The following is a 288,358-nucleotide window of genomic DNA, read 5'->3' as shown; positions in this document are numbered from 1 at the left end:
AGGCTGTAGTCTCTCCTTGCTTAGTTAAATCCTAATGCAAACTCACATTAGTAAATTCAGCAGTTCTGGTGATGATTACAGATCACCAGTGTCCACTCCGCCCAACAACAGGAAGCTGAATGATGGTTCTTGTTGCGTCTTTTAATCAAGAAGCTGACGTTGCGCAGTTCATGTGTTGTAATTACGCTGCGGGTCTCTCTCTCTCTCTCTCTCTCTCTCTCTCTCTCTCGCCGCGTGCTCCGCTGGCGTTCCACGACCTGTGCTTGAACAACATCGTCTAATTCCGGGGATGATGCTATTTAACTTGTCGTCAATGTTGCCAGGTCGAGTAATAACTCGAAGTGCTCCTGCTTGTCGTCGGCGCAATGTCATTAACAACAATTACAAGTCAGCCGACGTGATGAACGTTTATTAGGACGGCGACACTCAAGACGGAAATCATTTCTTAACCAAATCACAACACGTTTCCCTGACATACTGGCAGGACAGGGAATATTAATTCGCCACAGAGGGCTGACTTGATATTTATTAAGATACCTGCTACTCTGACAGGCACACCTGTGCATGTGATTGATGTGTCCTATGATGTGAGGCATTTACTCTTAGCAGGTATTGATTGGCTTTTGAGCAGTGGCCTCTGCTTACGATGAATCACAGTTGTTTGTAATTCTGAGGCGGCACTGTAGGGTGACGTTGCCCTTGAGGGCTGATGGGGGCACACTCTCCTGTCCCTAATCCTGGGGTCGTGTGAGGAATTACAAAGCATTAGACGCTTTCCACAGAACCACGAGCGTTGTGCAAAGCCACTGAGGCGACCGCTCGCCCCTGCAGAGTGTAAACACGGTGACAGAGGTTCAGTTTGTATTTAAAGTGACAATGTTTTGATTGGAGTAGAAAGCAGTGTGGACTTTATCGTGTAGTCGTGGCAGAGCTCAAGGGCAATAGAGCAGAGGCGCACAGGAGTCAAGCTGTTGTTTTGCTTCCACCGCGACTCCCCTCTCATAAATCATGACACTACTGTGAACTGCTCTAAACAAAGGTTAAGATAAGTGAAACCAGAGACGTATGAGAGGGGAAATATGGAGTGAGCCGGTTTTAATGCTCATTACATGTCCAGTGTGTAAGGATTTGTAAAGTATAAAGGTTATTGTAACAAATCTGACTCCAGTAAGCATCCACTGGCCGGTTTGTCCTGCTGTAAATTCATGGTGGCCCCCAACAGACGAAACCCTCGCTGGAAAAGTCTTATTTTAAAGCTACAAACCCAAACTATTTGTTGTTATTTTAAAGCTATAAAATACACTTTCACAGACAAAGTTAATTGGTAGTATATTCAATTTCCGCCCATTAACCCACCTAAGTGTTTCCACACTCGACCTCGAACAACATATCACTTCCTGTGATTAACAGTTATAAACACTAACTGAGTTATAATGATTCTTAATGATGCATTAATTAAAAACTGTAAAAAAAAAAAAAAAAGGAATGTTTTGAGCTTTAGACTTTCAAACGACCTTTTCAATAACTTTAAAATTGCTTGACACAATGTTCTTTACTGGACGTCCACTCACTCCATTCTTGCAGGTAAATAAATATGTCATTAATAAATCAGTGCGAGTTTAAAATATAAATATACAGTCATAACTGTGTTATAATTATGAATATATTACCATGTATTAAGTTATTATTAAGGACATCCTGACAATAATACGTTTGCTTACATATTCTGAGCTCCTTTTAAATTTAAATATTACTTTTTTAAAAAGGAGTTGTTTTTCCACAGGAGAAGTGAAAGAGCTTGATGAGGTCACGTCGATACACGTGTCCAGACACTTCACCTTTTGTTTTTGCCACTGTGGAGGATTTAGATTTTTGCTTGTGCGTCTGTGTATTTATACTTGTTTTGAAATGTTCAACCAGTCGGAAGAAAAAGGAAAAAACTCGGAAAACATCGGCAGCTGCATTTGCGATTTTCCCTCCCACCATCCTGCTCAATTGTCCATGAGACCAGCGTGACTCAATGAAAATGAGAACAACATCCTCAAAAGACGAGGCAGCGAGGAGCTCAGTCGCTTTGCCTGCTGACGCAACGCTTCCCAGGATTTAACTTCACACCTTCTCCAGAATAACTCTCGCTATCTTAGATGTCTCTTCAGCAGATTACGCTAAACCACGCGCTGGAGTTCAGCATGGGAACCGAACGAGGCCGTTAGCTGTGTAAACAGCAAGGCGTTTTGTACTTGGCAATAGGAGGAAATACTTAATTAGGATTATGGGATTTGTCTCTGCACCTTCAGATTCTTTAGAAGGAGGCTGGGAGATGTCAGAGGGATATAAGTTTGGTCTCATTTAATCAGTGAGTGCGGCCTGCGCGGCCCTGACCTCAATTGTAATTTATTGCCACACCAACATAAAAGCTCTTTCACCAAGTCGGCCGTCGTCCTGTCAGTGGTGATAGAGAGAATCAGCTGGCTGAATATAATGAAACCAGTTATTTCCCTGTCAACTCTGAATACCATTTTTTTTTCTCCCACTTTTATTGCTCTCTCTCTTGCTCTCTCTCTCTCCCCGCACAGATATTGCCATGGCAACTGTGGATCATGTACGAAGTAGCTGTTGAGGATGTTAAGTAGTTCCCGTGGAAAAAAAAAATAATAATCTCGCAAATCCCCAAAACAAGAGCAGAAAGGAAGGCAGATGCAATTGTAGGATGAGGTGTGGGTATGGTTAGGGAGTTGAGCATTTATGGGATTATACACTTAAAAGTCCAAAACAGCCACAGTTTGAATGCATTTCTCTGGGAAACAACACTCAGTGAGGGGAGCTCTATATTTGCCTTATCTCCTCTTCCCCGTGGCCAATAGATCTGCACTGTGATCGGCGACTGTATAGATGGAGCGTTGTGTTATAGTTGCAGTTCATCTCTCACTGCCACTGCGGTTCGACGGCTGTCAAACAGCAGTGGCACAAATCCCCACGGCCATTATGAAGCCCGGTTTAATCCCCACAACAGAAGCATTTCAGGAGCGTTTTTGGAGCATGATACCCTGTCTGTAACATGTGTCTGTGGGCTACGGGAGACTACAGTGCAGTGTTTTTTTTTTTTTTTCATGCTGTTCTATCACTAATGTCTTATCTCATCCCGGAGCCTCAAAGACAAATGTACCGGATGTCCTCTCCTTCTGGAGATCAACGACGTGTTGCCTGTAATCTTCCTCTGAGCGGTGTGTGTGTGTGTGTGTGTGTTTGCCGTTGATACAGCTGTCTTTACCCCAGCTGTTGCAAATAATAAGTGACGGTTTTATTGATGTCTTTATTTTGCAGGTAGAATTTTTAGTGTAATATTTACGTGTCAGGTTGAATTTGACCTGGGACTGAGAGAAATGCCTGCACACCAAGGAACTCATTGAGGTGCTGATCCCTGGAAACTAATATAATGAACAGTGCTGCACGCCAGTGTTGTAATGTAACAAAGTACAAACACTTTGTTATTGTACTTAAGTACAAAATTCACGTGTTTTCACTTTTCAATACATTTCCTCTAACTATCTTTGTTACTCGTTACGACCAAATAAAATCAGAAGAGTTGGAGCTTTTCTAGTCTTGATGAGCTGATTAACACTACAGTAAGTTATGTTAAGTGTTTTGCTCAAGTAGATGTAGACTAACAGACATGTAGACTAACAGAGCCAGGAATTGAAATACAACTCGTCCTACCACTGAGCCACCATGCCTCAATCCTAACTTTTTAAATACTTTTACTTCTAAAACTTAAGTACATTTTGTATCAGAAAATGACATGTGATACTTAAGTACAGTAAATGTTGTATACTTAAAGACTTTTACTTCAGTAATATTATAAAAATGTGCTTCATTTTCTGGTAAAGATACTTGTACTTTTACTTTAGTATCACTTTTAGGTACTTTATATAAGGCTGCTGCACAATAAATATGTGCCAGCCTGGATTTCGGCTCTTCTGTGTACTGGCTTCCTCTTCTATAAGCCGGTGGCTTTGGTCCAGCTGAACATATTATGCAGGAGAAATTTCACTCCCAATAACATTAACTTGGTGTGTTGTTCCGACTAAAAAGTTCAGTTTAATCCATTTAAAGTCAGACTACCATATTTACGTGTATTAGAAAGTCTGGCTTCAGTCATAATGACTTAATAATGAACTTTTTGGTACTTTTGTGTTTCCTTTGTTCCTTCATAGCAATGATCAGCAATTGGTGGCCGTGCAGATGATTTAACAAATCTGATCTTAAATCATTTGCTTATCTTCACAAAAAAAAAAGAAGGAAATTTCATATTAAGTTATGCGCTTTTATTCTAAAAAAAAATAGCAACTGATTCAAATAGATTCTGTTGCAAGAATTGACCATAACACCTTTGGGGAGTAAATGTCTGTTAAATAACTGCTTGCATTTGTCTCACATGCATTTGTCTTCGTAACAAGCAGCTGATTAGAGACGTCCACATTATGGTTTGTTTAAAGCAGCAGACGTGGGTTTTTGTTTCTGAAGATGTTTTTAGGCACTTTGCCTGATGAAGATACCACGGTTTGGCCCAAATATTCGATTGCTGACAACAAAAATGTGGCCCTCGACCACATTTACTTCCTGATCCTTGCTTTATAGGCTCCACCCCCATGACACATCTGATAATGATGATCAAGAGCCTTTGGAAAACACTTCGCCATTTACAGGTCAGTTAACATAACACAGACATTTACAATACACAATACAACAACAATCAATACAGTATATAGTTGTTGTGTCTATGTCTCACTGTGTTTATTTCCATGTGTTGTTGCAGTGTGACTAATTATCTTCACATGCTTTCATTCTTTGAGAATGCAATAGAATTTAACTTGGCAGGATTTGTGGTCAGAGACTTCATTTACTAAAAGTTGGAAGAGAATTTCTCACTCTGCCTTCGTGATAACTATTATAGTTTAACAGATTTCACCGAGGAGGCTTTGTGATTATAATTGGAAATAATAATAATAATAAAAAAACCTTCTTCTCATATGCCATGCACAGTTCAAGTATTTCACATGATTTTTAATGAGCACTTTAGTCCGACCTCATCAGACATGAACTACTCCTCTCTGCTTTAGGAGCAAAAACACTGGCAACATTTATTTATTCGCTTTTACTTGTGTGATTTTTTTTTTACCTCATTAGACAAAAAAAGAAAAAATGATGAAATCCATTATTACCTCCACCAAGGAGGTTATGTTTTCGCCAGAGTTTGTTTGTTTGTCTGACTGTCTGTCTGTTAACCAAATAACTCGAAAAGTCACTAACGGAAATTTTCAGGAAATGTCTGCAATGGGACCAGGAACAAATAATACAATTTTGGGGGTGATCTGTAGACGATATCACTGGTTACAACACTCGCTGTCTGACCATAACGTTATCACTGGTTTCAACACTCGCTGTCTGACCATAACGTTATCACTGGTTACAACACTCGCTGTCTGACCATAACGTTATCACTGGTTACAACACTTGCTGTCTGACCATAACGATATCACTGGTATAACACTCGCTGTCCGACCATAACGTTATCACTGTTTTCAACACTCGCTGTCCGACCATAACACTATCACTGGTTACAACACTCGCCGTCCGACCATAACGTTATCACTGGTTACAACACTCGCTGTCTGACCATAACGTTATCACTGGTTACAACACTCGCTGTCCGACCATAACGCTATCACTGATTACAACACTTGCTGTCTGACCATAACTCTATCACTGGTTTCAACACTCGCTGTCTGACCATAACGTTATCACTGGTTACAACACTCGCTGTCCGACCATAACGCTATCACTGATTACAACACTCGCTGTCTGACCATAACGTTATCACTGATTACAACACTCGCTGTCCGACCATAACTCTATCACTGGTTACAACACTCGCTGTCCGACCATAACGCTATCACTGGTTACAATACTCGCTGTCCGACCATAACGTTATCACTGGTTTCAACACTCGTTGTCTGACCATAACGTTATCACTGGTTACAACACTCGATGTCTGACCATAACGTTATCACTGGTTACAATACTCGCTGTCCGACCATAACTCTATCACTGGTTACAACACTCGCTGTCCGACCATAACGCTATCACTGGTTACAATACTCGCTGTCCGACCATAACGCTATCACTGGTTACAATACTCGCTGTCCGACCATAACGTTATCACTGGTTTCAACACTCGTTGTCTGACCATAACGTTATCACTGGTTACAACACTCGATGTCTGACCATAACGTTATCACTGGTTACAACACTCGCTGTCCGACCATAACGCTATCACTGGTTACAATACTCGCTGTCCGACCATAACGCTATCACTGGTTACAATACTCGCTGTCCGACCATAACGTTATCACTGGTTTCAACACTCGTTGTCTGACCATAACGTTATCACTGGTTACAACACTCGATGTCTGACCATAACGTTATCACTGGTTACAACACTCGCTGTCTGACCATAACGTTATCACTGGTTACAACACTTGCTGTCTGACCATAACGTTATCACTGGTTTCAACACTCGCTGTCTGACCATAACGTTATCACTGGTTACAACACTCGCTGTCTGACCATAACGTTATCACTGGTTACAACACTTGCTGTCTGACCATAACGATATCACTGGTTTCAACACTCGCTGTCTGACCATAACGTTATCACTGGTTACAACACTCGCTGTCTGACCCAGGCACGCTAACATAACCAGAAGTGTTTTCTCAATATTTGATACATGTGTATGGCCCAGGGAAGAAAAGATCACATTTTGGCCGTGATCCAGATATGAAATCCACAAACTAAGTGGCCTTGGAGGAGGTCTGTGCTCTCTGAGTGATTTAGTTTCCTCTGAATTTGGAAAACAGGGCCTAATTGCACCTTTAAAACATCAACATACGAGTCACTTTCTTACAGCTCGTGTCCCACAGGGTTCAGAGACTTAGAGACTGGCCTGTGTTGACAAGTCAACACGGTTGTTCATGAGCAGCAGCTGTAGCACTCGGACAAATACACTGGCCCCACCTTCCTTTTTTTTTATTTAAACACCACACTTGTATTCATTTGTATTTTCTGCTGCTTGTGACCTCCAGTTTCCCCTAATGCTGATTTAATGTACTATTTCTTTTCTCCTTTTCACTCGGTGGAAGAACATTACTATCTATCTTCTTTGTTGAAACCTTGAATTTCAGACGCTTTCCTATTTCCTTTTTTTTTTTCCTCTCCTTATCATTTCCCCCTCCTAATGAAGAAAATGAGAAAATGCCACCCAGAGTAATTTATTATAATTCATGTTCAGGTTCTCTCTGTTCCTTCAAGTCTGAAGAGATGCCAGGTTATCGTGCGTACAGTGATCGATGGGACACTCGTGACCTCACGATGGACAGACCAACAATTAACGCACGTCTTATCTCGCAGCTGCGAATCTGTTCGCTCCCTCTCGCTTTGACGCTCAACGCCCTCCATGCCTCGGTGTCGGCTTGTGTCCGCAGAAGGACTGACGTGCATTTGAATATTTCTTTGTCACACAATAACATTAACATTCAGTTCACCTCTTCATGCACCCTCAGTGTCGTCTGCCTGTTTCGCAGACAGTCTCCGGGAAAAGCAGCAACTAATTTCAGTGTATTTACTTTCACACTCTGTTCCAGGGTGACTAATCCTCTGAACATGTTTATCAGTTGTTGTGGAAGATATGCACTGTTTTTGTTTACTCCCTTCCTTACCCCACTCTTAATTTTTTATTCCCCCGTCATTGTTGTTCACTTGGCTCCGACTCAATTATCATATTGTGAAATCTAAAGCCACTCACATTCTGCCGCCACAACTCACTTATTCCTCCAGTGGGACATAAACTTTTGACCACTGTTTGCCATTTGTTCTGCTCCCAGCGGAGGGCATGTTCACTCTCAAGATGTCTCTCTGCCAGAGTGCTTGTTTTTGTTTGCATTAGATTTCCTTGGGCAATTACTGAAGTTCTCCTTTTTCAATATCGCTTCTTCCTGTATAGTCACTCTCCTGAGGATGTGGCCAGACCTGTGCGCATGTTGGTATGTGACCTTAAGTAAAACTTTCTGCCGAACACGGGGTTTTTGTTGGAGAACTTGTTTTCATCCGAGGACAGCGGATATCATTTTTTCCCGAGGCAGACATTATGAGGAATCTCTCTGTTTCATTGACTCTTCTATTGACTGCCTGGCCTGTGAAACCACATAGTTGTAAGGATTTGAGTTCGCTGTTGTGAATAATTCATCAGATTGTTGTTAGACTTCTAAATTGGATGTCTTTTTGTGCAGTCGTCTTTACCGACACACCCAGGGAGGCGATTATCGGTGGTGTCGACCTTAATTTTGAACACTAAATCTGGTTGCGATGCAAACACCTGGAGATGAGAGGCCTGACGAGCCTGGATCTTTCCCATGACCAAAGCAGCACACTTTGATGCCTCTGGGTGTGTGTGTGTGTGTGTGTGTGATGAGTGACGACATCATTCTCACAATCCAATCGGTGGTAATTAGGAGTTTAATGATGGAAAAAGGCAGCCCAGTTTTATGCCTGATTCCACTGGAAACGACCCAAAGAGGAAAGATTCAATGATGGTTCTTGATTAACAGCGGCAATAAAACTGCTCTTTAAATGTGACAGTCTTTTGGGGAACACCATATCACACTGCGATACATCATATGGCCATCCATAATTTTTTTAATTTGCCGTGTGAAATGCTCATACTAAAATGGACGCATAGGTGTGCGTTTCATGCTACTCACTGTTAAATGATGTACAGTTAAGCTTTCCCACGCGCCTCATTGTCAATTCCTACATGTTTTTCCCCGAGCTTATTATCTATTTTGCCTCTAATCACACCAGGGTTGAGCTTAATAAACGTCAGTGGGTATCATTTTTCACGATCTTTCCGGTATATGAAGCAAAAAATAGCTATACGCAGTGGGCTTTTAAACATTTCAAATGCGCTGGCATTAAGGAAATTAAATTTCTGCTTACTGATCTGTTTCAAAGTGTGTGTTTCACACTGTTAAATACAGGTGCAAACTGTCAGAGAGGCTCACATAGCAGATGCCACTGACCTTTTATGAGCTATACCACATAATCTCCCAGCAGCAGCAGCAGCAGCAGCAGCAGCAGCAGCAGCAGCAGCAGCAGCAGGCAAGACAGATTACAAACATTATAGAAACTATTATTTCTGTTGCAGGTTGCAGCTTTTATTTTATTTATTTTTTCCCCCACATTTTGACTGTGCGTGTCATGTCAAATGCTGCTTTTGGGACCTGACTTTGTCAGTCAGTGTCCATGTATTACCTTAGAGGGAGGCCTGGAAACCCACTGACATTTGATCACATTATTTTGGCACACTGATTCACTGCCTCCACCTGTGACCTGAACCACACGTAACAACACAGGGCACGACGACGAGTGCTGTGTAAATCAAACCACCATGACACATATACATGGGTGATTAACCGAATCTCATGGTCAGAGCCTGGGCGGCAAAAGAGCTGTTGGTGTGTGTGTGTGTGTGTGTGCATTGGTAAACAAAGCAGGGTGCAGTGAACATCCAGGACTGCACATTTACCCCCTTCAACAATATTTTAATTCAATTTCTCCCAAGCCATCAGCAATGATGCGGCACCACTTGGGTGCAGCTGCCAGCCTGTTATTGCGGAGTGTGATGGAGAGAAAGCTTATAGCAGCCATAACATGCTTTTGTAAGAGCATGATGGCCAGCAGGTAAGTGATTTAGAGAAAATCGGGTTGATGCTCTCCTAACCCTCTGCCAGCGAGTCACAGGCCAAGGCCAAGCAGTTGTAAATTTTCTTAAAGTGTCAGCATTTTCCACATCACTTACCTTATGCCAGGCTGGAATAAATTCTCACACAATTTCCAAAGCGGAGATTGGTCATTCCCCCTCCACTCCGGGACCTCTGAAAAGTGTGTGAGGATGTCGTTTGTAGACTTGTCCCACAGTATTTGGATTGGCACCACAGCCATATACACAGTAAAATAAGATATTTCTGAATTAGTCATGCCGCACAGGGCTGATTTGACATGGAGTGTGCACAAAAAGGTTCAGGCTCACTGCAAATGGACACATAGACTCTCTCTCTCTCTCTCTCTCTCTCTATATATATATATGAACTGGTCAGTGTTAATCTGCTGTTCATATTCTGTGTAATATTTCAACAAATTTTACCTTGATGCACATTAACCATGTTTTCACATCCCATTAACTATCATGGAATCATTTAAATGACAGATTTTGACCTTACGCAACCTACACTGAGATAAATTTTGTGGTGACTGATGAATAGCTGCTAAAATTTAGCGGTTATTACATTTAATCAACTGTCAAAGAAACCTCGTAAAAAAAAAAAGGAGAAGAAGCACGGGCTGCACACGACACTAATATGACTAAAATGCAGGTTTTTCTTCATTAATATTCTCTTTGTGCATTGGACTGTAAAGTTTAAGGTGTCCTTTGAATTGCAGATTAAGAGTTCAATAGCCTAGAGCAAAATATGACGAAATTAGAATGATTTGTGCCCAAAGTGTCAAATGGACAGGGTTTTTTTTTTCTCTGAGAGGAACTGTGCAGTGACCTGAATGGGTTAAATGTGGTGTTAAGATGGAGCTGCTCTGTGGGTTAGAATTCATCACTTTTTGACACATGTCCTTCAAACAGTGACATCTGCACCTACAACTGGCCCTGACACAAAAACCTGATCGTTTTTAAATGAATTTAAACAGGGACTGGGGTCAAGGTGACAGCTTCATATTCACATCTGACTGAGAAAAACAGACTGGACTGGATTTCTCTGTGCAGTCCTGTATAAGGGAGATAACTATTAAATGACCTCAAATTTACATTTAATAACTATTGACGCGTTCAAACAATGGAAAAAAACTAAATTATAGATGCAAGTGAGTCACTAAAGCTACTGAAAAAATACCATATCCACATCGACAGCTCAATAATTAACATGTTTTTTGTTCGTTTACCTGCGAAAATGCAAATTACCATGTGCTCTTGATGGCTACACTCTATCGTTGAACGCACTGATAAATGGGCTCCACTCATGTAAAGGTTATGCAGTTTGTATAGTTAATGGGCCATGAGATTAAATTATTGTAGTCAGTGTTTGCCGGTGCTGCATGGAAAACGCTGAAGTTCTAAGTAATGTTTAAATCTGTTTATCTGTTTTTGTCCTTTTGTTCAAACAGCTCCTATGGTCAGAACTGATTTATTTCATAAGCAAATATATGCAAATTTCCTCGGTGCACCTGTTCAACTGCTTGTTAATGCAAATATCCAATCATCTCAGTCACATAGCAGCAACTAAATGTGTAACTCTTCAACATAAACCAACGTCTACTTCCTTCAAACTATTGTCAAATGAGTTTACATAATGCTGAGTCAGCCTATCACCTCCACACATCTCTGTGTTCCTCAATATAGCAGTGTTTTGTCTCTGTGTCTGTGGTGACACAGAGTGATGGGTTCTGAATAGAGGGAAGGCGGAAACATAACGCCGAGCAAATTTTCGGGTTAGGGACTAATTCCTGTTTCCTGGCGAAAGAGAATGGTTTGAATATGGACCATTTTGAGGACAGAAAGAGCTTTAAAGGTGCATTATGTAATAAATCTAAAGCAACTGGCCACAAAATCCTCCTATTATGTCACAGACTCAGGAATAATATTCATATAACATACTGAACTCACCAACAACAACAGTACAGCCAAAATATTTGCATTAAAAAAAATCTTTTGCAGACTGCAAATCACGTTTTGAAATCATGTTTTGGCAAGTGGCGCCACCTACTGCCGTCTACCAATCATTGCAGTCAGTAGAGTCTCAGCTGCCGAGCAACCACGGGTTGCCAGTTACATCAGAAAGCAAAACCTAAGCGACCTCAGTATTTTGAATTTGAATGTAGTAACAGTTTTTGGCCACATTCTTACATATGGTACCTTTAAGGCATAGTAAAAAACAATCTGCTGAAGTTAAAGCCAAGTATCAGAATGGGGAAGAAAAGATCGTTAAGTGACTTTGAATGTGACGTGTTTGTTGGTGTAAAACAGCCTGGTCTGAGTGTTTTAGAAACTGTTGATCCTCTGGGGTTTTCATACACGACTATGGAGGGTTGTTGATGCCAGAGGTCACAGGAGAAGACTAGTTCCAAATGAGGGAGCAGTAATCTGTAACAGTAACTCAAAAATAGCCACTTGTTATAACCAAGGTATGCAGAAGACCATCTGTGAATGCAAAATCAAAAGCAGATGGGCCACAAAAGCAGCAACACCTCACCGGCTGTTTCTTAGCTCCTGCGTCTTTATTACGTGTCCTCTGTACCTTATAAAATGGCTGGTGAGTGTAAACCCGCTGCACACCTGCTTGCTTGTTTGTGGGTGTTTGCTGCTTTGATAGTGTCAAACTATCAGACATCTGACTGGGATTTAACCTTAGCGGTAATCTGGCACCGTGGTAGGTTAGGAGATTTTTTTTTCCCTTTAAGTTTGCCATTTGCCAACGGTCAACAAAAAAAGCCATCTTGAGCTGAACAGCTCAAAGGTCCCTGTATTGTGCGGTAGAAAATTTGATGGCCTTGGTGCAGGTGAAAACCCATAGTGTTTATCGACTGACATGAGTGATACTGATCTGAAAGCAGTTATTTCCTCTCCACCAGGCTGTCATATGGCTGGCTGAGTGAATCCAGCCCAGGATTTAGCCTATTCTTCTGCTGCCAGATGGCATTGTGATTGGTGCCATGGCAGTCTGCTGTTGGCGGCTCAGTTCTGTTACCTGATAAAGGGGTCAAACTCATCGACACACCCACAGCTTGCCCACTCTGCCATTTTGCAGTCATTTTCCTGTCAGCCTTTGATTGCAATGACCGGGACCAGGTCGCTGTCCCATTGCACCGCCTCGTCTTTCCACAGCTGCCTTCTTCAAGGAGCAAATGACTTTTGCTGCTCTTTGTTGCAAAGCGTCTCTGCGATGGTGCAAAAACAAATGTGCTGATTAATCTTGGTCAACATTGGAGCCAGAAAGCCAACAATGCAGTTTGCCTGTAGGCAGAGTCTCTTCATTAACTGCAGAGGGATCGGAGACCACACAGAGGAGGGTGAGCGTTAGTTAATTGGATATTATATTGAACAAAAGTAGTTTCGAGCTGAAAGAGAAAATAACTTTTGTTGGTGACGGTGCAATTGCAGCAGCACGGGGAGATAAAATGGATGTGATTCTTCCATCAAAAAGTAGCTTTATTGTGTCTAGAATGGTCTTCTAAAGAGGACTGAGATTGGAAAAAGAGATGGGGTTTTCATCGTTTTACAAGATGATTTACAACACTGATATATTTTCTAATCAGATTTTCCTGACGTTGAAGTGTTTTGTATTGTAACATCAAATCTCTCGAGAAAAATCAGCTCAAACCGAAATTTGCAGGCAGATATAGCTATAAAAGTATTAATGGATTTGCTGCCTTGAAAATTCACAATCGCTTGAGCTCAGTGATATACAGTATTTGTGTGGGAACTGCTGCAGTGCAAACGGCAGAGGCATCAGAAGCATTGTATTGAACACAGTTTAATGGGGTCATATTATACCCTATTTCTCCAAGTTAAACTAGTTCCCTGGTGTCCTAATGAACATGTCTGTCACATGCTTTGGTCAAAAAGGATGAAGCACCACAGCAGTTCAATCACCCTGCCAAAACAGCTCTGTTTAGTAGTATCTCTTTAGGTCCACCTTAAAAAAAAAAGTAAAACGAAACTGAAGGGACAGGAAATGACATCAGCCACAGAGGCTACTGGGAGCTAACAGCAGTTAGCATTTGGAAAAGTGATCATTTGCAGGCTCTAGCAGGCACATTGCCGTCATATATAACATGTATCCACTGGACAGATAAATCCTCTGAGGCTGGAAGTTTGTGTAGAACTCTGTGCTGCACTGTGGAGCGAAGAATAGAACTTGTCGCGGACATCCGGTTTTCGGATACCATTGCCCTCACCAGCACTCTCGCGTGTTTTACAGACAAAGCTGAGCTCCGTGATACAACAATTCCAGGAATTTAGAGTAGTGATGTCCCACTGAGTGCAGAAGTCAACATTTTATCTCCTGTACTTAGACTGAGGAGGACCACAAAAACATCAGTGAGTCATCTTTTTTTCACACTTTGCCGACTGATGGGATCTCCAGAGTCCCAAATATAAGGGTTTAAATTATTAAAAAGTTGATTTTGCATAATATGTCCCCTTTAATGAAAATCTCTCTGCATACATTAATGTTTTCAAATCAACATACAGTATAAAGAAGGGATGAGAAGCACATATATAAAAAGAAAACCTTCAGGTCACCACGTACCGTTTTTGGTCCTTTGCAAACACTAACTCATCTGAATGTGTCATTCAAGGCCCAATAGTTAGACTCAAAATCCTGTAAGCATCCTAAAGGCAACGCATTAAATAACAAGCAGGGGAAATTCAACAAACTCTATCAACATGAAATAAAAAAAATAAAATAAAAAAAATTAGCCATCGTTGAATCCACAAAGAATATGCAGAAGTCACTGTAGCTCACCTTAAAAGCTCCTGGAGGCTCGGCAGTAGGTGCTTAGTCCTCACATCCCCACAGCCACAGTTTTGCAGACAGACCATGAATTTCATTACATGCTTCTAAGGCTACATCCACATTACTCCATTTACTGTGAAAAATGCAGGGATTCCGCTTTAGACACGGCTGCTGTCCACACAACCCTGGTGTTTCAGAGTCCTGAAAATGGATCAGATTTAAGACACTCGGTACGTTTACATGCACACTTTCAATGCCATAGTCCGACTTAGACAGGCAATCGGAAGACTTGAGGATCCTGAGTATGCATGTAGAAGAGTAAATCCATTGTGTCCGTAGGTGGCTCTGTATCTCTCTATAAGCTAGTGCATTTCGAAACAGTTTCCTGTTTTTCATCCCAGACGTTGAGATGGATCATGCTGTGTTACAACAACATGGCTCTTGTTGCTTGCTGTGATGTACGAAGAAAGACACCGCCGCCGTTTGATTTCTGGCATCAGCACTGCACTTTATACATCATCTCCTTCTACTTCTGGGTCAAAGCCCGGGGTTGAAATTTTGGTGCATGCACAGAACGCCAAGTCCAGCTCCAGTCCGACTAAGCGTATGCAAGCAGGAGTAATCGGACTATGGATCGCATTATCCAGGTATGTTAGTCCGACTAAGACTAGCTCGATCAGGTTAGTCAGACTAACGTGTTTACATGACATTAAGAAAACCAAATGATTGTCTTAGTTTGACTTTTAACATGCACATGGCATTAAAAATGATGATGCAGTAACTCACAGCCACTTCCTTGACTATTAGAACAAAAACTCCATCACCATTGCTGTTTTTTTTGTGTTTTTGTGCAAAGATATAGGAATGATGTGACCCCTCCTGCTCTGTTTGGTCAGCTGTGTATTTGATTGTTGGTTGTGATCGCTGAAAGAGTTAACATTGAGGTTGTCAGTCTGTCAGAATCTCATCCCCTCCCACTGATGATTGTTCACTAAATGAGAGTTCGGTATGCACGACACAAGTCATAAAATCCCTCATGTTATAGGCCCATTTACTGAAAGGACAATGTTATACTCTGTCTGCTTTGAAATTCAAGACCCGGTCAGGACGCACGCACCCACGCACGCACCCACGCACGCACGCGCGCGCACACACACACACACACACACACACACACACACACACACACACACACACACACACACACACACACACACGCTCAAGCCCCCTGAGCTCAGTTCCATTAGTTTAGCTGACTTTTCAGAATGCATTGCTAAGCACTATCTCAGACTGCCTCATGGTTGTTGCTAATTGATGCTGCAGTCAGTTCATTATTTTAGTCTCCCATGGCCGCTCAGATATCTGATTCATACATACAGCCTGCATTTAATCAATCTGATCACATAGCCATGGAACTGAACTCAGGAGACTTTGGCGAGGATTTAAAGCCATCAAACCACGTGTGTGCAGCCTATCAATAATGTGTAAGGTCAATTATAAATGTTGACTCATTATTTTCATGAATTCAAATGGAATTACGTGTGCAAAAACTAAGATGCACTACTTTATGAATGTCATTAGCGTCTACATTAGATATTCTATCAAATTGTCAGCGACACAAGGGCATTTGCACAACAGAGTTCGAATGTTGTTGCTCTGAGCAAAGCGCTGTTTTTCAAGTCCCGAGCGTAAATAAATGGGCAGAATTGTGAATGAATATATGATGTATGAATAGTTAATGATTTGCACACACCGTGCTAAAACGGCAGCTGGGTCTCATTTATCACTTTGCAGCTTTGCTCGGTTTGCTGCCGCGCAGAGGCATCAGGAGTCCGCTGTAGCAAATATTTGAATATGTTAGGTGCTCTTTCCTGCAAGAGAAAGACCAATCGGGACCAAATGTATCGCAGAATACTTTGTCCACGCGTAGTTTGCGCTGCTTGATTGTGAGGTGACAGCGTTACGCTCGCCCTCCTCGCTAACCAGATATTATCCCATTTGTGCTTTTACTAGCCAACATAAAAATGGAGGACCCAGGTGATTACTTAGAATTATGACGCTAGTGATGATAAACATTGGCCTTGTGCACTAAAGAGGAGCGGAAGCAGCAGCCATTACAGAGCAATAATCCCTGCAAATCCCTAAGCGGGTGAGATCCCACCAAAGCATATCTAAATCAACCTTTATTTAGTCCCTGAGTTAATGGTTAACTCAGGATATCTATCACTTATCTAAGGGACATCTGGAATTACCTCTCAATGACAGACACGCTGAAAATGATCTGATTTGAATGCATTATTCTGTACATAACTCGCACAAATGAGGCATTAAAATGCCATGATCAACATGTAATAGACCTTATGCCACTGGCAAAAATCCACTCAAGCAACAGAGACTGTATGCTTCTGATTAAAAGAAAAAAAAAAAAAGGGTATAAAACGAGAGACAATTAGGATGTGGAAAAGAAATTACCAGCCTCATTGATGGACTTCAATAGAATCCCAGAGGAGGAAGAGGTAAAATGTAATGTCTCAACAAAAGGACATTAACAAAAAAATCTCTTCATTACTTTGAGTTTATAATGACCCTTCTCTCCTCCCACTCTCAGACTGTCCACAGGACAAAACAAGAAAAAGAATATTCTGCAGACGCACAAGAGCTCCACTCAGACATTTTCAGATGAAGAGTGTTGGTGTTAATTAATCCTTTGACATTGCAGGAACATTCAGCAGAACTGGCAGCATTGTTGCCCTCGCACTCTTGTCGTGTTTTGACCTTTCTATGGTGTGAGTTAGTTATTTAGTAAGTTTTTACTGAGTGCATCAACATATCCCTGTGATAAAAGTGATTGCGTCACATAAAGTAGTTTGTACGTTTCGGATTAGACTTCGTCATTACACTGCAGTAATTGAGAGGGGGGGGGGGGGGTCGATAACTGAGCCAGCTCATCAATCGGCTGCTCTTCTTCCACCACTTTGGTCCCACATGATGAAGAATCACAGACTTTCATTGACTTTATTTTTTTTAATTGCTCAGGCAAATGTACAGTACAAGTACAAGATGTACAAGATGTTTCTTTGACGAATTTTACCCACCCATTCACAGTTGGGCAGAATCTGCACCATTTGGCACTATAGTTGGGGACAGTCGGCATGACTCGTTGGCACAGAAATCTTTTAGTGTGTGAGGGTAACAGACCCAGCCTGACTTCAGTTGCAGTCAATTAAACATGTTTGTTTGAATATTTTGAGCCGACTCTGATTTGAGTGTACTGATTACTGACCCAACTGCACCGCTCTCGCGAGAGAGCGATGCGTTCAGTTCCCCAGACTTTCAGTATTCAAATGAACGTCTGCTGAATCCAGTCAGTGAGTGTGAACTCCAAGTCTTTTTAAATTCGGTAACGACTACGAAAGTTGCTGTAGTCATAAGCTGTCGCTCTGATAAGTGAGGGAAACGTCATGGCATCTCAGTGGACTTTCATTTTTCAGCACATGCTATAAAGCACATCGTGGAGGGAAATGAAGATTAGTCATTGTTGTCGGTAACTTCTACTGTTCTTTGCGATCTCAGCTACAACTTGAGAGGCTGAACTTTACAATTATGGCCTCGTACACGTCTTAAAATTAACTTGGCAAGACGTCTTTTTAAGTTTGAGTGGTGCAAGTCAGTTCCTTTTAAACTGCAGTGGGTAACTTTTTAATATAAACAGTCAAGATTCAAACCATTGTCCAGTGAGTTCACGCAATGCTGATGAAGCCGATCGGCTCCACTTGACTATCTCTGTGTTTGTGCTTCACACAGAAAGGGATTAGTTTTGTGTGGAGACAGACACAAAAAAACAAAGAAGCTCCCGCATGAAAGGATTCAGAAGTGAATTCTACTGTTGAAATAGCCCAGTCTCAGAGACGCAGCTGGTGAACAGGCAAGGCAGGCAACTGCTTGGGGCCCCAAGTTGATAGGGGGCCCCCGACACTTGGAGCCTCCCCGACCCCCTTAAACAACAATGGGCGATTTGCAATGACATCTCAGTAGGAAACCTCCCTAAAGGGGCCCCACCTCACTTTAACCTCTATGAAGTTATCTTTCTGCAAGTTGGAAAATGAAGAGGATTATTTGCATATCTATCATATTATTTGCATTACATATGTGTAATGCATATCTTTTTTACTCAGTTTATATATGTTTTTTTCAGTTATTTACAGTATTTTATTATTCTATATATTTATATTGTTTTATAATGTGGGTTCTTTACAGTGTAATGTCTTTTTTTACTAAGTTTATATAGTTTTTTAAAAGCTATTTGCAGTATGTTATTGTTCCTTACATTTATATTTTCACATACTTTTTAATAACAAGGTTTTCCCATGTTATTTCATTCATTAAAAAAATAAATAAATAAATAATATTTTGAACTCATACATTTTTCATTGGTGTCAGATTATTTGTAACATAATGGTAATGAACACTGGTTGGAAGGGCCCCCTTGGAATTTTTGCTTAGGGCCCCTACAGACTCTAGAATCACCTCTGCCCAGTCATTCAGCAGATTGATGGGATAAACTCTTCTCTGTGCCGCTGGTGAATAATGTACGCCCTCTCTCAGTCAGGTGTGATAGTTTTGCTTGGCAGGGACTTGTTTTCAGATGAAGGACAAATGATGCTACATCACTAATGTTCACAAAGAGCAGACAAGGGGCAGAACAATATCATAAACAACAACAAAAATCACCAAAAGTTATGCACTGGAGATTTAAATCTGTCGATTGAAAATTGGCGAGCAGATAAAAAAATGACCTCATACACAAACTAACTAGATTTATGAATCGCTGGCTCGTCCCAGTCCTGGACTCAGTGACCTCAGTGTCCGAGCAATAAATCTGACACCAGCTTAATCCTAAAAAAATCGACTGAATCCAAATAAGCACTTTCAATAAACTCTTAATATATTTATTCATGACTTCATTATTTATTTATTTTTTTGAATCCTTAAATAAAGGCCTGCAATCGCAAGTTCAAGTCCATCATTTGCTATTGGCTTCATTAGCCCTTCAATAGTGAAACAACACCAAGATCACACCGTATTGATCACCTTAAAGGCAAATATTAGAGAGACATGAAGTGAGCTTTCTCAGAGTTTGATCCGTTGTAATTACCAGGGACACTTGAAAAGTTATTCAGCAGTTAAGCCAAGTGGCATAATGCCATCCAAGAGCAGCGGCAAGACTTTGTGCCTCATGAAAAGATTGCACATTGTTTTATTTTTTAGAAGCCGGACTATGATGCTCCACTGCTGCTCCTCCTGTGTATTCTCCAGTATCAAAACCACAGGGAGGAGAAATCAATTAAATTATAATCAGACTAATAATCTATGTCAATTAAAAAACAAAAACAAAAAAAAAACTAATATTCCGTTCATTTTTGATGGCCGCTGTCATTCAGAGGCTTTCGTTATCCCCGAGCACAGAGAGGTAGATACAGTGAAAATGATTACACCGCTGCAGAATTTCTTAACATTGGTCACAGTCAGAACAAGGCCTGCAGGTGAGTAATTAATCAGAGAGTCTAATGAGCAGTGGTGAGCACTTCAAATGTGAGCCATGCCTTCACATACTAATGATGCAGCAGTTGGTTTCAATAATAAATAAAGGGGTATGTGTTCTCGGGTCATGCTGCAGTTACGGAGGAGGAGATTTGAAATTTGAATAGAAAGCTGAGACAGGGTTGTGTTCAAGCCAATCAAATATTTGAACTCGCTGTATGAATATTTGATCTGTAGAAGTATCAAGTAGAAGTGAGTGATGTGTGGGCGGAAAGGCAGGAGGGGGGGGGGGATCTTATTTTTATTTTATTTATTGTTCCAATTCTTTTCAATACACTGTCCCTGAAAGTAAAGTGCAAAGATGACACAAAGTATTAACTGTCATGGATTTCATAATAAAAGCATGGCTTTTCATTTTGCTCTCAAATGAAATACATTAATATACTTTAGAGAGTATCTGGCCTGTAACAAGTTAACTATTCTGATTTATCTGGGCCTCTGTGCTTTATCTTTTCTTTTCTTTTTTTTTTTTGCGATAAGCCAGCCACCATATCAGGTCGGGCTGTATCTGTTTCATAATCCTCTCCTACAAGCCTTTTTCTCACTTGCCAACTCAGCTAAAGCTCAAAATCTCCAGTGATAACCTATTATAGACCCATAAGACTCTGCAGGTGCAGGTACTTTGGAATTTAAGTTACACCAAGAAAAATATTTTTCAGGGGCATCACTCTTGTGGCTGATGCTCATCATTTATTCCTATATATTTAGCCAGAGGTGGAAAGGTGGTGGAGTACTGAAATATTCTACTCCAGTAAAAGCACCACACTCTTTTTGATAAAACTTTACTTAAGTACAAGTAAAAGTACTGGTCTAAAAATGAGAAAAGTTAAAGTAAAAAAGTAGAGTGTTTAAAATGCACTCAGAGTAAAAGGACAGTACAAAAAGGATAAGGGGATACAAATATCACATTAATTGTTTTTAATTAAAGGAAAACTTTTATAAATGAAAGCGCTGACAAAATAAAACATGTAAACAAAGTAATGTATCAGTCAAAGTGGGTCAAAGGTCACAGATGCTTTCTCACTCACTCAGGGAACTTAATTAATGCCAATTCACCTTTCCTCATCATTCACTTGTCCTCGTCGTTCACCTGTCCTCATCATTCACTTGTCCTCGTCATTCACCTGTCCTCGTCATTCACTTGTCCTCATCATTCACTTGTCCTCGTCATTCACTTGTCCTCGTCATTCACCTGTCCTCATCATTCACTTGTCCTCATCATTCATCTGTCCTCATCATTCACTTGTTCTCATCATTCACTTGTCCTCATCATTCACTTGTCCTCATCACTCACCTGTCCTCATCATTCAGTTGTCCTCATCATTCACTTGTCCTCGTCATTCACCTGTCCTCATCATTCACTTGTCCTCATCATTCATCTGTCCTCATCATTCACTTGTTCTCATCATTCACTTGTCCTCATCATTCACTTGTCCTCATCACTCACCTGTCCTCATCATTCAGTTGTCCTTATCATTCACTTGTTCTCATCATTCACTTGTCCTCATCATTCACTTGTCCTCATCACTCACCTGTCCTCATCATTCAGTTGTCCTCATCATTCACTTGTTCTCATCATTCACCTGTCCTCATCATTCACTTGTCCTCATCATTCACTTGTCCTCATCATTCACTTGTCCTCATCATTCACTTGTCCTCATCATTCACTTGTTCTCATCATTCACCTGTCCTCATCATTCACTTGTCCTCGTCAGTCACCTGTCCTCGTCATTCACCTGTCCTCATCATTCACTTGTACTCATTATTCACTTGTTCTCATCATTCACTCATCCTCATCATTACCCTGTCCTCGTCATTCACTTGTCCTCATCATTCACCTGTCCTCATCATTCACTTGTCCTCATCATTCACCTGTCCTCGTCATTCACTTGTCCTCATCATTCACCTGTCCTCGTCATTCACCTGTCCTCGTCATTCACTTGTCCTCATCATTCACTTGTCCTCGTCATTCACTTGTCCTCGTCATTCACCTGTCCTCATCATTCACTTATCCTCATCATTCATCTGTCCTCATCATTCACTTGTTCTCATCATTCACTTGTCCTCATCATTCACTTGTCCTCATCACTCACCTGTCCTCATCATTCAGTTGTCCTCATCATTCACTTGTCCTCGTCATTCACCTGTCCTCATCATTCACTTGTCCTCATCATTCATCTGTCCTCATCATTCACTTGTTCTCATCATTCACTTGTCCTCATCATTCACTTGTCCTCATCACTCACCTGTCCTCATCATTCAGTTGTCCTTATCATTCACTTGTTCTCATCATTCACTTGTCCTCATCATTCACTTGTCCTCATCACTCACCTGTCCTCATCATTCAGTTGTCCTCATCATTCACTTGTTCTCATCATTCACCTGTCCTCATCATTCACTTGTCCTCATCATTCACTTGTCCTCATCATTCACTTGTCCTCATCATTCACTTGTCCTCATCATTCACTTGTTCTCATCATTCACCTGTCCTCATCATTCACTTGTCCTCGTCAGTCACCTGTCCTCGTCATTCACCTGTCCTCATCATTCACTTGTACTCATTATTCACTTGTTCTCATCATTCACTCATCCTCATCATTACCCTGTCCTCATCATTCACTTGCCCTCACATTTCACCTGTCCTTATCATTCACTCATCCTCGTCATTCACCTGTCCTCATCATTCACATGTCCTCATCATTTACTTGTCCTCACATTTCACCTGTCCTCATCACTCACCTGTCCTCGTCATTCACCTGTCCTCTGGATTTAGCTCCAGTCCATTCCTCTCCTAAATGAACACAAACACTCACAGACTCAGCTCATCTTTATTTTAGGCTTTACTCTAATGATTGGGGGATGTAGAAATAGAGATCGGGTGATGGAGAGAGAGCAAGGTAAAGGACTGGAGTGCCTTCATGGTCCCAGACACAGATGGACAAGATGAGAGGGGAACATAGGCACAGCTGAGGCCTTACAGCGTGGAGTATTTGAGGACCAGGAGTCAGTGAGCCCCGGCTCAGCACTGATGACACTGGCTTTACTGCCACTCAGTCATTCGTCTGCTCTCACCGGGATGCCCAGGGACGTGACTCGCAGAGCGGGGTTGCATCAAGATTAAAGCCACTTTCCCCCTCAAAGATCAAAAGTTTGCGGGGCTCTGCCAAAAGTCTCTTCAGTGGAGTTATGATGGTACAATCTGATAAGTACACAAATGTCTAAAGTGGTTAGCATCAGGGGGAATGAAACTCTGCTCAAAGCATATCAAAAATGATGTGCACATTCTAATTGGACCGAGTTTATGAAGTACATATTCCATCAGAAATCTTTTGGCTGGATTTCAATGGCCTAACCCCAAAGTTTGAGCCATAGTTTGAAGTATCAACGTTGACATTTTGCTGCTTCAAACCACCAGAGAATTTGCAAGCTTTTCATGTGGCGTGCAGTTTTTGACAGATGGATTGGTTTGCTCTATCACTTCATATTCAGTCATTACAAATCCTGGTTGTCATTTTAAAACTACAATAGAGAGGGGCGGCAAAATCACAGAACATGAAAGGTTAATGTAAAAATGAGAATAAATGAGTCAATTCAGGTCAGTAGTTGTTATTTATCATTATACCTTACCATGTGTTCTGTTGGATGAGTGTATCCACTAAAAGCATAAAGTAAAGTGTCAAAAGTTATCACTCAGGGTTGACACTCTCTGTTAGATGACGCACAAAGCATTCACTACCTGAACTCTGTGTAGTACAGTACAGTAGTAATCTCTCACCAGGATTCAGTGGGGAGGACAAGAAAGCACACAATAGCACCATCCAACTCTGATCACTTTTGTCAACAGAGAAGAATAAAAAAAGAAGAACCCATTGCGTCAGCTTCAAAAACTCACGGGAATGAAAAAAAAACAATTTAATGGAGACAGCTCACAAATATCAAATTCTTTGTGTGCATATAAATATAGTGTCATATATTATTATTTTTGATATAATTTGACATCGTTAGAGCATGAATTACACCGTTTTTGGATTCACTTTACAGTAATTCACTGAATCATAGCTCACAAATCACATCCTTTCCACCTTCAGATTAGCAGCACAGAAGAAACTTCACACCACAAACCAAAGCATGGTTTCCACGGTAACAGTGTTCAGACCCCCTTTGTATCGAATGGTTATTTTCCACACCTGTACCATCACTGCAACTAGTTATGTATTTTTCAACATGCTCTATGACTACTTGCCTGCGGCCACTAGTGACGAGAATGCTGGAATAACAGTGAAGAATCACTTTGATACAGATTCTGGCTTTTTCTTTCTTTGGCTTGGTCATTACTGCATTTCACTGAGAGTTGAGTTCTATTCTTGTTTTTCCTTCCCTTCTCTCACCAGAATTTTCACTGTGCCTTTTTCTCTTTTACCTGCCACATTTCCCTCTTCTCACCCATCTCCCACTGCAATATCTAATTCAAACCAAACTGTCCTCAGGTGGCTCTTTTCAACCCCTTTCATTCTGTCAGTTCATCAATCCTAAGTGCCCTCCCAATCTCTCAATATATAATTAGCACGCTCTCCTGCAGAGAGCAACGAGTTATCCAACACCAGCTGTTACCTCCTGGTCCATCCGTATAAGAGCACTACATAAGGACAAGAGGTGGAAAGTGAAAACAAATGCAAAAAGAGCAATTTACACACAGTGAATGTTACCTGCAATCAGCCAGTCTGGAATTCAGGGTAAAAAAAACAAACAAGTATCATTTCAAACCATCTATTTTCTCAGCAATATGCCTGATCCCAGAGGAAACAAGTGGAAAAAAACACATTTTGCAACTCTGTAAGTGAAACAAACAAAGGAAATTGAGCTAGGGGATAACACAGCAGGTTTAAAGTGTATTAAAAAAATAGGCTTGAAAGGCTTTTTCTTTTAACTGGTTACCTGAACAATTGACCCATTGGAATTTAAAGACCCTTTAAATTAGTGTTTCTCTACAATATTTAACGTACATAATTGAAAGTTTTTTTTGTTGTTTTTTTTTTAAAGCAGAAGAACCATTCTTTGTGACAAAGAAAATACGTTACTGGAGCCTTTTATATTAAAATAATTCTAACAGGGCCCACGGTTGGTGTAGTGATTAGCACTCTTGCCTTTGCAGCAAGAAAGACCCGGGTTCCTGGGTTTGAGCCCTGTTTGGAACAACTTCAGAACAAGGGCCTTTCTGCAAGGAGTTTGCATGTTCTTTCTGGGTTCTCCGGCTTCCTCCCACAGTCCAAAAACATGCAATATGGGGATTACGTAAATTGGTCATTCTTCTGGTGTGAGAGTGTGAGTGAATGGTTGTTTGTCTCTATATGTGGCCCTGTGATGGACTGGCGAACTGTCCAGGGTGTACCCTGCCTATGGCCTAATGTCAGCTGAGATGGGCACAACACCCCCTCTGGTGGAGGATAAAGCGGTAGATAATGGATGGATAATTCAAACAGAACTTGTGACATTTCAAGACATATAAGCATTAACCTTGTGGGATGTTTTTTTTTTTTTTTTTGCTAAATTCTATTCAGGTTTAGTCTCTGTCCTCCTAGGCCAGAGGACAAAATGCTAATAGCATTGCAGTCGTTGTAATTTTGAGTACGCTAATGACTGTTGCTGCCCTGAGCTGTTTGCATGGTTTCTCAGCAAACACTGTGAAGGTCAGTGTGGCATCTCTGCAGACAGTGAAGACAGACTCAGTAGCTCACACAATTGACACACACACACACACACACACACACACACACACACACACACACACACACACACACACACACACACACACACACACACACACACACACACACACACACACACACACACACACACACACACACAGTTGAGTTGTCTGTTGTGACTTCTGTTGTCCCCCTGAGAAATTTTGAGTAATTACCAATCTACATAACATATGCCTCTGTGATCCTGCAACCCCACAAACTCCCACCCACCCCGCTGTGATCCAGGTGCAAAAAGAGCATCCCAACAAACTGCTGAACAATAGAATCCACTTACTAAACTTTTCATGTCTTCTTCTGGGTGTTTTCAGCCAAACATTTTGCAGTCGTCTTATTTTACAAGTGCTTAGTGGCTGTTGCGCTTACACCTTGCCTCTGTAAGTCGTGATGTAAAACAAATCACTTCTGGAGCACAGTTCGAGAAAGTCTCTGGGTGACACGATAAAAGAACACCACTGCACTGAGAAATACAAAGAGAGAGAGAGTTCTGTGAGCTGATGGACATTAATTTGTTCTAGTTCAAGTTACAAAATACAGTTTTTAAGGTCCCATATTATGCAAAATCAACTTATTAATCATTTGAATCCCTATATTTGGGACTCTGGAGGCCCTATCAGACGGCAAAGTGTGAATAAAGATGACTTACTCAGAGATAAGGAGATAAAACCTTATCTCTGAGTAAGGAGATAAAACACGCTCAGTGGGACGTCACAATACGCTACATTCCTGGAATTGTTGTCTCGCTGAGCTCCGCTTTGTCCGTAAAAACATGCGAGAGTGCTGGTGAGGGCAACGGTATCCGAAAACCGGAAGTCTGCGAAGTCTGTGAAAAGTTCTATTCTTGGCTCCACAGTGCAGCACAGAGTTCTACACAAACTTCCAGCCTCAGAGGATTTATCTGTCCAGTGGATACATGTTATATATGATGGCAATGTGCCTGCTAGAGCCTGCAAATGATCACTTTTCCAAATGCTAACTGCTGTTAGCTCCCAGTAGTCTCTGTGACTGATGTCATTTCCTGTCCCTTAAGTTTTTTTTTGTTTTTTTAAGGTGGACCTAAAGCGATACTACTAAACAGAGCGTTCTGAACAGGGCTGTTTTGGCAGAGTATTGAACTGCTGTGGTGCTTCATTCAGTACCAAGTTGCAGGCATCAACAAACATAGCGACCATTGAAGAGGTTATTTTTATTGTGCTTGATCCAAAATAGACTGGCAATAGAATGTAAGACCGCTGAATGTAAGTTGTACCATGAATGAGAAATGACTCGACTTTTGACGACTTGTTTCACCGGATAGCTCCTCGAATCAAACCACAGCTCGCCAGTGATTTAAACAGAGTGCCTGACATTTGCTCTCCGTTTTATGACTGCAGGGATGAACCAGCGAGCTCTGGCAGGATGTTTTACAGTTGTTTCACCGCAGCTGTAGGTTGGCTCTTCGTCATTGTCCTGTCTCATTTGGACTGTTCACTCTATACTGACCCCCACAATTTTCAGTGGTATTGCTCTGTTTCCGTTGAGTATAAATGATTGTCTAACCACTTGTGACAACCTAACACTTACTGTATCCAAACCTACATCCAATAGTACACAAAACCTTAATCTGACTTTAATCTCAGAATTCATGCTGTTTCATTTATTTTTATTTATTTATTTATTTATTTATTTATTTATTTACGTGTGGCCCTAACACTCTTCTGTACAAACACAAGGTTGCTTCACAACTGTTCATTTTTCACATCTCCTTTCACCTCACTGACAATCTGTGTATCGGATGGATTTATTTTCCTCGGTAAATGAAAAGCATTTTCTCGAGCAGAAATTATTTAAAGGTCCTTTCCCACTGACATGTTGTAAACAAGCTTTTATGAGAGTGAGGCATATTTGTTGTCTTGTTAGCAGTTAGTAGCATTGTTGAGATGCTGTCAATCAACTTTATTTGTTCTAAATGTGAAGATTTTACGTAACAGTCATACAAATTATTCAACTGCATGTCCCTTTGTTTGCATCTGCAATGACTGTGCTCTTCTGAACCAGGTTGTCTGCACATTCAGAAAGCACCTCCGTCATCAGCCATTACATTTGTCCCCCAATCAAGAAAAATAATATAAAATCTGATGTGGAAAAGCTCAGGTGGAAACTTCTTCTTTTCTTTTTTCTTTTTTATTCAAACAGACCAGAACATAAGGACCAAATTAAAAACATAAAGGTCAAAGTCACAAATGGAAAATTAAGGCAGACATTAAAACAAATCCCTCTAGTTTAATTAATCCTGCAGCATAATATTCATGTTCTTCATGTGCTCCAGCTCCTCTGGCTCTTGAGCTCCACTGATTTTTTTACCCAATGTATTGTCTTAATGTTTGTACAGTAAGATAATATAATCTGTCACTTAGCAACAACTGTGTTGAACTGCTGCACATCAGGCTTTGTTTCCCCACCTACTTTTATCCTAATATTGTAAAGAAAAGCACATATGAAAACTCCGTGATGATGAAAGAAGATGCTTGGAATCTCAAGTTAAAGGCTGCACAAATTCACAATACAATTAGCAGGCAAACCTGGGCTTTTTTAAAGCCGTGTGAAGCGGTCAAAACAGGCAATTAACACCATTCCCATAGCTGATGGTTATTCTGCCCTGTGGTGTTTTATTCACCCCGTGTCACCTGTGCGTGAATTGTTTCAAATATTTTTATTTGAGGACAAGGTAAACAACTTGTGCAGATATGGGGTTGAATTCCCTTTCCTTATTATTTTCCACAATATCACAAATAAAAGTAAAAGAGGGCAAAGCAAATCACAATACTCATAATTATTTTCATCCAATGAGACGTTGCGTGACTCAGTCCCCGTGAACCGCCATGTTGTCAGCTTCATATGCGGCAAAAATGATGCTGGATTCAACCTGTCAGAGTTCACTGCACACTTTAAATCCACAGAGATCGACCCATATATCACAACATTTGACAGACTGATTATATCTGATCCTTATAATGCCCCAAGCGTGCTATTTTACGAGTTTGGAAACAGCTAGAGAGGACGTTATTCCACACCTGTGGTATCCTGACATCTTCAACTTCCTCATTAACTTTCATTCATCTTACACCAGAGAGTCATTGAAAGTTTACAAGAGCCTGGGGGGAAACAAATGGACACAATCTGGCTTTGTGACTTACATTCAACTCTGGAGTCTCTTGGCTAAAGATAGTGTTGTTGTCACAGGAAGGGTAAGTGTCGTGTGAGTGTAATTTATCATAACATTGTCATTGTCCCAGACAACCTAGATTCTTGTGTTAATTTTTTTTTATGTCGTTCAATGACGGAGATAAATGGCGACCAAATCTTCAAGAATTGTTTATCATTCAGGACGATTTCCAGGCTCAGGGTGTCAGTCAGCTTGTAATCCACACTGTCACAGCAGGAGCTTCATCTTTTGTCCAGAATATAAGATTATTAGTTTTTTGCTGCCATTAGTTCGTAGGAAATAAGGTGTCACTGTGAGCCAGTCTTTCTTTTAAATCTTTCAGATGTTCTGAAAGTATTTTTTTTTTTTATCAAGTCTGGTTCCAGAACAAATCAAATATTTCAGCCCAGAGATTCTCTATGAAACTATGAGTGGAAGTGGCCTCTTGGTTCTGGCATCTGTTGCACAAAGGGGATGCACTGGGATATATATTTTGCTTCATTTAAGGTTTGAATATTATAATCTATGGAGGTTATTAAATTGAACCAAACAATGTCTGGCATTTACAGAACAATAAGTACAGTAGCTGTGGTTGAAAGATAATTTTGATGGCATTTCTTCAAACCACAAGGGTCATTGGTAAAGTTTTCTGAAACTGAATATTTGAATGTCATTTTCATATTCCTGTGCGTGAATTGCTGTGCTTTTTACACCACTGTATTTTAACGTTGATGATAATGGAGGGCTCAATATTTATCTCAGGTGGTGCTTGTTTATAAAAAAGTTTGAAAACCACTAGTTTAGACAATTAAATAAATGGTATTGTCCCAAGTTGTAAAAAGAAAGGATTGCTACAAACATTAGTGCTAACAGCTCGGCTGTTATTAGACTGCTCACCTGGGTCTTAGTGATGACTCATGCACTGCAGAGTAATTTGACCTAGGAGTGAATGCTGATTAAACACATTCCCACTGGTAAAAAAACAAAATGTTTAAACCCAAGATTTAACAGGTTTTTTGACCAGTGGGGAAAGGGCCGTAAGATTGCTTTTGGGGGTTTCAGGTTACTGTCTTTGTACTATGTTTACAACTTGTTTTGTGGGTTGAACAAAAATATAGTTTTAATATTTGGTGCTCGTGGTTGCTTGGATGCTCGTCTTGGGCAAAGATGGAGCCTCTGTGTGCAATAGAATTTGACTGATTCAGTCGAATAGCTCCAATTTTAGAAATCTAAAAAAAAAAGGCTGCTTTTACTCTTTGAATCCTGTTGAAGCCGAGAGTCATTGAAAAAAATAATAACAAAAAAGCTTGTTTTTAACTATTTCTGAATTTTTGTTCCACCTTTTCAGATAAACACACATATTTATTTACATTGTATTTATTTGTTTACCCTCTTCCAGGGCGGAGCCTGGTTCCTGCTCCCTGCTGACACACCTGCATCTCATCAAGCCTCATTAAGAAGCTGCTCTTTAGGACCCACAGGAGCAACAGTCCAGTTTTCCCATGTTTCCAGTGAGTTAATCAGGTTGTCAGTGCCGAAGTTACGTTGCTATTTTGTACTTACCAGTCTTACCTTGTGCCTCCGAGTTAATTCCTCGAGCTCTGGAAGGGAACGGCTACTCCCGTGCTCCTTATCTGCCCACCTCGTTTGAACCTGTTCCTGCCTATGTGACATCCTGCAGATAACTCTCCTGCCTGCTCACCCTCCTACGGTTCAAGGAACTTCCAAATACAAGCCGGTGGCTCCGCTCAACTTCGAGTATCTGCAACGGTAAGCAACTTCCTGACATAAATACCCTTTCTGGATTTATCTGTGGACAATCATCAACCTGGAAATAGCATACCTCTCCTTTCTGCTGGAGACTCACACCTGGACAATCCCTCAGATCCACTGACCGCTCGCATACCAGCATCCTCTCAAATAAACCCTTTTTAAATAAAACTCAGTCTGCACATTGAGCCTTTTCATAGTGATTGTGAATATTTCCACTGAGCTGAGGATAAACACAAACATGCATCCTTGTAAATTCTCTGTGCCAAGGACTTTTAAGAAATTCTACACATTCGACCGGTCCTTCATGGGCGTTCAATTACATAACATCCTTTTATACTTTTCTGCTGATGTTTGGTTTTGAGAAGCACTTCTTGATTTCCTTTTTTATTTTTATTTTTTTTTATTTTACAGAGAGAACACCTCACAGAAATCCCTATATGGCTTTAGAATATAGACGTTTTATACAGCACTAAGCCAAGAATAAATGAAAATCTCAGGGATTGAGTACATGGTTCTGACTTTCCCTGTATTAAATAGGGAAAGTCAGAACCATGAACTCAATCCATACTGCAAGACAACACACCATTTGAATATAATTTTAAATTTAAAACCAGCATAGGCTTCTCAGTCTTTACTCACCCCGAGTACCTTCACACTTGTCAGTTTGTATTAAAAATCAATAGAACATCCTAAAAAAAATATTAAAACTTAAGTTCTAACCATAGTATACTTTTGTATTTTGTTTTGCATGAAATGAGCACTCTGCCCATGAATATAGCAAAACACAAATGTGCCTGGCAAAGCAAATGTGTGTCATTAGTTGGCTTTGCTTGCATTGTAATTCAGGATGGATCAGTGATAGTTCAACCTCTACCTAGAAAGGCTTTAAAGCAAAACGCAGGCAACCATTGTGAAATTTGACAATATAAAAGCAAACGCTGACCAGGAGGCCATGCTCAGAATTGCTTCCTTTTTTAATGCACATTCTTTTTTTTTTTCACAAGGACATTCAATAATGGATGTCACATAATGGCTGCCTTTAAAAAAAAGCTGCATTTGTCAGTGAAACCATGTAGAATAAAGCGTTTGGGGAATGTGCGTTTACGATACAGGGTGCTGATCAGACATGGATGCTCAGCCATGCACTCTTATGCAGGGATTGTAATTGCATTGGGTTTTGAAATAGGGCAGAGAATACAGCAATCTAAGCAGGTGAATTGGCAGCTTTGGTGTGACTGTGCTGCGCAGACTGCTAAATAAGGTCTTCTGTTGTCCAGAGAAAGGGCTGAGAATGTGGCAATAGGAGGGAGAGAGAGAGAGAGAGAGAGATGGAACAAGGGATACTGAGGAGGACCAAGGGCAACACAGAGAGGGAGCGAATGAAAAAAAAGGAAGAAAAAAAAGATAGAGGCGGGGAGGTGGGGAGGGAGTGAGGCTGAGGGAAGATATACAGCGAGCATGGAGCAGTGAGGACAATGGAGGGTAAGGGAAGGAGAGAGTGTGAGACGAGCACCTTTAGAAAATCAAGCAGCCAGTTTATCCCCCAGAGAGGTGGTGAGGCTGGCTGTGGCTGACTGATCCAGTGCTGCGCTGCACTGTGTGAAAGGCGCCAATAACAAGCTGAGTAATGGGATTGTGCCACTGCAGGTTTTGTGTGCGAACAGGTTGGGTCCTTGGGTGTTCGCACACCTCAGGTCCGTACTGGCCTAAATAAGACTGGGCTGAACAAGAGGCAAGTCTGCCTGTTGTGGATCCACATCAATAGACTCATCATTTCCGTTTTTAGAGGTTGGGGTGATGGATTTCGCCCAAAAAGTTTTTTTTTCCCCTAATTGTCAACACATCCCACAGACGGAGCAAAAACAGAAATGGATTGATCCGGCTCACAACAATTTCCAGTGAGAGCCTAGTACAGCTTCTGCCTCTGTGCCGAAGACCTCTATTGTTGTCAAAATAAAAACACATCGCTGAGCCACACTGTTGCACTGGGTCACTTGTTCCTTCACTTACAATATTACACACTATTTTTAAACCTGTGTGTGTGTTAATTTATTACACAATAGGCATCGCAAATGGCCTAATGCTGGGGCCGTTTCCTGTCGAGGGCCATTTTCAGTGTGTAGCTCATCATTCTCCAAGGGCCAAACGGAATTATTGAATATTTGAAATTATAGGTCTGCAACTTATGATTCATTTCATAATCAACATTTTTTTTTTTTTTGGATTGTGTAATTTTGAAAAAAAAAAATGCTGATCAGTGTTTCTCACACATGGAAATGAGGATTTTGTTGTTATATGGAGCAAAGATACCAGAAAATATGCACATTTAAGAAGCTGAATATTTGATGTTGATTTAGTAATTGATTAATGATTGATGAATCAGATAATTGTTTCAGTGCGACAAATAATGACCTCGCTAATGTGATTTTTTTTTTAACTGCATTTTTCATAGGTGTCAGATGAAGGTGACTACTGATTTGAGCCGAGAACTGAAGAAGCCTCATGGACAAGAGGTAAAACATCTTCAACTAAACTTAGGCAAGTACACTTTTCCATACTCTCTTAATGACCTGGATGACAGAGAACCTTCACAGACACATTTTAGCTAAGATTACTCATGCTGAAACAAGTACTCATTTTTGGTTGTTTTCATCCGGGACTTATTGGCTTAATTCTTCCCTCTCGTGGTTAGACAGTTTGTTTTGTCTGCTGTGAAATCTCTAGCCACAAAATCCCCCGTGGACGTTTGTTGTTGCGATGCCTTGATGTTTTTTTTTGTTTTTTTTAATCAATCTACATTCATCAAGTGTCTTTTGATTATCAAAGCTCTCACCATGCATGTACAAAAAACCCTGGCCAGATCGTTTTAGAAATGATTTGACTTATGAACTTCATTTCCATGTGTCTTTGTCTGTACAGTGTAATCAGCGACCAAAGGCTAACACTGTCAGAGTGGCTTTTTTTTTGTTACAGCACGTTGTTGGGCACTCAAACAGTGAAGAGAATTAACTTTACACAAGCTCATTTGTCCCTCATCCAATTTAGCCGCTGGTTTCAAGTGTAATCACGTTAAAGATTGTTGTTTTTCATCACTGCAAGTGCATCCCTGCTAACGGTACAGTGGCTTTAACTCATCTTATACCTAAAAATAATTCTTACAGAAAAGACTGGCAATCCTTTTCTTGACAGTCATAGCAACCATACATATAATCTCTTTATTTGTGATTGGATTTCTAAGTTAATTGCAAATTCTGAGATATTCTATAAATTGGCTCACTCAGACTTATCAACTCGTCTTACTGTTTACTGGCATTTTAATTGCTACCCTTTATTTCATTTATTATTAGTACATGACATATTCACCTTTATGCACAGTTTGTTTTTATACTGTGAGGGAATGTCTTCCTTTGTGCTGATTCTCTTTCAGCCTCGTTCTTGTACTCCACACTCAAGGTCAGCAGGTCATCGTGTTCACTGTTTGGCTCTAACCTAGGATGTGTGCAGCTGCTCCACTCCCATTAACAGTAGCCATAGTAACCAAGGCAACAGCAGGACCTTGTTATTATTTGCAAGTGTGGGAAGACATAAAAATAGTACCCAGCAACTTTAGGTCATAGGACATGTTGATGTTACATGTTTGTATAAGGTAAAATTCAGAGTTTCGATTTTGGTATAGAATAGATTTTTCACATGTGTCTTATTTGAGAATTTAGTCTGTGATATACACGCTCGATCCTTGCACGTTCATGTGTGAACTTTTCAGTTTTGGAATGTTAACCTGTGGATGTCGACATAATATATGACCCAATCACCTTTAAAATGTGTTGCATCAACTCCTGTAATACATCAATTTGGCTCGCTATATCATGTTACAATGTTTAGTTTCACTTGGAGATTAATCATTATTTTACAGTATGTTAAAACAATATATTTGAACAACAATGGCTTCAGCTTTTTTAAATGTACGCTGACATAGTCCACTATTATGGAGTTTTTGGTTCTATTCTGAATTTATGGAATATTACTGACTCTGGCTTTTTGCCAGCATATGTTTTGCGAGCAGGATCATTTAAAGGATTGAGATTCATTTTTTTGTAGGTTATGGCCTAAGGAAGAAATTATTTTAATCTGTGGTTTAATGTATTGACAGTGTGGGAATCTGAGCAGCCTTGGTGGAGGTCTGTGCTCTCTGAGTGCTTTCTCTAGTTGTTTTTATATTGATCAGCTGACCTGCTGATGGTGTCTCAGAATTTGATGATCTTTTTGTTCTTCATGTAACGGTGCATTAAATTGTCATAAATCAAAAATTCAAACCCCAGGCAACCTCTTTTCGGTGGTCTGCCTTGACGATAAGATTCTTTGCTGATGTGAGTCACAGACTCCATTTTGATGTGTGGGTTTGTCACTGTAGTTCACACAGTGTCAGTCTGGATTAGAGCCTCCACTGCTCAACACCCCCTGCCTCCTGCTTTGAAGCAGTCTTGTTCCACGTCCTGCTGCTGCTTAAGCTCGCATTTAGCATGTCCCATTGCATTAGTCTCATTTTGTGCCCTACCTTTGTGGCTCAGCTCATGTTGCCGCTGCAGCTCGATCGTTTCCATTTCCTAGTTGATTGTTATTTTGTCCATAACTTCAGCTGGTCATTCATGTGTGCGGGCGTGTGTGCATCGGTGTGTGTGTGCCAGAGAGCAGGAGTTAATTGTGCTGATGTGATGTAGCTTTGCATGCTGCTTGTTCAGTAGTGAATGGTGTTGCTAATGCCTGCCTTTAAAGCTCAGGACAGCGACGTACACACAGCCCAACAAGATGAATGTGTTGCCATATTGAAAGCTGTGTTTCTACACCGTCACAAAATGCATTGGGCGGTCCACGCGATGAGTCAATACAATTCATTTTCTAACCATTTTAATTTACTTTTTTGTTGATTTAAGATGATTAAAAGAAACATTCTATCGCTGCACATTTTCACAGAGAGAATATAATTCATTGGGAAAAAAACAGAGCCATAATTTCCATATGTACTTTGCATTTGCAGCAATATAACTATCGCTCCATGAAGAAACAGACTCCATCTCTTATTGGCAATAGCTGCACAGAGTTCTCTACAACAGATTTCAGGCCTCTGACATCTCATTACTTTGGATTAACAAGCCACAAGTGCCACCTCTGACAGCACTGAGGGGGCTACAGATGATGGCCTTAGGGTTTATTCATAACCTGTGGCACTAAGCTATCTCACTCTGCCAAGTTACTGAGGGATGGAGAACAGCAAGCTCACGCTGCCTCGTGCCTGATTTGAACTTAACCTTGAGCTTCGTCTTTGGAAGAACGTTTGTTTGTGTTTTTAATCGTTGCGTTTAATGTCAGAGTCTTTTAGCACAACTGAGAGGTCGTTTCGTGGTTGAGCTTGGAAAATTAGAGTGTGATTTAAAAGAGAAACGAGTTTAAATGCACCGATAAATTTCATGAAACTCCACGTGAACACTGTGAAGAAATGGGTTATTTTCAGTGGCGATCTCATGCTGCACTTGTAAGCATGACCAATCAAACAAAAATGACTCCTGCCCTATTAAATCAAACTAGGTCTCTCCCCATGACCAAAAATCAATTTTCACTTAAGCTTGACCTCTACCTGCATTATGTCTACCTGCATTACGGCATCCTATTTTTAACAGCACCAACATTAGATGTTTAAAACTCTGTCAGTACACAGGACTGTCTATGGATGAAACACAAAGCCAGAGGCTTTAAATCTGTCTGTTTATGAAGCAGCGTTAACTGGCATTTTATATGTAGAATGATGTCAAATAAATCTGTCTAACATTTAAAGTCAAATTGATGGAAATGATCACCTGCTCAGCTGCAGACAAGATTTAAAGATACTTTTCATCTTTTTCTGAACTTACTCATTAGCATTGTTTGCACACAGGGGACACAACTATAAATAATCCAACTGAACTCTACTTACTAAAAACAAGCAGCTATAGTGAAACATTTAGCAAAGAATTAGAGGGTGTTTGTAAAAACAGAAGCTGATACAAAAGAAGAGTAAATATAGGACCTACCAAGAGACTACAAAAAGTCTACCAAATGTAATTTTGAGGTTGCATCGTTCAGAGAAAACATAAAAACGGAACTGCTTGCAAGAAAGGTTGAGGGATGATGGTGTGGGATAATGTAAATGTTATTTTCTGTCGTTGTTATACACATCAAATAAAACTTTGTGGAGCATTAAGCCCAATTTATACTCCTGTGTAAAGTGCTCTACGTAGGTTACGCAGAGCCCTCTGCGTCGACGGCACAAAATATTTTTTAAGTGTCCGTCATTCCGTCAAGGGACAACGGAGACGGGAAAGACTACGATTGGTCCTCAGGACAGGCCGAGCTAACGCTGCTCTGTGCCGGCCACTTCACCACAGCGTCCACAGAGGCGGAGCTGATCTCCACCGACAGCGTCATTGCCAAACTATAAATGCGTCATATCTTAATACACAAACCACATGTTTAGACTCTAAATGGCTAATTTCTCACCTCAAATGATCTTACAACTGCGTTCCGGGACGGAAAAATATTTATTTCTGGTGCGAAACGGCCACTGTTTCGACCCCTACTGATCGGGCGGGAAATTGCAGTGCGTATCCGGCACCACGACGGAGAAGTATAGCGGCTTGAGCGGTCTCCGTGGTTACGCAGTCGGATAACGCATTACGCAGTCAGAAAAGTATAATATGGCTTTTACACTGAAATAATGTGGAGTCTGTGAAAGTAACTCGAGTGACATGAGTTGCCATCGAAACCTTTCCATTGAGAGTTTAAATATTTTTCTTGGAAACCCTGTTATCCAAACTAGATTTCAAGTTAAAGGTCCAGTGTGCGACAATTAGTGACATCGAGGAGTGAGTTTACAGATTCTGACGATCTATGGTGGACCACTAAATATCACACACTGCACCTTTAAAGGACATAGACATGGATGTTAACCATGGAAAGACAGTCCAATGAAAGATAATAGTCCATTTCCTTTTTGGGAGGTGAATTATAGTGACATACACAGACTAAAAGTCGAGATAGGTCTGCCAACACTTGATCAATTCAGACTACTTTTAAAAATACAGTACATCTGAAGGAAATCCAACAATGAGAATCAAGAGAGATAGCATACTCTATGTGTAAACTCAGAGAGAGGTGCACAAAAGGGCATACATTCATATTCTGGGCCAGAAAAGTGACATGATCAGCACTTTAGTGCACTGCAGCTATGACAACTCCATCAGCAGAAGTCTGAAGTAATTGGCTGGTAGATGGATACATTTCATTATGCCCAGAGAAAGACATGGCTAAGCCCTTTGTTCCGTTGTAATCCTTCTATGCTGCCTATTACCACACAGCCCCAGCACACTGTACTAAGAGTCATCATTTTCTCCCGGCTACCGTGGTCCAGATGAGCCTGCAGGTGCCTCAGGCTCACTGACATCAGCCTCTTCTCTGGTGACTGACGTTGCCCTCAGAGCAGAGCCCAAGTTTCCTCCTCTCAGGCTGAATAGGGCTGGAGGGAGCACCGTTTAGTTCCCCTTGTTTTAAGATAAGATAAGGCTAACGACTATAATAGCTCCTCAGGGAAATAGATACTCAGGATAATAGAGAGCCAGTGTTCCTATCAGTCCAGGTATATTGGACAGAGCAGAGGTTTTTGGCTTTGGGTTTAGACACTCTGCTTAGAATAAGTCAAGCTAATGCACGTGGAAGCACAAGTGCAAATCACTCCATCATTTATCACGCTTTGTTCATTTAAGTTTTAATATTTAAATGAGTATTTCTATCCATCTGCCTGTTTGCCTGTCTGCATTTATGTCCGTCTATTTTAGTCAAATAAATCTGAGCGCTTCTCCCCATTCCTCTGGCCAGCTGCCTCCCCTGCCTCTCTATCATCTCTGTCGCATGGCTGTGTTACGGAAATAGTTTGACTTCTGACGTTCGGTCAACTTCAGGAAAATCTCAATGACTTCCTCTTTCTTTTTATAGCCTCTGCTATACTGTCTCCCTCTGTGTCTGGATTTTTGAGCGTTCGCTTTGAGCAGGTGTTGCAAAGTAATCTTACAGAGGCATCATGGGACGTATTTTGTGTGCCATTTGTAACGTCCGCCCATCCATCTTGATCTCACGTGTTTTCTGCTGCTCCAACTTCTCTTCTGCTCAGTTGGAAAACTTTGCTCAACAGAAGCTTAGCTAAGTGAAAAGAGTAAAAGTAAGGTTTTATTTTGCCTGTTATGACAGTCAGATGAAAGGGCAATTTATGTGTGTGTGTGTGTGTGTGTGTGTGTGTTTAAAAAAACATATCCATGATACTGTTACCAAACTGCATATTCATGCTTCTCACTGTGAAGTGAATGCCAGTGTCGTGTGACTCATTATTTGGCATTGTGTCTCTTCGATTAATGTCCTTGTATAGACCGTATCACTATAATTTATGCTATGACAAAGAATACAGTGATTAAATGATGTTACTCTTCGGTAAATAAAAGAAACCAGAAGTTATTTTTGACTTTCACATCTATTTCTTTAAATATGTAGTCTATGTTAAAATAACTAAAAACTGGACTCCTGTTACACAGTTTGCCAACTTGTATATTTAGATTATCAGCAATGATTTAAACTTCAGTCCATTTTGTTAGATGTCCTATTATTAAGTTGTCCTCCAGGACACAAATGTGACAAGAAGTCAGTAAAACACTTTAAATGGATTATTGTTCTTCTTCTCCCTTCAGGAGTCGCCACAGCTGATCATCTGCCTGATTAACAATAACAATAAAAACTCTTGACCTGGGGTCACCAACCATTTTGAGACTGAGATCTACCTGAGGGGTAGAGAATAAATGGAGGGCTGCCATGTTCATATATTTGCATTTTACTATTTTAATATGAATATTGCATTCAAAGAAAACATGCACACTTTTTTGTTTTTAAAATTCATACAATACAAATGTGTTTGTCTGTGTAAAGTGTACAAGTTTGTCCTTTGAAATTTACATTTGTAAATCCGAAACGGTGACATTTGAAAATCAGACAATGTCAGCTTGTTTAGTAGACAAACATTTCTCTCTCTCTCTCTCTGTCTGTCTGTCTTTCTCACACACACACACACGCACAGACACACACACACACACCTGTCCAGCTGTCTCACTGAGGTCAAATCTCCGTCGGTCAGGTCATTAAAACATCCAGGAGAATTACAGCTGTGGGCTTTTTGTCCAAGGCATCACAGTGCGAACCTACGAACCTATGCCAGGTGCAAGCCTGTGTTCCCATGCACATCTGCAAACATGTTCATTGAGTGATCATCTATTATCAACTGTCATTAACTGACAAATGATTATTCTGGGCCATAATAATGATTTAGATAAACATTGAATAGTAAAATTACGAGTGTGGATAGTAAAGCCTTCCACCTAACTCCAGCTAATGTAGACACAAGGACTAACAGCAAGCCTCAGTTTGCTTACTCCCCTTCCCCTCCATCCATCCATTATCTATCATTTTATCCTCCACATGAGGGTCACGGGTCACTGGAGCCAATCCCAGCTGACACGGGGCGAAAGGCGGGGTGCACCCTGGACAGGTCGACTCCCCTCTCCATTTCATTTTAAATTGACTTTGGCACCGCACAGTGCTGCACCACCAGGAGCACTGCAATACAAGCTGGGACTAACAAACAAGAGCATGAACTCGAGGCTGAGCACAATTTCGAGATGAGTAGGCATCAACATACAGGGTAAGCTACTGAGGTTTAGCCCATGACTTGTAATTATGTGCCGTCTGTCTCTTTCTCCCTCTGAATCGATAATCCTGATGCCCCAGGTGCTTTTATCTCGGGGATGTCTCTTTTCAGCCAGTTAAAAGCCATTTATAGTGTTTCTCATGGTGAAGCCCAGGTTTGTGCGTGTAATATTTTTACTGTGACAAAACATTATCCCTTGTAATTTTGTGTCATTTCCCCGAAAAACAAACTTAACCACAACTGAGAAGATTGGCAGACTCTGCAGAGGTGGAAACAGTCACACAGTACACACGCAATCATTTCCCCTCCAACAGTGAATTATCATCTTGCTTTAGCTACATGCAGTATACGCAATTGATTTCCTGTATGAAAATGCATAAAAACTGTCTTTGCGATTGTAAAATGTTCACATTCTCTTCCCGCTCATTATTTATGACACTATTTGTGTAGTTGCGTACATATGACTGATTCCTTGTATTTTATTTATTGTTTGTCATGTTATCCTAATTCTACAAACAACACTTCTTTATCGTCACCCTCACTTTATCCTGCCCAACTTGACACAAGCAAGGCGAAACAGAAATGAACAGCAGTGGCCAAATTCATCCACATTTCACTGTTGTGACTCCAGGGTTGTACTTTCTCTGCCTGTGGGTGATGATTGACTGACTGAGGTTTGTGATCCCGGCAGCTGACTGGTTCTTCACAGGAGGTTTCAGTTTAAGAGGCGTGATCATCCCAGTGTTGGTGGAGTTCCCTCGAAGCAATCACAGCCACATTGCCAGCAGACATTCTGCCTCTTTTAATAAACCTTTAAAATGGCTTGATTAATGTGTTGCTGGTGGTTTAATGGTAGTTGGGAGAAGGGAGTGTCTTTTTGTTTTAATGTTGTGCTCTCGTGTACCCCAAAGCCTGGGTGTTCATAGCAGCTTCTGCCACCTACAACAGTCAGAGATGTGGTTCATGTGAATCCCTGTAAATATTTTATTTCACATAATCATGCTTAGTGAATGGATTTCCCTCATTTTCTTTCTTTTTTGGGTGGATTTTAGTCCCAATTTGGTTATCACTGAAGCCTTATTGCCCTCCTTAGCTACCACATGAAAATACTGCTTTCTGTGTGTTGTTTTTAGGTCCGTGTCTCACTACAGCTCATCTCAAACCATAATGACTAGCATGTATTCAGAGTGCCAGCAAATCACTTTTTTTCGCTAATGTGAAGCAATGTAGAAAAATAGCTTTTGTGGCTTTAATATTGCAGCGCTCTTCCATAATGTACAGGACATTATTGAAGCGCTGAGTAAAAATGGAGCTTGAGACAAATCTCTTCATTTTCATGCTGAATCCTAAAATGGAGACTTCATCACAAAAGAGGGAGTTTTGTCAGCCATTCTTTCATCAAATTTATCCTGGGCTCTGGGTGCACAGACATTTGTCCCATAAAATGCTTTATAAAAGGCTTTAAGTGGGATTGGCCTGGACTGATTACATATGCATGACCAGTAATGGTGAATTTACTTGGCCCACAGGGGAGCGTTGCTCTCTGTCTGTGCAATGCTTTGATCACCACAAGACACCAGCAGCACTGGGCATGTTCCTACCTTTTTCTCACCCTATGCCACAGGAATGCATTAGCATATTTTTGCTTTTAGAAAAGGGGAGCTGTCATCTACCATCGCATGGCTCCACTACTGTCTTTAAGGAAGTTTGCTTTTCTTTGGTTATGTGGAAGTATTTGATGAATGATTTGTCAGCTGGTTTTAGCACTAAAGCAGCTTATCATGTCATAGAGTATTACAACAGCACTGATGACCCAGTGAATTAGATTTATTTGGCATTTGGAAGACCTTACTTTTTGCAATTTTTTCCCAATTCTTGCGGCGAAGTAAAGGGCTATCATTTACATGTGAAAGGGTGAGAGGTTGCAGCGCACATGCTCTTAAACTCATTTGCACTGACTTGACATCCCCAAAGGAGGACAGATATTGGCAGGAGATGCGATTCTCAATAATTCACATACTGTATATGCAGTGCAGTCAACCACATTTTATTTTATACTTATAAATTTGGAGCATAAAATTCCCTCCTAATACACCACCTCAAGCAAATGTCAAGTTTGATCGGCTTTCTTTGAGTGTGGAGGTGTTCAGTTGGCAGACAGTGACCAAGCACTAAATAGTCTTTTTTAGATGTTTTAGACATTTGTGACTTTGAAAAATAAAATGTTGGGCTCATGCTATTCAAGCTGCACACTGCAGTTTCTTCACTTTGCAAGTGATTTGAACGTCACCATGATCAATCTGGCGACGTAGCCTTAAATGCGCTTGAAAATAACTGGCCTGTGATTATTCGGTATCGGTTTCACAGGATGTCATCGCATCCTCTCAAATGATGCTTTTTTTGTGCATCTCATGGTGTCTCTGATCTCTCTGCCAGTAGAATTCGACACTCGGATGCCCTTATGTTGTTTGCATGCCCTTAATTCAACTGCTTTAAGTGAGAAATCGCTAAATGTTTTCTGGGTTTAATCAAAGGCTTTCAGTGCAGCGATGACATGAAACCTCACGATGAGGACGCCACAAAAATATTTATCGACATACAACGTGCTGCGTTTGCACTTGAGGACATTGCTGAATCATGCAATTATGGTCTGGATGAGAAAGGTCGATAACTGCCTCATACTTGTCCCCGGTGGAGACGTTAAGAGATGGCTAAGGTCACACCTGTAATCATGTGGGAGCAGCACAGTCCATTGACACGATGATGAGGCTCCACAGACGCTTGGGCAGGATTGAGATAGGGCCTGACTGTTCCTTATTGGAAGATGGAGTCAGGCTGTCATGAATGGTGTTGTCACACAGATGGAGATACGCACCAGTAGTCTCAAGTTTTCTCAGGTCAGGGTGTGATATCCTGCCGGCTGAGCTGATCTTGGGTGGCGTACATGCATACAAGCTTATAAACAAGCCGTGTTTAGAGGCAGTGAGGAGGCCAGACGGCTAAAGATGAATATACGTATGTTTGTCACAGATTTGAGTAAAGAACCCTTTTATGAAGGATATTTTTATTGTAAAACATAGCTTTGTTGATGACTTTTCACAGAAAACAGAATGTTAGAGCTGAAACGATTAATCGATGATTAAATTAATGGTCAACTATTTTGATAATCGGTTTGAAGCTTTTTTCATGATTAAAACAAGATTTCTGATTGTTTTAGCTTCTTAAATGTGAATATTTTCTTTGTTTCTTTGCTCCACATAACAAAGAAATCATTAAAACTGAATCATTTTGGTTTGTGCACAAAACAAGACGTTCAAGAACATAATCATTTCCAGGTTTGACAAACATTGACATTTTATGAACTAAACGATTCAGCGATTAATCGAGAAAATAATCGACTACCAAAATAATCTTTAGTTGCAGCTCTACAGAATGTACTTGTATGCAGGCTGTACGTGTATTTTCTATGTGTGAACTTTTGTGTTTGTGCAAACATGCGCCCCTCTGGATTTGATGTTTGCAGTTTTAGTGAGATTTCTTCATAGTTTTTTTTTCATTTAATATATAGCTTGGTCCAAAAGTACAATCCCACTGCTCAAGGTAATTCCACTTTACCCTTGATATGAGTGAAACACAATTTCCCCTCAAGTACAATGGTATCAGCTCAACAAAAGAAACTTTGAATCTTTGAAAAATGCATACATCGTTTTAGAATAGAGTGGTTGACGGCATGCAATTAAGCTGACATGGACTTGCACATGTACATGGAGTTTTGTACAAATCCGGATGAGTCATGCTTACAGCACCCATGAGCTCCTTGAGATGTCACGGAATACTTGGCTTTCAAGTGTCCCCTGAAATATTCAGTAGGTTTGAGGTCAAGTGAAAGTGGTGGAAAGTCCATGACAGTTGGGACTTTGTGGTCTTATTCAGTCTTCAAGTACTTCTCACAAAGCCCTGAGGTGTGTTTCAGGTCATTATCCTGAAAGAATGGAGTGGTACTTCACCTTGGTCAGGTTGCAGTCTATTCAGCACAGGTGCTCAAATTCACAATTGGCAAAACACTCCCAAACATGTCATGTTGATTCCCTGCGTTTACTCTGCTCGTTATCATACAGCCTCCTGCAGACTGTTATTTTTGGGTGGTGTTTTTGTTTTGCAGCCCAACTTAAGAGGTGCTTCTTCATCTTGTCCCCGAGATCACGGCGTCCCTCTTATGTTCAGTGGAGTTGCAATCTTTATTCAGCGAATTCTGTATTTGTGATGAAGTTATTTCTCTATCTCTCAGGTAACTAAGCTTGAGCCATTGATTTTACGGAGGTGTGATCCGTTTTGCTTTGCCCGATCATTTCAAGTGATCAATTTTCTGCCTTATTTAGTCTGGTTGAACTGAAACCTGGAGCGTTTATGCCCATGATGCAGTTTGTTTGGGTCGAATGCAGTCTGAGACCTGGAGCAGTTCATCACTGGTGTGAAGCTCGGTATTAGCAGCTACAGCCTCAGTGGTCTTACTCACATACCACAGTGAGGAGGAGGAGCAATCGCTGGATCTGGATCTGAGAGCGGCTCGTCCATCCCGCCACATGTAAACTACCATCATCGCCTTAAAGCAACACCGTTAGTGATGGTGAATTTGACCTCTGCATTTAACCCATACATCCTTTTTACACACCAGTACCAAACCAGGCACAGGAGCAGTGGGCAGCACTTATGTGGCCAAGAGTTGTTGCTAGTGACAGAGAAGCAGTGGCGAGTCAGTGTTTTTGTTTTTTCCGAGAGGTTGATTATCTCAGCAGCACCCAGGTTTTGGATTCTTAGTAACGACGGATTTGACAGTAGCGTGACCCAGTTTAAAACATCTCTGGCTTTTTTCATACACCGTTTAACCGCACATCATTAAAGGACTCATATTATACCCCATTTAAGTAGTAAGTAAAATTAAACTTAAAGCTCCCATAGAGTGGTCCTATCACACATATATTATGCGAGTTATGGAGGTCTACTTACATACATTAACTTGTTTTTATGGTCTAAAAACCTCCTAGTTGCTGTAAATGAGCCGATAGAATTCTCCCCTCACTGAAGCTCTCGTCAGTCACACTGCTTTCCCAACTGTCTTGTGATTGGCCAATACCTGGAAGTGACGTAATTAGCACACCAGCTCTCAGAAGCGCAGCTCCCCCTCTGGAACGGTGGATGCACTGCTACTCTTTATCAAAACATACTAAATACGGTTGACCCCTATACGGTTTCGTCACAACTCCCCGCCGCACTGCCTTTTACGCCTTTGACCTAGAGTCGGACACGGAGTCAGAAGACACTGTCTCTCATGAAACACCTCCACAACAGACGTTCTTCTTCTTCTGCGGTACAATGTACGCAACCGGATGTGCCCGGACTAGTGCCCCGAGCAGGAGGAATCTGCTGTTCAGAAGAAATGCTGTTTACGTAACCAGAACGATTATTTTCAGAGATCTCGCTGAGCCCGAGATTACAATACAGCACAGCGTTCTCAGCAATGGCTGAACTCTCTGTTTCAAACCTTCAGGGCTTCTTAAATGAGGTAATGGTGCAGATACACACATAATTGGTACTTCTGTTCTATGGGAGCTTTAAGGGACAGGAAATGACACCAGCCACAGAGGCCACTAGGAGCTAACAGCAGTTAGCATTTGGAAAGGTGATCATTTCCACACTCTAGCAGGCACATTGCCATCATATATAACATGTATCCATTGGACAGATAAATCCTCTGAGGCTGGAAATTTGTGTAGGACTCTGTGCTGTACTGTGGAGCCAAGAATAGAAGTTTTCGCGGACTTTTTAGGTTTTCGGATGCCGTTGCCCTCTCCAGCACTCTCTCGTGTTTTACGGACAAAGTGGAACTCCATGAGACAAGAATTCCAGGAATTTAGCGCATTGTGACGTCCCAGTGACTGTGGAAGTCAACATCTCATGTTTTATCTCCTGTACTTAGACTGAGGAGGACCACATAAACATGGCTGAGTCATCTTTTTGTCACACTTTGCCGACTGATAGGGCCTCCAGAGTCCCAAATATAAGGATTTAAATGATTAAAAAGTTGATTTTGCATAATATGGGACCTTAAATGATAATGTTTTGTTATTTAACATGACTTATCTTGAGCTTTGAAATGTTTTTGAATCCTCAAACTTTCTGATTTATTTTTCAAATTCACATAATTTTTTGCCCACTGCATCGTGGGCTACAAAAGGCATGAGTCGCGTTGGGAAAATCACTGTATCAACACTCTGCAATTATTAAAAAGAGACCTGACATTTTACACGCTTCATGTAACCACCATAAATATCTTTTTGAATACACAGCAGGACGCTGAAAACTACTGTTGCTTGCTCAAACAGCATCCCACACTCTTGCTCACGAAGCTTGAAATTCATGTCAGAGTTGCGTGTGCGCAGGTACATGCTCTGCTGCAGCCTCTCATGTAGATGATTCATTAGATGGCACCCAGATTTTTTAACAACGCTTCTCTGTCCCCTTCACTCCAATTATTCCTAACAAGTGCTCACTCTGAGGTCATCATGATGCCAAAAAGAGCCACAACTCTCTGTCTGTACAAGAGCCAGAGCGGAGTGTCGCAACATCTTTTGCTCATCTTCCTGAAACTGGTTTTGTTTTTTTTCCTTCACATAAGCTGATGCTGGTTTGATGAAAGACGCCATCAATATCAACATGCCTCTTATGATCCAACCTCACAGTGTTATTGTGTTTGCTTATATAGATCTGTGACTCTCACAGTGCTGTTAGATCTCTGTATTCTATACCCTGAAGCAGCACTTAGAGCCCAAGAAAGAAAGGTGATTAACTGCCAAAATCACCCAGTGTTTGGCTTCTTCACTCAGACAGCACTGAAATCTAGAATCTCGTTACAATGTAAATGAGAGTCATTATAGCAATGAAAAGACATTTAGCCACATTATTCTGATTAGACTGTCAGATGAGTTCCATAATGTGTTTTTTAAAAATTACAAATGATTTGTTTTTGCATGTGAACCGTAGCCTATATTATAAAGTCTGAGGAAAATACTATTGTTCAGCTTTTCTCTTGGGCTGCAGACGGTGCAGAGCCTCATTAATTCAGATCTTCAGCATATTTGTCTTAGCACAAATAAATAGGTGCAATAAGAGCGAGAGACTCATCAGCATATCGTTAGTGGTAGAGAGTGTGGTTCAGTAATGGAAGGCTGGTTCGGATTATTAGCTTGTTTGTGTGCGTTGCCTCCGCAGTTTAAACATCAAAGCCCCGCACGACTGCCGTGCTTGTGACAAAAAATGGCTGGCATGGCGTGTGTTGTTATATTAGCTCGCTTGCTATGTGAGCACTGGCAGAGAGATATAAAAAAAGGATTGCCAGAAGCATGTTCTCGCTCTTTCTCATAATGATCTCTCCCAAAATGACTGCAGCAGTAATTTCAGAAAAGCCTTCGTTTTTTTTCATGCTTGTTCAAATCAAAGTGGTCCATTAGTAAACCACAGCAGGTGTTATATGCTTCCAACAACTGATTTTTTTATTTTTTTTAATTGGCCTTTATTTATGACACAGTTGTGGTAACATGATTATCAGCCTATCTGACTCTGTTGATACTTTTCAGAGCCCCACACAACAGCAGGAAATACTACGTACAGCCTGCATATTTGTTATTTTTCTCTATCAGAATGCTGTCATGTTCTGTTTGTCCGTGGCCTATGCAAAGTCTTTATCTATTATCTAAGCCTTAAACTGTACTCGCCAAAAAGGATGGTCGGCTAAACTGGCTGAGACTAATGAGCATATTTGAGGTGCTGTTGTTTCACTGGGAAGACAGTCCTCTTTTGATCTGTGCAATAATCTGTCTTCTGCAGTCTGGAAGCTATTTACAGAGGAGATTTATTTGACTGATTCTGTGTGTACAATGAAGCATCTGCTCGTGCCAGCTCAGGTGGAGTGAACTCGGTGAGCTGCTGTTTCAGACGGAAGCTCACTCAGTGTATGTATGCTAGTTCCCCCCTCAAACACAGAGGAAAATAAAAAGTCTATTAATAGTTGCCTGAGTGTCCTGTATTTAATACTTCTTTCAATGAGCTAAGGTGGGAGGAAAATGTCTGTGCATCATGTCAATGCACCAGCAAAAAGCAGAACAAGAGGAAGCTTTTGTCCGATTTCCATCAACAGCGGACACAACAGTATGTTCATGTGCTCCACTGTGACCAAAAATAAAATAAAAGAGCAACAAATGGAATTTTCCGATGTATTTGTCTGTGCTTTTTATCTCACAGCTACAAAGTGAATTACAACAGCCCTGAGCAGAGTCTGCCAGGCCTTGAGAGATTCCCCAGGCAGGAACAGTAGAGGTCAAGGTGTGAGAGCAATGCTATAAGCATGACTTGAAATTCTGTCTGTGCTTTTCTCCCAAGGGCTATACTCTCGCTGCCCTTTTTTCTCTCACACAGTCTCTGCCGATCTTCCTCTCATTTTCCTTTTCTCTCCTGTGTGCGTCTCCCCACTCTGTCCATAGGTCTCTGTCTCATTCCCAGTTCTTTTTTAACAACCCCTTATCCTCAAATCTCTGTGTACAAGTGCGGTCACATATTGTTTTCATAAATCCAGTTAATATCAAAGTGCTGTGTTATGCACACATGAGAATGAGTACAAGAAACACAGTCGGGACCAAAACTCTGAGCTACATAAAACCATCTACCTTTGCATTATTTATTCATATTAAAGGGCTGGACTTATACGATGGTTGTTAATTCTGACATTTGCCAGCTTTAGTAAACATTATGTGATTTGGTCATAACCAGAATTGTAACGGGGTCGTTTGACCAACTGATGCATTGGTAACCTCTGTGGCAGCTTGGACAAGAGGCATCGTATATTCCAGCTTGATGAAATCTTTAAAATGTCATTTGTATAAGTTGGTTATTTTGGAAATGTTTGTCCTAATTTTTTGCGTATCCCAGACACAAAATTCAAGTTGAGAATCTGTGTAGTTACACTCTCATACTGTGTTAAATCCTTGCCATACTCTCTATTTTTATGCTACAGCTGCTGCCTTTTTTTTTTTTTTTTTAATTTATGGACTTTTACTGCGTCACATCACACCACAGCCTACTTTGTAACTGTGTCATTGGCTCAGCAATGAGAAACCTCTGTGCATGTTTGCCTTTGTAATGCTAATGAAAAACGCGATGTGGTTGTATAACAGCAAGCATTAAGGTAGAGGTGCATGTGCGAACGACGACCTTATCTTTTTTTTTTATATCGCATGCAAGTCAACATATATGGTGACAGTGATACGGTATGTTTGATATAAGTGTGTATTTACAGCAACACTGCTAATCTGATGTTCAAAATCTTAATTATGCATCTGTGGTAGTTGTATCAAATATGAGGTGCAATGACAAAAAGAACAAACAATGATTATATTTGCACATAAAAAGGAATAGGAAACACCAGCTCAAACTATCGATGCTCACAGTGTTTTATAAGTGACACTAAATACGTCATCCTTGAAAACTCTTTATTATTAAACGCTTTAGAGATTGAAGCAGCGCTAACTTGTTCTCTCTTCGTGGTTATCATTACTTTTATCTTACATTTCATTACATTACTTTTAGTTATTTGGCAGAAGCTTTTAATCCAAAACAACTTGCATATGACATATTATGCTGCCAGGGAAACATCAGCACGTAGACTCAAATCAAACCCACGACCTCCCAGTTTGAAAGTTGACCTGCTTTACCGCTGAGCTGCTGCCGCCCCTGTGTCGTCATAATAAATAGAGAGGTGCATCCGCTGATGAAGTGTTTGTCTGAATGATCACAGCACACAAGCGAGCAATGATCTGCTGTATACGTTTAAGGGTTCAAATCCTAGTATGCACTAATACTTACAAAAAAGAATTTATTAATGTACATAATGAGTGCTATAGTGAGACATACTAAATTAATAAACCACAAAAACAAAAAAACTAAATACTTACTACCATAGTAGCATATGTAAAGGTGCTTGTTGTAAAGAGTAAATACCAGAACCTGAGTTCAGCAGTGCACACACTTAATGCTCCTGGATCATTAATCTTTTACTTAAAAAACAAACGGTCACAATATCGGCTGGGAACCTGCAGTGGACAGCTGGGGGAGACACCTCAGTGGCCATAACAATGTGACACCAGGGACCATCTCTGAACAGAGACACAGTCTATACTCTTCCCAATAGAGAGTGGACAGGTGGTGGTGGTGGGATGTATCGGTTGCCTCGGTTGCAGTGTAGCTTCTACTCTGGATTTCTCCCCAGAAAACTTTTATTTTTGTGATGACTATCAGGACATGAAGAGGATTTCAACAAAGTCAAACCCGAGCTTTAAAGGTCCCATATTATGCAAAATCCACTTTTTAATAATTTATATCCTTATATTTGGGACTCTGGAGGCCCTACCAGTCGTCAAAGTGTGAAAAAAGATGACTCACTCAAATCACGCGAGAAAAGTCCACGAAAAGTTAAATTATCTGTGCTCCATATGACGGAAATGTGCCTGCTAGAGCCTGCAAATGATCACTTTTCCAAATGCTAACTGCCGTTAGCCTCTGGCTGTTTTTTATTTTTTAAAGAGACACTACTAAACAGAATGTTCTGAACAGGGCTGTTTTGGCAGGGTGATTGAACTGCTGTGGTGCTTGTCAGCATGTTCATTAAGACACCAGGGAACTAGATTAACTTGTAGAAATAGGGTATAATATGGGACCTTTATCGTTTTTGTGGTAGTCTGAATATAAATGGTCTGTATTTATATCGCGCTTTTCTAGTTTTGATGACCAATCGACATTGCTTTACGCTACAGTTTTGCAATTTCACCCTTTCACCCCATATTTCTACAGTGCAGCTATGTGTAGCACCTTTTCTATCACACATCCTTCATTCCCATCACATGCTGCCGACACAGCCGACAGGAGCAACATGGGGTTAAGTGTCTCGCCCAAGGACACATTGGCATGTGCTGTAGACTAGCGGAGGCGGGAATCAAACCATAAGATATGACCCGTTCTACCACTGAGCCACTATCTCCCCCGGAGAAGGAACACCCTCTGCAGAGACACAGGGGGCTGGACGCAAAATCCACAGGTAAGAGGCCGATAAAACACTTTCATTATTAAGTTAACACAAATTAACAAGAAGGTGAGGCAGGCAGTGAATTAAACAAACAGGAAAACAAATCTATTAAGTCACAAACAGGGATGTGATGCCTGTTGAAAAGGCTAAGGCACAGGCTTGACTTTGACAGGAATCCTTGGGGTCTATGGCTGATTGTAACTGGGCAGCTGAGCCTCTGTGGTCTTCTTAAGAAATTGATTTTTTTCCAAGAATCACTGTGGCAGATAGTAGGATGACCAGCTCAGGGACAGGAGGAGACAGGAGGCGGGCAGAATGGGATGAAGACTGGAGTCTCGGAAGTCGAATGCAAGATGAAGGTTACCTGACGTGAAGGTAACCTTCTGTGCTGACTCTGGAGACACGCTGAAGGCTAGTAGAAGGTTGCTGAAGGCAACCCAGCTGCATTTGGAGAGTTTGTGTAAAGTATGAAGGTACGTGTCCTCTGGTTCAGTGATTTCCACGATTCCCACATGTAAACAGCCATGCAGTGCATTCTGCTAGTGTAGTTTTTAATTTTGAGATATAAGGCGATATGGCAGCTGCTCCTTGTGTGAAATGAATGCTACTAAGTTCATCCTGGGTTTGTCCATTGCACAGACATCACACCAGGATGAGAAGGCGTGGCTTGGTCAATGCCAGGTGTATCTTATCCTGGTATAAGTGCACATTCATGGCTTTTTAAAGAAGACCCTGAGGTCAATCACAGATTTACTGATGCAGAAATATCAATAAATGGATGCACAAATGTAACACAATCTTCTGTGGCCAGGGCCGGTGATTATTACCGTTATTGAGTGACTTTTGTGCAGGATGGCAGATTAGGTTCAGTAGAAGGCGCTAGGGTACTCTGCATACATTTATTCAATGTAAGATAATGTTTGTACACCCATTTATTGACGTTCAAAGATATGACAAACATGCATGTGACACACTGACTTGACATCACATCACATACAGTTCGCACAGTGCAATTCTTGCCTTTATTTAGATATTCCACATCTCCTTTTGAATATATGAGCGACAGTTGACTGAACAGATTGAGCAGCAGGATTAAGAAATCCTTGCTGTATAACCGCACAGAATAAATCACCATGGTAACTTATGCATGCCTTGTGTACCACCGACCTGAGGCTATGTTCAGCCAGGATATCTGACATATCCCGGCCTAATCCCTTATCCTAGTTGTGTGCAACAGGCCCCAGGAGTGAATGTGTTCTTCCTATCAGGTGGAGCCAGTTATAGGAGGTACCTGTCAATCAACTACTGGACACTGCCTAGTGACATGCCATCAAGCATGCAATGCTGGGAAATGTGGCAATTCCTCCCATCAACCGATAATCTGCAAATGCCAGAGATTTGCAGATTTTAAAGCTCCCATAGAGTGGTCCTGTTGCACATAATTATGTGTTAGTTATGAAGGTTTACTTACATACATTAACTTGTTTTTATGGTCAAAAAACGTCCTAGTTGCTGTAAATGAGCCGATGTGTTTCAGACTGAAATCTCACACCCAGAAGACAGACTGTGTTGTTATTGGCAACCAGAACCAGAAGGGAGATCTCGCTGAGCCCGAGATTACAATAAAACACAGCGTTCTTAGCAGTGGCTGAACTGTTTGTTTTCGAAACTGCAGGGCTTCATAAACGAGGTAATGACGCAGATACACACTTAAAAAACAGCGTTAATTGGAACTTCCGGTCTAGGTCCGCTTTAACTTCTCTGATTTATTATAAAACATCAAACATAAACCAGCATAGGAGAAGGTGAAAAACTATTTAAAGTAGCCCAAACAGGACAGTACAGGCAAAACATTAAAAAAAAAAAAAAGGCAGAAAATAGAAACTAAAGAGTAAAGCAACAAACCTAACATATTTTTGGTGAGGGAGCTATGGGACAGAGATGATGCAGGATAAGTGGGAACAGGTGTGTGGATGGTGAGACAGTAAGACACAGTGAGGGAAAAGTTCAAGGACATCTGGTGGACAGTTTAGGGAAAGCAGGCCTGGGAAGAAGAAGAAGAAGCAAGAAACAAGGAGAGGAGTGAGGGGAGGCTGGAGAACAGAGGGACTGGGCATGCCACTATCACTGACTGTGTAAGCACGGGATTATTTGGGATAAAAATGACCTAAAATTGTTGTGAATAACATTAATAATTCTTCCATTTTTCTACCCATCCTATTTAATAATCAACTTGTTTGGCATACTTAAGGCAAAGCTATTTAATTGTCTCCTGGATCCTTGTTAATACCCCATTCTGCTCCAAGCTATTACATCCAATTTCCACCCTGATGATTATTACATAGCAGATACTAATAGAATACGAGTGGAAGAAAAGGAGAGTGCAGAGGTAATTAGGAAGCAGTGGGTCATCTTGTTTGCCCAAAGGAGGACGCAGAAGGAATTACCTGGTCCACAGAGGAGACGGGAAGAGCGGAACAGAGAGGAAGAGAGAATATGATATAAATGTGGTGGAGATGAAAGAAAGGGAGGAAATTTCCGGAAAAAAGGAACAGTGAGCGACTCAAGAGCAGGGATGTAATAGAGACTGAAAACGAGAGAGAATTGTGATGTGAGCGGAAGGAGAAAAATGAGACTTGTTTCATTTTGGAATGATGGAGCATGTTGCTGCCTCACAGCTCTGTTCAATATGCTGCCTTCTGTTGTCGAGGTCTGGAGGAGACGGGGCAGAAAGGAGGGGAAAAGAAAGAGAGAGCAAACGGCTGTGAGTGTGTGTGTGTGTGTGCGCGTGTGAAGATTGTCTGTGTATTTACATGCAACTCCATAACGCCATAAGAAGTCCACTTACTCTGCTGCCTTCACTGCCCCTCACTCATCCCACTGCATTACTGATTACACTAAAACAGCGACGAATAGATCTGTGAAGTCCACAGTCATGCTGCATAAACAACACTAATATGCTAGTGATATTGTACTTGGTCAGCTCTTTCCTTTTCTTTTTCTTTTTTTCCGCCCCCAGCAATCAATAAACAGCTTTGCTTTAGTTTGGAGTTCAAGATTTTCAAAGCCATTCTTGAAATGAAGCCACTGTAATATCATAATAGATATTCATTTCCAGGCATTTGAAAGTGTCTTTAATACATTAATTAAAGGATCATATTATAAAGCAGTCAGATGCATCTTAAACTGTAAAACACCTCTTACACAGGTTGTTTTGCAAATATCAAAGCAGTGCTGTTAATAGAAATTAACCACTTCGGTAATGATATAGTCTTATTTTTTGCTGACCCATACATCCACCCCAAAACTCCATTTATGTTGTATTATGCACACATGGTCATCTCATTGTGATTTACTGTAAGTCATGCAGTAGGTCGCAATGGATTGTCATCTTTAAAAAGTTAGTTATCGACCTGACACCTAAGATGTAGGCTATGAAGCCAGTTAGCATGGACAGACTGTTGGAACATTTTTGCAGGCTATCTTTTGTTGCGAGAACCATGACAACAACCATTCCTGAACTTCTCTCACAGGATGATAGGAAATGAAATAAAAGTAAATTGGTTGCTTCACGCTGGTCATTTTTCATCTGGAACAGACCGGGCATAAGAGGAGGAGCAGGGGCAAACTTTACCATTATGTCCATTATCTACTGAATTATATAATGTGTATATTTGTACATAGACATTTGTTTTCATAGTTACATGTGTGCAGGGAAATGTAATAAAATGCCTCCTTTAAGGAAATTAAATCTCATGTTGCCACAACAAAGTGTTATTCTAATGTAAATCTCAAACTCAAGTCATGTTTATATAGAATCCTCATATCATCACATTATGTTTTCTGTGTATGACAGTAAACAGAGAAAAGTATAACGGGTCCCTTTTTAAGGAAAAAGCCTCATGTTGGAGCATTATTAAAAGTAGATGACAGTTTATCCTCAGAGGACATTTCCCCATGTCACAGTGGGAAAAGCTCAGGTGCAGATAATGAACAGAATGACAGGAATGACTCAGTTTCAGTGCGTTCTGACTCACTGTCACACTAATGTTCTACTGGGATATTTGAATAGAACTTTCATGCTACGACTTGCTTTTCACCACATGACAAGTCAAATGGTTTCTTATGAAAAGGACCAATTAGATGGGGAATGTATCTGTGTTATCTCTATTATGTAACTTGCAGTCAAATAAAAATTGATCTAGTGGTTATGTTGTCAAGTCACAGTTAAATAAGCAGAAATGTATATTGACTGTAGCGACAGTGATCAACAGAGACAACACAACCCTGCTTTATGCAAACAAAACAAAAAAAAATGAGACCCTGATTAACCCTGTTAGTCCTGCATTATGAATAGCAAGTCATCACACATGTACAAGCTGAAAATGGTGGTCCCAGCTGCTGGATCCACCACTTCAACCCTGCACTGAGGTCACAGCTCAGCCCTCCACGGAGTCATCCCTAACTCTCAATGCACCATTTACTCTCTCAGCCCTGAAAATACACCTCTTTTTAAATCCTGTGTGCGCATTTTGTCTGAGTTCATCTCAGCATGCATCAACAAATCTTTACAGACATGAGAGGTGCCCGCTGCCTTTAAAGGAGCAGCTCTCAGTTCAAAATCCTTGGGAAATCTTACCTCAATCAAGGCTTTTGCTCAGACTTCGTAGCTCCCCATCGCCAACCCTGCTGTTTTCCACCAAAACGCTACAATGTGCTGCGCCAGTCGAGAACTTGGAAAATACGATTTAGTAGCTACTGCTTCACAGCAGCACTGTAATCATGTCAAACGGAGCTTTTTCAAGATCGACTAATGGCTGGTTTATGTCACAATATTCTCATCCATCACTGTCCCAAAATGGTGCTTATACTATTTCATTTCAACTTTTGATATAATCTGGGAAGAAAATAAAAAATAAATCTATATGTGTACAGCAGAGGTATAAGACAGGGGTATAAGACAGGGGTATAAGACAGGGGTGTCGAACTCATTTTCACTGAGGGTCACATCAGCATAATGATTGCACTCAAAGGGCCAGACATAACTGTAAAACAGAATAAATGTAACTAAATGTAAACGCACCCTCAGAAAAAGAAAGCACCAGTGATTTCTTTAGCCACAATAAAGCTAGCTTTCACCACAGCATCGTTTTTTGGTTATGGCCTTTTGTGCTTGGCTCCTTGTTTGGTGTCAAAATACCGACGTAGATTGTGCTCTTTGACGACCGACACCGCCTCATAACACAAAAGATATACCGTTTTTTCTCCTCGAAGCACAAACATGTATTTGCCTTCCCATCTTTATTGAAACTGCCTTCCATCTGCATCAATCTTTCTCTCCCTGGATATTTTGGGATCATCTGTGGATATTTCAATCTCAATTTCTTTCGTCACATGATGCATCTACAATGATACTCTGCAATCTACTGGAGGGATGACGTGACTTCACGGTTACACAATTGCCATGCATTGCGGGAAATGTAGTTTATGGTCAACACACGCATTAAAGCAGCATAGACCTCGCGGGCCACATAAAATTATGTGGTGGCCCACATTTGGCCCCCGGGCCTTGAGTTTGACACACAGGCTGTGGTGGGACTAAAATAGAATAAAATTAACACATTTTTCATAGTTTTACTGCTGCAAATTCCTTTGTACAAACACAACAGGTGTTTCATTTCATTTGAATAAATTACAATATTTTTCATATTTAAAATACATATCTTAGTGGTTGAATTAGTTCAAGTGAAGTCAGAGATTAAAACAATGAATATACTGTGAGTGTTATGAATTATGCAGGTCCCCCACTGGGCTAAGACAAAGTGTGTAAGATAAACAATGTGATTATATTTTTTATATACTATTCCACACTTTATTGTTTGTAATTTTAGCTATTTGCCTCATGTTATAATTCGTTCAACTACTTTTTAAAAATATTTATATATTAAGTGTCGTGTCTGCTACTTCTTTTATGTGGGACTTTGTCTTTTATAAGACATGCTTTCACAGTGATGCACAACAAAGGAGGCATTCAAGAGGAAGCAGAAGAAATTGCAAGTATTGAAAGTGGTCAACACAAAGTGGAGAGATGCGGCGCACAATAGCAACTGTAGTCAGCAAAACACAATGAATAAAGAAAAGGAAGGAACTTTTTTGTTTTCCTTGAGATTCTTTTGGAATAATGGAAAAAGTCTAAGTGTAAGCAAAAAGCAGAATAAAGAAGCACCCAAGACTGAGGATTATCACAAGATAAACTCACTTAGCACAACAATGAAATGTTTGTGTTGCTACAAAGGTAAATGGTCATATTTATATACAAGTACAAAAGAGATCATTTTTATTCTCGTCTGACACTGCAAGAAATAAAAGATTCACAAGCTCACTCGTCTCAGTTTCTTCTCTGTTTATGTACAGATACATTTAGCCAAGCCTAATATTGGTTATGTGTCCCGGCATAAATGTGACATTTTACCTCCTGCATTTTATCGTTTAATCTCGTCTACTTTCCAAAGCCTTTTCAGACTCGCTCGTTTATTTTTAACCAGCTTTAGAAATGCTGCATATTAGTTCTTCAGTGAGATACAGCAAGAGAGTTGGAAACACACCGCTGAGCCTCAGTGACACCGACACCATGGAGTTGTTTCACACCTTCCTTTTCATCAGCAGCACTGTGATGCTTTTGCTCCTCTCTCTGACACACACACAAAGATGAAATCTGGTGATGAATCGTGAACAATAATTCAATTACATATATTTTTTTCAAGGAAAGTCACAGACTTTGTGTAGACGTGAAGGCTCAGTTGGTGAAATTGGCTTTAGTTAAGCCACAAACCACAAATAATCGAGCTACATATCCAGACTGATTGATTGTTAGATTCAGGAAGGTCCAATATTTTTCTTAAAAAATAATAATTTTACAAATAGTGAAGAACGGAGCCTGGAGTCTGAGACCTCTCAAGGACTTGATATCACCTTGCTCGCTGAATCACATCCCTCTCCTTCACCGACTCTATTTTCCCTGTTTTGAACGCTTCTTGCCTCATGTGAAGAAAATATTCCGTTCAATATTGTTTGTTCATTTATTTAATGTTGTCACGATTACACAAAAAGTCCAGAACCAATTTACAGCAAACTTCATTAGAGTAATGGGGCATGGACCAGCGATAATAAATCCCATTTTGATGTGGATCCAGTAATTGGGGCATATCCAATCCCATCTATCACTTTCCTCAACGTTATAAGATTATTCTCTTTTGCAACTTGTGTCACTTTCTCAGTAAATAATGTATGGAATAAGATAAGATAGTAACTCAAGACATGTTTATGATGCTAATATCTGTGAGTTTGTACAGTTTATAGTGCACAGGTAATAGTGTGTATCTGGTGGAGGAAAATGCTGAGTCTCCCCAGCTGTTTGGCCCTGGCAAAGGTTTGCTCCTTTGAGTTTCATTCTCGATCGTTTTGTGGTCACAGCGGTGGTGTAAGAGCTAAAAAATGCCAAACCTGTACACTCCTTAACTCTGGTTGCTTGTTCTTATGGGAACTAGGGAACTGACTTAAACCTTTAACACCGAGTGTTAGACAGACGACACGTTTGCACAAGCGCGCTTTGCATTACTGCAATTTACGTGACGGTTTGTGCTATTGGAAAAATTTCAGAAACAGTTTCTGAAAGTTGAGAAGTTGCACATCAGCAAACAATATGTGGTTATTGTGGTAATTTTACGCCCCTGCAGGAAGTCAGCTAATCAGTGTCTCTGTCACCAGTGAGGAGAGAGTTGAAAAAAAACGCCTGTACATACTTAAGGTTCCATTTTTATGGCCTGTTTTTAGACATTGAGACAAAGACTATGTCGAGAATATATTTTATAATGTTTAAATTTCAAATTTAACACTATTTTATCATGCAGTAAACCGTAAATAACTGCCAGACATTTAAAGTTATTCTGGAAAAATGGACAAATGCATTTACACACACAACATTTCCTGGCCCTTATTATGGTTGAAATAAGGAAATTAATAATAAAATAATAATAATGATGTAACATGTAAAATGACAATGTAAGACTTTGAATACCAAATGAATACACACAGTAAACACACACTCAGACCCTTTTTATTAGAACATGTTCAGCTGCCACCTGTTAGATGAATTATCCTCACCACACTCCTAGTTTTGTGTACGGTACGTATTGTTACATGTACAGCACACAAACCACTAATGCTAGAATCTCAGTCATCTGAGATGTCTCTGATCGATGATGTGATGTCTCTGTTTTCCAGAGACCCGTGAGCGTCATCGCTATCTCACATGTTGTGCCTCATGCGGCACGCTTCCACGGTTCGTTTTGAGGAAGTAGGAAAACCAGATTATAGACCGAACAAAGACTATCAGTCAGCTTCAGCGGCAGTTAGGAGGTGCAGAAGGCACAGTGGCCGTCCCCCAAAAAATTATGACATGCACACAATTAATTGTTTACACAAAGTGGCATTGAAAAACAGATGGGTAAGTACTTCTCACTTGGCACAAGAACCAATTGTGGAAATTATTATTTTTTTGTTTAGTGACTGATCATACCATCTTTGCAAGATGTCATTTTCTATGGACAGAGTTCAAGAAAAAAAAAATCCATTGCTCATAAAACGGCAAGAATAAACCCTGCCAAAGTACATGAAAAGAAGCCTGCTGAATATTGGCAGTACACTCCTTGGCCAGATGAAAGCAATGTGCATTTCTTTGGCTCAGATGGGCGCCAGCATGTTTGGCGTGGAACAGCACAGTGACCACATTGCTCCAACCTGGAAACTTGGAGCTGGGTGTGTGCTGATATGAAGTTGGTGTACGTGCATGCAAATGCTACATGACGAATGACTTTAGTAGAGGACACAATGCGCGGTAGGAAAGGACTTTTTCGAGTATAATATTGACCCAAAACACTGTAGGAATGACACATAAGAAGAAAAAGGTAAAATAATTAAAATCTGACCAAGTATGAGCCTTGAATTTAAAGGTGCATTATGTAATAAATCTGAAGCAACAAAATCCAACAAACCAACAACAGTACAGCCAAAATATTTGCATTGAGAAAAATCTTTTGCAGACTGCAAAATCATGTAGCAAATCATGTTTATTTTTTGAAAAAATTTTTTGACATGTGGCGCCACCTACCGCCGTCTACCAATCATTGCAGTGAGTAGAATCTCAGCTGCAGAGCAACCACGGATTGCCAGTTACGTCAGAAAACGAAACTTAAAAGACCTCTGTATTTTGAATTTGAATGTAGTAACCATTTTTGGCCACATTCTTACATATGGCGCCTTTAATTTGGAGAGCAACAGAATCTCTCCAGTGAGGAGCAGCTCCACACATTTTTGCAGTTCTGATATCATTCATGTCTAGAAAGAGCATACACTATTTGTCCATAAAGATGGACACAGTGTCTTGAAAATGATTGTGTAAAAAAAAAAAAAAAAATCACACGTTTTCTTCTATTGCTTTGCTTCTTTACTGCGAAACTTTATTTATTTAACAGCATTAGACGTGTGAAGTACATTAACAGAGAATGATCCGTCTTCAATCCCACTTGGAGCAAGTGTTAAACGTAAATTCATTTAGTCGGAATAATCACATGGCGTGGGAAAAATGCATCACGCGGCAAATCGGCTCGGTAATTACTTAATAAATTCATATTGTCGAGAACACAAATGACTTGGATGTGTCTGATTACATTTAGATGCAAAATCATGATAACTATACTGTGATGGAGCAACAGGCAAAAAAAAGAGAGTGTACTACAGTAACCTGGCTCTTTCTGTGTTTATCACAGATGCAGGAAGAGAATTTTTGATCACATTAATACCCTTGTGTGAATATAAGCGGTGAGTCATCTAACCCACCAGCTCAACCTACCCACTTTCAGCTCTGTTCAGCAGAGTAGCTTTTGAACAAAATGGAGCATCGTTTTCAATAGAGAGTGTTTTTTTCCCCCCTCTTGTCTTTGTCTGTCTGCACAGCCCGACTGCTCGTGTTGTTTTTATCAGTTGTTTTGTCTTTGCTATTTCAAACACTGACTATAATTTGAAGGTTTTTTATTTGATTAATGTTTGCGGGGAGGACATGCACTGCCAAATATTGTTCGTTTGCAGAAAGGCTGTGGAATAAAAGACTTTGTAACGCATGTATAAAATGACACTGCGAAAAGAAACCTGTTTTGCACTTTGAGACCTTTATCAATTAAAATCACGACTTGCTTGGCTAGCTTATTAACCTCCTTTTTGACCACTGCACCTTCATTTCAAGGTACATGAATTTGTTACCCCCGGATTTATATGCTTTTAATTTAATTCATTAACGCTCAGTTATTGAGGTTCAGGAGAAGCTGATGCAAGAGACCGGACCACATTGCTGAAGGCAACGAAATATATGGAGTTATGACATGATTCAAATTCAGCCATTGATTAGTTTCATCGCTGCTTCGGAATGCACAGTCGCTGTGCAGAGATGGGAGAAACAAAGCCGATTACAGGTAAAAGACAGGAACATGCAAGAGAGTAATAATACATATATGACATGCAGAGCTGCAGCTGCAACAGGACGTCCTTGAACTATCACTTGAAACAGAGCCTGAGCCTCAGGTGAGCTGTTGACCTACAGGGAATGTGACAGACGATGATATACATTTCACCTCGGGAGAAACACTACATGTCAGAGGAGTTTAATCTGCTTATAGCGAGATGCTTGATTTGTCCCAGTCTTGCACCATACTCTGCTACTCTGAAGAACATGTTATGGTTTTAGTGAGATTCTTATTGTGTTGAATTTGAAACTCCTTAGAGGGAATTAAAATGAAGGTTTTCCTAAGCTGGGAGAATTCAGCAATAATAACAAGTAACAAATGGATTTTTTTTTTTTAAAGAAGGTTGTAGTTAATGCGTACATTTCTAAATATCTTCAGCTTTGCAAATGGCTGTGAGCTTCACACGAGCTGAAAAACTGCTATTTAAGTAGTGCAACACTTAAGCCAGTGTAGGTAAAGCTGGTATTTCACAGTATGATTAGCCTCGGCTGTCAGGAAATCCCGATTATTTTGTAGACTGTCAGAACACTTCTCACTCAATAACCCCAGCACATTTTTAATACTACCCGCACATTTCTAAGTATCTCCTTCACATGCGATCAAAGATGCGATTTCCTTCAAAAAAAAAAAAAAGGTGTTCAACGATTTTTTTTTCTCATGCGTTTTTTTCTCTCCACTCTGTGAAGTGAATAAAAAAAGAATCTAGCGTTTGCTTATTCTCACCTCCTCTCTCTCAATCAGCACTTTTTTCCTTTGATCTTTAATTCATAGGATTAAGTTCTGCGTATCACCAGACTGCTCATCTCAATATATGATGAAGCCATCTTTGAAGTTGGATAAGCTGCAGTTGAGACACTTTGGTAAACAACCGTGTTTCTTCTGTCATTTACTCACTGGTTACATGTTGTAATGGAAACAATTGCCCAATTTAAAGGATTTGACCTCAATTGTTAACTCAAATAAACAGCTGATGATTTTGAAGTCGCTTGTTCTCTGAAATATTCTCCATCTCAAATAGAAGCAGGGTGAATACATTGCCACTTGCTTGTATCACCCGAAAAGACGTTATCTCTTTCATAAATGCACCTATTTCTTATCCAGTTAGGCTGACTATTCTTCAGATTCCCCTAGTTACCCTGGCTTATGTGCTCCTCAAATCTATTTTTTCTCCTGCTTATTATAATGCCTTACTCCTGCTGCTCTCCTCCTGTCTCTCTTCCTCTTTTTAGTGCCTCCATTCATCCTCACTCTGCCCTCCTTTTACCAGTGTGTCCTTCCCTGTCTTTCTCTTGCTCTCTTCAACTTGCATCCGTTTTCTATCGCTCACCTTTATTTTTTCCCCTACCTTTTCGCAATCAATACTTTAAACCCCTTGTTTTCTTGAACCCCAAACCCCTGACACCAGCCCGCACACAAATCTTGGTCTGAACATTTAGACTTTTACTCTGACGATAAACGGTTTCAGGATGGTTCATGTCAAATGTCTGATTAAAGCACACAGGCAGGCAGGATCCGTCACGGGGGATCTGACTGAAACAAGACGAAAACATAGCATTGTGTTGAGGTGAGAATCCCATGTAGTCAAAAAAAGAAATTGGTGCTTTTCAGAGTAAGATGAGTCAGGATGTATGAATTTATATGTAAAAAAAAAAAAATGTGGAGAAAAGATACAATATTGTGATTCCTGAAGCTTTTTCTTTGACTGAAAATGGATCAAAAGTGGTTTTGATGCCACTTTGTAATCCACATTTATCCAGACTTAACCATTCGCAGTGACTCATAGCTCAGAGTGTCGCCCTGAGGTAAAGTGCTTTCATCTCACTGACGATGATCTTGCCAGGCACATCAGTGCAACTGTCAATGCACTTTTCTTTTCAGAACACCACAATGTAACCTGGTACGAGTGTGGACCAGGTGAAATGGTGCACTTTTTGTTGCCGTTTAGGATCCATGTAAGATTACAAATTTGACATTTGCACATTTGCATAAAGTGAGAAGCCTGCGTGTAATTATTTCCTTACCCCTGTTCCTTTTTTCTCTCTCTGACAGTGGATCAAAGATCATCCATCCTATTATGATGACTGTCTTTAAAAGAAAGAATAGATTTCTTTACTGTCCTTGCACATGTACAATGTACAACAACACTGAATACAGTCCTTCACGTGCAGCATCTATACAAATGTCAATGTACATATGAAGGCCTGTACAACTCTAATGGTCTAAATTCTAAAATCATACACACAGACATTTCACACCATTGATAAACGCATTGTTTTCATTGCACGGCCCCTAAAGACAAACATTTAGTGCATTTAATCCTCTCACTTAAAAGCTCTTATACAATAGCTAAAGATGATAAAGGTCACTGCTTTCAACTTCATCATCTTGCAATTTTCATATAAATTGCCCTGAATTGTCTTTTATCAGACGCATCTCGCCAACCCTTTCACCTGCCCACACCTTCTCAATGCCCCATGGGTGCTGTAGGAAGCAGATCCAGGGCAATGGAGCAGCAGAACACAGCAGTGGATTAGCAGCAGCCGTGTGTGAGAGAGGCCAGATCCAGTCATGTTCCTCTGGAGAATTCTAGCCAGCTAAGCCGACCCCGATGCTCACTCTATCAACCCCCTACCAGCTGCATTTTGCATTAGCGCACGCACGCACACACACAAAGGTAATATAACCTTAGCATCAACATTTAAATTTAGATGAATGCCAAGGCTTACGGCATCACAGCACCATGTTCAAATAAACAAGCCTTCATTTTTTTTTAATGTACACATTGGTATATCTATTCCTGAAGGGTACGCGTGTTAGGTCCACACAAATAGTCTGCCACTTTTGTTTAGGCATGTGCATGCACTGGTGCATACTATACACATCATAAAGTATGCATACCCCGATCTGAAACCCCCACAGGGGAAGACAGGACACCTTTGGCCCCCGTATGACACAGAAACCTTCCCGTGTGTCAGTCCTCATACACGTGTGCTGCTAATCAGAACATGTTTTCCAGGATTCACAAGTCCAACAGCCTGAGTCCCTCGGGGAGAAACAGAGTCGTCGCAGTCACTGTAGCACTCTGAGTGGCTGCTCAGTCGACTGGCTGATTTTCTGGCTGTTTAGTTGACAGGTCGTGTTCTGCTTGATGCGCTGGCCTGTGCATATAAGTAAATGCAACACATGAATCTGCCTTTCCGTGGACGCTAAGGCGTGCAAGTGTTTGCATAAATATGCGCACACAGCATGCTCAGTCACGATTGCACACATGTATCTGTGTGGAAGAGCATACCGTGTATGTTAAATTGGGCATGTAAGAATTGTTAATACACAGATTTGGACACACACAGACAAAGATGTGCAGAGGATCAGGCAGCAGGCAGTGCGATTGCTCATCAAGCAGCGAGCAAGAGCTGGCGAAAGCCATCAATACTCCTGAAGCCCATTCTCCTGGGTCCACCTGTCGATTACAGTGGCAAAGACAAGCTGCCTGGTGCCTCAATCCATTCCCAGAAGCCTCCACTGGGCCTGTATACACCTGACGAATTCTGATGCCAAGAGGGAGTAAGGGACCTTCCACTTCACACTGGCAGATATGCAGTGGTTTTCCTTTGCTGCATAAACCATTGAGATAAACAACTCTACAGAGAGATGGTGCAAGGATACAAATCTATCACTCATGTGCTAGTGATTCAGTTTGTGTGGGTACAACAAGACAAATTAGCTGTCCACAGAAACATGTGAAATGAGATTTTCACAAAGCACAACAATATGTTTCACTGAGTTGGCAAAGACACAAAAAATACAGAGCAAAACCCCGATTCACAAAATGTAAACCTTATGAACTGTTTACCCCACAAACTGCTCAAATGAATCTCATCATGTTGGAATTATAACTGCAACATTTATCATAATTTGTCCTTCAGACCTGGATTGTGTTTTATGAATATTTGGCTAAAGGACAACAATCCCATTGCCCTCGGCTGCTTCATAATTAGACACAATTAGAGCAGGATCAAGCTGTTTTCTCCCATTTCTCCTCCCGAGGGAGAGCAGGACCTAGAGGTGGGAGATTTACTCCGTGTCTATTCAGCTAACCTTGGACACAGAAGAGAAACATGACACAAAGCTGATCTGATCATTTTGGACGACATGTTTGCACCTGGAGTCAAATTTCACAGGTAAAGTTTCATTTTCCATGTTGAAATATTATTATATTATATTATATAAATGTTTACAAGATTGGCAAAAAAAATTATAATTAAAGATGAAGTATGTTTCCTTAAAAAAAAGCGGCCAAAAAGACAAGCAGATTTTGTGATTTCAAATTTCAGCACCATGGACAGCTCTCATTCGGTTGTGCTCTCTCTGGCTTTGCCTGGAATACAAAGAGAGGCTTGATTTAAATTTATTAGGTTTCCTCATGAACGTACCTTGCTGGCTGTATGCTAATAAATCTCAGCAGCAAATAAGGCACAGGATATTGATTCCTAAGGGGGTCACTGCAATGACTATTATTAATTAGGCAATATTCAAACCTGTATGCACATAAATGCTTTGAACTGATATCCTTCCTATGTGGATCTACTGATCTCACACAGCATTTAGTTTAATTTGTCAAGCCGCGCTGAGAGCCATCACAATCCAGACACGATGGTCTTTTGAAAAAGAGAAACAAGGGCATGCACGACACGCTCTCGCAGAAACCCCTTTTTGAATGTGTTACAGACCAAATGATGTTCCTTCTATGTGCAATCACGGCCCCTCACTTCACTGCTCAGCCTTTTCCCTCTGCCTTTCATAGTAGAGGTCGGTGACTTTTCTGAAGCTAGATGGCAGAAGAGCCCCACTGCATCTGAGCTGTGCTTTGCGTCGTCATCACCCCATCTTTGCATTGCAAATTGCACAGGCCCATCACTCCCAATAACGGCACCGCTCGATCTCCAAAATGAAAATCAGAGTTATGGTGGGAATACCTACCAGGCGGATTTCTTTCATCAGCTTTCAGGACGGGATGCTGCCTGTCTGTCTGAGGCCTCACACACACACACACACACACACACACACACACACACACACACACACACACACACACACACACACACACAAACACACACACACACTCACGCAGACACACAGACACACAGAAAGTGGGTAAGAGAGAGACATGTGCAGCTATTCTTCTTAGGACACTGCATTGACTTCCATTCATTTGGACATTTGGTCGTTATCCCTGACCTTAACTGGAGCCAATTCAACCTTAACCTTAACCTAACCACAATCGAACACTTAACTTAAATCCTCCAAAAATGAGGTTCAGCCTCATTCGGACCAGGTTTTGGTCTCCATGAGGACTACTGGTTCTGACAAGGACAGTGTTTATGTCAATGGTTCTGCCCAAACATGGTCCTAAAGAGGTGACAGATACATGAACACACATACATATCTACTACCCCCTCACACACACACACGCACATACACACGCTGTCATTAACAGAGTTCATTTCTTTCTCAGGATTTACATTCCTCCTCCTCCTCCTCCTCCTCCTCCTCCTCTCTCCTCCACCCACACCTCCCTGTCCCCACTTCATGATTTGTTGCCCACACATTAGCTACATCATACCAACACAGGACGCCCCCCCCTCCTCCTCACCCACCACCTCCACCTCCTCCCCTTCTCTCTCTCTCTGGCACGGCTCTATTGCCGATCGATGAAAGGCAGCATTCAAAGTGAAGGCTCGACTCCTCTCACTCTCCCTCTGTCTGTTTGTGGCGATTCAAAAAAGAGAAAGAAAGAAAGAAAGAAAGAGGAAAAAGAGGGATCAGAAAAGGTGTTGAGCGACAGATGCAGAGAGCGCACCAGCACAGATCCTCACACTTGATGCCCCTGGCTCTCAGCAGAGATGGTTGAGCCCTCCTCGTCCAGGTTGCCGTGGTCCTCTCCTAAAATTCAGACTTGCTCACTTCTCTCCTCTCAGCTGACATAACGCGGCGGGCGGCTCTGCCTGTCTCCCTCTCTCTGAGCTCTCTCTCTCTCTCATTCCTCTGTGAAGAGAAAGGAAAAGAGGAGGAATCTACTTCTGAGAAAACACGGGCTTTCCTTTTTTTTAAACATATATATATATACACAAAAAAAAGGTTACACACATGCTTTATAGTTGAGAACATGAAGAGGATGTGCAGAGACGGATACTACGACGGATCTATTGAACTGCGGGACGTTTTCAACAGGAGATGTGTTGAATGTGGCCGAGGGGACTTTGTCCAAGGCAACACGATGAGGATTAGGACGGGACTTGTTTTTTGGAATCTCGTCTTTTCGCTGATGTTCAGTTGTGTGAAAGGTATGAGCCACTGCAGCATTGATCCATGTTTTCTGATGCGCTTGGCGCGCGCGCGTGTGTGTGTGTGTGTGTGTGTGTGTGCACGTGCGCGTGCATGCGGGTGATAAATCAAAAGCGTTAACGTTACAGACGTGCGCAAAATAGGCTATAACCCACAGCAGCAGCAGCGGCGGCGGCGGCACCGCGGTTTACTGGATGGAGTTTAGAGACGCTCAATAGAAATTGTTGCGGTCGCCTGTGCTTCTTCTAATAGCCGACGTGAGCTGCTTTGCTTAGTAGGCTAACTAGTGAATTGTTGAGGCGCAAGTGCATGCACTGCAGATTTCCTCCAGGATGTTGGGAGGTTGTAATTTATTTAGGCAAAAGCCAATTCACATCCTCTCTCCCCCCCCCCACCCCGGAGTCGAGTTTTTCTCCCAAATATTGTGAGGTGGGATCTGTCTTGCGTCAGGCCAAGTACTCACCACAAATGTTACCCAAACCATTTAGGGAGGTCGAGGCAATTAGTGCGCAGCCAATTTGTCGACTGGTGTTTATCGGACTTGCCAGTGCAGACAGGTGTAAGGTGAGCTTGTTAGTATTCTGGAGCCTCTTTCTCAGCCTCTGCCCATTTGAATACCCACTGTAGTTGCTGAGGTAACTGCTGGATCCATGTTTATACTCCCCCCCCCCCCCCCCCCCCCCCACCTTAAAATGATCAGCTTCATTCATTCATTCATTCATTTATTGAGATTCAATTCACTTTTCTGACACTAAAAGATCAGTGTCTTTAGTGACACAACTCATGGGACTTTGTTCGCCACCACAGTAATTTGACTCAAGCTATTTACAGACTAACAGCTTCAAATCAGTCAGAGCAATTGTTGCTCATGGTAGCACACTCTGCAATTACCACGCGTGCACCCAGTGGCTTTTTAAACATTTCCAGAAAGCGAATGCATATTATCCTCTTCCTTCTTTGCAGTATCACTCATGTTGATCATGAAAAGTGTGTCTGTTTTTCCTCCTGCTCTCCCTCCCCTCTATTCAATATCACTTACTGCAGGAATGTCCACTTTGTAATTAAAGGAAAAAAAAAAAAAGGCAATTCACTACCAATCCCTTTAAAAATGTCATTCTAGGGACATTATTTGTTTGTCAGTTTATCCGTTCAGCTCATATATATATGGATATGGGCACTCACAGATATCAATTTACATGCAGATTGTTCGCTCGGTGAGTAATTCTCGTGTCTGCGTGTTGAGATGTGCAGAATGCAGAGCACCAGCGCCCACCAAGACCGAGCCAAGTCGAGTCGTGCAGTCGGTCACAGTTGCTGTTTCATCACCACCCACAATGTGGCAATGTCAAACCTTGAGGCCACTGCCAATCCTCCTAGTTCTGTTACTTATTAGAGAGCCAGCCACCCAGCCAGGGATTGTTAAAAAAAAAAAAAAAGAGGGAGAGAGGGAAGGAGGAAGAAGAGGCCAGGGTCTTCCTCACTTGGAAACTAATGAAGGAAAAAGTGAAATAGTGAGGAGGAACCATAGAAGAGTTGTTGTGCTTCTGCTCTGACAGATGACACAATGTTTCCACAGAAGTAAAAAAGATATTTTCTCTGTCTGCCCTGTGACTCACTTCTCCCGCTAAGATAATGATGCTGTAAAAAAAAAGAAAATCTCTAAATCTCTGCCTTGCTAAATTTGCCTTTTCATTGACTAAATATTTGATAATATTTGATCCAAAAATCCTGTGTGTGGGCAGTGAGCTCTCTGTATACACAACAATATCTCAGACACCAACTTGATTCTTGGCTCCAGTCGTGAGTTGGTGTTCTGGTGAAATGCTCCTTGCACACAACCAAACAGACGAGGACATGAACTCCATCAGTGTCACTGGGTCACTTACACAATTTTAGGAAGTGGAAGACACTGGGAAACAATTTGTAAACAGACTAAAGACCAGCGTAAAATACTATTACACATTTTATACCACTAAATGACAGTCACAAAACAGATTATTGTTGACACTTGTTAATTTGTCGCATAATTGGAGAGAAGTGATATGATATTGGTTAAAGGAAAATGAACATGAATCAAACTCGAGTTGTGCCCAGACCTTTAATGGCTCTTGGAATATTTAGGTGTGGTGGTGGCTTAGTGGTAGAGTGGGTTGTTTGTCAACTGGAAGGTTGTGGGTTTGGTCCTCTGTGTCCCTGGGCAAGGGTCAGCCCAAATTGCCCATGACAGCTGTTCCAGCAGTGTATTTGACTTTGATACTGCCACAATTACTAACTGTAATGAAATGGTTGAAAAAATTTATGAAATGTATTTAACTTTTTTTGAACACATTCAGTTTTTATATATTGCAAATTCTTCACATTACCCATTAGAGGAAAGTGATAATTTAACAAACCATGTCAGTGAACAGCGAACAGATTTTTCCCAACATACTAAATCTTTCATATTCTTTAATATATATATATATATATACTTTTTAAGTATTTTTCCACCCAGTACTGCCCAGTTAGTAATTGCTGTGGTAATCAGGTGGGTTCTGCACAGACAGTAATGAAGATTTTCTCAATGTGATTACGTAAACAGACTGGAAAGGCTGCTAGGGCTAATCAGGATTACAATTTGTCTGTGTAATTATGCACTATCTATAGTCAGTGTGGGACATTATCCAACTGTTCTTCAAATATTTCATCCCCAAAATGGATGATGATGATGAAGAAGTGTGGAAGTGGGCAACTGTACATTCTAATGGGGGAAGAACGGAGGTGATTTAAGTCCCTTTGAGTGTGGCATGCGGCAAAAAAACCCAACAACACAACTAAATTGCTTTCTAAATCACGTTTTGAAGAGAATGTACAGTGCGACCACTTTATTAGGTACACTGGACACTGAAAAAAAAGTGGCAGGAGTGGCACACGGTGTGGTTTGCTGTTGCTATAGCACATCTGCTTCAAGGTTTGATGTATAATGTGTTCAGAGACAGTCTTCTGCATACCTTGGTATTATATAAACCAGTCTGGTCATTCTCCTCTGACTTCTGTCATTAACAAGGCATTTTTTCCCTCATAGAACTGCTGTTCACTTGATATTTTCATTTATTTTTGAACCATTCTCTGTAAACCCTACAGATGTGGGCATTATGATGATTGGTTTGAACTTGACCATGTCTACATGCCTGAATGCATTGAGTTGCTGCCATTAAAAATGCAAAAAAATTAACCCACCCACCAGAGTGGAAATCTTAAAAACGCTCTGCCGTTGCGTTCCCGTCTAAAGGGTGGAAAACGCAAAAGTACGCTCTGAGCTGCTCACGCTGGCTATCCTCCCGTTAGCGTTGACGTCAGATCCATGAACAACAAACATGTCGGATTATATCCATCAGTCGGACTTTCAAGTTGCCTTAGCTGCTCTGATACCTATCCAGGAGTCATTTCAGCAATTACGCCGAGTTAATGTTTTGGTTTTCGACTGTAGGCTACTCAGCGCTACTAGAAAGAAGAAGAAGGATGTTTCAGCGCATGTGTGCGCTCCTGGTGTTGTATGACAGTGCTTCACAGTGCCACCTAGCCACCTGGCATGCATACTACATCAGATTTCACACACTCACCGTGTGCATGCAGATTTACACCCAAAGACGCTCGTCTAAATGGGAAATAAAAAGTGGGAACGCAACGCGTTTGTGTTCAGATCGTTGTCATGTAAAGCTAGCCTAAGAAGCTACTCACCAAGAGGCAAACCGCAGTTTGTGACCAGTTTGACATCAAACGGATGATCGGGTGATCTATTCATTATTTTTGTGGTCTTATGCAAGAGTTTTTTTTATGGAGAAAGAGATCCCATAGTTTTCATGTCTTGTGGATCCTAAGAGGAAACATCAGAATTGCGTCTTCATTCTAAGCAGGTGCCTTTTCTGTCTAAATCTAACCTTGCCAAATTTCCTCAAAAACACAATTGATTCAAATACCTTGATTCATTCGATTCAAATAATTCCCTTGACATGCACGGTTTGTAGATAAGTAACGCACCATTTGGTTCAGAAAATAAGTGACTTATGAAATGAAATTGAAAACGCACTTTAGCTGGAGTTGATAGGAACGTTAAGTCGGAGAAAACGTTGAACAGCAAAGAATCACCTGGCACCAACAAAGTAGAAAAAATAATGTTATTTACCAGGATAAATGGCAGCACTTTTACTCCTATAATCTTGATGCCTCTTTTATTGCTGACATTTAACTGTGGTGAACCAAAGTAGTACTCGGCTCACCGACTGGCCTCATGCCCATTGCTTCAGGCCGGAACCAGGCTCTTATGGCGCTGACAGATTCCTGCAAAGGTTGGGCATAGGTTGCTGGTACCGAGTAAGTCATTTCTTCTCAGGTATCACTTTTAATATAAGCAGCACTCTTGGGGGAGAGAGATTGGCAATATCTTGTCTTCAGGAAGAAAAATAGCTCACCGTTTGTTAAGATTAAGGGTAATAGTTTGAGGAGACGCAGCTTCCACAGTCAGGGCTACAGATTCAAAGTGGACTGCCTGCACCTCAGGTGCCATTTTCAGAAGGGATTAAACTCTGTTAACTGTCTGCAGGCATATTTGCTGATAAAAATGTAAGCATTTATTTGGCTTTTATCCGGGCTGAGTTTAAACTCAAGGAAACCTGACAGAGAAATGTGCGTGGATCACGTAAATGGGATATTGTTACATAATGTTTGTAAGAGTGACAGTTAAGAGGGGATGTAAATGCAGCCAATCAACCTAATATAACTTCGATGTGACTTTTAGTAATCAGTAATACCCTATATATAAACCCACATATCTTTTCATTGTGTTCACTGAAGCGTAGCAGCATTCATCCAAAGGGGTGTTTTCTCTCTCTCTCTCTAACCTTGTCAAGAATTGTATCCATAGCATATTTCTAGCGTTATTCACTTCATAACCTGTAGCCATGCCTACCCACGTACCTTCGTGAATCTTCCTCTGCAGTGGCCACTGCTGTTCCTGTTTGTGTTTGTGGCTGTCGGCTGGATTTTTGATATGTGACAGGGGAGGCAGGCGTGAGGCATGGTGAGGGAAACAAACAGGGTGATGTGAAGGCAATTGAAAGAGTAGCCTGTTTATTGGAGGTTGCTTTGGTTCAATATTTCAACAGCAATAAAAATGATAGGTGGGGATAGCTCAATAGATGCCTGTTTAGACGCAATTACACCACTTTTCTATCTAGTGAGTAGGCATCACTGGAGGGTTGCATATTTTTCATGCAGCTTGAAAATACAGACCGTTGATGGACCTATGCAGGTAGAGAGGTGTTTTCAACTGCCAGTAAATGGTGCATTGCTACGTATAGTTAATATTTGGCTTTTCTTTCATCCCATGCATAGTATCATCGAGAAAACACATTCTGGCTTCTGTTGGGCATGGTGAAAAAAAATTGATTGACTAATTATCTGATTTTACAGTTTCCTGGGGTGCTTGCCTCTGCAGCTGAATTTATCAATTCACCCATTTATTCACCTTTGTCCATTGTTTGTTCACAATCAAGTCTAATCGGGCAGTGGCATGCAAAGTCACTGATACAAAGGATCTAAACCTAGACCACACCAATATTATGAAACTGCAGCACTGGCAGTTTTACATTTGTACTTCCAGTCCAAACTGTGACATCTAAAAGTAATGGTGGGGATGCAGGGTGGAGCTGTCATGCAAAAACATAAAAATACCTCGAAGCAATGTATGTAACATCTGAAGTGGATTGTGTTGTCCTTTCAATACAGCTCTGTGAGTTTGTTTACTTGGATTGGATGTCTTTTATGGTGTAGTTCAGAACTGCAAACATTGATTTTTGCTTTGTCCGAAGAAGCCTTTTTTGTGAAGGCAAACTAAGGATCATCTTAGGGTCTTAGATGGTTGTTTGAATAAATGTGACGCCACATCTGAAGACATCGTTTTGGGTTGTGGGAAGATTTTTCACAAACTTCTTGTATTTTAAGACGGAAAGATTAATTTGAAAAAGAATCAATAGACCCGAGGGTTACATAAAAATTTCACTGTAGATATCTGTTTTATTATCGACACCGTATTTCTTCATTAGTTTACTACAAAATAAATGATGTATTTATTGCAGATTAGTTAATAAATAATAGAGTCGCTACAGATGTGTGTGTTCTGTGTTATCTGCAAAGAGAGTTGCATTGAAAACACAAAGAAAAAGAAGACTTTTCTGCTGCTTCTGCTCTAACACCGAGTGCCTGCAGGTGGCATGAAAGTTACCAGTTCAGTCGAATCAAAAGTGAATCAAAGGTCACTCTTTCACCTCCAACTGGCTCTGAACTCAGTAACTATGGTGGTTGTGGTTCTAACTGGTTTTAACAGACAGTCACATCACACCAATCCTGGCTTTTCGTCCTCGGCTTCAGAAATGATTTAAAATGTTTACTTTTAAAGCTTCTAGGTCTAGCCTCATGCAGAAATGTTGTAGCTTCAAGCCATAGATCCTCAGCTGCAGACCCTCTGGCCATTCCAGAGTCGAGGCTTCAATCTAAAGGTGACTGGGCTTTTTTGCCATCAGGGCCCCTCGACTTTGGAATGAGCTGCCTGAGTATAAACTTGCAGATTCAGTGACTTAAATAACTTCCTAAAACCCAGTTTCATAAACTTTGTTTTATGTGATGTTGTCTTGCTATATTGTTTGTATTTTATCACCCCCCCCCCCCCCATGCTTTCTTCTAGTCATTTTATTTCTCCTTTGTTTTTATTTATATTGACATTTAGTGTTTTGTGTTTCCGTGGCACTTTCAGTTTGTCTTTCTGAGTATCCTGAGTTTGCAGTGTCTCTGAGTGTGTGTGTCTTTGTAAACTCTAAAGGTGCTGTGGAAATGAAGTCGCTATTATTATCACATATAAACACATCTAGACAATTGGTATGGACTGCAAACTGGAGATGGATGTTTACTTGGACAGTGGAAAACAGTCGAGTTCCGTTTCAGCCTCTGTTTGTCTTCAGATTGAAAAAGTGCAAGACGAATTTGTTGCTCTTTCCCTTTCTCTTATCCAAGGAAAGTGAAGTGTTGATGTTATTGTTTGTTTGGAGGCAAGAGAGACAGGCATCCTATTAGATGTGTTGTTGGCGCACAGTTTTGTGTTGTGTGTACAGCAGCTCTCACAGTAGTGGCCTGGCATCAGGTGCAATATGGCTTAGTAGCACTTTGAGGATTTATTGGTGCCTAGCCACAAAATACTGTAATCACTATCTGCTGGTAGAAGTGGTGAAGGCACCAGCAACATTCAACATAAATGTTATTATACTTGGCCACACAGACACACGACCTCTGTTTTTTTCCCCCATTGTGCAGTGGTGTGCATTTGGGGTTAGTATTTGTGTATGTGCCAGCTGTGTTTTAGTGTGTATTTGATTTTAATATTTTTCACCTCAGTGGTTGGCAATTTAAAACCTCCAAATCGAATATTTCAGTGCCCTTTCCCAAATTGCAATGACACACTCATGAGGTAATAGTCATTCTGTAGAAAGCCTCTTTTCTGTTTGTGCTGTATGGAGCCCAGTTTCCTTTCATCAACCATGCAGACAAGCATAGTGAGCGGCTGTGATTATGCACATTCTATCAGTATGAATTGTGAAGGTGCCACACAGTCATGCAGATAATATCCTTCTCTTTGCGAACATCAATTTGGGATTTCTGTCTACTAAGGTTGTACTCTCGGCCCTGGCAGTCATCATTGTTGTACTCCTATTTGTGCTGATGACAAATTATTTTCACTACCCTCTACATTTTATGCATATATAGCTGAGGGTACAGCTTGTCATAGCTAGGAGAAAAAAGTGCTCGGATTTCTCAAAAAACGAAATTAAACCTCAATATACTATTAAGTGCTGCAGCATCTCTGATTTGTTAGTGCAGAGCCTGAAGCTACATCATCGTCTGAAGTTATGACAGCAGACAAGCAACACTAGATTGTGTTCTCTCTGTTCTTACTTTCCTCTGATCAATGCAATCAAAATCTGTAATTTTCAGTTTCTTTTCATTTCTTGCCGTTTCATTAAAAAAAATCAATCAAATCACATTGTTTTGTGATTACTACAGTAAAATTGCTTCCCAGTGCCGCATTCATTTATATTCTTCAAGCTGTATTTTGGAAAACCAATACTTGGCAGCACAGAAGCGTGCTTATGGTGTTTTGTAAGGTTATACAGCAAAAGAAGCCTACTGTGGTGCTTGCTGACCTTTGTTTTGCATGGTCAGGGTTCCATCTCTCCAGTCAGTGTACTTTATCCAGACAGTGCAGATGGATATCTCTGTATTGGCTGACTAACCTTTGAGGTCAGGTGCAAATCAATGCAGCTTTTTTTTGTAATTTAACTTTGATTGCTGTAGGTGCTGCTGCCTGCTTCTGTGTTTGCGATGGGCCACCATCAGAAACAATGAGGAAGCGACATCCAGAGAAAGAGGTGTCCTTGACAAAACACTTACTATAGCCCATCATGATGAAAATGGAGTATCAAGCAGAGACGGAGGACATAATGTATGTCAGAAACGGGGCAAAAAAAGAGGAGCATGAAAGCACTTTGCTCAGTAAGGATGTGGATTCTGGACTTTGATTTGTTTGATGAAAGATAATGTGATGTATGAAGGATGAGGGTAATGCACTATTCATGCATATTGACTGGGGGTGCGAGTAGTGTTCAAAGCAAGACTCAAACTTCTATGAATTTTTAGACTACAAGATACTGTGTATGCAAGTCAAGTTATATTTATATTTGGCACATTTTTTATGATGAGAGCAGGACAATAAAAGCAATTAAACATCTGCAGAGTGTCTGCTCATCTGATGAGAAGAGCTCAGGACAGGGGTATGTGATCCCCGAACATAACTATTTCAAGAATCAGCTGCTCCCTCTCTAGCAGTCGCCACAGTGGGAGATCGGCACATTTGATTTGGCAGTGATTTTTATGCCCGGTGCCCTTTTGCTGATGCAACCCTCCCATTTATTTGAGCTTGGGACTGGCACAAGAAGCAGTGGGGTCAGATTAGAATGTCTAATTAACAATGAGCAATGGTGATTGGGTAATTTGCTCAGGGGCAACCCAGCCATTCACCTGCTGGGGACTCAAAACCAGCAACCTTTCCTTGCAAGTTCTGTTTTCCACTGCTCCAAGTACATTTGAAGTATCACATTTGAAGAAAATTCAAGGTTTGTTTGTAGGTTAAAAACATTTGAAATGAAAAAAATCTCTTGATTTACATTAACTAGAAGTGGCTCCAGCTTTCCCCACAACCCTCAAATAGTATTAGTGGTGTTGATAATAGATTAATGGATTATAAGAAAACAATACACTTGCATTTCACACATAGGAAACTAAAAAACTAGAAACTAATTAGACAAAGATTAAAAGATGCAGAATGCAATTTATTGATAAGCAGCAGCAGATAATGGTGTTTTCTGCAGGTGGCATAACAACTAAAAGCTGCTTCCCTTGTTTGGTTTTAATTTCAGCAACACTGACTAACGCTCTCCCAAGGTGAGACTGTACTTCATAATGTTGTGTGTAGGCCTGGGACCATTTGATGCTACACAGACAAGTAACAGGATTTTAAAATCTATCTGCTGACACATAGAAAGCTGTGTCTGTGATTTAAAGACTTGGTGACATGGCCTCCACTCTCTTGACCTGTAAAAACAGTTAGATGGACTGTTTAAAATCAATTCATGGATAGGTTTTGTCTGTATCTTGATTAGACAGAATTATTTCTTTGTTTTTGGATGATAGCGTGCTAGCGGGTTGAAGTATAGGCTCATACAGAATAGTTTTCTAGTTGCCTATTGTGGATACATGATTGAGCACTGGCATTTATTCATTCTTTTCTGCATCTGAAAATGCTATTTCCTTTTTTTTTTTTTACCTTATTTTTTCCCCTAGGCACAACCACTCTCTGATTTGATCAATGTAAGGACCTTTATTCTCCTGGGGACACAGTTTGTATTTCCTTTATTGCCACTATTGTAGAGGAGGAAATGATATGAGTAAGGAGGAACAATGATAACATGAAGATATTGGATAAAAAAAGACCCGGATATGGATCCTTGGGCATAGTAGTCCCTAATTTGTAAATAAGATGCAGTGCCAGAAAAGTCCCACTGACTTTTGTAGTTTGTCGAGCAAGGTAGCTTATGGACAACCGTTTTAAATTCAGATATACACAATGTTACTTAAAGGTTTAAGTGTACATCCAGTGCATGTGGTTGAAATCCAGACTGAAAGGCATTTAAGTACAGAGCCTATAATTGGGCCTATAATTGTTTCAGTCGGGGGAGACAAGTGGGTGAAAAATAATCCTTTTTAGCTGATTGTACCAATGAAATCTGATGATGAAGTCTTCAGAGTCTGCACTTTGCCTCAGCAGGGAAGCGTTGAGTACAAGGGCATCTGGCCAGGAAGGCGAATACCCCGTGGAGTTCAGATATGTAGGCATGTGAAGAGATAAAGACAGGGGGAAGCATGAATACCACAACCGAAGCAGGCAAACGTATAGATTCCCTGAATGAACTTAGAGCTTCATTTATTAATGAGGTATGCAGTTTTATTAACCGCAGTCTCCTTGGCCATTGAAAAAAGGCTGTCAAAGACGTAGGGGGTGGCTCAGTTGGTAGAGCGGGTCGTCCACTAACAAGAAGGTCGGTGATTGAATCCCCAACTCCTCGAGGCTGCATGTCAAAGTGTCCTTGCGGGCTAGACATTGCACAGAAAACTGCACACGGATGCACTATATGAACGGGTGTTAATGGGTAATGGCAACACTCTGGGGAAGTGGTTTAAAAAAAAAAAAAAAAAAAAAAAAGATGTGTAAATATATTAATATCATACAGTAAGTGACAAACGCAGCATGAGGTTTTTATTTTTGCCGTTTTTAATTTTCCAAGAATCCAATTCACTTCCACTGATTCCGGTCTCTTGTTTCAGTTTACACAATGATAGATCCACTTGTCGTGTGTGTGATAGGGCAGCGGCTCAGATGGTAGAGCACGTTGGCCAATCAATCATGTGGCAGCTCCCGGGCTCTTCCCATTTGTTGATACTTGAGGATGTGTGTGCATGCGAAGCAAGTTTAATTTTCTCCTTCAAATGATTGAAATACAGTGTTAGATGTCATCAACGTGGAGTGCTTTCTTCTGGTGCTGTCACTTTTTTAAATTACAGTCCTGTTTTAATGCTCAACGACCAATGACCTAGACAGCGTTCCTCAGAGAGACCTCACAGCTGATCTCCTGCTGCTGTTATGTTCTTTCAGTAAAGATATTGATAAAGAACCACAGAGCTGCACTCTTTTGTATGTAATACAGTTGCTTTTTTCACCATTCACAAGTAATCCTGAAACAAAACCCCACTTTGAGGCATTGTGTTGTGCATGACTGACTAAACTTTATATTAAGTTGGACCAAAGGGGGGAGCTACAACATTGTTTAATTGCCAGTACTTTGAAAGTCATTAATCAGGGCACGAAAACTTTCAGTGTTACACTGCTTGTTCTAATCTACAGTCCTTAAATCAAAGCAACTTTATTGTCTCATTGGAAAAATGACTTTGAACACGCAGGCTGCCACAGAAATGAGGGACAATAGACACTTCAACAAGGACACATACAGTAGAATAGACAGCAGATAAATTCAATACACTTTCAGGACAATAAAGCACTTTAAGGACAATATAGCAAATGGAACAACTGCAGTCCTTCATCTGAATACTATATTTTCACTTCCAGGGGAAGAAAAGACTTGGTCTAGCAGTTAATTCGTCCACGCACGATCCTGAAGCAACTACACGGGGAAGAGGTCACACTGTGAATGTTTATTTTCAAGCTCATTTAATGATGTCCTGTTCAAAAATAGGTGATTGGAATTGACAATTTCTCTCGCTCTCCTCCCATTACATTACGCCTTTTTTTTTTGGTCACTTAAAATATTAAGCATGCTGGCTGCATATAATTATTTATCTTTGTACCAGTAAACAACATAGTCATTGAAGCACAAGTCCATGTACGGGAAAGACAAAATGTTAAAAGTTAAAGCCCGAAGAAAAACAATAAATAAGCCCTTGAAAAATAATAGGACACTTTGTACGATGAATAATGCATTTTATTTACAAAATCAATCTTATTTTCCATTCACACAGGGAAAAGCAATGTGGTTCATTAACTGGATCATTCTGCTCAAAATTTCTGTATTCACTGCGAAGGGATTGGAAAACCACACTCATTAGTCTTGTTTTTTGTTTGCATGAGTGAGAAGCACTACAGGGCCAACAACAACACATATAAATATGCATGTTCACGCATGCGCACGCACACACACACAATTCCGATTGACGAATAGAGAAAAAAAACAAAAAACTCATCATGGTGTGAAGCAAACTGTCTGTGTTTTGCTTAGCAAGTGTAACAATCAGTTATATGCAAAGGTGTAGCGCAGTAGAAAACATGGTGCTTGTGTGTGTGTACCCTGAAGGACAGGCGTAAATGTAAGTATTTGAGGAACAGTTGGGCTCATTCGTGAGCTGTCTGTCAGGCGGCCGGGCTGCCTGCTGAGGCCCCCGTTTCTCTCTGACTTGTGCGTTATGATACTGATTTATGGTTCTGAACTCCATTTTCCCCACTGTGAAATCACAGCATGTTGTTAATTTGGTTTCTCATCGCAATTTATAGTCGGTGTTGCAGCATGACATTACAGAGGGATCACGTTTTTACAGCTGCAGTGATGATGGAGGTCAAAGCAGGTAACTAAGCAGTGACAGTGGAATCCAAAGAAAACATACTGCAGTTCTAAGTGATAAATTAATTTCTGCATGCCCCCCCCCCCCCCCATACGAGGAAGAAAGGCGTTTCTTTCTTTGAAATTACAAGATGAATGTTTACAGTGTTCTTCTTATAGATACAGCTTTTATGCCGATGACAGTGCTTAACATATTACAAGCTTACATGATTCAAAGCATTGAAACGGGGCATTCAAATATTATAATGGGTAGCTTATAAAAATGAAACTAAACTAAAAGGGACAGTGAGAGGAGGCTGGGATTGTTGAGAAAATGAGAAGTGGAGTGCAGAGCGGGAAGAGAGATTCTGGGAACAATTGGCTGAAGAGGCAGTGAATGAAACTAGGTGAGTGAGGTGGAGAGAGAGGTGTGAGAAAGGAAAAGGCTGAGGGAGATACAAAGTGGGACAAAAACTGCAGCTGGTGAAAGAGAGTCGCAGGGATAATGAAGGATGAAAGGAATTCTTAGATCTGAGAAGGAGGGGAAAGGGAGAAAGGCAGAAACAGGGAAATATCTCGGCAACGAGCATCTGTTCCGTCATCCTTAGGACATCACGACAATCAGCCACACAAACACTGCTGAGCACGTCACACAAACAGCATTATTCTGAATAGTTTGCAATGTTAGCCATCTAAGACTCAGCAAACACCAACATATTTATAATAGAGCCTTGTGGGTTCTGTTCCTGAGAGTGTTACTGTAAAGTGTCAATGACATGACAAAACCTCAGATAAAAGCTGGACTTAAACTCTGTCCATGAAGATTATGTTGGTTTAGATGAGCCAGACAGAAGGGTTATCTGCTTTTTTTTCTTTGCTGGTACAAGTTTTCTTTAGTGTTATTCTATAAAGGTCAATAGAAGTGACACAGCCACAAGATCCAGTGATTCAGTAACAACCTTACCATAACTAAAACCACTGTGCGAAATACAGGGGGGTCTGGGGGGGTTAGACCCCTCTGATTAACACTCAAGACCCCCTGAAAGCCTCAAATGCAAAATTTGAGGGGGGTCTAAACATGTTACAGTGTAATTGAAAAGCATGTTTTTTCCTTAAAATTTTTGTAATTTCAGTTTTACATATATGATCTACATACATTATACACTTTGCATTTTTTCTTATCCTTTTTAACCAGACAAAGTGTAAATTATTTTATTTTTCTAATTGTGTATTTTTAATGTTTTAATAATTGCTTTGTCATGAAGAATTACAATTTTTATGTCCCTTTAGATAGTCGGTACCTAAAATTTAGAATGTTCCCTTTGAATAACCTTATGTCTTACAGTAAATTGGGCATAACATCATGTTGGAGCATTCGATTATTTAAAAATGTCTATGCTGCTCCACTGCAACATCCTGTGGAGATGACTCGGTCAAATTTAATTCTTGCAAAATTTCTGTTTTGTATAATTAAGTTCATGAAAATGTGAGAGATGACTGCAGGATGAATCATAACATGAAGCCAAACATCAGTGTACAAATACTGCAATGTCATGCATTTCTACACCCCCCGATTATCCGCGGGCTTCCGCTTTGACGAAAGTGAATTAAACAGTGGAGTAAATTAGCAGTGAGTGCGGGTCACACCGGCCTTTCTCATGTCTTGTTCATGAGATCATTTTAAAATTCCAACGTGAACCATTCGGTCCCTATATGTGCTCTTTCACTTTTCAGATTAGGAACACAAACATATTAATTGGAAAAATATGTTGGCGATGGCTTCGTAAAAAAAAAGGTGAAGGCGATATGAGTCAGGCATGAATGTGTTTGGCCCCATTTCAGTTCATTAAACTCAAGAATGTGCGACCAAATATTGCACTGCTCAGTTATTCACAATCCTCTACAGACCACCAAGAAATAAAAAATAACTCTAGATATCATCACCTGTCATGTAAAATACAGCCTTTTACCTTTCTTCATTTTTGAATCCTTCATAAGGGCTCTCTTAGTTATTAGGATATTTCCAAGAGCAGCAACAATGTACCAAGTTGCAGGTTGGATGATGCACCTATATGTGCTATGATGAACCTGTTTGCGCCATAGTGGTGAAAATAAATGATCTGTGACTGACAAATCTGGGCTGAAGTTCTTGCAACTCCATAAACTATATAGAGATACTATAGGGCCATATAGTATCTCTATATAGTATCTATAACTGTATCCATAACAAGGTCAGGCCACTTGATCACAGGAGGGAATTGGTGCCGGGGTGTGTGCGAGTCACTGATCCGACAACAGGTGTAAATACTATACTGTACTGTCATGTTCTCTGGGTCAGGCCTACAATATCCTGAAGGTGTTGCAAGATGTTTAGATTGTGGAGGAAAATGTTCTCGATGAATAACAGCTGCTTGGCTGTGTCCAGAAGAAATGCAATTAATTGGAGTGACAAGAAGAACATTAATTGTCTCTTTAGCTTAGAGTAACATTTTGCCTAATTGCTCACATTAGTTTATAAGCTGACACGCACGTTGTAGATTGTCTCTAAAAGGCCATTTCAGTTGTGATCTGTGTAGGGGTTTCTTTCCCCCCCCAGAGATTGTGTGTATGTCCAAGACACGGTGTGTGTGTGTGTGTGTGTGTGTGTGTGTGTGTGTGTGTGTGTGTGTGTGTGTGTGTGTGTGTGTTTGCGCATGCGAACATGAACTTCACGAACTCTTTTCTGGCACAAGCACTTACCTCGTCGGGACCGGCAGTCCTCGTCGACTGCATCGCAATTAAGCTCGCTTCTCATTACGCGACATTCAAAATAGCCTCAAATAAAACGGTGCACACTCTCCTGTGTGCTGTGACAGAGTGTACGGGTGCGTGTTCAAACACTGTGAGAGTGTGGGAGTTTACTGGAAAGTGAGGAAGAACGGTGTCATGAAAAAAAACGTGTAGGAGTGCTCATTTACAACAGCACCAGTAAGGTTAGCCAAGCAATGGAATTAGTAATGTTAGACAATGATGGCATCATTCCTTAATGCACCACCCATGAGACACTATATGTCCAGAGGATATAACCGTATTCGCATGAGCTGAATGGTTCAACGCTAACATTCTTAGTACGTTATTTTTCAGCCTTGCACAAAAATAGGGATGCCTTTTTAATAGGTTCAACTTACAAACTGTGTCAAGGCTGTTTTCAGCGAGGGACCAGATATGTTTCTTGAGTGGGCCGTGAAACAGATTGTTAAGCACTTGAGGCACCAAATCGTCAGACCTCTCCTGCCACTTTCCTCTGGGCTTTCTGACCCTTAAAAAAAGAATTTGGCAGTAATGATGCTTCAAAATCATTTTGTTCAATGTAACACTGAAGTCCTCAATTAAGCATTTCTCTTGGATGATTATGGCAGTTGGTGCTGCAGCCTATTCTATTTTTTTTCTTAATTGAAGGGGAACTGAAAACATGAATGGAAACAGAAAATGTGTCTCCTATTTAGTCAGTTGCCAGATTTCCCTCACAGCTTCTGCCAACTGAGAACAATGTGGGTTTTCCAAACAATTTGTTTTGAGCTGAACAATATTGCACCTGAACTCTCCGCAGTGCATGCAGTCTATAGGAATAGCGTCTGTTCTGGCGTATTAAAACAGCTCCAAAGCCATTCAGGTTATTTAATGCTGCTTCAGTGCTTGAATCAGGTGGAATGAAACAACAAAGGAGCCCAACAATCAATACAATGTTTTGACAAGCTGTTGAAAGTTATATAACCGGCTGTTTGTCTCCTTTAATTGCAGGTTTTATCCATACTTGTGGAGGCACTTTAAAAGGGAGGAATGGGACGATAGAAAGCCCTGGGTTTCCATATGGATATCCAAATGGAGCGAACTGTACCTGGGTGATCGTTGCCGAGGAGGGGAACAGGATTCATATAGTTTTTCAATCTTTCGCTGTGGAGGAGGAATATGACTTTTTATCTTTGTATGACGGACATCCACACCCGGCTAACTTCAGGACAAGGTAAGGCAGCGGCCCTGAAGCCATGCACCTTGAAGGGTATTTTTAATGGCTGGCAGTCAGGAATGGAAAGATGTGAGGAGGGAAAACAGCCAGTGAGCACTTCTTTCAAGTACAAATTACATTACAAAGACCCTATACCTTCTCTCTCTCTCTCTCTCTGTCTCTCTCTCTCTCTCTCTCTCTCTCTCACACACACCCCAAATAGCCTCTCTTTTTCTCCATATGCAAGAAATATTAACATCTAATGGTGAGACTGTAGAGTGCAACAAACGGAAAACTCCTTTGCAAACTCTTTCTCGAGGGCATCAGGAAATGACAGTGACCCTCCCTTCCTCTTTTCTTGCGTCAGTGTTATGTTTATTTTAATTATTTATTTAATTATTTATTCAGGGTCAAGAGACAGAAAGAGTGCCATTGAGAAATGCACAGCAGTTATCAGGTGTGATGTACCACAGAATTATTGCGTCTGCTAATTTTCAATGCCATTTCCTTGAGGTGGAGTTGTTCTTTTTGTATGAGCTTTGGCTGCAAAATACAAAATGTGGCCCATTTGAACCCCTGTAGAAACATCACAAGGTAAAATGGCAGCCCATGTAAAGTAAGGCCCTTACCTAAAGCTATAAAAGTGACTATAAAGTGACTATACACTGACTATACACGTAAAACTTTGGGTAGTATCTTCAAAATCTGCCAATAAACGCTCCTCAATGTTACATACTGGACCTTTAAGAGGTTTTAGAATCCAAACGCAAAAAAGCCCGTCCCCAGCATTTATTACATTTTGACTGAGCATGCTGCGTTGGCTTCAGTGATGCGTGGGTCAGCTCAGTAATCACCATCCTTTATTCAGATGCTTCACCATAGGAGAGAAAATCATCTAACACAGTGCTCATCTTGTTTGCCTTAGTCACTGCACAGCCATTTTAATGTTTATTTAGAGAGCTTTTCTGTATTCATTCAATGTATCTCTCTCCATCAGATGTGATGGGCTCAACCTGTACTTGATATTGAAACTATTTCAAAGGGATACTTATTTTGACATGATAGTCACATGCTTTGTGCAGATGAGGCTTCCTTGGCCTTCACACTTTCCTTTCCTCACTAAAAAAATATCAATATATTTAATAAAACCACAAATTACCTCTTCATAGATAAGTGTAATGTGTGATTATCACTGCGTCGAGGAGCATGGATACACACATCAGCTCTAAAAGCTATAGTGTGAAACTTTTGTCACCAAAACACTGTGACTGTAGCATCGCTGCCCCCTCCACATTCTCCGTGAGGAGCGCACAGAATGAGCAGAGCCATCACTCACTAAAAGTGTTTTCCTGATTATTAGCAGTTACAACCTCGAGCTCAAAAACAAGCTGCTGGAAGTTAAAACAAAGATGAACCGAGCCTCTGCACTGAGTGACAGAGACACCGCTGTGAGGAAGACGCGCCGTCTTCCACTCGAGCTTTGTGACTCACGCTAAGTCAGGACTGTGAGGATAAGGAGGACATTTCTTTCATTTTTGTCATCTTGACTTTTTCAGCCAAGGAGGCGGACAGTGACGTCAGACTTTACCCACTCCTCTAATGATCCTGCAGAGCTTTCTGAAAGGACGTCTTGAGGTTTCGCAGCCGTCTAACTTTACTTGCATAGCTGATATGCTTTTTGCCTTCCATCTGTAAGTCACGATGTAAAATGCATCACTCTGTGTGCAAAGCGGGGCCAGGTGAGACGAAGACAAAACACTGTTATACTGAGAAAAAAGGACTCGTGTGTAGACTTCAAAATCATTGTGTGAACTCCTTTCAGGTTTAAAATCTTCTTTTTTATTTTTTATTTTTTTTAAACTGTAATTTATATAAACTGAATTGTATCTGTCCACTTATTTATAAGCGTCAGAGGTGAACTTTGGATCTAAAAAAAAAGTCAGTGCCATTTGTGTTGCTCAACCTCAGCAGAAATGGGCTGATGCCACTTGCTATTATGATGGAGGCTGTATAGTAATATGTGTCTGTCTGTGAAGGGGGAATAATTCAAGACCTGAATCATTTTAGATACTTCAGCAAGTCAATCATTTTAGATACTTAAAAGATTGCGTTGCGCAATGCTGTTTTCAAGGTCAGGCTTACGAAAAGTTCGCTAATACATCCAAGTTGGCAGAACATTACTTATTGATCCAACATCACTTCAAAAAAGGAGATAAAGAGGCATACATATGATACAATATTATACTTATTACTAAATCTATGAGCAATTATGCAGAAATGTCTGATAGAAATATCTTTTATCCATGCTGCATCCTCCAGAGGCTGTAAAGAATTGGCAACTGTTTTTCCGCTGCCATACCAGTTAAATCTGTTTTATAAAAAAAACAAATCAGAATATTCAGCCTTACCACAACAACACTGACTCATGCACTCGGGTTATAAAAAGAGAGCATTTTAATACGAGTAATTTAACTTTTATGCCAGCAGTGTGGCAAAACAAGGACTAATGACAGACATCATGTGCTACTTAAGTTGCCTCATATGCTGAGATAAACATTTCGGCTGTTAAGTATAACTGGTGTTGTCATAGAGCCAGAGCTTTTACTTCACTGCCAATTGTTGCTTTAAAATTCAACAACAATATCAACTTGTGGTGCAGTTTTGATATAACACAGGCCTTTAAATAATTAAATAGTATTTAGTTGCTTCTCAGTCTCATTTCACACAGAGTGTCAAACTCAGAATGTATGACAGTCTTGGTTAACAAGAGTAAGAGTAAATGGGCACTGGAGAGATGACCCCTCCATAAAGAAGAGACACATCCTCATGTTTCAATAAAGCTTAAACGCCAATATTCCCATTATCCCTGAACGCAGCACTCGTCTTCCACTTGAGCAAACGGCAGAGTCTCATTAGTCAGAGGTGTGACAGCTGTGTGAAGGAGCAGCATGGGGAGGAAGCTTCACCATGACCTGTGTGTATCACTAACTGCAGTATGTGGCTTTTTGTTTCATTTCTGCTGCCTTCCATTACTAAATTAGCCAGTTTGCTCACAGTAACCTTAGCTAGGAAAGGCTAGCTAAGGTTAGCCTACTAGCTTTAGCTAGCCTGGAATGGTCTGGCTAATATGTAGCCCAACTTAAAAGTTAAAGTTGAGTGTGTCTGCAAATTAAGAACAATTATTTGTTTACTCTCGAGTGTACAGGGTTCCTACGCAGCATGGAAAGGTATGGCATTGTATGGAATTTAATTTGAGTAATTTCCAGTTCTGGATAAGTATGGAAAAAGGGAAAAGAGTATGGAAAAATGTTTGTGTTGTTTACAGACTATTATCTCACTTTGTAAAATTAAATTTATTAATATACAAATCAAAACAAGTTACCAATGCAACATAGCTAACCTTTAGATCAGGGCTATTCAACTAAAATTTCCGGAGAGCCAGCTTTTCGGAAGGCTGTCCAGCCAGTGGGCCGGTCAACCCCTGTAGTACTATTTTGTGTTGCATGTACAGTAAACGGACACAAATAGATAAAAATGTTTTCAATTATTTAGCACTTATTTACTGCTAGTTTTGTGCTAAAAAGCTAAGTAACAAAACCACCAACATTCAGGTACAATACAATTTGCATATAGTGCAAAAATGTCACAGTTGCAGTACCACCAACATTTGGGTATAACAGTCACAATTGGCGCTTAAAAAATTAGAGGTAACAAATATAAACAACAAACTGGCCACAAAAGGCTGTTTCTGCAGAAATATAAGTAACAGTACCAATAATATTCAGGTACCGCTACAGTTGGCTCATAGTGCAAAATATTCTGGTACATAAATAGGCTGCCTACAATTACAGCTGAACTAGTATTTGCCAAAAAGGGACGCAAAGTATCACAAAGTGTCGCAAAGTGCCAGAAATAGGCGAATACATTCATCATTTATGGGTTAATGGGCCGCAGGCCGGTCCAAATTGCTTGAAGGGCCTGATCTGGCCCCTGGTCCTTAAATTGGATAGCCTTGCTTTAGAATATGAAACTAATCAAGCTGGCTGTAGAATGGTGTCGAGTTACCATGGTTACTGTTACTGACTGCAATTCTCATTTATTTATTATTTTCCATACGTGTCGTAGAGGCAGCCACCGATTGTCGGCCGCGACAGTATCATGGGTTGATGCAAGTTTTCTGAGGGCTGGCTTCCTGAAAAATGAGTGAAGGATTTTAAAACCATTTATCATCAGAAAAATCATCAGAGAACTCTGCAAATTTGAGACTGGAAAAATATGGAATTTTGAAATGGAAAATGTGTAGGAGCTTTGGGTGTATGCCAGTAAACAAAAAATTGGTTTAGGGACAAAACAAGGCATTTGAGGACATTAAATCATGTGTGGGGGAAAAACTGGTCAAGATTTTCCTCCATTTCCTGTATTTTATGTACAAAACAACTAATAGTGAGCATAACCATTGGCTGCAGCCCTACACAGGATTTATATTTTGCTGTCAATTAGAGGCCCTATAATTGTCTTACATAATACATAAAGGAAGCATTCACAGTTCCACTTTCCTATTGTTTACAACTCTACTCCAAGCCTCAGGTGTTTGCTTTTAGTGGCAGTAAATTGCACAGTTACTCCACATGATGGCTTCGTTTAATCAGTGACCTGGTATTTCACACTGCTACGTAATGTTGATATATGTTATTAGTCACACCTCTAAAATACATGTTGTGAAAAAGCTCTATACACATCTCAGTGTTTCCACCGTGGTCATTTTAATTGGTTTACTTTAAAACTTTGTGGATTTATCAGCTAACCGTGTGCAAACAAACAAACAAACAGTACCTGATACTCTTTACGTGTAGGGGTGAGACCAATGACATGATAATATAGTGTAAATCAGGGAGCAATCAAGGGGTTTTATGAAAGTATTAATTACAGAACTACTCCACTGGGATTTCATGGAATTACAGAGACATTAAAGTTAGTGTGTTGGTCATACTGACATTGTTTAAGCACCGGTGTGTTGTTACCGACTGCCTCAGTTGGATTGGTAATTAAATGACCACTCTGTTGAAACTGCAGTCCTGTTCAGTGATGGCTCATATGAACACATGCAGTGAAATACAAAAGGAAGATTTCTCTATAAATACTGTGGATGAAAGTAATTGTGGTTGCGGTGGTTTGTCTGCATTTTTTGTCAGAAAGAGACAGGTGTGCTGTCAGGCGAATCTTTAGTGTGTCTCTCACTGTCTGGCTTCATTTAGATTAGTCAGTGTTGAGGTAACCAGCCCGGCTTGTTGCTCTGTCATCCAGTGTCGGATGATGCTTCTCTTGTCTTGTTCCTTTTCTCGTCACTGTGAGAGAAGACTGGTGGTTTAAAAACTGTAATTGGCTTGTGCACAGCCATTTTCAAAAACCTGTTGTTGAGTGTTTTGAGCCTGGTTTTGTACTTTACATATCTTCAGCTCCCTGGCCGTATGTGTTTTTTTATTCTCATTCTAATTATTATTCCATTTGAACTTTATGTGTAAAGTGTGTATATAATGTGAAGTTGTGAGAGTGTATGGAAGGATATATGTGAATGTTAGAAAAAACTTTTTTTTTACACCGGTATTCACATTGACACTTTTACACCTTTCAAACTGGATTTAACCCTTCTGTTACCATCCTGTTGTTTCAAAAACTACTGGGATGCAGAGAAATTGAGCTTTGCGCTCATATACTTGTCATTACAGTGGCCCTCAGGACTTCTCAGGAATGGCTGTCCAATCAGACACGATTCACCAGCGCGTCTCACATTTTGTGACATCATCTTCTCAGTACCGCAATTCCAAAACGGTTGTATAACTTCCAGATACTGGCATCTTCCAATTTTGATATCTGGGAAAAAGGGGTAGAGCGCGCACTCATTGAACATTTTGCAGCCATAAAATCAAAAATAAATGAATCACCTGAATATCGTGATAGTCATAAGAGGGTTGAAGTGGAGGTCGAATGGTCCTTTTCAAACTAGATTTGTGTCTACTTACAAACATTAGTGCTTTTTTTATAGTCAAAAACCTCAAAGTTTCTGAAGAATGCTCCAGTCTACTGCTTGTCACTGTGAGCCTCTGTCAGCTGAGTGTTTTTCTGAGCCAAACACCCACTCTCTTGTGATTGGCCTACTACCGAGGGCATATCGGAAATGGCAACCCCCCCCCAGAACAAAATTGTGCAAGAGAAGATGCTTTAGTATGCGTTTCAGTTCATATAGCATTGTTTATCAAGTGAAATGGCTTTAGAACCATTGAGGATAGGGTGTTTGTATTTTTTTTTGTTTGTTTCCCATTTAATAGCTTTCGACATTTATTTGTAGAAATTAACATAAAAAATAAAATAAAAGCCACAATGCAGAATATTACTCACCCCCATTTATTGAAATTTAAAATTCAACATTGCCTACACTCTAAAGCAACCTTACAACCTCAGAGCCTCCTCACTGCTCTCTTGAGCACTTCTTCAACCTTCTCATTACTTATCTAACCTCAGCTAATCTGACCTCCACCTCCATGGTCACCATCCTCTTTCCTCTTCCTTACCAACCAGTTTAATTGGCTCCACTGAAAATGTAAATATAATTCAACCGTGAAGATGTATGTTTATAGGATCACTGCAGCACATGAGCTCTGCTGAACACAAAGTTAGTTATAACGTCTAAAACATGAATTCATTGTCTGCTGTGTTCTCCTCATGGGTGCTAATCCCAGGTGGCACAGAAGGTGGGGTACACCCTGGATTGGTCACCAGTGTATCACAGGGCCACATACAGATTATTCACTCACATTCACACCTACAGTCAGTCAGAGTGGCCAATAAACCTCTGCATGCTTTTGGACTGTGGGAGGAAACTGGATTACCCAGAGTAAAACCCACACACACACACAGGGATAATATACAAACTCCATGCAGAAAGGCTCTCATTCGGAGAGGGTTTGTGAACCCGGGTTCTTTTTGCTGGAAGGCAACAGTGCTAGCCGTTACTCCGCTGTGTAACTGGCCCAGATAAAAAACATTATTTACTATAATTGTAGTTAAATTTCCATCTGCTAAACTGCTAATTAAGCTTTCATTGGTGAACAATCTGTTTATGTTCTGGATGTTAGCGGGGCTAACCTCTTTCACTTTTCGAGTAGATGAGGCAAAAATATACATCTTTTTGGCCTTGAGAAGCTGCAGTGTTTACTAAAAGTTACACCCAAACTCTAGATTTACTGTTCTGACAACTTAATGTGAACAGAGTCCTCTCCTCCACTCTCATTCACCCCATGAAGTAACTGCTCACTGCACAGTTCACTGAAACAGCTACGCCTCTTGTTACCTCTTATGTAAAATGAGGGCTGGAAGGATTATGAGGGGTGTTGAGCTCACACTGTGTGCAATCTGTGAGTGATAATCATTAGAAGAGCCGTGCTAATGGCATGTGAAATTTTGCAGTGAAGCTACAAATGTTTAATCCAAGCAGTGATATGGGAAAGGATCAACCCAATACATATCTCTTATTTAACATGGAATAATGTTATGTTATTCAGAATTTATCTTATTCTTCTTCAACAGGAACAATATTATACAAGATCAAGTTGAGTATGTAAATGTAGCACAGAAAGATTTGGTGATTTGGTAGAATCCATTTCACTAGAACATTTTTAGCTATGCTTGAAACCCAAAAGACCACCAGATCAAGCTGATACAATTAACTATTTACGTGTTTTCCATGACACATGTAATTCATTCTTTTATATAAAAACAATTTAAAGTCATGACTTGGTATAAACACAACAATACAATAATAACGAAATCCACCAGTGAATGGTGTTAAACAATATTATGGATATGATGTAGCACAGTAACACACTGAGTGCGTTTATATGCACAATAAAAAAAAGATTACTGGCAATAATCGGGTAACTGGAATAAACCGTTTAAGGTATATGTATGTCTCTAAGAAAGCAGATTATTGACAGAAACCTGGGTGTGTTAAACAGGTTTTTCAAAAACCAATAACGGTAATAAACAATATGATAATGATATTGGTTTATTCCGTTTACATGAGCACTTGAATAACCAGATAACTACAAAAACCCGATAATAATCAGTTTTTTAGTGTGCATGTAAATGCACTCACTGTAGATTTAGACCAACATTCAACCTGCTATAACTGGCTCTGTTTTTCAACTTTTTATAATCAACTGATTTTGGACATTTTTACACAAGTAATTTTACTTTTTAAGTAATATTTGTAACTCATGTGAATGGCAATTTACTTTGACGCCAAGTGAGTGTCAGTGTTCTTCATTTTGAGCTGTATACTTAATTCAAACTTGCATTGAGTTCAAAAACGATCATATCGCTATTCTTTCGCAACTTTATTTTCATACATTTGATCACACACTAATCAGTTCTGCTATTTTTTCAGAGCTTAGCATTTATGGCTTCCCTCACTCTATCTTTTGTCTTATGTGGGGTTCATGAGATTGTTTTGCTTTTTTAAAATGTAAGTGAAGGGGATTGCTATGATTATTACCTTGCCTTCAACATACTGCTCCACTCTGTCACCAAAGCTGCTCCAGGCTCCTCTGTGTGACAGGTAACCAGTCAGATAGTACCGTGCGTGGGACATTATTCAAACCCACAGAGTAGTGACTCACACAGGGAGAGGTGGATGTATATGAGCTAAAAAAGAATTTGCAAGTGAAAGTTCCATTGTGTAAGATTTAGGTGAAATAATTTCCTTTCAGCAGAAAATGAATATAAAATAATTAGACTGGTGGTGGTCTTTAAAGTATATAATCGTCTGAATGTATAATTTGTTGTTTTCACTACTACAGAACCCCTTATATGTACTCAGGAGCAGGTATTTTCTATTCTAGGCAGTTGTGTTTATAATGGACAAACGAAGCACCTTTTGAGTTTTAATGATAACTGCAGGTTCACTTGCATGCTTGGAAGGGATTGGTGAGGTGAGCGAGGTCGAACTGCAATAATGGAACTTCATTACACACTCTAGCTTTTCATTCTGTGAATTAGCAGTTTGTATGAAAACTGAAATCTGATAAGTGGTGTTAATAGCATACTGCTCATCACTCTCCTGTACTTTCCCCCTGGCAGTTTAGCACTATTAGTTGTCAGTGATGATGAGGATAGTCAGAAAATACCTTGTGCTAGTTAAGTATGTAATGCTATGTTATGTCATTATATTTTTGCCAGTATGATATTTTAAAGAAAGCTAAAACTGGATGGTAAATTCTCATGAAATATCCTTTTTCAGTGTGTGCCTTTTACACTTGTAGTTCTGTGAGTTACTTGTCTACGATGATGTAAGCAGGGACACTGCGATAGATGGAAGCTGCAATAATATACATTAATAAAACAATAAATGTCTATTCTAGGCAGCTGTATGGGGTTGCTCTTTTGTTGCATCTCTGACTGTTGTGTGCAGAAAACTCATATACTAGTGGGTTTTGTCAGACTGTAGCATGCACACAGCGTGCAGCATTTGTATCTTTTGAATCCCCAATCCCAATGATTTGAAGTTCAATTCAATGAAATGTTATTTCTATAGCATCAAATCAAAACGTACATTATTCCAAGGCACTGTACATAGCAGAAATATGGCTACATGCGTCGTTGATTTTCTTGGGTATCTTAGTCTTGAGACATTTTGTCCTTTCCAATATGAGACAGCATTAAAGCATAAATGTTTTATAAAATTCCCCACTCTTGAATTTTGTGTCTCCTCAAAGCAGAGGCCTGGGAGCCTGAGCAGTATCTTAAACTGAGGACACACTACAAGACTTTTTTCCCGATTTTACCCACGATTCAAAGTTGGGCAGAGTCTGCTCAGCCAGCACTAGTTTGGGGGATGAAAAATAATTGGTGGGACGCAGGCAATGGTGTCAGAAGATAACAGGAAGTAGCAGGCATATCTAAACAATGATCACCGTCAATTCCTCCATGACCCATAGCATTTTCTTCTTTGATTTCTCAGAGCAGATAGCTGGGAAAACAACAGCAACAAAGAACCGTTTGTCGTCCATGTTTGTTAACCCTTCGCACTGTCGCTCTCGTAGACTCTATCACAAGAGTTTATGCAAGAGTGTGATGTGCTCAGTTGGCTTCAGTTAGTTTGACAAATCATGTAGTCTGTAATCCCTTGTCGGGCACATTTGTTAAATGTGGGTAGGACCGCACTTTCCTGGAGAGTGATCTGAGATTCCTGGAATTTCTGGCACCGTAGTTGACTTTATTCTTAACATCTTCTGTAGCTCATCTTTTTGAACAATGTTGGGTTGCATCAGAAAATGAAAATTCCACATATATTTGCTGTGCCACAAGGGCCCAAAGTGTATGCCAATAGAATCCTTGTTCTTCCACGTTATAAATTCCAAAACTAATATCCTATGGGTACAGGTTAAGAAAGCATGTTTTTTGGATGAGAAGCACATGTCTGTGTTTGTAACAAGTGTGCATGCACTGTGAACTCGCCTATGCATCTAATGTGCGGTTTAAATAACCAAGAAAACACTGTGGTTTTCTGCTGCCTCAAGACAGCAATGTGCCAGACCAAAACTAATTTTAAGACACCCACGGGCGCACTGATGAACGCGAGTGCATTTGATACCTACACAATGGGTGCTAGGTGTGAAAATAACAGCTGTATCATTTGGAAATGAGCAACTACTTGTGTGCTGTGCTCCACATTGTACTGGGTGTAAGATAGAGCTCCGTATCAGACTTTGAACCGACTCTGTGGCTGGTCCAACACATAATCAAAGACATACACCTGCTGTTATCATGTGCTTTATCTGTGTATGGTGTTGTGTTCTCCGATCATATGCCAGTTGTGTTTGATTGTACAGTTACTCATCAGGTTAAAGCACACTTCGATGTCACATGTTTAACCCTTCCATAGAAGAACTGAACATTTCTCAGCTTTTTTTCTTAATAAAGTTCCATCAACCAGGGAATTCATCTCCCTCTCATCATATGACCTGGCCCAAGGAGCACTTATACCACCCCCATGTTGGTCTTGGTTCTTTGGCTCCTGAAAACAAGTCCATGTTAGAATAGAGACCTGGGGGTAATAATGGGAACTGACTTTAAATTGGATAAGCAGATTAGCTGTGTTTCAATTAAGGCAGTTCGATTCTGTCGAGGCATGACCTTGAGAAACTCATGCATGCTTTCATAACCACTCGACTGGATTACTGTAACAGTCTTTTTTTGTGGTTAGCCAGGCTTCCATCACTTGCCTTCAGCTTATTAAAAATGCTGCTGCATGTCTTTCGACAAGAACACACAAGCATGAACATATCTCTCCTATCCCGGCTTCCCTCCACTTGCTCCCAGTACACTACAGGATCAATTTTAAGTTGTTATTTATTGTTTACAAGTGTCTGGCCTTGGTCCACCTTTCCTCTCTGACTTGCATCAACTCTACACTCCTTCATGGTCCCTAAGATCAGCTGCTCTTGGTCGGGTCTTCAAGGTAGCAGCTCCCGAATTGTGGAATGGTTTGCCTCTTAACTTCAAGTTATTACTGTACAGCGTTTTTGGTTAACAATGTTGTTTTTTCAAAATGTGCCTTATCAATAATTGAATTCGATTGGATCTTGTTATGCGAGATACTTTTTTCCATATAGCATAAACCAGAAGCTGTTGCTGTTTTGTTTTTTTCTTATTCATTGAGGTGGTACTTCAGCTGGTAAGAATAAGGAAGTGAGCACAAAGTCTGGCATCTCTATCTTCTCCTTTCTTTCTTTCTTCTGAGGAAATTATAAATAGAAACCTTCATAGAGATTAACGAAGCCTCTTAATTTATTAATGTTGTTAATTAATTAAGGCAGGAATTCACACTGGAAGTGACAGGGAATTTTTAACTTGAAAAAAGAATCGACATCCCTGTGATGGACCTGATTAGTGTGTCTCCCGATTGATCTATGTATTCTCTTTGCTCCATCATCACTTTAACTCAGTGCTAGCCCTTAAATTACATTCAATCCCATGAGCCTTCAAGTGACCGGTTGAAGCACTCTGTATTGTACTAAATATGCTGAGGGTAGAAGGAGGATTATTGCAATAAAGGCTTTTATTTCAGTGTTGCCCCGCACAAATAATGACCTCATTATGGTGATCTCTTGGTTGCTGTCGTTATACAATTACAGTGGCAGCTGTTGTTTTATTCGATGCCAAGCATTATGGGCCTTGACATCTACAGTTCATATATTTGTTTGCTCTTGAGCAGACAATAAGGAACTCACTGGGTTGAATCTTGAAAGTTGTCCTTTGTCTGTGAGGATGTCATGTAATTCTAGTTAGTGGTGAACAATATATCTTTTCCACATTGTGATCTCAAGAACACAACAGTCGTCACATTGAAGGATGTGCAATGTCAAGTAAGGTAAATGGGACATAAACAAACATGTCAGGTTTTCAAAAGGAAAAGTTGAATGGTTTTGTGTATTCCATGATTAATTTAAAAGAAAAGGCTGATCCAATTTACTCGTATTAAAAATATAAAAATACACTTCCTGCATTTGCTATCAAAAACAGAGCAGTATCTGATTATTTTTTAAATATTAATTAGTGGTTGTATGACATTTGCTGTGTTCTCATTACATTATTTCCCCCACTTTTATTTCCATAGCCAAAATAAATTGTTCATGTTGGCATCTGTAGTTGGTCACAGTATAGCGAGTGAGATTAACTTACTAGCAAATCAGTCTTTGTCATAAATGGTATTTTTTGGATGCAGATGATTGGTTAAATGGGTATAGACAAAAAATGTCATGCACAGAGAACCCACCAGAGGCAGAGCAGCTGTGGGTTTTCACACAATATTTCAGAGTGTGTGTGTTAAATACAGGTGGAGGAGGGCGTAAGTGAAAATAAATCAAAAAGCAGAAACAGAAAGTTAGACTCTCAGGATAGTGTTTTATTACATGACCGTTTTGGTGCAAACATTGACCTTCCAGCGTGGCAGATAGTCTTCTGAGATTTACTTGCCAAATGAAAAACTGACCCATATTTGATACTTGGTGGGTATTAATTTCAGACCGTGGGACAGGGACTTTAAAATAGGAGGAAACGGAAACCTGGAAAGACAGAATTTACAGTTGAGCATTGGTCGGTGGTAGCAGTGGATCACTTCTAGTGAGACTTTTAAGACTAATTCTCTGCCCTGTTGATAAGGGCTTTCAAAATAAAACATTCCTTTTGTAATTGCTTCAGTAACAGAGGCTAAAGAGTGAATTATGCTACCTGACCTTATACTCCATTCCCACTGGCCAAAACCCCCCATTTTTTTTCACTAATTGGAAATAACCATTCACTCCTGCATCAAATGACTCTGCAGTGAATGCTGGTTTTTGTCAGGTTTGGCTCCAAGCAGCATAAGTTGGTAATGCAAATCTCACACTCATTTCTTCATCTGTTCTATTTTTGCCAGTAGCACTACAATGTGCATTCATCTGCCTGGTGTTTGCCAGAATTAATTTTGACAGAAAACTTTTATTTAGTTTTAGTTTTATGTCACTTTCCATCATGATGCCAGAGCAGTCATTCTCAGGGATGGTTTCTTCTCTAGCTGTGGTGTATTTAAAGGCTCCAGTTGTATGTACAGTAAAGATTTTCTTCTTTGTTGTATCCCACTATTGCATTTTATCCACACGTGCAGTGTGTGCATGGGATACTTGGTCGGAGTCAGCAATATGCTTTCAGGTTTATTTTATTCAACACACAAGAAGCACAAATGTATCATGAGGAGATAGATAGATACTCTCCGGGTAGCAGCCAATTGTTTAGTTTTCTTTGGAACAGTTGGCTTCCTATCTACTGTCTCCATCATTTGGACAAAGTCCTCATCTTCAACAGTTGTGATTGGTAATCCTGTGATTCCAAACCATTTTGCTATCGGCACTTCCTTGGTCTGCTGTTTCTTCGAGTCAATTTGTACTTTGAAGCACTTACAAGGGAAGCTGAAATAGTTTGCTAGGATGCACCAGCTTTAGTTGCACTTGCCCCAGGCCTCTCCTTGACATCAGAGGACTTCTGAATCTGTGAGATTGAATGGGGAGGAATCAAGTTCTGCTTTTGGTCAGTGATGTATATGAATAAGAGGGCAAAATCAGCAAAATCAAAATGACATTCAGAAAAATCAGAAAACCCTCTGGATCACTGTCCAGATATTACAAACCTTTCAATGATACATAATACTGTGATTCTTGACCTTCATATTTGTTTACTGTAGTGCATTTTGCAACAACTTGACTAAGCATAGTGGTTTGCTGTTATCTTATGTTATAGTCATTGCTCATGTAATTTATAAAAATACTTGGAAACCTTGTACTTACAGTACTTTTGTTAACTAAAGTATAGATGGGGCATTTCTTTATCTGCTCCAGCATTAATACAGTATCATCGTTTCTTCAGTACATAATATTTATAGCTTTTTGAATTTAAATGGTGGATTACATGTAACCCAGTTTTCATTTTGAATCCACAACTCTGTTTACGCTTGTTTGGAAATTACTTGCAGATGCATATGCCTGTAGAGAATTGAAATTTGACACAAATTTAAAACTGAAGATGAGCAGCACACTGTAAATAGGATATTTTAAATAGGATACTTTTCGACCACTCACTATACTTTACTTTATACTACAATTCAATAAATAAAAAACAATTTTCACTTCTTTCATTAAAAAAAAAAAATAAAAAAAATAAAAAATGAAGTAACCAACATAGAGAGATGAACAACCGTCACTTTAAATTCATTTTAAAATGAATTTTGAATTAAACTAATCCCTAATTTTGCATATTTTTGGACTGTGGGAGGAAGCTGGAGTACCTGGAGAGAACCCACATGCACACAGAGAGAACATCCAAACAGAAAAGCCCTTGGTCGAAACGGGATCCAAAACTGGTTTCTTGCTGTGGGGCAACAATGTAAGCCACTGTAGCCCTGTGTAGTATTGGAACATGTCATTCAAAGCATTTCTATTAATCATTTATTTCTTTGTTTCAATGAGACGATCGGTAAGAAAGATATTAAGCTTTAGTATGATGGGTCTTTATTTTACTCAGTTTCTCACAAAGAACAAAAACAAAAAAAGACAATATACAGGTGAATGTTTCACTACAGTTGTTAGATCTGTCTGTTTTTGTATATCTTTTGCATAAAACACTAAGAGGTTAAGAACAGTGTAGCAACACGGAGCGATGGGCAGAGACAAACAAAGATAATAAAAGTAAACCAGAAAGACAGAAATGTAACTGCAAATAAGAGCAACATCAAGCAATGAGACACAGAATGGAAGTGAGAGCTATTGTGACAGAAAAAAGTAGTGCAACACAGAGGGACAGATCAAGGTGGAGAGACAGTGAGTTCAGAAAAAATACATCAATGCTCTCTCTCTCTCTCCATCTCTCTCACGCACACTCTCTCTCTATGGTACGCTGCTACCATGACAGACTAATCAGATGGCAGCAATGCCTGACAGGTACCATCAGGGCTGATGTAGTGTGTTCAGGTGGAGGGAAAGGCTGCATCTGTCCAGGCAATCACTGGCATTCTTTTCTCAGGTGCTCACCGTCCTGCTGCTGCTATTGGTGCTGCTTTGATCCATAAACATGTGACACCATAGCTGCCCAGACTCCAGGCGTGTCTAGACCTTCTATGATAATTTCTGTTGACCTGGTGGAGCCAATACAGATGCCGAACACCTGGTTTATATGACTCACACGTGCTGCACAGAAGAATTTTTAATGGCAGAGCTGAACAGAAGATGGGAGACATCTGTGAAGCTTTGTTTTTGTTTGATTGCTTTTTCTACTTTGGGAAGAAGCCAGCGATATGAATTGTTTGGTTACTAGTGGAACCAAATTGTGATAAGACGCTTGGATTTGTCTTCTGCATTTAGAGTTGTGTAGGATAACACTTAAAGCTGAGGACTAATGATCCCATATCCTGTGTATTCAATCACCCAAAATGTATTAATGACAGTGAAAATAAATGGGTTATTAAATTATTCAGAGCCATTGCAGAAACGCTGGACCAAGTCCATACAACATTTCACAATGCCCTGAAAAATAGATGGCAAACATCTAACTGGTCAGCATAGGACAGCATTAGTTGAGTTCTATGATGAACTTCCACCAAAACAACAGTCACAGCCTGCATGGCAGGGTGAGGATTTGTAAGGGCTGCCAAAATGTAACTTACTCCTCGCAGTAAGAAGAGGAAGGACAGATTGGGATAGGAGATGAGCCACAACATTTTGGAAACAAAGTTTTCTGCTCTGATAAGTCCATGATTCACCTCTGTCAAAATGATTGATACAAACTCTGTGAAGCTTGGTGGAGGTGGTGTCATCTTTGTAGCTTGTGTGGCCGCCTCTGGAATAAACTCACTCTCTTTATCTGTCTTTATTTAAGATGTCGCACATGATTGAGCTTGCTTGCAGTCACTGCTAATGTTTATTTACTTACTTTTTTTTTCATCTCATCTAAAAACCAACTGGTCTGATGGACAGTGTTTATACATCTATATGTAAATATCAGAAACAGCCAGATATTGAATAGCTATTTAGTTCTGAGAGGTTTAAAACATGTTTCATCTTGGTTGCAAACAAACTTGTAGTCCATGTTTTATTCAACCTTTCTCTCAATATACAACTTCCCTGTCTTTAACTGCTGTTTTTACTGACTTTTTTAGTCAAGAATATGGTATATGGAGTCCAGCCTATGTCCCAATTTTTTGTAAAATATGGAACGTAATTGTGTTTTATATGTTCGGCCCCATGGTGTTTGTTATTGACATTTCACAACCATCACCTGATGCTCTTGTTGCCAAAGCAACAGTGGCAGTGAATTTGTCTTTTTTTTTTGTTTGTTAGTGACATACTGATTCCCCATACTCTCAGGTGATTATTGTTCTTTCTTTATAGAATAGCACATTCAGGACATCACAATTGTTGTTTCATAGGCAGCCGCCCATTGTCATGTCAATGGCTGAAGATGATGACCTGTCTGAATCAGAAAGAAGTCTCAAACTGCACAATTTTGACCAGCTCCGTTGCTGACACCACCACCTCTTAATCCCTCTCACAGATAGCCCCGAAAAAGATCTCTTTCCTTCATGTACACCAAGCCCATGACATCCTTATTTCCTTGCCTTCAGTGTCATGATGACAACAGGGTAATCTTAGAAAGGATTACATCCTCTGAGGCTTGAGACATGGTTTTGAGTTTCAGCTTGACACACGTTTTTTCCTGCAACATGTTATTCACTTACCTCACTTGTGGTCATGTGAAACATCTTTCACTTTAGTTCAGATATTTGCATGATTGTGGGTGTTTGTTGGTGTTCTTTTCCCTCTGCGTGTCTTTGTATTATGTTGCCATAGCAGCACATCTTTTTTCCTCTGTACACTCTGTAACCATCGCTGCTACACTGTAGGCTCAACTTTAGACGGGCTTTTAAGCATCATGGTCGAACTGCTTTGCACCCATCCCAGTGGGTGTCATTGATGTCTGAGCGAGTACGGTGTACTCTAAAACCACTTGATCATTATGTTCCACTCTGCCCCCCAGATTCTCCACGGATCAATCCCTCCCCAGGCTCCCAAATCAACACCAAACTCTGAATTACTGAAAATGAATACTTCCCTCATGGACATGGCACTGTGTTTAAGCCCCTCAAACCCCTGTTCTCTCGTCTGAACAGAAGCAAAGTCAGAACAAACCGGTTTGTCCACATGTGATGTTGTGAACTGTGACTGGTGCATGTGGTGAGACAAACCTTTGCTGGTTCCACATCAAAAACACATCGTCAGTCCTTGTGCTGAAGCCATAGACTGTTTTATAAAAATGGAAGTAGTGTGCTGGTTTGAAAAGTGAAGCCCAGGAAGTAGGATGGAAGTAGCAGGGGGCTACTTTGCTGTTTACAAAAAGAACTCCATTTGAGTAAAGGTCTATGGGGAAATTGGGCCTACTTTTAATTTTATTTATAACATCAGTAAACATCTTCCTTATGAGTTAATGGTCTAAATCACAACGTTTTCATATAGAAGAAATTAGACATGGCACATATGAGTGGACACCAGTGTGGTTGACGGGTGGTATCGTCCAATGGGTGCCTGGCTGCTGGTGAAATTCTTTTATGGCACCTGTCAAATCACAAATCTTGAGGCTTCACAATGGAAGTCAGTATCGCAACAGAAAGACAACTACTATCAATTTTATTTTTTTAGCACTCACCCACCTGTTTTTCCATGTTTTTCCATTCTGCTCTGTCTGTACTCTTCAAAGGGCTCTGCAAAATTAAGTAACCTTTTTAATATTTAGATTGTAGCCAGTTTGAATATTGCCAACGTAAATATCAATGTCACAGACTGGTCCGAATCATCAATAATTAAAATGATTTAAAAAAAAAAAAAACAAGTGGCAAAAATTTAGCGTGCTTCCTATGCTGCCTTCGCTGTTTTTGTTAAAGCATGCCAACAAGTCAAGATGATTTTATTTAGTTGCCAAAAAATGTAACACGTTTTCCCACCAGTATTATATTTACAACACAAAGGCTTGATGCAAAAGCTTTTCCTTGATTTCATTAAGCGTCATGGCATGCTAATTCAGTACAAAGCTCTTTCTTTTTTGATTAAGCTTATAACAAGTTTACATTTCAACTTCTGTTTAATTGGACACTTTTATGTGGCAGTTGACTTTTAGCTACATCTTGGCATGCTTTGTTGTACCTGTGACAAAGGCTAATACTGCAAGGACCACTGCAGTTCACAGAGCTGTAATTGGAAACTCTATTGAAGCTGTAAATACAGCACCCTCTTCTTTGCTGTCAGAGTGGGAATTTCTGCTCTTTCACATTTGCCCTGCAACAGACGTTATTCAACTGGCTCACTGTCAAGTAGGGGTTCAGTCACACCAAGAGCCACAAAACCAGCAATAGAAAATAGGAAAAAAAACGAGATGGCAACTGAAAAGGAGACATTTTGTTTAATGCACAAGTTCTGTTCATGCTGCACTGCCTGGCTTACAGCAGTGCAAGGTCGATAGAACATCAGCAACTGCCGCTGAGGAACGGTCAGCAACACATCTTGTTTACGACGTCGTGAAAATAAATGGATTTGTTTGGATCTGCACCTAATTTGAAATGCAGTAATGAAGCAGTCTGTTACAATGCCACTGCCAGCACTCAAACACCATCCAACAATAGAGAGGGTCCATGCTTGGATTTTGATTGTATATTACGCACTATATTATTGGTGGACAAATTGCATCACGATTCTCTGAGTAGTTTTCTTTTATTAAGCACAACATGCTACGGTGCACACACTCACTGGAGTTTGAGGTTTGAGATGAATTTACGATCAAGGCTTGCATGCTGCTTTGATGTTTTTGTGCATCCCCGTGGAATCTGCTTCACCTGGTGGCCGGTCTGTTTTAAATACTGAAATGACAGATGTTTGACCGACCAAGGTTTTAACTGCATTCTGTGTGAAATTATAATTTGGGAAAAATACAACATTGGGAACAATTTTGTCCAATACTGGAAGAGAGATGGTCTTAAACTTGAACCTGCAGCTGAAAAGGCGAATGTTTTATCTCCGTTAACCCAGTCATCTTTTTTTTTAACATATTTTACAACACTGTCCTTTTATATACAGTTTTATTTGATTGTTTTAAAAAAATCTTTAAAATCACCCAGCAACAGCGTTTGTTAAAATGTTACAGGATATGAATGATGTTATAAATTGAATCATACATTTACAATGTAATTGTCTCTCTTGTCTGCAGGTTAACAGGATTCACTATCCCCGCGCCTGTTACCAGTTCTGCTTCCATATTTTCTCTGAGGCTTACCAGTGACTTTGCTGTAAGCGCTCATGGATTTAAAGTAACTTATGAAGGTAAGGAAATCCCCATTTTATGGTCTATGTTTTTTTACTGTCATTAAATCAAGCATTTAACCTGTCGGCATAATATTCCATCAGCCATAAGAAAGGGATGTGTGTTCTCGCTTCTTCCACCTGATGGCCTGTAGCACTGTTGAATTATGGAAACATTTGGTACCTCCATTTAGCAAATCAGCCTCACATTTTCCAAATCAACATCCCTCCCCTCCCAAAATCCTGGACCTTTCCCTGTGACTCCAGAGGTGCATCTGAAATTGCATGGCAGATGGCAAGGGCAATTAGTTGAACTAATGGATGAAGTGAGTTATCTGTGGAGAACCAGAGCCGGGTGCAGCCGGGTACTATCTAAATATGAACTATCCTTTTGTGACCATCTTACTCATCCTTGCTCCTTTCCCCTCTTCTTCTTCATGTGCACTCCATTGTTCATTCATCTCTATTTTCTTATTTCTTTGCTTGCTTTTTAATGAATAATTGATGATTTCAGCATTCGCTCTCCTTTACTTCTTCCGCACTTTTTATCTCACTGTAAATCTAAACATTGGCTTTAATAAAAGATATTAAGTGTACTTAACTCAATTTTTATTAACATGTTGCTAACACTCATTTTGAATAAGTTACTTGTACTTTGGGGTTGAAAAACCTTCCAAACTCAGTATGCTCAAGTTGTATTCATTTAGAAAAACCAAGTCCTGGGAACCACATTGTGCCACTGCTCCCCCCTCCCCCTTACCCCAAACGTTTAAAATTTTGCGCATGCGCACTGACACGGGTCTTCAACCACCTGCCTCTTGGCGCGCTGCAGACATGATGTTGGACTTCGACACCGCAGCAATCGCCATCATCACAATTCTGGGAGTCACCATTCTGCTGCTGTTGGGAACATTGATTTGGTGAGTCCATGCTTGAGTAAAAGGGGAACTATGAAAGTCTGTTCGCTTTTCTGCTGTTTCGCTAACCACGCTTTTCTGCTGTTTCGCCAAGTGTCCTCCAATGCATTTTTTTCGATTAAATCGGCGAGAAAACAATCGATAGAGATATGGATAACATTATCTATCATGTACGATGTTACGCCGTGTGTCTCTGTGTAGTCTTATCCGCTATAAACAATAGATTAGGGGGGTTATTTGCTTAGAGGTTAGCTTGGAGATGCGAGAACGTACTCGCAACCCACGACGTCAGTGGAGGTGCGTTTGTTGTTATCGCTGACATACTTAAGGTGAAACACGTTGTACACGCTGTAGTGCATATAACAGGCTGTTGTGACGCTGTGACGCTGCCACACATTGAAAAACAGAGAAGAAGATGGGAAACTTCCCCGCTGTATTTAAACTTTCGACATTATAAGTCGAGTATGTTGATTGGGAGTCGTGTCAGTGCAAATATGACGATCGATGATGATTTTTTATGTTCGGTTACAAGTTAGAGCGGGCGCTGCCTTGTTTGAAACGTGAATGCATGCCGTTCTTTTTTTTTCTTTTTTCTACAAAAGTTACTGAACACTATAATGACTCGACTGCTCCTAATGATGAAGCTCCAGTAAACTATTACTATATTGTATTTGACTGTATGTTACAATCCATGTGTAAATAATTATTGAGTTAAACAAGTTTTTTTTTTGCTTACATGATAGTTTTGCCTTACTACCTGACATGAGTTTGCATTGTGATATACCAGAGACTTTTTTTGACATTATGTACATGGTATTTATTTCAGTATAGTAGTCATAGTAATTGTATTTTAATGTTAAGCACTTGAAATGTGAACTTGTTTTCACACATAGTGTGTGTGTGTGTGTGTGTGTGTGTGTGTGTCTGAAATTAAATCCATTATTACCTAGTTAACACCAAGACTGACAAACAGTAATGTTTTAAGGATAACAGGATCACTGTTAAAATCATAAGCTGCATATATGTCAGCCTTAGAACTGTCTTGTGACTAATGTGTTTGTCATAGTTTTAGCATTCACTTGTATTTGACCAACGATGTTGTAAAGGCTGGTCATTATTTGAAGATGGCTGCAATACTGTGTATGCTTAAATATTGAGTAGTAACAGTTGAGTTGTTTTATTCTTTTTAACTGTATCTAACACAGGCTCAAACTAATGAGGAGTCCACACATTGTACAATCTCAGCAGTAAAAGGTATTTTCTCATGATTCTTCTTGTGCAGTAATTAATATCTAATTGCATTTTTGTAAATTTTATGATCATAAAAAGGAAAGCAAATTAAATAAATCTAATGGAATCCATAGTACCTATTTTGTGTCCCAAATAATACAATGATTGCACTTATGGATAAATAATCATCTCACCAAACACTCTCTCTTGCTCTCTCTCTTTCTCTCTCGCTCAGTCCTGACGTTGAATCTGCAGTTTCCCTCCTTTTCTGAAGAGGGGAGTATTTCAGGATCTGCTTTGAACCAGCTTGATCCAAGGTGAGGATTCTCTCTCTCTCTCTTTTTTTCTTCCTTTCTGTGTTTATTTCTCAGGCTACAATTACATGTTCTAATAATTTTCAAATTTTCTTTCATTTCAGATTTATCAAACCCCAGCCTGACCTTCAGTTCCCCTGCAGTGGACACGTCTGGAGTATTGCTTCTCCTACACTAAATCTGCATACTGTTGATGTTATGACAAAGAGAGGTTTGACGCTTTTATTAAACTGCATTTTGTGATGCAGGTGTTAAATGTTATGAAAAGAAATGTGATGTTTCACAACATAAAAAAATGTGAGCACTAAATCTGCATACTGTTCTGTGCCCATTTGAAATAAATTCAATGCAGATGAAATTCTTTTTCACAGTATTTTTTTTCTTTTAAAATTAGGTGATGATAAAGTTATTTTAAGTACTGTAGACTCAGAATTGACAAGTTTATTTCAGTACAGTAAAGTTACAATAAATTAGTTATTTTAGTAAAATACAATCATAACAAACAAGTTAATTCAATAGCTGTGAACTCAAAATACCCATGTTTAGTTTAGTATAGTAAACTCATTATAAATAAGTTCTTGGAAGTACTGCACACTTATATTTGATAAGTTACATGTACTTACTTAATCAAGTTTACTTAACTCAGTTAGTTTAAGGCAATAAGTTTGCACATTTTTTTTGAGTAAAGCCAACTTATTATATCTTACAGTGCTGCTGCTTTTCTGCACCTCTTTCTCTCGCGTTCCCTCATGTTGCAATTTGGTTATTTTTTATTTTTTGCTTTCTGTTCCTTTACCTTCACCTTCACCTTTCCAGCACTAACAGGCTGACCCCATTCTATGAGTTCACTCCTCCTCCCTGCCATGGTGTTCTTCTCCATATCACCTTTAAACCTCTCATCTCTCCACCTGACCCAGACCTGACTGGTCCAGGACCTCTCCTCCTTCCATCTGTCCATTTGTGTTTCTCTGTCGCTCTGTCTCTCTCCTTCTCTGCCTCGGTCTCCCTCTCTTCCAGTTTCCAGTGGCTTCTGCGGTTTAACTACATCTTGTTATGCAGACTCCATCTTTTTCCTCTCCAGAATTTCAACAGAATTTCATGCAGATTTTAATGTTAATCACATTTTTTTTATACACATGATGCACGTCACCCAGCATACAAATGTGAACTGGCTGAATTTTGCATAAAGGGACACATTTTTTGAGCCTGCCTTATTCACTCTTGTTGTTTACAGTGTATCGTTTCCAGAGGTGGAAAGTAACAAAATACATTGACTCAAGTTACTGTATTGAATAATTTATGTGTATTTTGTATTTTTTATGTCCAATTTAAAATCAGGATTTTGTATTTTACTTGAGTACGTATTGACTCAAGTATTGTACTTAGTTACTTTATAAATCCTATCCGTTACCGAATAAAAATAAAAATTCAGCCCACTGAAGACCTACAGGGGGAAAATATACACCAGAACCATGTGATTAGTACCAGCACTGGCGTGTGAACATAGAGGGCGCGTGCCAACAGTGACGTAATATCCTGTGTCGCGCCGGGCTCGTGAGCTCTAAAATAGTTTTGGATTCTGACCACTTATCATATTTCTACTACCCTCATACCCCACACAAAGTAACTAAGTAACTTTTACTTAAAGTACATTTCAAATGAACTACTTTTTACTTCTAGAGTACATTTTCAGGTGACTACTTTTACGTCTACTTGAGTAAAATATCATCAAAGTATTGGTACTTTTACTTGAGTACAATATTTTAGTACTTTTTCCACCTCTGATTGTTTCCACTCATTTGACACTGTGCTAAAACAGAAGGTAAAAAGTGCCTGAAGATTGGACAACAAAGTGGTGAAAGCTACAAATGTAAATTCAGGTTCTTTTTTTCTGTTTCATTCACTGGTTTTCTATCCGAGCATAATGTTGTAGAACTTAAATGGACATTCTTTTAAATATCACCATTACAATAAGTCTTGGGTTCAGTCTACTTTATGTGCACTTGTTATCTCATTCAGATTGGCTTCACAACCTATTGTGAGTGTCAATCCTGGCACTGCTTAGAGTCTATGCCGTGGTTCACTGAAGTCTTGTTCTTGTTGGTTTGTTGCTATTTAACCATTCACATGTTCAGCCCCTGCAGGACTATTATGCTACCTCCTGCCTATCACTTAGCTCAGGTTTTTCACACATGCTCAGTCACTGCACATTATATACCTATGCGTTAGTCATGGTAAAGGTGGGGAACAGTAATGGCAACAGGAGATTCTGTTTTACAAAAACTTTGATTTAATCTCTTACTCTTCCTTCATCTATCAGCATCTGGCAATATCCAATACACATCTTACAACACATTAAGGCTTCGCAAAAATCTCAAAGTAAGAAAAAATTAGATTACATGCTATTATAACGTATGGTCAAATGCAAACAAGTGGAAATTATACACAAGACCCACACTAATAATATTTAAATCTATGTCTACAACTTGTAAACTAAAACCAGTCATTGAAAATCATTCACTGGTCCTTAACCCTAAGCTAAACCTTATTGTATTTTTTATCATATTTTAACCCTCAGGCATTGAATAAGTGCAATACAACTGAACAATTAACATATTCCCATACATACTACATTTTTACAGTATTAAATTGTATTTTTATTATGTTTACAGATTTTTCTCTCTATCTTACCATTTATTCTGTTTCTCTATCCATTCAATCGTTTTTATGTTGTTGACTAAAATAAATATGGCAAATACAATCTTGATATGTCCTTACAGTTAAAGCAAGGCATGCATGCACAAAAAAAATAAATTATGATACAGCCATAGGCGTTAATGCTAACTTTAAGTTTCCTGATGTTGCTTCAAGCGGGAGCATCTATCAATAACTCACTGTGCAGTGTGGAGCATTATGAAACACTTAGTTCCTGTTTTCATCAGATAGTCCAATCTTTGAGCAAGACATGTTTTGAATTTTAACAACAGTCTCTTAAAAAGTTGGATGGATGAAAATTTGACATTTAAAATTAAACGTGTAACCTCTAATCCTCATCACTTAGCACTTAGGAGCTTGGCCAGAATGTCCACTTGACCTTTACCTTTTCTCATCACACTAATGTAAGACAATGTTAAAGTAATCCAAAGCTTTCAAAGTATGACACTTAACGTGGAGCACTGAAACATTTCAGTGCAGTTATTGTTTTATGAAATGCAGTTTTGAAGTAAAGCCACCTTCAAACATTGCTCAGTAATCATATCCAGCTTCTGCATTATTTTTGTTTGGAGGCCCTTGACTGACACATACAAAACAAACACATTCACTGCTCTTATCCATAATACATCCTTTGCAAACCAATGCAGCTCACTGCCAGCGCTGTACATCTTTCTTCCTTGTTCTGCTGATATCCTTCGCTACATCTTGCACATGAATATGTATGTGCTGCTCATTCTTATGACTGAAAATCCTGTGATGCTTGTAGACTCTGAGATAACTGAGTCAGGACTACAATTAAGTGGATTTGAATCTGCATGCATATGAAGAGGACACAGTGAAGGACACGGCCAGGTGCAATGTCATTTCTTGACAGCCTGTCATTCTTTTGCCAGTTTTGGAATGAAATCCTCCGCCAACTTTCTGTGAGTTCTGGCATTGATTAGTACCTGCTCTGCTACTCTATCACAACACTCTCAACACCTGCAAACCTAAGCTTGGCCTGAAGGGTTAGAGCTGAATTTATTATGGTACCGAGATATGGGGGATTTTCCCCAGCACAGTCAAACAATGGCCACTTGTGGCAAGGGACTGAGATAGACTGCAGCTATACCCTATACATGTCTGCCCATACTGTTATCTTCTTGCCCTTTGTTGAAGGTTGTGTGTTTGCAACAAGCACATCGCTGTGCCTATATCTAAAATGTGACACAATGCCACTTCAACCTGTCCTTTCTTGGGAAAAGTCTTTGACAGACAGCTGACCCATAAAACATAATTTCACCTTTTCTCTCCAAATCTCTTCATTTGTCCCTCTGTGGTGATGCAGTGTGCCCACTGAGCTAGAAAAGCACTCGTGTATGTGTGCTTACGTGCATGTTTTTTATCAGATGCTTTGCCTTGTGATCTAACATGGGATCAGTCAATACTCTTTTTTTTGTTGTTGTTTGTTTTCTTTGTTCGCTCCCCACTTCCGTGAAAAGCCCAGTTGTCAGTCAGCAGCCAACTCGCTGTAAAACGCCAGAGTGACAGTCTACATGGGAAAAGTGTGCTGTTTGTGTGCTCACAAACACAGGCACTCCATCAAAACTCCCATCTTCTTCAAAGGGCCACCGAGTCATTAGATATACAGGCGAAAATAAATAGCTCAGTTCCAGAGAAATCTTGCACCCAACTACCTCATTAACTAGTTCACATAACTTACCTGTTGCTACTGTGGTGAGAAATAATGCTGCTGTATAATTCACACCGACTGTCTGTCGGTGTGAATTATATTAATGTAAATATTTATGATGATGACCAAGATTCACACAGAGCTCTTGTATGCCGGTTGAAATCAACTTACTTATATACTGTAATGTTGTTAAGCACCATGATGGTGTTTCTTTTTTTTACTCCAGCTATATTTGTCAGATATGGTGATTATTTTAGAGATTAAGCATTCCCTTCTATTTGTGTTGTTCCCATCCATTTTCTCACCCTGAAGTGAAGTTTGAACAGGATTTCATTAAGTTTAGCTTCTGCTCAGCCCCTGGTGTTTGGGCGCAGCTGTTTTCCCAAGGTTCGGTTATATCAACAATTTATTTAGGGTCCCCCAGACAGCAACACTTGTTAGCTCAGGGCTAACACTGTGTCTGAAACAATTGATTTCTTTAGGGGGTTCTTCAAACCCTCATAAAAGTTGAATTCCTGAGTCAATGGTAAATGTGGGCCGTTATTCAAAGCATGACTTTGTTGCGGCGACTGTAGCTGCAATTGAGAGGACTTATTCATTGAGACTTATTGAATACATTGAATACATTGAATTAAATAGCTTTTAATGCCTTCAAATATTTGCAGCTGCTGATACTAAAATCATATCATGCAAATTATTTTCTGATGATTGATTCAAGGTCTGTAGCTGTCTGAGACATTAGTTCTGACTTTCCTTTCACCAAAGGGCACTGAGTCAGTGCTGGTATAATTACAGAGGCCATGCATCTGTTGATTTTTAATTACTGACCTGAGGTGAGTTTTGCAAAACATTTAATTGCAGAAGTGGGTATTTTGTTTTGTTGTTTTTGTCAAGAACAAGGACATTTTGCTTGTAGCAATGAATACTGTGCATGACGGGAACCAATCTGAATGAGTTGAAACCGCGTTAGGGTCTTGTTTCTTTAAATCAAAGGCACAAAGATCGTTATCATTCACTGAGGCAAGTTCTTGTAGATTAGACATTAATATTTGTCTTGACTGTACCATACCCTTCCTTCCATCCATCCATCTTCTACCGCTTTATCCTCCACACGAGGGTTGCTCAGGGTGAGGATGAGGGTGATAGGAGGGGTACTCCCTGGACAGATCGGCCATCTAACCACGGAGCGTCCAGAAAACGTTGTCTTCCTGGAAAATAATTAGTACGTTATCACGTTTTTTGACTGGAAAAAATCGGCCCAAAAATATTATTAGTATTATTATTATAATAATAATATATGATTATATAATGTCTCAATTATGAGTGGGAATGTTTTGGATAAGTGTATTTGTTTTCTGTCAATGAAAACTATTTAACTGAATTTAGCGTAGCTGCAGAGGCCATTGAGGCTTAACAAAGCTTACGTACTGTTGCTTTAAAACCAATAATTATGACCAAAATAATGAAAGATTCTGCTGTGAAGCAGATTGTTTTTAATACAAAGTATATATAAAAATATGCATGTCTGTTCTGTGATCAGTCTCAGTGAATTCTCTTTAATCCCACGACGAGCCATTTTGGCTTCCTTGCATATTTGCAGAATGCAGCTCGTAGGTAGGCCAAAATAAGCTAAATCAGCTGCAGTACATTCACTACAAATGTACTTGAAATGCTCTGTACAGTGTGTGATACATTGGTTCTTCAGTTAATTTCTACTGACCCAAATTTCCTCTCCACATCATTGGCACGGTTCTTATTCAAGAAAACCTTTCCAGCACAGCCAGGCTTTTATTGATCGAGTGTCGTATTGGTATACAAGTGTTAAATGTGGTAAATGACACATTATTGGAAAGAGGGATTATTGTGGAAGAGAGTCTGTTGTCAAACAAACCACATAACACCAGTACCTGAAAATTTGGTTTGTTTGTTTTTACAAATGCAAATTATCTTTCATCGGCCGTGTGCTGAATTTTAATCTGATACTGTGAAGAGCTGTTGTGGTAAGGTTGTAGATATTTAGATCGCTTTTGATGTGCTTTGTCACATTTTTGTTTAACCACAAAAATCTGTTTGTTTTTTGCTTTTTTTTATCAAAATAAAAACGTACATTTCAATTCATAGGCTCTCTGTAATTCCCACAGAAACAAAGTTAGTGTTTGTTGCTGATTATCATGCTGCGCCAAGAAGGGCTGCACATACAGTATTTATTGCAGCATGAAGAAGCTGCATTTGATGTCAGTAAGCATGGCCTCAAACTCACTTCAAAACAGCAGTGTGTGTGTATGCACTTGTGCGTGTGTATGTGTGTGCGTGTGTGTAATAGCAGGAGTACAAATATTGAGCTTTCACTGCCTTGTTCTCAGGGCCTCAAACCAGTTTTTTATTGGATTTAAGGTTAAGATACCCTGCCCATGTGGTACACAACATTTCCTCTTTGACCTGTTTTAACTATTAAACAGTCTGTACACACTGGAGTGTGCAAACAAATATATGTATTGCTTTTGTGTGGTCATGCAAATGCATTTCATTCCAGCCAGCTTAGTCTACTCTGATCACCAAAAGTTGATTAACTAAATTTAACCAGTAGATTAATTGATCAAAAAACATTTGATGCAACATTAACACGGTGGTGACTCATGTCATTACCGTCTGTAAAATAATTCATTAAAATCCAACACCTGTATTGCAGTGACAAAACTCATGTTGCTTCCTGCTGAGCGTTTCTTTTCTTTGGTTTAAAATGACAAAGGCTGCTGAAGTACAACATATCCGCTGTCACTAATTAATATTTATTATGTCAGTAACTTTATAAATTTAACGTGGCTGTTGGTTCTCTGTCGGCTGAGAAAGAAAAATCAAATGAACGGAGTTTCTTTTAGTTTCAAGAAATCAAAATGAGTCACACATTTTCTTTCTAGTGGATTGTGTAACATCTTTAGGGACAACATTCTCACTTTCATGCATATATCTATAATTTAAGCTGATAGACTTTCATTGAAGTCTACATTGATAGATTGATAGTCAGACCAAGCCTGTTTTCCTTTTTCATTCCTGTAGTCTATTGGCACTCTCAGAAATGTAAACTGCTGTCAGTTGGGGCAATAAGGTTTTTATTGCCTTCATTCGAGACCATGCATATGAGGGGTTTGACGAGCAATTGCAGTGTAAATTGGATCCGTAATTACATTTAAAAATGGTTCCTGGATATTGTGACTCCACAGATGTGACTATCAGTGAAATTATGTTCATACATTTCATAATTTGACAAATGCTTTTATCCAAAGCACCATCCAGATGGACTGGTGTTTAGAGCGGTCGCCTCGGGAGTGGGAGGTCGACAGTTACCCCAGCTGTGTCACACCTAAATGGTACTTTCTTTCCTCTCTGCTACTCAGCCTAAAAGGAGGTGTAGGTGGATGTACTCTGTGATGGACTAGGATATATAAATACTCTTAGTTATTTTGTTCTACTGAAAGAGGAATTAAGCACCTATGGGATGCTCCTTTGTGGAGCATATGACCTAGTTATACAACTGACTTAGCTACCTTTTATTGTTTAGTGTTGTACAACTGAGGGTCAACACCTTGATGTTTGTTCTTGATGTGAGTTAGATCTGTTCAATAAGTGTAGGGCGTCAGGTAAAGAAGTCAGACCAGTAAGTGCCAGTTAGGCATATTAGGATTTTAGTTTTTTTTTGGAGAGGGTCAGACTCTCAGAGAGAGTCGGAAGAGATGACTGTTCAAGAGGTTCTTAATTTTAAGAAAGGAGCTCTTGCTCTGTTAGTGTTTGGTGGCTGGTTCCACGATCAGTGAACAACAGATGAGAACAGTCTGGTTTATGACTGCCTTGTGTGTAAGGAGGGCAGTGCCAGACAATGTTTTCTAGAGGAACTTGGTTATCAAAAGGGAGCATACACCTGTTAAACTGAGTTTAGGAAGTTTGGTACTGACCCATAATTTGCTCTGTAGGTAATATTAGTGACGGATTTAACTCTGGTTGGACACCATTGTTAGCGAAGGTCAGTGAGCAATAGAGAATGGTGCTCGTCAACAACATATCAGTGGTCTGTTCCAAGATCCGTGTCAAGGTCTCAAATGTATTCCTCTCTATTTTGTTTCCGAGTCAGTTTATCAAAAATAAAATAGTTGGCCACGGATTGTCATTTTAACTTCATGATCCATCACAAAGTGAACACCTAAGAAAGTAAAGTCATGATGACAACTCTGATCTGATACTCACAAATTCTCCTATAAAGTGTTAAATGTTTAAAATGCCGTATTTTCAAAATAAAAGTGTCTGTAGCTTTTTTTTAATAGAGGGTGATAGAGGAAATAATTTCCTTGAAAGAAATGATGCCATTTATTAAATTGCTTTACATTTTGTTTTAGAAGGTTTGGTTTAGTAATTGGTAAATAGGCTAAAGTATGTGGCTGTTTGTCTATCCTGTCAGCAGATTGAACAGATTTGGTGACAGCCATATTGGTTGTTGACTAAAATACTTGACTGGCTCTCCCATAGGGCACACTTGTCATTCCTCTTATCAAACACAACTTATTAGGTCAGTGGCTCATGCTGTGGTTGTTTAAATATACTGCAGTGCATAGGAGCAGGACATATTTCTTTTTTATGCATGTGATGCAAGACGTCTTATTGGCTCTTTACTAACAAAGTTATTGACTGGCTGCGCATTGCTACCTTAGTTGTCAACTCTAGTGTTACATAAACTCTCAAAGGATCGTCTCTACTGCATCAGTGCTGTTCTTAATGTCTATGTGAATAGGGCATTCAATATCATTTTTTTCCAGTTCATTTGGCTCAGGCACTGCGCCTAAATCATATGAAGCTTTTATGGAAACTCTGTGTGATTGCATGGCATGTGTAAATATTTGTTTTATTTCTAATTCATTGCATTCCTATTTTTGTGTTGTTTATTGCATGTATTCATTTGGCAGTTACAGCGCAAACACAATTTATTGGTGCAAACTTCTCCTGAGGCAAAACGAAAAAGGAACCAGTGATGTGTTATTGCCCTGCACTATGGCTTGAAATAAAAGCTCTGCTGATACATTTTTGTGCAGACTGGACATATGCAGGGGAATTTTGACAGAGACAGAGTTATGACGGTCTAATAGATGAGAGAAATGTGCTGGAAGATTGTGTTCGACTGAAAGCGTACAGGACCAAATAACGCTTGGGGCTTTTTTTTCCTTTTTTTTTTTTTTAATTTATCAAAATTCCTTTTCAGTAGTTTGCCAATGAATAAAATCCGTAAAGTGCTTCCTTGTAGAATATAGCATCAATATGTCATCTTCAGAAATGTGTCTGCCTGGGGATGTAAAATATTGATGCAGTATTGTTCTATTATTTTTCATTGTTACTGTTGTTCTGTCATATGCACTCTTTATCTCTTTGTGCCATGATAAACAGTAAATGATAGATACACAAAAGGTACAATAATAGGGAAGTAGAGAACAGAGGGTGCAGTAATGGAATAGACATTAAGTTTGAAAAATGATCATGTCATTATAGTAATATACTGTACATGCCTGCTGCAGATTCTAACATTTTCTTATATCTCAGAGGCGATTTGGGAAACAGTCTTTGTTTGTACATACTGTAAGAGAGCCACATGAACTGAGGTCATCTGGCACTGAGCTGACATTTATTATTATTTTCTACAGAAGGGGTGTAACAATGCTGATGAACACAATATCCAAAGCTGAAAAATGTTGCATAAAATGAATGATTTCAGGTAAATGGTGTTGGTTCTGACACATTTGATGTATATAGACATTAAAACTTAGGTGAAAAATCATTTGTACTGTTTATGTTGCTGTGAACCACAAGAGCTTCATCTCATCATGTGGGCACCCAAATGAAAAGCAAGATGTTCTGCAACATTGCTGCTTACACACCCAGTGTGGCCAAGGCTGAAGGAAACCAATGTGGTGCTTCAGTACTACTTAGATTTTGTTATCTTCTTATAATAATTATAGGTTAATAAAATGGCTTAGGTTTAAGCCATAATAAGGTATTTGAGTAGCAATTGGGTGAAATATAGACTCGTTCTGACATTTGGTAGCTATAAATGGTGTATGTAGACTCTAGTAAAGTCCAGATTGAGAAGAGTCATACGTAAGAGAAATCTTTTGGGCAGCCGAAATGATGAAAATTAAACTTAATGGCTTTGATTTTATGGCTAAAGATAAAATTAAGGAACACTGTTATAATAAGCAACACAATTATTCCTAACAACTCTATCTCCTCTTTCATTCTTTCCACTTCCAGAGCTGAGAAGCAGCTCATGTGGAAATCCTGGGGTTCCTCCCAAAGGCATCCTGAATGGAACTCAGTTCAACGTGGGTGACAAGATGCGCTACCGGTGTGTCACCGGCTATGTCCTAGATGGACATTCTCTCCTCACCTGTGTCACTAATGCAGCTGGCGTGTCAGTGTGGGACTTTCCTGTGCCAAACTGCAGAGGTGAGGACATTTTATTGTCACTGAAAAGAGTTATTCATCATTTTAACTGCAAATGCTGCTTTATTAAGCCAACTTTTTCCCTCCCAGCTGTCCAATGTGATTCAATGCTTACATGGAGAACATGATGTTATGTACATATTTAACGATTCCCGCAAGAACTTTAAAATGAGAAGGTGGTTTTGTTTCATAGTTGTTTCATATTTTGTTTATATGGATTTCTTTATGTTATTTTAAATTATTTATATGTTGTTGGCTTGGTGAGAGAGACGTAGTAATAAGGTGTATTCATTAGATCAGCTCTTTTTTTTTGCAAAGGAAAGGAAATAATTTAATTATGTTAAAGAAGCTGATTTAGAGCCTCAGGGGCTCAACAGGTTAGTTCAATATTTATTCCTGTCAAGAAGGTAGCTTATTACTGTATTGCTGTAAGCATGAGTCATACATTCACTGGATTTCTGCTGTGGTGCGACTCCTTTTGAAATGTGTGCAGATATTTCTTATCTGCAATGAAAGTGGGGTGAGTTTGTTGATCTGTGAGACAGCAGGGGCAGCTGTTGCTTTTAGCCTTGTACTGTGCTGTGAGGTCTCAGCCACCTTTCTTCAGACTGCATCGGTAGTAACGCCAGGTTTCTTGAGCTCTGAGAACAAAGGCACACCAAGCATTTTCCTTCTATAAAGAAATGGAGAGTAAAGTACCCACCCTCCTAGCAACTCCAGTAATATTAGATGATACACTGCCAATCCATAGATACAGGCACAGAAGGCAAAGATACCATTATACTTCATTGTTCAATCATAACAAACCTTGAGCAGTAACTGACCTTTTAATCCCACCTAGCAGATTATAAATTCTATGACTGAATTGTCTACCACGCAAAAAGTAAAAACAACTTTTGTCACATGTGACCTTGCATTTATTTAGTTACTAGTTATTTGTCAATTTTACAAGTAATTTGTGTTGTATTATGGCATCTACAGTATAGTGCTGCACAACATGTACATAATCTAATGAGCAAAAGTTCTTCACCTGGCCGTCTCAGCTGTATATTGCAGTGAGCCTCATTTAGCATGCACTTGGCATTGATTGCAGACTAAAATATACCAAAGAATACAAACTGTGTAAAAAAAAAAGAAGTGGAATCACACTGTGTATGTACAGCTATAGCCAAGATAATTTCACTTGCAATAAAATATTCCAGTTTCCAGATTTGCTTTTTGACACTTTTTAAACACACATTTTTGTGTTTCATTTTCCACTCAAGCTGTTGCCTGAGAGTTAAATCCTTAAAGATGCTGTGCATGTGTAATTTGTCTTAAGCTCCTTTGCTCAACCATCTGGAACTCATGAGTGGAGGACATGTTATAACATAAAGATGATTGATGAACATTAGTCTACTTTATTCATGGCATACTGTTAATCCCATGCTGTGATTATATTAGATCAGTTGTCACAATGACACGACCAAAAGAAATTGGCAATTCTGATAGTGAATGTAATTTCACATTGTGATGATATCCACAATACATATCAGTGCATATCAATTTGGTACATCATATTGAGGAGTGAGATCATTTGGCATAATATATAGTCTAGTAAGTTAAGGCAGTCTCGTTTCCTTAAATATCCACTCAGGCTATTGTGAAGTAAGGTTAATTCAGCTGTAAACACCAGCATAATTTAAGGTTTGGTTAGTTACATTAAAACAGTGCTAGAAGCTTGTCCACATCTCCCTGTGGACATTTTAACAACTTTTTGCCTTTTAATTACTTTTACTCTAGAGAACCATTTAGTTGGAGGAGGTTTACGTATTAATTGAAGTTTGGCTGAATATCAAACCTGTGATGCATGTATTCCCAGTGGACAACACCTTTTTTTTTACTTGCATTTGCTGCATCAGCCTCCCTTTACCCCAAACCACCTCTTAGTAAGTGCTGCTGCTATTTTTAGAGACAGCCACCACTTCATACAGTATACCGCAAGGACAAATAAACTAACATGAGGCAAAAGCTCTTAAAGAGACGGATTGAAAGCTACTTCCAAATACAAATAATTTCCTTGCACGCTACCAGAATAGCCTGCTCATAGGTTATTGCCATAATACTAGAATGGCATTGCTCAACTTTAACTGACATTATAATGATTTAATGAATAAAACAAAAGTTTCAGATGTTGAGAATATTTAAAGTAGGTTTGTGTAGATGATTTTTAATCATTTATATCTTATAGGTTTCTTCGCCGAGATGGAAAAGCAAGTTGCAACTTGAATAAATGATAACGTTTTGATGCAGGTGCACTACAACAGAGCAAATTATACAAATGAGAGGCTGTGCTGGCGTGAAAGTCGATTCCCTCCCATTTTTATATACACTCCTATTTAATCCTATGCAGTCTTAAAGCCAACAGAGCATAATATATATATGCTCATGCCTCCTCATTTTACAATGCAAAGCACAGCAAATAGAATATGGCTGAGCATATGTTTATGTAACAGCTAGCTTTAAGGAAACAAAAAAGCTGCAGATGGAGGGTTCCTTTGCATTTAAGGTTTGTGTTTGCCCTTGTTTCCAGGGGCCAGAATCAGAACTCCTTTTTTTTTTTTCAATCCTGGGTTGTGCTTCAGCCACTCTCTCACTTGTCTAAATCCAACCCAGCTCCTGTATGTGGGCAGCTGGTCCTTTGATCTCATTTCCACGGGGAACCTGCCCTTTCTGCTCATCACCAATTGTTTTACACCCAACACACAGCAACACAAAATCTCTGCCCAATCCACCGTCCAACCCCGAATGTCTCACAACACCTCAGTCTCTCAGCCAGTCAACCGTTTTTTTGTTAGGATGGCTCTCTCTTTTGTCTTTTCCCCAGTTCTCTTCTCTGTGCAGTAAGTTCATGTTTGTGTGTATGAATGACAGAAAGAAAACGGGACTGAACAGGAAAAGGGAATAGTGCAAGAAGACAACTCGGGTTTGACCAATATTACGTTCATTAGTATACAGTGGACTTGTCAGATATAAGTTTATTTTCTGGACAGACTTGTCGGCTTTAATTTTTATCAGTGTCACTGCTGTGTTTACCCTGTAGGTCCAGCTTTGATGTCGGTATGGATAAACACGTTTAAGTTGGTATTTATTTTCCACACTTTGTCACTACAAAGCAACTTCACTTTATGTTTCTCTGTTATTGGGGGGGAAAAGCTGTTTATTTGGCTTGAAGTGGCTGTCGGGGCAATGTGGATCCTGTGATGATTTTGTAGAAATGCTACAGCAGCTGTGGATGCTGCAAATCTCATGTATTGCCAGGTTTTATCCCATGTGATTATTCTGATTTATTGTTTCTTTGAATACTGACAATAAAATTTGACAAGTTGAAGGGAATTTTGAAAAAGTAGAGTGTGCGAGTGAGACTTAAATACTCGCATAAAGAACACAACAAAATCAACTTCAAAAAAAAAGGCAGGGGGATGGAGAATTAATAGGTATTTTAATTGTGACTTGCTCCGGCTCCTCACATCTTTCAAATCCTTCTGTGTAAGTTGTCCCTGGATATTCATTAATACAGGCAATGAGGGAGCTAACAGGGACAATGTGCTAACAGGAGAATATGGACACTGTCATTCATGTTGCCAGCCATTGTCTGATAGAATAATAAAATTAGCCCAGATGAGAAGCTTGCATTTTAAGCCTATCAATCTGGTTACGTAACTGAACTAAACACAAAACTTAACCTTTTAATGTTTTTATTTTATTTCAATCTTTTACGAGTCCTGCGTAATTTCTTTTTACCCATATTCAAAGCTCAACGTTTTTGCCAAGCTACTGTTATGATTTTGAAAGCAGGCAAATATGTTGCATTTCAAAAACCTTTGCTTTTATGAGGTTTGCTAATTGGTGCTGTGGTTCCATATCACCTAGTAAATTATCATCTGAAATCTGCGTTTATGGAGATGTGGTTATGAATCTCAGAAATATCCATAAGGCTGAGCAAATCGGGGACACAGTGACTGCTTTTGCATTAACACGGGGATCATTACAAAAGAAAAAAAAACCTGCTGTACTGAAGAAATTTATACATGAGTTCCTTCCTTCTATCCTTGGGGGAGATTTTTTTTCTACGTAGAAAGACAAGTGTTGTATCTGATCAAAGTCAAGGGAGAGAGATTAATCCCTCCTCAAGTAGCATTAGATTGCTGATGCTGGGGATGTAAATGAGCTCAGCTAAGCAGTCGTAATCCTCACCACAATCTTTTTTTTTATACAGCCACCATTTTTAAAAAGAGACAGATACTGCTTCGTCTTTAAAGCCAGAGCGTGCACTAATGGTTTGTTGAGGAACACATTGCTCAGCATTGAGTTGAGTCTTTTATGCAACTAAACCTTGTCGGCAAAATGTACCTCAAAGGCTACCATGCATCGCAGTGACATACACAGTGTAAATATATAAAACTGGTAAGGCATTATCTAGTTGAAGCCATTTAAAATTCTCAGGCTGCTGCAAAGCATTTCTAAGCCTCAGACAGCCTGTGCATGATTTACAGTACCATGCATGGATGCTTCTCAAAGAAACGGTGAAGAAATCTTTCTCACAAAAGCAAAAGTCTCCCAAGCTTTGAATTTAATTCATATTCCAGTTTAATTGGCTTCAGGTGAAGATACATTAATGAGTTATTAAATGTGGCTCTGCAGATCTACAGTATCTAATGTCTGCAATGATACCAGGTCCACTGCAGCTCATTTTTACTATTACACAAGCATTACTAAAAACCAACCCAGCTCTCAGGACACGTTTATTGGTCACCAGCGATCATGTTGGTTATCTTGGAAGCCACTTGTAAGAAAACCTAAAGACGAGCTTACCCCTGTGACACCAGAGCTTGTGTTATCTCCATCTATTTAGTTAAGTTCAGTTCAACATGCATAATTCATCCCCAGAAGGGCCAACAAACAGCTCATCCACATGCAAGTCTAACATTTCTGTAATGCGAATACACAAACAAGTGCAAACCAAAACTAAAAGCAGATGTCGCATGTAAGGGTGAGACTGAAGTGCACTCATCAAGTCAACTGACCAAGCAGCATGGCCACATTGTTGCCATCAATGCACAGAGACAGTGGAGATTAATTAGAATATTTTAGAGTTCATGAAGTTATTATTAAGTCAAGTTTAATTTAAAAAAGGGCTTTATCTTTTCTCTTGATTTGCTCTCCATTTGTGGCTTTTCCTGCCACGTGTTTTTGTCTTTGACTTTAGTCCTATACTTGCACTTCTTCTCATTACCCAATGCCTCTCTACTCCATTTTCATGCTCCTTTTGCCTTGATAAGGGTCACATTATGCTGCCTGCCTGTCATGAGGTTGAAAAGTAATACTGTTCCTATGCAGCACTTATTATTGGTTAAATTCCAGCCAGTAGCCAATTACTCTCTGAATTTGCTCGGCACTCTTTGGGATGTTACTTTAAATGCATTGATAAGAAACACGGTTTCTTGTTTGTTTTTTTAATGGTGGAGAGTACAATGATTCACACCAGAAGCAAATCAAGACTCTAAATGGCCTTGCAAGGCTACAGGCATTCAACAATTGCCAGCCTATACTCGGTGTAGTCCACAAAGAAGAGACAGCCCTTGATGTGAATCATGTGCACTATATGTGGACCAAGTGGGGAAAAAAATAGTACTCCCCTTATCCATACGAGGCATGTATGCATGTCAGTCAGTATAACTAACTCATTAAACACAAAATGATGCAATTTTTCAATAAATAAAATATACCAGAAGACGTTAGTGATGTTCAAAACAGCTTTATTTTATTTATTTTTTTAAATATTTAGTCCATATTAAAATAACTTAAAGGTGCCATATTATTATTATTATTATTATTCATATGTAAGAATGTGGCCAAAAACGGTTACTACATTCAAATTCAAAATGCCCAGGTCTTTTAGGTTTCGTTTTCTGACGTAACTGGCAACCCGTGGTTGCTCAGCTGCTGAGACTCTACTGAATCCAATGATTGGTAGACGGCGGTAGGTGCCGCCACTTGCCAAAACATGATTTCAAAACATAAACATGATTTGCAGTCTGCAAAATATTTTTTAATGCAAATATTTTGGCTGTACTGTTGTTGTTGGTGAGTTCAGTTTGTTATATGAACATTATTCCTGAGTCTCTGTGACATATTAGGAGGATTTTATGGCCAGTTGCTTTGGATTTATTACATAATGCACCTTTAAACTTGAACCTGTTTTACATTTTGTCAAATCGTATATTTAGATTGATTGATAGATTTAGATTATTTTAACTTCAAGCACACAGTCCATTTTATTTGGTGTCCTATTATAATGCGGTCCTCCAGGACACAAATGTTGCAAGAAGTCAGTGACTATAAGTAAACAACAGTATTGTTCAAAAATAAAAACTCTAGACACTCTCATGAGAATGGACAAACAAATGGACTTTGATCAGTTGCTTGGCCTATACTAATGTGTCAATGCACAAAGATCAAGCTAACTTGGAGCCTTAACCCTCCTATCGTCGTCTTTATTTTATCTCCCATTGAATTTCATACATCTGCTTTCTTGTTCCTTGACCAATCGTGCAATGCAGCATACAGTAATGTTCCAAGGCTGGCAGCTTTGACAGTTCTGAGTGGAGCGCTGAGCCATCAAAAGGTTTCAGCTGGCACAGCCGAGTGTCACATATTAGTCTTAAATGATGTGAAAACTGTGAAAGCCCTGCCATCATTACAATTCTTAAGGGAGAAAAAAAAAATGAATGCAAGGATTGAAGGGAGGCGAATAATGGTATAAAAGATCTGAGAGGGCTTGGAAGAGAGGAATGGAGAGAGAGATGGAGAGATATTGGAAACGGTGGGGGAGAGTAGGGAAAGGGGACGTGGAGTGAAAGAGAGCAAGCCACTGTTACGGTGGAGTGCATTAACATTCAGCTGATGTGCCGTGCTCCCCACACTGAAAAAATATACAATTTCACAGCATTATAAGCCCTGTTTGTCACCATTTGTTCGTTTCCTGAAATATGAGGGAGCTCCGTGGACATAATGATGAATTTCTAACTCTGGGATGGAGGGAGGACACAGGATCGGGGCGCAATAGACAATGTAAACAACAACAAACATGTAAAATTGGTGCACAAAAAAATTGTGTTTGGCACTTCGATGAATGAGTCATGATTCTCTCCATTGTCATGAAAACACATCACCGTTTATTCTTGTATGTCTTTATCTGTTCCATTATTGTATTAAAATTAGCTGACTTATTGGGTGGTAGACCAATACATGGGTTTACTAAAGTCTGTAACTCATGAATATGTGGACATTTTTTAATCATTTTTTAACTCATCGGCTTCAGCTTCCACATTGGTGTTTCTCTGCTTTGCATTTATCTGAAAGGACAAGTACAGATTTTTTATGTCTGCAGACACTTTTTTTTTTCCATGTTGAACTTTAAATAATAGCTCTGATATAACCCTGCAACCATGTGTCTTTTCTGCCCACACCCTCCCCACCTGGCTTTTCTCTGCGTGACTGACAGCGGAGGACACATGTGGTGGCACCCTGAGAGGCTCCAGCGGGCTCATCTCCAGCTTCGATTTCCCCAGTAGTGACTCTCTTGGTGCGGGTGGAGGTGGAGGTGCTGGAGGCCTGGGCAGCAGTGGGGAATGTAAGTGGACCATCCTGGCTGATCCGGGGGACACCATCTCTCTGGTGTTCACTGAATTTCAGATGGAGGAGAAGTCGGATTATCTGGAGGTGGAAGGATCTGAACCACCAACGATCTGGTAAGTTGGGCTGTGTGGAGTCATGTGGGTATAGTTTGTATTTCATCAAGCTGACATTACATTAGTAGACAGATAATTTGTTCTACTGGAGGTGGGTGTATAATATGTGTTTGTGTTGACACGGTGTTCACAGAAAGTGGTTTGTGTGAGGAGGATTTGTTTGTGTATACAGGTTTGGTTTTGAAGTGTTTTTACCCAGGTGACTGATGTTGACAGGTACTATATTTTCCTCGAGAAAATGATTTGTGGTGCGACTGTAGTGAAGCTGGCCTAATATTTTCTCTTAGTGCTGCCAAATTGAATGCAGGCCAAAAACAATTTAGAAATACAGAGACGTTAGGACATATTCACGTATGAAGTCAGTTTTGTCATTCAGCAGAGAAAGTAAGATAAGTAATCTTATAAAAAATAAAAGATATATGTTTTTTGTTCAGCCTAATATCTTATAATGTTTCAATATGGGCCCACAGCTGCAGCTCCAAATCCAAAGCAACTTCTCAAGCTTGGCATAAAAACGCTGCTCATTATTTTGATTGTGGCGCAGGCTTGGAAATGAGAAACTGGAAAACAGTAACTAGCAATTGCGGAAAAAGTCATAATGTAATTTGTAAATTAATTTGTATAATTAATTACAATCATGCAGTTAAACTCCAACAAGATTAGATTCAGAGTTGATTCCATAGGGGTTTGGATGCTTGCTTAGACAAGGCTGTTTTTCCCCTTGGGCTTTGGCTTAGTTCATTGACTAACAAGGAGGCCTGTCTAATGGGATATTGAAACATAGTAAAAAAAGGTTCAGCATGATCATGAAATATTTTTGAAAGAATCAGCTACAGTAAAAAGAAGAAAGCTTGCTCATGGCATGCGAACAAGCTTTTTAATTAATGCCCATGGACATTTGTGTGTAGAAAATATAAAGATATTCCTTGATTTGGACTGAATTAAGTGAATTCAGAAAGGAGGCACATGGTTCCCTGATGCATAATTCAAATTAAGGTGAACATGAATGACACAACTTTGACATAGTTCCGTTTAAAAAGCAGCCTTCAGTCACTTTGGTTTATAGCTTTCTCTGTAGACTTAATGTATAAGTCACCCCCCGACTGAAACAAGGAAATATGAAATGGGTTTGACCCCTAGTCTTGAAGTTAAGGTTATCTATCTCCTCCATGTCCAATGAGAATGCAAGCATCCTCCAGGTTTATGTGATCCTGTCAGGCATTAATTATAATTGGTTGAAAGAAGCTCTAATCAATCACTGAGCTATGAGCTTTGTTGTCCCTGAGAGTTGTCATGTGGAGTCAGAGGCAGAGTGGGGCAGACACCGTCAGTGAGACACAAGAGAGTCAGAGCAGTGCTCTTGAGTGTGCTGATGACTGTTAAGCATTGTATGTTGACGTTGCTAATACAATGGGACAGGAGGATGATATGGGAGGACATTTTTGTTTTGACAGATCATCAGATAACCTTCTGTAAACGCAACACAGGCAAAGTCAGCCCCTCCTCCTCTGCTCACCATCAGTCCAATTATAAACTTTCTAACACCTGGGCAACACTGGTTGCATGCATGCTCTTGAACTATGCCAGGGATTGCCTTTCCATAGGTGGGCATGATTAAATTGGTCACACTTCATCAGACCCAGACACGGCAGGTTGCATTAGCCGGAGTGGTGGCTCATATGATTCAAAGCTCAAACTCAGCAGTATTCAGACCTCCAGGGTTAGTTTGGCAGAACATATAGTTATTAGCTTTGAACTACTTAGGCTGACCGCTACCACTTTCACAGGAAAGAGTCCACCTCCGTGCTGGGTGCAGTCTGTCCTTCAGTGCTCACCAAACTCAGAGAGCAGCCTCAGCGTATTTGCATTTCTTAGGTGTTATGTCTGACATCATCTCAGCTTTTGATACCTGCTCAGCTGTAACCTGATAGTCCCGCCTCTGTTGCTGTTATTGTCTGGAGGATTTTGGCACATTGACCAAAGATTATTTTGGGCATTGACCATTAGTAATAATTGCTCCCATTACCAAATGTCTAGCTCACATTATGTGACTATTATCCTTTCTTTTTTTCAAGTTGCATTCTTATGAATTATACATGAAATGCATGAATTAGTGAAATCATATATCACAGTCTCCACTGTGAGCCAAATGCATTCCAACATACAAATGCCATTATCTCTGTTTACAGCAAGACATTTCATAACTGTCAATTAAATGCTTCCAAAAACTCAAGTGTCTCAATTACAAAGTTGAATTTAGGAATTCCATCAGTTGATATTCACTTTGTGGTGATATTTGGTTGGTTGGCTAACAACTCTCCTCATATCCATCAATGTTTCCACAGCCTGCAGCAAGAGAAGCCTTGTATCCAAGACACTGTGTTATAGCAATGACACTACATCACTTTGCTGGAACAAGTCCACTTTCCTTTCTTCCAATTTGTCCCCCAAAAGAGTTGAGGACAATCTGAAAGTACATTGTGAAACCACATTTCTTTTGCCAATCCCTGCCAATGCCATAGTCGGTCACTTTCAACTAGGTAGTGACAGTAGTAGCCTACTGTAATTGGTGCCTCACTGTGTGTAAACACATTACTCTGTATGATACGTCATTTGTCAGAAGTCAGTGGTCTGTGTACTGAATACATGTAGCGAAGATGATTAGCAAATCAAGACGATGACAGCTGCCTCTCACACACTTGCATAAGCCAATGGAAACTGATGTGTCTGTGTTTGGGTTAACAAATAATCCCATTCTGCTTTTGTTTTACTATTTGATGGTTTTGCTAATACAGGTTGCGCCAAAATTAAAAACTATGTTTTAAGGCATTTCTCATCTTTGTTGTAAAGATATGGAGGGATAAGCTGTTCTTGGTATGAATATTATATATGCAGCGTGTATTAGCATACATCAGTAACATTTCACATAACCTTGTCTACTGCCTGACTAGTATACTTGTGATATTACATGCTCATGTGATTAAAAAGAATACTTTAAAAGTGAGATTTTTCTCCTGTCCGGTGTCTAAAGGGACGTATAAAGCAGGAGTTCACCAAGCGATGCCTCGATTTGAAGTATCTTAGTTTTTTGTTATGCGTGCGATGAGCAGTCACTGTGCATCTCTTGAATGCCAGAAATGCCAAGAGGAAGTTATTGCATGTCTCCAAATGTCAGAAGATGTCAGGTAGTGTTCTTTTAAGCCCTTAAATCCAAGCGGGACCTAGTGAGCTTGAGTGCAGTGGGCCATAATTTCAGAGAGATGGTTTCAACTTCGCCAGGTAAACAAACAGACAAGCAAACAAACACGATTCAAAGAGAGCAATTCTCTCATGCCCATAAAATTCATTGCTCTTGCTCGAGTTTTATGAGTGTCTGTGGCTGTGTACAAGGCCATTGGACAGCTAAACTTTCAAGCATCCTAACATATAGCAACAGCTGCATTCAGAGACAAGCATATTGTCAATTTACCCTTGAGGTTTAGGAGTGCTTAATGATGATTGACGGCGTCAAACCTCAAAGTCAGACACATATAGACACCTCCTCTTAGCTTTTATTCAGGCAAATAGATGTTAAGTGTTAGCCAACTTATCCTACAATTTTACTGGCAGTTATCAAGTATGAGGCATATATGACAATAATATATTAAAGAGACTTTGATCCCTGCCAAAATAATTAACCTCAGTGCTTGATAATAAGAAATATAATCCACAAGACATTACAGTACATAACAATTGATTCCTAATGCAATTAATAATGAGATAAAGTCCTCCATACATAATAGAAAGGCTCACTGATTGGTGAAAAGAGAATGAACATTAGGGATGCATTCTTTTTTGAGAGTATTGTTGGATTTCTGTGTCACAATTTAACACTTTCCACATGGTTTGCTTGAAAGCCTCAATGTTTCCATGAGGCCTTCTGAACGCCTTAGCAAAGTCCATCAGTCTGCAAATTCCAACCTTTGGAATTATGACTCAAATAGCTCTTTCCATCATTCTCATCAAAACAGCAGAGAGTTCAGATTTGAGCAGTTTCCTGAAAGTAAATGATACAATTTCTGATACTTGAAAGTCCACAAAACCAAGCACCACTGGGTATGAAAATATGCTTTGCTGACACATTGTTGGAGCTTTTATTCTTTTATCAACTGAAGATTTCTATTAGATCTTAGCAAATGAGTTAATTGATTCCATCACTGTCATGCGGGGGAAGTTTTTACACATCAATCACAGTGAAATTGGAGGAAAAAAAAAATCAGTTTTCCTTTGACAAAAGTCAATATTGAGGTCTTGCTCAACCAAGGAAAACAATTCTTTGTTATTCACCTGACCTTTAATATGATTGTACATTCTTGTTCACAAAGGGCAAAAACAACAAGCAGTGGATTATATGTCACTCATAATTTCAAATGTGGACGAACAGGGTAAATCCTGAAAGGTTTTGCAGATCATTTTTTTTATATAAAGACCATTGTCGACGAATATATCCATGTGTTGGTAATGTGCTAAGAGAAAATAATGTGTTCCTTCACTGAGCGATCTCGAAATATTCCTGATTGGTTCACTATGAACAATCCCTTTCCTTTTCGATTGACTAAATGGTTGTCAGAAAACAATTACAGCATTCACAGCAGGTTGGAATTACCATATGTGTTAGATTCAATTTCGTCTTTCCTGAAATGTAATATTGATCTTCCCGGGCAAAAAATGAAAACGTGTGGGAAGAATGCATTCTTAACTGAAGGAAGGTAAATTGACAGTTGACCCAACTTAGTTTGCCATTTCAATTAATGTAACAGACTCCTGGATATATAGCTGTCAGAAGCCAGTCTGCTGGCAGACGGGCACCAAATTGTATATCTCCTGAACAGCCTCTGAGGAGGGAGTAATTTGATAAGGGATAGAGAGCACATAAAATATTCGTACAAATACTCCCTCTTGTCAGATTTGATAGAATATGCGTGGGAGTAAAAGGCAAAATCACCAGGCATAATCTTTTTTGGCAAATTTGAATTGATCGCTCATTATCCTGGGTGCACCTAAGTATAACCAGCCTCTCTGTAAAAATAAGTAGCGGCACCAGAGATTTCAGCTCATCACTCTGGCCTTGACACCACATTTGGCCACACCATCCTCACATTGGAACTTATTATGTTGGTATTTCTGATGAAATTGTCATGCTCACTTCAACCCCTCATCCCATATTAGCCTTATTTTGCACGGAGAACTCTTTAACAATTCATAAATTTACTGCAATACAATTGCTCCCAAATTAATGATATGAAGCATTTAAAATCTTGGATCAAACCAAGAATATAAAATGTCACACTCATGCCAAAAAGTAATGTCTTTCAAGTCATATTGCATATTCATGATGGTATAAATATCTTTGGTCACACCCCTGTGCCACACTCGACGCATAAGTGGTGTGTGCGCAGCTCATGTGAGCCTCACATCTCAGGCTCACCTCACGCATGGGTCACACTGCTCATCGAGAGAGTCGTGCTCTTGCCTGTTTTTCCAAATATGCTGGGCAACAAAATGGACAGTCAGTGATCTTTCACCACTGTTTTAATGTGTCACAAATATCAATATTTAGTACAGCCACGTGCGGTTAACTGAATTAATTATTTTACGCAAGCCAAGGCGAGCCTTTGAGTCTGAGCCAACTCCCCCCCCCCCCCCATAGCCTTTTGCAATTACGATCTATCTCCAATCTATCTCTATTTCCCCCGCCGGTGGTGCGTCACGACCAGCTCTATGTCGGCTTGGAAAGGCTAGGGGCGAAGGCGGCAGGCGGCTCCTGCCGTCTGCTTTACAGCGACCCCCCGCCCGGACCTCGCCGCTTCCTGGGGCCACGGACATGTGTACTTTCTGCCCCTTCTCTCGCCCCCGCTGGCTGCCTCCTCATCACCTGGGGTTGGTCGACGGGGGAACTTAGGGGACGGGGGTCCCTCTGCTCCCGACGTGACTGTCAATCAGAGCGCTATCTGCCACACGCACACTGTCCTGACCAGTGGTCTAAACCAGTCTCAATAGCAAAATGAGTCTAAATAGCAAAATGAGCTGTTTTCAAACCACGTTTTTTAATAGTTATGAATAGTCATTTTCACTCAGACTTTTGGGAATGCTTAACGAGACTTCAGCTTTGATATAATATAAGCATTTTTAATATTACAAGCTATTTTTCCACAGGGTTTAATCCTTTCATTGTGAGATAGCAGCAGGACTGAAAATTACCAAAAAGTCCTGTTTAGTTAAGTACATGGACCCTCATAGTTATGGCCATGTTCAAGGTTAAACCCTTTGTAAAGCAGGACGAGCTGAAGCAGTCAAATATATGCAGCAGACATGCTCTCTGTCAGATGCATGTGAGATGCATCAAATCAGCGACATTGCCGTTGTGAGCTGTGCGCGCATCCAGGCCCTTGTCTTAGTAGTAAGAGATAGGCAGAATTTGACAGTGAAAATACACTTTGTTTAGGAATCCATCTTATCCTCCTTCCATCCATCCTTCTCAGCTTTTGTCACTCGGTATGCACTGGAGGCAATGCATTGGATAAACAGTAGACGACGGTCACTTTTTCTTATCAGCCTTTATATTCGTTTCCATGACAGTTACAATGACAAGTACCAGTGATGTGGATCAATATTTTGCAAAGCAGTCCTGAATTATTTAGGGCAACTGTTCATCTGTTGTTGAATTTTTATCACAGACTGGACATACAAGGACAACTTGAGAAAATGTCGTATTACGAACTGTAGTAATGCATGTAGTGTGAAAATGCATTTGTCCCTTTCTGTGAGCCCATTTATGGAACAGATGGAGACGATGTATTTCTATTGTGGATACCAGGCATCAAAACCAAGTCACAATACATGTAATATCGTATTTTACTTATCAGGGAGATCTTTGTGTGCAGGCTATTATTATGAAAATTATAATTAAGCCAGCTCCACTGGGGGATCCTTTGTAGTACGTCTTCTGTAAGCTGTCATTAAAGCTTTATTTACTGTTGACAGCACATCGTGTTTCACTTGCTCCATCATATTTTACACAGCGACAACTGTATATTCACCTTCGATGGTCTTAAATTTGGAGCATCACTCCTGTGCTGCCTGGAGCTTCCGAGCTCCTTCCTGATGGCTGTAGCTTTATTGTCACTATCCATTTTCTTTTGGACTTCGAGCAGAAATCTTGTTATAATTTGCAGCTTCTACTGCCGGAGATATGTAGACAGTTTCCACCAAATAGTTCAGCTACTTGAAGGCTGCTCTTTTTCATTTTGCCCTTATGCCCGTGTCATTAGCATTTTATCAATTACACAATGAGAGAAAAGGTCAACTTTTGTGTGAAAATCAATTACCTTTTAATTCCCCTTTTAGTAACAACCAATTTATCTCCTCAAGATGGATGATTGGGGGAAAAATACCAGTATTCACAAACTGCAATTATACTTCCATCTGTCAGTGTGTCCATCCATCATCCTTCCATCGATTGTCCATAATACTTGCATGGGGAACTGGAGCCAGTCTCAGCTCACAGTGGGCACACACTGGACATGTCACATTCAGTTTGCCAATCGGTAAAAATCCAAATTGCAAAAGCTTATAATCTGTTGAATAGATGTATATGCCTAGTTAATTAAAATAAGGACAAATCAAAGTCAAGCAGACTTGAAAATACCTCTTTGCTATACATTGACCATCACACTAAAAGTCACCCTTTTCATCGTTGTGCTCTACTTTATGCTCCTTTTTTTCCACTGCCAATTCAATTTCTTTCATTTCAGCTTCTGTTTCTCTGCCGAGAAATGCAAAATATTGGTAAATGAATGACATAGAAAAACGGACCCTGAACAACACTACACACACCTTGACACAATAGCACAGACATGCTCATTTGTTGTCACACTCCAACAACATAATGCTTTATTCTCTGGGCCAATCTGGAACACAAGGCTCACTACATCATGCTTGTTTTCAGCCTGTCCCAAGCCTCTGTTTAATAGCTACAATGGCATTGTGTGTTATTGACTGTGGTTTGACAGGTCGCAGTGCAGAGATTGCAAGGCAATAGAAAAAAAAAAAAGCCATAGCTGGTTAGCCAGACAAATGAGATGGCCTCCGGCAACTTTGGATCTGTATGATTATAGAGCATCTCTGATGCCATGGCCACATGCTGAATAAAAGTTGTGACGCAGAACGGTGAGACTGATATGGTCTTGCGACACAGACACCAGCACATTTCTCTATTTGTAACTATTGATAACACCCTCATTTACACGTGTGGCAACACGAGGACAGAAATGAACAAAGAACTCTGTAGTTTAAGTAAAATTAAAATGCATAATGTGTTTTCTTTCCTTTGTGATTCTTTACACTCAGGCTAACTGGTGTGAGTATTCCAGCACCCATCATCAGCAACAAAAACTGGCTACGGCTGCATTTTGTGACCGAAAGCAACCATCGCCACAAAGGCTTCAGGGCTCAGTATCAAGGTAAGACAAAGTTACTTCATTTACACACCGTAATAGAGGGTAAAGAAAATCATAGGAAAAAAAAAAATTGTAATTGCAAAACATTTTTTGATCTTTGTTAACTGAATATTTAACAGTTGAATGGTCTCCCCTCTGTAGAGGGCACTGAGGCTTGTTCAGCTTCAAACCATTGACTTCAAAGGACTGCTAATCAAATATTTGAGAGATAAATACTGTATATACTCTACTTCATTCTCTGATAAGAAAAAAAAAAGTCAACTCTGGCAGCTTGATAATCCAATGCCCTGACGTTGTTCTCATACAAAACTTTAGGGTATGTAAGTTAGGTTACGTGCTTCATTTTCTACTGTAATGCAGAGGCCTAAGGCCTGGTCCCAAACAAGTAAATAATAAAAGCTTGCAACTTCAACATAAACAGCTCTATAAAAACTGCACTTAAGTGCATATGTGGCAAAAGCTGTGTGGTAAATGAAAACAAAAAATCTATTGCTTGAAAAATCACATCTCTCATCAATTGCAGTGCATTGTGGCAAAGTGGCTGAGCTTTCATATGTGTTTAATATTGATGCAGAGGGTGTACAGTATAGTTTTCAACAGAAAACAAGCACTAAAGTTTATTTGCAATACAGCGTGCTTCCGAGTATACTACAGTCCTTATCTCACTAAATAAGGGATCAAGCCCAGGTCTTCTCGTTCATTGTATTTGCTTGATACTGTACATTATTCATGGCTTTGGGATATTCTTTTAAATGATGACAACTGCTTGCATTTCCTCCTTTTGTATGCAATCTGTCATCTACTGTGTTTAATAAGATGCGATAGTTTTTTGAAGTGTGATTCTAAGAGGTGTTGAACTGTCTGTCACCTGCACCTGGGAACCAGCTTGAGACAGGGATGTTGACTGCCAGCAGGGACGTAATTAAAATTTTAGACATCTAATAAAAATCATCGCCAGCTTAAAGACTGTAATATTTCATACATATTCACCATGTTGTCTTGATATGAGAACGACTGGTCAATGAGAACTGGTCTACTGCTGCTTTGTTTTCGTGAACATTTTCTTCAGACATCATAGACATAAAATAGGTTTATCAGGTGAGCCTTTTTTTAAGTAGCTGAACTCTGAACTGTTTTTTCTTACGTTCCTGCTTGGCAGCCATGTTTTCAATGAGGTTGTCTGTGCTGGTTCTCCACACAGGAGGTGCACTGAGCACAGTCAGCGCTGACTGTGTCGGTGCTTCGTACAACCATCGTTCAAAAAAGCAGAACCATCCCTTTTTGAAATATTGTAGAATTGCAGTCCTCTGTTTCCAATTTTATTCTGAGTAATATCCCTCCCCCCTACACGCTATAACCATCTCATTTGCTCATACCAATCAATTTCTTATTCACTGTTTAATAAGTCTGGGTTATATGAACAGACGAACATGAAAAACTAATTTCGTCTTCATGGAATTGCCAAAGCAACCCTTACTGCGTCAGCGCCACTGAAATGATTTCTATTGTGAAATAATTCAAACACTAGCAATTACATGTTGATGTATTTCATAGGCCTAAGTATTATCCAGAGAAAGAAACAGTTTTACTGTTTAGCCGTTGCTTCTTTTATCTAATGAACTCCGTTTGCTCTTGACCAGTGAAAAGCTCTGGAGAGCTTAAATCCAGAGGGGTGAAATTATTACCAGGGAAGGACAACACTAACAAACTGTCTCTGAGTAAGTCTCTTTATTTTTTCTTTCGCAACTGTTTTATTGTTTGGATTTTTGGTTCATGTAGGACTCTCCGTGCCCTTGTGTCTTTCTTCTTTGCCTTCTTTGCTGCATAATTTTGGTAATGGAATTAGGCTACAGTGTTAGATTTTGCAGAAGTGTAGCCTGTTTTTTTTTTTATTCCGGATATCCCAGTCTCCCTTCAGTGGCGGATTTGATGTCCTGACAGAGCTGAACTCAACTAGATCGAGCCAAATTATTTATATTGCAGCAAAAATGCTAAATTTGATCAGTTTCAGATGCCCAGAACTCCCTCCATCCTGTTGTATTATTTAAGCAATGCATCAGACTGACTTATATCCATTCACGGTGTGATTTATTTACATAGGAGTCGTCAAGGTTGAGCGACCACTCACACAAATGATTTGTGTACACTCGGATCAAAGTGAATGCATTTTAATTGCTCGTGGAGCTCTGTCATTAACATAAATCTGAAGCACAATTCCTTTTAACTCCACAGTGTGCTTAACATTTCAGCGATAACAGGTTGTAATCTTTATTACCTTATGTGTCATTGATTCAGCATTGTATGGAGACATTAATAATGCAAAGGGCTGTAATCTTTTCTGCTGGACAATACTCTCGTAACTACTAGTATATCATTTAAAAGACTGGGGAAATGCTTCGTTTGCCCTGTGGATTCATTGCATATAATTGAACCCATACCTGCATTATAACCCACAACAATTAACTTTGAAGTTGATGAACTTCCTGAAAGAAGTCAAATATGGATGTGTGTGTGTGTGTGTGTGTGTGTGTGTGTGTGTGTGTGTGTGTGTGTGTGTGTGTGTGTGTGTGTGTGTGTGTGTGTGTGTGTGTGCGCGCGCGCGCGTGCGTGTGTGTGTGAAGAGCATTGCTGCCTTACTGTAAGTTACAGAAAACCTTGAGGATAATTATGATACTAAATATTTCATGAATTCATTTCTAGTGCATGAGGTCTTTGATTTACAGATCAGACATAAAGAGTTGGTCAAATTCCAAGCCACCGCTTTAAGTTCTTACAATAATAAAGGCTATGAAAGTGTGTCAGCAAGGCTTTTTGTTGCTCCTGCAGTTGAAAGTTACTTTAGCCCTGATTATTATTATTATTATTTTTTTCGTTTAGGCCACGAAAAAAAAGTGTTGCTTTCTACCTTGTAACTCATTAATGAGTTGTGTGTGCTTTTTTTAAAGTATGAAACTTGCAAAATGAAAGTGTCTCTCTCACAGCATTCTTGGTCCATGTTTTTCTCACTCAGTGAATGAAGGCGGAATCAAACAGGTGTCTAATTACTGTCCAGACCCAGGGGAGCCGGAGAATGGCAAACGTGTTGGCTCTGACTTCAGGTGATTTTGTGTTTCTGCAGCTGAACTGAAGGAGCCTGGATTTGTGAAATGGAGTATAGAAAAATGTGTGAAATGTGGAAAATGTATCACTCTCTCATATATCAAATGTTAAATGTATTTTCAGCAGTTAGGGAGAAATGTCTATGAGCAGTGCAGTGGATTTTAAAGGTCCAGTGTGTACCATTTACGGGTTTTATTCGCAGAAATTGGAATATGCCAAGTGTATAATTGGTTTAAAATGTATGTATATTTAGTTTTTGTAACCTTAGAATACCACTTTTGAGAGGCTTCCATTTGGTGCCAGTCGAGCTTCTACAGCAGCACAAATGGACAAACTAGCCATGGCGTACTTTTTTAATTTTGTAGCTGAAGCTCATTATGCAAACAAAGTAGACTGACATCCTTTCTGGTCGAAATGTCAATATTTGTAATACAGTGGACCATTTAATAACTCACTCTTCAGTACACACAGTATTGACAGCACACACAACGTATTCTTAGTCTTTCAGAGGAGGACAGATTTACATTTTCAGACAAATTTAATTGATATTTCACTCTAAATATATTTTACATGTGAATATATATATATATATATATATATATACACACATATACATATATATGTATATACATGTGTATATATATTTACATATGTATATACATATATGTGTGTATATATATATATATATATATACATACATACATATATATGTATATATATATATATATATATATATATATACATACATATATATGTATGTATGTATATATGTATATATATATATATATATATATATATATACATACATATATATGTATGTATGTATATATATATATATATATATATATATATATATATATACATACATATATATGTATATATATATATGTATATAGTTGTAGTTTGCCATGCATATTTCCAACTATTTTCATGTTCTAAAAAGAGCCTGTTTTTTTATGACAACCACTATGTGGAAAATGGACGCCATTAATAAATAAAAAATGTAAGTTTATTTCCTAATCATATAGTATATTGATGCACAGTGCAGCATAATATTGCAGTGAGTGATGTAAAACGTTTGTTTGATCAGGAGTCACTTTTGAGTCACTGAATGTTTTTTCAGGCATTAACTGTGTTTGTTATCATCTCAGCATCGGAGCAACTGCTCAATTTACCTGTGATGAAGACCATGTGCTGCAGGGCTCTAAAACGATTACTTGCCAGCGTGTAGCCGAAGTCTTCGCAGCTTGGAGCGACCACAGACCCGTCTGCAAGGGTGAGCCCTGAAGAGCTAATAACAGCAAAGTTTGAATAAGCCAGTGCCTCTGGACACAAGCTCTATGCAGATAGAGGAAAGTTCATTTCTGTTAATTATGTATGAAAGCCTCTGCTGCAGTGCTGTACTTTGTCATCGCAAAAGGCTCTGCCTGATTTTCTACGTTTCATAATACCTGGAGCACCTTTTAGATTTTGATTAATGGAAATGTAGCTAATAGACCTCTTCTCTGCTTGTGCAAACAATACATTACCTTGCTGTCATGCTACGGTACAGGGCATATTACAGGGCTTTCCGAGCTTTCCATCAACATTTATTTAAAATTTAACAATCCTTGTTCTGACTTGGGGGCATTGTAGGTAATTTACATCATGCACACTGAATAGTAATGTATAATTTATACATATTTCTTAATGTTCAGTGATATTTTAAAGGTGTCCTGCATTACTTGACTATCTCCATGTCTGTTTTTTATACTGTTTCAGTGAAAACGTGTGGCTCAAATCTACAGGGACCATCAGGGACGTTTACATCGCCAAACTTTCCTATCCAGTATGAAAGTAACTCCCAGTGTGTGTGGATCATCACAGCCAGTGATCCAAACAAGGTATTAGAACAGTGGGGTCTTTTCTGTTTTTCTACATTTAGTATTATTTGCTCTTGGACCAAGTCTATGAAAACTTACTGCTTATGTTGTCGTATGGAAAGCCATCACGCATGGCACTTTTCCACCACATTGCACCGGTACGGCATGGCTCAACTCTACACAGTTTGGTTGGTTTTCCATTACAATATAACACCTCAACTTGGGCTTGGTCATCATAGCATGGCTGCATGAAGCTGCCGTGACTTTGTTTTATATGCGACACACAAACGACTTGTAAAGCTTGTTTTCGATGTATTGAATCTTTAGAATCAGTTGATTAAAAAGATGTGTTCAGTACTTCCTGCATGACCAGAGCACAGACTTCATCTGACAGTCACTGATCTGAAATATCCGGTACTATTGCTAATGGAAAAACAAAACAAAAAATCTGCTGAGTCGTGCCGTGCCGTGCTGTGCTGTGCTTGTACAATGCAGTGGAAAAGCGCCATAAGACATATGGACCGTCATGTTTGCTGTTCTCCATACTGTATGTCTAATCTAATGAATTAAATGGGGATATCATCTACACAGTTCAGTTTTAGTCACATTAGAGTGCTCAAGTTAAGTTTCCTGTCACACACATTCACATCTGCTCTTTAAATAAAGCAGTTTACAGTGTAAATATGGTAATTATAAAGATGAATGAATGCCTTTACTGGATTCCTTTATTAAATAAATCCCAGGGAGAGCATAAGGAATTCATGCTCCCACTGGTCCTTTTTTCCAAACAAGTGTAACAGTTCCTCATTAGTTTTATAACAAACGCAAATGAGCAATTCTTTTCGTTTGCTCCACTGAGTGAACCTGGACTGACCTTTCTATATTAGAAAAACCTCTTTGCCTGCAGTGTAGAATGTCTGTCCTGTCATTCTCTTTTCAGTACATGTATTTATGGAGGCATTTATTTTCCAAGGGCTTCTCAAGGTGGAAAAAGATTGCATAGCAAATGCCTGCATTTTGACTAAAGTTCTTAAAATGTGCACTACTTTTTGAAACTTCCCGTCTACAGTTTTTGACAGAGCCATCAGAATATTTTGCGTAATATTTTGGGTAGGTGATCACCCTAGTATGTTCTCATTAAACTTAGGTAAGAATCTACTCATTGATGATGTTATAAACAATAAAATCTTCCAAGAAATCCCCATCTCTTATAATGGGCAAAAGTGTACTCAGGGTATCCGCAGGGACTTATAAAGTCTTAAAAAGTCTTAAATCCAATAATTTGAATTTAAGGCCTTAAAATGTCTTAAATTCTCCTAAAATCTCATAAAAGGTCTTAAATACAATTTTGAAAGGTCTTAAAAATCTATCAAAGTTACTTTTATTTAAAACATGCATAAACTTTAGACTCTGTTTCTGTTTTTGAGGATGCGATAACACAACTACAACACGGAACTAAAGTAGGCCACCTGTGTTCCCCGGTGAGAATAGCGCATAGCACACTAGCTAGTGTGATATGCGCGCGCGCCGCGGTGTGTTACAGCTTAGCATAGCAGCAGAGAAAACTTAATGAAAGACCACAGCTACGCCGAATTCCAAAAGATTTGTGGCTCCAATTCTTCTTCATGTCTTTTGTACTTTTTTTGTACTTAAATTGTATTCATTATGGTCTTAAAAAAGTCTTAAAAAGTCTTAAATTTGACTTGTTGAAACCTGCAGAGACCCTGTGTACTCTACCATCAGTCTAAGTTTCCTCTGGATTTGGCGGCAATTTAAATTAGATCAGATATGTACTGTATATCTTGGCGACTTCTTAACAGATCAAGATGAATTTTGTATTTTTTTTTTTTATATAAGATGGCTATAACAGGTAAAGTTTTATACATATTCAGAAAGTCTTGTGGACTGGAATATAAAGTGCTAGTATGTAAAACACAGGTGACAGTGTTTAAGACATGGCGGACGCCCAACTCTCTTCATTTCTCACTAGACAAACCATGTGACCACGACTGTTGGTAACTGAGAGATTCACTTCATTTATCCAGGGAAATAGCAATGGAGGGAAATAATGATTGAATGAGACCAGCTTCTCCCCAAAGTGAAGAGGTCAAAGCTGTTTTCCGGATGGTCATTACTGCTTCTCTGCATCAAATTTGGCTCTATTGCTTTTCTGTCCAATGAGTCATACACAGTGGTTTCAGCTAAGTGCTATCCTGCTAATAAACAATTACCAAGTAGTGCTCATTCAAAACTCACTAGGACTGGCAAGTATGATAGCTTTGTGCCATTGTGCACTATCCTTAGCAAACAACCCCTGGATTTGGCACTGAAACTTGGTCCATCAGGGTTATTGTGGTAATTATGCATAAATTGTAATTAAGCTGTTTCACATGGATTTTGTGTAGGCATTGTCCTGTCCATGGTCAGTAAAAAGGATGCTGAGGATAAGCACTCAGGCATCATATGTTTGCCATCAACAGAAGGGAATTTTTGTGTCTTCACTAATCCTTTCAGAGGCCACACAATAGAGTGGTGGCTAGCACTATATCAGACCAAATCTGACCAATGGGCCCTTCTTTATGGAGTTTGCATGTTTTCCCTGTGTGCGCGTGGGCTTTCTCTAGGTACTCGAGTTTCCTCCCACAGTGCAAAAACATAGGTTAATTGGACACTCTAGATTGCCCGTAGGTGTAAATGTGAAAGTGAATTGTTGTTCATCTCTGTATGTTGGCCTTGTGATGGACTGGCGATGTGTACAGGGTGTACTTTGCCTTTCACCCTTTGTCAAGGGGGGATTGGCTCCAGCACTTCTGGAAACCTCATGTGAATGAATGAATAATCCTTTCAGACGGAGTGTAGGCCGAGATAATGTGCCTTTATTGTGTAATGTTTCAGCAGTGAAAGCAGATGCCAGACAGTTTGATTAGTGAGTATGTCAGTGTAGCTACTGCTTTGCACATTTGTTATGGGGTATAATGTGTACCATTGACGGCTGACTTACAATTCTTGGATAATTGTGGACAAACAATAGATAATTTGGAGCCTTAAAATTGCCTTTTAATTATTGGTTCATAGTACATTTGTGTTTTTTTTTTAAATGTGAAGATGTGAGTATATGCCGCAGTGTCTTTATTGCTTTCATTGGATGTATAATGTTGAAATTAACTAATCAAAGGCTTGTTAGAAAACAATCAGAACTCTGATATGCTCTTGTGAATGTATCAAGATTTCCGTGCACTCAACAACAGTGAGCTGTTACAAAATCTACGCAGACTACCCAATCAGCATGTTATCAAACTATCGTCCAGTCAGATAAACAAAAAGACGGTCGAGGCAGGAGGCCACTTATGTCTTATTGGCCAAATCCTGTTAATATTTCATTCTTAGTCTCCTCACATGAAAGGGGGAGCAGCTCCGGATTTCTTTCTCATTCTGGGCGACTTCCTACATGGTTGGGTCAGAACAGGGAACACGGACTGCATGCTGAGGTACCACAGGAGGTGTTGCAGGTTCTCTATTAGTGAAAGCAATAGACACTCAGTGCTGCTCTTCATCTCAGGGAATGAGTAGAAGGGTAGAAGACCTTAAACCTGACAGAAGCAGTCCAGCATACCAAAGCAGGTCTCCGAGGTCTGCTGCTCAGTGGGAACATTTGAAAAATAATGACTCATTATTTAGGTTATGGAAAGTGAAAAGAAAAAGTAAAACAAAGGGTCTTTTGTTTGATTTTTACTTTTACTTTTTTCTTAATCCATTTTTTGTTTAACAAAAGATGATCTGTCAAATATTAACATCAGTTTTCATTCAAAATGTGGTGCATTTTACATTAAGTTTAGTGTTTAGTATGTAAATATGTACAACAGTGGAGTTGGAGTGAAGAACTCAAAGACTATAATCTTTTCAATACACATCATAATCATGTTAATCAGGTCAGGTAACTGCTGCCTGCGTTGATATTTGGATTTGCAAGAGGTGTCCTCTGCTGATTGTGCATGCACACAAAAGGTGATATACAAGTGCTGGCTGAGAGAACATAATTTCACAACCTCAAAATGTTAATGACCTTCATTGACACCTCTTATTGAGGGGTTTTGGCTTTATACATGAATAACATGAATAAAAGTGTCTCTTAAAAATAGCAAAGGCAGTTGTGAATGGTTGAGCTGTCACTTTGGACGAATTTTGAACAGATGAAAACATTTTCTACAGGGTCTGATAATGTGGCTTTGTTGTTGTTTTTTGTGCGGGAAGAGAATCTTCCTAAATATTGCTATGCTTCTCAGGATTGCCTTGCTGATACTTTGAAGATCATTAAACTTGCTTTGTATTTCATCACAGGTTATTCAGATTAACTTTGAAGAGTTCGACCTTGAAATTGGGTATGATTCACTAACCATTGGAGATGGAGGGGAAGTAGGTGACTCTAAAACGATAATACAAGTGTAAGTACAATATACAATTCTTCATTGCACCATAATCAAATGTTGCAGAGCTAGTTTGTTTTTTTTTTTAAATTGCACCATTTCATTTCAGGCTTACTTTGTTGAAAAAGGATCATGATGCAGTGTCCACAATTTGTTTTTCAGTTAATTTCAAAAGAGTTTAGTTTCAGTATGACAGTGTAATCAGAGGACGTTTGAAAAGTGTTTTTTATTGGTGAGCTTTTTTTTTTGCTCTGGCTGCAGGCTGACGGGCAGCTTTGTCCCAGACCTGATTGTCAGCATGTCCCATCAGATGTGGCTGCATCTCCAGTCTGATGAGAGTGTTGGCTCGATCGGCTTCAAGATCAACTATAAAGGTACACAGACTTGTTTGCTGATATCATCTCTGACTGTCTGTATTGATGTCCGTGTCTCCGTCCATTTCCTTGTCTGCCTTTCTGTCATTCCCTCTCTTTCTCACTCTCCTCTCTATCTCTGCTACCTCAGAAAGTCTTTGCCTGGACTTTTTTTATTTTTTTTATGTTGAATGAAAAAGTGCCTCAAAGTTCTTGGTGTGACATAATCCTTATTTGGACCCTTTTACTCTTCCTTTTCCCATCCATCTTTCCCTCTTTCTTCCTCTCACCAACAGAAATTGACAAAGAGAGTTGTGGTGACCCTGGCACACCTTTATATGGCTACCAAGAGGGTAGTGGGTTTTTAAATGGAAATGTTCTGCGCTTTGAATGCCAGTTTGGATTTGAGCTCATTGGGGAGAGGACGATAACCTGCCAGAACAACAATCAGTGGTCGGCTAATATCCCCATCTGCATATGTAAGTCTAGTACTGACTTTTTTCATGGCGGCTAATGAAGCCATTACTTATGCACTTGGAAAGTTCACAATGACATTAAACTATTGGAGGATTAATTGCAGTGTTGTTAAATGACCATGCAGTGCATTGTGTGTAAACAGCTATACACATAATGTAAAATAGGAAATTGATTGTGCATGCTTGCCTTGTTTTCTTGTTGATTTGGAAAACGAAGACAGTGCAGCATACACACTGTTATAGTATACGGATGTGCTGGAGAGGAAAAACCTGCATTATACTGTAAATTATCTTTTCTTGAGGCGACCAAACCCTCTCCTGTGAGTTTTACTGTACCTCACCTGTATCTTTAACAAAGAATCTAGTTCTCTGTTAGTTAACAGTGTCCATTGGGAGAATGTGCAGAAATCCTAGGTACCTATATTGCTCTGCCTATATTTTTGTACACTATCTCCTATTCTCAACCCCCTTACGCTTTCCTGTTTTACTGAACACTCAAGGGAGCAGTGCTGTCTCCTGATTGCTGAGCTTGTTATACAGTGCTGACATAGTTCTATACTGATCTTTGTACATGATCCTGTCACAGTGTAGATTGGCATGTGTTTTTTTTCTGTTGCTGTAAAACAACTTGCCTAACTTAGGATATTTGTTTTTTTTAAATCATTGCTAATATATTTTGCACTCTCCATCACACAGTTCCCTGTTTCTCCAACTTTACTGCTCCCATGGGGACCGTGTTGTCTCCTGATTACCCAGAGGGCTATGGGAACAACCTCAACTGTGTGTGGCTAATTATATCCGAGACAGGCTCCAGAATCCATCTGGCTTTTAATGACTTTGACCTGGAGCCCCCGTATGACTTCCTCACTATCAAAGATGGAGACCAATCAGGAGCCACAATGCTGGGACGATTCTCAGGTGCTGAAGTTCCGTCCCACCTGACGTCCAACAGCAACGTACTGCAACTGGAGTTTCAGGCTGATCACTCAATGTCAGGACGGGGCTTCAATATCACTTATAGCAGTAAGTGATTCTTTGCTCATTTTAAGTCAAAGGGATATATCATAGCAAAGCATTTCTGAATAAATACTGTACATACCATGGTCAACAGAAAGAGGACCAAAACGCAGGTTGCAGACATGACAAAATGCCTTAAACCAACTAACAAAAAGGCAAAAAGAAAAACTAAATATAAACATCAAAATACAGGGCAAAACACAAAGGGAAAAACTTCAAGAACAAGTCAAAAGACAAGGAGAAAGAATCATTCTGCTGATTAGTTTGAATATCAGGGCAAACTGTGTGACCTCGCAAATATGTACACAATTTGAAAGAGGTAATTATGTCGCATCTATCTTTAGATATGTACTAAATACCCCACTAGTTATATTCTAGTTTTTAAGAATAGAGGAAAGCGCTTTTAATTTTTATGAATATCAATGATCTCATTCACAATTCATACTCTTCCTTTATTATTTTCTTAATGATAGTTCTGGCAAATATATTCCCTTGTTTGAAATGTATTAAAGCCTGAAATGCATTAAAGCAGAGGTAGCCAACATTTTTTTGGTCTTATTGCGTAACAATTGTAGAATAAGTTTTCAGCCCCATGTAAAATCACTAGGTTCAGAGAGGCCGTTCCCATTGACTGTTCTAATAAGCAGCAGCATGTACACTTCCCTTGCATGGAAAGGTCACAGTTACAGCATTGTCAACAACTCAACAATGTGAAGCAATTTAAAAAAAAAAAAAAAGAGAGAGAGACTTTGACAATATAACGTGTGTATATATCAGTGTAGCATTTCAGAGATGGAGAGGCTGCTTCGGTCATCAGCCAAAATATGAAGCTTCAACGAAAACATTTAGTAACAGGCTGTGAAGACAGAGGCTGTTGTCACCCTCAGGTGTGCAGAGCAAATCCCCCCCTCTCTCTCTCCCATAGACAGCAGCATCCATTTCCCTTATCTACCCACTCCTCACAGACCCCATTCCTCACTAACACCAGAGTGTTTGACACTAGATCTTGCTCTCTTTCCTCTTATTACAAGCTTTTGGGCGTAATGAGTGCCCCGACCCCGGCATACCGCTGAATGCCAGGCGCTTTGGAGACAGTTTCCAGCTTGGGAGCTCCATCTCTGTGGTTTGTGAGGAGGGCTTCATCAAGACACAAGGGGCTGACACCATCACATGCCATCTGGAGGAAAGCAAAGTGATGTGGAGTGGACTCATTCCCAAATGTGAAGGTACTAAAATGGAATAGCTAATAATTGTGGGGTCACTGGACAGATAGGTCCACTATTGATTTTGTAAGATAAAAAAAAACAATACAGGGAGGTTTTTTTCATTCATTTTTTTTTTTTTTTTTGTGAGTTATCTGACCGTCTGGGCGGCATGCATTTTATTTAATTATGAGTGGTATCATCTTCAAAACAAGTTTCCTCCTTAATCCATTTACTCCGCACTATTTACAAAGCTATTTCCACATCTTTTGCTTCTCCAGCTCCTTGCGGGGGCCACTACTCGGGTCCATCTGGTGTCATCCTCTCCCCGGGGTGGCCAGGCTACTATAAAGACTCCTTGAGTTGTGAGTGGGTCATTGAAGCTGAACTGGGACGTTCCATCAAGATCAGCTTTGACAGGTTTGTTTGACAGTGCTGCAACAACTCAGCCGTGGAGACAAAGATACACACTCACACAGAGACCAAAAAGTAAGATGGCACATAATCCCTCATATACTTGTGGTGTATGCACGTAGTCCACACACCAGCAAATCTACATGCAATACTGTACGCTTTGTAGGTGTTATGCTTAATCCTGTAAATATGCAAGTTAGAAGCAAAGTCAGACGAGGTAGAATGCAGAAATATAGACTCTTGGAAGCCTTCAGCAATGCTAAATTTTACTTACTGGCTCCTGCTCATTTCCTCAGAGCGCTGCAATAAAAAGAAAAAAGTCCCACTTTAAGATCTTTATTTCGTAACATTAAAAAGCAAAACCATAAAATGTTCATATTTTATGACCATCGCTTTCTCTGCGCTGACGCATTCCTTTGTAAAGAAACAAAGAGCTACTTGCCCCATGTTTTTTTTTCTAAATTAAGCTCATTGTTTTTTGTCCATATCCCCTAAACTGGTCTTGTATGGTAAATAATATGCATCCCTATCTTTTAAGTTCTTTGCAATAATAACACAGATAAGCATGGTTTTTAATTTCTGTGTTAGCTATGGCTAGAGGCAGTTTTCAGGTTGTCTCCCTGTGCATCCATCCATTTTTGCATCCACCCTATTCTTATGAATAGGAAGTATTAATATTGCCTTGATGAAATTTGTTGACGTTTGGCACAAATATTCTCTTGAAATAAAAGAAACTTAGAGCAACTTACTTCAAAATCAAAATAACCCTCGTGTCACGAAATGTCAAAAAGCGACGCAGTACTTATTAGAAATGTTCTGCTACTGGATAATTGGATGAAATGCAAGAAAGGTTAATTTCAACTCCACTGACTTCATATAAAACTTTTTTGGCCTTTATAAAACACAATATTCAAGGAACAGAACACAAATTTGTGAAAATGAACTCTGTGGTAATTCTCGTGTCTCGCTTAAATGCCTGAAAGTGTTTTCCTCCACATTAAGGGTGATATTAGAACTCTGTGCTGATAGCATTTGTTTGGTGATATAGAGAACCAGTGGTGACCACAGATCCATACCTTATAAGATTACCAAGAAACTCATTCATCTTCCACTGTCGCATAATTGGAACTTGCTGTTTAGGCTTTATCTTCTCATTTATCTCCTCAAAATCAGGCCATTTGCTTTGTAGATAGAACAGGTTAAATGTCTTTAAATTGCGTCTACTCTGCAACTCTGTCACTATCTCTCTCTCGTTTTTTTCTTTTTGCTTTTAAGGTTTCAAACGGAGCTGAGCTATGACTTCCTGGAAGTGCACGATGGCCCGAGCCTCCTTTCTCCTCTGATTGGCTCATTTAATGGAACCCAGGTCCCTCAGTTCCTATTTAGTAGCGGTAACGTCCTGTATCTTCTATTCACCACTGATAACAGCCGATCGAATAGTGGCTTCAAGATTTTCTATGAAGGTAAGTGCATCATACGTTTGGCTGCACACACTGTGAAATATAAACTAATCAAGTCAAGTATGTAAATTATTTGGAACAAAATATGACAATGGAGTTGTTGACACTAGGATCGGGATTCGGTCTGCTCTTTGTTACACATTTATAAAGTCAATTTGTCTTGGGGGTGTGTTTTTCAGGTGCAACAGTGTTATCATAATGCCTGACTACAAAAATATTATTCATAGCTTATATTAGACAGAGATCAAGTCCAACACTGCTTTAGATATAATTAGGTTATTTGTTTACTGATGTTAATTCTTCATTCAATCATTTCGGACTGAGCAAGAGTTTTAAACGCCCACTGTGTGCATGGCTGTCCGGATTATATGGTGCATATAAAATATACATGTCGTTGTATACAAATGTTGAAAGCAAGTGGCAGAAATTGTGATAAGATTTGCTGTGTTGATGCATTTTCAACATTAGGCTTACTCTTGTCACTCAGATGTGATTCATTAGCGAGACTTTGACTTTATGTTGGTATTATTGACTGACAGCAGGACACAGCTGACTTACAGTTGTCTTATGCATTTCTCTCAAGTGTATTTCTCTTTTGTTAACAAGGCTATAGAAAAGCAATAACAGTAAGTCCATATTCTTTTTTTCCGCTGCATTTTAGGAACACAAGCTGATATGCTTTGGGAAACCTCAGCCTAGTTCATTTGTAAACATGGTCTTACAAAATATTTTTGTCAGGAATTCTGTTGTAAACACACTGAGCCACATAATAGCTCTAGTCGGTTGCAAAACTAATCTGTTTAGACTTACATATACAATGTGAGTCAATATTTTCTCGAAGCAGCCGCTGTGTTCCTTATTATTTTTAATTAGTATTATTCTAGTTTGAGATTTCTCACAATTCTGATTATTAGGGACGGACAGTAAATATTATGTTTTGATCACTTAATTTCTGCACCCGAAAGATCAGTTTTTGAAGGGGCCAATGAATGCTATACTAAAAGTTCAGGCTCTGTTTATCTTCCTTTGACCTACGGTATTATGTATTATAGAGTTTACATATATTTGTGTTATACAACATTTATAGTATGGTTTCTACAATGCCTAGTAATACAAAATGTTTTAGCCCAACCAAATCATGTTGGACAATCTAAGTGATTTAACCCTCAGATATTTCAATATGTATTTGATTTGATAAATGTACAGTGGGTTAAAATGCACTTTATGCTTAGCTATCCATCAGTGATAACAGACAGACATCACACATTGAAAAGGACACACTTGTATTATAGGACATTTCTGGAAAAACAACACTTTTCCATTACTGCAAAATGGTTTAGTCCTTCTTCCGTTTCTCTAAAGGAAACTATTGCCCTTTGTTTCCTCATCACCTTGAACATCAGATCTTTTATGGTCTCTCATTGCTTGACTTACTTACATTTAACCAAAAGGGGAGAGCATGAAGATAAAATCTTGTTCTCTTCACTGACAACTCTAACAAAGTTAATTAGAAAGAAACTGCTAAGCACCACAGCATTCAATGCAAGAGTGCATTTTATTTCAAAGTCTCAACTGTCTTTTGTCTAAAACAGGCTTTGCAGTTGTCTGCGATGTATCACTCTTGTTAGCATGCATATCAAAGTAAATGTACTTTAGATTACCTGCGATCTTCATACTTGACCTGAGATGTTTTGATGCTTGTTATTAAAGTTTCTGTCACCACTTTTTTATGCTTCTGCTCCACTAACATAATCATAACTGTAGGCATTTTGGATTGTTCATATGTCTGTCGTGTACTTTACATTATCTAGACATGCATGTAAACAGGTTGGTTAAGGGATAATTGTATTTATGTACCACACTGCAGCGATTCTAAATGAACTTTTTGAAAGTGAAGTGAATGCAATAATAATGTCATGTCTCCTGAATGTTCTATGACTTCAGTGTATGCCTGTAGCTGGAACAATCAAATTTTATTTGCAAGAGCAAACCTTATAAATAGTTTACAAAATGTATAACAAAGTGAAAAAAAAAAACATGCAAATAGAACTTATTTTGGTTCATATTCAACAGACGATGGGAATATGAAAACAAAAATGAAAAATTAACTGCATTTTTTAAGTAGTAAACCGAAAGTAGGCTGAAGCTTATTTACACCTACCCCTACCTCCAAAATAGGGTTAAAAATGGGTTACATGTTGCTTTTTCATAATATTTTCAAGATCTAACTATTTGATCTCAATTTTTCCTAGTGGTTACACTGGACACATACTCTTGTATGGATCCCGGCATCCCAGTGAATGGCATACGTTTAGGCCATGACCTGTCCATTGGCTCCACGGTGTCATTCCAGTGTGACCCAGGATACAGGATGAGTCACGAGGAACCACTGGTTTGCGAGAAGAACCACTTCTGGAGCCATCCGCTGCCCTCCTGTGACGGTACGTGTACAAACTACAAAGTGTTGCACATTCCAGCGCAGGGATCATGGTCACACTGCAGTTGTTTTTTTTACATCAAGAATAATCACGACTATTATGTTTTGACATTCTTAAAATGGATGACACGACATGGCCCCTTTGAACCTCAAATATCTGAAAATCCAGACCTGCCTCAAACATCACCAAATGACATGTGTGAGGTGCTGACCAAACTGATTCTCTTCAAAATACTTTCTATCCAGCAAATCCCTGCTTTTGTGGTGTTATGAATGATTTAATACACATGCCAGACTCAACTTCAAAGCATAAAGATCAGGATGTTCCATACAGTTTAGATATCAGGAGAGACCTTTAGAGACACGATGAAAGAGTGAATTTGAAAAGATTACATTTATTTTGACCAGGTATATATATGTATATATATTCCTATATGACGAAGTCTCACGGAGTGTAGACACCAGTGGTGGTGATGAGGATTGGAGCATAATAAAGAAAACCTGAGTTGAGTTGGTGCAGGGCCAGAGGTGGGTCATGCAATTATCAAGATGCTGCAATTACAGCTGACTGCATGATGCGTGGCATTTTACAATCAGACCGTGCGATCACAAGTGTGATTGGCTTTATTAGGTGAGTGGCGGGTTGTGAAACCCACAAGTATCCTGGTGGAGCTTATAGAGGCAGTGGGAACTCACTCACTCACTCATCTTCTACCAGAGTTGCGAGGGGAGCTGGTGCCAATCCCAGGTGACATAGGGTGAAACGCAGGATACACCGTGGGAGGGTCACCAGTCCAGAAACAATACAACCACCCACACTCACACCTACGGCAAATTTAGAGTGTCCAATTTGCAATGGCAGCTGTGCTTGTTATTTAGAAGTCATGTGCAGAAACACACATTTCCTTTTTTAACTTTAGCTGAAGCTTCACCACTCTCTCTATGTAGTCTTTGTACATGCTTTTTGTGCCGTTTAGAAGCACATAGAAATGCACTTATGGCTCCGGTGTACACCCTATATACTCCTTTTTCACAGATCACTGTTGCGAGAAGGTAATGAATAAAATACATGCACGGTTTGGCAAGGGACACAGTAACTGGCATATGGTTCAGTGCCATTTCATCCAGTTTCATCCAATGATTGTCCTTAAAATTAATTTAATATCTTTTTCCTGCTGAGGTGTGGTGCCCAATGCTTTGGCTCTCTGCCCATGAAGCCTCTGAAATAGATCCTTTACCAAGTATACTCATCCACTTTTAATGACTTTATGTAATTTTGGCTCATTAATAAAATATTTTATATAATTCTGTCGCTGTGTGAGGAGTCAGGCCTTGTGTGATGCACGCTGGAGGGCCCAAGAGTGGAAGGAGAGAAGTAAAGAAGATGGTGGATGTGTGCAGCTGTGGAGCCTCGGGCATCTCAGTGATCCACCAAAACATCATCTGACATTCATTACTTTGAATATATGTACATAAATATGAGTTCCTTTTGCTAATATTTGTCAGCATTTGCTGTTTTTGTTGAAAACATCTGGGCATTTGGCTGCACTGCCACCCTTTGGGCCAAAGAACACACATGCACACGCAAAACAAAAGATGTAACAAAAAAAAAAGCTTGTCAAATTCCATCAATGTTATTTTAAACTGCAGCGCCCTTTTATGTGAAATGACCTTTCAGTTCAAAGACAATGACAGCTTGGGAAAATTGTTGCAGGTTTGAACAATATCTAGATAGAGTAGCTAAACTTCAGAAAGAGCTTGGATTAACTGTCTTTGTCCATCATAACAAAAAAAATATTTTAAACTTCCGTTGAGACACGGAGCTTTCTGGATGAATATTAAATGTCAATATTCCTGAGGTGACACTAGTTGTTATTTAATTAAAAAAACATCCCTATAGTCAGTGGTCTGGAAGTGGATCATCTTGAAACAACCTGATTTGTTTTGAATGCGGCTGTACAATGTAGAAATTGCTAAGTAAATTCAGATGCTGTAATCTACTTAATAGGCATATCATTGAATTGAATGGATGTTTTCTGGCATTGACTTTCAGTTTAAGATGCTATAGGAGAAGACAATCTAGATGGATAACTAAATAAAACATGTATTGTCTTGTTATGCAGCATGGCAGGTTTGTAGAGAGGAGGAGAGGGATAATACATTGTGTTGGCAGAACTGCAGGTATTCATTGAAGAAGAAAAAAAGCAGGATAGGGTGTGATGTGACTCAAATGCATTATTCATTTAAATTGCTCTTCTGTCTTCGGGTGAAGGTTGAATTGGGTCATTCCCAATTAAAAAAAAAAATTCCCAGCAGCAGTTATCATTCATTATTTTACCTTTCTGTTCAGCATCGTGCGGTGGGGATATCAGGGGACCTGGAGGGATCATCTTATCACCAGGATACCCGGAGCTGTACCCCAACTCTCTAAACTGTACATGGACTGTAGAAGTGAGCCATGGAAAAGGTAGGAAAACTGCAGTATATTTAAGTAATATGTGCTTCAACATAATCTTACATTCAGTGTATTCTAAAACATGCATCTTTTTTATCATGATATCATTTTATCAGATTATATTTTTTTTCATCAGGATAATAATAAGGTAAAGGTGTTGAGGAACTTCCTGTTTAGTACTTTTTTTGTTTGTATTGGGCTATTACAAATTCACACCAAGTTTTTGTGAAATTTGGTGCAACTTAATCTAGGCTTGCCCCTTTCGCGTTTCACCTTAGGGGGCGCTAAAGAGCTCTGGTGCAAAACACGGGTCTGAGCCCAATGTCAATATTTAATTTTTGCCAGACCTGAACTCAAAAATGACCGCAGTGGCACAGAATAACAATAGGTTCCTCGTACGAATTCTAAATGTTACGAAGCATAGACATAGACACACACACACACTTATTGAGATCAGATGTATCTCGACAGTCAGACTTCTGTGTATATAAAATGTAATTTTGTCCTCGCAAACAGCCACAGTTATGTGAATACAACAAAGTCGCAGGAGACGCATGCGAGATGCATGTCAATGCCGGGTGTCAACAGTCGTATCTAACACTGTCCACCTGTGATCGGATCTCAGGGGACAGATGTAAATATCAGGACTGGGAGGAGATTACTCAGCTGATCGTGCAGCTACAACAGACTCAAATAACATTGTGGGCGATTTTTAATGCCTGCATGTCTGGCTTTTCATCACACAACTGTTCAACGGGTCACTTGACAGGCTTCAAACTTGGCAGGTGACTTACTAACGGCACCAGTGTTTGCACACTGTTGTTTGATGTTTGCAGAAGAAACACTGAAATATGCTGGTTAAAAAAACCAGGCACACATTAAACGGGAATGGCGCTCATATAAATGTATATAAATAAGTGTGCAGAGTTTATGATTTTTCATCATGGTCAACTGACTGACATACACTTCATGTATGGGGTTTATTTGTAGGAAAAATGAAGTGTTTATAAGAGAAATTGGTTCAAGTAGTTTTTCTCACACAATGTACACAAGGTAGCCTTATGCATTTCTCATTTGGAAATGTTAAACTGTGCTTAGAATATTGCATTTTATAAAATTACACCACCTTATTAACAGCTTTGACATTTCAGTGTTCTGGCATTTCTTATTTAATAGTTAGTTGTGTTATCACAGCTTTCACGTCTGATCAGTCCACAGTTCTCCCAGACGTTCATATTCATTATCTTTTGAAAAGCACATCAAGCTTATCGCTGTGCCCTGACACTTAGATGTATTATCCCTGTATTTTACCACATTGTTTCTTGTTATCCTTTTCAACACCCATTGAATTGCCTTATGATGCTCCTTGTAAATTGTCATGATCCATATCTAGCATCTTTAATTCCTCTAAATAGTGGCTCACATCACTCTATAATCAGTCCAAGTTGAATTGACACCATAACAAGGGTCTTTTAATGCAGACTCTTGAGTTCCTGGGAAAAGGGAAAAGCATGTAAACTCTTACGATCAAAACTTTAGTTAAGGCAGTATTTCTACAAAATATTCAGAATCTAATATAATGGACCGGAAAACCTTTATTGTCATTACACATGACAATGAAATTAGTGGTGGTTTTCTCTGAAAACTATTGCAATAAACAAGATTCCAAGTATGTGAAATGGGTTCATTTTACATCAAGCATCTATGGCATGCAATAAAGTACAAGAGTGCCCAGTAATATCATTTACTTCCATCCACAGTACTACACGTTTAATTTCGTAGGCAGGTCCTTTAACATTCAGCAATAACTAAAGACCTGAAACTCAATTTCACCCACAACTGGAAACATGATAGCAACACCTGCAAATGATGAAAACTCAACTCTCTAACTGACTAATTATATTCTAAAAGGTCTAATATGGCATAGTGAATTAATCAAAATGTTGTAATAAATGAACAAATACTTTTAATTGATCGATTGGGTTTAGTGTGAGGCAATGGAAAGTTACTTTCTGTTTCACTGTCTGTTTGGAGCTGGGATGGATACCAAATGTGGCTATTTTAGTCGGTGTGTTTTTAGTATGGCAGAGATAGGGACTCAGGTGTTTGAAGCGACAATGCTACTTGTGCCCCTTAGCCAATATGGCTGTTTCACACTTAGGTCTCAGGTTCTCCTGGACCGCTCGTCACAGCCTCGAGGCTTTTCTAATACACAGTTGTGTTGATAACATTGTGAAAAGGTCTATTATGTTCCCTACGTTTTTTTCAAGCTGCGTCTGAAAACTGAATGTAATGTTTCGATAATGAAGCCATTTAGTACATACACAGTGTAGCGGCTGCAAAGCAAAGGTACAAACACACACTCCAATTATTTCTGGGACTTAAGTACATTTGTGGCAAATTTGCCAAATAGGATATGGCTCAGAAACACAGGGTATTATGACTCACAGGGCAACTCTGAGTAAAAACCAAGCAGCGGAGTGGAGGCATCATTTCTCAGACCTTGAGGGAGAGCTGTAATCAGAGTTTCAGTTGATAAGAGCTCAAAATGAGGTCCCAGAAGCACGTCTTCTTCATTTTAAAAGTGGAAAAATATTGACGTTTACAAGACTCCCTCTTAATAATCCCATTAAGCAAATCTTGTGCCAATAACCTTGACATTTGGTTATTGTTTTTACCAACATTTTTACTTCTGCAAAATGCATCTTTAATTGGGCTTCATTATTATTGTTTAGATTTTAATCGACTCTCACTGGTCATGCTTCTTGTGTTCACTGCATGAAGAAGATATAAGATACATATATAAACTCTAAAACAGATATGCAGGATAAATAACTGCTGTAATATAAAATGTAATCTACGCCTGATTGGAAGATATATTCATCTTAAGGAATAATATCTATGCGACAGTTTTACTCAGTAATTACCAACATTCCATCGCTGCTGTATTAAAATATAGCATTGTGCCCTCTTGGGAATGGCTCCTGCGTAATTTGCCTTTACTCTCTGTAGCACAGTTTAATTGCTGTTTCATAGAGCACAATCAACCATTTGTTATTTATTTTAAGGCCAGATCTGGGGCTATATTTACTGAATGAGCCAAACAAAGTGAGGCAATTCTGCATAATGAGTTGAAAGTCAGAGTTGAAAACATATTTGAATGATTTTTTTCCCTAAAAAATGTTTGTATTTGCATGATACCCATATTATCATGGATAAATAACTGCTGTAATTTAATCCTCATGTTCGGCGTCACTGCTGACAATTATAAAATGTATAATATAAGAAAGGTTTATATACATACATTAATCATAGTGCTGTCTCAGATATTATTTTATAATTACATTTTAGACAATGAAAATGTAATGTTTCAGAAATAGCCTTTCTTTTTATGTTTTCACTTTAAGTTTTCTATTAATTTCTCATTTTATATAGAATATAGATATTTTAATTTTTTGTTGAGATTAATTGTAGTATTCCCATTCCTGGTCCTGTTGTGGATTGAATAATTTATTATATAATGACGTTTATGTAAAGTTTTAACCGGCTAAACCAAAATAAATAGCGCATCTTAAATCAATTTATATCTATAATATGTATTATTGTTATGTATTGTATTAGTTACATCTAGTTAAATGTTTTTATTATCATTATTTAATCTAATTATAATTATAAGCCACAATGCAACCTAATCAAAGGTTTATTTCGAAATGTAATTATTTAAATCTTTTCTTGAAAATGTTTTAACACTGGCCTCATTGATTGTATTTTTTTTTTTTAACCCCCCCCCAAGGTGTTCAATTCACTTTTCACTCCTTCCACCTGGAGGATCACCACGACTACCTTCTGATAACAGAAAATGGCAGCTTTGCTCAGCCATTGGCTCGACTCACGGGCTCAGAAAGGCCTGCACCGGTTAACGCTGGCCTCTATGGGAACTTCAGGGCTCAACTACGTTTCATTTCCGACTTCTCCATATCATTGCAGGGATTCAACATCTCCTTCTCAGGTATGGGGGCATATGAGTTTTCTGTGTGTCGGTGGCAGGGAGAGGGGGGAACTATTGATACAGCCAGAAAAGAGGGCGGGAGAAAGAAAGCAGAAGACGTGTCGGTTAGATTTGATAAGTGGGGAAAGACGGGGAAAGACACGGAGACAGACGGAGAGACAGCTCACTTAGTGATGAGATCAAAAGTGGTAAGGTGAAACATGAGGAGTGATTTGTCAGCGAGAGTGGAAGCAGGCTTAAGGTAGACAATGCTCCAGGCTGTGCGGATCAGAGGAGGGTAATTAAGAGACAACGGGGTCATGCAGGTAGAGGGTGTCTGACCGTGATAGGAATGATCATCAAAGTGTGCCATGTGGGTCAGTATCCTCAGGACTCAGACAGCGTTGATGGTGGGGGGTTTACAGAAATAATGAAGCCCCCATTTAGAGACCAAGGTATACAGAAATAGGTGGAGATATGAGACATAGGGAGGGAGATGAGACAGATGGTGATGCTGAGTGAGCAGGGCTGATGAAGAGAGATGGAGTGAGCGGGAAGAAGAGGGAGAGATGGTAGTGTTGGGGAAAAAAAGGCGAGAGCCTGCTTCATGAGCATCCTGGCTAAATGTTTGCCTGCTGTTCGCTGAAGTGAAGCATAACTTGTGCAGCGATGAATATTCATGAATTTCAGTTTGTGTGTGTGTGCGCGCGCGTGTCCTTGCATGCTCTGTAATTAGCATCTATAGATGTCCTGATTAGAATTCATTTTGCAACCTTTTATGACCTTTTGATGAAAATTTGCCAATGGTGTCGGGCCACATCCTCCACCAGTATGCTGCTGTAACGTGTTGTTGCGCTGAAATCAATAGGCCTTTACACAATGGCTCCGCGTATACTGACAGATGCAAACCATGAGAGAAAAGCCGCAGCGATTTATACATTATTCTTTTTACCCACGCAGAGTTGAATCTACATCTCAAATGATAAGGCCACCAACAGCCCATAATACTGCCCACAGGGTGGCCTATTTTTGAGAGAGCGCATCCTTAAGCCAGACATGCTGGTTTCTAGCTTTTGGCATACATCCCAACCTGATGATGTGTCCTTGAGCAAGACGGTTAATCCCTGCAACTCCAATGTAGTTGTTTTCTTGGCTGGTTGTGTTTTCATAGTTTCTTTGAAAATAATGCAGGGAAACAGGCAGGCTTACATTTTCACACGTATATTGGTGACTAACAAATCATTCAATTAGGAAAGTAGTCTGACTAATATTTTGGCTTCTGTGTTTCCAGAGTATGATCTTGAACCCTGCCAGGACCCTGGGAAACCTCAGTTTGGCTGGCACACGGGTTCCAAGTTTGGAATCGGTGACTCGCTGTCATTCTACTGCAACACAGGCTATCGTCTACAAGGGGCAAGGGAGATTGTGTGCTTGGGAGGTGGCCGCCGTATGTGGAGTGCCCCTCTGCCAAGGTGTGTGGGTACGTGGTCAGCTGCTTTTATTCTGTTTTTTCAATATGTACACATGTGAGTGTTGCAGAATTTACTGTGTTAGCCACTGTCACGTTTTAAAGCAACACAATAGAGCTTCTGCTGAGCAACAGCACCCTCTGCAGCTGCAAGTGGCTGTTAAAGCAGTTTAACTTCGAGCCCAAGCGATTAAGTAGTTCATGTATGGAAAGATTAGGTTGAAACTTTATTAATCCCTTTGGGAAGTTCCCTCTGGGAAATTTAGGTTCTAGTGGTGCAATAACATCGGAACTGTTAGTGCTGTCGCTGTAATAAACACTTTCTTTATGTGGTCAGTATTAGATATGAATATTCCTTTATAATGACTTATTGGGACTGATGCTGACAGTTTAAGTCATTAGCATTTAGTCACACACACTTCTCACAGTGTTGGTTGCTGTTGGATCCCCACCATTTCATACACGACTATGCGAGTCTGTCATTAATTCTCTGGCACACATCAGGTCCGACATTTGAATTGTACCATTTTGTCATTATGATAATGAATCTGTGATGTCATTTCTACAAACTGTTGTAAGTTATTGATTGTGTATTGTCTTTGTGTTGCTCTTGCAGCTGAATGTGGGTCAACAGTTTCCAGCAATGAGGGACTTCTATTGTCACCAAATTACCCACGGAACTACGACAACAGCCATGAATGTGTGTACAGCATTCATGTCCAAACGGGCAAGGGCGTCAACATCACTGCCAGCACCTTTCAATTAGCACAAGGTGACATCATCAAGGTAAATGCGTCACACAGTCGCTTCAGTTTGGGGTCAGAACATCAACAGCCAACAAATAATCAGAGGGCTTGCAGAGGCTCACATCAACTCGGAGCATAAAGTATAATTTCTTTATTTAATGGTTGAGTAAATGAGGCAGAGTCGGGTGCTTTTCTATGATGTACGTCATGCGGGAAAAATGGGAAAAACACGAGGCAGCATTGTTTTGCCTTGATAGTCAGAGCAAAGGTCAAACAGCAGCAACAGCAGCAGTGTCCCTTTGGGGAGAAAGGATTCATTTTGTTTGCTCAAGGGCATTTTAACACTTTTGGTAAGCACCACAATTGTGATGCAAATGACTATGTCGTCCTCTCTTCACAGCTGGAATGCACCATTTTTGGGATGCAGATGTCTTGTCTAATGCCTCAATTACACAGCGTTGTAGCCTACTAGTTTTTTTTTTAGTAATTGTGTTGTGTAGTCGCAGTCATTTTTGTGAACATCAGAAATGTGGAAAGAAATGCCTTTAAAGCTCGATTAACTTTAAGAATTTGGTAAACAAAACCAAGAATGACCCCGTAGTACTTTTTAAAAGTAAATGTTCTGTCAGAAGTTCAAACTTAAAAGGACAATTATTTGAAAAATGATTTACAAAGGAAGCAACTATAAGACATGCATTTCTTTCAATGGATTATTAGTATTTAAATATGGATGAACATGTAATAGTTGGTTAACAATTGCTATTCACACAGACAATTTGACAAAGTTGATAACTATTTGTCCAACTCACCTCCTTATATTTTTTCAAGAATCCCCCCCACCGTCTCAATAATTCAGATGTGCTTGAGCTCACTATCAAATCAGCGGGAGGATTTATGGTCACTCCAATTTAATTTGCACATCTCGTTTGATCATTGGTTTTGCAATAGAGGAGCCGTAAAATCCAGGTTACACAGTGTCCCCATTTCTTCTGTTAACTGTTGCTCTCTTTCTTCAGTATAAATATTTAATTCTTAACATCATTGTACTTTATTTTGGTAGTACATCCCGGGTAACCAGAAAAACACTGTGTCCCTCTCTGACCAGGTGTATGATGGAAAGGATGGTGCAGCCCCGCTCCTTGGCACGTACACGGGCACGGTGATGCAAGGTCTGTCCCTCACGAGCACTTCCAACTATCTGTGGCTCGAATTCTACTCTGACCAGGAGGTGACAGCAGCGGGGTTCCGGCTCATATACCACAGTGAGTCGCTTTTCATTTCCCCGGAGGAGGAGGGACTTAAAGCTTTTCCAAATGGGTGAATTTAGCCTCACCTCAGGGGCCAGACATTTCCAGTATGAGAATTTAAAAGAAATTTTTAATTGACCCTCAACCCACTTCACTGTGTCTTTCACTGTCAGAACACGCATTAAACACAGCGTGCTGTTTCTGCTCCATTCCTGCAGGACATTTTGCGTCGTCCCCCCCCATGTGAATTCTTTTAATTATTTATTTTTTTTGCTCTCCACTTCTGTAATTAGCACATACAGTATGTCTGCTTAACTGTACCTTGTTAAAACAGGTGAGTTATAGTTGGTATTGTGTTTGTGAGCTATGTGTGTGTGTGCGTGTGTGTGAGCTTCTACACATGCGTACGTGTGTGCATTGAAAGTTGGGCCTGTTGCTATAAGTGAGCAAGTAATAGATGGGTTTTGTTTCTCATCCTAATTGGTTTGCTGACTGTGTATTGTTGCTAACTGTTTCTAATTTATTACTGTGAGAGAATGTTCTGGTGACACTGCATTTTGCGGTCCAATTTAAAGTGTTTTTGTTTCACCTGCAATCTCTGAATTCCTCTTATCTACTTTAAGGTTTTCTAAGGAAAAATTAACAGAGCTACTAAGAATGGCCACAGGCCAAGTGCCGTTTTGACTTTAATTATATGAAAGCCGAAAAAAAGTTTCAGCTTACTTGCAGTTACTATAAGCCCTCTTCTTGAAATGATAGCCAAATGTGCCAGGAACAAATGGTTCACATTAAATAAATGAAATTTCATTTTTAATGGAATGTGCTGTTTGGCAATTGTAATGAACTGTTAAAAGTTTTAGATCCCGACTTCATTTACAGCAACTAAATGAATAGCCAGCAGTATCGAAATGCAACCAAAATCAGCTCGGGAGAAAATCTGCTGTCTGAGTTACATAATTAGCCCTAATTATATATAGAAATATTGTAATTTAAATTAATTAAAACATTTTCAAGTTATGTGCATAAGGTAAATATCACTGTATAAGCTAACTCATGGTATTCATATCGCAGTGCAACATTTACTCCATCTTTTCAACCAGAATTAATATCCTTTCCAACTTAGAGAGGAATGAGCACCGTCTAAACGGCAGGAGGGCCAAGTGACCGTGCTATACAGACAGTTTATTAAATCATAACTGGAAATCTGATCATGTTTTTATGACTCTTCTACCCAAAGTGTCGAGATAATTTTCCAAATGTGAAGACCATCTCCTGGAGATTTACACTGGTCATGGCACTTGTTATACTACCGTAACATCTGGCATGGGCATGGACTTCGATGTGAGAAGTCGTATAAATCAGTACCGCTGGGTTTATGTGCAGCCACTGTTGCTGCATAGAAGAACATTTACATTTAGTACCTGAAAGAGAGAAATGCACATAAAGGCCATGGTCAAGTTCACACATGGTGAACTAAAGATTTAGTGCAACATTTTCTACTTTGTGGCTTGTTTATTTTTATTTCTCTTGTAATACCCCAAAGTGTTACAATTGGATGGGCTGTTTCTCAATTGTGGTAAATGTCCACACTCAATTGAACCTTTAATTGTGAATGTCTAATTGTGCTCTCTGTCCAAAAGGAATCTTTTACTGCCAAGTCATATAATAGCACTGTAACCCCGGCTTTCATTTGAGCACAACCGGAAATTAATTCTCAAAGATCAATCGATACCGCTTTACAATACAGATAAATGAAAATATGGGGCTGGTTTTATAAACTGGCTGTTTCCTTTGGATGTGGTTGTTAATGTTTACACACAGCTTTGTGTTTATATCATTTTTCAACTTATTCTTCTGTATCGTTCTTTTTTTTCCAATCCTACTTTTCCAGGCTTTGAACTGTCCCACTGTGATGATCCAGGGGTGCCGCAGTTTGGCTTCAAAGTCAGTGACCAGGGTCACTTTGCCGGAAGTGCCATCACATTTGGTTGTGATCAAGGTTACACCCTGCATGGCAGTGGTATACTAAAGTGCATGACTGGGGAGAGAAGAGCATGGGACAATCACCTCCCATCATGTATAGGTAAATCTTTCTGCCTGTGCACCTCTATACCCAGCCTTTGCCTCTATGACACAGTTTGTTCCGAGTCATTCTTTGTCTTTTCATCCTCTGCTGTAGCTTAAAACATTCATAAGGGCCAGGTACTCTGTTATCTTACTTAGCAACATGCGAATGCCAATGATTTATCCCTACATGATTTCTACTTAATTGAACTGTGTTGAGCGAAATGCACTGCTTGTCATTTTGTAAGAGAATATAAATGGCCCAGATGTTTTATTGTGAATCATTGATCTATTTTTGTGTTCTTGGTAAAACACTATTATGAGCACTATAGTGAAGCAGCCACTATCGAGCCGTGTTGTTTGGGCTTCCGTTTCATTAGTAGACTATGCAGTTTAAATATGTAAACCCATATTATTCTCAAAGTAAAGGTGTCATTATTACTTATTATTATTATTATGGTACTAGAATTATTCATGAACATAATGAACAGTGTACTTTTATGTTCTGTACAAGCTGAGAAACAAATGATAAAGCTATTTCCTGCACAGTGCTAGAGTCTGGAAGGTGTTTTGAAGCTGTGTCTGTTTCTTGATGACTAGCTGTGATGGATTAAAGTAAAAAAAAAAAAAACATTTTCAAATTCTGGATGTGTGCACAATTGCACTTTAAATGCCACCGTTTCCCAAGGCTTTTTCAATTAAACACGTATTGTCCCTTTTCAGTGAAAGGGTTTCAGCCTTGCATTGTGACATGTTCAGTTAAAAAAATAAATAATAGTTGATTAAGTGTTTAATGGTACATTTTAATAGTGAGTTATGTATCTATGAGCTGAATATGAAATGTGATGATTTTCAGCCATTTCTCCCTCCTGGCTGATGTCAGTGATGACTTCATTTGCTCAGTGTTGATGATACTGATTGTAGTCTACCGCTGTGGCAATCTAATGCGATTTTCCTATTAATTAAGTGTCATTTGTTCTGTAATATAGATAGCAAGACGATAACTAGGGGAGAGACGGCACAGAGCTGATAAGATATTTCCGTCAGGCATTAATATCTGTAGCAGTGGTCGTCCCTGCAGTCAGTCCAAACCCAGCTTATATTCTATGGACAGTTTTTTTTTTTTTTTTTTTTTAAGTTAATTAGTGGCACCATCAGGAGGCAAACTCAAAAACAAAACAAGTTTTACAGCTTTGAGTTTCTCTGGTCAGGCAGGCACTCTTTGTTGCAGTGAAAAATTTTATTTGAAAAACAAAACTGTTGATTTTCAACAAATTGAAATGTTTAAACATTTACATTTTTGTACACATTCTGTGTGTGTATGCAGCGGAGTGTGGAGGCATTTTTAAGGGTGAGTCCACAGGGCGAATCCTCTCTCCTGGATATCCCTTTCCCTATGACAACAACCTGAGGTGCACCTGGACAATTGAGGTCAACCCTGGCAACATTGTCAGGTAAGTTGCAAATGAATGGTCCTATAATACATGCATATTTATGCAAAATGCAGTATATCCTGTAAGAATGAAAAATAGTTTTTTGGTTTCTTTGTTAACTCAGCCATTTATACTATTTTTTTATATAGAAAAACATAGTCATTCAGAATATTTTAATTAAGATTAATAATATTTATTATTCCTGGGTTCGAGCCCCAGGGATTAGGTGAATTGGTCACTCTGAATTGACTGTAGGTGTGAGAGTGTGAGTGAATGGTTGTTTGTCTCTATGTGGCCCTGCGAGGGAATGGCGAACTGTCCAGGGTGTACCCCGCCTATCGCCCAATGTCAGCTGAGACATGCACAGTACCACCCCCCCCCCCCCCTGCGAGAATAGAGCGGTAGATGATGGATGGATGGAATATTTACTATTAAGCATAATTGTTCATAGAATATGGTGAATCTGGGTAAATAAAATCTACAAATAGTTGCCCCAACATGTGCGTCATCTAAAGAAACAAATACATTAAGAACAAGTTTCAAATCACTTAGTGGTGAAGCCAAAGGGAGTATGATTGACATTATTGAGATGCTGCATTCAACTGAAAGACTTCACAGAGAACTTAATGTATGTTTATTTATCTGCATCCTAATTTAACTGAGGTTATTCTCACTTGGCCTGACTACAAAAGACTTGAAGATGAAGACAACCCAAAAATGTTTTCACTCGAGTTGTAATCAGTCAAGATTCAAAATATGAAGACATCATCGAGAGAAACAGCCTGCAGCAGCAACATTAACGATGACTGGGAGATGGGAATTTATAGACGGTGACACTGCCCAAGGGAATATTCCTGGGACATGGAAACATTTATTTTGTTTTGAGAGCATCGAGTATTCCTATAATAAAATCTATTTTGGCTTTGAGGTCGAAGTAAACATGATGTGATTCCTAATAAACGGTTTCATATTCTTTGTCCGAGAGGCTGCTTCAAGCCAGCCCTTGATGAGACTGCAGATATGTTCTCTGCTCTTGTTTTACTGACAAAAATCAATTGATGATAGAGAATTGCAACAGAAATGCCCAAAAGCCCAGAGGACACCATTTCTTGATAAATCTCCCCTTTGTCATCACTTTAATCTTAGCTCCCAGTTGAGTTGTCTTCTTGAAAATTCAATTTGACATTGGTGAATGAAAGTAAGCAGAATGACATCTCACTATGAATGTTAACATGTTAGACTGGGTTGACTTAATCTGACAGAATTGACCTAAAGTCAAAGTAACAATCTCTCGCAGTCTCCAGTTTCTTGCATTTGACACGGAAGCATCCCACGATATCCTGAAGGTGTGGGACGGTCCTCCCGAGAACGAGATGTCTCTGAAGGAGGTTAGCGGCTCCCTGCTGCCTGAGGGAATACACTCCACTCTCAACATCGTCACCATTCAGTTTGAGACCGACTTTTACATCACCAAGTCTGGCTTTGCAATCGACTTCTCCAGTGAGTATCTTCTTCCAAGAAGTTGCATTTATTTCCAGTGTATTTTCTTCGTGTATCATAATGTGTCACTCACTTTTCTGGACAAATGCAGGAATAAGTGAAAATAAAATTACTTTTATTTTAACAATATACAGTACTTTATTTTTTTATTGCCACTCAAAGAGTTTTGTTGTCATTGATGTTATTCTGCCTGTGTTTGGTCTTTGTGAACAGAAATGTTAGCATTATTTGTGTACTGCATTATTCATCTGAAGATCTTTGTCCAGCAATACTATCAGACCTGAGAGTGGGAGCATGTGTGTGTGTACCCTTGCAGCACGGGTGGGCAGTGCCAAAATCAAACTGCTAAACTACTTGTTTTTTTTCCCTATCTTTTCTTTTTTTGAGCAGCAAAATTCACTTGCTCCTTTGTGTTTTCAGTCATACGCCAACCTAGTGATCTACCTTCACTAGCACAAGCTGCTCTTGCCTTCGTCTCTCTCTGGACATAAAATGAATCACTTCCTGCGTGCAGTGTGGGAATGTTGCTGGGCGACATGAGAAATAAACACCACTCTACTAAGCAACACTATACGGTCATGTGGAGCCAATAGATGTAATCAGCGTGGCGTCATGTAGTGTATGAACATATTCCAGATATATTCCATAATTTACAGTAAAGCAATTTCACAGCTATTATAATACTAACGTAGTCTACATGTTTTACTGACGAGTTGCTTCAAAACCATGAAGGTTAATGTGTCGCAGCTCAATAAAATCTTACAAATGCAATGCATGACAAATGTATTCATGTTTTCAGTCTCTTTAGTATACAAGCACAGTAGTCTAATGTGAAAATCAATGCACAAGATTCACTGCATGTGTTTGAAGCAGGAATCGATTCTTGAGATGCATACTGTACTTAAATACCCTCTTTGCCTCAGGCGAGTGGTTTTTCGGAACCCAAAGGATGACAATAGCAATCGTCTCGTGATCGGCAGGACTCCCTTCAATCATTTTCTACAACTATGAAATGCATTCTGTACGTTTGTTTCAATGTAATATCAACGCAGAAATATCAGCTATGAATCAGGCGTCAAATGCTTGGTTCTGTTAACTCAATATCCTGCTAACCTTCAATTAGCAACAGTGTCTTGTGACGGTAACCATTATATTCAGTTGTATTTATTTACTGTGTGGAATTGAGGTTAAGTGTCTCTTTATTCTCTTTTTAGCCTATAACAATAGGCCCATCATGATCCATTGTTACAAGTCACTGACTGATTTTTCAATTTCTGCATTTTGAAATTATTAAGAGGTATTGTGCTTGGAGTGTCATCTATTTATCAAACTCTATACAGCACGACTTGTACACAGACTTGTAAACCACATTTATTCTTTTATATCTTCATGTGTTTTTGATGTGTCTATATCTTGAAAATAAAAGCAACAGTGCAGTGCCTCAGTACCTAACTCTGTTACAGTATATCTCTCAATAAAGTCTGTCACGATGGGAATATTTGGGAAATTTATCAGATTTTACCGACTCATACACACAGCTCTGGGCTGCTGCACAGCTGTGGTTTAGGAAAACATGGCAGGATTTTGACTGATATCAGCCTGTAATCTGCTTTATGCTATAACTCTGTTTGAGCCACAGTTTCAGCTTGACAGCTGTCTACAATATTATATGAAACTGTGTATGCATGCCTGCTCTTTCTTGTGCTCTTGGATTCCCTGTACAATACGTGAACATGTGGATTTACTCTTTGTGTGTGTGGGTGTTTCCCCTCAGGTTCGCTTGCAACAGCCTGCAGAGATCCAGGTATTCCCATGAATGGCAGTCGCAATGGGGAAGGACGGGAACCTGGTGACTCGGTGACCTTCTCCTGTGATCCAGGATATGAGTTGCAAGGCGAGAGCCGAATCACCTGCATCCAAGTGGAAAATAGATACTACTGGCAACCCAGCCCTCCAAGCTGCATTGGTGAGGGAGATGGGAGGGAATTAGGGAGAGTGGGGCGTGTGTGGGAGATATAGAGAGGTGGACGGATTGAAGGAGGAGAGAGGAAGAGATAGAAGTGAGGGATCAGAGGGAAAGAGATGATGAAAGGAAATGAGAACATGGTGGTTTTTTCCTATTAACCGGCTGCAGCAGAGACTCTAATTCTCTCTTACGCATGTCTTAAAATTATGCGAAGGATAAACAAGACTCTTCAGATACGTTTGAATTTTTGGCAGCTGTTGTGAGGACAAATCCACTTCTGTAGCTCTCTTTAGTCTCCCGACACATTTGCATAGTAGAGCTTAACAGCTAATTACTTAACAATGCAATTACAAATAATTACACCAAGTAGGTCCACAGCAACCTCGATGCTCTTGAGTTGCTGCCAACTGGTCTGGATTTTTTTTTTCCCACTCGGGAAAGTGCCTGGAATTTGTCTGTCTCAAAAGGCAATTGAAAATCACACGACTCAACGTAATGTTGATGTCAGAACTTGATGTAAATGTCAGCTGTCCTTACACTCATTTATCACACTAAACAACAGCAACATATTTTATCAGTGTGTTGCCATCACTTGTAGTTTGAAAAACACTGACAGCCTTTACTCTGTTCATCAACAAAAATGACATCTGTCTTTTGAGGCTTGAAAGGGGACATATTATGCAAAATCAACTTTTTAATCATTTAAATCCTAATATTTGGGACTCTGGAGGTCCTCTCAGTCGGCAAAGTGTGAACAAAAATTACACTCGTTTTTGTGGTCCTCCTCCATCTACGATGTTGACTTCTGCACTCCTTGGGACATCACAATGCGCTAGATTCCAGGAATTGTTGTCTCGCGGAGCTCCACTTTGTCGGTAAAAAACATGCAAGAGTGCTGGTGAGGGCAACGGTATCCGAAAACCGGAAGTCCACGAAAAGTTCTATTCTCGTCTCCACAGTGCAGCACAGAGTTCTACACAAACTTCCAGCCTCAGAGGATTTATCTGTCCAGTGGATACATGTTATATATGACGGCAATGTGCCTGCTAGAGCCTGCAAATGATCACTTTTTCAAATGCTAACTGCTGTTAGCTTCCAGTAGCCTCTGTGGCTGATGTCATTTCCTGTCCCTGAAGTTTCGTTTTACTTTTTTTTAAGTTGGACCTAAAGTGATACTACTAAACCGAGCATTCTGAACAGGGCTGATTTGGCAGAGTGATTGAACTGCTGTGGTGCTTTATCCTTATGGTATTTTGACCAAAGCATGTCACAGACATGTTCATTAGGACACCAGGGAACTAGTTTAACTTGGAGAAATAGGGTATGATATAGGACCTTTGAGAATTGGGTAACATAAAATATAATCTTATATACTCGAGCACCAAAATGTCATTAACACATCAAATATAATCCCTTCTGTAAAATCTCAACACAGACATTTCCAGATGTATGTATTGATTATTTTTTCATTTACAACGTTTCAACTTAGTCATGTACTAAATCGTAGAAAACCTTATGAATTAACCATAATTGTAGCCTGTCTCAAGGTCTTAATTGTGCTGCAAGTGGGAATTAGTTTGTTTGTGATCATTGTGTGCATCTTTCTAATCCTTATTATCTTCCTCTTTTTTTTCTTTCAAGCACCTTGTGGCGGGAATGTTACAGGATCGTCAGGATTCATCCTCTCTCCGAACTATCCAAATCCCTACCCGCACAGCAAAGACTGTGACTGGCTTATTGCTGTACACTCAGACTATGTCATCTCGTTGGCTTTCATCAGGTAATATAATCTGTTTCTTTTAGTCACAATCTGAAACAGTACTCTCAATGTAAAAACAATGTGTCATACAGCACTGTACAAACGTCTGATGCTACTGTGCCATTAGATTTGTTGTTTTTTGCAATGCGATAATGACCAAAGAGTGTAATAAGGAAGGAAACGTGCATTTAGATGTAAGACAAAACATTTTTCGAAGGATGGGTTTCAGGGGGCTTCTGCTATTTAAACAATTATTAATGAAATCCAGGATATTAAGCTCCCTTCAGAAAATGAACAGTGCATCAGACAAACATACTGGTGATCAGTGTGTTGTCCCTTAAGCCTCTGGTCCAGTGGCTTACAAGATTAATCTTTCCTTAAATCTGTGGTGTACTTGTAACCTACCTGAAGCAGAATGGAGTCAGTTCTCAGTGGATGCACAGCAACCTAGGCTGTGCTGTGGAATTGCTTGTTTTCTGCAGTGGAACCAGGTTTAACATCATATTATTGAGCAAAGTTGGCCATGTGTGTCAGGCAGAGTACCTGACTTTGAGCCCAGGTGTGGTGGGAGATAGGGGAGAAGCGGCAATGTCTCCACAAACACCCAGAGGGCAAGTATTCCCACCACTTTGCAGGAATGCAGTGAGATTTCTGGATGAATACTGTAAAAAAGAAAAAACACAGGCAGAAATGTGTTTTTGAGTGCAGCTCATGTCCTAGGCTGAATGATACTCGGACAACAAGCTTTACATTATTAATTGCAATCTCAGCATATAGCAGCAATGCTGGCAGAGGAAATGCAGATGGGCCTGAGGGCGCTTCACATGGGCAGTCTTCTCTCGACACTCCCACTTCTTTCCCTCTCTTCGAGGGAAACTCACCGTGTTTCTTTTTCAACTTTGTCCTTCAAAACGAACATCTAATAGAGTTACCTCAAAGCTGCTATCGCCCTTGGGAATGCCAAATGAAAGGATGGAGTTAAGATTTTAAATTGGTGTTGCCTTGATCTAACTCAAATGCAATTATCTCCGAGCTATTTACATTTTTTGTCATAAACCACGCTCATTATTTTTCAAAACAAATGCTCCTCTCTCTCACTGCTGCGTGTGATTTGATATACAGTGCTCCAATATGAAGCGATCCTTTTACACTGCATTGCCACTGCTGTCTGGGAAGATTTAATCTCCTCTCACCTCTTCGGGGAGATATCTTTTTTTGTACGTTTTTGTCTGGAGATGCAAAACAAATCGCTTGGCATGACTCACATTAGCACTGCAGTGCACACTAATTTAAAAACCTTAATGCCTTCTAAACCTCTCACAATCTGATGGACTTTGCAAAAATAATGATCATCTTATCGCTAATGTGCCTGTTTCTTTTACTTGTCACAGCTTCAGCATTGAGCCCAACTATGATTTCCTGTACATCTATGACGGCCCAGACAGCAGTGCCCATCTGATTGGCAGTTTCCAAGACAGTAAACTTCCTGAGAAGATTGAGAGCACATCCAACTTCATGTACCTGGCATTCCGTAGTGATGGTTCCGTGAGCTACACCGGCTTTCATTTGGAATACAAAGGTACTATGCAATGGATTTTACAGAACTAGTGCATTGCCCGTAGGAAGTATGTATTCCTATAGTGGGAGCTGAAGAAGATTTTTCAGTTATGGTAATGCATGATACGTAACTTATGATAAGTAACATAAAGGCTAACAATACAAACACTGTGCAACCTCATTAGGCACAATGCAAATGTTTTAATTTTCAATTAGCATTAGCATAACTAGCTGTTGTTGACTGTCAGCCACGCCAGTGGCCACAAGTGCCTAATGAGGTTGCACAGTGTTTGTATTATGTTAGCCCTACGCTAATGCTAATCGTAGCCTCGCTAGTTTACCTTTGGGAACAGGTTCGCCAAGTTAGCCACAAAGTCGTTTCAGTGTAACACCATGTTCTGCGGTGAACTGTGTGAAAATGTCTCACCCACTGTGAGGACAGCCTCTTCACTCCAACCTCCCCGCTCCAGACAGCACAGCTACTGCTGATGAGCCGCTGCCTGCCTGGTCAAGGATGCACACCATCGGGCCATGCTCAACTCATATCCAAAATCTTAGGGCGATCTGACCAACGGTCAGCGAGATATGCCTGGCACAGACAGACAGACACACAGATGCAACTTGCTTTATACATAGATATGTAACATAATGGGATTTTGAAATGTGCATTAATGTACAGAATAAAGTGTTTGGAGTATGTTACGCTACACAATTACTTTTGTATAATTTTTGATGTTATTTAATTAATTTTATTTTATTTTATTTTATTTTCTTTGAAGAAAAAGTGTTTGGTTAAACCAAACAGACTTTTTCACCCTGTGTATTTGTACTCTCAGTATTCCTGCTTATTCTGCTTGATCATCTGTACAGTTGTTCCTGATTTTAAAATTTGTGGTATTTTTGATTGACAGCAAAATTGCGGGAGGCTTGTTTTGATCCAGGGAATGTGATGAATGGCACGCGAATGGGCGCCGACTACAAGCTTGGATCTATGGTGACATTTCATTGCGAGGCCGGTTATCTGCTGCAGGGTTACTCCACTCTGACCTGCGTCATGGGCAACAGCAAGAGACCTGAGTGGGATAGAGCCAAACCAAGCTGTCAAGGTGAGAAGCAACATGCTGACTACAACAGAACACCTGAGAAGCAGCTAACTGCACTCCAGCTATTTGGTCAATATTTGATGCTGTGTGATACCACAATGGTACTGTGTAAAAATGAGTTTGAGCGTGTGGTGCACTGACTCTCTCACAGCATGCAGGAGCTGTAAACGTGGCTGTAATATAGATCAATTACTGTTAGCGTTGATAGCAGTTAAATACATTTAAATCCACTGTGCAGACTAAATCAGTACAGCATAGGTAATAACTTACACTATATTTAAAGTTAAGGTCAGAAAGAAATTTTTCTGCGAAGCAATCTGTGTGCTCTAGGTGGTGGTATTTAAAAAAAGTGCATGTTTGATAAATCATAGAAACATGTAATAGTTGTAGTTTCTTAATAGTATCCTGATTTTTTTTGTCAAAGGCCTGGCCATCCTGAAAAATCATATTATGAAAACATGTAAATCCAGAAATATTTCACAACAGACGACAAAAACTACAGTTTCAACTGACCTGGCCTGAAACAGATAATGATACGTATGGCCATAACTTCACGAGTGGCGAGGTAAACTTGTTTTTATATTATTATAATAATTAATGAAAGTATAAAAGCCACACAGTTTCATTGTTGAACAGGCTGTGCCACATCTGCAGTGTGCGGTAGTTAAAAGTAGTAGTTAAAGTGTTGGTACAGTAAACTTTTTTTTTTTTTTTTTTTACAATTTCATTGTACTGCAAAGACCATAATATTGTTTAATGTCTAAATCTAATGCCTTCGGCAGCTCCAACATATGACCAGCTTCTGTTCCTTTAATTTGTTTTCGCAGTTAGCTGAAATAAACATGAAAAACGACTGATTTCTATTGTATTTTTGCTTATTCCCATTATATTCATATATATATATATATAACATAGTATAGTATATCATATAGTATAGCATAACCTTATGTCTGTCTTTTATGTTCTAAAGTACTTTTCTGTTGAATTTGTCGTCTGTCCGCATTTTAGCACTTCTCTCGACGCATTTGGGGTGAATGAGCACTGACAAGTATCCTTCAAATGAAATCAAGTAATCGTATCTTCCAGATTTGAATGACCGCTTCGTCTGTCGTGCGTCACTTATTTAATGCTCTCCCTGTCTCTTGATGGACAGTTTAGTATGCCCTCCTTCCCTCCATCAGCGTTTGCACTGTCTGACAAATAAACTTATCATCCTGCTTGTCACCATGACATATGTTTAGTCTAAACGGCAAAAGGCGAGTAACCACACATGGATAAATTGCAAACCCCTTTTTTGTTCATTAGCCCTTCTTGCTTTGGTTCGCCTTCTCTGGCCTAACAACAGTGTCATGTACATTGTGGCGGCCACGGAGAGTTTAGAGCAGTGGCAGCTCCTCCTACAAATGAATGTGTGTTTGTTTACAACTGACGCTCCCCCACCTGATGGCTCGGTCCGCGTGGTCTGAGGCGTGTTTATTATAGAGGGTCTCTTGGCAAATTAGGTACATCATTAACAACTTAAGATTGGACTCTGGGCTGTGGGACGCAGGTGCAGGACAAAACACATCTTATATTAATGAAACCAGTGCCAGTTGAATATTTGAATACACTGTTATGGTGGTGCAAGAATAAGTTTGGGAGCTATGAGCTTGCAGGGGGTTTGATTTTGTTTTTGTACTTTGGCACCCAGACTCTATTACTGCACACTAATCAAATGTATGATATTTTCAGAGACTCTAATCAAATGTGTTTGTACATTATTATGTAGCAACATCAAAACAATAGCATCTGGACTTCCTAGCATTTCAGCCTGCTCACAGAAAGCCTGTTCTGGCTAAGGAGTTGAATCTAGAATTTCTGAAAATGTGCTGCCGGGTGATACGGTCTGATCAAAGTCACAGGCATCTGTGACTTTGTTGATTGATGGTGTTTTGTGTATTTTCCTTGTTGGTTGGTTCCCTTGTTGGGTTTTAACCCCATAAACACTGTACTTTCCTTGTGAAAAGGTCCACAAAGTGTCTCAAAATGTCAAATGATTTTACTATGCTGGCCAAAATTAGACATTCAATGGTCACTTCTCATCTCACTTTGCCTACCTGTGCACATGGGCCATTCAGAATGAATTTGCTTATTTGTATTTAATTGCTGTTTTCTCCTAGGTATTATAAGCTGGTTGTTTCACATTTTTTGTGTGTTTCTTTTCCTCTCTCCTGTGCAGCTCCCTGTGGAGGTCACTTTACAGGTTCAGAGGGAACTGTGTTGTCCCCAAACTATCCACATAATTACACCAGAGGCCAGAGCTGTGTCTATGACATCTTTGTCCCTGGGGACTTTGGTAAGCATTTTAAGCACTTTCGCAGAGCTGCAGAAAATTGTTACTCGCGTTCTATTCAACTTCTACTGTCCTATACTATGGTTTTGGTGTCTGAAAATATATAACATAATACGTGATGCCAGAGGGGGAGCATAAGCGAGCTAAATGTTTTCAGCTTGTGTTTTATTTTTTTTTAGTCAATGAAACCAATTAAGAATGAAAGATAAGAGGTGATTATTGAGGCTGACTCTCAGAGCTGATCTTAGACTACTACCTAACAAAAAGCTCAGACTTCCCCACAGCACTTAGTTTGCGTTATTACAGTATTTTGTAAATTTGGACTGTTGGTCTGTGATGAATACCGTCATTGACACTCAGTTTAAATGCGTGTTTGCTGGTAGATTAGCTTTCAGTTCCTGTAAATAATGTAGTTGTTTCTTATCTGAAAACTGATTTGTCATGATAGAAAGTCAATGGTTGCACGGTTAATAGGCAAAGGTCAGTGATGACCCCTTGCTCTTGCTCCCGGTGGCGTGTGTCTGATAGAATCACATTTTAATCAATATAAAATGTTCGAATTTTACATTGATATCCTGGTTGGACTGTTTTCCACCCATATGCATGCATTGAAACACAACCAGAAGCAGAATGTGGGCTGTAAAGGAGTGTGAAGGTACAATATAATCAGGGCAAACAAAAATTGATTGTGCTGACATGAAAAATGCTCGGTACTGTAGGTAATGGAGAGTAAGGTCAAGCGATAGAGGGCTGTGGGGAATAGATGGAGCAATGCACAGGTTCTTGGCTTTTCCAAGTATGTCTTTATACATAATTCAACAAAGCTCTGTATGAGACCTTAATGCGCCTCAGCTCAATAGTCCATGTTAGTCATAAAGAGCTTGGGAAATCATGGGAGTTTTTACACTGTGAAACCCTGTTGTTTTAAAACACAGGTTAATCCTGTGTGTGATGATCCAACATGACAGTTTACATCCCCTGTTGTCATATCCCACTGCTGAGCCCAGACATCCACAGGTTTCTTTTTTTTTAAAAATAAATATTACATGCAAATGTAGCATTTGCTTACACTGCCTGCACCGGCTTAATGGAGTGTGGAATTCGTCAGCCAACATTCCCACATGGGCCTGCAGATTTATTCCAGGGACTGCAAACACAGAAGCCATTGAAAAGTCCCGCTGGTGATGAGCAAAGTGCTGTGGTGTGTGTGTGTGTGCGTGAGTGCGTGCGTGTGTGTGTGTGTGTGTGTGTGTGTGGCTTGAGGGGAAATAGTGAGAAGTGTTTTAACAAAGCAATGAAGATTCATAACTTGGTCAGAGCAAATTTCTAATGTTTGGGACTATTACACCATACCATATGATGGCAATACATTTGTAGTAATCTCAACCATTTGCCTTTTTTTCCACTTCAGTAGCGAGTCTTGTCTCATAAGCTCTGTGGTATCAACAGTAATGACAATTATATAATGTATGTTTTACATAACACCGTTTTGCAACACTTGTACATATCTGTAAAAAAAAAATTCTGTTCATCATGTGATGGGTATTTTATCAGGAGTATCATTTTAGTGATTTTCAACCTCAATAAGCCAAATAGAACAATGTGCAGATAAATTCATTTTTGCCTGCCGCAGCTTTGCTGCCGAGTCGAGCCTATTGGCAGTATGACAGCAGAAGTCACATTTCAGTGTCTAGTATACAGGTAATTGAAATTTGTCAGTGCCTTGGGTGGTGTATGAAATGAGCGTCTTAGCCTGTCCCTTATATGACTGATGGTGTACCATAAGCCATTGAGACATGGTGTCAGCCAGGTTGAACTGGCAGGAAAACCTCAGATGGAAATGTCATTTCATGATTTTGTGCCAGTGACCTAAGATTTTTACACCTAGGGGGATGGCATTATGTAGATGTGCAGTATGATTTGCTGTCAAGGTGCAGCTCCCTATACGTAGCTAATCTATGTATTATAAATGGGCTGGTAAGCAGTACCTTTTAAGTAATTAGCCAATGTGCTCTTAATGCATCTTTAAGACTATTTGGCATCTGGTGTCTGTGGTGGCAACAACCCATAAGTAGTTGTTGTGTTCAGAATGAAAGCTATTTTGAATTGTTGATCATTATGAGAAAATGATTTCACTGAAAGTAGCTGAATGTTGCTAATGAAGCAAACCAAAATTAACATTGATAAACAGATGTTTAACAATTGCATATTTACTCATTAGCACCAAGAATATTAAAGCAAATACAGCAGGTGAGAATAATGATTTCCTCTAAACCCTCGGGGATATTCCAGGGTTGGAATGTGTTCTTTATCTTTGAGAAAATCAAAAACAACTGAAGGATATTATACAATGTGTAATACTGCCAGATCATGCCACTGATCTCATTGATAAGTTTATCATAGTGGGGGGTGAAATTTGAATTTTAGTCTTATTGTTTATATAGTGATGTCTGACATCTGGGCATCTTGCCGCTCAAGTCAGTGGCTGATTGGCAAACTCTGTCTACAAGTAAATGTGACTGCAGCACTCTCATTTTTAACTTCTGCACCAAGGGGAGGGATTTACAATTCTTTATTTGCTGTAGCTGTGTTGCTGCCAAACCAGGTTGACAGTGGTTTAGATCTTGTTACCTGGGGCTACTTGCCAGCTGTTACAGCCGAGCCCTGCGATAAGTCATTATCTACTTTGAACTTTCACTTGTATTTCCTAATTACATGATTTTTGCACGTAAATGCAATAATTAGCTTCATTCTCTTGTGTTTTGTCATCTGCACGAGGAGCGCGGTTAGTGCTTAATTGTTCTTCGGGAGGTTGACAGTGAAGAGCATTGAGATGGCAGCTTGTTTTGTTATAAAAGTGCTAGATATTACATGGGTTGTGGGTATTTTGTACAGTGTTATTATGGTTCTCTCTATTTAGTCTCACTGACTAAACATAAAAAAGGTTAACACTTCCCTATGCCTTTTTTTTTCTGAACTCTTATATATATATATATATGAACTTATATATATATATATATATATATAAATACACATATTAACCATTCATCCATAACAGCATAATGCAACACCTTAGTCACACGCAGGAATTATAGTTGTTTTTTTTTTGCTAAGGGCTTGCTGGTCTCTCATAACTCATATTTACTATTTGTATACTCGCCTTTACTCTTATCCCTGTGCTACGGTACATGTTAATATTTGCATTTATGTACTGTTTCACAAAGGATGATCATAAAATGACAATAGAAACTGGTGCTTGAAGCACATTGTATGTACAGTCTGTAAAAAAGACTCTACAAACATTTGTGAGCTATTGTTCAAGGTGCGTCCGTACTCGCGCTCTGCTCATAGCTTATTTTACTTTGCAGCATTTGGGCGTCTATAAGATGCAATGTGCATCCGTCTTGCCCTTTAATGTTTAATTATTCTGACAGAAATAATGGTTGGAGTCATATTTCAAACAGTAACTGAGCTTACTCTTAAGGAGCTGAATTATTCATGGCATTCAACCTTTTGCCTCTGGCACTGTATAAACATACAGTCATACAGTGCCCCGGGAATTCAGTCTTGTTTACACCAAGTTCCGGTGTCCAACTTTTTGTCCTATACATTTAGTACGATTTGATATTTTCTTACATATACATGACTGAAAGTATCAACATTTTCCCAAACTAAAAGTGTGTGCACTTGAAATCAAACTTTTTAAGAAACCAAGGACACACATTTATCCTTGATGGAAAATGCCAAAATGTGATTTAATTATCTAATGTGGTGGTAATGTTATCTGTTTAAATACTTAAAAAAAACAAGTCTGACTTTTGCTGCGTCAGTAACAAATTTTAGATGGCTTTGAACATCAAGTATACATCTAAAGGTCTGTGATTGTCAGAATTTACAAATCAGTGGCTAAAATTAAAAGAAAAATCATTGCAACTTGTGCTATTACACGGAGTGGGAGTGAGGTAAATAATGTAATAATTAATGTTTTTGGTGGCTGTTTGTTTCGCGTTTCCACTCTTGCACTTGCTACTATGACCATCAGAGGGCGCCAGAGGCTTGTTGCGTGAATGGGGTGAAGTTTGCCATATCTGATTGCCTTGTTTTTCTTGGAACACTCTGCAGAAACAGTGTCCAACAGCAATCAGAGATGGCAGACTTCACCCCGTTCACGCAACAAGCCTCTGGCGGCCTCTGTTGGTCATATTGGCAAGTGCAATTGTGGAAGCACAAATGAGCAGACAGACACACAGGGCCACTAAAAACAGTATCATTCCACTCCCACTTCGTGGGGTGAAGTGATAACACAGATTTCAAAGTTTCATTTCTCTGACTGGCAGGATGCTTATAGTGAATAAATGGTGAATTCAATTCCATAGAAACAACATTAACTCACCCCTATTTATCTGCCCAAGGCATTTTATAGTTCCAGTGCATATGTCTGTATGATAGGAACACCAACATATGCATAATGGTTGCCACAGAATGTGTCAGGAGGCGAAACAGGAGCACTGATAGATTGCAGTAATAAATCTCAGCCGTAACAAGATGGACAGAGAACGAGTGAACGAGACTGCGAAAACTGCAAGAGGTAAAGGGAGAGATTCTAACTAGGAGATAGAGGCACATAGATCTTAGCGGAATGTGAAAGTCTCAGGGAGAACAATTTAGATGTAGAGTGTGATAATGAGTGAGAGAGTTCTAATGAGCGAGACAGGGAATGAGAGAAGAGGGAGTGTGAAACCGAGTGCTGCTGAGTAAGATCATAATAACATTGACCCCGGGGGCTGATTGTTGACTCATCAGCAATGTTTGCTGGAGAGTAAAATTATGTTTAGGGCCATATAGTACACGACTAACTACATCCCCCACAAAAAACATAACCTTGTCACTGTTCCTCAGCTTACAACATATACAGTTTACTGTAAAATGAAGTTTACTCTGGTCCCACTTTGACTTGAAAGGGTTTTTATTTTTGCATGGGGCTCCAAAGATGCGTGTGTGTGCATGTGAGAGAGAGAGTGAGGGAGATCAACACTTTATTGACTTCTATCTATCTATCTATCTATCTATCTATCTATCTATCTATCTATCTATCTATCTATCTATCTATCTATCTATCTATCTATCTATCTATCTATCTATCTATTTTCACTGATTTATCACGCTGCACTTTCGCTGATTTATGACGCTACACCAGGCAGGCAGCGGCTCATCAGCAGCAGCTGCGCTGTCTGGAGCAGGGAGGTGGGAGTGAAGAGGCTGTCCTCACGATGGGGGAGACATTTTCACACGGTTCACTGCAGAGCATGGTGTTCTACTGAAACGACGAGGTGTCCATTCACCAATATGCGAGCACATATTTATTTTGCATTAGCATTCTACTACTTTGCGGCTAACTTGGCAAACCTGTTTCCAAAGGTAAGCTTAGATTAGCATTAGCGTAGCGCTAACATAATACAAACACTGTGCAACCTCATTAGGCACAACGCAAATGTTTTCATTTTCAATTAGCATTAGCGTAGCTAGATGTGCAAAATCTTTTTCAGTTCCCATTATAGGAATACATACATCCTATGGGCACTGCACGAGTACATTAAATAGAAAATAGTTTTTCCACAAGGGATAGGCAATTTGCACAGGTCGGTAACATACAAGGACAATGAAGATTGTAAATGAATCAATAAATAATCTGCAAAACAGTTTCACAGTCATACATTGTGGGGATCAGGTAAATTGGACACTCTAAATTGACCGTGAATGTGAAAGTGAATGGTTGTTTGTCTCTATGTGGCCCCTGTGATGGACTGGCCTGTCCAGGCCAGGGTTTACCCGCCTATCGCCCTATGTCAGCTGAGATTGGCACAGCACCCCCGCCACCCTCATGTGGAGGATAAAGCGGTAGAAGATGGATGGATGGGTGGATAATGACCATACAGTGTAATTGTTTCTTCTATCACACGTTCTACCGCAACCTCGGGTGAAATGTCTTGCCCTGGGGACACATTCGGCATTACAAACAAAGCTGCAAATCCTATCTCGATCTTCTGGTTGAAAGAGGACTCACTCTACCACTGAGCTACCATTGGCCCACTAATTGGAACACACAACATATGGTAAACATGCTTGTAGTTTTTCTGAAGAATAACGGCTTCAACATGTTAAATATTCTGTGTGACCTACCCTGATGTCGAAAAATATATGCTGTGGAAAAAGTCTATTCCGCCAGCATTACATGTGTTGAATGACAGTTGGCGGTCTATCCACGTTCAGTCACTTCATTCCAATCCCAATGCTAGTGGTCACAGAATTTGACAGACATAAAAACAACAAAGCTGGTGGTGCCCTGAGAATGTGTGAATGGAGGTAGTAAACACATTTACACTTCCTCTAGGTGGTGGTGGTGGGGGCAGGGGGACTCTTGTGAATAAGCAGAGGGGATGAAGCTGGCCCTGGCCATGTTTATTTTGAATGCACGGGCAGCACATTTCCGCCCACAAGGCAGGATCTGGAAGTTGCATGGTGCTGAGGTTATGGGTTGAGTCCCATACAACTTTCAGTCCACAGTGGGGGTGTTTTTACCCAAGATAGAAGCCTAATGGAGTGGATGCAGCTCGTGCCAAGGTGCAGCCGTGCTCATACTTCACTCGAAAAAAGTGTTGATGCAATTTCTCTGTGATAACAGGTCATTAAAAATATATGCGTCTGTGCTGTCCTACAATCCCCCCGGTTTCAGCAAATGAGGCTTGTATGCTGTCACGGCCCTGATTCTCGGAGGGTCTGTGCTGCCACAAAACAAAGACGACAGGTAGCTCTTCAATAATTCATAGCCAGAAGGACAGACATATGCTGCAGTTTTGTTGCCTTTTTTGTAATGCCTAGGTTTTAAGTCTGTTAAACACTCTGCTTTGTGTTTATTTTTGCCCAAAGGCACATGTGCTGTGGCTTTGGGTAAATATGCAGTGGGCTTGCATTACAGTGCTGTGACGTAATCATGACGTGATGGTTAGCGAATAATCAGTAGGCACGTCATGTTTCCCACTCTTTTCATTTTCTACATAACATTTATCTTGAATTATCTCAGTGTTGTTGGGAAATTTGACTCCTATTAGATTGGGGCAGTGCCTGAGAAAATAATTAGTTGGATTAGGGTTACGGGGTTACTTATCCCGTATGATAAATTTTTTTCCACCTGTTCTTCAGGAATGTGTAGTTTCAAAGACGTTTTAGAAATGTACGTTTTTTTGTTTCCTGTTTAACGGCAGAACTCAGACATGGGGACATTAGTGAAGATGCACAAAAACTGCAATGGGAGATGTTTTTTGACATTTCCGATGGAAATAAGAGGGAGATCAAGAGCCTGCCAGGTGGGCAAGGTGTACTGATCATCTTTCACTTGGTACCTGAAAACAAGAGCCTGTTATGACTTTCTACTTTTTGATGAATATCCCACCAAAACTGCCTTTGTCAACATAGAGAGCTTGTTTTCTGGCAAGGCTTTGACGAGTTTAAGCCACACGTGAATAAAATGTAATAAAATTGAAACGCTGCAGTGGAATCACTTAATATAACTTTGAATATTTAATCATAAATCCTCTATTTCACCATCGTGGTGTCACATAACACAACAAACTAATCTGTTCCTTGAGTGTTGCTATTTGAGGATGTTGTCAGGTAAGCTGTGCTGCCGTTGATTGTGATAATGGTAACATCAGCTGGCAAATGGTTCCGTATTGGTCTGTCTCACGGTTGCAAGTGGCACACAGATAAGTCATAAACTGAATTATGGTGGAATAAATTCTGTGGGTTTGACAGACGGGAATGATTCCTGCTGCTGTTTGTTGGATTCTTGTGAATCAAATGTTGTTTGGAAACGCTGAACCATATGCATCACGAGTCTCTCCTTTGCTAAATGTAGGTCTAATTTTATTCAAGGAAGATGAGGAAAAGTTTTTCATTCAATGCCAGCGCCTGCTCAGTCACATGTACCAACCTGGTAGTCATTAGGCATGCGTGGTTGGTAAGCTAGTCGTGTTGGTAGATAATTATAAATATTTATATCTGAAGCTATGCTATGTAATATCGCGTAGATATTATAGTGTGCTTTTTAAAGCAGCTATGGTGTTCATGCATGACTGTGAGCCTTTGCTGCATCGCAATAGTATACAGTTATTTATTGATGTTTAATTTACTTTTTAGATATGAATTACCAGATGCTCTGTACTCGTTTTATTTAATTCACTATGTGCTACATAGTAGTAAGGTCTTTCTGTGATTAAAAGTGACAATACTGATCAACATAACCCAAAGTCAAGAGCATAGTGTTTCATTAGCAACAGATCGATATATATATATATATGCATTACACATTTGTGCAGGTTCGAAAAAGACTCATTGTCAATTAACAAAACTCATAATAAGCAATGCAGATGTTCAGAGATTAATTTCGTTGAAGTTAATTGGAAATCTGATCATTTTTATGTCACATTTTCCAAATTGAAAGACATCTTATAGAAAATGAAGGACCCCCCCCTTATACAACCTGCATGTGTAAGCAAGACAAGGGGTATTTGTTGCAGAGGTTCTTGCTGTGCTGGCAAACATGAGCTTTATGATAAGACTTCAGCCACACACAAAATACGAGTGTTGGCCACGTTCGTTCATTCTGAAAGATCAAATGGCAGAGGGAGGAGAAATGGAGACTGAAGGAACCTTTCTAAGATGATGACATTTTGCTTCTTTGTTATATTGTAATGATCCTATCTGATCTACAGTATATGCCTGTGGTATTTGACGGGGAAAGCACTCTATCCCAAAAAGAAGCAATGAAAAGCCAAGTTTACAACAGCGGGGCCTGGATAGCACCAAGCCAATCAGATATGTTGTCTATTTTCCTGCCTCTGCTGCCCTTGTGCACTGTGGCCATCTCTCTCTTTAACACATTCTCTAGTCTTCCTTTTTTTTACCTCCTGAATAATGCTGATTTAGTCGAACTGAGAGCCAGTCCCTAAATCCACTCTCTGGCCTGACATGTTCTTATTCGACATCTGTTATGTGTTGGCATAAATCCGGGCACAATATGAACTGCACTAAGACGGTCATTAATTTTTGAAATTTCCACTGATGTGCCACTGGTTTCTTTCATACGTATATACAGTGCTTAACAGAATGTCTTAGACCATCACCCACAGCCACAGCTGCACTAAATTAAGAGCATTGGTAATTATCACAATCATGTTTTATGTCTCTGTAATGGTTAATACGCCAGTATGTAGAAGCTCTTCAACCAAAATTATATTTTTAATGCTAAAATATAATTGTTATTGCGATCCATGAATTGTTTTACAAAGAAAATTGTGATAAAGCACATTATTATTTCTTGATTAAGATGTCAAATTATACTTATTTACTTGCATTCCTGGACAGAAAATGTAGTTGTAGTGGTTGAACATTATGCTTGATTAATTTTTGACTTCTCAGAGAAGCCCAGTGAGCCGACTATATATATATAAAGTATCTCGATCGTTTTTTTTGTTTTTTTTACAAAAGCAAAGCTATGTGATACTGTATTATCAGAGTAAACCTGGTTTCTGCAGCTCACATTCACTCGCTCTCACAGATGGGTCTTGCCCTTCTCCCTTTCATACCGAATTACCATCCATCCTAACACTGGTCAAGCCAGTCACAACCGGTTATCTAAAATGGGATTGGTTTGATATGATGACTGGAAGAGGGGCGCCCCGATGGGAGTGCATTTTTATTTATAAGCAAGATTGCTACTGCTGGTGTTGAGAGGTCTGTTCTGGTATAGGATCAGTATTAGATGGACTGGACAGTGTTTTTCTTTTGTTGCTCTGATTGGTTGTAGCACTGCTCTGCAAGCATTGATAACACCAATCAAAAATAAACGTCATGATTCCAGACCCATCAGCAATTCTGAATTGCCGTGTCATGGAATATAGCAAACATTTAAAATGAATGCAAATATCAATGTGAAATCTCCTAAATTGGATTGTGTCGAATATGGTAAGACGCGTTATAAATGCATGAAATGCAAACTTACTTTTTATTTTCAAATACTCCAGAATCAAAAACACGGGGGTTCAAAAGCCACCCACTGGAACTGGACAAAACTGAAAAATAGGCTCATCTGCCAGGTACATGCAGCACAGGTTGTTTGTTGTAGACTAATGGTTTAGAGATGTTGACATGTATTACTCTGCCACCTGAGCATCATTCAGACACCACAGCATACTTAGACATTGTTACCGACTAGGTACATCAATCCGGCACCACAGTCCTCGCTTTTAAAAATGGATACTTTCAGGAGGAGACCGAGTCTTGTCACAAAGCGCTCGTCATCCTGAAATGGTTCCAGGAATATGACAGTGATTTTAATTTACTTCACCAACCTGCACTTTCTCCAGGTCCCAGCCCGGTAGAGTGCTTTTGAGATGTGTTGGCAATGGATTTTCACTGTGTGAATGTACTAGTAAATATCTGCAGTAACTCTGTGTATTGACTCAGAATAAACCAAGTAGTGGGAACTGTCATTTTATTTAATCCTATCCTAAAGGAACAGTTTAGAAGCAAGTCTCTTCTTTCACCCCATGTTTTTTAAAGTATATCTTCTCAAGTTAACATTGGAGTGTTGACTGCCTATGACTGCACTCTTACAATCCATTCATTCCTGTGAATTAATCTAATCTGTGACCACTAGATTGCTTTAATCACTTAATGTATTTTAACATCCCCTTGGCCTGATTAATATGTAGCAGAAACCATCAACGTTATTAGAGAACGTTTTTCAAAATGACACCTAGAAGTTACCCAAACATAGATTTTCATCTTATCAAAGGAAAATGAACCTGTAATAGTACATTTTTGCATTACCAGTGTCCAACAGGCAAAGTGACATCAAATACAGGAAAGTGCTAATATCATAATTTAATACGCAGTGAAGTATGGGATCAAAGCAGCTTAACTGCTTCAGGATAATTCAAGGTGAAGATGCAGACATGAAAGTGTTGTCCATTGTCCAAGTGTATAGAACCATGACTAGGCCCAGAGGACAAAAGATTCATCATGTTCCTGCATAAATTAGGGTAACAAGTTTACAGTGATTTATTGACTTAATATCTGGATGTGATTACAGCAAAGGGGCAGATTGGAGTCACGCATGGCTGGCTTTGGATTAGAGGTAGAAATGAGCGACACTGTGCTTGTGAGACTATGTGTAAATGTGCTTCTGAGTTTGTGAGTGTGTGTGTGTGTGTGTTCACAAAGGGGGAGTATAGCTTCTTTCACACAGCACAGCGTTGGTATGCTAATACCACAGCAGTGAGCTGTCCCTAAGGGTAAAATCATCTCTTATTCAGGCTCTAGTTCAGCCATAGGCGTTCTCACTACTCAACAGATAAAGGAACAGCTCTGCCTGTGCTGCACTCTCTGTGCGTGATTGTGTGTCCACATTTGAATTTTTGTTTTTCTGCTTCGTCAGTGTTTTTGGTTTGTCATTTGTCTTTGCTGTTCAATTTGTTTTATGTCACACAAAAGTAGTAAGGCACCCTTATTATAAAAACATGGAAACTGTGACATCTATCCCCAATTTTCCCCCCTACTTTCTTCTTGCTTCACATCTTCACTAATGTCATTTAGCTGCTGGCTTTGCAGTTGGTCCAAACTGCCATCTCTTGGGACACAAGGTACAGCAGCATCTGCAGTGGCTGTTCAGGTGCATTTAGTCTCTCAGATTTGTTTTCTCTTTTTCTCTCATGTCTCTCTTGGTGTGTGTGTGTGTGTGTGTGTGTGTGTGTGTGTGTGTGTGTGTGTGTGTGTGTGTGTGTGTGTGTGTGTGTGTGTGTGTGTGTGTGTGTGTGTGTGTGTGTGTGTGTGTGTGTGTGTGTGTGTGTGTGTGTGTGTGTGTGTGTGTGTGTGTGTGTGTGTGTGTGTGTGTGTGTGTGTGTGTGGTGTGTGTGTGTGTGTGGTGTGTGTGTGTGTAATGGTTTTACAGTGCGTATGTGTAATGGTTTTACAGTGCTGTCTGTGATGTTACCTGCCAGAGGATATCCACACTGATATAAAGTGAAGATGATGGGAAGCTTCTACATAATTCATAGTCAGGAGGACTAACATATGCTGCCATTCTTTTTTTTTTTCTTATCTTTGCATCAATTACCAGTGCTTTTTAAACACCTTTTCAGGTGGGTATTTTGTGTATTTTGCCTGAAGGCATGTGAATGTATCCATCCCATTGGTGAAAGCTATTACTGGGTGAAAACAGCTGGTTCTTGTTTTTGACTTAAGAGTTTCAGCTATTTGAAACCTGTTCGTCATAACACGGCCCAATTATACTACAGTTAACATGTCTGTGGACCAGTTAGGTCGGCCAATTTAAAAAATGTTAAACATATTACTTTTTATGCCATGAAATGTGTTGACGGCAACTTCTGCCGTGTTGGTTGATTATTCAGAATACCGCTTATCGCGCAAATTGACACAAATATGAAAACTCAGCTGCCTCAGACAGGTGTAATATTCTCTATTAATTAAACATGTATACAGGGATGGATGAATATAGATGCGTGGTTCGATAACGCTTATTAAAAAGAACAGCCAAATGTCTATATTATGCTAAAGCTATGACTTTATCATTTTCAATCAGCCCTCAACAAAATGCTGGTAATTCATATTCACTGAAACACCCGCAATATAGATAAAAACTACGAGGACAACATTAAAGGTCATAATCCAACCATTCTTATCCATTGAGATTTTTGTCCCCCCCAACAGTTAATTGGAATATTAAATCAGGTCATCCTTTAATGAATTTTTAAGCTCAATATCATACATTTTAGTAGTTTCACTCCCCACTTTATACTGAGGATAAGATTTAATTATTGCTTTTGTGATAAACTATAATCTCATTTGACATGTCATTAAGTGAAGGCAATTTATTTGAAATAATAGACAGCAGCATAAAAAGACATTGTCCAGATGACATCTCCATGCTGTTCATTAAATGGGACACTGTTACATGCCGGTCAGCCATTGTTATTTTTATATTGTATGGTAAGATAATATCTAAAAAATAATATCTAAAAGTGATTGAAATTAGTGTTGTAAGTGAAACCCTCTTGAATGGTGGATGGATGATAAAAGTCAAGCAAGGCTTTAGTTCAGGAGTGTTACAGAGAAAGATATGTCTCATATTTGGAAATGAAATAGCAGATCTTTTTCTGGAGTATTTTTTACGGCATTGCTTAAAGTCCTCTTCACACTACGATTGTAACCAACGAATAAATGCCTTGTCACAAAAATGAAACCTGTGGAACGGACAGGCCTATAAAAAACACCATCCAATGTTATTGAACGGCCCAAATGTATTAATTGGATCGTGATGCATCAATCAAATTGCTATCTGCCCATGCATGCGTGGGACCCCCTTCGTTACTAAAACAGGTGTTGGTCGCAAACGGAAGATGTTTTTTAGGAAAGCTACTGCCAAGAAAAAGGCTGATGCAGTGTGATCCAACATCAGAGTGAACATCGGTGCTGCATTTGAACGATGGCGACAACCGAAAGCATTGTTTTTAGTATCTAAAAAAAGTTGCCGTGACAGAAAAGTATCCAAAGTTACAGATGTGCTTGTGAATCCGCGTGGAACCAACGCTCTTTGTGAACAAGCATTGTGCGTTCCTGTGCTCTGGAAGCATAGCTTTGGAGGGAAGTCTGAAGAAAGGGGCTTGGACCTTTGAATTCAAAATGTAGCCTGCTCGAACAGTTTTTCCAGGATCTCCAACCCTACCTTTAAATGAGTAATGAGACACCCCAATAAAAGGCTGATGAAAGGCTCTCCTACTGAGAGCTTTCGCAGTCTCCTTCTAAATCCAACATAAAACACAGGAATTGGGTACTGTCTGGCAACTTGGCTTGTGGAGCAAGAGACTAAAAGCATTCACAAAATGAAAGAACACTAATAATGTCAGTTTGCTGCCTAGGTAGCTAGTTATATGTCCGCTGCAGAACATTAATCAGCATAATCACACCTGCAAATATCACTCCGGTCTGGATAGATGCTGCTCTGGTTCTTCTTGTTCATTACCTCTGCAAGCAGTCTGCCCTTGTAACCTAGAGTATAAAATGATTTACTCATTCTCCTGCTGATACTGAAGCTCAGCTTGCCAGCTGCTGCCGATCGAATATACTGTATAATGCTCCGCCTGCAACTGAGAGATTTCTGATATTTCCCTTTTATTAAGGTAAAAAGAAAAGAAAAAAAAAACAGCTACATTTTTAATAGTGACACAATACTTTAGATAAAATGTAGGACATGTAGTATCAGTATTGTTTAAAGGTTATTTTCCACATGTTAAATGTCATGGCACAGTAAAAAAAAAAAAAGACAGGAGAGGGAAACGGAATTCTAAGGAACAACTAATTATTAGTTGTTAAGAAAATGTCACAGAAAGGTCTACATCAGATTGGTGTATGCTAAATTGAAGAAATAGTGACCTGTAAAACTCTAACCGAAAGTCAAAAATGTTACTCCGTGTTGGTGTTTTGACATTATCGTGTAATTGATATTTTGAGGACTTGACAAACAGAACCCATTTAGGTCCATGCCACAGAGGCTGTGGATACAAGGCTTGGGACTTGTTAACATCTCGTTGCTGCAAAGTGACAGAGCTGGTTTATATACATAAAATATTGGACAACATTTCTCGGCACAAAGGGAAAATAAATTAAGCATCCCAATATCCTCAGGTTCTGTCTCTCTTGTGCACACACACACAAACACACACACAGCAGAACTCATTAAATTATATGGTTTTCTGCTTTGTTTGAGATTTGTCGACATTTTACCACATCACTAATGAAACAAAGCAAACCCGTATCACGTTTCGTAAATGGTGCTAATGTAGGAAACATTTCACCTGTATTAAAATGGTTTGAAACGGTGGCTATAGGTGGCACCACATATTTATGCGAGCAATTAAAAGTGTGTTCACTGAACAGTGGAACCAACAAATTCAGAATAAATGGAAAATAAGTCTCCCTTCATGTGAATTTAATTGGTCCATTACATTGAGGTTCATTACAAACTGCTGCTCTGCACTGCATTCTGTCCACTTCTTCCTGGTGAAACAAGTGAGCAACTGTGCTGCCATTGTTGTTGATGTGTTAATGTCGGCAGTGTTTTTAAACAAACTAGGCATGTCAGATTGACAAAAAGACAATTGAGATTTGCTCAATAGCTCTTTTCATTTTAAATCTGTGTGTGTAAGAGATGTGAAAGGTGTCCTTTTCAAACTTGCTAATTGCATTGCATACATGACTTTTTAGGCTGAGTAGTTCAGTCAAAACAATGATGTTTTTAAAAGCAGCTCTTTCAAAGATTGAGAAGTAAAAGATTTGTATTCATTAAATTATCTCTATCTTACCTGGTAATTGGCTTCTAAGGACAATGAAAACAATCTCAGTGAATGGAATGGAAATTGGAAATTTGAATTGCCACAAATTCAAATGTTGTGTTTTTAATTACCCTTTTCTAACTCTGTTCTTTGTCTCCATTCTACTTTTTTGCAGTGTTGTTTGGCCAGTTTGTGGTTTTCCAGACTTTGAACACTGATGTGGTCGAGATTTATGATGGATCATCTGCAGATTCAGCTCTGCTCTCCTCCATATATGGATCACATTCAGGTAAAAACATAGCCCTTAAGTCAACTGTCTTGTTTTTTATTTATGCTTCTGTATTAGGTCATAGGTATGAGTTGTAGCTCTGTGGATAAAAGTATTTTACTTTGCAAGAGAGCACGTCCATCTCTAATCTAATGTCAACTCAAATAACTGTTATTTATTTGAGAAATACAATCAGCTTTATACTGATTTATTCTACAATTAAAATAATTTTCACACGCTGATTGCAACTGAGAGCCCAATTAAAATAACAAAAGCAAACCACCTACTGTAAGATGTTATCACACAATACATGATTAGACTGAAACCTTGTAAACAATGGTTCATCTTAAAACGTTCACTGTACAGCAACACTGACAATGCACTGTCAACCACATCAACCTGCACTTAAATGTCCTAACAAGATGCAATCACATGATACTTAGAAAGCAATGATTTTCCTTTTGTATCAAGGGTATATTTGTGTTTAATCATTTCCATGATTTTCAATTGTTTTAATAAGGTTTCATTTGATTGTACGTTTTAGGAGAGACACTTCCTTTAAGTTCAGGAAACAAGATAACGCTCAAGTTTACTACAAATGGAACAGAAACTGCAAAGGGGTTTCATTTTGTTTACCAAGGTAAGACTGCTTTTTCCGATTTGTTTCCAGAATTGTGGCGTGTAAGTGTTCTGTTGCACTGACTGTTCTGTTGCACCGAGTGTGTTTTGAAACACACAAGTGTGCTGTTGGATTTGGCTGGACATGACTGAGTGAAATGGTTTATCGTGTCAGAGCAGAGTGGCTAATGATGTGCAAGTAGATTCACAAGTGTTTTCTCTAGCTGCCGCCTTTGTTTTGCCCTCCTTTTATCCTGGTTGTCTTTTGTACATACCACACACCCATTCACCACGCTTTGTCTTTCTGTTTCTTTCTCCTCCCATCTTATCCCTAGCTGTCCCCCGGACAAGCGCCAGTCAATGTAACTCGGTCCCCGAGCCCCGGTTTGGGAAGCGGATAGGGAACGACTTTGGCATCGGAATGGTGGTGCTATTTGAATGCAATCCAGGTTACACACTGCACGGCTCCAACGCCATCAGGTGTGAGGCCGTGCCCAGTGCTCTAGCCCAGTGGAACGGCACTGTGCCCACATGTGTTGGTAAGCGCCCTCATCCTCCTTTCCTCACTTCATCCTCTGCACGTGCTCTCTGTCTCTCAGACCCTCTCACATGCACACACAGATTCAAAAAGCGGGAGCAGGTGCAAACATTTTTTTGATGTCTGCTTTTCCTTGTCCTTACTGATCTTAATGTCTGTCACCCGTTGCAAAGAATCTCTGGTCTAGATAGTTCAGACAGAAAGAGAGAGGCAAGGGCAAACGTAATCAAGTGTCACATACATTTTATACCAAGGGAGAAGGATTTCTGTGACACAATACTATTAGACTGCAAAATGAATTAAAATGTAATTTTGGTTTGACCGCAACTCTCACACACATAATTATGTGAAAGTCATCTTCCGCATGTTAAATGTCATGGCAGAGTATAAAGGAGATGCAGAATTCAAAGGAATACCTAATTATTGGTTGTTGAGAAAATGTCACTCACAGAAAGGTCTACAATAGGTTGGCATAAAGCTAATTTGTTTGAAGAAACGGTGACCTGTAAAACGTTGACAGCGTTACTTGGTGTTGCTGTTTTAACATTATAGTGAAATTGATAGTTTGAGGACTGAGGTACAAACAGAACCTAACACTTCACCAAGAGCCCAAACCTGAAGTGCAATATATCCTTAATAGCTTTTTTAAATGTACAATTTAATTCAATACAACATATACATTTAAATTTCAATACATGTAAAACTGTATCATCTCATATTGTATGCAAATGGAGGTATAAAAATATTAGAAACACTGTAATTTATGGAGCCGTCAAGATAATGCATTACACTTCGTGTGCACACAGTACCCTACAATAAAGCCTACCTGTAATTCTATTATAATAATAATACAATAAGAATGATCTGAAATGACAGTGTGAAATAAGTAACTCCCCTTTAGAGAGCCTCATATTGAGTTTTTGTCTCAGCTGACAGCTCACCTGTCCAGCTGCAACTTTACTGAGTGCGTTCAATCTCACTGCTTTCAGAACAGCAGAACAGCTGCTGATTCCAGCGAGGAGTCCTGAAATCCCACGGTACACTACCTGCTCAACAACAAAACAGACACACACAGTTGGTGCCTTCTGTAGCTGGTTAACACAGTGAAGCATTCAAAATAATAACATTTGCCACAGAGAAAGGAGGAGGAGACCAAACATTTGAAGTCGGCTGAGTGACCAGAAACATGCCTCCATTCTGTCTGTTGTAAAGTGTAGGTAAAGTAGGTACAGAAGACACTTCCTGTCAGTAGCTATTTCACCATAGTTGAAAGTGATTAATGCATCAGAGTTTGTAGTCTATTCATTCAAAATAGTATTAAATGTAATTTAAGACAAAGTCTTAAAAGACCAGTCTTTTACATTTGCTTATAGGTGGATGCAAGTTTGATATTACATCAGCACATGATATACATATAAGCATCTCATCATATATTTGACTTCCTGGTGTATAAAGACAGCAACTCAACAAAATTAGAGCCATCCTCATGCACAGTGTATGCATAGTAGGGCATTAACAGAAAAGCCAGTGTGTCGAGGTACAAGTCATGTGTTTTTCCCTAGCCCGTCAGCCCTGGGAGCGGGTACGACGCTGTGCTTTGGTGGGGGGTTTCGGACGAGCAGATCGGGGGGATGTAGCCCAGACTTGTTGTGCTTTCTGTTGTGCACTTTAAATTACCTGAAAATTGAAGGTATTAGCCTATGTTTTGTTTTCTTTAAATGTCTTTGAGAAGGCATGTTGAGTGAACAGCATATTGCACAATTGTTGTACAGCTGTGTTCCTCCGCCCTGTTAATGTGATGTGACTTCATCAAACGACTTGTCGACTCGACTTTATTGATGGATAAGTTGATCTGAAAAAAATGAATGCCCTAATGCAGAGAGCAACATATACGTAAACCGCATGTTTGTCTCGTCTGCACACTCCGTTACCAAACACATTCACCTATTGAAAGACATGCGCTTGACAAAGACACCCACATGTCTACCTTGGGAAGATGAAGAACTAAATCTATTGAAGCCTCCAGCCTCGTGCCAGCCAGCAACTTCCAGCCAGGTTCAGCCAGTGAGCGCAAGTCATTTCAAGCCAGAGTTCACTGGAGTTTACTGCCAAGTACTAAGGGAATAGCGGTGGGTTGTACAGCTCCATTTTAAACATGTAGATTTTTGTGGATATTGAATCTGGCTGCAACCCCCCCAGCATCACAGTGCCTGTCCAGAATGATGCCTATAGTTTCATGGAAGCTTCAACAAAAACAATATACTCAATTACTCAAGCCCCCTTTATGAGATATGACATATCCGACACTGCTCTCCTGTGAGCTACCTGTGTTTCAAAGGACTCATATCCAGCTCCTCGTCCAGCTGTGATTGACTTGGCTTGTCATGCAACACTTGTTCTGCTTATGTTCTCATAAAGCTGGTGAATTATGGTTTTAGGCATTAACTTGGCTTACATAACATTTTATCGCAATTTAATTAGCTTCACCTGAGTAGATGCATAATGTTTAGCCGGCCCCTTTTGAAAACAGACATTTTGGTGCGTTTCATTTAGACTGACTTGAAATACTTTTATAAGAAGCGTTCATATTCTAAAGTAATGTGGCTGACTGTGGATTTTTCAGAGTGGAGTTTAAATGCTGGAATCAATTCATATTGTGAAACATCTAAAAAAAAGAGAGGGGGGGGGGGTTGAAATAAGTACTGATGGATTGCAACATTTTCAATTGGTTTGTGTAACAGAGACAGGCTGTTGAGTTACTTAGGATTATATATATATATATATATATGTACCCAGCATTGCATAAGATCACAGATTGCCATGATTCATACTCTGTTTGCCCACACTATGGAATACAGTGTTGACTTGAACACTTTCAGAAGTGTTAAAAACTAAAATGTGCCTGTGCATGAAGCGCACTTCTACAAAACATTTTCAGCCACACTCCAACTATTTCCAGCTGTGTTGCTTTACTAGCGCCATGTTGCTGTTGCCTTGCCTCCTTCAGTCTTTATATAAAACAACAACAAACATCACTTCCTTGAATGAGCCACACAACATTCCAAACACAGAGGGACAGAGAGGGACACATGGACTTGATCAGCATTGTATGTGCTTTTCTGGCGATGGCTTGAATCTGAAGGACATTCATTTATATTTAAAAGTTGCGCACTGCAGCTTTAAGTGTCCCATTGCGGCCCAAGGCTGAACTACCTCTAGGAGCAGAATGAGCTACACACGGGTCATGCTTCTTCTGGGATTTACTATATTTTCTATAATGAAAGTGGACACTACTGCCTATTTCACTGTATTTAGTACTTAGTACCTCTACCACTGCATAAACATCACTACACATTGCATACAGAAAACATTGCTTGTTTTCTTAATAGTTTATAGTCATTAAACTGTGATTTTGTCCTGTTTTGCTTATTGTCCATAACATATTTGACCCACTGGCTAATATGGGCTATTTGTTTAAACCTCCAATAACACAATCTTCTCAGAGTACGGGACCAATAAGCATTTTTATTCAGACCCACTTAAGCTATATCATTTTGGGAGAAATGGGTTTGCAATAGTTGGCTTATGGTGTACCATTATAAAATGAAAACGGAAAGCTTGCGTTTAAGGTGAAGACTCAAACTCTACTGCTTATAATGAGAAGAAAAATATATGTTGCTGTAACATGGATTTTAGACATGATTGTTGTAAATAGTTTGTAATCAGAGAATTGACAAGATGCAGCTTTTGGTCATAAAACAGGCTTTGATAAGCTTTTTAGACTACATAATCAGATTATTACATTAATATAGTACTCCTGGAATACTGGAATAACACACTACACACTAGATAAACAGGTGGATTTGATTTTTAGATTAAAGATTTGGGGATTTTTGAACAGTTTCTGCATATCAGGCGGTGGTAGTGTGTGTGCGTGTGATCTACCTGCAGCAACTGACATAATGAGTCTGACACAGATTGAAAATGGGTGGGAAGCATTTTATGAGTGTCATGATTTCTAATCTTGCTCCAGCAATTCAGATAACTGACAGCTCAGGAGAGGAGTTTTTTAAATTTTCTTGGAATAGTATTAATTACTGCTCAGACCTTTGTGGAGATGAGAACTATTAAACATCTAATGAGAACTAGTTTTTTCAATGTGTAGCTTTTCACTCAAGATAGATTTTGGAGAGGCAGCAGGAAATTATAAACAGAAAACAAGAAAAAAACAAAACATTACTGACATATTATAGACTGGCTAATCATCACTAATGTCGTGTTCAGGCTCATCCTACATTCAAGAAGCTTTTAACCAGTTTCCACATGGTGACAACATTTCATATCTTATTGACCTTCATCCCTCACTTTCAGCTCATACTGCTCTCCTTCAGTTTTGACACTGAATTTAATCAATTCCAATGTTAAATACTTTACATGTGACATGAGTTAGCTACAGATTGACATGAAATGGAAGTGTTATTGCACTGTTGTGTCATTGCTGAAAGGTAGAGCTAATTTTCTCTAATATGTTTCTCAGTGGGAAATGTAATTTGGCAAGTCACTTTGGCAATATTCCCTGGGTATTTTTAGGATAGTATCACCTTTTAAAATCTTGAAAAGTTTTGATATTGTGGTAAGCTGAAAGCTCACTTTTTTCCCACTTTCTGCAGTCTTAGCATATTATATTTGTCTTGTTTTCCATGTCGCTTGTCTTTCACATCAAACCCTCGGGTGACAGATGGAACTCAAAAACACTGATTCCTATTGACCTGTACTGGAAAAAACATTGTCCTTGACGAATAGCATCTGACTTCTCATTTTGAGAACACATTGTACTTCTCTGCTGAAGAGCCTCCTCTGCTCTGAGAGACAGCTATCCTCATGTTCCTACACGGTAGGAAAACAGCTCAATACCAATGCTAGCTTACCTTGAATATCAGAGGGCTGCAGTTACTGAGTTGGATGTAAAAGGAAGCCGAAGAGGTTTGTTGTTTTTTAACCTTCACGTATATCTTTAGAAAAAACCAAGAAACACTTGTTTGTGTATGATGTCTAAAGGGTGAAAAAGCACATACATTTTTGTAACTTTGTCATATGACCGTTGCAACAAAGCCCAAACACCACATGATGCAGAAATATGTTAAGAGATAATACAAATGCATTTTACTGTAAAAAATGCAAAATCAACTTTTAAATTTTAATACTTACATTTGGGACTCGGGAGGTCCTACCAGTCACTAAAGTGTGAAAAAAGATGACTCACTCATGTTTTTGTGGTCCTCCTCAGTCTAAGTACAGGAGATAAAAAACGCGATGTTGACTTCCGTGCTCCTTGGGACGCCACAAGACGCTAAATTCCTGGAATTGTTGTCTTGTGGAGCTCCGCTTTGTCCGTAAAACACGCAAGAGTGCTGGCGAGGGCAACGGTATCCGAACAGTACATACTGTGCATCCACAGTGCAGCACAGAGTCCTACACAAACTTCCAGCCTCAGAGGAGAGATACTACTACACCAGGGAGCTAGTTTAACTTGGAGAAATAGGATATAATATGGGACCTTTAAATCACAGTTATCCATACAATCCACTCATTGTAATGACAGATACATGTAGGGTAAGACAAATGATCAACAAGCAACAGAAAAAATCAACAGCAATGAGTTAAAAGAGCAGAGGGCCAATCTGTTAGTGGCCCATGAAGCCTTGCAGTCTTCCACTATCCTTCCTAAAGTCCTCAGAGCCTCAGTCCACACATCCTGAGGGTGTACACGTGGAATCAACCTATTACGAAAGCAGGGGAAAGCATTTAGTTCTGTTTTGTTGAGTACGATAAGCCAAAGGATTGTGGTCTGCAAGGCTGAGCTACCACAATCCTTAATGAATAAAAAATAGAGCCAAGCGCAGTGTACAACTTAGCAGGTTGCACACAAAGCCAATTGGCCCCCTCATCTGAAATGCAATAAAGAAAATGTATAGTTCTTCTTGGCCCTTTTCCTTTTTTTTTTAACCCATGCCCAAATATAACAGTGCCTGATGTGTGCCACTGTAAGACACAACGCTTGCATAGAGAGACAGTATTTACCAATGAAAGATGTGATTTATAGATAAACAATAAAAGTTACATTACATGTAAATTACATCTGTGGTTTAAGTGTGCATCAAAGCCAATCCACCAGTATAACATTAAAGTTGTACACATTGTACAGACAAGAATGCATATTCTTTTTTTTTAAAGTTAGATTTTGGTAAGGGCAGGCCAGCAGATCAACTGTATACCAGTCGACGAAAGGAAGAACGCCACCTGCACAGACACGGACAGCACACAACCTGGACACTCCCTGTTTGAACTGCTGGCGCTTGGCAAATGGAGGAAAGTGGAAGCAGACTGAGGAAGAGCTTCCAAAATCGAAGAGCTGTGGCTTACATCACACCTCTCCCTGCCCAGACACACACACTCGACTCTGAACTATGACATAACACGCACACAGGGCACTAAGAACACTGCAACCATTTGCACTATATTTATTCTATCTCTACTTGTCTTTCATTCTGACTCCGAGAACACATTATTGCTGGCTTTGTCATGAGATTCCACCCCTTCTCACTCGTGGCTTTTCTCTCCTTTTGTCTAGTTCCCTGTGGTGGAGTGTTAAGTGAAAGACGAGGCACCATCCTCTCCCCTGGATACCCGGAATCATACGCCAACTATCTGAACTGCGCTTGGAAAATCTCAGTTCCTGAGGGAGCCGGCATCCAAGTGAGAGAACACAGATGTAGCCCTTAGTGTTATGACTTAGGATTGGTGATAGGAATTACATACATGCATTAGATATTTTGCTTTTTAGGATTTATTTTATGATATCTTTCTTTTTCAGATACAAGTTGTGACCTTCGCCACAGAACACAACTGGGACTCGCTTGATTTTTTTGATGGGGTTGACAGCAATGCTCCAAGGCTTGGTAGCTACTCAGGTAAATCTGATACAACTGAATTTTCTGTCAGCTCTCTCTTGTATTCCAGTCAGACCTCACAGGGCCTTAGCAACAGGATGATGTGGTGATGGGACTGATTACATTTGGCATGTCCTCGGCGAACACGCTCTGAAAACCCGTTTAAGAAGACAAAGAGAAAGTAAATTATCTGGAATGTTACTAATGTAGAGTTGCCTCAAATGAAAATAACTGTGCTCTTGCAACATCTAGAAATAAGCCACCACATAATTGTAGATGTTGAATCCTAGCATAAGAGAGACTGGTGTAAAAGAGGGTCATCTGCCTGTATTGGCTGTGACTAGATATTATAATGACTTCATAGTTCACCTGTCACTGTGCAGGCAGCAGTGTCAAAAGGGTGAAACGGTTTAAATGGCTAGAAATCAATTTTATTGTCGCGCAAAGTGATGAAGGTGATTATATGTGAACGTCTCCATGCAAATTGCACAAGGTGTATGCCTGGAATCTATAAAACGGTCTTCAGTGTTACCATCCATGTAAGATTTTCTATGGTGGAAATGTGTCTCAGTTGCAGAACAGTTCTTGCGTTCATGGCAGCTATCGCGTAGATCCAGCTATTCTAAATGAACCTCTGGAGGAAATGTGTTGAAGAACGTGTTGGATTAAAATGTGGAACAGGAGCAGCATATGCGATCATGTAGTTAAATCATTATTATTGTTGTTGTTAAATAGAGAAGATAGCACATAGTATTTACTGAAATGTGAATACTGTATTGAGCCGTTTGCACCAAAAACAATCTAATGCCTTTTATTTAAAAAAAAATAAAAATATATATATATATATATACTCTGCTTTTTTCTCCTCCTTCTGCAATTGATTGTCTGTCATTTATTCCTGTTACATAAGGCACTTTGTATTTTAGTTCAGCACCATGATTTCATTTGTACCTGCTGATGTACTCAACAACTCTCATTAAACAAGGTCATGCAGGTGAAAATGCTGCGGCGAAAGCTGCCATGTCCACACTTTATCATCACTGTGAAGTGGAATACAGAGCATATTCAACAAAATAAAGCAGATGACTTTATTTAGGTTGTCGTCTCACCTGCATGGAACTGTCCTTACATGTTCACATGTCTTTGGTGGCTTTAATTTGAAACTAACCTGTTGTATTTCTTATCATGAAATGTAGGCACGACAATTCCCCAGCTGCTGAACAGCACATCCAACAACCTGTACTTGACCTTCCAGTCTGACATCAGCGTGTCGGCCGCTGGCTTTCACTTGGAGTACACAGGTATGAGGAGAGACGACTCATCTGTCTGCCTGTCTTTTTGTCTGTTGTCTGTTTCAATGTGTCCATCTGCCACTGACTTCTAGCAGCTGCACTGGGTTATAAGAAGTAAGGGGGACAGCTGGTCTGGGTGGCACAGTTGGACAGTTGATATGTGAGGGAGCAAAGTAGGCAAACTTATTTTCTCCCTTTCTATCCACACATTTTTAGTCTTTTATGTTATTGTGCATGGTATTTCAAGATGCCGTTATATTTAAATCCTCCCTTATCTTCAAGATGCACGACCCTCATTCTTCTTCATTTAGTGACTAAATGTATTTGTCTCTTAACAGGCTATTCACTTAGGAGCATATTTACTAAAGAGAATGCTAACCATTTGCTGTTTGCAAAAATTGAAGATTTAAGACATGATGCTGGCCCCAGAAGAGCAACTGATTTGCAAAGTCTTTCCGTTCAAAAACTGTATAAATAAAAACAGGGATGATGATCTGCTGGTGATGCATGGAGCGCTTTGCAGTTATTTAATAACACTGTCCTTTGAGAGCAATTTCCTCACAGTTATTTACATCTCAGGCACTTTCCCTTTGTCTGGTTTAATGTCAAGATAATTTTCCTCTCATTTAATTTGGTCTCTCCTAGGTTGGTTGGATTGTAAGCTTATCTTCCTACTAGTGTGTTACTTACCAGTTGTTGACGCACTGAAGAAATCTCGACCCATTGCCACCCATTTTCTGTGAAGTACATAAAGAGTTGTGTAAAAGTGTCACCGCTGCTTGTATGAGAGTGGGGGAAGACGTAAATGTCATGATGCTTAAAGTGAAGCTGACGGATATGCACTGCTTATTTGACATAACCAACATTTGATATCCCGTAAACGGCACAACAAAATAATGTTTTATGTTTTTAAGTGAAACCAGTTTACACATTTTTATTTTTTTTTGCAAAACACAGGAAGCATAAAATGCTTGGCTGTCACTAAATCTGTCCTCGCTGTCAGCCGTGTCAGGCCACGAGTGTCATACCACTGAATGATTTCACAGTCGTGTCTCTCACAGTCGGTGCTTCGTTTTCACAATACCCTCTGTAGCCATGTCTCTCAGTGGGTTCTTTCCTATCTGCACTTACCCACCTCCTCCCATCATGTCTCACAGTTGGCTCCTTCCTTTCTGACTGTCTTACACTTTGCCATTGCTGCACTAGTAAAGTGCATTTGCTGATGCCTTGTGTAGCCAGGCTCTGGTCTTCTTCCTTTTCTCCTATTTTTTTTAGGCTTCTAGCTGTCCAAAGGCAGACAGTATGCCATAGTTATAAACAAATATGGCCCATTTCACTGGCAATATCATGGTTTGCATCCCAAATGAAGTCCCACACTGGGCTTCATTCTCTGCAGTCTGCAGAGAATGATTTTATTTCCACATCAATTGGATTGAGAGATTGTGACTGAAATATAAATCAATTCAAAATAATTTGGAGATGAATTCACCCTCAGATGATGGACGTCTCATTAATTCACTTTTCAGGTAAATGCTTGTGTCACAGTCTTAGTGGATAGACATATCCTGCATCTTAGACGCATAATCATTACATTTAGAGTAGAAATCTCATCATATCTTTACAGATATATTATAGCTATCATCTAAATTAGTGAAAGGGTGTAGACTTTCAGTTAGTTTGCATTTGACATCAACGTTGAGAGGGAAAAATAAATCTCAGTGACTTGTTTTTCTGGTACCGCACATACTACTTTGAGTATTTTCTGAAACTGAACAGTGTGTTCAAGGTCATGTAAAATAAACAAACAAATTCAACATCCAGTCGGCAGCTGTTCAGTGGAATGAAATGATTTGATGTTTAAATTAACATAACAGTCACAGTAAACCCGATAACCACTCTTACTAGTGAGGAGCACAGAAACATCTCTAACTAAACACATTGGGCCTTGAGGGAGAATACTTTTTTAAAGTTTGTAGTTTTGTCAGCCAATAACAGAAATGTGAGGCTGCATTGGGCACAGGCTCACAACAAGTGGACAGCTGAAGACTTGGAAAAACTTGGTCTGCTCTGATGAATCTGGATTTCTGCTGAGGCTACAGATGGTCGAGTCAGAATTTATCATAAGCAGCATGAATCCATGGACCCAAAGTGCCTTTCCGCCTTGCAGTCCGGGTTGTTGATGGTGGTGTATAATATTTTTGGCACACTTTTACCTATGAATCCCACACTTAATACCAATCAATCAAAGGTTTGAATGGAATAATCTGTCTGAGTATTGATTCTGATCATGTGATCATTTTATGACCACAATTTTCAATATTTAATGGCTACTTCAGCAGAATAGGGTTGGTTATTTGAACATGACATTGAGTTCCTATCAATGTCATTTCCAATTCTGTGAAGTTAGGATAGATAAATGAAACCTGTGAATTTATCGCTGCATTTGATGTCAAACCTCATTTTATGTAAGCCTTACACTGCAAACATTGCCTCGATGACTTTTATCACAAAATCAGCTTGGAGAATCTTTGAAAAATTGCACTATATCTCCAAAACTTTTTTGCTTTTTTATTATTATCCACATGTGGAAAAAAATGTCACACTTTGGAGAACCCATGCACTTGTTCTATAGTTGCTATTCTTCAACTGTTTTATTTTTGGCTGCTCTTCTTGGCGCTCTCTTACTCTCTCCCTCCCACTCCCACTCCCTGGCTTTTCTTAGCTACTAAGTATGGTGGCCTTTCTCGTTATTTAGCTCCCCGAAGAGGTGTTTATTAATTATTCTGATTCTTCTGTGGCCAATCCTGCTGCTGTGTTTACACCCATCCACCCACCATTGTGTGCCCTGTTAATTTTTTGTCATTTTTCCTCCTACAAGTGCAGTGTTGAAGTGTTAACTGTGCCTCCAAACAGGTGGAGATGTTGTTTGCCTTTTTGTGGTGCTTTATTTTGTATGTCCTCCTTTGCACTACTTACTCACTCTACAGAATGCTAATAATGTGTCATGTGGAAAATGTCTGCGTTGTAAAAAAATGCTTTTCAGAGTTATTTCAGGTCCCCCTTCTGTCATTTCTCTTTTATTACTGTTGGGGCAGTGCAGCAGCATGTTTTAATGTAGCATTGTGCACAGTGGTTTCACAATATCCTATTGACATATGAAAAACACACATATGAACATGTTTGTACATATATATCACTTATCATAATTAATGCAGTGCCTGTAGGAAGTATGTATTCCTATAGTGGGAGCTGAAGAAGATTTTTCAACAACAGCAAGCTATGCTAATGCTAATCGAAAATGAAGTGCCTAATGAGGTTGCACAGTGTTATGTATTATGTTAGCCCCACACTAATGCTAATCGTAGCCTCGCTAGCTTACCTTTGGAAACAGGTTCGCCAAGTTAGTCTCAAAGTAGTAGCATGCTAATGCAAAATAAATATGTGCTCGCGTATTGGTGAATGGACACCTCGTCCTTTCAGTAAAATACCACTTTCTGCGGTGAACCGTGTGAAAATGTCTCACCCACCGTGAGGACAGCCTCTTCACTCCCACCTCCAGACAGCACAGCTGCTGCTGATGAGCCGCTACCTGCCTGGTGTAGCGTGATAAATTAGCGAAAGTGCAGCATGATAAATCAGTGAAAATTAAAATTCCTCCAAAAAATGTGAAAATCAAGTATGCACACCATCGGGCCATGCTCAACCATATCAAAAGTCTTAGGGCGATCTGACTAACGGTCAGCGGGATATGCCTGTCACAGGCAGACACAACTTGCTTCATAGATAGATGTTCACAAATCAAACGTTTTGTTTATATGATATATTTAGGTCTATCTATTTACTTTTGTTACCATTTTTCCCCCTTAACATAAAAGTAGCCAACTACTATCTATTAATTAATATAGCTGGGATCATAATAGTTTTAAGGTTTTAAACACAACACCAGGACTTTCTGCACCTGGCAAGTGGTGTTGTAATCACATTGTTCCAGTGGAGTCCAATGCCTCTGTTGAGAAATACTTCAGGGATTGCGTTGTAATTTCACAGTGATTGCTTCAGATCACAGTCGGGAAGGATTGTGCGATTACAACCTCCGCTAGAACAGCTTTGTGACTTGTCCCAGTTTCTAAATGTTATGATAAAGGAGAGAAGAAGAAAAAAAACGTGCTCAATTATGCAATTACAAGCCTATTAAAAAGAGGCACTGTAATTACATGTTAAAATGTCATGTTTGGTTTTAATTTAATGATTCCCTTTTTTCCTTAGGTATTGCATGATATATTAACTATGCAGTGGATATTCAACAGTGAATCAGTCTAGTAGTTGCTGATCTTCACTGTACACATTTTGTGCAGAAGAATGATTGCTGTCCACACTTGTGTGTTGTGACTCTGTTCTAAGCAATAGGTTTGGATTCGTGCCCAGAACCACTGCCTCCCAGTAACGGCCAAAGAGTGGGCGATCGCTACACTGTGGGTGACATGGTGTCTTTCCAGTGTGATCAAGGCTTTTCATTACAGGTAGGGCAAAGCATATATCAAGTGTCCTGTTTTTAATACCAGCCATAAGTGAGTTTTAAGAACATTTTAGAACATTTTCTGTTTTCATTTTCTAAGGCAAGATGTGTTTGAATCACTTTCAGTATATTAATGCTTGTAGTTTTATTTGTAGTGTTTGTTTGTCTCTCTGAATGTCCGTGCGACTGCGTCCTATTTGTTTCAAACGCAGCTTTAATTCTTGCAGTCCTTGCTGTGGTGTTTTGAGCTGAAGAACGTTTTAAGGCCATGATATGGAGCAATGTAGTTTACACGTTTATAAGTAGTTTATAAGCACTATTGTGTAAAAATTAATCCGTTTTTTTTTTTTATTTTTTTTTTTTTTTAAATCATACAGCAATAACACATTATGACTTTTTTAATTGGCTGGCCACATGAAATTGATTGGGTGTCCGCAAATGGCCCTCGGGCTGCGAGGGCCATTTGAGTTTGAGATCCCTGGCATAGAGTAATACAATGCCTAATTAAAAAATTACATCAAATGGCCCAGCGGGAGTGCCAAAATAAGTCAAATTAAATAAAAAGGCAGCGGTAACCAAATGGGTACTGTCCACTGGTTAATTTTTAGGACCTGCTAAAATATGCAATTACCCAGATAACATTGAAACACCTGCTTGCTTTTTCTCTTGGACCAACTCACTTGATCCAATGAAAATTCACATCTCTGTACTTTGGTATTGAATATGGTGTTGTTAATGTTATATGAGACCACATTGACCACAATATTTATCCACATTGCTCAGCAGATTATTTTTTATCATGTAATGAAACTAACTCTGTGACTATTTTTAGATATGTATACATTTTTATCACATTATCGTCCCCCCCTACTTCGATTGGCCATTATCAGGTATGTCCAATGGCCAATTGTGGCTCACGGTCAGATTTTGTACGGCCCGCAGCTTTCGTTTTATAATAAAACGTTATAATTATATATGGCCAGGGACGACCTGGACGGAAAAGAACAGCCCTGTCCAGGATTTGCAACCACATGCAGCCACCTCCTATTGTTATTTATCTGACTGTAAAAGAGAGGCTGTATTTTTTCATTTGTTCACTCCTATGGCTTAGATTTGCTTGCATTGCCTTTTTAAAATTATAAATGTGACAATGAAGATAAACGTATTTACAACAGCGCATTTCTATGTTATGTTATCTTTTAATGTTAAAAAAAAAAAAAAAGGCCCCCTATATGGCATCAAGTGAAATAACAAATTCCTCCGTACTTACACCCAGGATTTTGATATCTGCAAATTACCTTTAATAATATTTATCACTTTCAGATCATCTTTAACAACCAACAGAAGTCAAAGCTTTTAGAGAGGATGCTTTTCTTTTCTTGTTCTCAGCTGTAGCACATCTCTCTGTAGTTAGACCACAGGTGGTACTTTTGTCCAGGAAACAGCAAGAGGTCCCTGTCCTGCTCTTGATGCCATCAAATATTTAAACACTAGACCTTGAGATGGAGATTTTGAGAAATCCAAATAACAGAGAAAAGACCAGAGAGGACTGAAAATCTGATGCAAACTGCCAACTGCACAATATTTTGAAGGAAGTGATTATGTTGTTTGTTTTCCTGAACAGGGTAATACATACATTACCTGCATGCCTGGTCCTGTCAGAAGATGGAATTACCCCGTGCCTCTGTGTTTAGGTAATGTACTCTTTTACACCGTCTAGTATCATGAGCATACAGGGGTTCAATGGGGGTGAGCATCGACCAGCATCAATGTTGTTTTACCTTTTCTTCACGGTATTTTCCTTTGTATCATTTATTTTCCTTTTTTTCCTCTCCCATTCCAATACCTTACTTATGCACAGCCACACAATAGATCACTGGCTTAACAGAGGACTTGATATTGTATTATAGAAGCAGTCATTTCAATTTAAGATTGGGTTGGGGAGTGGAGGCAGGTGACATGGGGGAAGGGATTAAGAATTTCATACTTTCCCTCTCTGTCAAAAACTAATACGGCTTTGCACCATCTCAGTGTGTTTGTTTTTTTTGATACCCCTGATGAGAGTCTTTGGTCTCCCCCGACGCTTCTTCTGAAGTCAGTTGTCACAGTGATTACCAAGGAGTCGCTTCACACATAGTTTTGACACTTGACTGGTTCGTTTCCTCCCAGTTGCACATGCAGCATATAAACACACACGTACAGTACAGTGCAGTGCAAACACATCTTTACAGTGAAAATAAACCCGCACAAAAACACACTTTTAAACAGAAGCACGCATGGTCTGTGCTCTTCATGTACATGTTCTGTCCCTGTGGTTTTCACACTTCACTGCAGACATAAATCCCAGCTTAACTGTTGAGAGGCCTTTACTTGAAAGCGTGCGCTCCCTCGTTAGTCCGAGGCCTCGTCGTCTGCGGTGCATACACTGATCCCCACATCCCAGAATTTGTTTTCACTTTGCCACTTTTTTTTTGCAGTTTGCCGTTAAACTAGTTTAAAAGTTGTTGCCCTCGTGAAAGAGTGAAACATTATGAAGATTTCTTCAGTTTCATCGTTTTCTATGAAAACAGTTTACGTGTGTTCTTTTGTTTGTTTGTTTGATAGTCCCCAAAGAAATTGCTGCACTGCCCTTTGTGTTTTAAGCCACTTGCCACATAAATAAGAATGGAATGCTTTAGCTACAAGTTTACATTAATGCCTCTGGTGACTGTAATTGCATGACACCTGGGTGTTTATGTAAGACTAGGGCATATGCCACAGGCGGAGCGAGGGGAGGCGGGGTGAGTGTAACCTTCACTGCAAGCTGAAGTGTTCACCAACACACATTCAAAGAAAAGAGGTGGGTAGATGCAGGGGGGAGGGTGAAGTAATCACTGCCACTGCTGAGCGCCGGGTTGCTGCACTGAATACTGACTCCCTCATTTATTTTAATTTAAAGCACCACCAAACAAGGTATCTGCCACAGTCTGGTGTCATTTCACAAATACTCTTATGGTGCATGATCCACACAGTCAAGCAGAGATGTACAAGCCACACATCACACGGATACCCTCAAGCTTAGAGAATTCAAGCTCAGAGATATTAAGCACACAAGGAACACGCACAGAACTTCATCTACTCCCTCATCCATGTAGCTGCCTCTCCTGCAGTCTGTATATGAACACGAGCACATAATGTGCATGTTTCTAATACACACAAACTGAACCAGTATGCATAGTCTTCGCTGTACAAACACCTACTGTAGCAATCATTTATCAGTTGGGACTCTCACGCATACAAAGTGTTCTTTGTCGTCCCTCTAGCCTCTCAGTCATTGTTTTACTTAGTTTTAACTTTTTTTGTTTTCCTACTGAGCCATTCTGCGGAGACGTAACATGCTTCTCTCCTTTTTTGGTTTCCCTCAGCTCAGTGTGGAGGGTCTTTGACAGATTTCAACAGCGTCATTCTCAGCCCAGGCTTTCCAGGGAATTACCAGAGCAGCCTGGACTGCAGCTGGAGAGTTCAGCTCCCTATTGGCTTCGGTCTGTCATTCTCTCCTCTCCTCTCCTCTCCTCTCCTCTCCTCTCCTCTCCTCTCCTCTCCTACACATTCCACCTTCACTGTGTTCATTCATATATTCTTTATGATGTTCTCCTACATTTACCCCGTCCTTTTGCTTTTTAGGGATCCATCTGCAGTTTCTGAACTTCTCAACAGAGCCTGTTCATGACTATCTGGAAGTGCGCTGTGGGGGTCAGGAGACAGGAACTGTGATTGATAGGTTCAGTGGCCCCATGGTGCCCAACTCCCTCTTTAGCACCACCCATGAGACCACGCTCTTCTTCCACAGCGACTACTCCCAGAACAAACCAGGATTTCAAATTGTCTACCAGGGTGAGGAAGGGAGGATTTGTCCGAATGGCAATGTAACAATTAGATGTTATTATAGACGCGTTTTGAAGTAAAATGGAAGATTGAGAAGTTTGCTAATGGAATACTTAAAAGATCATCAGTCAGGTTTGAGACTGATCAGGGACTGCGATTAGTCCAGCAGACACTTGTACCGAGGCTGTAAGATTACAAAAGGGTAAGGATAATAAAAATCAATATTGACCTCTGCTGAGACACTCAAGAGGAGATATCCTTGAATAGTAATAGTGCTAGGTTTATCAGCAGGGGTTTTTAATGCAATAAAGCCAATATGGACATTAGATATTCCTAACAGACTGATAACATGACAGTTTCGGTACATAATCTCAAAAATTGAAAAATGACATCCACTATAATATCTATAATTATAAAATAATGACTTGCACAAATACAACATTACCAGCTTTTAGTGCCTCACAGACTTTCTCTCTTTGAGGTTGTCATAGCGATTACACTTATAATATTATAACGGTGGTGTCTGATTTGATCTAAAGAGCCTGTTTCATTTTCTGCTATTAATGGGCTTGATTTTCTGTTTTCCCCCCAGCATATGAGCTACAGAGGTGTCCCGACCCAAGGCCGTTCCGTAACGGCATTGTGATCGGACAGGATTATAGCGTGGGGATGACTATTTCTTTTGAGTGCCTGCCAGGTTACACCCTGCTTGGAGATCCGTCACTCACATGCCTGCATGGAGTCAGCAGAAACTGGAATCACCCTGTACCTCGCTGTGAAGGTAACAGGCTAGTGTCACATAATCACAACAGGTGTTTCTCACAGAAATAAACAGATCTAAATTTACAGCATCAGCAAATTCTATTCATCGGTGTTGTTTCCACAAACTCGCTGGGAAAATATTTAAATTGATGCGCCCTAATAAATCTGTGAGAAATTTACACGTACTACTTTTTGCGAAGCTGAAGTAAGTAAAGATTGAGATTCTTTTCACACTAAAAGTAAAGTCTTTGAAATGATTTGAAATACAAGAAAATATAAGAATATGCTTTATACACTCTGTTGTCCCGTCCGTTATTGTGGCACATTAAAGCACGTGACAAAATTTTACCACCAATGAAGCGCCACTTTACGGACCTATAAACTGATCCAGTCCATTATGGTGATATATGGAGCATTTGCAAGTCTTTATTACAAAGCTGATAAAGCTTGTCTCAGTTGTAAATTTCAAGGAGACTTCTCAGATGTTTCTTTGGTATAATAAATTACATCTTACCTCTTATCAGTAAGCAGCCATACGTTTCAATAAGTGAAAGTGTTTTTTTTTTACTTTTGTTGTGCTCTGTAGCCACTATATTGTCCTTGTTGAGTTTACTATTTTTTAATCCAGGCCAATGCTATAGCTTTTCCCCCCAATTCAAAGACAAATTTTAGCACATCCCCTCCGAAGAGGAATGATGGTCATCAGGCTCCAAGCAACAACTAACCCTCCCCTGCAGATGTAGCTAAAGCAATATCAACAGCAACTGAATAATACACAGTTACAGTTTATCAACAGTTTTCACTTAAAGTTAATCAAAAATTGGATTTCTAGTTTCATCTAGATGCTCTGACTCTCATCCCTCCCTTTCAGCTCTCTGTGGTGGAAATATAACATCTCTGAATGGCACGATTTACTCACCTGGACACCCAGCTGACTATCCGCACTTCCAGGACTGTATGTGGACTGTCAGAGTGCCTCCTGGTTATGGCATCTACATCAATTTCTCTGTTATAAATACAGAGCCAATCTACGACTACGTCACTGTGTGGTAAGTCCTCATTTCCTTCTCGGTTGATGTTGATCAGTCATCAGCTTGTGGCACATATGAAGCACACACTGCATTAACAAGGGTCCTTAGGGTTAATAATACTTTGATACTGCATTTTATGCATCTGCTTTGGGTCTTAGGGTACTATATGGAAAGTATAAGTTATTTATTTTCCTTTACACAATGCCAAAGCGATCCTAACCAGATGTACACATTGAATAAAAGTTAACAAAATGTTAAGGCCATCTGCCAGCTGGGCAAGTTTTGCATTTGACACTGTAGATGAGCCAAAACCTATTAAAATATGTTGACCTTTGGCTAGACGTTTAAGGTTTTTTTTTTTTTCCTTTCTCTCCAACAACTTATTTCCTCATGGCAGCTTTCTGAAAACAAAATAGGTTGTGGTGCGTGATGAAATAAAAGTAACCGAAATGGAGACTGAGTCAGTGTGTCCTGCTGTTTAGCTCCAGTTCCCCAGTAAGTACTACATGGAAAAGATAGAAACGTGTCTCAGAATGGAAACATGTTTGTTAGATATATAGAAAGAATAGAAACTTTATCTCTGTACAATAAAAATACTGCAGTAAACTATATTACCAGGCTCCCAATACAATACACTCTCACCCTGTCTGTCTGTCCCCTCCCTCTACTTCTGTGTCGCCTCTTTATACCATAGTATGCCTCTGGCACTCATGGAGCTGCCCTCATGGGTGATGCAGGGGGGAAATGCCTCCGAGCATCTGGGGCTACAAATCCAAGCATAGGACGAGGCAGCCACTGGCACCACTGTTTTCAAATGAAATGGCGCATAAACAATCTGTCCCCTGATGGCAACAATTCATTTTCCTGCCTCACTGCCATCCCCCATTTTGCTGATCACTCTGACATGACACTTTTTGTCAATATGTGCAATAGGAGCACATACACAAAACAGCATTTTTGTGAGGATCGTTCAGGTGAACGCTACCTGAAAAGTGCCCTTCATTCGTTCTACAAAATATGAAAAGGCTTTTGTCTCGCATGAATCTGTCTTTTTATATTTTCACATCCACACTACGCACAAAGATTGCTATCTGTCTTATTTTGAATACAGACCATGGCAGTGTTTTCACAAGGGTTTTCTCCTGCTCTCATTAGCTGAGGTGTTTTGCACTTGGCAGCTAAAGCATGCCTCATAAATGACTTTCGCTGCTAATGACACATTCTATTATCACCCCTGAGCCATTCATTCATCTTAGGGAAAGGGATATGGATTCAATGGTCACGGTTTTATGTTTCAAATGTGATGCAAATTTCCTGAAAATATCCTGGTAGTAAAGCCTGTGTTTTGTCTAATCCATGTGACAAATCAGGCTACATCTTCATATAGATTTAAATTATGATTCCAATATTACCATTAATTAGTGATTAGTTACCGCTCACTGAATTTCAGTACTGGCCTCAATCACCCAATGGAGCTAAAAACGATGACTGGGTTTGATTGCTCACTCGTAATATTAAACAAAATCTCTAAAGGCTGCGACATTTTCTGTCGTCTTATAGAAAATATTTTCCTCTTGTGTGTCTGTCCTTGAATTTATCACTCCATTCATTGTAGACACTTCCTTTCAGCTCCACATCTGGGATTCGAAGTTCCACTCACACCACCTGAAATATATAATATAAGCATGTTCTGGGTCTGCTCCTGGGGTCTCCTCCCAGTCACTTGTGCTCGACTGAAAAGCGTTGCCAGTCCTCCTCATTACATGTCTGTACTGCGTCAACTATCTCTCTTCAGGAGGAGCTGTGGCGCAGCAGGTCTAGCTGGGGTTTTTACCAAATATCTGGCTTTTCACTCCGACTCCTGCACAGCAAGCTCATTTCAGCTCTTTGTGTCCATAAATTGAGAACTTCACCTCAGGCTTAGCTCAGCTTTAAACATGACATTTTAGTCGTATGCCACTTGTCAATTTCACACTTCATTGTAACCTCATTCAGGAACAAGGCCCGTGGATACTTAGTCTTTCACTTGGGGCCACAACTCCAACTGCCAAAGATAGATGCTTTCCAAGTGACGTGTCAAACATGACAGGCTGACAATGTCCAAGGCCTTCAGCATCTCAGGGTGAATCTCATTCACCGCTGGCATCAGGCCATCACCATTTCAGTGACTCTTACTACCCCCACCAATTACTTTGTATCTGCTTTGTAATTTAAAGGTGCCAGAAGGGGTTGCTAGACTTGTTTTCCTCACTTGAAATGTATCAACATTGTCACATCTTGGAGATGTTTTGCTTGTGCCCCTGCCATTTTGTGTAAATCATGTTGTTTTTTTAATGTAGACAGACCTGCCACAGATAACACCCACATCACCCCCATCCCTCATTGAGGGTGAAAATCATAAAAGGTCTTTATGATTCAATTGCATTTTCCATCCCATGGCTACAGTTACTTATGCTTCATGGTATTCAGTTAAGTGTCAGAGGTTTTGTGATAACCATCCATACATTTTCTACATCAAATGTTTTTTTCCTTGGGGTCTAAAACCTTGTGATAATCTTCATGTACAGAACAGTCAAGTAAATTCTGTTTTGCATGAATAAAACGATGTCACAAAGATATCACAAAGGCAAAATTGTACTCATCAATATGTAATGTGGGGTCACAAGCTTCTGCACTACACTGCCTCCCTATTTAAAATATACCGAACTTTTACTTTGACACTGATGATTAATGTAAAACTTTTTCTCAACTCATCAGAATGACTGTTGGGTTCAGAAAGTATAACTAGACCTGCTCTTTGATCCCAGCAAGTTATTACTGGTATTTATTCATAAATCATTTTTGCTCTTTCCTCACTTACACTCTCTCTCTTCCGCTCTGCGTCCTCCTCCATCCTTTATGCTTTCAATCTTTCTGCCTCCATCCCTCCCGACCTCCTCCCCATCCGCCCTTTCTCTGCTTCTCTGTATCAGGGACGGACCTGACCAGGCCTCCCCTCAAATTGGTCAGTTCAGCGGCATTTCGGTCCAGGAGGGCGTGTCCACCACTGCCAATCAAATCCTCATCAAGTTCCACAGCGACTTCAGCACGAGCGGCTTCTTTGTGCTCCTTTATTACGGTAACCTCCTCTTTTATTCCAGCAAAGTAAAGACCTTATAGACCCTTATTCATCTGATCGTCGGTTCATCGCACGGCACGGAGTCGACCGTAGTAATGAAGATCACATATGAGCAAGTAGAGATTGTCCCCACGTTTGGAACACCCTTAATTTTCCCAGAGTGAAAATGTCTTTTTTTTTTTTTGGCTTAGTCTCATTTTACAATATGGCCCTGCCTCCAGGCTGGAATAATTATAAATGATGAACGCCTTGCTGTGCCTATTTTTCAACTGCACTATTAAAACGCCCATTTGAAAGAGGTTGATTACTTGTAAAATATCCCTCTCGGGTAAATTAGTGATGATCGTGAACAGCAATAGGTAACTGTTTATGATCTAATCAGGTTACAGTAAGATGGGAGAGAAGTGAATGTGCTGCAGTTAGAGAACATTACAGTGTTTTTTCTTTCCTTTTTTCTTTTTTTTTTACATAAGGCATGTATACTTTAAGGAATGGATTTTAGAATTTGTCCTCTCACCAACAGCGTACCAGCTGAGGACATGTCAGCCACCCCCACCTGTTGCCAACGCCACTATCCTAAGCGATGATGACGAGTTTGAAATAGGTTTGTCTTGTTTTTTTTTCCTCTTGTTCACTGGCCGGGAACAAAACCTAATAAAATACATTTGCAGCAGACGTGAGCTAATTTGCTTGGATAGCCCTAAACAGAGTGAGAAAATAGGACGAGGCGTGTTCCCTTCTTTTTTCCCCATTAATTAATTGAGTTCATCATTGGCTTGTTGAAACTGTTTTTAGTCTGCGAGTATAGTAATCCATCTTCTAATTTCACAGTTTGAAACGGCTTTGTCTCTAAAACAGTTTAATTTGAACGTACAATGTTTTATAATGCTGATGCTCGACATGTTTTTTTTGAGTTTTTCGTTCTAATTCACCGGCCCCTGTGCTCTCTGTCTTTCTCTTGTTGTGCACTTAGTTTTATTAGTTTTAGGGTAGTGCTAATTAACTCTCCATTTAAGCTGTTTTTATTTTCCGTGATCAGAGGTGTATAGTCGAGTAGAACCTGTGTGGCTAGTGGCTGTCTTTTTCTGTTATTCTATTATTTTGCATTATTTTTGCAGAATTTGTGTGTGCATGCTCGCTCAATTCTGTAATGTTATGAAGTGCGTTCGGTTCTCCGTCTAAGGTGTGTCGGTCTTTGTTAGAAAATGTGTTGTCGGTTGCTGTTTTAAGTGCTTGTGCTGGGGAAGCTTGCACTAACATAGCTCTGTGGAAATGTGTGTGTGTGTGTGTGTGTGAAAATGACCTCACAGGGGACATTATTCGGTACTCGTGCCTGCCAGGCTTCACCTTGGTAGGCAGTGAAATTCTGACCTGTCGGCTTGGAGAACGTCTACAGATGGATGGACCCCCACCAGTCTGTCAAGGTTGGTTGTATTCAGTGTTTGTATGTGTTTTCATGTTTTTGTGAGGCTTCATAAATGTTCTGAGTGGGTGTAAATGTTGATTTTTGTTCATGCACCTAAAAAGATAAATATTTTTGTGTATATTAAATGCATGTGCCTGTGTGTGTGTGTGTGTGTGTGTGTGTGTGTGTGTGTGTGTGTGTGTGTATTTAATTCTGCTTTTCCAAGGTTGCTTGCACTCAGCAGCACCTACTGTTGATGCATCACTTAACAGACTGCCAGCAGGGTCCCTTCCAGCAAGCTCCCGGCGGCAAACACTATCTCCATTCTAATTTATCAAGACTCACAGTCAGAATACCACTGACCCAAGATTACAGACCTGTGTTCCCTTAGAACCAGCACTCGACTGTGATGGATCAGTGTGAAACAAATTACAGATCAGCAGGTTTCATAGACAACTGGATTTTATTTGTTGTGTGTCAAGGGTGAGTAAGCATAGCTGTTTCATCATCCCAAAATCTTATTTGCTGTTGTTTTTATAATCCTGCCCAAATGGCTCCATGACTTTGATTGATAAAAATAAGTCTACAGTCACATTTTTTTTTTTTTCAGAAGATTAATTTTCAAACAATAAAAAGGACAAGAAATGTCTGTATTGTCTGCTTCAGAGATTTTGTTTAGACCAAAAACAGAAATGCCATCCACCAGGCTGTAGTGCCAACGCATCTCTGTAGCTGACAAGATTGATGTATGTCTTGATATCTTGGTTCTCCCCTCGAGTGGTTTGTCGCTTAGATTATGTTGCTTTTACATTGGCGTATTTCATTTTAGTTTATGGAAAGTGAAGCGACACTTAGTAATGTTGAAAAAAGTGACCGCATCAGTAACACATGATCTGGAAGCTACTTATATTCTCATACTTTATTCATAAAGGCTACATGCAGCATTACCAGTCAATGGCCTTAATAGTGTATGCACAAAGGTCAATCAGTCCTATTTAACATTTTCTGCAGGCAGTACTGTTTTTGACGCTTGTGCTTGATATTATAGAGTTGAGATATAGCGTAAACAATGAAGAGGGAAGCTTCTTTGTATCATAAATAAAAAAAAAATAAAAAAATATATAGAGTAATGTTATTCCGGCATGAATGGAATTGCAGTAAAAGTGCTTCTCATATAAGTAGTTTGGAATAATTTGCTATGTTTCTTTTGTGCCAAGCGAGGGCAGTCGGTCACATTAGAGTCATGGAAGACATTTCAAGCTCCGCAGTAATGTACGTCTTGCCAAGTCACCTGCTTATGTGTTAACGACTGCACAAAGCTCTGCCAAGACCAACTAGCCCCTATGAGATAAAACCTACATACTGTACCTGAAATGGTTTCATAGGCTTTAATATGAGTGAACGTAATAACCTGCCAACTCCAGATGGGCAGAGCGTGGTGGGACTATTCTGGCAGAACACATTGTTTTTCACTTGATTTCATTTTGCAAGGTAATAGGCCTTTTTTTTCACAGCAGGGCATTTTGACATGTGGCAGGGAAAGCACTGGTGTCACTGATAACGGTAAAGATGGCTCTGTTCGGTTCACGTGGTCGGGACAGTTTGACAAAGTGAGGAAGCTAAATGCAAAGGCACCATCATTAATATGATTGTTCACACCTGTGAAGAGGTGTGTTTGTATTTCATACTGCAAATATCAAATGCTCTCGCGTTGTAAATGGTGCGACTTGATAATTTCCGAGTTGTCATTCATGCAGCGTCTTTATTCGAGTGCTTCTGAAAAACCTGCTTTGAGAGTTAAATTCGCCAAAATAGTTGGGACTGTTTTCAGACGAGTGAATTCAAAATACGCCGTCTGACATTTTCACAGATCACCTCATTATTGTAGTGAGGAACCCGCTGCATCTCCTCATGGTTGACACGTTATGTCCTTGTGCCACCTGTAGCAAGAAACTAATTGCTCTCCTTGGGACATGTAGAGTTGAACTTAATTTGAGTTGACCGGTCCACGTACAAGAGATGGCTACAATGAGTTTGTAACAGGGCCATTTTCTGATGGCAGCTTGCCAATAGGGCAGGGAAAAGAATTCCCTTGTGTTTTAGCTTTTGTTTGCCGTCAACCCCTCTGTTAATTGTCATTTTGAGCTTGTTATAGATAACACTGAAATGTTCTTGCATGGCTTTGCAATCTCACCCCTAAATACCCCTGGTTTTTAAGAGATTTCCCCCAGGCTTTGTCTTTAAGGATGTGTCTACACAGGAGGTTACACACAAGCTGTGCTCAAGAATAGAAAAATATATATATCTTTCTCTTCACCATGGTTTTTCTGTCAACAGTGTAAATGTATGGTTTGCAAAAGGGATAAAGGACATGAGCTGATTGCTAATGCCGTTATTTTTTTTAACATGTTTGAATGTTTGAATTAATGTCCAGTTTTGTGTCTCATCTGAAACAGTATGTCTTTCATAATGTGTTTTTATTGTTTTGGTTTGGGTTTTTTCAATACTGCAAAGTTTGAGGCAAAGCAGTTCTTATTAGACTTGTTTGTTGCCTGGCAACATTAGCTTATTGAGCAAGTGCTGTAGGCTTATTTATTTAGATAGAAAATTCACCAAATAAATGCCTCAAACGGCTCAGTGTACAGAACATTTGATTACTACTAACTGTACATTTGTGTAGGCTTTCTCTCGTTCAAAAACACACAGTTTTGCTCAGCTATTCTTCTCTGGACACTGCAATAACTTCCATTGATTTGTCCTAAACAAAGCATTAACACTAACCATAACCAGTTAATGTGATTGTCGGAGTCAACGGGTAGGCACCGGCTCATCAGCAGCAGCTGTGCTGTCTGGGGCAGGGAGGTGTCCTGTCCTCACAGGTGGGTATTCACCAATATGCGAGCGCATATTTATTTAGTATAAGCATGCTACTATTTGGCAGCTAACTTGGCGAACCTGTTTCCACGATCTAGCTAGGCTACGATTAGCATTAGCGTAGCTAGCTGTTTTGTGGCGGTCAGCCACGTTGGAATCTCTTTACAAGGCGTATTTGATTTGCGTTGTGCCTAATGAGGTTGCACAGTGTTTGTATTACGTTAGCCTTTACGTTCCTTATCATGACACGACTGATGAGTACTTGATTGTGAATTTAAAATAAAATAAAATAATTCAATCAAGTATTTGACACATGTTCTTCAACTCTACTTAAGATGACAAATATTTCCACAGGCATCAGTTAATGCTCTGGTTGACGACAGAGCTCAGAAGGTTTTTCAGTTTTAACAATCAAAGACCCTATCCTGAATTTGACGCACTGCGTCAAAGTGAGTAATAATATTTACTGGTAAAAATTAGGGCTGAACGATATATCGCATTTGCGATAATATCGCGATATGATCAAGTGCAATTTTCTAACCGCAAAGGCTGCGATTATACGCTGTTCACGTGACATGCGTGTGTAAAACATGTGATATAATCGAACGAGATCGTCTAACCACAGACGCTGCACTCTGGTCACATGCAGGCTCCCTGCGCGCTCACATGCGCGCGTTGCGGAGGACGAGTCACGGCCCGTTTTTGTGAATGGAATAGGTGAGGGCGGGTCTGTAAGGTGACAATGGAGCTTCGGCCGCTGTCCGAACAGCTGTTCAGTGACTGTGCGTGTCCGCGCGTGTGTTGCGAACGAGCTTGCGCTAATGTTAAGAACGGGGGTGGACACAACAATAAGCCGTCTACACGATTGAAGACGGCATCTCACCCAGTCAAGATCCTGCTCTCTGGTGGGCACAACAAGCGCAGGTTCAAAAACCTGAGTCGTCTGGAGACACACCTGTGCCAGCGGAGAGAAAACTCTCTGCTCCGCTTTTTTTTTTTACCCTCATTTTTATTATCGCTGTTTTGATGTTCAATAATGGACCGTTTTTGAGCCTAAAACGACGTAGTACACTGTAGAATAGTTAGTTTCCACCCCCGCATTGCTGCTGTTGCTGCTGCTGTTAAAAAAAAAAAAAAAAAAAATGTCTGAAATTCCCATCCCTAGTTACGCCATATGATCGCACTTCAAAACGGGTTGTGTGTATATTTTATTTATTTATTATTAATATTATTATTATATTTAATGACTGTCTAGCAGTTCACAGATGTCAAAAAACTGAGTGTGGTAAAGCCACATATTTTTATAAATTTGTGTGTAAATATATCTGCAATCTGCACTTTGTGTGACTTGTGACTGACTTTCATTTTAACACCAGGGTTCCTTCTCAGCACTTTATGTTCAGATGTTCATCTATTCATGCATCACCTCATGTCATCATAACAGAGGTCTGTCTTCCAGGAAAGAACTGTTTATTTTTAATGTAATATAGTATTGCCATACTTATGATGTATTGCTTGTCTTTGTTTAATAATACAGAAGATTAAGACCTTTAAAAAATAATCGCATCGCAATCGCAATATTGGAACGAAAAATCGCAATTAGATTATTTTCCATAATCGTTCAGCCCTAGTAAAAATCTATTGCCACATATTCTTTTAGTTTTTCATGCAAAATTAAGTCTGCAAATGAGACATTTCTTAAAATGAAACAAAAAAAAACAATGACCACTGCAGACCTAACCCGTTGCCCATGTGTGACGTCTGTGTTCACCTTCAGGGGCATGGTTTAAAAATTCATACTTTTGTTTGCTTACAGTTTCCGATTCTGGGAGAACGTTATCATGCAATTAGTTGTTAAATTCCGTGCAGTTACTTGGTACAGGTCAGAGCAGGTCAGTGTCTTTAAATGCAGAATATGCTCATTACAGTGCATAATACAGCAGTCGACCAGGAAAACAGTTTTACACACAGAAATGTTGATCATGTTTCTCAATGATTAAGCAATGTTAGTGAAGACATTTCTATTCCTTTATACATTTATATATTTTAATTTGTTTTAGGTTGAGATTGTTATACAGTCCAGTGCTACTAAAAAACACTGATTCCAGTGCTTTGGAGGTAAAGTGAAAATGAATTTTTTTGACGTCTGTCCCCACAGAGAGCTCCAGGTGGAGTGTGTGGTTTAAGAAATGCATTGTTATTTAGAAAATCCCTGACTTTGAATTTGTGGAGGTCATATCTGTCTGTTATCTTGGAGCCAAAGGCTGTTCTAGTTCAGCCATTTGAAACTTTTGCTATGACTTGCCAGCGGAAATATTTGTGATGTTTGGTGTTATATTTCTTTCCTCCTTGCTTTTTTTCCTTGATATATGCCCAATTGTTTTCACTGACCTTTTTATCTGGAACAGTTGTTCGCGTTAACCTTTTATATGCGTCATGTTTCTTCACCAGTGGCCCAGAAGAGAAACTTCAGTTACCAGCAGAGAAGAAAAGGAAGGGAACAGGGCTGTCATTATTTCAGACATACCACTCTACAGGAAATGAAGGGAGTGCTCAGAGCTGATACACATGCACTCGCACGCACGCACACACAGTTTTCCCATATATAGTTAGCTGTCTCACCTACTGAGTATTATCATTTGATAGATTGGTTTCAGGGGAGCCTGGTGACAACAGCAGATTCACCAGCTCAGCCCTCAGGTGCAATATCAGTCTAGCTGAAATGTAATTGTTTCAGGACTAGTTATTTTTTCATCGTAATTTTTACTGTCACAGCAGAACAGTCCTGTCTCCCCGTCCCTCACCTCATCATGCCTCCTCTTGTGCCTCTACTGGGCATTCCTCTCTCACCCTCTGACTCTTCCTCTTCTCTCTCTTCTCTCCCCGATGTTTCTCCTAACTCACTTTGTTTTCCTTCTAACCGGACATTGCTCTTGTTCTTCTTTCTCTCCTACCAGTGCAATGTCCAGCCCATGAGGTACGTTTTGACTCCACGGGCGTGATCTTGAGTCCAGGCTTCCCCGACAATTACCCCAATCTCCAGATGTGTTCCTGGCTAATTAACGTGGAGAAGGGTTACAACATCACGCTGCACTTTGAACTCTTCCAGACAGAGAAGGAGTTTGACATCTTGGAAATATTTGATGGTGGGTTTCGGCTAAGTTGTCCTATTCTAACATGAAAGTTGCATTTTGGGTTAGAGTGAGGTCTTCAGTTAAAGTAATTGTACTCTATGGTTAATGTCATGCTTTTTATTACTCCAAAATATTCAAGATTCATTATGTGTGTTTGTGTGTGTGTACACCTGTGTTCAGGTCCCAACATCTACAGCCAGAACCTCGCGTCACTCAGCGGTGACATTGAAACGCCCTTTAGCCTGACCACCACGGGCCACCAGCTCCTGTTGCGTTGGTCCTCTGATCACGGCACCAATAGACGTGGCTTCCACATCAGATACGTGGGTGAGTATCAAAGTATGTATCCAGCTTATAATCATACTTTTTTATTCATGGTCCTTGAATATATTTTTGTCTTCAAACATCAGAAATGTGATAAAAGTCATGGGTTTACAGTTTGAGCATGTATTACATGCAATATACAGCATAAAGACACTTGAATTGTATACAAATTCTTCAGTGCAAATATTTGCAAAACCTTCTCTGCTGTTGTAACTCATATTTTTGTGCATACCGCACGCTCCCATGATTTTTACCACAGCGTGACATTAAATCCTGATGTTATTTATTGAGATTTATCGAGTGAATAGGCAGAGATACTTTATTTTCACATTGTGCAGTGATGCTCAGGTTTCCCAGCAATTTTTTTCCCAGATACCTCAATACCAGGTTGTGTCACTAAAGGGAATTTTGGCCCCAAAAGACCTCAGCAAAATCAAGTAGGCAGATGGTGATTCACTGTGGCAGTGCCCTACGAGAGCAGCCTAGAGACAACAAGTTTGAATTACAAGAAAAATAATAATTGCACACATGCCAAAACCACGAGGCAGGAATAAGGTCACTGGAAAGCATGCTTATTATTTTATGCTTCTTAAGTTCAAAGGGTTTTAAATATTTAATTTGCTTTTTAATAAAGCAAGCGGTGCTAAGCAAGAGTAGCATGGGGAGTCGTCTTCCATTTTGCAATACATCAATAATAATGAAAAAAAGCACAAAAGACATTTATATTTCACGATGTCTCTCCGTCATATTTAATACACAAGTGTTAGTATGAAAGTGTGTCCACATGATGAATTTTGTAAAGAAGATTCTTCCTTGACGCGATTGAGTTGAGCAGCACTCGAGTTGAGCAGTGGGTTCTACCCCTGCTGCCTCTCAGTCACGCTGAATTGAAGGAGGATTTAAATTAACAGGTTCATGAAGGTCAGGCTGTAATCAATGATGAAAATCACTAGACATTAAAAATGTTAAACCACAACTTCTCATTTAGTATTTAGCACTGCTTTCACTATTTCTCAAAGATGGGGTTTTAAGGGAATAATTGCCTGGGATGTGATACCTATAATACTACATACAAAATGAATGTGACACTGCACAAGTATGTTCACATTAAGCCTTAAAATTGGAGGCTTATTATAAATAAAAATGTTTACCTGAGTTGTTAATGAGAGGGACTTGTCTAATGCCACTCTTTTTTCTATTAATGTCTGCTGATCTACTCTCTTTCGTCTTCCCCTGACTTCATTCACACCTTGTCTCATGTTTATCTCCTCGTCTTTGCCATCCTCCCATCATCTCCCCTGTTCCTTAATCACTCCATCTATTGTAGCCATGTACTGCAGTACACCGGACTCTCCCCAACACGGCTTTGTAGTGAGCCAGACCGGGGGTCATATTAACAGCATGGTGCGCTGGGCCTGCGACAGGGGGTACAAGCTGATCGGAAAGGGCACGGCTGTGTGCAAGAAAGCTGTGTATGGCTACTTCGCCTGGGATGCACCAGTTCCTGCATGTCAAGGTGAGCTCATCGGCTCTGGCAGGCTTTTATTTTCAACTTCACCTCGCCTCTTTCCTCGTCCTTCTGGTCACTGCCCCTGCACCCCTGCGCTCGACAGGCACACACAGGCGAGTGCTTCAGGCATCCATGTGTCTCAGTCCAAACATTCCCATGTAGTTAGCAGCTGAAATGATTCCAGCCTGATTGAGAGCTAGTACCCTGTCAGGTGGAAAGGAAGCAGAAATCAATCCCTGCTACTTCTGTCAATTTCCACTTCTTCAAATTACTTTAGCTAACTTGCCATTAGCATGCAGTGTCTGCTGCTGTTGGGTCTCACTCAACTAATTGGGTTCTTTGATGCGCCCATGTGAAATGTGTGCATTTTGGTGCGAGCGACTGCATGCACCACCACAGACACACAGCACCAGGCAGCAACAGATGGTGTGTTCAATTGCATTTTCCCATGCTGTTATGAAATCAAAAGATGCATGCCATGTACTTTAAAATGATTTAAAAATACTTCACACCTGAGATTGATTCTATCAGTTTGGTAATTGTATACAGCTTTTCCAAAGCACATAAACCCAGCTTTGGCTGCAAATTAACTAATATATTCATATGATGTCCATCTGCTACTGTAGATGATTGAGATTACATTGCAGCACCTTCAATCTTAAAAAAAAAAATTCCAATACATATACAGAGACTTTGGAGAATGTGCAATATATTCGTGTTGTTCTTAGAGGTAGAGCACTGACCTTAAATACTATATCATACCCACTGACCTTCTGGGTATTGACACCGTTAAGGGTTTGCATTTTGTTTGTTAAAACTTTCCATCTGCAGCAGAGAAGATTGTAATGAACCTTCAGTGTTTCTTTGTCCCACAATTTCTTAGTTTCCTAGGTAATTTACTCCTTCTGGCTTCTTATAAGAAACACATGGAAACCTTGCAAGTGTAACAATCTCTCTGTTTAGGCACTGAGACTGTGTTAACTCATATTAAAGTGATATGTGGGTTAGAGCACTGTAGTAAGTGAGAGCTCTGCCTTTCAGTCCTTCATCTTCCTGCATGTTTGGATCCACTCTTGTTCAAAGTGGTTACATTATCACTTGTGCGAGTCACTGTAAAGTTGCTCGCTATTGGACCAGTGGAAGTAAAATTATTTTATGAGAACTGATGTTAAGCCACTGACTGTGGGTCAGGTTGAGGGAGACTAAGAGTGGGGTTCCATCAGGGTTGAGCTGATTATAGCAAAGTTTAGCCAGACATGTATGCATGGATGTGGGGAGGGATGAGGTCGGGGGTGAAGAGAAGAGTAGGTTGAGGAAACTGAAACAAACAGAGCATGATGGGCTGACCAGGTATAGGAGAGCTTGACAGGTAATTAAAGTAGTGGTAGAGGCATGGCTTGACTCCCAATGCTAAGTTAATTAATCAACTCCATTTGTGCTTTTAAAATACTCACAAATGGCAAAAGTTTTTTGTTTTTTTTAATCACCTCAACCAACCCTATATTCCAGTGACTTGGTCTAATAGCTACTTGTACATTTTGTACGTTACAGCCTGATAAACTTTGTAGAGAGATTAAATTTTAATAACATACCTTTCTAAAGTTTGTTAGACTAGGTGGCTGAATAGGTGTTTACTCCAGGGCTCAGTTTCATATATAATACTGCAATGGATTTCTCGACCTAATTTCAGAGCTATGCAGTTATTGATCCAGTAGCCTAAAATGACAGTATTACTTGAACCATGTTACGTGGTTGTGAGCGCCTTTGTTTTCCTTGATATTAACCGTTGCAGTGAGCTCACTGTTCTGCATTTCCTAAAACGTAGCAGTAGCAGTGATTTAATAGCCTGTTTGATTTGACTTGAAACGAACGGGCGCAATTCATTTTGTTTAAGATGACCCAGTTCCATCTAGTGCACCAGTGGTAATTCAAGGCATCCACCCTGCTCACTGACAGGCCTCAGGAAGTGGCTCAAACAAATTGAATGCATTCATAGTTAATGTAATTCATGTTCCCATGCTGTGACATGTTTTGAGTGTTGGTAATGTCTCTATTGTCAAAATTCTACAAGGCCATACTGTTCCAATCCAGTGTTTTTTTCCCCCCTAAAATGTAACAGTTTGAAAGGAGACTTTGGGTGAATTCCAATTCCTTGCTTAACCCTCAATCTCAAAAATGCGCGCTCCCGCTAGTGCAAGTGCTGTCCCGATTCTCAGAAAATTTAAGTTGAGGGGTGAGTTTAAGGGCTGTATCGCCTTCAATATTGAGATTTTCCAAGACCACCCTTGGGAGCAAGGGCTACCCAGAATGCGTTGTGTGTTTTCACATAAGAAAGATGGCGTCGAAAGCAGCGAAGCGAGTGCGATACAAATTAAGTATTTTCTTTGTTAATAGAGATATAAAAATTATGAAAACAATTGTATTATCTTAGTTTAGGCCCATATTATGGATTACTGACGTCATTGTTTGCGTAACGTTTATTTTTATTTTTTACGATCTTTTGTCAATAGCCGGCCAGTGCGCACACGCGATCGTTTGCTATCGTTTACTTTTCAATAAGCCGTGGTGTGCGGTAACTGTCAGCTGAATATGTCCATGGTTGTGGTATTTGTATGAGTATCATCTTATAACTAACTGACAACCTAATAACTTGACTTAAAAACGGATCGTAATAAATAATCGTAACGTAAATGTGTTCTTCTTCTTCTTTTTTGGAGTTGACAGACTGGACGCAGCTTTCGCATTGTTCTGCCCCCTGCAGTCTGAAGACGTATCTGCATTTAAGGGGTGTCCCATTTCTAAGTGACAAAATAACCCTCAGCACTTGGTTTTGAGGGCCAGATAAGTTATGGGTTGAGCTTGAGGGTTAAGATAGGAATTGGAATTGGCCCTTTAACTTGACCAATTAACTTAAAGTAAAATGAAAATCTGCCACAATATTGCCTGTGTAAACATGTGGCTGTTTTGTGAGAATGTGCATTCCTACCAGGCTTGCAAATGTGTATAGAATTTGTCTTATGTTGCACATTAACATGTAGACAATCACCCTCTTGTCGTCTGCAGCTGTGTCGTGCGGTGTGCCCAGTGCACCAGTAAATGGAGGTGTGCTCGCTGCTGATTACTCTGTCAGCACACGAGTGACCTACTTCTGCAACAGTGGCTACCGGCTCTCCTCCAAAGAGTTGACGACCACAGCCTGCCAGCCAGACGGAACTTGGAGTAACCACAACAAGATACCCCGATGCACTGGTTAGTGGAGAATGAGTGATTTAAAAAGACAGGATAACCACAACAACCCCCAGCACCAGAGTTGCTGCATTAAGGAAGTATAAGTAAAGGTGCAGTTGCATACAGAGACTTGAGTTTTCCTCCACTAGTCCTAAGGTGGTGAAAAGGGAAGGGAACAGCTCTGAGGAAAGCAAGTTGGGGCTGGATTGAATGTTTTACATGCCAGTGAAAACTTTTTTTTTAATGAGTGACTGACAGCATTGTTTACAGCAGAGAACAATTTTTATTCCCCACCGTGATGTCTCACAGCAAGAAAACTTTGTTTTGAAACTCATTTGGTTTGAGAGTGGGCCAATTTAAAAAAACATCTTTGTTGAAGAAGAACTGCAGAGAAGCTGCTGTTTACATGTTAACACATGGATTAGTCAGTCTGCTAGTTAACATTTATATTTGCAACTATTTGCATCTCTTCTGCCCACTCCCTAAAGAATCCGCTCTTTTTTTTCCATTTTGCCATAGTCACGATGTGCCCCGGTCTCAGCTCCTTCTCTCTGGACCATGGGAAATGGAGGATAGTCAATGGTTCCCGCTACGAGTATGGCACAAAAATAATCTTCACCTGCAACCCTGGATACTACCGTGTTGGCCCTGCACACATCCAGTGCCTGGCCAATGGGGCTTGGAGCTGGAGGAATGAGAGACCTCGATGTAGAAGTGAGTGACTTTTGCAACACAAAAAATGTTTTTTAAAAAAACAGTATACTACAAATGAATTATTGATCTCATACATGCAAATCACAACTGTAATTATATGTAAATATAATGCATACAAACATATTGCATGTGCATATTTTCTTAGTTTCACTAAAAGGCTAAAAGTGAAAGTAATTGGATGCTGTCATACACCCAGACTAAAAAATCAATCTCCTACCTCGACTCTGATTCATTAGATTCATAGATTTGCAATAATAAGACATGAAGAAAGAAAACCATATTTCCTGCTCTCTTAATCAGCAACTCAATGATTCATGTTTATACTCTTTAACTATTTATGTGAGGTGTTTTTTTGTAGGACTACAGTATAAAAATAATAATAATAATAATAACAATAATTAAAAAAAAAAAAAAAAAACAGTTTCCTTTGACAAGTGAAAGTGCTAAATAGCCAGTGTAATGACAAAAGGAAACGCCAAACAAAAGGATGAGAGATGTCGTAACAAAAGCAAACATCATTATCTCCACTGTTGAATAGTACAGGTCAATCTTTTATTACATCAAGGTTGCTAAGGTGTGTGTTAATGACTGAGCTCTACTATTGACCGTGAAGAGGTAACATCCGTCTTGGTTCTTGTTCCACCTCACACTGCTGGTGTCTTGTTCTTTTATTTTCCATCTCCTCCTTCTTTATTATCTTCTGCATCTCATTGCAGTTATTTCCTGTGGCAATCTGCCAACTCCTCCTAATGGGAAAAAAATTGGCACCCAAACTACCTTTGGAGCATCAGCCATTTTCAGCTGTAACCTTGGCTACGTTTTAACTGGATCTGCTGTGAGAGAGTGTCTCCTGTCTGGTCTGTGGAGTGGGATGGAGACTCAGTGCCTGGGTAAGCCAAACCAGATGGAGCAGCAGAAAGTGACTATAATTGCTTTTGTTGCAAAGTATATATGGCTAATGACAATGTTAAACATTGAGAAAGGTGTGCATTGTTTTTCTTAGGCATGTTTTGACATCATGCTGGTACTCCTCAATGCCACTGCTACACAAGAGACAGCCCCAGCCCTTGTCGTGATCATACAGTAACCAGCCTTTAGTGGATTGGAGCAGAGTGTTGTACAGCCTCTGAGTCAGAGTGATTTTGTGTTCCTAAAATGTGAAATGTGAGTGAGCAGCTATAGATCCATAGCTGGACTGAAACTATAAGACACCTGCCAAGCTGAACAAGCACAAGTGGAGCTGTTGTTAAAATAAACTATGAAGAAAATATGCTATAGCTTGGCTACCACAGCCGGTCACAGCTCTGTACTGTCAAAGAAAATGAGACGTACGTAATTACTCGAGTCGCACTGAAACCCACGCAGCAGCAGAATGTAATGGTTTCCCCTGGCAGAGGCATAAGTCCGTTTATCAATCCTGTGGCACCAGCTCACTAAGCTCAGCTGAAGATTGGTTCACTTTATTGAAGAAGGGCACCTCTTTTGTTTAGTGATACGACTGTCAGTATTACTGACCTCTCAGTTCATTCGGCTCCTTCAGCATTATTCTTATCTAGCTGTTCTCAACTGGAGCATGATAGCAAAATGCTCAGCTGAGTTTCTGGGTGCAGGAGTAAATTAGGGAAATCAGACGCACAGTCAGTGGCAATTTCCCAGGTTTTAAGTGGCAGTGGAAATCTCAGCAAGATTCCCCCTCTCTAAAGGGATTTATTGTTGGCTGAAAGTAATACAATTACGTGCATGAGTGTATTGCACAGATTTTGAGGACTTCCGCATGCCTCTCTGTCTTGTGTAGAAGAGAAAAGCTGAGTTATCACCACAGGTGATGCTGAAGCCAATATGACTTTATAAACAATAATTCAGGGATAATGAGCTGAGAAAAATGCCTTTCAAATCCATTATGTTTCCTGAACATTTTGCTTTCTTGCATAATAATGCCAGGACCTTTCAAAAATCATTCCCCCCCTTCATTTAATTCTATAACGCAGATGTCAAAATTCAAAGTCACTCAATCGTAATAACAAAATCAAAATGTCTGCCATCCGTTCAGTCTGCCTTACTGCAGGCTGTCATTTTTGAATGCTGGAAAGATTAACTATAATATTGCACCATATGAATGGCTGACTGAGGTAACTGATTGTGATCTCCAATACCATGTGCTCTACATCTATAGTTCCAAAACTGGAAAAATGCTACAACTGGATTTAATTCCAACAGGATAGCGTTAAATATCCTACATAACAAGTTTCTGTCGGAATAATTCTTGCCTTTTTTTTTTTATGTAAATCATATAATTCTCACTTAAGTTAACATAGAATTAACAATAAATGTTTTCTTTAAAAATGTTAATGAAGGAGGCATGAATAAATCTTTACATTATTTTCCTTCTTTTTTTCTCATTTCCCTCATCTTGCAGCGGGTCACTGTGGTATCCCAGAGCAGATTGTGAATGGACAGGTGATTGGAGAAAACTTTGGTTACAGGGACACAGTAGTTTACCAGTGCAACCCTGGATTCAGGCTCATTGGCTCTTCTGTACGGATCTGCCAGCAGGACCACAGCTGGTCCGGACAGCTCCCAATTTGCATCCGTAAGTACCAAAACACTTTTTCTTTTTTTCTTTTTTGCTGTCTGACTGACAGGAAGGGTTAGAGTTGTGTGTGCATGAGTGTATATGTATGAAGTAAAGGAAGGAAAGAGATTTGTTTTTGCGGGGTCAAGATTTTTCATTTCACAGAGAGGGTATACTTGAAAGGAATGTTCCTTTTTTTGTGTGACACAGAAGAGGCACTCAAGAATATACAATTTATTATAGTAGAGTATAGAAGTATTACTTCAATTTCCAGATTTTAATTTATTAGTATGGCTTTGACTGTCCTTGTAAAATAAAGTTGTGTTCACAACAATGAGCCAGTTGTAATGCAAGTAGCTTTAGTATTTCGAGCTTCATGCATTTCCCAAATCACCCTGCTCCACTAGTCTAAGAATCGCTGAAGCCAGTAATAGTTAAATATTCTCATACTACTACTTCTCCTAGTTACCTATTGATGCAGTAAAATGAGCTTTTACCTCCTTTTCCAACTGAGATCATGTCTTGATTCCTAATTCCCCCGTTGTCCTCAGAGGTTAATGATATGATAATGATATGTCTGTGATAGGTGTCACTGTACATCACCTATTGATCATTTTTATTGACTTGTCTCACCTATCCATGTTCTCTCTCTTTCTCTCCACCTTCCGCTTTACATTTTCTTTCCATCATTTCATTCCCGCTCCTTCCCTGGGAAAAATCACATCAACTCCAGCTGTGACATGTGGTCACCCCGGCAGTCCTATCTATGGCCGCACTGTAGGTGATGGCTTCAACTACAACGATGTCGTGCGCTTTACCTGTAACAAAGGCTACACCCTAGAAGGACCTTCTACAGCTCAGTGCCAGGCGAGCCGTCAGTGGAGCCAGCAGCCACCGACATGCAGAGGTAAATTCCAGCTGTACAGCTTGTCCAGAAAGTCTCAGTCCACAGCCATTTGCCTGAAGAACTTTGGAACCAGCACATGCATCATATTCATGTGCATTTCATTAACCACCTGCATCTGATCTGTTCCTGAGGAGGGTAGCTCTTGATGTATCACTACATCCAAAGGTGTTTCATTCAACACTTGAACAGCAGCCAGTTCCATCTTATTCTGCTTCTGTGAATCAGGTTAGCCATCAGTGTAGCGGGTAGCTGCCAGCATGCAGACGCGTGATCCAGCCAAAGTGTTAAAAAGAATCAAATAGGTTTCGCAGGTGCTTCGAGAGTTCAGGAATCCAATATTAGAATGGCCCAAAGAATGTTCCAGCAGCCCAGCAGATACACTATATGGACAAATGTATTTGGACGTCTGACCATTACACCAGCAGGGATTGTAATGACGTATTCAAATACATATACAGTACTTTAATAAGGATTCTCTCTGAGAATTTGTGCTCATTCATTCATTCATTCAGTGAAGCATTTATGAGGTCAAACGATGATGCTGGACAAGAAAGCCTGGCTCACAATCTCTGTTTCAGTTCATCCCATAAGTGCTCGATGGGGTTGAGGTCAGAGCATAGCATGGAAGCATAGCATAATCCAAAATGTTGTGCTATGCTGAAGTGTTAAGATTTCCCTTCACCGGAGATGAGGCGCTGAGCCCAAAGCCTGATTTTGTCCATAAAACGTCTGATCGTTCAGACATGAAGAAATCATGTCAGGCAGACTTGATAGAGCTGCTGTTACATTTAAATGAGAAAAGTCACTCTCCGTTCTAGTTCTTTGCAGGCAACATTAGGCAACAACATCACAATAACAACTGGCCTCAGAGGAAAAGTAGAGAAATTAGCAGTTTCTAGCAGAAAGAATGGAAAGTATTGAAGAATGTTTCCACAATTCTGCTGTCAATTTTTTCTTTTTTAGCAAGAAACTTTCTGCAGGAAGAGATTACTTTGAAGGCATGACAGCTTGGAGAACATTCACTGCAAGTTATCTCATTGGGAGAGCTTGATAGTAACTGTGTTTTAGCTGTGGCCAGTTTTGGTTTGCCCAGATTAGGCTCATTAGTGGTGGGTTGTTTACAATCAGCAGCAATCCAGACGTTTCTCTGTGTGACCAAAAAGTCCACAATCTATACAAAGCAAACAGTACAATTTAGATTTTTCTGCAATGTATTTGAAGATTTTGATTTTAATACAGTTTTTTTTTGATGCAGTATGAAGATTTGGTTAAATATAATATGTAAATAAATTATTCAATAAAACAAGAGTAACACATCAGTAAGTGACGGTAATATTATTGAATTAAATAAAGGTTTTGAGTGCTGCTTTAATTGGTCTGCCAAGTGGATTTGATCAGCCAAAGCCAGATCTGCAAGGCTAAGCCCATTTTAAAATATCTTTCCTCTTGGCATGAGTTTCCTCTGCAGTCAGATGTGAAGAGATGGAGTTTTCATTACTGTGAATGGCACCATAGAGACAGACCCGGTAAAAGATCAAAAGAGTACAATCATATTAAAACGTCATGATTGTCTTTGTCAAAAAAAAATGTTTGTTTGCATTAAACCTTTTCCTGCATTGAGCTATGTTTGCTCTACGTGCACATTATTGATTTAATTTGATGTTGCCCTTAACTTCACCCTCATCTACTGTCAGCTGTCTAAGCCCACCTGGATTGCAATATCCAACCGCTTCTTAAAATGATGCATGTAGATTGGTGGCAATATATGCATCTTATGTTTCCAGCAGAAAGCGCGAGATGCTATTATTATTGACGGTGTTCAAATATAGCCTGGACTCACTTGTCTGGCTGTTTGATGAATAAACAGGAAAAAGCCACCAATCAGGTCGTATCACCGGTTCTATTATTACTTTAACAAGTGAACATGCTGACAAATAGCATTTATGTAAATGAGGCTCCAAGCAAAGACAAAAGCCAGCACAGCTTCTCGGGAGGAAGAGCCACATCCCCAGCATCAGTGCTGGGTGCACTTAATGAGGCAGAATGCCACAGGAATGTTGTTTTGTTTACATTCCATGTCAGGTGAAATCAAGGTTAAAGTTCTCCTGACAGAATAAAATTCCACATACAGTTGACATGATGTGCACAGTGACTGCAACAGACATTCCCTGTGGCAAAGAGAAATAAAGGCAATTGGATAAATTCATCACAAAAACACAATCTAACAATTTCAAATATGAAATATGATGTCATAGTCTAAGTAACGCCTGCATTGTTTTAGCAAGACATTGATGCACGAAGAATCATTTAGATCTTATTTGATCAAAACATATTTGTGGATCAGTGTTAAAGTGGGTTGTTGAGGTCGATACCCTGCTCCTCTCTATATACATAATTGTACTTGGAGAACCTTAACTCCTACTAGCTGTACTGGAGAGTGTGAATGCACTGGACAGATCTGTGATTTAAAAAGCAAATTGCTGCATGTGATGCAGATGCCAAATTGAATGTTTATCATCTAGATAAGTCCTATATATACATACATATACACATCTGTGGAGCATTTATATATAAACATTGCATGCATATGTTCTATACATAGATCTACACTATCAGTGGCATTATTGTTTGCATTTTACATGGACACACAGATGCACCGAAACCAGAGCTTTTAAAGATGTGCACTTTGAAATGTGTTTGTTGCAATATGCACAGTTGGGTTGGCAGGGCTTTCAACTACCCAGTGCAAAATATTGAAGCACTATTCTATTCCATAAGGACCTAATACAATGTGTTGACAGTCACACAACACCACAACACTCCTGGCCAATATGTACTGCAGTCACAGATGTGTTGTTTGCTTTGCTTCTATTTATCTCTGTGTCCAATTTCCACTGTGATTATGATGTATGTAGCTAGAATCAGGTAAAAAACGTCTTTTTTAAATAATTGTTTTAGAAAATGTTATGCGTTACATGAAAAACATTTGAAAACTACGAGGTAGCTATATAAAGAGCCTGTGATTGTGCATGTGGCAGTGAGTCTCAGGAGAAACAGGATAAAACTTTTCCTCGACTTCCTCTAGATTTGTCTGTGCTTCAGTGCCTCCAGCCTTTTTCCTTTGGAAAAAAAAAAGCTTCTTACATTCTCAGCCTTCAAGTCTCACCTTAGTGAATGAGCTCCCAAGCTACAACCAAATACCAACAATGTGCCGAGTGGCTTGAAGTAGATCAGTTGCATGAATGATACTGACTTGTGTCCTTTTTTGTGTGTTTTTTGTGTACTTGTTTTGTCTAAAAGTATTTTGTTTTAAAAATCTCAGGATATTCATGCAACATTTGGAGCTATGTCAAGTCCTAGTCCTAATATTGCCTTTGCTTGGATACATTCATGCAACTGCAACTTAAGATAACACATGTAACAACCAAGTTGACAAACACGCAGCAAATACACTAAACACAACCACGCAGACAAACTGCAAATACATTGCACTTCTCTGATCTCTGTGTAGATTCTCATTCATCCAGGTCTTTCAAAAGTCATTGAATCAGTAGCGGCTCGATTTCTTGAAGACGTTTCACCTTTGGTTCACTGTGCCCTCTGTGTCATTGTGACACAGTGGACTTACAGTGGCCCTACCACATTTGCACAGAGGTCGCGTTGCTTTCATCACAGTCTTTCAGAACTGAAGAAGCTTCCACAGACCGGTGACTGGAGGTGCAGCTGTTGCTTTGTAGGGAGAATAGTAGAGGAGAAATAACACAGCCCTGAGGAGATCAGGAGAGTAGTGTTTACAGTAAACAAGATACTGAATCTATACATTAGACTGTAAACAGGCAAAGGGAATACTAGGAAATGGTCAGGGATGAACAATAATGTCATTCCAACTCTGCTATTCCAACAGTAATTTCCTTAAAATAACATTGAAAACATCTGTCTCGCTTGATATATTTCTGCACCAATAAAAATGAATTGAATTGCTGCCTGTATTTCCCCATTATGTTTAACCAGCTGAATAATTTGAGATGGCTTAACTTTTTTTTTGTCCTTCTCCTTTTTTTTTGTCCCTTTTTAAATGTTCATACAGTTGTAAATTGCACGGATCCAGGCATCCCAGCCAACTCTATACGGGAGAGTAAGATCGAGCATGGTAACTTTACATTCGGCAGTGTGGTCTTCTACGACTGTAACCCTGGATATTACCTGTTTGGCTCGTCCGTGCTCACGTGTCAGCCTGAGGGCCACTGGGACAAACCTCTACCAGAATGCATCGGTACAGTATCTGCCTCTTTGTTACATTGTCAGTAAAATGAAAATGAATGCTTATTTTGTCAAAGTGTGTTTCTCCACTGTTAACTGCAGGAGTCTATCTACTATCCTTTGTTATTGATCTACAATCTGATCCATTACTAAACTTTAAAGGAAAGCCAAATTAAGAAAGACGTTACACTTTGTTATTGATTGTCCACAACCTTGTTTTCTCAATTGCTTATAGAGTTTTTAATGGTTTAAGTTTTTGAACTGGGAGCATCTGTATAATGTTCAATGCCCCTGTGGCTTATGGTTATGTCGCACATTGTCTAATTGAGAAATGGGGGGAAAAGTGTCATAGGACCAGTTGTTCAGGCTATAGCTAATGTTCCCACAAATTCAAGTGCTTCAATTACCACAACAGCCATCCATGAACTTAAAGGGGCTATCTGAGGTCTCGAACACTTGGCTGTTTGTCCACAAATTGGTTTTTTTCCATGTCCGCCAGCAGCAATGACCTGTTTCCAGTTGAATCAACCAAAGTAAACCTTTACATTTCGCAACACAGGCTCAGAAAGCACTTAATTTCATGGTAGAGAGATGATGCACAGTGTTTACTTTATCAAACAGAATAGTAATTTAAGAGATACACAGGGGTGTCTGTCTAAAATGTTTATTCATCGGTCTGGGCATCAGTGACTCTGAAATTACCAAACCTTGCTCTGCGTTATGCGACAAATTTGATATGATATGTCTCACAAACATGCGTAAAGGTCAAAAGGCAGAGTGTGGTACCAAATCTAGCACTAAATGTTACTCTTTGCGTAGTCTTTGTATGAGAACTGAGTGAGGAAGCAAACCGATTTTGGTCTATACTGTTAAGGCACGATCATTTCGAAGTAATTGCTCCTTCAACACAGGCCTTTCTGAACTGCTCGTTCATAATTCATTGCAGTGTGGATTAATGTGTTAATGAAGGTGTTGCTGGTTTTGAAAGTGCTTCTTTCCTGTTGAGTAAACCAATACAATAAATGTTTAATAAGTGTTTTCTTTACATCAAGCCTACAACAACAGCAGCAAACAAGATGGTGTCCCAGCAGCAGTGTGAGACATGAAACACTAATCCATCCATCCATCCAATGATTACTTTATCTCCTCCCCGCACCCTGTCATGCAGAGGTGGAATGCGGCCACCCAGGTTTGCCTCCCCACGGTGTGATGAGTGGAGAGAAGTTTACCTTTGGCTCCACCGTGCGCTACTCCTGTTCTGGAGATCACCAGCTCATCGGAGACTCATCACTCACCTGTCAACTGAACGGTCACTGGAGTGGTCCACTGCCCCACTGCACAGGTACACACACAAGCATGTCTGTACGCTTTCTGACCATGAAATATATAAATCTATATTTCATTTTCTCCCTCATGACACCAATCACAGCATTGTATTAGGGACAATTTGTTGTTTGTTCTGTAGGGGTCTTTTTATTATAACTTGGTCTGTTCTTGGGCAGTTTCATTTTGGTTCACCCCAACTGCAAAACACACAAAACCTAAATGAAACCTATTTTCTTCGGTCTTAAACGATGTCCAGCAGCAGTGGTAATATTAATTTTATTAACACAGGCTTTGAAGTATCTGTTAAAGACTACTACCATTACCAGAATTGGACAGAGTTGATGGAATTATATTTGTGGTGTTCAGAGCACAAAAAAACTGTATTTCAGAGAAGAAAAAAGTCAAATAATCCAAATATCAACACACTGTCAGCAGTTTTCGTAAGAATTATTTTTCTGCTTGGAAGAAGTTCCAACAAGAGCTCTATAGTGTGTGTTTGGGTGTGTAGTGAAGTATCTATACATCACAGAGACGATTCACAACACAGTTTCTATGGAGACAAGTTGCAGCTGGGCTGTTTAAATGTCTCAAATTTACCACACACACAACAACAAAAAATCCCAATCCTGTGCAAATTGAACGAACGTTAAAGGGGGCATAGAGTGGTCCTGTCGCACATGTTAGTTATGGAGGTCTCCTTACATACTGTACTTGTTTTTATGGTCAGAAACCTCCGAGTTGCTACAAACGAGCCGATAGAAATCTTCACTTCACTGACTGAAATCTCACCTCATTGTGTTGTGATTGGCCAGCCAACGAGAGCTTTCCCAACTGTCTTGTGATTGGCCAAGTACCTGGAAGTGACATAATTAGCACACCAGCTCTCAGAAGCGTAGCTCCCCCCTCTGGAACCGTGGATGCACTACTACTCATCATCAAAACATTGTTTAGGTGCCATATGTAAGAATGTGGCCAAAAACGGTTACTACATTCAAATTCAAAATACCGAGGTCTTTTAGGTTTCGTTTTCTGACGTAACTGGCAACCCGTGGTTGCTCGGCAGCTGAGACTCTACTGACTGCAATGATTGGTAGACGGCGGTATGTAGCGCCAAATGCCAAAACATGATTTCAAAACATAAATGTGATTTGCAGTCTGCAAAAGATTTTTTTTTATGCAAATATTTTGGCTGTACTGTTGTTGTTGGTGAGTTCAGTATGTTATATGAACATTATTCCTGAGTCTCTGTGACATATTAGGAGGATTTTATGGCCAGTTGCTTTAGATTTATTACATAATGCACCTTTAACAATGTTTAAAAATAGCTTCGTCATGACTCCCCTTTTACGCCTTTGACCCGGAGTGAGACACAGATTCAGAAGACACTGTCGCTCGTGAAACACCTCCACAACGGACATTCTTCTTCTTCTGCGGTTCAATGTACTCATGATGTGCCCGGACTAGTGCCCAGAGCAGGAGATTCTGCTGTTCAGAAGAAGTGATCATTACGTAACAAGAATGGGTTTTTTCAGACATTTTGCTGAGCCCGAGATTACAATAAAATCCAGCGTACTCAGCCGTGGCTGAACTCTTTGTTTTCGAATTTCAGGGCTTCATAAGACAACAGTCTGCATGACAACATAACGAAGCTATAAGTGACAGTTATCAGGTGACTTTTCAAAACTCTGCCACAGTATAAATTATAATGTTATTAGCACCTGGAGACCTGGCATTAATGAAATATTTGCTTTGTGCCTGTGTGACATTTAGAGAAAACACTGCACAGGATAGATATTGGCCAACGCTTTGCCCCGAAACTACAACTCTGTGCAAGCCTGCATGATTTATGTGAATGGTTCATGTGTGCCAAATATTTTTTGACCATTATTATCCTCAAATTCCACGCTACTTACAACAGCGTCAGTATTTCACTTTGAGAAAGGGCGCTCTTGTGATTTGTTGAATGCATCTTCATTGGACTAATGAATATTGAGCCAGTGCCAAATAACCCAAACCCTTTGCTCATCATTCTTCTTCGATTCCCTGACAGTAACGTATGACTTCACATCTTAACCCTAGAATGTGCAGAAGCAAGGTTTCAACTAAACTTGTTTTTCTTGTGTTGAGTATAATATAGTGGTATAGAGCTGTATACCTTCTTCTTGACATTTTCAAAAGAAAAGTGTATTTCCTCAAGCCTCTCCCCTTTATCCACTCTACATGTTGCCCTCCCATCACATTTAAGCTTTCCTGACCATTTAAGTGGATTCTCTTTACTGAAAGTCCGCTTGGTATGTTGATCTCATTGGCCCAGACCTAATATATGTAAGCAGACTTGTATACATTTAAGTGGTAGTGTAAACTCTCTACTCACCTTCAATATTTTGTATTTACTCAGACAGGTGGGAAGCTGTGAGGTAGTAGGCAAGTTGGACTGCTAAGATAGTGAAATTTATCATTCAGTCTAAATTCCGTTTTTCCTCACTTATCTTTGTCTAAACCAGCATAATTGCCTGCTGTGTTCAGCCTAATAGTTGTTCCTTGGCCTGAAATTATTCTGAATATCCACTTGAAGGACTTTGAACTGTGCTGAATGACTTTGAATTGTGGACAGAAGCATTCTTTCCTGTGGAGGGCTGCATTGCACCTCTCAGGGTACAGCCGGATGGAATTTTTTAAAAGAAGAAGAAGCTACACCTCTTCAAGTGCCTGATAATGAAATTATATAACCAAGCACTCACTCAGTCACTTGGCAGCAAATTGGTGCATTTAGGCCATGTTGACATAGACAAGATGACCTGCTACTGGTTATTCAAAATGACCATTAGTCAGTCTTGGTTGTCGTGTAGTGGGATTGTCATGCACAACCATCTACATGTTTACAGAGAATGCTTCCAAATGAGGAAAAGAGCCACACTCCTCTGGGTGAAAAAAGCTTTGTTAATGCCAGAGATCAGAGAGAGAAAATACTTTTTGAACATGATAGAAAGGCGACAGTAAGTCAAATAACCACTTGCTACAACCAAAGAATACAGATGTTTATCTCTGAATGCACACGTCAAACCTACACCAGCTGGAAGACCACACTTGGGTCCTGGTTTTACCGGTCTTGTGGCCAATTCCAATTCCTATCTTAACCCTCAAGCTCAACCCTTAATCTTAACTGGCCCTCAAAACCAAGTGTTGAGGGTTATTTTGTCACTTAGAAATAGGACACCCCTTTAATGCAGATACGTCTTCAAACTGTGGGGGCAGAATAACGCGAAAGCTGCGTCCAGTCTGTCAACCCCAAAAAAGAAGAAGAAGAAGACATTACGTCAAGATTATTTATTATGATCCGTTTGTCAGTCAAGTTATTATGTTGTCAGTAAGTTATAAGATGATACTCATGTAAATACCACAACCACGGCTTATTGAAAAGTAAACGCAAACGATCGCTTGTTGGCTAATAATCGTCAAATAAAAATAAATGTTACGCAACAATGACGTAAGTAATCCATAATATGGGCCTAAACTAAGATAATACAATGGTTTTCATAATTTTATATCTCTATTAGCAAAGAAAATACTTAATTTTTAGCGTACTTGTTTCGCTGCTTTCGGCGCCATCTTTGTTATATGAAAACACGCAATGCATTCTGGGTAGCCCTTGCTCCCAAGGGTGGTCTCGGATAATCTCAATATTGAGGGCGATACAGCCCTTAAACTTGCCCCTCAACTTTTTTTGATTGAGGGTTTAGCAAGGAATTGGAATTCACCCTTGATTTCCGCTGCAGCAGTTGGATGGTAGAGTCATATTATATTATTTTTCCATAAAAAGATGTTGATCCATTCTGCCTTGTATCAATGGCTCAGGCTGCTGCTGTTGGTCTAATAATGTGGGTATATTTTCTTGGCACACTGTGTGCCCCTTAGTGCCAATTGAACACTGTTGAAACATCACAGCCTACCTGAGTGTTGTTGCTGATCATGTCCATCCTTTTATGGCCACAGTGTAACAATTGGTTGGACCCTCTTGCTAAAAGTAAGATGTACTTTAGAAAGAGGCCATGGATGAATAGCTGTGCTTTTAATGCTTTCAGTATTGCAAGACATTTTTCCCATCCTTTATCACCAAATGTTTTGAAGCAATTTTGCATCTATAATTGAGAAGATTTGATCAGCACCCTGCTGTTTTGATAAATGGGCCTCTTTGAAAGTGATGATTTGCAATTTTGTGTTGTATTTAATTTTATCGCTCACTCCGAGCCGTGTGTCATCACCATGAGTATCACCACCTTTTGTTTGTCTGAAAGCATCCAGCAAAAATACATTCTGCTTTAATCTTTGGGAAAATATATAACATCAAATTAGATTAAGTGCATTTGATTTAACTTGTCTAAAACCTAATCACCATCAACTTATCACTTAAAAAGTGAGATATGTGACGCAAACGTGGAACTGTTCCCAGGTATTTAAACTGTCAAAGAGCAATAGCTGTTTAGAGAGTAAACCACTGTGGAGGATTTTGTGCAGCAGGATACGAGTGCTGGGTCAGTGATCAGAGGATTTAATGATAATAAATGACGCTGTGACTTACCAAGCTGAAGAAAAAGGACCTGCTGTGTCGAGCTATAGCAGACGATATTAATTTTGATTAAGTGTACTGTGTTTTGATCACAAAAGTGTCACTTAAATTAGTTTTGAGTGAAACTTCTAACAGCTGCTTGTTGATGTTTTTTTTTTGGAATTTAATTAAAGTTACTAACGTACAAATAGTTTTTCCAAAGAAGAAGGGAATTGGTTTTTCTTTTTGGAGCAATGGTAGTTACAGTCTCAGTATTTTTTGACACATTTAAAGGGACACTGTGTAGTATTTATGGGTTTATATGACCCAAAATCCACTTTTGTATACATATTATGTGCTCCTGCATTGTCTAGTTGCTGTATAATATTCTTTGTTTCATTTTCGTAGTGTTTCAAAAAGTCATGTAAAATAACATGGTCGCGGGCCGCTACTGCATTGCCACGACGCCATGTTTCTACCGGAGCCTGTATAGACAAACGCGAGAGAACAAATCAAGTGTCGCTTTACTTGTAGCAGAAGTCCCGCCTCCACTCTCTCTGCTTCATCTGCTACGGCCGCGGTAGCTCGCCCTCTCCCTCGCCGGCTGAGGATACCGTATCGCTCAGGGAAGGGAGGGGGTGAGCAGAGCAGTTCTTTGTTGTAAATTTCAGCCTCTCCTCTAGATGGCACTATAAACTACTTACTTCACCTTTAATTGAAGAAACATATTAAAAGGTTTTTTGTTTTTTTTTAGAAAATTGTGACATTTAGGATAATTATATAGATGTTAGCTACTGATAATGGCATTTAGAGTATTGTCCTCACATTGTCACACTAGATTATGATGCATCAATGCATCTACTTAAGGATGAAATCAGCAAATTACAATGGAAACAATAAATATTTTGTACATCACCAGATGGTTTGGTTTCATGGCAGTAAACGCCTGTTGCTGATTAAGATGCAGTTGTTGTTTACAGGAACTAAATATCCAGCACAGCAAATGCACCTTGTTTTTAAAGTCGTGCAAGTGTACATTTCCACCCTTAGTTTTCACAGGACATCAGTAAGAACTTCTCACGTGAGGCAGCCACTCCTACAGTGTTGGCAAAATAAGTGAGCTAGCTGTAAAATGTACGTTTTATTTATCTCTTTTTTCTTCTTCTATGAATTCCCCGTATTATGTCTCATCACTTAGTGTCAGCCTCTCTTTGATTTCTTACGTGATCGTAAAGTTTGTTTGCAGAAAGGCTGCTGCACACTCTACAGACGGCTTAGCCTCAGGACCAGCCATTATTAAAATGCCATATTCTATTTTTGTGTGTTTTATCACCAATAGCAACAAAATAAATGGCGCTATGGATTCCAGAGAAGTACAGCCCAGCGTCAGCAACAGTTCTCATTCATGCATCTATCCTTCCTCTCATCTGTCCTCCCTTGTTAATTAGTAAGATAGGGCTTAAAACTGCTTGCCAAGCCATTCCCCCTTTGTCCTCATCTGTTGCATGGCTGAGTTAAAGGCCTTATTATATCCTCACAAAGGCAGCCTGGTGAATGGACATTAACTCAGATTCAAACCAAATCCACCGCCATACCAATTAGTGAGATTATAGCTGTCACGGTGCATGCAGAGACGAGCTGCCTCACCTAACAAAGTACTGACAGCCTCTGTCAGACATCTACTCACATACATGCACACAGCCAAGCAACAAACAAGCGTATTTACTTAACATACATTTCCAAAGATAAGCGTACGCAATTACATGCACGGGGTGTGGGCAGCGTCGCGCAAGTAATGCTCAACGTGACCACGCACCCTTGACCTGACAAATCCAGTTTGTGCATGTGAGCAGTAGAATGTGTATGGAAGATATGAGCTTGGTGTTTGTGCAGCAGGGCTTTGTCAACAAGTCCAGTATTACTGCAGCTGTTTGCTGCTCTGTAGACGGAGAGCATACGGAGAATGATGCAGGGAGTGTGTGTATGCTTGTGCGTGTGTGTGTGTGTGTGTGTATGTGTCGTAGCTCTGGGAGCAGGATCTCAAAGCTAATAAAGCACAGATCCTTCACAAAGAGACATCTTGTACTGAACTGTATAAACAAGTACAGCAGTATTAGATGACTCTATCACTGTATTTATACAGCTGACTGTTTAACTTTCTGAAGTCATACATTTTGACTATTTTGGCTTTCCGTCATTGGTCTCATCCCTGTGATGGAACAGAAGCAGAGAAACACGAGGTGTTGCTTAGTGTTAAGCTCTAACTCGGATTCCGCAGATGTCCCCAATGAATTCAAAACGAAAAAAACATCGAACACACTTCTCGGCTTAGCTTGCTGCTCATTTCAACGTGATATTTTCTGTAGCCTTGACACTGCCCTGACTCCATACCTGTCACCTCTCACTCATGACTCAGATAGCGAACTTGTCCCCTTTTTTTTTTTTCCACTCGCTCACCCAGACTGCTATGAGAAGAGAATTATCAAAAGGCACTGTGTCGTCTTTTCTGAGCTAAATCATAGATGTGCAAGCCGGGTGGTGCATGACGCTGAGAGAACTGCATGTTCCTCCACAGAACAAAAGACAGCGGGGATAATTCAGCATAATGAAAATGCATTCAACTTCAGAGGTCAAACTGTATCCATCATTTCTCATAACCACAGCTGGTTGCCTTTTAATGCTGGCCTTGCTGTTTTTATGGACAGAAAGCTCCTGGTGTCAAAGCAGTGAAAAGCACTGGTCCTTCAAGTAGTTGGCCTGGTGACAACTGCTCATTGGTGCATTGTGTCTTTTATAGTTGCTTCCTGGAAGATTCAAAAGATGTACAGATTGAGTGTAAGCCCTCTTGTGTTGTCTCTCTGCTTGACAGACACAAACAATAGGCTGTAGTTCACTGCAATTTCGACTTGTGAACACGCACTTGTGACAGTTGGATGACTTCCCTGCTTTTCATCCTTCTCTGTTTATCTCCCGTTGCAGGCGATTCAGAAGGCACCTGTGGGGATCCTGGCACACCTGCTCATGCCAGCAGGGAGGCAGGGAACTTCAAAGTCCGCAGCAAGGTGCGCTTCACCTGCGCAGTGGGACACACGCTGTATGGCTCGGCAGAGAGGATCTGCTTCCCCAATGGGACCTGGTCGGGCAGACAGCCTTTCTGCAAACGTAAGGGAAAACCTTTAAATGTCTCTGATATTTTTTATGAATCAGAGGAATATGAATCACACAAGAAAATAACACACACTTCCTAACACAGATGCATTGAGAGTCATAGTTGGAGTCCAACATGGAGATGTTTAGTCACTCCGAGCCCTGGGTATCAAACCTAAATACGGTTTGTTACACAAGGCTGGCTGTATTTCAGGAGCTGTCACTGAAGGCTTAGTCAGATTTGTTTTTATTATTTTATCAGTGATTGCCTGTTAAAAACTTATTTTCATAATAATGTCAGATTGTATTTTGTTGTGGCAGTTTAAAAAAAGAAAAAAGGAAATGTTCCATTTGTCCATCCAGGTTTTTATTCAAAGATAAATAGATTTTATTTATTGTAGCCTGGCTTTTCTAAACCAACAAGTGCCTTATTTATTTAGAATGAAACATTCAACTTTTTTTCAATAAAATAATTGGACCAAGTGTAAAATTGCAAAACATAGTTTTAGAATAGTAGAGTACATTTTTCTCTATGATTCATTTATAATTCATCAACATATTCACTCCACAGTAGCTCATCCAAGTTTTTGTAAATCTTTTTTTGTAAATCTTTCACCACTCTTTCTCAGTGACCTCTCACCCACACATGCTCTGCATCCAAACTCATACTTTACATTCTGAATAAAGCTTTCACGCCGTGTTTGAATATTTTCAGTGGGAAACTACAGATATCTATAGTTGGGTCACAAGCGTGCTTGTGTGTGTATGTTCATACCACTGTTAGAGCTGACCCAATGTTTCTACACTGTGTTTGCTTTTGATAGCAATGTTTGCAGTTGTTACCAGAAAGGAGTCACACAATTGTTTTTACACTCACTTAGAGAGAGATTTCACCATAAAACTGCTGCCATTCAGCTTACAGTAGGTTTATTTACTTGTTCAATGATTGTTTGATTACCTGATACACCAACACATAAGCTTAACCTATCAAACTTAGCTGCAATTTTGTGTGAAGATAATTCCAATCCTCAACTGTTGTTTCCTGCTACAATGATTGACAGCATAGCAATATTCTGGACCGAACAGATTATGTGCTCATGTGCATCCACACCTACACACACATGGTTACAAAAACTCACACACTGTTGCACCAGATGGATAAGTATCTCTCGGCTGTAATCTGGTATTTCCTGCCAGCACATGGTACTGTGGCTTCCATTTTGCAAGAAAAATACATTAACTCCAGACACCTCAAGCCAAGTTCCTTTTTGACTGTGATAAATGAATCATTGTGGATTTTGAAGATATTGGTTCATAGAACACCAGCTCTAAATCTTGCATAAATTACCCTCAGGGGTCAACCGGATATTGAGGCAAATGTCTGACTGCTTCTGCTCTCCTCTATGTACTGTCCGCTCACTTGGCTCGGCACCAACATGATTTCTAATATGAGAGAGAGCAATGCAAAGGACCTCTGAACTATCCTGTGTAACCCATTTTTACTTCATCTCTCTTGTTCTGCCCATTTTTCTTTCACTGTTTATCTTATATTTCCCCTCATGTCAGCCCTTTTTCTCTTTCATCTCCCGTGATTTTTTTTTTTCTGTATTAATCTTGTTGTCTTGAGGCCCGTCTATGTCCTCTCCGCCCTGTGCCCCTCCTGTCTCTATCTAGCCCTCGTTATTGTTCTGGATTTTCCTCCCCTCTCCTCCTTTTACCCCTCAACTCTTTTCCACTACCTTTTTATCTCTCAGTCTCCCCCACCGAAGCCCTGATTTAAAGATTGTTTTAGCCATTTTTCCACCTTGGGAGGGTGGGGGCAGGAATTCACTGAAGCCTGAACGCTGTCTTTCTGTGATCTAAAGCCCTGTCTAATGTTAAAGCCCATCCATCCGTTATCCACAACCTTTTACAGTCTCTGGAGAACAGTCACTGTGGATATTCAGCTTAATATCCATCTCACAATGCCATCAAGGTCTGTTTTGTGTTTCTGTCATCATGTCTGTCATGACTTATTATGAGAGGGAGACAAAAAGGCTACCATACTTTATTTTTGCCATGTGTGCACACGTCCTTGTGGGCTTTTACAGTGATAGAATAGAACAGAATAGAAATTATTGTAACTGACTAAAGTTTCGGTGGATCTTCTGACAACTAGTGCAATAATAATAATAAAAAAAATTCCCAACATAATAAATAAACATAGGACATACTAATAGTAATAAAGTACTTCTAAAAAAAAGTAGGGGGAAGCAGGCAGATTATTGCACATAAATACTGACTGCACTTAACAAAATGTTTGAATTAATAATTAATTTGTAAACTTCTGAAGGTCCAGGGGAATAAACTGTTCATCAGTCTGTTTCTGTGGGTTGGTCCAATGCTTCTGCAGCACTTTTCCGACGGCAGCAAAGTGAAAAAAGTCCATGTCAAGGATGGAAAGGTTGTTTTTTTTATATCATTATTTTCTTCCCTGCTCCACTGAGACACCAAGAAGTGGAAGCACATCAACACCTGGCGTGTTTTAAATGTGTGCCTGAGTGAGCATCATGTCTGTTCCCGAAAAGTATCTTGATTTTAGATTTTCCTGTCAAGCAAATTGTGAGTTCAAAATGAGACACGATTTGGAGAGATTGAAAATAACATGAATCAAGTAATGTTCTTCCTCCTCCTCCTCAGGGACATGTTTTGTTGGAATATTTAAAAAAGGCTGTAAAGGGCCTTGCAACCAAGTTCAGACTGTGCTTTGAATCATAAGAAGATGCATGGGTTTTTTACAAATTGTCATCTGAGTTAAATTAAAATAATGCTCACTCCTGTGACCACAACTACAAAATCAAACATTTTGCTGACTTAATGTCAGTATCATTAATGTGAAACTTTTACTCTATTTGCCGATAACTCGTCAAAGGTGTGATAGGAATGTGTGTAGCACCTAGGCGATAAGCAAACAAATAAATAATCAATATTGCATAAATATAACATCTTGCTACCACCTCCAGGGGTCCCAACCCCCAGATTTTGACACATGTATGAAAAATAGAAAGTACATTATTACTTTTCACATCTAACCTGCAGCTCCTCTCTTGTCTCCCATTTCCCAGCGGTGCAGTGTGGCAATCCAGGTACCCCAGCTCACGGCCGCATTTCCCGTGTGGATGGCACAACCTTCTCCCACTCTATTGTGTATTCTTGTATGGAAGGCTATTTCCTGACTGGCTCGCCCACACGACAGTGTCTGGCAAACGGCACGTGGTCTGGCACGGCTCCAAACTGCACAAGTGAGTTTCATATATAACGAGGAACATGAAAGGTGATTAGAGATGTGTGTCTTGGTTCTGTGGGAGACACTTAAAGGCCATTCTTTCGAACGGGGTTATGCACGAAACCGAAAAAAGCTATACACTGTTAACTCGCTCAGAAAATTGTGAAATGATCAGTGAGGTGCATTTAATGGCCAACTGTACTATATTTCTTTGACAAGACCAAAAAACACCTGTGGCGAATTCACACGGCACACAGTCCTCATCCTTTTTTTAACTCCTTATTGTTCAATTCATGATAGACTAATGAGTGCTGTCATGTCATTTTATCCACTTCTGACCAATCACACGTGCCCAGGCATGAGAGTCACATTTCCTGCAATCCTGGTCGCATAGTAAATCACCTATTGTTCTATTGTGTATTTTACTGTATGAATAAATTAAACATAATTGCACATAAAGAATGTACTGAAGCATCAGTAAAGATATATGACAGACAGAAATAAAGGTGATTTTCCTCCATATTTTTCCCAAAAGGAGGCGGTGTGAGTGATTTACACTGGTTTCGATGATAAGGTACAAGATTTCAAAGGGCACATAAATCTCTTGGAACCTTCCTCCTTCCGCAAAGCTGCAGAACTGTCAGGTAGTTTTTGGCAAATGAGCCTTAGAGTAATTAAGAAGTGTGCCAATCTGCAATTGGTTTGCACCAGGATGACTATCAAACAAAATTACTCATTGTTCTTCCCTTTGAGAATCACGATATTCTCGCTTTCTCGTTCCTTTTTCTTATTATTGAATCGCAGGGAGAGATGAATGGTGTGGGCATAATTTTCAATTTTGGAAACGAATGAATCTCTGTGGAGATATACACAGGGAGGGCGAAGGAGAGAATAATAATGACCAAATAAGCAGAAAAGTGTAATAGCTTTTTTGCCCCTTTTCCCCCACTTATCACTTATCACCAAACTTAATATTGTTATTCTCCTGTATGCTATCACTTCACGTTAAATTTTAGTGGTCAGTTCAGGGACATCAACACTTATGATGCCAAGATTGGCTGAGTGTGCCTTCATTAGGGAGGCAATCATTTTCACGGTTCATGGGTAATCGATCATGTAGGTTACCAGATCAAAGTCACACAACATTCTCAAGGGGAAACGGAAAAGTTTTTTTTTTTTACCTTAACTCATGTGATGGTTGATAAATGAAAATTACTGAAGAAGTTCAGGAATTGTGGAATCAGATGACGTGTATTAGAAGGGAGACTTGCTCAGTGGAGTGTGAGGTTAAGCCATAAAGCACTTTATGAAATAATCAGTAAACACTGATTATTCAGGAAGACTATTTGCCTTGAAACACGATCCTGTTTATTTTTATCTGCTGTTTATAGCGCTCTCCACTCCCTATTCCTTAACGCCTTCCTCTAGTATTAATACCAACAGGCCCAACACAGTATGATTGGATTTTTCTTCCGGAAGTCAGGTATGATTAAATGAAAAACTTTGGCGTAAAATGGCAATAAGCAGATTTAGAAATATCTGTGGAACAGTCACATTTATGCAGTAAGCTGAATCCTTTCATCCAAAGTAAGTCTCACTGTCTGCAGCATACTACACATTTCAGATAGAGGGGACCTAGATTTATACACAGGTTTTTTCTGGAAGTATCTTATTGCAGTGTGTGTGCGTGTGTGTGTGTGTGTGTTAACTCCTAGTCTGATTCCATACCTTAACTAATTCTCAGCAACCTGCTTAATCATAAGCCAGTAAGTGTACTGAATGACAAGACTGCGCTGATGATGTGAGTTAAGATGTTGAAGTCAACATCCTGCAGCTTTTCTACATGGTGATGCTGAATGACTGGGTTTTCCCACTTGTACAGATAGATAGGCACATGCAAACATTTGCATTTCAGTACATGGAGACTCCACATTCTCACAAGATGGCTGAAAAATGTGGGGGGGGGGGGTTAACATTTTATAACATTTCAGCATTGCTATAATTGATTCTTTAACATGGTCATCATTTACCTGTTAACACCATACTAGTCGTACAGAGTCTTGTCAGTGATTACTATTACTATTTTCCAGGAGGATATTAAATGTTATTTGTGAGTTCAGGATGATGAGAGAATGGTTGTGTGAAATTTTGGTGTCAGTAAAAAGATAATATTTTGTGAATACTGGAAACACTTGGAATACCAATTAAATTATGAGTGGCAATATATTGTATGATTTAGGTCCCGGCTCATCCTCCCACAGTCCAAATACATGCAAATGTGAAGGATAAAGTGGTAGAAAATGGATGGATGAGTCGATGATGCTAAAATGAGTTCACTCTCTGCAATTCCTGGTTAAGTTTAAGGACCAGATTAAGTCTGACAAGTTACACAATATTTCCAAAAGCCATGGAGTATTTCATCAGGAATTATTCTATATCATATATGTCAGATACAACGGCGATGTCGTTTATTAATCAGACTTGCATAACAGGTTTGGGTTCGGGAATCTCTGAAAAGAGATGCGATATGGAAATCCTCCAATTTAAAAGAAAACACGAGGGGAAAAACAAACAAAATCATCAGTCAAACATCAAGGCTACACAGTTAACCTTGGTTTACACTGCACACCTTTTCTGCACCTGTCAGTGTTGTAGCTTTAGGTTAATCTTAAAAATGGATGTGTCTAGGAAGACGAGATTTATTATTGAAGCAAGCAGGTACATACTGCCAGAAGACCCAGCGTCTTGTCCATGCTGTGTTAGCAGCACTCATATGTATGCTGTCGGGATACAAAGTAAATTTTTCCTAGCCAAGATAAATGAGTCCAAGTGTTAAAGTCCTTGGCGGCAACTAGAAAATAAACAAACAGAAATTAATTTCAAGGGGGGCATTTACAGGGACAGACGTATGCATCAAAGTGCCTTTTTACATTAAGGTGAACAAGTCAGGAAAGATTTTATAATTAGTCACAAATTACAACTGCATGATGAAAGAGGGGTTATAAAAAATCGATCAAATAAAAGCTGCTGGTAACTTACATTCCGGGCCAGCATTCAATCATCAGAGAAATCACACCATGACAAGAAGCTAAGGATGAGCAACATGAGAAGAGGCACAACAAAGTGTCGATGTTTGCTAATTTGTGTGGCCCAACTCTAATTAGCCCAATATTTCAAAATGATATCACCAAAGTTGTGCATTTAAAGGGGGAGTGTGTCTTATGGCCACGTTTGTGTTCACATTTATACGTAAATAAAATATAATTATTTGTTTTACTATGACAGCAGCTACGTCCTTCATGCAGTCAGGGGTACAGTGGAACAGCTGCTGTGTGATTATGCTTTGAGTGCGTAGTCAAAGGCTAATATGGTAACAGCTGTATCTTCAACTTCTGTGTATATTTCTTATCTGGAATACAACTTTGCAAAATGCCCGCTCAGAGGCACAGAGCCATCATGTGTGATGGTCCATTATGGTTATTTTTGATTAAATAATGCTCAAGCAACACAAGGTTGCTGAAACATAACCCCAGACATTTGCACCTCACCCTGTTTGTTAGTTTGTTGTCCAGAAATATCACCATGCACGCCTCCCACAGTGTTCTCTGATCAAATAAATCTTTCTCATTCTTACATTTCCAGAGGCTGGGTATGAGAGACAATAAATGAAAGGTCACCAATAGAATTTGTTTTCTTTGTTTGGACTTAAGACTTACATTAGCTGTACATCCGCACCGCACAAGCTAATTCATTTTCCTCCACAGTTTAGGGGTTCTGCCGTAATAATCCTCAATTTAACTGCAAGGAACCGATGCTTAATTAGCTCATTAAAAGAGGCCTAGCTCAAGCAGCAACCACTAATGAATGTTATGAAGTTGTGAGATTTGATTTGGTTTGATTTGGCGCCATGTTGCAGCCGGAAATTCACAGATGCTACATGCAACCACATACTGTAGCTGTTTTTTCAATTTATAAGCCTGACTTTATTGTTTATTTTCTTCTCAACATAATGTACACAATTTTCACATGTGATTGAAGAAGACCTGAAACCAGTAATTTAAATAATTAACTCTTCCGACATTGTAAATCAAGTGAGAAATGTGTTAATTTCCCTATAGATTTTATTATATTCTTACTTCCAGATTGTCTTCAGCCGGCAAACTGGAAGATTACGTCTACTTTTTATATCCAGTCTATGGCCCAGCTAAAGGAAAAACGACGTCTCAAGTATGAACATGAACCAACATGTGCTCTGTGAATGAATCATAATATCCCAATTTATTTTACGCTGCACTTAATATATACTGCTATTATATTGTGCAGCAGAACAATGTGGTGTCAACAACTCACTGGGAAGAGGTACAACAGTAATCACATGATCACATGAATGATCCTGTGCTATGTATATGTACTGCTAGTGAAGAGCTGTTGGCCAGGTGCTGTTGCTGTGTTAAAAACTTGCTTTTTGCCACAAAGCATATGAACAAAAGCAACAAGAACATAGTCACGCCCTCACGGCTTAAGTTGCTAAACAACAGATAAGAAAACTAACAACTACTTTGCAAGAGGAAGCTATAAACTCTGGAGGAAAAACAAGTGCACCCTTCCCTGTGGTCACTTGATAAACTTACTAACAACCCAATGGCAGTGCCTCCCAGTGCCAGAAGACGTCTAATTGATGTTCTTTGTGTCTGACATCAATTGCAGTGATCACATGTGGTGACCCTGGCATTCCCGCGAATGGCCTTAGATTTGGTGATGACTTCACGGTGGGCCAGAACATGACATTCATTTGCCAGCCGGGATATGTGATGATAGAAGGCGACAGCACTGCCACAAGGACCTGCACCAACAATGGCACCTGGAGTGGCACCATGCCAACATGCCAAGGTAAATACCACACAAAAATGCACCTCCCCCCCTCTCATACACTGCATGCTGAAGTCGGTCAACCTTGATAACCATCAGTGCTGTACTCACCTTGGTATGTTCGCACACTGTCACATACAATACAAAATACATGCTTATACCCCGAGATCTAATGAGATTAGCGAGCAAGGTGACACAGAACTTAGGTGGTCAGATAGTGTCTTACTGGTCACTTCAGCGCACTTATAACAAAAGTTATAGTAATACATTACGCTGGGTGTCTCTGAGACGGACACACTTACACATGCATAGACAGGTGCATCCTGTATATTTGCATGCATGCATACGCAAGCAATTTTCATCTTTCTTTTTTTTTAATAATTATATTCAGTACTTTCCTTCATTACAAAACCAAGTCGAATCTTTAAGCAGCCTCATCATCACCTGCATCTGCATCCAGATTTGCACCTGTGGTGGCACAGAACCAAGGCTCAAAGTTCCTCTGACACCTGATGATGGATGGCTAACTATTCCCCTTCATCACAACAAGGGCCCCTCTAATTGTACTCCAACAGTTAATCATTGGCCGCCTCGCTCTCTCTCGAAAAGTTTTTGCGCACTCTATGGGCTTGATTAACATCAAAGTTAGAAAATCCACCAAGAGGACTTAGCTGTTATAGTCCCATCAGCAATACATCACTCAGTGATTTATGATGCTCAAGTAGAAGCATAGATTAGCATGTCTGCCCTCAACACCCCAAAGTGAGTATTGCAGGGAAGATTAACTTGTGCAGTGAACAGTTCAAAAGTATAGCAGGAAAAGGGAAGAGCCTACGAGGCAAATGGTGGCTCATTGTTGCTAAGGAACTGTTCCCAGTCTGCTGTCTCGGTTCTAGCAAACTGGCTGGCGTTTGTATTTGCCTCTTGAGAAAAGGGAAAGGACAAATGTGAGAAAAGGAGGCTGGGTGTGAGAGACTGACATGCAGAGAGATAAACAAACAACTGAAAAACAAAAAAAAGGGAAATTAACCACTTGTTCACACATTCTTACAAAAGAAACACAGAGCTTATGGATATTTTTTCTTCTCATGCATGTTTCTTGACATTTTAGGTCTATACAATGCTCATGAGCTCAGACATGGTTTATGCCGTTGCCTTTCCTTGGCTCATAGCGAGCTGATTTTTAAGCCCTGTACGACCTTGTCTTCAAGTTCACAAGATCCAAACTGACACTTATTTGTAATATTTTATGGGTGCATTTCATTATTTACACGCCCTGCTCTGTGGCGTGTTGACACTGCCTGGTGAATCGCTGATCGTTCAGCTGTTACCCAAGGTAGTTTAAATGGATAGAGAGAGAGAGCGCGAGGCAGAGAGCGTATGTGCATGATGTGCACTCACATATGTATTAAAGTTTTGCGAAGCCCCCTAATCTCCGAGCTCTAACCCTTGACAGATTCCGCAACAGCTCAGGCACTCAGCCCCAGCACTGTGACTCTTGATGGGGATGGTGTGGAGAGGAGCGAAACCCCAGAGCTTAACCTTCCTCTTCCCACACACTCGCACACCACCGTGCCTGCATACACTCACATGGGGACATTCAATTACGCTGCTCTCCTCTCATGTATACACACACATACATGCGCAACACCTCCTACCACTGCTGCTGCCACCGCCTATGTGCTGTCAGCTTCTAGTGACCTGTATGCTGCTCGTCAGTGAGCCACAGGATCCTTCTTGTCTCCTCTCACGCTCTCCTGCTCTCTTCCAACAGTTCTTATTTCTCTTATTTTGGGTAAAGCAATATAATAAAATTAAATGGGTTGATGTTAAAGTGGTTAGCTGTGTTAATTGTGCTAGTCCGCGGTGTGTGGATGAGTTATTAAGCGGGAATACATATTGTATGTTTTATGGTTTATTTATTTTCTCCTTGTCGCTGTTGGCTTCCTCGCTATCTGACTATCAGGGATAAGCAATAGAGCAGCAGCTTGCTGGTAATCAGTTGTTTTTTTTATCATGTCAGCCTACGCAGTCAGAGGTCTTTGAAAAGGACTGACAAAAAAAAAGCTTCCTTTTCTTGCATCTGAAACTGAAAACAATCCCTTTACTATTTGGATTGGTTTGCTTTTTTTTTTTTTTTTTTGCATGATTGGGTTTAAATATAAGGTGCGACAGTTCAGACAGGATGAGTTCTCTGAAATTGTCATGAGGCTGGGCATCTGTCATTCTGTCGTGGATTTAGATGAAGTGCCACCGGAATGTATGAGCTGATATTTCAGCGATGGAGAAAGAGGCGAGGCAAGTAAAAGGCAGAGAGTGTAAGAGAAAGAGGGCTTTCACATGTGCCGACTGTGCATAATTTTGTACTTAATGCATGTGCATCAGTGCTAACCGCAGCATTTATGCGTGGTGCTGCTGACTTATGACACATCCCTAAGCTTTGCCCAGCAAGGATTGAGATTCAATCCTAGGTTTGGCATGTTCAGCTAAGAGCTACTAATACTTCTTAGAACTACTTAGGAAAGCGGGGACACTTTATACTTTCAATGCAGTTCCAGTTGCCACTTATTTTTTTCCCCTCTTTTTTCTTTAAACTAATTTCTGATGCAGTCATTATGGGATTAGTAGGCCTACTCTTAAATTTGGGGTAATTTCCTTATCAACACGCATGTACTCACACATTGTCTTTTTCTCCCTCTCCGTCACTTTATCTCAGTGACATAATTAGTCAGAGATACAAAAACACTCAAACCAGCTTTTTTAACAAAACATCTATTTAAAATCCACTTTGTCATTTTAGTAAAGTATTGGCCATTGAGATTTACACACATTTGCTCTGAAGCTTGTGAAAAAAACAAACATATTTTGACAAAGGGAAACAAGCTTTTTCACAAGCTTCAGAGCAAAATTGTGTAAATCTCAGTGGCCAATGATTACCAATTCATTATCATCAGATAGATGTAATTTCAAGTCAACATGTTCCTCTTGAACATTACAAAAACAAATGGCAAAATCAGTAGTTTACCATGGCCTAAATCTTTCTGAAATAATAGCATACGACCTTACACAAATGTACACTTTTATATGTACTGCTGTAAAATGTCTATATGAAAGTATTTTTACATCCATAGCCAACCAGAACAAAAGATGGATCCCCCTGAAGGACAAAATGTGAATATACTGTATATGTGAAGAGTGTCCTGCACCACATTCACTGTAATTCATATTAAGTCTAGTTAGTTAGTTGTGCCAACTTTATATTTGCTCGATTAAAATCACAATATAAATGTTTTAAACATATCCTCAAATCAACTTTCACTACATCTGTTGTTGAGTGATTTAACAGAACTAGATATTGTACAGATGTGTTGGGTACTCAGTCAATTTATTTGCATTGTAGTGTATGGTTGGAATGCATTTATTTAACATCTAGGTTGGTTGGGAGGTTTAGAAACTGGTCTAAGCTTATACTCTTTAAGTTTTCTGAACCAAATAGCCTTCAACCAAACGTTGAAGCATACAGCCAATTAAGACCACATTCAGTAATTTATTGTTCACTGATTTTGTACCCAGGCAAATACAACAGCAGGTTGAGTTAACAAATCTCCAGAAACTAATAACAAACCAATGAAAGTGAAATCACTTCCGCTTTAGTGAACATTAAAGTCAGCATGATGACTTCTGGCATTCAGTATGCCAAGTCGATTAGATATAGTGCCCGAGGTCTTCGCAAGAGAAGAGGTCACTTTGTGCAGCGCTAGGCTTAGAGCGAATTATAACAGCTGGAAGGAAGACAGTCACAGTCTCCAGTGACTGGGAAATCAAGTCAGGTGAAAGTGAGTTCAGTCTGTGTTTGTACTGATGCCAAACGAAGCAGTTGGTGAATTTGCTCCTGCATGTGGCCGTGCCCCAACGATTCCCATGGAGCCCGGCTTCACACGACAGCATCCTTTTACATTTTTATTTGATCATGTATTTGGTGAGCGAACGTGGCTAACCCTGAACTCGTGAGCAAGCTGTTAACATGACACTTTAAGTAGCTGGATTTGTAAACTAAACATCTGATCTTTTCTGACAGTTGACGGACTTGGATGAGGCACAACTTCGTTTTGTAGATCTTTGTTGAAACGTCTCGGATTGCATGAGTGTATCTAAAAAAAGTAGCAGTAGATTGAGGGAGGATAGCACTGGTATAAAACAACTCCTGATTTATTCACATCCCTAAAACCCATATCCCATCTGCGTCCCAACGGGTTCATCTTTGAACAAACTCCGAGCAGTGTTATGCATTCATTTATTACATTCATTGAGCTGAAAGTTTGTGGCTTACACAGACATGTCCACTTATTTCTCAGCAACAGAAAAACAGCTTACATTCAAGATGCAACCCATGAGTTTCCGCTCATTTCGATCCCACGTTGTTCCTTCTGTAAGAAAGGTAGATCGTTTGAAACTCATGATGTAATTATTTCTTGAACAAAACATGTTTATGCTTAACCTACTCAAAGAAATCCAACTGCACTCCTGCTGTGTCTAATAATGAAGCAATGCTGAGAAGATAAATTATGCGGGATCCGTCAGATAAAAATTGGTTTATTACCGTGTTAAATGTCTTGTTAAATACACCACTACTCATTTTTACCCTCTCCAGTAAATTTTTGAGGAGAAGTGCAATGACGCTGTATGTGGCAAAATCCATAGAATTTCGCATAAATCATGGAAATTATCGCCAATCGTTAAAATTTTGATTTTCTTTTTGAGTTATATCCAGCAGTTGTTTTAGTTATGTTGTATCTAGTGAGGGGAGGAAAGCAAGCAGTGGCTCCAGATATCTTCAAAGTGCTATTTCTTTTTTTCTTACAGAAATGTTTCTTCTCTTCTGACTAAGACATGTCTTGACTGTCAAGTAACAACATTAACATTGCAGTTATTATTTGAGTGGAACTGAAGCAGAGCCACTCACTTGTATTCAGTAGCCATTTTAATAACCCTCAGTACACACAACTCTGGTTTGAAATTCCACCATCTTAATGTTTGCTGTGGATCCCACTGACTGCTACACAGGGGGGGGGCAACATCCATGTTGGTGGTGGACGGTTTGAACCTTTAACGTGAGAAATGCCTGCATGGTGTCAGTCCACTGTCTCCTTGAATTATAAATACATGTCTTGTATTCAGTCTGGTTTCTCTATACTCCATGGGTGAGTTCACAAAGACTTGTTAGATTCTCTTGTTTCCGTTCCACATCCCTGTGAACTTGTCTGAATGTGTGTCTTTCATTAATTGTCCTCTAATAAGCTTGTCCTAACTGTCCTTACTATTCCCACAGTGGTGACATGTCCTGCGCCACCACCCATACATAACGGCCTCCTGGAGGGCTCAGTCCTGGAGTGGGGTACCAGCGTCAGCTACAACTGTCTACCTGGCTACGAGCTGTCCTTCCCTGCTGTCCTCACTTGCACAGGAAATGGGACCTGGAGCGGAGACTTGCCTCAGTGCTTGCGTGAGTCACCATTTACAGACGGAAGCGTGAATGCGACCCTCTGGAGGTAACACCATTTCTCATTGCCTGCAACTCTGGAGCCCTCCAGCTGATCAATGAGAAAAGTGCTTGAGAGGGTCAAACTCATTCTCACTTCCGTACTGCTCCATGCATTTTAAAATCCTCATAGTGAACATTTACTTATCACAATATAATCGACTATGCTCAGCAGAATCTTGCCATGTCTCGCAAAGGAGTAGAACTCAATCAAATTGTGTAAATGAACCATGGTTTTCAATTTGTTCTTTCTCCAGAAAGTTTCCTCTTTGAAATAGAACTTTGTTGTGATAACAAGATGGATATTACATTGTTGTAACAATGCGTTTTTCTCTTGTGACAACATTCAAATGTCTTGTTACGATGCGACAAACACTGATGGAAACATTATCTCCTGACATTTCTCTGGTTCCGCAGCGTTCGTTGCTGTACGAGAAGTCACAGAAGTGATCTGACATTTCTGTCAACAGCTGCAAATTCATTATTTGCACATTAAACACATTTAGTCTAATGGGTTATTTTTCAAATAATTATTAACAAGGATAAGCCTGTACTCTGTTTCTCAATGTGTCTAATAGATTCACCAAGGCAGTTTCCCTTTGCTGTGTGTCCCTTTAGAGGTTATCTGCAGTTAATCAGTTTAATGAAATTGTCATGGAATTTAACTTTAGGACTTAGGTGGGAAAAAGTGAGTTATTATACAAACAGACTAAGAAAGGCCTTCAGTGATAGAGCATAGTGTTCAGCTTCAAAACATACATGATGATGGTGTTTAGAAAGAGGCTGTTCAACACTTATTCAACACGTCACAGAGGCAGCAAATAAAAACGGTGATTTGATTGGAGCCACGAAGAAGCAACTCTTCTAGGAAACATGAGCAAACATTTTAGAAAACATTAAAAGCTCTGAATCATCTTGGCAACCATTTTCATTTAGTACGAGTGAATGAATTTCTCAAGAACGTCACCCCTTTGTCGCAACTTTTCAGTAAATGGGATTTATTTCTGTCTGAGAGGTCATCATGACATGGCTGAATTAAAACCACTAAAACTTTGTTGCTCACCATTCAAAGTGATGAAAGACGTGTCTTGTTTCTGCCTGCTGTGAAGCATCTGTATAAAAACGTATGTAAAGAGGCGGTACAAACTTAGAAACTAGTCACTTTACTGACTTTAGATAAGGAAATTATGTAACTGGGCCTTATTATGTTTTTATACCACGTTTGACCACAACAAACACAAAAAGAACTACATTCTAATTACAACATATGGTGGTTGTAGCCAATTTCAATTATTTAGCATGTGTGAGCCATCTGACGGACAGCTAGTGTGCAATCGTCTGCACAAGGTACTGTGCAGGCGATTGTAACTCTGAATGGCCACATTACACTTGTTTATGGCACCTCCTGTATGTCATATTTATATCCTGCTTAACTGTAAAGCATCACATCTGGCTGCTATGAGCAGATGTATGTGCTTTAGCAGTGTTAACTGACCAACTGAACTCGTTTTATTGAGGTGCATTTGTGTGTGTGTGTGTGTGTGTGTGTGTGTGTGTGTGTGTGTGTGTGTGTGTGTGTGTGTGTGTGTGTGTGTGTGTGTGTGTGTGTGTGTGTGTGTGTGTGTGTGTGTGTGTGTGTGTGTGTGTGTGTGTGTGTGTGTGTGTGTGTGTGTGTGTGTGTGTGTGTGTGTGTGTGTGTGTGTTCAGTTCCTGAATTGTTGTGATCATCTGGTAATAAAAAGGATAAGCTTCAACTCCGTAAATGTACCATATCTACTTGGTCTCTCCCACAGTTATGACGGTCAGTGCCATCCCTCAAACACTGCAATCGTATTTCCACATCAGCACCCCCAAATCAACCTCCTGTAGCCTTTTGAGCGAGTAACCTTTATGTTCCATGATGGGCTGATTGTGTCTCGGCGGAGAACTGTTTTTGATGCAGTAATTACGTTTAATAGCTCCGTGACTTACAACCTGGAATGCAGTTTCCAATAGTAGTGCAAAACCGACACAAACAGGGAGCCGTGCACTATTAATGTTTGATCAATAACCAACACCTGTGAAGAGCGTGGCCCTCCTTAACGTGTTTTTATAGTTAGCCGCCTGCCACAGAACCTTAAACACAAGCCAGTCTATCATAAATAACTGAGGTTTACCAGGGCATATACATGTACCTGAAAAATGCAAATGATATAAATTAAAACGTTGAAATGTTTGATGTTGAAAAAGCACACATTTCAGTCGGTAGTCTCTTTTAGTCTCTGAAAATCTTTCAATGTATTCAAAGAACTGATCATTAACGTTAATGTGTTGCAAATCACACTTTTGTACGTTTAAATCAGTAATGTTTTTTTGCATCCTGACGCATACAGTACATTGACAGCATCTTCTAGTTTAAGAGTTTATTGGTTTCAATATCATGCAGAATCATTTTAAAACCAGTTTTTCTGCTTGGAAACATACTTGGTATGTTGTTGCTCATAGTCAGCACATAATGTCGAAATACAGCTCTGCAATACTACAAAATGTGGCATGCATCTGCCAAAGCAAAGTCATCTGTGCATTTTCGAAAGTCTGCGTTTGTCTAGTCGGGGCAGCCAAACAAGATTAAGAATCATGTTCATGTTCCCTGTAACAACACATGGGAAAAGTAGAGCAAACAGTGAATTTCAGTATCTGAGAATTCTGTAGTTTTTGTGTCTACAGGGATGAAACTGAGAACCCAAGTTTGAATCAGACCTCTGGATACCAATTTACCTCAGAGCATTGATAATTCATTGTGGAAGGGGAGAGGTTATGGGAGAGAGTGGGGGAAAGTTTCACTCGTCTCTCTTCCCTTCTCTATCTCCTGTTAATTCACATACACACACAGGCACATTAAATATGCTGAGCTTGGTTTGGCCTGGGGCCATTTGTCTTATATAGCCGTAAAACAGTACATTATTTCCCTAAGGCTTCAAGTTTATGACTGATGTGAATGTCACCTGTTTGGTCTGTAGCATCCATCACAAAAATGAATAGAAAATCTCACAATGCCAAAAATTGTCACCTCCACACTTTTGACTCGGTTTGTTGTCATATCAGCTACAGTCGATCTGTTAGTTGTCGTGTGGTCAAAACTCACAATGCATCCGTTTCACTGGGAACCTTCAGTATAGGCAACCATCTTCTGGGAGTCGCCTCTGTGTGTCTCTGAATACAAGATTTTGTTTATGAGATAAAAGCATTTGCAAAAATGACTTTATCCAGCCATTCCTTCATGGATTGGATTATAATCTTCTTTACTAGATATCTTTTATGTCAGGGATGTGCTCTGGGAAGCCCCTGTTGCTTTCCGCCTTCCAGACAGAGAGCAAGCAAGAACTTATCTCTGTCTCCAGACCTTCACACAGCAGCACATGTCAGGTCTGGAGATTCAGTCTGCCTTAATATTGGCTTGATCCTGCAGTTTTCTGACTGTGTGACTGAATGCTGTGACTCTTGTCCTTGCCTCTGCTCTTTTGCTCGCTGAGTGTTTCTAAACCTCCTACAGCTAGCAAGTAACTTTTACTGAACTCTGTGGTTATAGTGGGTTAATGAATGTGTATATACAGTAAAATGAGCTGAAAGTTACACTGGCAGACTATAAAATGGATGGCTTCTCTCGCCCATCAAACCCACTCAGCCTAAATTATTCCAGGCAACTTGATTAGATGTCTATAAGCAATAAATTGAATGAGCAGCAGGGATAATCCAAAGGCTTCTTCTGCTTAGGCTGTGGCTAGAGTGCAATCAAATAGGCAATATTATACAAGAGGCATGGAGAGCAGCAGCAGTGGCAGCAGATGGCTCCAGTTGTGTTAACCTTAAGGCCTGTCAGAAAAATTAATATTTCATTTGTTAATTATTTTTGATGTAAAATTGAGTGCCATGACCTCCTTCACTACCTCATCACTGCCAAGATGTAAATCTGCATTTCTAATGTAACTACTCACTAGTAAGGGTGAGCGTTGGAAAAAAAAATTATCTGACAAAGAAATTCATCCTGAGAGAATGTCCGTGCATCTGTCCACACGCAATGGAAATAGCCTACTTGCACAAAGATTCATATTCAGTCCACAAAGACCGACTTCCCAAAACATATTGACAGATTTTACAGCCAGGTGCTGAATCAGATCTAACGCGGTCCAAATAAAAAGCAGCAGCTGTGTAAACCACTCTCTCCTTGTCATGGTCTGATCATATGTACGAGCACACAGAAAGTACAGGTCACTGAAGGAAAGACACAGGTGTTAATGTTCAAAATCATGATGGCTGAGTTCCATTTCCCTTCACTGTTGCACTGTCCTGATTTACACCATCGAAACAGAGCCATTGTGGTTAGTAATGTGTGCTTTTTCTTGCTGAAACGTGTCAAAATAGGTGCTTTAAACCTGGTTTATACGTTTGGTAAATGTCACTCAATAAAACTTAACGAGTCAAAGTTTTCAGTTTAGATCTGCTAGAAGGTTCTAGTCTTCTTCATGGTAACTAGGTAACAAACCACACACAATCGTCCCCAGCTTGTTTGTATCTATATACGTCCTGCTTTCTTTTTATTCTAATAATGGATGGATTTGATGAAGTTGTTGATATAATTGTGAAGGAAGAGATCTGAAGTCATTTGAAGCATTTGAAACAATATACAGAGCAACAGGGAGAAGATGATTTGGTCTGACAGTTGAGGATCTGCTGATTGATCTTGTGACGGCTGCAATCTTCCTGATGTGACACGCACTTACAAACAGATTCATGTTCAAATCCTAAAATGGGACATATTACATTCATATGAATTTCATATAAATCTATTGTGCAAAAGTGCACTGTGATACATTGTTGCATCAAGCTGTCAGCTTATTTCATCACCAATTTCCCATTTATTTCACTGCAGCTAAGTTCTGTGGAGACCCTGGTATACCAGCCAAGGGACGGAGGGAAGGGCGCAGTTTCATCTTCAAATCAGAGGTGATGTTCAGCTGCAGTGGCCCCTTTGTGCTGGTCGGATCGGCCACACGCATGTGCCAGGAGGACGGCACTTGGGTTGGATCTCAGCCTCGGTGTATAGGTAATAAAAATGAGCTTTTTGACCTCTCTGCATGGTCTGTAAAATAACAGAGTTATTGAATTAAATGAATTAACATACTAGATGTCTGGCAGTGACATTGAAAATGAAAGGTGCGGCACTCGATTTGACTCATCATGACCCTTCTCTTTTAATTCTGTTGAAGAGGCTAACTGTGTTACCATTTTGCATCGACTTAAAACAAAAACAAAGAAAGAAAGAACGTAGAATGCCTCTTTGTGGGTGTTGTTTTATTTTTTTCAGCCTTTTGCAGCTGGGATTGTTAAAATACTGATGAAAAACATCAAATTGATGTGTTTTAATTTGTATTTTTGGATCGTTGGGTCTTGAAAGTCACACAAGTCCAAGGCTTAAAAGGCAAGGAATAAATAGTGAAAAACGCCAGAGATGGCAAGAAAATTCGGCTCATGTTACCAAGCCTCTTCAGTAATTGTTCTTAGGTACATCGTACACCAGGAAGAAATTGCTTAGTCATTATCAATGATTGCCCTTCTGTCACACACTTCTATCTCCCTGCTCATCATAAGTGATTTCTTGTTCCAGAGCCAACAAGAACTACGTGTGAAAATCCAGGGACACCTGAGCATGGCTTCATGAATTATACAACAGGCTTTAAGGTAAAATCAGGAGAAACCTGAAATGGATACAGTTATACAGCTGCTGTATACTTGTAAAAGGCTGACCTGCATAATATACAACAGTGATTATGGCATAGCATTAAATGCACCTAATATAATGCAGCAAAAAAATATATATCCACAGTTTATCTGACATGTAGTTGAAGTGTTGAGCATCAGCACATCTAACGTATAGACTATAGTCCATGATATATACGGTGATATACTTCACTAATTGAATTAAGCTCCACAACAAACTTCCAAGTGATCAATATTTGAAGAAGCCTCACTGCTTTGCCTCAAAGGCAGCAACAGATGAGTGTAAACAAGAAGCACCAAATCAAAGTACGATTCAAAGCCTGTAGCTATGCTGTGCTGCGTGCATTTACTCCTCTTTCAAATGGGCAGGTTCCACTGGAGGTTCCTCGCAGTCATTATTTATTCCCTTGGATGATGGTGTGTGGGTAAAAGCATTAAGAAGTGAGACAGGAACTTTCATGTGGTTGCACACGGAAAAACCGGCTGAATTCCTCTAACAATCTGAATGCCTGTGTACAGACATGGTGCATATGTAAATATATGGCAATGTGCACTGTAAGCAGTCGGAGCATATGTGGAATATAGGAGCAACGCTGGAATCCGCTATTGTGGAAAAATGATATCATGTCCATTAATGTGTGCTCTGTGGCACTCTTGAGACGCTTTCAGTAGGTGCGTTTCATTTTATATCCTCCCTGTTACTCTTAGATTGTCACATACAAGTTAAGTACAAAAAAACATTTCTCCACTACGTTCAGCAGAATATCAGAAATGAAATTTGTCCCAAATGAAAGCAGAAGCAGCTTATTATTTGGATCACTGCTTGCAATGGCTGTAGTAATGCATTTTTTCTGCATTACTGAACAACTCAACCAATATCTTGACACCGCTGAATAAGAAAATCCTGCGTCTGCTGTCTTTAAACACATGACTGGGATGGTAGCCGAAAATAAAAGTCATTTATTTAAATAACAGACGAACAGTTTGGCTCCGTATTTTACAAGGAAGTCAGCTTCCTTATTTTGTAATGTCTTTGCATCAGTTGAGAACACAAACATGGGCCATCGCCTCTAGGAATAATCTCCATCTGCCTCCACACACTACAGATAATCATTAAAAAAAGGGAAAAAACTTTAGTGTGCAGTATTTTTCCTAAGCTCTTTAGATTTGATGCTTGGAGCCTATTGGCATTTGCATCAGTGTATTGACTCTCTCCACTTTATGTGCTGTCTGTTTGTGGCCAGGTGGGCAGCAGAGTAGACTTCCAGTGCCAACAGGGACACCTACTGCAGGGCTCCACCACCCGGCTGTGTTTGCCTGATCTCACCTGGACCGGCATCCAACCTACCTGCATCCGTGAGTGTTTATTCATCATGCTCTCTTACTATCTCTATTACTGTCCCGGTCTTTGTTTTCCACTAACCCTTCTGGCATCCTGTCAGTGTTTATCTGCATCACTGGCAACTCAGACCCTCTCTTTTCTTTTTTCTCACCCCCCCGCCCCACTCATCCCGTCTTCCAGTGCTACTTCTCTCCTCTCCTTCAGTCAATCCTGCCATAACCTTTGACCGCCCAGTAGATTGCAGCCTGCACCTCAATCAATCTGCCATACTAGTCATTCTGAAAGTGAGGTGTTGACCATGATTACTGTCATTCTGTTTGAACTGCGCGAACTGTCGACCAACATCGAACTGGGGCTGTGCAGTTCAGTCCAAGCCAAGTGCTTTTTCTAAGATGTGATAATCCTGAATCTCAAGTTATTATGTTTTTCATGAAAAAAAATCCCAATTCAGATCTTACTATAGTCTGCATTTTACAGAGTAAAGACTCAGCCTAATGGCCTGTGTGACAATAAGGGGATTCATATTATATTGTGTAATTGTTTACATTCAAATATGCAACACCAACATGAATTTCCTGGACACTTTTGAGCTGAGGAAGCAGAGACACTTATCGTTCACTTTGCCTCATCAACTCAGCAGCATATGTCTGAGTGCATGTGTTGTTCGTCGGTAGACAATAAGTTTTAGTGGATTTGTGAAATCTTCATTCAACTTTTGAACACAGAAACCAATCTCTGTCTTTTATAGCCGTATTGTCATTCATTATTTTTTATAAAATGCTAATTTGAGCGACTGACAGCAGAAATAAATCTAGAAAGCACTCCTGCCTGGCCTTCTGTCGCCCAACAGCTCCTCAGCTCCTGCTCCACCTGTATCCCCAAACTGCTGAACTCATCAACACACACGTGCTAGGATATAATTCAAGAGTTTTTGCATTGCCCTGCCTCTACAACGGCTTTTATTTCAGTCTTTGTGACAGGTCCCGCCAAATAAAAGAACCATCAAAGTAAATTTAAGTCAGTAGAGTTATTGGTAAAAGCCTCACTCAAACTCCACACACTGGCAAACTACCAGTGAGGAAATTGACATCCTCTGTCTGGTAAAGGTTTGACGGCTGTGTCAGGTGAGAAAATTCTTCTGTGGAGATGGATGTCTGACACTGAGCGGATCTTATAGAGTGTCTTCACAAAGACTGTTGAGTGAAACACTTTGTCTTGGAACTTTTTAGAAAAAAGAGAAATATTGTTGAACGCTGGTAGTCTTTTTTGAGATAATTTAAATCATAGTAATTTTGTCTTCATGTGCATGGGTTTTCTCCGGTTTCCTCCCACAGTCCAAAAACATGCAGATTTGAGGATTAAAGGTCCCATGTTATGCATATTCAACTTTTTTAATAATTTAAATCCTCCTATCAGGTCCTATCAGGCAGCAAAGTGTGAAAAAGATGACTCCCTCATGTTTTTGTGGTCCTCCTCAGTACAGGAGATAAATGTGATGTGATGTTGACTTCCGCACTCACTGGGACGTCACAATGCGCCAAATTCCTGGAATTGCTGTCTCGCAGAGCTCCGCTTTGTCCATAAAACATGCAAGAGTGCTGGCGAGGGCAATGGTATCTGAAAACCGGAAGTCCGCAAAAAGTTCTATTCTTGGCTCCACAGTGCAGCACAGAGTCCTACACAAACTTCCAGCCTCAGAGGATTTATCTGTCCAGTGGATACATGTTATAATATGACGGCTTAAGAGATACTACTAAACAGAGCGTTCTGAACAGGGCTGTGTTGGCAGGGTGATTGAACTGCGGTGGTGCTTCATCCTTCATTTGTTAATTAGGACACCAGGGAACTAGTTTAACTTGGAGAAATGGGATATAATATGGGACCTTTAAGCAAACTGGACACTCTAAATTGACTGTAGGTGTGAGAGTGGATGGTTGTTTGTCTCTAAATGTGGCCCTGTGATGGACTGGTGTTCTGTGCAGGGTGTGACCCCGCCTTTCACCGACCTATGTCAGGTGGGATTGGCACCAGCGACCCTCGTGGAGGATAAAACAGTAGTGGCTAAAAGGATGGATGTAATTTTGATGCCATAGATTCATCCACTGTAGTTTCAAGAACATAAGCATCTTGGTTCACTGCTGCTGTATAAGGAGTAGCACATGCTGGGGCCACGAGTCACTGTGTTGTATTTAATGAAAGAGGGTAAATTGGTTAATGGTTGTCATGTTGACACAAAACAATGTGAATCAACAAAACTCAACATCGACGCAAAATTGAAGCAGTGGGGTCAATAGACTATAGCGGTGAAAATAGATTTTCCTTTTAAGAAGAGGTGAACTAAATGTAATGGCAACACTGTTATGGCAGATGCCATTTAATACTTCACTTTGGGATTTCTTCTGGTTGCTGTGATTATTCTTGTATTATAAGTGGTACATTAATCCCTAATGAATGGCCTTTGAGAGGTTCCGCTCTTCAACAGCCTTGGATTTGGAGACGCAGCAAATCGTCAAACAAAAAGCTGCATTTACTTTCACAGTGGGTGCCATAAAATCTTTGCTTTACCCACGATGTAGACCCTTTTGAAATGGCAGTCTGGGCCTCTGTTCCATTCAAAGACTTAATAGTTTTAGGCTTTAGCTCTCCTGATGAGCTCGCTTCAGTAGGTGCCTTTACTTTGCCAGGTTTGTCTCAAGTTTGCGTTTTTAGATTTAAGTGCACATTTTTTTTAATTGTCAAGTATGTAGTGTGAGCTATCCTTACACCTCAGCAATAGCATGACCCTGGCTTTCTTAAATATTGAGTGGAACCCTAATTAATATTCTGAGTAAAACCTGTTTTTGTCCTACTTTTCAAGTCAATAATAAATGTATCTGCTTCACCTGGTTTATTCAAGACATGCTTGAGCATTATATTGTGTTGTATGAGGTAAACGGAGATGTTGCAGAATGCACAACTAAAGCTGGTGGTGCCTTGAGACTTTTGCACAATTCTGTGTGTGTGTGTGTGTGTGTGAGAGAGAGAGATAAATGTGGGCATATAGACCCAGTGAGCTATAGGGCTGTATGGTCTTCTTTAACCTTGGTCTTCACCCTCAGAGCCATAAATCCTCAAAAATACCTTTCTCTATGATTAAATGGTCTTCTGGTACTATGAAGCCACTTAAAAGGATTTAAAAGTAAAGCCCACCAATCTTGAACTGCTGGCAAAGGCAAAAGCTTTGGAGGGATTACCAACACAATAAATGTAATATGCAATTGGCACAAGTCTGTTTAATGTGGCTGGATCTTAATCACATTATCTCTCTATTAGTTTAAATAAAAGAAAAATAGGTACTTGCAAGGTCATTTTAATGTGCTTTAGAGTTGCAGTGTTGCATCGACAACATACAAAATCCAATACTCACGTGAGTAAGCATTATATCTATCTCAGGAAGTTGACCATACATATTAACCAGCAATAATCTGTAGATGCAGATTGTGAGCAGCCAAACTGAACCTTGTTTTGAAGTCGGTTCCTTAATGCGGAGCTCTCTACAGCTGCCTCCAATTTGCTTGTGTAATTGTCTAAAGCGTGAAATGCTAACAAGATTAGCTTAAAAGCTACGAGAAAAACATGGCAACATTTCAAACGCCATAATGACCATTACCTGCTTTTGCAGTCTGGAGCTGCAAGCCGTCTTGACTCAAAGAGAAATCCATCAGCAGGACTGTCCGTCTCTGTTCTCTCCTAACTAATTCTCCATCTCTATCACAGACACCAGCATCAAACCAAGAGTATTACAGGTTGAGGTGTCACCAGAAAAAGAAATTGTCTTTTGAGGGCTTGTGTAATCTCACAAGTGAAGCCTGCCTCTGCTGGTTGAAGTGTAAGTAAACATGGCTATGTCAACAGAACGTGATGAGGGATGTGACACAACAATTCATGGCCTTGTAAGTGTCTTCTCTATTCATGGTCTACAAACTCTACATCCAAGCTGGACATGTGCTGGCAGTCTGTCATTTAAATTGGTCACACAAACTTGTGCTCGGGCACTGAGGGGACTTTATTTAGTTATTTATCTGTTTATTTGTTTAGGCCTTCACGCTTACAGCCTACAACACAAGGCAGTTTTTCGTCTTTCTGTCTCACAGTGTAAATAGATTCCATTGATGCTAGATTTATGGAGTCAGTAAAAAAAGCAAAGGGTGGCACATAGTTTACTTTACTGTCGTCCTTGAGCTTTCCATCATCAGGCTTTTTAATATATTTTACATTGTTATAGTCCTTGAATAGCTGAGTATAAGTTGAACTTTGTCTTGGTCCACCTGCTGCAGTACTTTCTAGACACAACAATGTCTTCAGTGATGCAATGTTCCCAGCTCTATGCAGTTTCCTGTACTGTTAGTCTGTAGTATTTTTAACTCTGCATGTAAGGTGACCTTGAGTGATTTGAAAAGGTACCTAGAAATAAGTGTTATTATTATTTTATTTTTTTTCTGCAGTCTCCATGTCTTCACTCTCTTTCACTATTGCCACCAATATCATTAACACACCACGAAAGACTGATTTGTTTCTGTGACTCACATGTGGCCATCTTCCAGTTTGTACATTCACATTTTTAATTCTTTGTGGCATAGATTCAACAAGGTGCTGGAAACATTCCCCCAAATATTTGGTCCAAAAAGCATCAGAGCGTGGATTCGCTGGCTTCACATTGATGATGCAAATCACCTGTTTCATCACATCAAAATAATGTGCTCTGTTGATGTGAAATCCGGTGACGGTAGAATTTACTTGTGAACTCGCTGTCATGTTTCAAGAAACCAGTCTGAGATTAGGTGTGTGTTGTGACATGGTGCAAGTAAGATGGGTACACTGTGATGAACACATGGACATGATCATATGGTGTTAGGACAGAGCTCAATAACGGCTAATGCTCCCAAAGTGTGTAAAGGAAATATCCCACACACCACAACATTTTTCCAATCTTCTGTCCAATTTCGGTGAGCCCATGTCACCTGTTTTCTCAGTTTACAGCTCTTCGCTGACATGAGTGGCAACCAGAGTGGTCTCCTGCTGTTATATCCCATCTGCCCCTGAGGTTGACGTGTTACGCTTTCAGAGAAGCTTTTGTTTTTTGCATACCTTGGTTGCACAAGTGGTTCTTTTCAGCCGTGACAGTGCAGTTGGTATTATTTTTCATTTTGCAGGTCAGATGTGAATGTCAGGTTATTGTAGGTTAGTGTGAGGCGAATAGTGATTCATGGATATGTTGTAGACAGCTAAGATGTTGGTGTAGCAGTGAAGAGAATGCCATGTAATATGACTTGATACTGTGTAGTAATGAGTACTTTTTACCACTGTAATGTAGTACTAGTAGTATTTAGAGTGTAGGATTGCAACCTACACGCACAAGACATCACTTGCCAGTTTTATACTAACGCATATCATTTATAATACCACTCGAGCACTGTTTATACAATAAGCTTGGTCTTGTTTGGTACCACCTCAAATTTTCTTATTCGTTAAAGGGGACATATTATGCAAAATCTACTTTTTATTCATTTAAATCCTTATATTTGGGACTTAGATTAGCTCCTATCAGTCGACAGTGTGAAAGTGTGAAAAAAGATGACTCACTCATGTTTTTGTGGTCCTCCTCAGTCTAAGTACAGGAGATAAAACACGCGATGTTGACTTCCGCGCTCACTGGGACGTCACAATGCGCTAAATTCTTGGAATTGTTGTCTCGCGGAGCTCCGCTTTGTCCGTAAAACATGCGAGAGTGCTGGCGAGGGCAACGGTATCCGAAAATCGGAAGTCCGTGAAAAGTTCTATTCTTGGCTCCACAGTGCAGTGCAGAGTCCTACACACATTTCCAGCCTCAGAGGATTTATCTGTCCAGTGGATACATGTTATACTGTATATGACAGCAATGTGCCTGCTAGAGCCTGCAAATGATCACTTTTCCAAATGCTAACTGCTGTTAGCTCCCAGTAGCCTCTGTGGCTGATGTCATTTCCTGTCCCTTAAGTTTGTTTTAATTTTTTAAGGTGGACCTAAAGAGATACTACTAAACCAAGCGTTCTGAACAGGGCTGTTTTGGCAGAGTGATTGAACTGCTGTTGAGCTTCATCCTTATGGTATTTTGACCAAAGCATGTCACAGACATATTCATTAGGACACCAGGGAACTAGGTTAACTTGGAGAAATATGTCCCCTTTAAAGTTAGCTCAAGTGCGAACAAACAAAGTGTAAGTGTGTGTTTGTGTGTAACCCTAACCCAACAGGAAACATTTCTTTTATTTTAGTCTAAATTATAATTGTACTGTAATAGTATATGACAGAATATGTAATAGTGTTGTATCTTGAAGGCCCCAAGTGTCATATTATATATTAGAGAGCCAAGACCCTGTACTCGAAAAAATTGTAAAACAATTGTGCTTTCATTTTTTTTCCCCTTTTTTTTTTTCCACTGACCCTTTCTCACCTCTTCATCTCCCCCTGAGTGCTTAATTATCTTCCTGTCTATCTGTGTCCGTGCGAGTGTGTGCTCATTGGTCCGTGTGTGTGTAGCTGAGAGTGTTTGTATGAACATGTCTGTCCTCTGTTTGCTCTCCAGCTCACTCCTGCAAGCAGCCACGGAGCCCTGCCAATGCTGACGTCGTGGGTCTAGACCTGCCCTCCTACGGTTACACCCTGGTATACACCTGTCAGCCAGGTTATTTCCTCTCCGGGGGTTCGGAGCATCGTGTCTGCCGCTCTGACAGCAGCTGGACTGGCAAGGTGCCTGTCTGCAGAGGTACGTGGTTGCCAGAGGTCTGCGGGGGCAGATGATAGAGATGATGTCGGGGAGAATGAGATGCAGTGAAAGTTGAAATTATCAAGACGAAGGCTGTTCACAAGAGGCTGAACATGAAACTGTCAGAATGAAGGATGTTTAAACATTACTACGACATGATCAGTCAAGTACAATTCAACGTTGTTTTTTTCTGTAATATCTGTAAACGCACTGTCACTCTTTCATATTCTTTTACAAACATCCCTGTTCCCTTTTGCATTAGACTTTGTAGCAATGTGTTGATTTGTTAAAGTTTGATGGAACTGAGCCACCAGAGAGCCTGACATAGAGAGGGAAAGTGTAATGCAAGCACCATGTTACAGTTGAGCAGTATTTACTTTTGCCAACATCCTCCAACCGCTAAGATGTGCTGTGTATCACTACATCTTTGTGACATACATATTTATGTTCTCCTGCAGTCGGTTCCAAATCACATGAGAAAACTGTCAAACCCGTACCGGGGACACCAAGCCCAAAAATAAATGGTAAGTTTTGAATTTGCACAAGCTGTTAGCCACAGAAGTTTGTGGTCCTGCATCTGTCAGTTCTCGAGCGTGAATATCAGCGATAGGAAAACATTTATTTATTGTAGAAATTGTGTTTGTCATAACATGCACTCTGCTCAGGGATGGAGCTGCAGCACTGCTCTGTGGGGATGCTGTGCTTTGTGTTGAACCGTCTAATCTACAGCGGTTAAATCTTTATTCATGTGATCATTGTGTTTAGTCTCAGTCATGATACTGTACCTTAAACTATTTAATGATGTTAGTTAGCAGTGTGTGTGTTTGTTTTATGATCAAACATGTTCTGTTAAATGTCCTCCTGAGTAGTTGAGAGAAAATAATTGCATAAAGAAGATAATTAAATGTCATTATCACCATAATATAAGCGCTTAATACACGTACTGTAATTATTCTTTAATTATTAGGTCAACAAGGTAATTACTTTTAAATTGTGCCGTAATATATGCATGAAACTAGGTGATGAGCTTATGATGTAGCCGTTCACACACTGAGGTACCTAGAGGTTCTTCATCGGAGTTGAGCATAAACGAGCATTGTACTGCAACCTAGAACAAAAAAATAAAACCGTTTGACACATACATTAGCCTCAGATGCACTCGCCGCTAATTAGAAAATCATGTTATTACATTAAAACTCGAAAGCAACAGGGTGAACATTATAAGCAGTACATGCTAAAGGTTAACATCACGTTCATGAGCATATTAGTATGCTGACAGTGCACTTAAGGTGAGATGAGATTCATTAATGCCAGGGAAACGGGGACGTTTACAGTGTTACTGCGGCAAAGACGGTCACAAGATAAAGTAATAAAACATGCATTTAAACATCGCTGGATATACATGAAAACATTCCACTAATACAAATAGAATAATATATGCAGTAGAGACGGTGAGAAACCAGAACATGAACTTAATATTTACAGTGTGCACATTGTTGAAATGCACATATTATGACATATTCCACTGATATGAATAAGAATGCTGGTTATTGTACGACACTGGAGTTTCATTTTGGTCAGATGGGAGCAGTTGTTGTGCAGTCTAACAGCAGCAGAGAGAATCTGCAATACTGATGCATTTATCCCAAAGCTTCACTGTTTATGAACTGTTTAACCTCATAGAACTGGTTTTTATGTCTGTCCAATGTCCATCTGGTTCCGTAAAGGTACTTAGTATATGATGCACAATTACACGGAATGAGTCAGAGACACCATCACCGTTCCTAACAGTGAAATCACATTCGTTTTCCCACGCTCGTGATGAAACTCAACTATAAAATAGAGCGTAAGTAGTATTTACCCCCTAAAAGACTACATTTGGCCTCATCAGTATCATATTTGGCGATAAGCTACAGCAGCAGTAGTGCCATTCAATTCAAGAAAAACATTACATTATATACATTACCTGTTAAGACGATTAACAGCAGATGAATGTGTTATAATAAGATGGGATTTTTTATCAGCGTCTAACTATTCACTTCCAGAGAAAGAATGTTAAACACTGAGACAAAGAAACAGGATCAGATTTTAGTTTGGTTATTTAATGTGAACATTATATAAACCTTTACTCATATAGTATTACCATCCAATAAAATAAGCACAATGACCTCTACATTTGCATGCCTTTAATGCTTTTTCTTGTTTTTCCTCTTGTTTCTAGTACCTGACGACATTTTTTCCCCGGATTTCATCTGGAGGGGTTCGTACGATTACAAGGGCCAGAAACAGCCGATGTCTTTGACAGTCACGAGCTTTAATGCTACGACGGGAAAAGTCAATGTAACTTTAAGCGACAGTAGTGTGGAGTTTCTGCTCTCGGGTGAGTCATCTATAAATCATCCATCTTATACTTCCTGCCGTCGCCTCCCCGCACTATACCTCCGTGTGTCACTTCCATTTGTTTTAAGGTGCCTCTTGTCAATCATGCATGAGTGTGGAATTAAACTAGTTCCTGTTCTAAGAAGCGGTTCCATCATTGTGCGCCGACTACTGTAAACGCCCACTTAACGGTTGATTCTCTCCTTCCATCTTTCCTCAGTTCTATTCTAAACTCTACAACATTATTTCCTCTTATTAAAGATTCTGGTTGTTGTTGTTGCCTCATCTCTTTTGCTCACACATTTCCTCTTCTGGCCTCCTTGTCTCCCCCATCTTGTAGGTGTATACAAGCGCCAGGAGGCTCGGTTAACACTCCTGCTCTACCAGATGAGAGCACTGGCCCACAGCTCCTTGAGCAGAATTACTGCGGAGACCTGGGCAATGGATGGATTTGTGAGTGTACATAGGAATTGGAAGCAGCTAGCCCACTGATCTTAGAAACAACCATGAGCCGTGATTGCCTTTTAATTTATTTATTTATTGGTTTATTGTGGATTCTGCGGGAGAAGCAGAATATTCAAGAATTGAAATAACCCTGTGGAACCAACATGGTGCTTTCTCATTACATTTATTTCCTCTCCAGTTCTACTTAGCCGTGCCAGCACAGAAAATTGGTGCACAAGAAACTGTGACAACAAGCCCGAATAGCAATTTCCTGGCTTATTGTCTGTTTTTATTTACATGTATTGATGTTGGCTGTACATCACATGCGCCAGGCAGTGTGTGAGAACGCTCAGCGTTCACACGTTCATTGACTACTTGCTGAAAAACTTAGTCACACACCTGACATCTAAGGGAACTGGTATCACTGCAGAACATTTCTCCTGGTGAGGCTTAAGTTCTCTTTAAAAACAAAAAAAAGCCCAAAACCTACTAAATAACAACGTGTGACAGGTGACTGCACATTTTATTTTATTTTTTCTTATAAAGCAGAGTGGAACAATTGCAGCAGCAGACTGCAAACAAAACAAAACAGTTTCCTGACTCCTTTGCTGTGTTTGTAATTTTCCTCCAGGTTTCAGCTGAACCAGAAGGTGGCAGCTACGTATTCCAAGGCTTTATACAGGGTAAAGACTACGGACAGTTTGGACTACAGAGACTTGGTATGGAACTTTTCTGATGAATTTAGTACTGTTACCAGTGGTTTTCTTCTGGGGTTTTTTTTTTTTTTTTATTTTTAAGACCTTTACAAGATGTTGTGTTATATTATTGTGAGAACTTGCATTATCAGAATGACAGAAGAGGACTGATATTTTCATATTGTTCACATTGCAGAATTGTAAGATAGTCTGACAAGAATAACGTTGTAACTAAGTCTGTAAAGGTTAAAATCTGTGTAAAGGTGCAAAGAAAATAAGAAACGCACTCAAATCATGAAATCAAATCCTATTCGCTCAGTATTTGACGGTGTATAAGAAACATTTCCAGTGTGCTGCCTCTCATATTTGCAGTCAACCATTAACGAGCGCAGTCATATTGCAGAGGAGAAATCACCGTCCTTCATTTCTCTGTGCTTAATGTCGCTGTCATCATCTCATGACTGTCTTCAAAAAGATTATCGCAATCGCAGATCGCTATCGCTACAATCATTAGAGCTGTCGTCTTTATCAACCGGCTGCTGTGTCTCTGACTTGTCATCATTGCGATAATCTTCCTCATCATCATCATCATCATCATCGTCGTCGTCACCAATAAATGATACGTATATTTTTATTTTTTCCATTCCATTTCCAACAGTGTTGCTAGAATACAGAATCATTCTATATTGTACATTGTTTATTTTTCATTAGTATTTTTGCTAAATGTTTTTTTTTTTTTTTTTTTTTTTTCTTTAAACAGGTTTGAGTGTGAGAGAGAACGTGACCCTCCCTGACCCTGAAACCAACGGCTCCACCAACAGCAGTTCTGTTGCTGTTGCTATTCTCGTGCCTTTCTTTGCCCTCATATTTGCAGGCCTTGGTTTTTATCTCTACAAACAAAGGTAAGTCATCGATCCTGGTGTCGTCCATACTCGCCCCAAGCACATGCTTTGTAGCTGCCTATAGCCTATGGAAGAGGATTAGGGCCAAATGTAAAAAAATTTGGAAAAACAGCCTGACTTCTGAGATTAAAGTCAGAATTCTGACTTTTTCTCAGAATTGAGATTAAAACAGACTTCTGACTTTTTACAATTGGCTCTTACTTTCTCGAAATTCTGTTTTTTTGTTGTTTTTTTTCTCTCAGAATAATGACCTTAATCTCACAATTGTGATAATTTTCTCAGAATGATGGCTTTTTTTCAATTTTCTTTTCTTTTATTCTCAGAAATAATCTCAGAATTCTTAATTTTCTCTCTTCTCTTCTAATTCTGAGATTACGGTCAGAATATAGTGAGAATTCTGATTTTTTGTTTTTGTTTTTTGTTTTTTTCAATTCTGGCATTTTTTTTTCAGACTATCTGGCAGATTTTTCTGAGATTTTGACTTTTTAAATTTTGTTTCCAAAAATAATCCAATGTGGCCCTAATTCTTTCCCATAATAATCTCATTCTATCATTTTCCAAACAGTCAGAGTCTGTGTGTGAGGACAGATGAACACGCTTTCCTGCATTACGCTTCCTCTCTGGTTACAGTCGCTGACTTGTGCACGACTTCAAAGCATGATGCAACATTAGTCAACATGTTACCGCTCAAACCACATTACACAGAAGTATAGTTACGCATGATGATGAACTGGTATCACTTTGATATGATATGTAATGTGCTGTATTTCCACATAGAAGTGCACAGCCGTGTATAAATGGTGTGTACCGAGCACAGAAGGATGGATTTTGTCTTGATTTAGAGGGATTATCCTCCAGAGCAGTACATCCACGTGTAAAGCCTGCCCGCATGCAAATTTTGCACTCATTATGTTAGTTACCACTGAACTGGCATCGGGATCCTCTGACTCTTTTCAGCGGTAATTACCATTCAGCCTCATTTACCTACTGCAGCTGTCCACGCCAACATAATGGCAACATGTTTATTGAAATGGAAGGAGGGGAGATAATTGGGATAGTGTTTCTATACTAATATGCAGCCTTGCTTTTCTTCCCCCCCCCCTTCCCCCCACACAGAAAAACCGATAAAGCGCAGTACACGGGATGTGCAGTCCACGAGAACAACAATGGACAAGCAACTTTTGAGAATCCGATGTACAGTACAAACACGAAAGCTGCTGAAGGGAAAGTTGTCCGCTTTGACCCCAATCTCAACACCATCTGCACCATGGTTTGATGTCTACAGAGTATAAGAGAAATACAGGAGATATATATATATATATATATATATATATATATATATATATATATATATATATATATATATATATATATATATATATATATATATATATATATATATATATATATATATATATATATATATACACAATATGACAAAATTTATATTTTCCCTATATCTGATGACATACAACAAAGACACTGAATTGCTCAGAAACATAAAGCACATCTTTGGCAACATTTACAGTTGCAACGGATCATATAGAGAGGGTAAAAGATTAAAGAGATAAGGAGGGGGTTCCACACCTTTCCACGTCTTCCCCTCGTTCGGCGAAGAAAAGTGTTCTTTACACTCTGTGAGTGTTGGCTTCATGAATAAAAAGAGCCTCTGGCCTATAGATAAAATAGAGTATTTTATGCTCTGTAGTATAAATAGAGAGGGGTTACTTCACAATGCCAAATGAAAAATTTAAAATGATCATCTTTTATTCCAAGAAAACCGCCCAGATCTAGTCTCCTTGTTTTGTTGTTGTGTTGTTTTGTCTGAACATTCATCTTAATGAGAGTTGTTTTTGTTTCACAGAGGTGAGGAGCCATTCAACTGTGGGTTGATCAATGTAATCTTCACTCTGTTTTCTAAACAGACAGGCTTGTGAGAGGAGGTAAAAAAAAAACTAAAAAAAAACATTTCTTTGAATAGTGCCGTTCTCTTTTCAAGGTTATGTGGTCAATAATATGTGTTAATTGGACGATACCTCCTCCTGATGAAATACATGGCTTGGGATTTAATTATTGAAGTGCAGAACAGATTTTCAAACACTACAGAGACTTCTGGGGCTTTTATTGTTACGGTGCGGGATCTCAGACAACAATAGAGTTCTTTTCCTTCACAAGAGAAATGGTCGTCATGAGACTTCATTATAAAGTTCTGAGCAATTGTTTAGTTTTTGATGGGTTTTTTCTTCTTTTTTTTTTTAAACTTAAATTACTGACTAGTCTGAGATTCAAGTTGAGATCAACTATACCGTTCAGCATAATGGTTTACTCCATCTATTTAAGCTGTCCTAAACTGTTTTCATTTCATGTCTTTTATCTTATTGTGATTTTTCCAACTGTGAGTCTGTCTGTGTCCCAATCAAAGCCAAATTTGGAGCGAGTTTACCCCGAGCCCTGAGGCTGTAAATATCAAGTATCTCATAGTAGGAGTCCCTTTGTTTAATTATTACAGGTTTTATTGACTGACAAGGTTGATATTGGCTGCAGTGCACAGTATCTACAGCTGGTTTCCCATATGTTTATTTCAGCCTTTCTCTCAATAAATCAGAAATGTTCGACATCTGTCTGCCTCACATTAGAGCGACTCCGAGATCATACATCTCATTTCTGGTTTTCTGAGCAGTGTTTACTGTGCTGTGTTATTTTTTGGGGGGGAAATTGTGCCTTAGTCAGTACAAAACCTCTTGATCCATACTCCTGCTCTGAGACACCGGATAAAACAGACCTCAGCCTATTTTTATTGACACCAATCGACTCAAGTGGTTATTTCAGTGTCTTACTGAAACCATCAGCTTCTGCCAACACATGTACAGTACACATGAAAAGGATTTGCACACTTGAACATGAGCCACTGTCAGTATTATACATTCATTCATTCATCTATGTTTTCAGAATAAAAAGAAAATCCCAGTCATCATCATCTCTACATCATTACAGTGCCTTGGATACTGTATGGGCATATGTTTTAAGGAATATAACATAACATTTAATTCATTAACAAAGCTGTTCGCCCGTGTAATTTATCCGCACACTTTTGCAATGATTTCAGTGTCAGCTTTGATGGTTTATCGAACAAGAGGTACGTTTGAATAGCAGCTCATAGTTTCATACCTGTGCATGTTGGCAAAAAAGCGACCCAGTACAGCAAAATGCTGCTATAGTACTTTGTACCACTACGTCGATTCCCGTCATTGCCGTTACATTTTGTACATTTATACAGTTTTGATACTCGATGGCATTCCTTGGCAAGATGTCTTGTGTTATCAACATGTAATATATTTTGCAAGTTACTATTTCATATTGATGAGAAAAGGATTGCATCTATTAAAATAAAAAAAATAAAAAATGATTCAAAAAACTAAATACGGCAAGTCAACCTTGCGTCAGATTTCAGAGTAGAATGCTTTTAAATGTACCACACAATTGTTATCCAATTCAAGATACTGTGTATATGAATATGTACATATTAAGCGACTTTTGTAAAGAGATATATTTTTTATGCAAATAAAGCATTTGTAAGTTATTGAATATGTTGTGTAAAATTCCACATGTAAATGTCGTGTAAGATCGAAAAATGTTTTGTATTTTTTTCTTTATCAGCAATGTATAAATCCTTAATTTATATATAAAATATAAAATAATGAACTTGAATGTTTATCTTTTTTATTCAAAGAAATTCCCCCGTTTTGGTTCCCCCTCCGTTATGAAAGTGTGCGCTGACTGCAGCAGTTTTTATAATCTATGGAAAGCTGTTGCTGTGGATTTAGTGTTGATTTGCTTGTTGTCTTAATTTAGCTTGTTTCTTATTTCCTTTGCACCTTTTGCATTTCCTCCTCCATGTTTTCCACTTGATGACCACTGTTTGGTTTGACCCAAAATGCGATTAGTCCCGATATTACCTCTGCTCTGGCAGATTATCCTTCATCTGTATAACAATACAAAACATTACAGACAATAATCTCCATATAAAGTATCTGATTTGAACAGAAATTCAATGTCTCAACTTTTTGAAAAGACTGAAATGATACTGTTTGACTTTCAGTGTTCTGCATCATCCAGCCACATATTCAAGGAGGGGGAGAGGGGACGAGAGCTGCACTGAGCGCTGACTCATTATGTTTGCCTCTCTTTCTCTGTCACTGCCTTTGCTTCACAAAATAGCTGAAATTTACAGACTAAAAGCTGTTTCCATGTAAATGAAATGACATTTGAATGTGCCTTGATTTGCATATATCTACAGTGGTGCAGGTGTATTTATTGAGCAAATCATCCAACCGTGACGTCCCGATGATTGGTATGATTTACTTCTTATTTTACATGAGTGATTTGAACGGTGACTCATATGCAAGACAAAGAGCAGAGTTTGTGTTGACGTAAACATCCAGAGAGGGGAGACTCGACTGAAATGAGATGGACACACGCTTGTCAATAGGCGTACGTGATAGTTTGGCTGCTGCAATCGAAGCACAGATAATCTGGAAAACATATCACAGATGGAGAAACGGGGGGAAATTAAATAATGGAGAAGCAACGCAAATATTAAACAGCATACACTGGGCTCACGGGAAGTGGTTTCATGTCAGACTTGGACACTAGGATTTGAGTGTGGATTTAAATGTTGTGTTCCTTTCTTTCTGTATGTTTCTCTTAAAGATCCCATATTATGCAAAATCAGTTTTTTAATCATTTAAATCCTTATATTTGGGACTCTGTAGGCTCTATCAGTGTGAAAAAAGATGACTCAATCATGTACCTCCTCAGTCTAAATACTGGAGATAAAACTTGCAATGTTGACTTCCGCACTCACTGGGACGTCACAATGCTCTAAATTCCTGGAATTGTTGTCTCGCGGAGCGCCGCTTTGTCTGTAAAACATGCGAGAGTGCTGGTGAGGGCAACGGTATCCGAAAACCGGAAGTCCGCGTAAAGTTCTATTCATGGCTCCACAGTGCAGCACAGAGTCCTACACAACTTCCTCAGAGGATTTATCTGTCCAGTGGATACATGTTATATATGACAACAATGTGCCTGCTAGAGCCTGCAAATGATCACTTTTCCAAATGCTAACTGATGTTAGCTCCCAGTAGCCTCTGTGGCTGACTTCATTTCCTGTCCATTAAGTTTCGTTTTACTTTTTTTTTTTTTAAAGAGATACTACTAAACAGAGCGTTTTGAACTGGACTGTTTTGGCAGAGTGATTGAACTGCTGTGGTGCTTCATTCTTATGGTATTTTGACCAAAGCATGTCACAGACATGTTCATTAGGACAACAGGGAACGAGGTTAACTTAATGGCGCCATATGTAAGAATGTGGCCAAAAACAGTTACTGCATTCGAAATTCAAAATACCAAGGTCTTTTAGATTTCGTTTTAGCCGCCATTGTAGCTCAGACGTAACTGGCAGCTGAGACTCTACTGACTGCAATGATTGGTAGACGGCAGTAGGTGGTGCCACATGACTTGACTTGCCAACATGATTTCAAAACATAAACATGATTTGCAGTCTGCAAAAGATTTTTTTTAATGCAAATATTTTGGCTGTACTGTTGTTGTTGGTGAGTTCAGTTTGTTATATGAACATTATTCCTGAGTCTCTGTGACATATTTGTAGGATTTTATGGTCACTTGCTTTAGATCTATTACATAATGCAGCTTTAAGAAATAGGATATAATATGGGACCTTTTAAGTTTCTCCAAAGCAGTAAGAAGCAGATTTTTACATATAAAAAGATCCTAACATAACCTGGTGCTACACTAAGATGTCACTGACTCAGGGTGTTTGTTCAATATGGCATTAATATCAACACTCTGTAAACTCTGACTTGACCCCCTGCCTGACTTAAGAGCAGCCTGGCTTCATTATAGCTCTTGTTTTCGTCTCAGAGGGGGATCTTTTTCCGAGGTTCAGCAGCAGGCTTCGGCAGCAGAATGTTAGTTGTAATCCTTATAAATGCTCAGCAGAGATCTGGTGACTGAGCGTGTTAGCGCAGCAAGCTGATTTCACTGCCCCTCGTTCATGAGACATTTTCAGTCTTGTGGCGTGGGCATGTGCCTGCTGGAGGAAATCAATTTGCAGAGGAGCATGTGTGGGTACAATGAAGGGATGTTCCTTTGCTGCCTGTGATGTTTTCGATACCCTCTGGCGTTCCTCCAGTGTCATCAATGGGCTGAATGTTAACCGTGAAATCACACCACAGCACAGCGCCCCGGCAAGCAATATTGACATATTACTTGATAGATGCAGGTATTTGTACATAGTTTTCTCGCCACTGCAAAAAACAACAGCAACTATTATTGATCTTAATGAGCACAGTTGAGAGTTTTCACTTCCTTCACTGCATGATGTCTCGTGTGCACCAAGAGACGCGACTGTTTAACTGTCGGGGTTTTTTTAATTGTACGTGTCATGGAATAATGGCTGTTGTTTGTTTTCATGGCTCTAATGTGCTGCGTTATCAGTTGACTGACATTGTTTCAGACTTTCACTAATGAGCCATTTTCATTTTTATCTCGCTCTCATTGGCCACATGTCCTCGGGGTGGTAGGCTGTTGTAGATGGGAAGCTGTTAGGAAAGGGAAACCCCAAAGAATGATCACGGACACTTGCATAAAGGAAGTTTTTTTTATAGGGATGCACTGATAGGTCCGATGCTGCCCTCGTGTACTCGTATTTGTATTCATAAAACTACTCCAATACCGCTGCACCCAATACCTCTTCTGTAGCATCGTCACGTGAGCTGAGCAGGTGCGAGGCAATAAGTGGATGTGTCGCAATGTCAGCAATTTGGAAATATTATTTTAACATAAGAAATGACGACAAACGTAGCGCAGACTGTGTCTCTGTGCTAAAGAATCAACACGACGCACAGCTAATATTAAGATTTTCCACTAAATATGAAGTATTAGTCATTAAAAGGGGACATATTATGCAAAATCAAGTTTTTATTTATTTCAATCCTTATATTTGGGACTCTGGAGGCCCTTTCGGTCGGCAAAGTGTGAAAAAAGATGACTCACTCATGTTTTTGTGGTCCTCCTCAGTCTAAGTACAGGAGATAAAACGTGCGATGTTGACTTCCGCGTTCATTGGGACGTCACAATGCGCTAAATTCCTGGAATTGTTGTCTCGCGGAGCTCACCTTTGTCCATAAAACACGCAAGAGTGCTGTCGAGGGCAACGGTATGCGAAAACCAGAAGTCCGCAAAAAGTTCTATTCTTGGCTCCACAGTGCAGCACAGAGTTCTACACAAACTTCCAGCCTCAGAGGATTTATCTGTCCAGTGGATACATGTTATATATGACGGCAATGAGCCTGCTAGAGTCTGCAAATGATCACTTTTCCAAATGCTAACTGCTGTTAGCTCCCAGTAGCCTCTGTGGCTGATGTCATTTCCTGTGCCTTAAATTTCGTTTTACTTGTTTGTTTGTTTTAAGTTGGACCTAAAGAGATACTACTAAACAGAGCGTTCTGGACAGGGTGTGTTTTGGCAGAGTGATTGAACTGCTGTGGTGCTTCATCCTTATGGTATTTTGACCAAAGCATGTCACAGACATGTTCATTATGACACCAGGGAACTAGGTTAACGTGGAGAAATAGGATATAATATGTCCCCTTCAAATCTCATTCAAGTCTATTTGTTCGTATACTATCACCTACACATGCACTGTTCCCTTACAATGAAAGCTAAGTCTTCTAAGTTGTTAATGCCTGGGGTAAAAAAGCTGAGCTACGGATCTCTTGTCTCATATTTTGTCTTTTGATGTCAAACCCAAATGTTTTATAGCAAAAAATAATGGAGTTGGCCTCACTCTTCCAGTACTTTTGGAGAGGACTGTAAATGTTTAAACCACAAGTATAGTAATATTATATTTAGTTCACAGTTAACCTGAGGCTGTAAACGTGTAATTAACTACTCTGTAGTACTCAAATTGAAGTATTTGTAATTAGCGGTATTGCTGCATCCCTAGTTTTTGGTTTTTATTTCTTTTAATGTTCAGTGACACCGTTAAGATATCAAAACACTAACAGTGATCTGCCTAAGTGGAATTGTTTTCATATTAAATTATGTGAAGGTGATGTCTCGTGAAATTCACTGGGATTTAATATTCCGTGGAGCGTTTTCACAGAGCGTGACCTAGAAGAGTTATGGACTTTTAAATACTCATTTTGATCTTAAAGTGGATACATAATGTACCATTCCCCATAACCATTTGAGAAAAATAAATGTTTAATCACAGTTAAATCACATAGGCTTTGGTGTATGGCCGACAGAAGATTGAATGGAGAATGTTGAAGTGAGGTCAGTGATCACCATTATCAACATTATCACAGCAACTCAGGGGACAGGAGTCTGTGTCTGTGATTGAGATTACAGTCTATTTTTGATTTCAACAAATAATAGAGCAACCATTTTACTACAGTGGCTTTAAAAAATATATGGTTAGACGTGTCAATTGTGTTATTGTGTATTGTTTTAGAAATCTTTCGCAGATTGATTAAAAATCAAACGCTGTAATCTCATTTATTCAGACGCATCTATTTGGCTCTTCAAACTGTGGTCAGGTGCATCCTGTTTAATTATCCGTGGAATGTTTGTACACCGTGATTGAGCTCCACTCACAATTCACACTCAATGTTGGCACAGAAAACAAAAACCAAGCCAAGAAATCCAAGGAACTCTCTGTAGATCCCCCCCCCCTACAATAATAATAATAAAAAAAGCATAAAAATCCTGCCTTATATTGTCCCCACAAGGAAAAAAAAAAAACGATGGCACCTGAATTGAGCTATGCAGGTGCAGCTTGACAGCTGCGACAGGGAAACTGCATGCAGTCAAAGACAGAGAGGTCCAGAGTGCACGTGGTCCGAGACAGAGGCAACGGTTCTTCCATAAACCATTAACAACAATGGCAAAACTTAAAGTGTCGCTTTAAATACTCTTCCAAATCGATGTGACACAGGAGGTTTAACCCAGAAATCCTCGACCACAGTAACTGCTGCCCAAAGGGGCATCGACAAAGTACTGCAGCATTTCAGTACTTTTGTGCTTGTGTTTCACATTTTGGAATGAATGGACAATGGAAATCGTGTTCTTTCCAATTAAATCCACACAACACAATGTGCTGTTCAAGGTGACGGCGTCTAAATACTTTAGGAAACCACTCTGTTCTTAGCAGCAACATATCAGACATTTTTTGAGACTTTTTCTTTTACCAAGAGCGTCTCAAAAGAACCTCTGAGAAATAGTATGACATTTCAGAGACATGTTCTTATTCTCTCTTTCTTGCTGTGACTCGATGAGGAAAATGTCTCAAATATTTTCCTTGTTATTACTGTGAGGTTGCGTGGGAACTGGCAGAGACTCAAGAAAGTGGATGTGTCGCCACCAAGAATCAGAATCGGAGAAAACTTTTCACACAAGAGAAACAGAACTTGGGTTTTGGTTTGGATTGTTATCAGTGAGCTTTGCAGGCGTCGTCGCATGGAAAAACTTGATAATTTTGAATATATATTTTCAATTACACCCCCACATAGACACTGTGTTCATTTCACAGAGAGTATATTCTTCTGGGGTTGCAAAACAAAGTTTTTCACAGACCTGCAACCTGCACTGGATGACACTAGCTGTCAATCCCACGGGTGTCCACTCATATTTACTGTGCTTTATTGTCCATTTTTATCTAAATCAGAATGTTATATTGATGTAGAGCTGAAACTAGTAATAGAGACCATTACCTCCTCACTAAAATGTTTACTCACAATATCAGGTGAGAAATAAGCTCATTTCCCCATAGACTTCCATTTAAATGGAGTTATTTTTTGCCAACTGCTCTCTCCGTCCTACATCCTAGGCTGTATATGCTCACTGTCCCCATAGTCCAAATTAAATATAGATTAGATCAATCATTGCAGGTCAAATGTATAACAGACATTTGAACGTTGAGGTTCATTCAAAGGACAAAGTACAGTATTATGTGAACTGTGAAGCACAAAAACATTCCTGAAAGCCTTAACTGTTGAAGTAATAATGTTTTATATCTACAAGGTCAAAGCTCACTGTAATGTTTTGCAAAAACGCTTGTAACCACCATTAATCGTAAGGTAAACTTGTGACCAGTTTTGTTGGAAAACTGTTGCGAGTACATGCAGATGACGCACATTAAATCGACAATAAATAATGGCCAGACGTGGGGAGACGGCTCGAGGCTAAACTGCTCGATTAGATCCTAACATTAACTAAAGAGCACGATGTGGAGAAACCATGGAAAATATGCATAAATGCCACCTGCCCGTAGCTTTTTTATACACTCTTTCAATCAGAGAATACCTCAAGTCATATTAGCCTGATCCATAGAACAAGTTTCACAGTACGTTGGTGTATATATATTATATATACACCAACGTACTGTGAAACTTGTTCTTGGCACATGCCATCTCTAATCTAATACTCACAGGGTGTCCAGTTTAATAGCACCACCACCCCCCACACAAGAGTTATGTATTTTTTCCTTATTCTTTTGAAAAGCATGCTTTTGACCATCCTATCACGTCCGTCTGTCACGCAGCAGACATACTTTCGCTCCTGTAAGTCATTTCTCCCACAAGACAAATCCCTGAGACATCAAACTGAGGCTCCACTGTGTGGAGGATGTGCCTGGTGAAGGACGTGGGTGCGGTTTAAAAAAAAAAAAACCACACTCGGCACGTTATTTTTAGAGACACAGCCGTTATGAAACAATTTCTACACCGCTCAAAAATCCCCCACTGGAAAATCCGGTGAAAAGAAGCTCGATAACAGATGATCGCGGTCCTGCTTTTGATCACTCCTGTTTGTGAGAGAATAATTGGACATCAACGCTGAGAAAGCACATGTAATATTTTATTGAGGGACAGCGTCTCTGCTCCTCCTCGGGATTCTTGGAGTTGTATTTTGATATGAGCAAAACATCTGATTGTCTTTATGTGAAGAAAGAACAGAAAGAATGTCAGTTTGTCAGTGTCCCATTCAACACTCTCTTTTGTCCCGTCTTGTCTTGTTTTTCCTTTAATGAACACTTTAGTATACCTGTGTGAAGTATCTGCCTCATTAGGACACACTTAGAGAATGATGGAGACTCTGCGCGGTGGTCAGAATATAATGTGTGTCAAGGTTCTGAGAAACACATGAAGGGGACGGGCCACGAATTAATGTGTGACATTTCGTCTTGTCAATGAAATGTTTGGCCAATGATATACAACCTCTCAGCTGAAGACTGGATCATAAATCATGCGTTGTTGACATTTTGGATTTGTTTTTCGTGCATGCTCTGCATGAAGTGGAACTCATTTTAGCATAAAAGTTAAGGGGTGGGGAAAGTGTGCCACTGCCACATATGATGCCGTCCAAGTGTATGATTGAGTACATTTATCCTGCGGGGAATAATCGTACATAATGTAGTGTTCTGCCGCTGATGAAACTGCAGCAGGGTCTGCTCCGCCTCGTCAAAGTGGGCAGGTTAAGTCGTCCTTTACAGAGAGAGTACAGAAAAAACAAGTGGCTGTGCTGAGATTTGCATGAGACCACGAGCCGACCTTCATACAGTGAATTTTACAATTACTTCCTCTAGATTTTCTCAGATCATCACTTTTGTTTCTTTAATCTGTATTTAGTCGGCACTTTCCTCTCTGTGACTCCATGCTGCGCTGCGGCGTGAAGTTGACTAAGACTCGGAAAAGGCACCAGCAGTGATAAGTGAGAGGCTATTAAAGGTGACGTGCAATTTCAGTGTCAAGGATCAGTGAAAGCATGTGTTTTTGTGCGGCCTCCTACACAGACGGTCAAATATAGCACAAAAACACAGCAGCTGTACCCTGGGATAAGAGTTCCCCTCAGCGTTGTGGATAATGTCTGTTTACGAGAAATTTCTGAATCGGCTCCGTGGTACAAAAGCCTCGGTATTGTGTTCTCGCTGCTTACATGGCGGCTTTCTACTGTGGTGCTTGAATGCGACATAATTCATGAAACGGAGTGTCTACTCCCTTGTGTGATGGATGGCCCTGCAGTTTGTCGCCACCTCTTTTTGGCTCATTGTTAACTAATATTGAATTGGCTGCTGCTCACACTAGAGCAACACTGTAAGAACATGTCTTATCTCCTCTCGATCGAAATTAAATGCAGGTGCCATGTATTTGACTTATAGCAGTCCCTTAAATCCAAAAGAAGGACATTGGATTCCTCTTGGCTTACGCTTCTATGTCATTTGATCTCAACTCAGAAACAAAAGTGTAAGGGAAAATGATTTAGTTCGGCGTGACTGAAGTTACAGTCACGTCTTCCCAATCACATGGCCAAGTTTGTATCATTTACCAATGATTTACAAAACTAAGGCCTCGTAAAAAAAAAAAAAAAAAAGTCACTCTGAAGTGATTTTATCGTCAAACTCGAAATCAGAGAACTGTCAACTTCTCTTCTACGGACTCAGCTATTTCTAAATGCTTCGTGAGACAAATTCATATGTATGTATATGTGTATATATACTTATATGTGTATATGTATGATTTATATGAATGTATATATATATATATATGTGTATGTATATG

The 288,358-nt window shown here is 39.8% G+C and overlaps 1 protein-coding gene across 1 annotated transcript; it reads left to right on the top strand.

The window, feature by feature from the left end:
- Positions 1 to 68,605: 68,605 nt before the first annotated feature.
- LOC310929905 (CUB and sushi domain-containing protein 3-like) lies at positions 68,606 to 276,996 on the top strand (the record flags this gene model as incomplete). The annotated part of the gene is made up of 70 exons (XM_083892768.1): positions 68,606 to 68,783; positions 85,317 to 85,539; positions 105,358 to 105,470; positions 118,586 to 118,780; positions 126,324 to 126,570; positions 134,959 to 135,071; positions 136,709 to 136,786; positions 138,079 to 138,166; positions 139,319 to 139,443; positions 139,929 to 140,050; positions 144,368 to 144,471; positions 144,715 to 144,827; positions 145,103 to 145,285; positions 145,979 to 146,305; positions 147,331 to 147,525; positions 147,783 to 147,921; positions 149,191 to 149,378; positions 151,628 to 151,816; positions 154,163 to 154,279; positions 158,061 to 158,276; positions 159,547 to 159,735; positions 160,340 to 160,509; positions 161,575 to 161,731; positions 163,608 to 163,799; positions 165,108 to 165,234; positions 166,511 to 166,713; positions 168,488 to 168,679; positions 170,321 to 170,459; positions 171,830 to 172,017; positions 172,907 to 173,101; positions 175,317 to 175,433; positions 191,016 to 191,129; positions 191,653 to 191,748; positions 192,062 to 192,265; positions 198,896 to 199,020; positions 199,139 to 199,235; positions 200,411 to 200,515; positions 204,908 to 205,026; positions 206,647 to 206,716; positions 208,427 to 208,543; positions 208,686 to 208,895; positions 209,479 to 209,667; positions 210,520 to 210,697; positions 213,652 to 213,797; positions 214,321 to 214,401; positions 215,108 to 215,221; positions 221,034 to 221,222; positions 221,391 to 221,549; positions 222,862 to 223,050; positions 226,108 to 226,293; positions 226,792 to 226,986; positions 227,703 to 227,876; positions 229,403 to 229,576; positions 230,292 to 230,465; positions 234,553 to 234,738; positions 235,894 to 236,067; positions 243,577 to 243,759; positions 246,849 to 247,025; positions 251,717 to 251,899; positions 257,208 to 257,381; positions 262,327 to 262,500; positions 263,062 to 263,135; positions 264,419 to 264,530; positions 271,121 to 271,300; positions 271,759 to 271,824; positions 273,522 to 273,680; positions 274,020 to 274,132; positions 274,755 to 274,842; positions 275,579 to 275,720; positions 276,837 to 276,996. The coding sequence occupies 70 exons, from the start codon at positions 68,606 to 68,608 to the stop codon at positions 276,994 to 276,996; spliced, it is 10,872 nt and encodes a 3,623-aa protein (XP_083748894.1).
- Positions 276,997 to 288,358: the final 11,362 nt, after the last annotated feature.

Source organism: Microchirus variegatus, assembly GCF_963457635.1.
Source record: "Microchirus variegatus genome assembly, chromosome: 1".
Classification (NCBI taxonomy): domain Eukaryota; kingdom Metazoa; phylum Chordata; class Actinopteri; order Pleuronectiformes; family Soleidae; genus Microchirus; species Microchirus variegatus.
Note: the sequence above shows the minus strand (reverse complement) of the source record. Positions and strands in the feature narration are given on the sequence as shown.